The sequence below is a fragment of the Cupressus sempervirens genome, chromosome 9 (genome assembly GCF_028749045.1).
Source record: "Cupressus sempervirens isolate cs-2001-9-10 chromosome 9, ASM2874904v1, whole genome shotgun sequence".
Lineage (NCBI taxonomy): Eukaryota > Viridiplantae > Streptophyta > Pinopsida > Cupressales > Cupressaceae > Cupressus > Cupressus sempervirens.
Window position 1 is genome coordinate 522553218 of NC_143126.1, and position 258358 is coordinate 522811575.

General features: G+C 34.3%; 1 protein-coding gene across 1 annotated transcript; it reads left to right on the forward strand.

Annotated features, from left to right (window-relative positions):
• Positions 1 to 87206: 87206 nt before the first annotated feature.
• Positions 87207 to 222201, forward strand: LOC149539647 (uncharacterized). Its single transcript, XM_089802602.1, has 7 exons — positions 87207 to 87669; positions 111261 to 111415; positions 111551 to 111745; positions 111902 to 112099; positions 112625 to 113146; positions 221934 to 222020; positions 222121 to 222201. The coding sequence occupies exons 1-7, from the start codon at positions 87207 to 87209 to the stop codon at positions 222199 to 222201; spliced, it is 1701 nt and encodes a 566-aa protein (XP_089658728.1).
• Positions 222202 to 258358: the final 36157 nt, after the last annotated feature.

Here is a 258358-nt window from a genome sequence, read left to right on the forward strand (position 1 = left end):
TCTACCTCCTTGTCCTTTTAGTGGACTCTTCATCTCTATCTTCACATCTTCATGTTCCTTTTGTCTTAGGAACTCTCTTCTTCCAAACAACCATGATCTGGACATTCCCCATGTCTCCTTATCATCTTGCAATGAACTCATCACAAACTTCTTTCCATCTTTGTTAATAGCATATTCATTTTTCCAACCACAATATATGATTTTGATATCTGCTTGCCATCTTCTACCCAAAATAAAATGATAATCATCCAAAGGTACAATATCAAATAATATTTTATCAACATATAGACCAATATTAAATGAAACATAGGCCTGCTCTCTAATATTAATCCATTGATCATTATTGAAACCATATACTCTGTAAGGAGTACCATGTGCTATCTTTTTCAAATTCAATTTGGAAACTAGCTGATCTGAAACAAGATTTCAATGGTTGGAAAAGATTATAAATGTGAATCCATACCTATAATTTCAATTTTTTTTGGAAGGCCCATATAGCACACTTCTATTGTGCTAGATCTGTACCATGTGGTATCATAGCCCAAAAGGTCTAGGCAAAAGATATTTTGTGGTTGTGTGTGTCTTTTACAGGTTGAAGAGAGAGAACCTAGATACCAAGAGACTAGGCCAAGAGAGAAAGAAGGAGAAAGGCCTAAGGAGTAGTATCAAAGACAAGAAGAAGAAAGGTAAAAGAGACTTTCTTGAAAATGGATTTGTTTATGAAATTTATGCATGGTAATTTTCAGGGTATGGATTCACAAAAGAAAAAGAAGGAAGAAAAAAAGAAAAGACGAGAGGAGATTAAAATATTGGAAAAAGAAGCAAAGGAGAATACAAAGAAGTTGGAGGCACTTCTTAAAATCCTAGAGCAGCAAATTGAAAATGGTGACAAAGATGAAGAATTTAAATTTGCAGATGGTCAAGAAGTTGAAAAAGATATGAAAAAAGAGAATGAACTTAAGGAAGAGAAAAGAGAAACAAGTATAGAAGAAACAAAAGAGGAAGAGTTGATTGAATCTAATATGGAAGTTGAACCAATTGAAGACTCCATGAAGATGGACATTGTTGAAAATGATTATGTTGAAGTATTTTTGGATAGCAAGGATAATAATGAACAAATATTAGAGAGTGATCAGATTTATGATGAGAATGATGGTAAAATTGAAGAGTTGTCAAGAATATTGGAGAAGACAGATGCAAATTTTGGGATTTATTTTGAAACTAATTAATTGATTTTTCGCCATGATTTTTTTGTTATACTCATTTCAATGCAGGTAATAAATAAATTAGATTTTAGAGGACATAAATTTGTTCTTAAGAAGTTCACATTCTCAAGAAAAATAATTGAAAGACCAAAAGTGAAAATGAAGAGATCTTTGAAACTCCATTTCCAAGAAGACTTGGAAAATTTTCAAAGTTGGGGAGTATGGTGCAGGAGCACCTATTCATTCTATGTCTCATGGATAAATTCATATTTTAAATTATCTTTAATGTGGTTTTAATTTTATGTAGGGACCTATTGGAGTTCATTCAAATTATTTTGTAAGGCTAGAAAAGCCATTAAAATCATAGTGACCTACAAGGTCCTAGAAAATGTCAAGTATGGTAAAACCACTCAAATGTATAAAAATAGAGTGGAAATAGTTTAATTTTATTCTTAAATTAATATTTATCATATTTTAATGGTTTAGGGAAATTATCAATTCATTCGGATAATAATTGTAAAAGTTGTTCAAAAGTTGCCAAAATTGTAATGACAACTTTTACAACTTTGTGACAACTTTTTAAAAGTTGGTTTAAAGGTGTTAATGGGTAGTTTTAGGTTAGTTGGAGAGTTCAATGTGTTTCCAAATTATATATATTTTGTCTCCAAAACAAGAAATGGTAAGTTGGAGAAGTTGGAGGAAAGATTTGGAATGGAAGAAAAATTATTTTGATGTTGTATATTTTAGTTTTCTGGTTATTTTTTTCTGTAATTTCTCTAATGTTTTGATTTGTAAAAACTCATTGTGAATGAAAAAGACCTGAAACTTATATTTTTGGATATATATATGAGTTAGGTTTTATTTTGTTTTGGTTTGGTTTATTTTCATTATGTGTAGAATAAGTTATGCCTATTTTGGTGAAGATTGGTCAGATTCTATCATAATATGGACAACTTTGATGAAAGTGCAATAGCTTTTATTTCCTTTTTTGGATTTGGCTATAACTTGGAGAAAGTTTTGGAAACTCGCTACTATTTAGTCTCATATAAGGGATTGGTTTCATTCTTTCATTTATGGAAGTTATTAATGACTGATTAAGGGTTTTAAATTCTACCCTAGTTGAGAAATTGTTCTTAAAAGATGCAACAATCTTGCATTCATTTCAATGGTTGGAAAAGATTATAAATGTGAATCCATACCTATAATTTCAAATTTTTTTGGAAGACCCATATAGCACACTTCTGTTGTGCTCTCTATACCATTCTATATTCATCAAACTCAGGATTTAAAAAGGAAAGAATACTCAAATACCCTTGAAATTTCAAAATGGAGCATGATTAGAGAGGTAATAAATATATTCCTCAATTGAATTAGGATAATCACAATGTAAAACCATTTTTCACTCTTATCCATGTACCCATTAACTTTTTTTGTCTAAAAATTCTAGCCTAGGATGCATGTTTTCCCATGTCCATGTCAATCAAGCCAAAATATGATTCTCTAACATGCATAAGGGAGGGATATTCCTTATCAATGTGTATTTTTATGGTGTTCATGAAACACTAATAGATCCTTTTTGGGAAGTCATGTAAGGTCATCACCTAAAAGACACTCTCCCTCTAACAAATCTTCAAGCTCAATGATGAAACTTACAAACTAAAGTGTTGAAAACTAATACAACCATCAAAAATAAAAGAGGGGATCAAACACTATCCAGGTAAACTAATTTTGTAAAACACTTCCCTCTTAAATGACACATAACCCCTTTTACACTCTTGGGAAAAAACTTACCAAACCTCACTACTTTATCATCCCCCTAGCCACCTACAATAGACCCTCTACCAAAGAATCATGCATAAGAAAGGGATATTTCTTACACAACTAGGTTTTCCACTAGTTTGTTAAGAAAATATATATAATTCTCTATCTTCATTTTATTCAATCCCATCTTTTTAAGAAGAATAGTCGACACACAACTAGGAGGGTGAATCGGTTGTGAATAAATATAATTAAATCCAAAATTATAAATTTGATTTCCAAAAATTAAAAAAATTATGCTTAACAATAAAAAAAACCATACACCATAACACAATAATTTGTTGACTATGGAAACCCTTTATCAAAAGGAAAACCCCTGTGGGGATGGTACCCACAAGATAATGTACTAATATATAAATTCCTTGTGAAAGGATCTCACCATGTTCAGAGTCAAATATAGTTCATTTAGTATAATACTCCATATTAAAGGAAAGATCCCTTTTAGGAGACCTTGAACCCTTGAACTAGAAGGTTCTGACCCTCTTAAAGGTTGAAAATAAAAGTAGACACACTCCCTAAATGCTCCAACAAATGTTAAAGATGATACTTTTAGTATAACATATCCAATAAATATGAACTGACTAATCTACAACTTACTTGCCAAAATAGTTCCTTTGAAGTCTATTTAACTGACCAACAACATCATTTCTCTTCTCTCATTGTCTATCATAAAAGCTTGCATCATACGTATCCATAAATACTATTCATACCATCCATATATACATACTCAACCAAGAAAAATGATATTTTTTTATACCCTTTATAAATAATTAATTATGCCATCTTGTTAGAGCTTCCCCAATGTACAATTAATCACATAGGACCACACTAAGGAATACATGCCTTTATAAGCATCATTACATTAATTTTCTGACATGTTACACAAAATATCTATTACATTTTTCAATGATAAATCACATGCTTGCTTAGCGCTGCTAGTAAAATATACCACACATTTTACACTAGCAATCTTTCTAGACTAATCCACATACTCATCACTTATAAACATACATGCATGAACAAGTCTTCTATCACCTTATAATATCGCCATGGTTAATTCATGTTCACCAATAAGATATAGCCAAAATACCTACAACTATCTCTATTGGTATTTCATGTATACTGGTTTGCTACGTATCTTCACCAAAAACATTGTAACTTAATCAAATCATCATATGAATCATAACAAACATAGATATGATATCTATAGTCATTCTACTATACACATGTAATCTTGCATGTCTAATTTACTCAACCACTATCCTTGTTGATCTAATAAATCACATATGATATGTAGAAACTATGTATGTCATGAACATGAGAACATATATTGTCATTAATGACCAAACTTACCATTGATACAATGTATTTGTAACTCTTCCAGGTGCCAACAAAGGCCTCAATTCCTATCACATCTTGTGTCCCCACTATTTATCAAAAAATAATATATGTTATTTTTATCTTGTTTTTTACCCATTCAACAAACTCTGAAATAAATTATACTTTTGAAAACTATACATATTAAAAATTGGCTTTTAATTAGTCTCTAAAATATTAGGAGCATGCATGCACAATTTATTTTTCCAAATGTAACTACTTTGAATATATTAAATAAGAAATGATATATCATTCAAAAATTAGCAAAAGGATAAAACATAAAATACATAATGTTAAATAATTTTACATAATTTGGATCGCTCTATGTGATCTCTTTTTTTAACCCTATAATCTCCACCATTTAAAATGATATTGTACTTTAGAAATTATAGTGTAAATGCACTATGAATTTAATATTATGTATTCATATTTTGAGTGTAATTATCTTCAATTTCTCATCTAAGATGAGTTCTTCCTAGTTTTAGAGAGAAAATTGGCTACTTAAGAACCCATTTGGGTCACTCCTTTTCATGTACTTCATATGTTTGATGAAGACAACCTTTCATACTGGCCATAAAGAAAATAATTGTTTAGAACCATTTTATGCATGTGCATGTTAGAGGGTAGGAGGGTAAGTTGAAGAATTTTGATTCTAGATGGTGAATGTTGTAGATGCAATTACAATGCTAGGAGTACAAATAAGCTTGAGCGATATAGTGAGTCTATGGTTCTCATAAACCCTAATGTTTTAAGTTATAGTTTTGTATTTTACTTTAGATCTTTGTCAAAATGTAAGAGAATGTTAGGAAAAAAAATTTAACCTTTGATCAATGATTTTATTCATATATAATTAAAAAACTTAAAAAAATATTTATCTTAATATAATCTTCCATCCCAAATTATCATAGACCTTGTTGGAACTGTTGGTCTGACTTTTTGTGCAACAGAAGTTTTTGTTAAAATTATAGAAAAGTCAAAAATTTATTTTGAAGCATAGGTTTTCTAGGTAATCCATCCATAAGAAAAATCTCATGAAAAATCTCATGAAAACTTTTAAATTTTCAAATGAGAAGAATATTCTATCCATTCTAAACTTTCTGTTTCCCCGAGATTCCCTTTTTCTAAATCATTCTAACCGTCAGATCCAAGCAGATCTACCACTATCATTACCTCGCTATGAAAAATTGCATGATTTTTAAGCCATGCGAGGTAGTGAGTGCTGAGTTTGTTACAAGGCGGGACCGCAAAGTGAAGATATGGTGGTCGGATATTGGTTTTCTAAATGATTTATTGTGCAGGTACATGTTGCAGCTACCATCCAAACAGGAAAAGGGACCCAGTAAAATATCTGAAAATGGAGCCGGAATGATGATTTTTTTGACGCTTCGCCACCTCGCTATTAGAAAAATCAGACACTTCACCGTTAGCAAAGTAGCGAGGTCCCATAAAGTCTGAAGTGGTGGTGACGTTACATTTTTCGGGTGCCTCAACTTCACCAAGTGGCGTGACAAGTCATAAATGCCATTGTCAGAAGCAGTTTAAGTTACAGCAATTATTATCTTCACCGTTAGCGAAGTAGTGAGGCCCCGTAAAAAAGAAAGATCGACGGCGATCTTTGATCACGTAGAATGATACTTAGGACTACAATAAAGTTTTCATAGGTGCCAGCTATGTAGAGATCTTTGTTTTCATTAATGCCTTTCTATCCGAATAAGAAAAGAGATCCTGAATGTCAGCTTGGAATGGAATCAATGATCCTCGCTACCTCGCTATGCAAAATTGCATATTCTTTAAGCCATGCGACATAGCGAGTCTGAATCAGAATACCCTGTGCAGTTTTCTCACCCTTGATTGAGTATGTGATCAACGACTGTCATTTTCTCGCTATGAAGAGTTGCAAGGGAGATAGTTATAGTGACATAGCGAATAGGGCCCACCATTTTCTTTTCGAGCAAACCTAATGGCATATCATTTGATTGATTCTAAATCAGATCAACGGTTGTCATTGCTTCGCTATGGCAAGATGCTTGTTTTTTATACATAATGAAGTAGCGACATGCTGACACATGTTCTCAAATATCAATGGGTCCAGATACAAGTGCCATCAAGGAAAGAATGATATACGTGGTAAGTTCTCATTGGGTAAAGTGACTGACATGTCAAATGCAACTCCTAGTTGTTCTTTCCGTATCACATGATCGTAGGATCCTTAAAGATCGACGGCATAGTTTTAAACACAAAATGTAGTGCCACTCCTTGTATTAATTAGACATGAAAGCATCGTCTATGAGAAAAAATAGAGTATAATACAAAGATTTTTCATCAATTTCATCTCACGCGAGCAAAGATTTGAAGCCATCCTTGTGAAGACGCAATTACTGAATGAAAGTGTGCCAAAGTCTGGTAGAAATTCTAAAGTTGTCTGTTCGCGAAAAGTTTGCAGAAATACAGAGGGAAACAAAGACAAAATTCAAGTAAGTAATACTACCATAACCCTTGTAGGATTTCTAGTTCTGTGAAAAATAAGTCCAAGATGCCTCCAAAGAAGGGATTTTTAGGTGCAGTAAATTATTTGGATAGGAATGTGCATGATGATTTGCTTCAGTTGCTTCTTGAGTCTACTGTAGAGACATGACAAGTTAAGAGGTTAACCTCATTGAACCCTAGGCTAAGGGTAGCTGATGGACTTTATGATAAGGGTAATTGGGTTCAGGATGCTCAGACTTCTCAAATTGGTTTGAGTCTGTTCAAAAAATTGTTTGCAAAGAGGAAATTATATGCCCCTCATGCCAATATATGGAATTTTGACCTTGGAAAGCTTGTTGTTCCTAGTGTGTTTATGTATTATGACCTACTTGAAACTGTAGCAAAAAGCTATGATCCAGCCACTAAGGTAGTGAGAAGAATGGATGGTGAGGTTTTAACTACCATCAGTCCAGAAGAAATTAGGAAGGTTTTCATTCTAGGACCTCTCACCATGTATCATGTTCCCATTAATTTGATAGAGTTAGAAAAAGAATATATGTCCAAAAGGGATATAGTTAGACAAGGTGCATTGAAAGCCCACATAGGTAAGATTGGAAATATACCAGCAATAACATCATCTTCTAAAGAACCTTTCAAGAAATCATGCTTTAATGCCAGGGCAGTAGAAGTATACAGGACCCTGTGTAGAGTCTTCGGAGAGGGCGAAGAAGATTTTATTCCAGTGAGCTTCATGTATATGATCGCCCAAATTTCTTCTTTCGATGTAGAAATAATTTTTGATTTTGCATCTTACCTGGCTAATGAGATTCACAATGGATTGGTGGGGATTGCAAAGGGCAAGGTGGAAAAGGTCTAGGGTCAGTACTCCCTATTGATGCTTATGTTTCTTTTTAAGGGGGCTACATTTTTCGCTAAAGAAATGGTTTTAAATAGGGAACAAGAGGGGGAGGCACTACCAGTTTAATTGTAGAGTGCAGACATGACTTGGGAGGCAGAAAATGCTATTTTTATTAAATTTGATAGGCATTTTGCTTCTAAACTAAGATGCCTCATATTGAGTGATAATCCCAGAATTCCTAAAGCACTAATGCATCTTGTTAGGCCTATGGACAGACCCCACAGTTTAAAAGTGTCACATAATTGGGGAGATATCATCCCATATCTAGTCTCAACTATCATTAGGGTCTATGGTTTCAAAGGGACACCCCATGTACTACCCTATCAGGTACCTTTAAAGGTAGGGGTAGCTGAATTCTTATGGCAGTTGGGAGAAGTGGAGGAAACCTTTTTGCACAAAAGAGGAATAGGATCAATTTTTCCTACTTGCACTATAGCTCATTAGTTTGTAATCACTAAAGAAGGATAGATCTTCCTCTACAAATTTTTGGATCAGTATAAGATGGCAATATCTCATGCCCGTTTTTGTGACAGAAGACTTCTTTAATTCTACTCTTAGAAAAAGAATCAAGCTTCGTCCAAGTCAGCATGAATTTCATTTCCCCGAAGATATAATAAGGAATGAATATTCTATCCAGGACCAAGAAACGAAGATAGAAAAATGGAGAGTCTATTCAAAAGTTTTGGAATTCATTAATTGTTTTGACAAAGACTACAGTCCTCTTAATAATGCTACAAATAATGCAGATAGGATAAATAAACTCATGAGTACATTTTTAGAAATAATGGAGGTAATGAATGAAAAGAAACAACATTTTATTGATTCTTTTCCAGATAAAGCCAGAGAAGTTATGAGGAAACTGGGTTTCACCCCTAACATAGGAGTAGGTCCACTGGTTGTCTAAAAGAGGACAGGATATACTATTATTCGAGAGCAGATGCCCATGGTAAACAAAGAAAAATAGGTAATTGAATCTACTAGTACTGTCCTTGAAGAAAGACCCCCTGAACCTTCTCCCAAAAGAAGAAAAATAATAAGGGAAGAAGAATCCCATGATGAAGGTTACTCACCTTCCCAAACTCCAATGAGAATTGAGGAAGAGCAGCTCACCAATGAGCAAATCGAACAAATGGGGTTGCAAGGAGGAGTTTTTGTCACTCAAGCAGAAATTGATGAAGGGAACCCCCAGGAGCCTCCTGTGCCAAGTTTTGAATTGACTGTAGCAGATTTCAGAGGAAGGGAATTAGACCCTATTTTGGAGCAAGCCAGTCACCAATTTTTGTCTAATAACAGTTTTGTTAAATCTAGGGCTTTTCATCAGTTTGCATGGAGGGAAAACATGCACATTTTTGAACAAAGGTGTAGGGATATGAAAGCAGAATATCCAGAAATGGATGAAGCCTCCATTCAGAATCAAATAAAAGAACAGATGATACAGGAATTCCAAAATATAACCCCTGACAATGGTAGATAGATGGTGAAGAATGCAAATATTTTATTATTGCCCAATTGGCATATTGCTGATGCATTAATTTTTAATTCTGTATCAAATAATTTAGGATTGCAGGATCCAGATAAAAAGGAATTCTTAGGGACAGCATTCAGTAATGATGAAGCTGCCCTTATTATGTGGTCATTAAGAAGAGGATCCAGGACTACTCCATTACAACCTGATGATTCAGGACTAAAAGGGAATATCATTGTGAGGAGGGTCACTGATACTTCAAATGTACAGGCAGCCTACATGAATGTTGACTATTCTAAATTTACCTTGGCCACTGCAGAGAGAGAAGAAAAGGAAATGACTAATTTGCAGAATAAGTATGAAATAGTGGTGGATACCTACAATCAAGAAGTAGAAAAGAGAATTGAGCTGGAAAACAGGGTATCTCAATTGGAGAAGATACTTGGGAAAAGAAAGGTGGGAGAATCCAGTGTGCCTAGAATTATGTACCCCCCACCATCATTTGTTGGATCAACCCCTATCATTGAAATACTTGACACCCCTGAAAGGCCACAATTCTATACTGCAGACGAAATTGAAGAAGAAAAAATAAAGTTGCATGAGTTGCAGATAAAATTGAGAAATCAATATGATTAAAAGTTAAAGCAGGGTGTAATATATTTGAGGGATAAAATACAATGGTCAACTTTTTATGATCAGTTGACAAGAATTATAACCTTTTTGGATGAGTTGAATAAAGAAAAGGATAGACTGACTTCCCTAGCGCAGAAATGGAGGGAGAGAAATAATGATATTACAATCATATGTATATCTGCCATCCAAATGCCTTATCACCAAGTTGAGAAGATTTTTGATTTGTTAAATAAGCTAGAAAATTTTGGTGATAAAAGAGATTCTTTACAGAGAAGATTGACACTCTATTTTTCCAAATATATTGCTGAAAAATTCACCCTATTTTCTTGTGCTTTAGAATCTATTGATACATTGAAGGTAAAGGAAAAATGGAACAGGGAGATAGATGAGTTATTCAATGAAAGAATAATAAACATTATGAGTGAGGCTGGCCACTAGTTCTGGGCAAATACAAGTGAAGAGCTAGTAAAAATACAGTTGTTTTATACCGCTATGGAGAAAGAATTTGATGATTTAGAAGAAAGTGCAAATTCTTTAATAAAGATACAAAGAGAAGCTCTAAGTTTTGATTGGCCAGAGGATGATGTTTTTAATAAATGGAGAAGTCAGTTTCTAGAACAAATCTCAGAAGATGATGAGGAAGAAGGTGAAAAAGTAGCAGTCACCGCCGAAGTTAATACTGAGGACATAGAAACTCCCCAGGCTGAAGTAGATTTATAGATAAATGAAGACAATACATCACTTTCAAACCTCATGGCTACTTACTCCGAGGATGAAGATTGATTATAAGATCAGATTGTTTTTATTTGTATCTCAACAAATAAGAAGCATAACAGAAAGGGACCCACCAAGAATTGTTTGTTGTAATTAACCTTTCTGTTATTTTGTTCCTATTTTTAGAAGGACACCTGTCATTTGTTTATCCTGAAGCTTGTTGCATCTCACACTATTTAAGTGAGATCCCAAGGCTAAAGAAGGGTCCGAATTCTTTTCTTCTAAGTATTGTGCTTAGTCTAGTTTTTGGTCCAAATTTTGAAGGCAAGTTTGTAATGTGTTTCTCTCTAAAATTTTCTGAAAGTACATGAAGATAGAATGAACTGTGTTTATTTCTGAAGGCTTTTCTGAGTTTATTGTAAAAGATGTACCATTTTCAAAGGAAATGAATACAAATTATGAACTGTCCCCATATCAGTTCTTTCTGAATTTTGTCTCCTACTCAATACTTGGATACCTTGATGTTGTATGAGTAAAAGCCCGTGCAATTGAATGCAATCTAGTTAGGTTGTATATCCATCTATCATTGTTGTTAATTCAATGGATTAAGTAAAAGCTTTGATGAATGTGATAAGTTTCCTTAAGTATTGAAAAGGATTTTGAATGATAAATTCTGATAAGAATTGGTGATACAATTTGTTGTAAGGTAACAGATTAGATCTTATATTTTGCTATAGACTCTGAAACCCCAATGGATTAGGCACTCATCAAGTTATTTCAGCTGAAAGAGAAGTATCTTAAAAATTGTTGTTCAAATACATCATCTACTCAAATTTTTCTTTTATTTCCTGTAGATCTTCAAAGTTGGCCAGCACTTGTCTGCATGAAATCTTTTTAGCTTCAATTAGCCATTGTTGTTGAAAACGTCTGCAGATCTATAGAAGACTTCTTGGCCATATCTGTTTATGGGATGTGTTTGGCAAGATTAGTAAGAATTATATATATATTTGAGGATTTTGAAATGAGAATCAGAATGAAACTAAGAATAATCCTTATATAGTTGTTTCATATTTGAACCATCCCTGGGTATACCCACCTTGGTTTTGCAGAGCCAAAAGAGTAGAAAACCATTAGTGGTTTTGTTGAAGTTGGGTCCAAATACCTTACATTATGCAATTGTTGATAAGAATAGGCTAGTCTTTAGATTGTGTATGTACTGTCATTCTGGTATTAAGCTTTTTTTCGCTTAGTAGTTTTAGTACCATTTAAAACACCAACAAAATGGCGACTCTGATGGGGAGTTGTCCAACACCTCTGTGAAAAGTACTGCAGTTTTTTTGGTCATGCTGTGTACATGTGTGTCATGTGATCTATGTCTAGCCCGTGGTTATAAGGGAATCTTTTAGTTTCAAACTTGGAGAATTTAAAGAAGATTGAGCCCAAGTACCATTGCTACACACTGACGTATCCAACTTATCCAAGTGTCTTATCTAAAAAAGCAAGAGTTGCAGTCTTACGACATCAGTGATTGGTCTATCTGTGCCATTTTTTTTTTATATTTGAGTGTCAATATCTCTTTATCAGCTAAAAGTCTTATTATATTTTTCCTGAAATAGGGTGGCAACTCAGTCAAGGTTTCAAATCTAGTGCTTATTGAAATAAAAAGGTAAATATGGCTGAAAAAAGGAAAAATACAAGAGCTTACATAAGAGCCAATCCAGATATATCAATGTATACTATTTTACCCCAAGGTGGTAGAAAGAACCAAAATAAGAAAAAGATAGATCCAAATCCCACTTGGAAACCCAGAGGTGACGCATCCATCAATTGCCATTATCAACCAGTAATAGGAAGAGAATCTTCTTCGCTTAGCTCTGAATCCAAAACTACAAGACTATTAGGAGGCATCTTCAGTACCCCATTACCAAATGAGAGGGTTTTTCAAGACAAGGATGTATCTACTATGGAAATTGCTTGATTAAGACCAGATCTTGTAGCTAATGTAAATTATAGGCTAGGATTTAGGAGTTCATCTGATAATCTTTTTAATCCTAGAGCAGCCCCATATATAGAACCAAACCTAATAGATATGGATGACCCTGCTGATTCTGAGGCAACTTCTACAAATCCTAAAGAAGTGCACTCTAAGATAGAATTTTTGAAAAAATGGATTGCTGACGAAGAAGCTAAATGCTTCCATCTTGAGAAGGAGAAGGAGCAGGCCACCTTAGATGCCATAATAGAAAGAGATACTCTGTTAAGAAGGATGGCTGCTTTGAAAGAGAAAAATAAAAAAATTAGAAGAGAACACCACGACTCTCCATAAGGATGTTTTTGGAGATATTGATAATCTAAGAGCTAAAGTGCAAGAGCAAGAGAAACACCTAAATCGAAGGCAAGAACCAGTTATTGCTCAAGTTCAAGCCTATAAACCTGTTCAAGTAGATTCTGTAGAGCCCACTGCAAAAGTTCTAGATAAAGGGAAAGGCAAGGCTATAGGAATCCAAATAAACGAGCCTCAAGCTATACCAAGCAAACCTATAAAACCCTCCATGATGAAGTTAGATCTAGATATTGAGAAGGCTCGAAAAGAGAGGGAAGATCTTGCAAAAGAGCTTGAGAAGGTTGAGAATGAAGCTCAGGCTATAGAAACTAGAAGGAAAATCCAATTCATAAAATCTAATTCTGCATTAGCTTCATGGCCCAATCTGTCTATCCCACCTATAAATATTGTACCAGGTAGTTCTCCCACAATTTCAACTCATGGAATACCCCAATTTGCCCCTACCCCATCCTCAAATGTTGGCACCCAAGTCCCATTTGTCCCACCACAACAATCCCAAGCTGCTCCCTTGTGTCAAGCTAATATAGCTAGCACCTCAAATGTTCCTAGTTTCCAGAAGAAACCTATATACTTGGAAAAGTACAGACAGATATCATTTACTAGTATTCCTGGTGCCCCCCATCCCGTATCTTTTGATTTAAGGGATAAAGTGGTTAAGTTTTCTAAAAATAATGCTGTTATTGGTGAAGAACATTTGAGGATTTTCATTGACATGTTGAATGATTATGAAGTTGAACATGAAGACATGGTAATGAAATTGTTTGTGCATTCATTAACAGAGGATACAAGGGATTGGTTCAGAAGGTTGCCTAATGACAGTATTACCTCATGGAGTGATCTAGAAAAGTTGTTTAAAGAGCAGTATGGAGAGAATACCAATGCAGGATTCATGTTGAACGAGTTCAACAATATCAAGAAGAATCCAAATGAGTCCACATTTGATTTCAATGTGAGATTCCAAAAGGGTATGTACAAACTTTTTCAATTCATGAGGTTAAATAAAGATGTCTGTCTTACAACTTATTTCAATGCTTTTGATAGCAAAATGGCTTATCAATTGAGGGATAAAGATCCTAAGACTTTGAGAGATGCCTATAGAGTTGTTGTAAATATAGAGAATAATAGAAAGACATCTGGCAAACTAGGTAGAAGGGATGATCCTAAGATTTTTAATGCTAGAAACAATAATAAAAGGGAGGGTGACAAAAATCCTATAGGAAAAAAGCCCGAACAACCTACTATAGGCCAGGTTTTAGAAATGCTCAAAAAGGTGAATCCTAGTAGTTTCAATAAGCCAAATATTGCTGAAAGAACCCCTGTAAATAACAACAACTTCAATAGACAGCCTAGGATGCAGAATTACCCTTATACCACTCAGTGGAAAGATGGTAAACCAGTTCCTAACCAGACCCAAAATGTGAAGGACAAGGGCACTCTAGATCCTCTGCAAAGGAACATTGTAAATATGAATGATGATGTACCATGGTGCATTATATGCCAATCACCTCATTCTACTGATTATTGTGCTGTTGCTTAGTCATTTGCCCAAGCCCAAGGAGTGCAAACTGAAGAAGAAACTGAAGATAAAAGCCATGAAGATATAAGCTGCAATATGGTAAGCATGTATGATGATTTGATAGATTCTGATTCAGAAGAGCCTAAAAATGATGTCACTAGCCAAAGAGTTGCTTACCAGCTACATCATCAGCAAGTACTCTTAGATGATGAAGGGTATGATGCAGATTAGGTATGTGGTACATTTTCTGATGTGGGTCTCACAAGTCAAAGAATGCCCTCCAAGGAGGAAATTGACAGAATTACAACTAAAATGATTTCACAAGTTCATAGCAATTATAATTTGAGAAATAGAGCAATAAGAAATGATGCAGGAAAGCCATCTAGTGTCTTCATCAAGGACATCACTCATAAGATAAATGATCAAGACAAGAAATTCCATGAAGATGTACCTAAAATTAAGGAGAACAAGGGTAAGAAATGGGAACCAAAGAAGAAGGTTCAATATCAGGTAAATGAAGCAACAAAACCAGTTGTTCAACCGAAGAAATTAGAACCGGATGTTGTAAAGAAAAATGTGGTGCCTACTGCTCAAAAGACTCTGACTCCAGGTACTATTGTAAAACCTACTGTGGTTGAACCTATTGATATGATATCCATGTTATCTCAAATTACTGTAAAAGTGCCCCTGTCTGAACTTTTTAGAATTGAAGAACATAAGAATAAGGCTTTGTCATGGTTGGGTGGAATAGCAAACAATAATATTATTGTTGACCAAACTATGCCCCAACAGACCCCATTGGTAATAGAGGACGGTGGTATCATATCCCAGATCCCTCAAATGTTCCTAGATGATTCTTCAGTGGCATTCATAGAAGATATTGATCTTTTTTTCCTCAGTCTAATCATAAAAGGGAAGACCCTAAAAAATTGCATGATAGACTCAGGAGCTTCCAACAGTATAATGCCTTTCAAGGTAATGGAAGCCTTAGGATTGAAGGTAGATACCAAGCAAGGTAGATGCAAAGGGATGGATGCTAGAGAAGTCCCAGTCATAGGTACTATAAATGCTCTTCCATTCAGATTGGCTGTGTATCCTGAAGTAGAATTAACCATGTCTGTCCTTGTGGTAGATATACCTCCACATTACAGAATGCTACTCTATAGAAAATGGAGTGCTACCATGGGAGGAAGCCTACAATGTGATCTAACTTATGCCACTTTTCATATAGGGGACAAAGCTGTCAGGGTAAATAGGGAACCAAGGGTTAACCACATCTTAGGTGAAGAAATTGACAAAGATACTACTTGTTTCCTAGATACTGGGATTAATGCTTTTAGGGCTGAATTAATTATTCAGGAAGTTGAAAATTTACCTGCTATCATTGAAAATGAGGTTGAATGTTGCATGAATTCACCAAAATTATGGACAATTTTTTCTGATCGGGCTAGTTCTAAAGAGGGTGCAAGGGCAGGTGTAGTCTTTGTGTCACCTGAAAATAATACTTTTAGGTATTCATTCACCTTGATATTTGCCTGCACTAATAATATTGCAGAGTATGAAGCATTGTTGCTAGGGCTCAAAGTTGCTATACATCATAAGATTAAGAAATTATATGTCATAGGGGATTCTGAACTAATTATTTCTCAGATCAAAGGAACCTATTCATCAAAAAATAGGAGGCTGAAAGAATATAGAAATGCAGTCTGGGATCAAATAGAATTCTTTGATGCATTTGGGATCACATGGAGAGATAGAACACAAAATAAGATGGCTGATCTGTTGGCAAATGTAGCCATCAAGCCAAAAGAAATATCATTTGCAGGAATCTCCTAGATTGAGGTGCAAAACAGGCTTTCCATACCTGACAACATTGAAAATTGGCAGGTTTTTGAAGATGATAAAGATATTACAAATTTTTTGATAAATGAAGACAAGTATCACGGTCAGGAGATGGATTGTAGTGGAATGATTGAAACCATAAATGGGAAGGAAACCATTTTTGGTCAAGAAATAATGCAATTAAAAAAAATAAGATGCCAAAGGGGTTAGTAGTCTTGGAAAATATTTTTGATAATCAAGACAGAGTGAAATCTGGAGTAAATGACCCCAAACCCCAGGAGTTAGAAGAAATAAACTTGGGTACTGTTGAAGTTCCTAAAAGGGTTTATATTGGTCAACATTTGCCTGTTGAAATCAGGAAAACATTGATTGACCTACTTAGAAAATACAGACATGTTTTTGCTTGGTCATATGATGATCTTAAGGCTTACAGGGAGGATGTTTTCCAACATGTCATACCATTGAAGGAAAATGTAAAACCGTTTAGGCAAAAACAGAGACCAATCAATCCTACCCTTGCCCCAAAAATGCAAGAGGAACTGACAAAACTAACAGATGGTGGAATAATCAAACCAATTAGGCATTCCACCTGGGTTTCAAACCTGGTTCCTATTAGGAAGAAGAATGGAGATATTAGGCTTTGTGTTGATTTTAGAAATTTAAACATTGCATCTCTGAAAGACAATTATGGCTTACCCAATATGGAAGCCATGTTACAACAAGTGACTGGCTCTGAATTGATGTCAATGATGGATGGCATTTCTAGATATAATCAAGTTCTAGTAAAAGAGAGTGAACAGTTCAGGACAGCCTTCACAACCCCTTGGGGAACATATGTGTATGTGAGGATGCCTTTTGGCTTGATTAATGCAGGAGCTACTTTCCAAAGAGCCATGGATGTACCATTTCATGAGTATATTGACAAATTTATGGTTGTGTACCAGGATGATCTTACAGTGTATTCTAACAAGGTTGAAGATCATTGCAAACACTTGGAAAAAATCTTTGTAAAAGCCCTAGAATATGGGGTATCTTTAAACCCAAAGAAATGCACATTCGGGGTCACAGAAGGAAATTTATTAGGACACAGTGTGTCTAAGGATGGGGTAAAAATAGATCCTGAGAGGGTAGTAGCTATTGACAGAGTGCCCAAACCAAAAAATGTGAAAGGAATTCAGTCCTTTTTTGGCCAGGTCAATTTTCTGAGCAGATTTGTTACAAATTTTGCTGAAATCAGTAGACCCATCTCAAAGATGCTAAAAAAAGGAGCTGTTATAGATTGGAATGGTGAACCCTCACAAGCATTCCAAGATATAAAAACTGCAATAAAGAATGCTCTAGTATTGAGGACCCCAAATTATGCAAAGCCGATGCATATTTTCTCTTTTACATCATTCCATACTATAGCTGCAGTCTTATTACAGAAAAATCAAGAAGGATATGAGCAGCCTATTGCCTTTTTTAGTAAATCCTTACAGCCTGCTAAACTGAAATATGAAATAAATGAAAAGCAAGCATATGCTTTGGTAAAGGCTGTAAAAGCTTTCAGAAGTTATTTGGTGGGTGCTATTGTTGTCGCTTTTGTACCTAGTGCTGCAATCAAGGATATATTCTCTCAGCAGGAAGTGTCAGGCAGGAGATGTATATGGATCAATAGAATCCAAGAATTTAACATTGATATACAAATAAAAAAACTAGTAAGAGGTCAAGGTTTGGCCAAACTCATGGCTCAAACTAATCTAGAGGCAAATCAGATAAATCTGGTAAATGATGATCTCAAAACTGACTTATGCGACATGGACCACTGTGATTGGTACACCAATGTCATACATTATTTGCAACATATGGAAGCAACTCCTCATCTGCCTGAAAATGGAAAAAGGAATACTAAATTGCAAGCCATCAGGTACATAATTGTCCAAAATAACTTATGGTGGAGAAATTTTGAGGGAATCCTGCTGAAATGTGTGGATAAAGAAAAAGCAACAGAGGTTTTGAAAGAAATGCATGTTGGAGTATGTGGAGGACACTACATGCCTAAAACTACTACACATAAGATAATGAGGGATGGATTCTAGTGGCCTTCTCTGTTCAAGGATGCTCAAGTTATGATTAGAAAATGTGATCCTTGTCAGAGGTTTGTTGGAAATCTCAAATTCTCAAGAAATTCTCCATTGAGACCAGTTGAAACTCAAGCACCTTTTCAACAATGGGGTCTGGACTTCATAGGAGAGATTTTCCCCAAGTCTAGCACTGGCTATTCTTGGTTTTTGGTGGCTACTGACTACTTTACAAAGTGGGTGGAGGCTATCCCCACAAGAAATGTGACAAGTAAAGTGGTAAATAATTTCTTGTTGAATAATATTATTTCTAGGTTTGGATGTCCGCAGAGAATTGTCACAGATAATGCTATGTGTTTCAGATCTGAGGAGTTCATCAAATTTTGTGAAAAATATGGAATGACAAGATCATCATCTGCTCCATATCATCCACATGGGAATGGACAAGCTGAGTCCACAAATAAGAGCCTGTTGAAGGTCATTAAGAGAACCTTGGATGATAATAAAAAGGCATGGGATTCCAAGTTACAGTTAGCAATATGGGCTGGCAGAGTAACTATAAAGAAAGCAATTGGTGTAGCTCCATTTGATTTAGTGTATGGAATTCAAGCCAGAATGCCTCAGAACAACTTGATGGGACTATACAATTACATCCAGTTATATGATGAAGATACTACAGATGAAATGCAAGAAAGAATGGATGAATTGGTAGGATTGACCGAAACCAGAAGAGAAGCATCTTTGAGGAACCAAAAGTTGCAATTGCAAGTCAAAGCACTTTATGAAAAAAAAACTGTAAGCAAAAAATTTGAAAATGGAGACCTAGTCTTGATGTGGAATGCTAGAGTTGAAGCTAAAGGAAAACATGTCAAATTCGATCCTATTTGGTTAGGCCCATATCTCATTGAGAATACTTGGGGTGAAGATTCTTATATAATCAATGATATATCTGACAATATTCTTGAATTGCCAGTTCATGGACAGTTTTTGAAGAGCTATTTTTCTTGAAAAATACTTGTTTTCTTCCATGAACAGTAGTTTTAGGGTTCCTGTCATTTTGCTTTCTCTGTAAATCCTTGTAAGTATCTTCGTGCAGTCTGGTTCCTTGTTCTTTGAGTGTTGCTTTGTGCTCTCTGAAGAAGTTGTCATCTGGCCAAATGTCTGGTCTGCTCTCCCATAGATTCTGAAATTCTTGCATAGACTCAGGTAGTCTATCATCCCCAGACAGAGCCACTGTTGGAACTGTTGGTCTGACTTTTTGTGCAATAGAAGTTTTTGTTAAAATTATAGAAAAGTCAAAAATTTATTTTGAAGCATAGGTTTTCTAGGTAATCTATCCATAAGAAAAAACTCATGAAAACCCTACGTTCTACCTGTTCATTAACTGTCAGGCGCGAAACTTTTAAATTTTCAAATGAGAAGAATATTCTGTCCATTCTAAACTTTTTGTTTCCCCGAGATTCCCTTTTTCTAAATCGTTCTAACCGTCAGATCCAAGTAGATATACCGCTATCGTTACCTCACTATGAAAAATTGCATACTTTTTAAGCCATGCGAGGTAGCGAGTGCTGAGTTTGTTACAAGGCGGGACCGCAAAGTGAAGATACGGTGGTCGGATATTGGTTTTCGGAATGATTTATTGTGTAGGTACACATTGCAGCTACCATCCAAACAAGAAAAGGGACCCAGTAAAATATCTGAAAATGGAGCTAGAATGATGATTTTTCTGACGCTTCACCACCTCGCTATCAGAAAAATTAGACACTTCACCATTAGCAAAGTAGCGAGGTCCCGTAAAGTCTAAAGTGGTGGTGACGTTACATTTTGCTGGTGCCTTGACTTCACCAGGTGGCGTGACAAGTCATAAATGTCGTTGTCAGAAGCAGTTTAAGTAACAAAAATTATTATCTTCTACCCCTTGCATTTCCCCGTATGGAATTCTTCAAAACGCTGGATCTCGCTACCTCGCTATCAAAAAAATTAGATACTTCACCGTTAGCGAAGTAGCGAGGCCCCGTAAAAAAGAAAGATCGGCGGCGATCTTTGATGACGTAGAATGATACTTAGGACTACAATAAAGTTTTGATAGGTGCCAGCTATGTAGAGATCTTTGTTTTCATTAATGCCTTTCTGTCCGAATAAGAAAAGAGATCCTAAATGTCAGCTTCGAACGGAATCAATGATCCTCGCTACCTCGCTATGCAAAATTGCATATTCTTTAAGCCATGCGACATAGCGAGTATGAATCAGGATACCCTATGTAGTTTCCTCACCCTTGATTGAGTATGTGATCAACAACTGTCGTTTTCTCACTATGAAGAGTTGCAAGGGAGATAATTATAGAGACATAGCGAATAGGGCCCACTATTTTCTTTTCGAGCAAACCTAATGGCATATCATTTGATTGATTCCAAATCAGATCGACGGTTGTCGCTGCTTCGCTATGACAAGATGCTTGTTTTTTATACATAATGAAGTAGCGACATGCTGACACGTGTTCTCAAATATCAATGGGTCCAGATACAAGTGCCATCAAGAAAAGAATGATATATGTGGTAAGTTCTCATTGGGTAAAGTGACTGACATGTCAAATGCAACTCCTAGTTGTTCTTTCAGTATCACATGATCGTACGATCCTTAAAGATCGACGGCGCAATTTTAAACACAAAATGTAGTGCCACTCCTTGTATTAATTAGACATAAAAACATTGTCCATGAGAAAAAATAGAGTATAGTACAGAGAGTTTTCATCAATTTCATCTCACGCGAGCAAAGATTTGAAGCCATCCTTGTGCAGAAGCAATTACTGAAGGAAAGTGTGCCAAAGTCTGGTAGAAATTCTGAAGTTGTCTGTTCGCGAAAAGTTTGCAAAAATACAAAGGAAAACAAAGAAAAAATTCAAGTAAGTAATACTACCATAATCCTTGTAGGATTTCCAGTTCTATGAAAAATAAGTCCAAGATGCCTCCAAAGAAGGGATTTTCAGGTGCAGTAAATTATTTGGATAGGAATGTGCATGATGATTTGCTTGAGTTGCGTCTTGAGTCTACTGTAGAGACATCACAAGTTAAGAGGTTAACCTCATTAAACCCTAGGCTAAGGGTAGCTGATGGACTTTATGATAAGGGTAATTGGGTTTAGGATGCTCAGACTTCTCAAACTAGTTTGAGTCTATTCAAAAAATGGTTTGCAGAGAGGAAATTATATGCCACTTGGAAAGCTTGTTATTCCTAGTGTGTTTATGGATTATGACCTGCTTGAAACTGTAGCGAAAAGCTATGATCCAACCACTAAGATAGTGAAAAGAATGGATGGCGAGGTTTTAATTACCATCAGTGCAGAAGAAATTAGGAAGGTTTTCGGTCTGGGAGCTCTCACCATGTATCATGTGCCCATTAATTTGATAGAGTTAGAAAAAGAATATATGTCCAAAAGGGATATAGTTAGACAAGGTGCATTGAAAGCCCACATAGGTAAGATTGGAAATCTACCAGCAATAACATCATCTTCTAAAGAACCTTTCAAGAAATTATGCTTTAATGCTAGGGCAGTACTAGTATACAGGACCCTATGTAGAGTCTTCGGAGAGGGCGAAGAAGATTTTATTCTAGTGAGCTTCATTTATATGATCGCCCAAATCTCTTCTTTCGGTGTAGAAATAATTTTTGATTTTGCATCTTACCTGGCTAATGAGATTCACAATGGATTGGTGGGGATTGCAAAGGGCAAGGTGGAAAAGGTCTGGGGTCAATACTCCCTATTGATGCATATCTTTCTTTTTAAGGGGGCTACATTTTTCGCTAAAGAAATGGTTTTAAATAGGGAACAAGAGGGGGAGGCACTACCAGTTCAACTGTGGAGTGAAGACATGACTTGGGAGGTAGAAAATGCTAGTTTTGTCAGATTTGATAGGCATTTTGCTTCTAAACTAAGATGCCTCATATTGAGTGATAATCCCAGAATTCCTAAAGCACTAATGCATCTTGTTAGGCCTATGGACAGACCCCACAATTTAAAAGTGTCACATAATTGGGGAGATATCATCCCATATCCAGTCTCAACTGTCATTAGGGTTTATGGTTTCAAAGGGACACCCCATGTACTACCCTATCAGGTACCTTTAAAGGTAGGGGTAGCTGAATTCTTATGGCAGTTGGGAGGAGTGGAGGAAACCTTTTTGCACAAAAGAGGAACAGGATCAATTTTTCCTACTTGCACTATAGCTCATTAGTTTGTAATCACTAAAGAAAGATGGATCTTCCTCTACAAATTTTTGGATCGGTATAAGATGGCAGTAACTCATGCCTGTTTTTGTGACACAGAAGACTTCTTTAATTCTGCTCTTAGACATAGAATCAAGCTTCGTCCAAGTCAACATGAATTTTATTTCCTGGAAGATATAATAAGCAATGAATATTCTATCCAGGAACAAGAAACAAAGAAAGAAAAATGGAGAGTCTATTCAAAAGTTTTGGAATTCATTAATTGTTTTGACAAAGACTACAGTCCTCTTAATAATGCTGCAAATAATGCAGATAGGATAAATAAACTCATGAGTACATTTTCAGAAATAATGGAGGTAATGAATGAAAAGAAACAACATTTTATTGATTCTTTTCCAAATAAAGCCAGAGAAGTTATGAGGAAACTGGGTTTCACCCCTAACATAGGAGTAGGTCCACTGGTTGTCCGAAAGAGGACAGGATATACTGTTATTCAGGAGCAGATGCCCATGGTTCATATTCAAACAAGTTACATCAATCTTGAAATTTTAAAAAACTAACAATGTTCATATTTAAACAAATTACATCAAACTGAATCCCAATCATCAAAAGAATAAAACTAATGATTCTGGCCTCTTTCCATACACTAGCATTATCAATACGAATAAACATAACATTTTTGGCTTTCGAATTCTCAATACCCAAACAAGTTGTATAAAATTGAAACCAAAAGAATAGAACTAATCGTTTTGGCCTTTTTCCAATTATCAAAGGAACAAACCCAATGGTTTTGGCCACTTTGCATACACTAACGTTATCAACACCCAAACAAGTTACATTAAACTGAAACCCAATCATCACCAGAATAAAACTAATGTTTCTGGCCTCTTTCCATACACTAGCATTCTCCATACCCAAACAAGTTACATCAAACAGGAACTAAATTATCAAAAAAGTATAATGGTTTAGGCTTTTTTCCATACACTAACAATATCAATACCAAAAATCAATCATTAAAAAAAACACTAACGCTTCTGGCTTCTTTCTGTGCACTAGAATCCTCAACACCCAAACAAGCTATATGAAAATGAAACCAAATGAATAAAACTAATGGTTCCGGCCTCTCCCCATACACTAGCATTCCCAATACCCAAATAGCATGTATAATGGCTTAGGCCTCTTTCCCTACTTATCTAATAAAAAACAAAGAAAAAGATCACCTACCTGATCATTATCTTAACAAAGAAAAAGATCACCCACCTGATCCTTTTCTTTGTGCTTGACATTGTTGTCAATGTGACCTCGGCCTCTAGACTTATGTCGCTGCGTGGTGGATTGGGATTCCTCAATGGGAGCCAAGGAATGAGAGCTCTGCTTCAAATTTACCTCCATAGTCATACTACCCACTCTCCTCCTCTGCCTGACCATTCTTCTCCTTCTGTTGGCTCTCACAGTAGCAACACTTTGCAGAGTTGTAGCAAGCCCTCCCATGTGGAATTTCAATGGCAGCTTGTTTGTGAAACAAATGGCCACCCCATTATCTTCTTCCTTCATATGAAGAGAAGGAAAATCACCAGTAAAGGAAGATGAGAGAGGCATTCCAAGATTTGGGACATTGTTCAATGAGTGAAGCTGTGATCCAGAGGTGGACCTAGACAAATTATTATATTCAGCAAAATTGTGAAACAATCTCCCATCACTCTTGTTCCAAAGATGAGAAGGTGCAAGAGAATGAGACCAGTTTTTATCTCTTTCACCCATCTCCTCCAATCCCTACCTTCTAGAAAAGAATCCTACAAGAAATAGTAAAAAATAAGTACATGGTACAAGCCCAAATCTTTTGACCCATATTAAGACATTTCAGATCTACAAGGGCTAGCAAATGCTCTAAATACCCATCAGACCAAACTTCAAAAACCCTGAGGCTATTTTTTCAGGAAATAAAAGATTAACACAACTTTTAAAAGTTTAATATTAGCCTCTTCTCAGTTCTCTGATCTCTCCGGAGCAAGGGGGTTTTGTTGAAGGAAGGAAAATTGCCAAAGATACTTACAACTATCTTTCCTTCATACCACAGATAAAAATTTATTTCTCTGCAAGGAAGAAGACGTTCGAGAAAACTTCATGCTACTGATAACCTTTAATTCTTGACAAAATATATGAAGAAATATAGAAGGATTCATTTCTTGATCTTTATATGCAAGAAAGTGGTGGCATTCAACTACAAAACCATACAAAGAAAACCTAAAAACTGCATTTTATAAAAAAGCAAATCAATTTCTGAAACAGCGGATTGAAGAAGAAAAACAGATCAAAAATGCCAAGGGAGGAGGGAAAAACACTAAAATGAAAATACAAAGCTGAGAAATATTGGAAGGATTCCAATTTCCCATGTTAGGAAACAGAGAAGCAGTGAAATAGTGATTTATACTGATTGTTTAATTTTAATTTCATAGGATGCTGTGGTGGGAGGCTATTTTGGTGGGGAGTGGTCCTATAATTTAGCTAAATTCTTTATTGTGTTTTTCCAAAAATGGTGCCAAGTGTTATAGGTTGGTCAGAGTGGAGATGTCCGTTTGTATTGGGAGTGTGTTGGCTGACACTATTCATTAATATCATATCTCTTTGTATTTATTGTAAATTTATTCTTATTACTATAAAGTTAATAATTAGTATATTTTAAACATATATTAGAATGTAATAATAAAATTATAAAAACTAGTATAAGAGAATAAAAATTATATTATAAAATATAGATAATAGTAAATGGTATAAAGTGAGACACCATCTTTTTTATGGATTATTTTATTTTTTATTATTCTAGGAGCAGATTATAGTTTTTGTCATGTTTATACTATTACTATTTTTTTTACTCTTTATACTATTACTATTTTTTTCCAAAAATCTGAAAATATTACCAAATGTTAAATGTTATTAAAATACACATTTTTCAGGGGTAGGAGCTTGGAACAGTTCAGGGGGAGTTGCTTGTTTTTGGAACCCGAGAAAAGTTCTCCCCTTATGGTGGATTTCTAGTCGATCTTCTATCTCTTTGGTTATATCTTGTTTGGACACAGGAGAAAGATGCCTTCTTTCCAATATTTATGCTCCTCTTGATATTTCAGGCAAGTCACAACTTTGGGCTCATATTAGTTACATCCAAGCCTTAGATCCATTTCTCCCATGGATTTTGGTTGGGTATTTTAACTCTATTACTACTTTAGATGAAAAACATTGTGGGATTGTTAGGCTGGACCCTTCTGCAAATCTTCTTAGAGATATGATAGATTCCTTGAAGCTCATTGATGTGAAGCAGAATAATGGTGTTTTTACATGGAATAATAGGAGATGTGGTGTTGAGGCTATCTCAGAAAGACTCGACAAATTTTTGGTTTCCTGTTATTTGATGAATAGCAGGCTGATCACCAGTTTAAAAATTCTTGATTGGAGAGGCTCGAATCATTGGCCCATCAAGCTCTTGACTACTGTTTATGGAATCACCAAAACCCTTCTTTTAAGTTTCAGTTAATGTGGTTAAGAGACCAGTCTTTGCAGGACCTAATGGTGGATTGGTGGTATGAGGGGATACCTTCCCACAGGATGGCAATGTATACTTTCTATATGAGGCTCTAGCATGTTAAGTACAGGCTTAAGAGGTGGAATAAACAAAGTTTTGGGAATCTACAGGCTCAGAGGATTGTTGCTCAGACTAGGTTAGACAACATTACTCAGTTGATTCGGGATCAAGGGAGGACTGTTGGCCTAAGTGAAGCTGAGTCCTTGGCCCTTAAAGGATTAGAAGAGTGGGAGCTTTGAGAGGAGATTTTTTGGAAGCAAAAATCTCATGTTGACTGGCTTTAGGAGGGGGATAGGAACACCACATTCTTCCATAATTTGGTCAAGGCTCGGAGACAGGGGAATTCTTTATCCTCTTTGATGCTAGGGAGGAGAAGAAGGAGATCTTGGACTACATTCCTCACCTTGTTTCTGTGGAGATGAATGAGGCTCTCTTACATCCTATCTCGCTGACTGAATTGGAGAAAGTAGTTTTTAACATGAAGAAAGGTAAGCCTCCTAGCCCTGATGGATTTTCAATTGAGTTCTTTCAGGAGATCTAGAAAATAGTGAAGTTTGATCTCCTTGAAGTGTTTCAAAAATCACATAGAAACAAACAGATGCTCAGATCCATGAATTCTACTTTCTTAATTCTCATACCTAAATAGGAGGGCTAATCAACTGACTCAATTTAGACCTACTGCACTTTGTAATGTTGTTTATAAGATTATCACTAAGCTGATTGCTGAGAGACTTAAGCCTCTTCTTAGTTCTTTGATCTCTCCGGAGCAAGGGGGTTTTGTTGAAGGAAGGAAAATTTTTGATGGTGTTGTGGTTGCAATGGAAGCTATTCATTCTATGGCTAATTCTAAGGAGAGGGCTATGTTCATGAAGCTTGACATGGCTAAAGCTTATGATCGGTTGAGCAGGGAATTTTTACAAAACATTCTATTGGCATTTGGTTTTGCTAAGGAGTGGGTTAACTGGATTCTCAGTTGTGTGACCTCCACTTCCTATTCTATTCTTATAAATGAGGAACCATCTGATTTGTTTAGTGCTTCTCAGGGACTTTGACACGGGGATCCTTTATCTCCTTACTTATTCATTATCATGGTAGAAGGTCTTGGAAGATTCATTAAGTCTCAAGTGGAGTGGGGTCTTATTCAAGGTTGGAGTTGGGACGACTCTCTCCCTTCCTATTCTCACCTCCAGTTTGTGGATGATACTGCATTGATGGGCTCTGCCAGAGTTAGTGAAGCTGTGAACTTCAGGCAGGCTCTAGATATCTATTTGAGGGCTTCAAGTAAGTGCATAAATGGTGGAAAATCTTCCATTTACTTCTTCAATACTCCGTAGCCTATTCAAAACAAGATTGCCAAGATCCTTAGATTTCAAATTGGCTCTCTCCCCCTGATATACCTTGGGGTCCCCTTGGCTTTGGGATCTTAGTATCAGGTGTATTGGCAAGGACTCTTTGATAAGTTCTAGAGCAAATTCAATCATTGGACTTACAAATGGCTTTCTTCTGCTGGGAGAGCGGTCCTTCTAAAAATTGTGGTGCAAACTTTCCCTATTTATAGGTGCGGTTTGCAAGTTCCCCCTTCTTCCTTTGTGAAGGATTTTGATGCTCTATCTTGACAGTTTCTTTGGTCTGGTACCCTCCTCTCATCAAAGTGGAGCCTAGTTTAGTGGGAGTATGTTTGCAGGCGAAAGCATGCTGGGGGCCTCGGTCTTAGGTCTATGACTCTGGTTGTCACAACACTCGCTGCTAAGCTATATTGGAGATGGTGCAACAATCAGCATTTGGATTGGGCCAGGATTCTTACTCATAAGTACTTTCTTGGGGTTGATAGCTCAGATTTACCAAGGCTCGCTTTGGTGGGGAAAGGTTCTTGTGTTTGGAATACCCTTAAGAAGGGAGCCCAGCTGATTAAGGAGGGTCTTTTTGTGATTTGTAATAGTGGATCAGATGCTCTATTTTGGCAAGACTCTTGGGATGGTCACTTGCCCTTGATCTCTAGCTTTCCCCAGCTTCAACCTCTTTGTCATGCTTTTACTAATGCTAACTGGTTTAAGGTGGAGCACTTTCAAACTGTCAAGCTTTTGTGTCAGGTGGAGGTGACTTGCTAGAAGGATTCTCAAGAGTGGCCTATTGGTGGCTCTAAAGAGGATTGTGCGCTTCTTGCTCATGTGTTGGAGGGTAGGTTTTGTAGCTCTCTCAGGGAGAGAGATGTTTTGGCTTGGAGTCCTAGTCCTAAAGGAAAATTCTCGATAGCCCAAGGCTATGCTATGCTTGACAGGAACCTGCATGGTCCGGTGGAAGTACACATGTGGAAGAAGGTTTGGAATATTTTTTCTTGGCCCAAATGTAATTTTTTCTTATGAATGTTAGCTCAAAAGAAGTGTCTCACATGGGAGAATATTCACAAAAGAGGCTTCCAAGGACCTTCTATCTACTTCTTATGTGCGCATAATGAAGGATGTATCTCTCACTTGTTTTTTCTCTGCCCTCTTTTTAGGGAAATATGGCATAGATGGTGGGAGGCCTGGTGGCATGGTTGTATCCATGCCACTTCTCTCACCGACTTTTGGGAAGGCTTGGGCAGACCTCCAACGAAGACTTTCTTTTTGCAAGTTGCCTGGATGGTTGGACCGGTTCTTATTCTCTAGAAACTTTGGTTGGAAAGGAATCATAGAATCTTTTGTGAGTCCAAATTGGATAGCCCTCAGATGTGGAGGAAGATCTTGGTAGGCTTCAGGAGACTATTTTTGCAAAATGTGATATGCCTGAAAGTATAGATCCGAGTGACCAAGCTATTGTGAGGAATTTAAATTTGGATGGTAATAATCGAGGGCATACATTTAGAAAAAGGCATTGTTATGGTAAGCAACGTGTTTGTAGGGTGGGGAGATGGACCCCTCCCCTAACTGGAATCTTGAAGATTAATACAGATGGCTCTTCTCGGGGGAATCCTAGTCATGTTGGTATTGGAGCTATAGATAGAAGTAATGAGGGTGAGGTGGTTTTTCTTTTCTCTATCTATAAGGGTCAGCACTCTAATAATTTGATGGAGGCCCTGGCTATTAAGATTGTTGTTGAGAGAGGATGCTTTTTAGGCTGAAAAAAGATCATATGTGAGTCTGACTCTCAGATTGTTGTTGATATGTTAAATAACCAGAGTTGGGAGAATGTTAATTGGGAATTAGCCTCTTTGGTAAGACAAATTTTAAGTCTTTGTAGTTCCTTCGATTCTATCTCCTTTCATCATATCTCTCTGGAATGGAACAAGGTGGCAGATTTTTTGGCAAAGTGGGCTTCAAAGAATGTGGATAATTGGGATATTAGTGGTAGGGAAGGATTACCTTCTGATTATTGTAGGATTATTGATCAGCTTTTATTGGAGGATAGACATATGTAGTGATTCTATGGGCCTCTGGCCTTTGCATTGTAATTTGGAGTTATTTGAATAAATTTTTACCCCTTTCTCTTTTAAAAAAAAACACACACACATTTTTCACACTTAAATTTATTACTATTTTTATTAGTGATTTAAACATTTTTAAAAATCTATTAAAATTATTTTGTTACTATGTGAAAAGAAAGTGGCATAAATAAAGGACCAGCATTTAATTTGGCCTTAGTGATTGCATTATATTCATTAAACTTCCGCCATATATGCATTTTATTGTGTATTGCATTTCATCTTATTGTACTTTAGGCTAGTACTATTGCATTCAGTTTGCACAAGTATTGTATTAGTTTATCATCTATCATCCTATCACAAGTATTTATTTTTGAATAATTCAAATACTTATAAAGTTTTGTTATTCGTTTATAATTTCAAATACTTGTAAAGTTTTGTTATTCGTTTATAATTTTAATATTTTATACAAATTATATGATTGGCTAATGGTTTTGTGTTATAGGAGCCATTCTTTTGGAGGTTCTTCATATTGCAATCTTTTCGGCAAAATTCTCGTAGTTACAAAGCACTTATACTGATATATCATTAATAATGAAGTTTTGTAAGAGGGAAAATAAACACATTACTATGTATATAAAAAGACATATAAATAAAATATAAAAGAAAAATTTAATTTTAAAATAAAATATAACAAAAGTCATAAAATTAAACTACCCTTATATAAAATGCAATAAAATAAATTTACTTAGGTTTCTAGATATATGTGGATTATTGTGATGAAAAAATGTTGGAATATTTTTATTCATTAGAAAAATTGTGTTATCTTAGACTTTTTCTAAGTGGAAGTTCATTTTTTTAAAAAAATTAAATTTAATATAAAAACATGAAATTATAATTGAAGTGTATATAACATTTTAAAAAGATTAACTGTAAATAAAATGTAAGAAACAGATACCACATTAAGAACGTATATTAATTTTAATATTGATTACATTGTAGATTCATGCTAAAAAGAGTTGCCTACATTAAAATTAATAATGTAATTTGTTTTCATTTTTTCAACAATTCTATTAGTTTATTTATAACTATACACTAAAATTTATTAATTAAGAATTATTTTTCATTTTTCACATAATTTTTCTAACTATAATTAAGTCTTGAGTAAAAGAACATTTGAATTAGACTAAATTAATTTTATTTAAAATATAAAAATAATAATTATATTCTATAAACTTATTACAAATACAATTAAATTATAAGGTAAGTACATGTCACTACGTGGCACTTGTTATTTTTATGAGTTTAAAATTATCATTTGAAATTTAATTATAAAATGCACAATTAGATGCAAGTTTTTTAACTACATAATTTCTATTAAATATTTTTTGATGATTTGATTGGGTGAATCGTTTTGAGTCTTATATGGCGAGATTGAAGTTAAATATTTTTATTTGAGTAAGTTAGTTTAGATGTTTATACTTTTAATATTCTATTTTTAAGAAGAAAAAAAAATCATTCAACTAAAATATTTTAAAAAGATTTATCTATACTTATATTATATAATATTTTGAGAAACACTATTATATATTATTATTATTAAAATATTTTTATTTTCATATTATAATTTATTTATAATAGTATATATGATATATGGGCATATGCACTGAGTTGTGGTGCCAAAAAGATGACAAGTTTTTTTTTTTTTTTTTTTTTTTTTTTCTAATTTTCAATAGCACGTACGCGCTATTCTGATGTCCAAAAAGTTATATGATGGGCTGCAAACCCACGAACCATCATTTTCATTTTGTTTTTTGGCTCTCCAACAATGCGTACGCAGATTTGATAGCAAAAATTGACCACCGTTTGCCAAAATGCCTCCTCACCGACGAAATCCAAGACAATGAGCACACCCACGATGACGAAGTAAGTAATATAAACTTAACTTTGCATTGTTTAATATGTTTTCCATATTGTTTTATTGGTTTTTGATATTCTTTTGTAGGATTTTTACAAATTTCATTTAGATTTGTTTATTTAGTTGGATTTCAATTGATTTTTTATCAAGAAATGTCCATAATCAACCGAAAAATCCACAAAACTCTCAAGAACCTCAAAATCAAAACCCTCTTCAAGAAGAACAAAAAATTCCACAACCCGAACCAATTGCAAGACCTCTGCCAGGCACACAAGAAAATATAAGAAATGAAATACAGAGAGGCAAAATTGAATTATAAAGACTCATTGGTCAGTTGAAAGAATCTGGACAAACCAATCCAATGAGGGCTCAATCGGCATCATCCCTCGAATCCATTAACAGTCAGATAGCCTCAGTTAGTGGTTAGTTAGATATTTGGCGGGCTAAGAGGGATGAAAAAAGAAGATTTTATGCAAATAAATTGTCATATGAAGATGTTAAAAAAAAAGAAATATCAAAAGGTAGTATATGTGCATTATTTAGAAAACTCGGTGAGCCTAATACTATTAGAGAGGGTACTAAATGATTCCCCATCCATTGGTGCATACACAATGCTATTAGAAATAATTTTTGGGATAGATGGTGGATGGTTTTTGATGCCCCTCCTTGCAACAATCACGAGGTCCCCATGTATTTTTTGAAGAAATTATATTGTGAGTTTGTCCTTGGGGAGATCCGCAATTATTTTGATATGTTAGACTCCCAAGGTAGAGGTGGGGGGTCATCATTTGAGAGGCCAGGAGCATGTCATGACCCTAATGTAGTTAGGGCACCTATGGTCCATCCACAGCACGAGCATGTGATTATTCCTTCAGTTGTGAAGGAACATGTAGAGGCCAGCACTCTAGGGACCATTAATGCTTTGACGCGGACCCTCATCCATTCCAAGAGCCCATTAGTTGAAGGGGAGCCTTCTATGCATCGTGGTCACATGTGCACTTCATGCGGATCCCAATGCACATTTGGCACTCATGCCAGAGATGTTGCGGATGATGGGCTTGTCACCAATGAGTTCCTGAATGAGACATTTGGCATTGACACATAGGTAAATTACTAATTTGATCACATTTCATATGTATAGTGAATGATTAATTAATTAGCATTTATTGACATTGTTCAAAATTTAGGGTCAAAGTGTTGCTGGGCCTAGTAGCGATCCTCCAGGCCCATTTTTTGTCCCTTCGACGAGTCCTAAGGTATGTATCAATTTAATCATTTTAATTAATACATATGCCTATTACATAATCATATTAAGGATTGACAAAAAAAATTATGCATGTGCATCAGTTCTCCATAGGACCCTCAACCTTTACCACAGACACAGAGTAGAGACATCATATGAGCTTCACACAGGTACAGTTGTTTCATGTTAATTTAATTCATTTGATTATATTTATTCATTGTTTCATGTTAGATATAACGTGTATTGTATGACATGCAGCTAATGATGTCGGACACACCTCCTCATCTGTGATAGCCTGTTGATAGTGGAGTGGCCGCAGGTGTGGCTAGCTCACGGCCATTGACAGAGGTATGAAAAAAATTTCTTCATTTTAGTTGTTGTTTATAATAGTTAATCTCAAAATTTCTAATTTTATTTATAAGTGATTATATTTATTGAATTTTTGTAGGGTCTTGTCATGCCTGATCGTCCACAAGTATTTGAGGTGGACTTACAGAGTGACTATTTTTTGGCGGTAAGAAAATAATTGATTTTGTGTCTACATATATTTGATTTCAACGTATAATAAATATTGATTCATATCTACTTTCTTTGTATCAGTTGGACCTGGAGAAGAGCCTCAACAAAAGGTCAAGTGAGTGTGTCAGGAGGGCCTCGTCATCTCCACTGTCTCCCTCCACACGATGGCAGAGGATGTCGAGAGACTTGTTTCCTTCCCCTCATGGGAAGGAAAAGATGTAGTTGAGATATTTGATACATACATATATATATATATATATATATATATATATATATATATATATATATATATATATATATATATATATATATATATATATATATATATATATATATATATAGAGAGAGAGAGAGAGAGAGAGAGAGAGAGAGAGAGAGAGACTTGTTTCCTTCCCCATGTATATATATAGGCATCAAAAAAACATATTCGACATACATTTGATGTACATATGACATTCTATATTTGATGTATGACATTTATTTGATGTATCACATTATTGGTTAATATATGATATTTTTGTTCATATATGACATTATTGGTTATCATTTTATATTATATGTTTGTTCATGTATGACGTTAAATTAGATATGTTCATGTATGACATTAAATTAGATATGTGCATGTATGAAATTAAATTCAATTGCTAGAGAGTTGCCATTATGTCTACCAACTAGTAGATGTTATTTTTTGCTTTATTAGTATTTCTCAAAAACTACAAAGAAGCTATTTCTGGTGAATAGTTGTAAACAATTGTGATCATCGACTTCATCTACTCATGGCTTTGGCTATGAACACTCGTAACTTTGGCTATAAGCATCCATGGCTTTGGCTATGTGCACTAGTGGCCTTGGCTGTGAGCATTTATGGCTTTGGTTGTAGGCACAATATAGCCTTGGCTGTAGGTTGTCTTTCTTGCTGCATGTCAAAGTTACCTTCAAGAATATCATTAGTCTAAGATCATTACAATTAAAATACTATGACATAATACCTTGGAAATAATAGTCTTTAACTCATTACTTTATTTGTTAAAACATCATGTAGTATCTACTATAGTACTTCTACTCAAATATATTTTCAAAAATACTTAGTATGGCAAAGAAATGTCTATGGAAAGCTTGTCAAATAGGATATTGAAGAACTAAATCTTGTCAAATACTATAAAGCACGTATGCACTATCTCAAAACACATCACTCGCAATCCTCCCTACTCTCTATCCTCCCTACTCTCTCTCCCATCCCCTCCCTCTCTCTCTTCCTACTCTCTCCTATCCTTTACTCTCTCTCACCCTCCCTCTCCCACCACCTACTCTCTCTACCTCTCTCACTCCCTCTCCTCTCCGATCCTTGACTCTTTAGATCTCTCTCACACACTCTTATCCCCCCTATCTCTCTCTTACACACATTCTCATTCCCCCTCTCTCTCCCTCTCCCGCTACCTACTTTCTCTCCCCCATTGTCGTACTGCCTCTACCACCCACTACTCTCTCTTACCCTCACACTACTACTACCTACTAGATCTCTCTCTCAAGTTCTCTCTCTCCCTCTCTAATCTCTCTCCCCCATCTTTTACAAGCTCTCTCTGCCTCTCCCACTCTCTCTCCCATCGCCTACTTTCTCTCCCCCATCCCCTGCTCTCTCTCTCTCATCTCCCATCCCCTACTCTCTAACACTCTCACACTCTCCCCCATCCCCTACTCTCTTTCTTCTCTCCCATCCCCTACTCTCTCACACTTTCACTCTCTCCCATCCCCTACTCTCTCATACTCTCACTCTCTCCCATCCCCTACTCTATCTCTCTTACACATACACCTGCATCCCCCCCTCTCTCTTTCCCTCTCCCATCGCCTACTTTCTCTCCCCCATCATCATACTCTCTCTCTGCCACCCCCTACTCTCACACTTTGTCCCATCCCCTACTCTATCTCTCTTACACACAAACTCCCATCCCCCCTCTCTCTTTTCCTCTCCCACCGCCTACTTTCTCTCCCCCATCATCGTACTCTCTCTCTGCCACCCCCTACTTTCTCAAAACACATCACTCCCCATCCTCCCTACTCTCTATCCTCCCTACTCTCTCTCCCATCCCCTCCCTCTCTCTCTTCCTACTCTCTCCCATCCTTTACTCTCTCTCACTCTCCCTCTCCCACCACATACTCTCTCTACCTCTCTCACCCCCTCTCCTCTCCCATCCTCGGCTCTTTAGATCTCTCACACACACTCTTATCCCCCCTATCTCTCTCCCTCTCCTCTCCTACCACCTAATTTGTCTCCCCCATCCCCTACTCTCTCTCTTCTCTCCCATCCCCTACTTTGTCTCTCTTACACACATTCCCATTCCCCCTCTCTCTCCCTCTCTTGCCGCCTACTTTCTCTCCCCCATCATCGTACTCTCTCTACCACCCCCTACTCTCTCTCACCCTCACACTACTACTACCTACTATCTCTCTCTCTCAAGTTCTCTCTCTCCCTCTCTACTCTCTCTCCCCCATCTTGTACAAGCTCTCTCTGCCTCTCCCACTCTCTCTCCCATCACCTACTTTCTCTCCCCCATCTCCTTCTCTCTCTCTCTCTCATCTCCCATCCCATACTCTCTCACACTCTCACACTCTCCCCATCCCCTACTCTCTCTCTTCTCTCCCATCCCCTACTCTCTCACACTCTCACTCTCTCCCATCCCCTACTCTATCTCTCTTACACATACACCCCCATCCCCCCTCTCTCTTTCCCTCTCCCACTGCCTACTTTCTCTCCCCCATCGTCGTACTCTCTCTCTGCCACCACCTACTCTCACACTCTCACACTCTGCCCCATCCCCTGCTCTATCTCTCTTACACACACACTCCCATCCCCCCTCTCTCTTTTCGTCTCCCACTGCCTACTTTCTCTCCCCCATCGTCGTACTCTTTCTCTGCCACCCCCTACTTTCTCAAAACACATCACTCTCCATCCTCCCTACTCTCTCTCCCATCCCCTCCCTCTCTCTCTTCCTACTCTCTCCCATCCTTTACTCTCTCTCACTCTCCCTCTCCCACCACCTACTCTCTCTACCTCTCTCACCCCCTCTCCTCTCCCATCCCTAGCTCTTTAGATCTCTCACACACACTCTTATACCCCCTATCTCTCTCCCTCTCCTACCACCTAATTTCTCTCCCCCATCCCCTACTCTCTCTCTTCTCTTCCATCCCCTAATTTTTCACTCTTACACACATTCCCATTCCCCCTCTCTCTCCCTCTCCCACTGCCTACTTTCTCTCCCCCATCATCGTACTCTCTTTACCACCCCCTACTCTCTCTCACACTCACACTACTACTAACTACTATCTCTCTCTCAAGTTCTCGCATTCCCTCTCTACTCTCTCTCTCTCCCATCTTGTACAAGCTCTCTCTGCCTCTCCCACTCTCTCTCCCACCGCCTACTTTCTCTCCCCCATTCCTTGCTCTCTCTCTCATCTCCCATCCCCTACTCTCTCACACTCTCACAATCTCCCCATCCCCTACTCTCTCTCTCCTCTCCCATCCCCTACTCTCTCACACTCTCACTCTCTCCCATCCCCTACTCTATCTCTCTTACACATACACCCCTATCCACCCTCTCTCTTTCCCTCTCCCACCACCTACTTTCTCTCCCCCATCATCGTACTCTCTCTCATCCACCCCCTACTCTCACACTCTCACACTCTCTCCCATCCCCTGCTCTATCTCTCTTACACATACACAATCCCATCCCCCCTCTCTCTTTTCCTCTCCCATCGCTTACTTTCTCTCCCCCATGATTGTACTCTCTCTCTTCCACCCCCTACTTTCAAACTTTCACACTCTCTCCCATCCCCTACTCTCTCACTTTCATAGATACACACACTCTTATCCCCCCACTCTTCTTCTTCTCTCCCATCCCCTACTCTCTACATCTGTCACACACACTCCCATCCCCCCTATTTCTCTCCCTCTCCCTCTCCCTCTCCCACTCCCTCTCCTACTGCCTATTGTCTATCTCTCTCAAGTTCTCTTTCTTCCTCTCTACTCTCTCTCTCTCTCTCTCTCTCTCTCTCTCTCTCTCTCTCTCTCTCTCTCTCTCCCCATCCCTTACTGTCACTCTCTCTCCCATCCCCTACTACTTTCTCTCAAACTCTCACACTCTCTCCCATCCTTTACTCTATCTCTCTTATAAATAAATTCACATTCCCATTCCCCCCCTCTCTCTCTCTCATAGTCCTTGTCTCACTGCCTACTCTCTCTATCTCTCTCTCCCCTCTCTCATTCTTGACTCTCTCTTTGACACACACACACCCATCCCCCCTCTCTCCTCTTCCATCCCCTACTTTTTCTCTCACTTTCTCTCCCTCTCCCACTCCCTCTCCCACTGCCTACTCCCTCTCTCACTCTCACTCTTACTCTCTCACTCTCCACTCTCTCTCTCTACTACCCTCTAGTCTCTCTTAAATTTGCACACTCTCTCCTATCCCCTACTCTCTCTCTCTCTCTCTCTCTCTCTCTCTCTCTCTCTCTCTCTCTCTCTCTCTCACACACACACACACACACACACACACACACACACATTTCTATTCCCCCCTATCTCCCCCTCTCCCACTCCCTCTCCCATCACCCACTCTCTCTTCCATCCCCTACTCTCTCTTGAGCTACTTTGTCTTCCCCCTCTCCCATTCCATACTCTCTCTCTTTCACACACATGCACTCCCATCCTCCTCTCTCTCAAGTTCTTCCTCTCCCACTCTGTCTCCCATCACTACTCTCTCTCTCCTTCATCCCCTACTCTTAATCTCTCTCTCCCAACCTGTACTCTCTCTCACACCCTCTCTCTCCCAGCCCCTACTTTAAATCTCTTTCCCCCATCTTGCACTCTCTCTTTTCCACCCATGCTCTCTCTCACACTTCCTCTCTTTTTTACCCTAGTCTCTCTCTCTCATCCTATACTCTCTTTGCCACCCCTACTCTTTCTCACTTTCTCTCTCCCATCCTATACTCTCTCCCCTCTCCTATCCCCTACTTTCTCTCTATCTCTTTCATGCACACACATAGCCATTTCCCTATCCCCTCCCACCTAGTTCTCTTTTGCAACTTACATCTTAATAGTGTGTGAGCACTATAGTGCTTACGCCCTATAGCGCGCACGCACTATAGTGCACCCTATTAAGAGCTGAGGTTTAAATAGCGCGTGCATGCTATAGCGTGTGAACGCTATAGCACGTGCATGCTATAGCGTGTGAACGCTATAGCACGTGCATGCTATAGGGTGCACGTGCTATTTAAACCTTAATCAAACCCAAGCCTAAGGCTTGATTTTGCCTTGGAGATCCAACCCAAAGGTTTGGATTTGATGAATAGGCCTGAGACGTGTTTTCCAACAAGCATACAAAAAATGATTTTTTATCTTCTGTGCTCCTCTTCAAGATTTCTCGTGGTTGGGTATCGATAAGATCAGGTTACATAGCATTATAGGTCTTTGTGTTAGCTATCTAACCATATAATTTATTTTTAATTTCAACTATTTCAAGCCTTTCATCTATAATTTCTTTTGAATGTATGTTCATTTTTTGTCAAAAACCACCACGTACTAATTGGGCTATAGATTTTAGCCCGTTCATCGAATTTTGTAACAACTTAGTTTTTTAGAAACTAAACTCCATTCTACACACTTTGAAAAAAAAAAATTTTGATTTTAGATTAGTTTTCAATTATTTCTAGGGGGAGCACATAGATATTTCATGTTTTTGTGATGTGTCTAGTTAAAAAATTCGTAAAAAAAAAAATAGACATTATAAAATTACTCAAAAAATCTGGGATAAACTACATAGTGTTAAGTAACTTTTGACCAGAGTGATTAAAAATTTTCAAAAAAAAAAGTTATAATTTTAGGGGGGCCACACTTTGTACTGTGCTATGTTTTTTTGGAATAAACAGTACCACTTTTTGTGGCCCCCTTTTTTGAGGACCTAAAACTAAACCATTTTGAAAAAAAATTAGTAGTTTAGAAACTAGATTCAAAAGACTACGACTTTTTTTTTTGTCTTATCTAAAATTTTTGAGTGTAACTATCTTCAAATTCTTGTTGAAGTTCAAAATTTATAGATTTCAGGAAAAAGGTGTCCACTTATACCCCCCTTTTGGCACCACAACTTTGTGCACTTACCCATATATGAATAGAATTTAACTATATAAGATTTGTGTTGATAAAAAAAATTTATATACTATGATAAATTTATTGTTTTAACATTAGATTTATACTAAAAACTATTAAAACTAAGGCAAGTACTTAGCCATTATATGGTAGTTGTTTTATATTTCATACTTGCTTTCTAGAATAGTCACAAAGCTTTGGTGTTTTTTTGGGTTGGGTTGGAGATAAGTAAAACCAATGTAGTTTTCTTTCTCCATTTTCTCCATTATATTCTATGGCTCATTCTGCCTTATAGCTTTCTTGTCTTATATATTATTTGAGTTTTTTTTATTCATATCACATCAATATTGGATTTGTATTGTATTACAATAGCCTTATATATTTTTATAAAGGGTTTGTATTTGTTGCAGGGAATCTATTCTTAAGAACACATCGAAATAGAGTTATACAGAGTTCATATTCTTCAAGTAATGAAAACCCCAAGTCAGAGTGGTATGTTATGTACTCCTTGGATAAAAATGGTTTTCAACATTATAGTTTAGCAAAGGATGTCTACTCTCATTATGAAATTAATAGTAGATAGTTTTTGTCATTGTATGGAAGACTCCAGACATCTTCATTCTTTTTCTTTCTATAATTTTCTATGTTTTGGGTATTTTTTATATTCGTAGCTACTAACTTTCAGTTTGTGCTACCATTCAATGTGAAGCTCCTCCTTGGCCACATATCCATTATCCTCCTTAGCCAAGTACATATTCTTTCACATCTCTTTTTTAAGGAAATATTTTTAAAAGATAGGGCTTTTTTTTCAGAGTGAATATTCTACTGTTTGGCCCATCTTGTAGTAAATTTCATAATTTTTTTTTGCTATCTAATTAATCTTTTTTTTGCCTTCAATTTTTTAGACCGATTGTTACATGTGATATTTTGAGGGACAATTTGGTGTATTCAACTATCTTTTCTCTAAAAGATCAAAACATGGTTTAGTAAGTAAAAAGATCTGATGGATTAAGCAAGAGTTAAGTAAGAGGAATGATCACAAATAGGAAGTTTCTCCACATACTACATCAACTTCTATTGCATGCCCAAGGACAAAAATGCCTCAAGAATTTCGATGCAAAGATGAAGATGAGAATGGAAGTGATCGAAAGTTAGTTAAAAATAAAAGCCCTTGTTCTTAGGTCTAGTTTGAACAGTTCATCTTTCCACCTAGTCATCATAAAGGCCTTATGATTAAGAAATAAATTGAAGAATTTATTGAAAGAAATGATGCAAAGGTTGAGAGTTCTTTAGAAAATATTTGAGTTTGGAAGATATGAAAGTAGATGATCTTGCTAGCCAAATCGGCAGTCTAGGGAAGCATTTAAATAATGGAGAAGATATTTTCAAAGGCGTGCAGATATTTTCAGTTCTCATACAATATTATGATAAAAAGCTCATTTGAAACCCTCCATCAGGGTATAGAAAATGTTAGAGGCATTGTTTTTTTTCGACAAAGTTAGATATATGTCTCTGAACAAATAAGGTTTTTGAAGCCATATAATCTAAGTGTTCTAACATAATGTAGAAAAAATTATAGACTCCATTAAAGACATTGAGTAAACCTTTTTTAGTAACCTCAACAGAACCAAATGCCTCCATAGTGCCAATTATTTTCATGTGGATTTTAGAAATAACTTAAATATTGAAGGAGATAAGTATTAAACATCTATTAAAATCCATATTTTTAAGGCTCAAAAAAATTTTTCTTTAAAATGCATCTTCTTATGATGTGGCATTTTTTGCATGAGAAGAGGAATTTTTGAGACCAGGAATGATGAGACTTACATATTTATTTGCAAGTTGTGAAGAACTATAAGATTGTGGATTCTAGCCATGCCAATAGTGTCACTAGTTCTGATCACTCTAACAACTCTATTATTAATGGTGGGGGGGCTTTTGGATTGTTACCTAGATTGTCTCCTACTCTTGTAACTATATTTGATATTCCTCCTTGTCTGTATGTCATGCTTTCTCTAAATCTTGCCTCATAGTTTGGAAACAATTAGCCCTTGGAATAGCTAGAATACTAGTATTTCATACAATGTACTGTGCAATGATTTTCTGGAACATTTAGAATACTCAAATAAATAAATCTTGAGCTCTATCATTTATATTAGATTATGATTCAAAGAACTTGGTTTGTTACAAACAATGTTACATTTTATTTCATTATTATCATCAATCTTCCTCAACATATACAACACTACCCATAATAATTTTTCAGAGGATTTTTTTTCAACATTATTCAGTTTGCAATAATGATATTGCCCATCCAACTCAATAATTATTTTATGAAATAGTCAAAACATTCCTTTCAAAATATTTTCCTTTTTAATAAATAGTACTTGCTAAAATAAATTTTATCCTACCTTTTAAGTTATTTTTGTTTTACACGCACAATAACTATTTTTTACAAACTCTTACTATTTTATTACATTGGATGATGTGAGTTATTTTTGTTTTACACACATAATAACTTCTTCTTTTTTATAAACTCTTACTATTTTATTACAATGGGTGATGTATTGTCTAGTCTTGTCTTCTCATTTATTCATATTATTTGTTTATTGATAATGAATTTCCTTGGCTATAGTTGATAAATAGTTAGTTTTGGTTATATTTTTTAGGTCATGGAAATAACGTATGTTATAGTGTAGTTAATTGATGACCTTAATTGAGAGCATTTAATATTTCTTTTTTATATTCATTTCAAAAAATTGTTCATTTATGTTTAAATAATTGTTCATGGTGTTTCTCCTTTCTCTATTCTTTCCACAATGATTTTCAGGTAGATATTAATTGTTTAAAGGTTTGTAGCCTCCTGTTTGGATGTTAACAATGCCTTCAAAAATACTCTATAAAAGTCCCTCGTTTTTTTTTAAATCTAAACACAAGAAACAACAATGGTCTTAACTTTTTTTTGTCCAATTTTTTTGGGATTTACCTATATACACAACTAAAATATTTTTGTTCTTCATTTTAGGAAACATATGGAGGTGTATCAATGCATTTCTTTACTATTTTCCCTCTTGACAAATGGAGAATATTGTTGTTGTTGTCCTTAAAATATTATGGCCTATATTGCATATTCCTTTCAATATTGTTGATTTTATTTCAAATAAAAAATTCAGATATCTTCCAAGTTCAAACATTATTATAAATGTTGTTTATTTATTGGATTCTATTTTGCAATGAAATATGAATTTTGCTTAACAGACAAATATGCTTATTGCTTTTTGCATACAACATAACTTGTCTTTTCTATTAAATATTAATTTTCCCAACAATTTTAACTACGAATATAGATTGAAATAAGTATATATAATTATTTTATTATTGTCTATTTAAAATAGATTTATTTACAATAACTAGTATTAATTTTGTTACCATAAAATTGTTTGCAAGAAATGCATTGGATCTTATCCACACTATATATTTGTACATTATCTTCCAATTACATACTTATGGATTAATATTTTAAAATATATATGATTAATACAAAATTTGACAAATCAATCACTAAAACAATCATCTATTTTTTTAGCAAAAGACAAGGGACTCTAGCTCTTGCAAGCCCCTTGTTTTATTATTATTGTGTTTCCTTTTTATTATGATTGTATTATCTATTTGTATGTATTTTCTTCATTATTTTTAATTTACATTTTATTTTTAAGTATAATTATATTTCAAAGTAAATTATATTAAAAATAAAAATTTTATAGAAAAATTAAGTATTATGATATTTTAAAAATATACTAGAATATAATAATAAAATTAGTAAGTTTAATATATAAAAATAAGAATTATATTATATAAAATATAAAATGATAGTAAATTGCATAAAGTGAGGGTACAAACATATATTGCTCCTCCACCACCTCCCTTAAAGTGGATTTTTTTTTTTTTTTTTTAATATTGTGTTTCCTTTCTAATATTATCATTTATTTGTATGTATTTTGTTTATTGTTATTTTTAATTTACATTTTAATATTTCAAAGTAAATTATATTAAAAATAAAAAATTGTATAGAACAGTTAAATTATATCTAAATATAATAGAATATAATAATTAAATTATAAAATTTAATATATGAGAATAAGAAGTATATTTTAAAAATAAGATAATAGTAAATTGCATAAAGTGAGGGTAGGAACATGTGTTTTCCCTCCACCAATGTTTTCTTAAGTGAACTATTTTATTTTTATTATTTTAATCATGTTTCTTTTTTATTATGATTGTATTATTTATTTGTATGTACTTTGTTTATTATTTTTAATTTTTTTCTAAATATAACTATCTTTTAAAGTAAATTATATAGAAAAATGAAGTATTATTATATTTCATCTTATGAGATGGAAACATTCACTATGCTTGACCACTGCAAGGATTGCCATTATGTTATTCATTTCTCCTCCCTCTTCTCCCTTCAGTCAATCCTCTATATGGAGGATGAAGATCTTCAGTTTCCCTTCTTGTTTCACTCCCACTTAGTCCCAAGTTGAAATTCCTTGGTTCCAGGTTACTAAAAAGAGACTAAAGAAAATGCTATTTAGAAATGCTAGAAGTGTGTTCCTACACTTGGCTCTACAATACAGGAAAGTTAGTCCTCCAATCATGACAAGGAAAGAGAGATGCACCAAGTCCTGAAGGAATAGGAAATCCCCCCAAGCTCCACCCATTCCCCTCAATAATTCCTTCCCTTGCAAAGTAGATGGAATTTAGGCTATTCAGTTGTCATCTTCCATTCCTCCTTTTGCTTCCAGAGAAAATAAATTGCTCTAAGTGGATCTCTGGAGTCCAGTAGAAAATCCCATGATTCAATTAACAAAGAATTGGCCAAAAACCCTAACCCTCATATTCATAAATCTTAGGTAGACAACTCTGCTCCCCTTTTGAATGTAGATGCATTTTTGAGCTCCTTCAAATTGTTGGCATTCTAGAACATAAAATACTCTCCAAGGATGTTTGATTGGTGGAACTCTTTGTTTATCGCTCAATTAAGTATTTCTCATATTGAACATAAATAATTTTTGTATAGAATGTTATCTGGAATCTCTTAAGAATTATTTCTTAGAAGAGGGAAAATTATGCTTCGAATTATTTCCCTTCCTATTTTTTGAGTGGTCTACTAATTTAAATCCCCTCTCCTTCAAAATGCAAAGAATTCCAACTTGGTTCAATTTGGAAACCCTTCCAATCTCCCTCCTCAATTGGGAAATCCTAAAGATTATACGTAATTGCTTTGGATCCTTCTTAGGATTCAAAACGCTAAGATCCTCTCAAGAATATTTTAAGATTCTAGTTTTGATTAACCCCTGCTTGGAACCTTCTGATATGTTAATCATCAATGACAACTCATCCTTCATCTTCTCACCTAAATTATTTCATGGCAATATGAATTCTAGCCGAGTCTTTCTTTTGTAGGAATTTTCCTCCCTCTAACTCTTCTTGTGGGCCCTTAAATTAGATTCCCCTAACCACAAGCCCTTGTTACAACCCAATCTCTATTAGATTTCTTCAACATGAAGGTTTTATTTATAAGGAGAAAACTCATTTTTCTCCCTATTCCCTACTAAGGGAATCAACTCGTCCTCCCCCTCAACCAACCTCACGATCAATCATTATCTCCAATAACAACCCTAATAAATCCAAATCCACTTCCTCACCTCCTCCCCCCTTCTTGTTGACTTGGATAGAAGTTACATTTACATCTCTACCAATGCCCACATGTAGGAATTTCCTTGTGGATTTTCCCTCTTAAATATGAATTTTATCCATTCGCTCTCTCTGTATCAACCTATTTTCCAATTGTCCTTGTGTCTAAATAACTTGGAGACTGGTAAAAGTGAAAAAGTTACAGCTATTATAAATTCCCTAAAGACAATAATGCTTTAGTTTAGTGCCTTAATGGATGAAGTATCTCATACACATGAGGAGGTTCAAATAGAACTATTGAGATGGTAGGAACTCTAACCATGGCTCCTGAATGATTCAAAATTGACCCCAATAGAGAAATAGAAAGATAACATTATATCAAAATAAACTCCCATGGAACTAGAGTCAATCTATAATGTGATAGGCTTGAATCAAATGTCAAATATGGAAAATTTTCTCCTCTATATTTTAAATTTGAATCCAAATTCAGAAGCATGTAGCAAGTTTTGGACCAATGCTCAAAATCTAATATTAGCCTTGAATCCCTTGATATGGTTTCCCAGCATTCTCCATGAAGGTTTTCTTTATAAGGAGAAAACTCATTTTTCCCTTGATTTCCTACTAAGGGAATTAGCTTCTCCTCCCCCTCAACCAACCCTACAATCTATCATTATCTCCAATAACAACCTTAATAAATCCAAATCCATCAGACACCAGGAAAACTCGTTCACAGTTCCAAGATGCTCCACATGTCTTCATTGCTACTGCCTCAGATCGATAGTCCTTTCATGAGGCTTCTAGTATTCCTGAGTGGGATACAGCTATGCAAGAAGAGTATAGTTCCTTGATGAGGAACCACACTTGGGATCTTGTCTCTCTTCCTAAAGGAAGAAAACTTGTTCGATGTAAGTGGATCTATCGAATAAAATTTGCAGTAGATGAGTCAGTTGACAAACACAAGGCTCACTTGGTTGCCAAAGGATTCTCCCAGGTTCTTGGGATTAACTACTTTGAGACTTTTGTGCCAGTTGCTCGAATGAATTCCATTTGAATTGTTCTTGCCATTGTTGTAGCTAATCATTGGGAAGTACATCAAATGGATGTGAAGAGTGTTTTTCTTCATGATTACCTTCATGAAAAGATCTGCAAGGAGTAGCCACAGGGCTTCCTTCAGGATTCTTCACTTGTGTGCCATCTTCGAAAGTCTCTCTATGACCTCAAATAGGCTCCTTGTGCCTAGTATGCCAAGATGGACTCCTTCCTTCTATCAGTTGGGTTCACTCGGTGCCATTCTGATCCTAATGTCTACATTTTACAATAGGGTGATTCACTTCCATTTTTGGTTTTGTATGTTGATGACTTGCTGATCATAAGAAGTTCTTCACCCACCATTAAGACTGTCAAAGTGGCCCTTCAGGACAATTTTTTGATGACTGACTTGGGTTGGTTGCATTACTTTCTCAGGATTGAGATCCTTCAGTCTCCTTCTAGGATCACCATCACACAATCCAAGTATGCTTTAGATTTACTCTCGAGGTTTCATATGGTTGACTGTAAGCCTACTCTAACTCCCTTTCTTTCTAGAGTCAAACTTGAGGCTCAATGTTCTTCTCCACTTATTGATGGCACTTTGTACTGCCAACTTGTTGGGAGTCTAATTTATATAACTCATACAAGACCTAACATCTCCTATGTTGTAGGCATGGTCTCTCAATTCATGCAGGATCCCCATGAGTTGCACTGGAAAGCAGCCAAGCAGATCCTTCACTACATTTAGGGTTCTCACAGTTGTGGGATTCACTACGTAGCAGGTATTGAGATTGATTTGGTGGGCTACACAGATTTAGATTGGGTAGGTGATTCTAAGGATCCCAAGTCTACTTCAGAGTATAGCTCCTCACTTGGGTCAGGTCTTGTTTGTTGGTCGAGAAAAAAGTAGTCTGCTATTGCTCTATCTTCTACTGAGGTTGAGTATCAAGGGGCTTTAAATGCTACCATTGAGGCCATTTGGCTTCAACATCTTCTCATTGAGTTTGTTATCCAGATTAGATGGCTATCAGTCATATTTTGTGACAACCAGAGTGCCATTCATATCTCACAGAATCTGGTTCATCATCAACAGACCAAACACATAGAGGTCCACATGCACTACATCTGGGAGCTCATCCATGGTCATGTCATTGAATTTTGCTATTGTCTGACTTCCAAGCAAGTTGCTGATATCTTCACCAAACCCTTCACTGAGAGAAATTTCCTTCATTTGTGAGCTTTGCTGGGGGTGCAAGATACTTCATCTTTTGGGGGGGCCTCTTCCTCTCACTCAAAGTCCTGACTTTTTTTGGGGGGGTCTCTTTTCTTTCTCTTTTGGGAAATCTTATGTACATGGGTACCTCATCAGGCTTGACTTGCCAGGACCCATTTGTACATCCACCTAAGCTTCGCTTATGGGGGGTGCTAGTGTAGTTTTTTATTTTTCCTATTTTGCTAGGCTTTTGCTACACTTTTAATAATCTCACTTAGGTTAATAAAGCATGTCTTATTAGGCGAATGGTTGTGAGGTGTCACCTTCCTACATGTCAGCATCCATTAGCTATCTTGGGAAGATACTTTGCTATCTTTAGTTCGATAGATGTTTGCTCCTCATTGGTTGGTGTTGCCACTTCCTCCCTCTTCCTAGCCTATATAAGCATGTTGCCTGGCTTGTATTTGAATCTCTTGTTTTTTGCATCCTCTTAATGCTATTTTGCTTCTAACATTTGCATTACTCTCTTGGAGACTAACTCTATGTTGTTATTTTGATTTTGTATCATTTGCATTCATAGTTTAGATATTTATTCTTTGCACTAGTTTTTTGGATTATTAATATTTTCAAATTCTAACAAAAATTACTAGAATGTATAGAGAATTTTGGTTGCAGTGACTTCGATCAAATCCCCTTGCTTCACTCGAAGCCTTTTACATAGGTGGATGCAAGGGGCTTTGCATAAAGCTGGGGGATTCACTTGAAGCCACCTACACATTGGGTTTGAGTGAAGCACTTAGGGTGATTTTTGTGAAGCATAGGCTTCACTTGAAGCTCCTAAAAAATGTGTTTGACAAAAAGTGGGAACATTTTTTTTGCCTTACCTAATAATCTTTTTTAACCCATTATTTTACTATGTTTTCTAATGGGAATAAACATGCCTTATCTTCTGCTATAGGAGCCTTCCCTTTATCCTTCTTAGGTGTATAACTAACTTGTTCCCCACTAAGAGTCCTCGTGGGATTATATTTTGGCAATATCTATTGCAAATAGTAATACTCATGACAAGTATGGCACTAGAAAGATAAAGTTTCATAATCAAGCTATTTGATCCAATTATTTGGACCCAACATAATTAATGTGGAATCATGTAGAGGCTTACTCAAGTAAACTTAAACACAAGTACACACGTATATGTGGTTATCTTTTTCTCCATTATATATTGTGAAGAACCTATTGGCTTACCAAGTTGCACAAAAATTGATTTGAAAATATCCTCCTCTAGAATTTTAAGGAGAACCATGGAAGTCTCACCCAAATTAGGACCCTTGATGAAATTTCTTCAGAAGGGTTGAATCCAACATTATGTGGCTTAATTAATAAACCATCATGATTATAGAAATATGGGTCTCCTTACAAATATATTTTTATGTCTATCATACTTAAGAATAACACCAAAAATAGCCATTAGTACCTAACATCACTTCCATTTTTCCCTTTGGGGTTCTATGATACAAAGACCTCTATATTTAGCTTTAAGGAATATTATTTCAACTCAAGGGATTCACAATAGGCTGGTACACCCTCAAGGAACCAAGAACATCTCAAATATTACAACAAAGAACCCTGACATTATACACCAATAAAGAAAACATCTTCATTCACACAATCAGATTTCTATGTCTAATTACATTATTTATAACTTTAATTTCTTGCCAAAGCATTTGGAGGAATTGTTCCAAATTAGGAATACTAAAACATATCCAAATATGATCCAAAAATAATAAATCTATTACAAGTTATAGTCTCTACACTTAGACCCATTTTCTCTGTCATAAACCAAAATTAAAAACATTAACCCTGCCTAGGGCATCTAAAAACTTCCTCAAAATGATTCCAAGTCACATAAAACCAATTTCTACTCAACCTTATATGAGTCTAGTTCCATAATCTATGAGCCATTAATTCTTACAATGCATAAATCATTCTACAAGGACCAATTGTGTCCTGTAACTTTAGTGGAGATCCATAAAAACTAGTCTTCATTAAAATCAACATAACTTATATAAATCTGAATGAAAATGCCTCAAACAAATTGGAAAATAAAGCTAGTTCACATCTATTTCCAATGATTATAAATAAATTTCCCGAGTCTCAAAAATGTGTCCATATCACATGCTACAACATGACTATATTTAGAGAATCTCAAATATGCAAATACCCACTTTCACCAAAATGCTCATAACTTATTCATTTCTTCATAAAATTGAACCAAACCAAAATCATGAGAAGGAAGATTCATCACTCTATCTATCCATTACTATATTACATGGTTTTCAAGATGTACATGGTCGTACAAGGCTTGAAAACAACACTAAAACTAAAACACCAATTAAAACAACAACAATAGAATGCACCAAAAATGTATCAAACTCCTACACATAGTTCACACAACCATAATCCTCAACATATATAACCCTTGCATGCATTCAACATTCTTTGAATCCTAGACCATGGAGAAGACCTTTACATGGTTCCCTTCACATTCAACCAATGAATAACTTCTTACACATTTCTCCTAAATCATTAACCATTCCCAAATGACCTTTTCTTGGGTCAGCAAAAAAATGAGGAGTTTTACAGTCCTAATGTTGTTAACATGGTAATCACCAACCCACTAACAAGATACTCACATTTGAAACCCTATCCTTGTATCTCCTCCACCCCAAATGCACTGAGACAACCTTATCTTATTCATAAGATTATATTCAACCTCTCTATAACCTATCCACACATAATATACTCCCTTCATCCATTAAACACAACTTTGAAAATAAATAAACCAAAATGTACCTGCACGTTGCCCTTTTCTATAGACCCGTACACATTAGTTCATAACTTTTGAACTAGAGAGTATTTTCTCAATCTAACCATTGATTATTGGTATAATTTTTCCCCCAACAACATATCAAAATTTTTTGAGATATGACCCCTGAAACAACAACCAAATTTTTATGACAGAAAACCCTCTCTTTGGCTATCACGGTTGCCTTTTCCCATTTAGATCACGTGGAATCTATTGAAAGTCTTCATAAAATATCACCTACACATTATATACATTGTCTTCCACCATCCCTGCTAATGAGGAGACTTATTGCACATTTTTATGAAAGGAAACTACATTATTATTGTCACTAGATACCCTTGAAGAGGGCTTTTACCACTTTTCCTTCAAATAGTGATAATTTTCTCTACACTTGGCCGAATGGACTCATTCAAAAGCCAAAATTCTTTAGATTCAACCTACTATCCTTTCCAAATGAAATTTATTCAAAAAATATCCATATAACTAAATGTAATCACATCCAAAGTTGATTGTAACCATAGAAGAATGTGAAATGCAATGCATTAATTCTTTACTCTACTCAAAAACTTGATTACATTGACCACCCTCTCCTTGTCTCTGACCATGATGCATATAAATAGAATCTTTAGAAGTTAAAACTGACCAACTTCCTTCCTAACTGACTAAAACTCCCCTTAACTAACTATCTACTTAATTTTCAATTTATGAAGTTGACAATAAGCTATCAACTTTGACAACTTTACATTGATCTTCTATTTTTATTATTTAAAATATTATTCAAAGGTCTGAAAATTACATTGACAACCCACTAAACTCTATACAAGAAGTGGCTTTTAAAGCCATATTATAATGAATAATAACCATTCTTTTGTCTAGATCTTTGAAATTCGTTAAATTCGGCAATGCCCCTACATCATACTCCCTGACCTCAAATGTTTCCCAGTCCTTGGGGAACTATGTACCTGGGTAAGTGCACCAAGTTATGGTGCCAAAAAGATGACACCTTTTTTTCTCATTCTAGTTTTGCAAGGCACGTACGTGTTATAGTGCCTACGCACTATAGTCTGCACGCACTATGGCTTGGGTGTACCAAGCCATAGCATGTACGCGCTATAGTGCATATGCATTAAAGCGTGTGCACGCTTTTCAAAAAAAAATACAAAGCGCGTATGCACTATTTAAAAGTAAATATAAAAGGGTTTAATTAGCGCGTGCACGCTATAGCGTGCACGCACTATAGGGCACACACGCTATTTAAAGCTTTACATTCTACCAAGCCTAATGTTTGGCTTTGCCTTGGGGATCCAACCCAAAGTTTTGGAGTCTATAAACTGGTCTGAGACATGTTTTTCTGCAAACATACAAAAAATGATTGATTTTTCTTGTGTGCTCTCCTTCCAGTTTCCTCGTGGTTGAGCATCAATAAAATCAGGTTACATGACATTATAGGTCTCTGTGTTAGCCACACAACCATATAATTTGTTTTTTATTTGAACTATTTCAAGCCTTTCATCTATAATTTATTTTGAATGTATGTCCATTTTTTGTCAAAAACCAACATGTACTAATTGGGTTGTACATTTTAGTCCATTCATCAAATTTTGAAAAAACTTAGTTTTTTAGAAACTAGACTCCATTCTACATACTTTGAAAAAAAGAAGTTTTGATTTTAGATTAGTTTTCAATCATTTCAAGGGGGAGCACACAGATATTTCACATTTTTGGGATGTGTCTGATTAAAAAATTCATTAAAAAAAAATACACATTAAAAAATTACCCAAAAAATTTGGGATAAACTACATAGCGTTAGGTAACTTTTGATTGAAGCGATTAAAGATTTTCAAAAAAAAAGCTAAAATTTTAGGGGGGCCACACTTTGTACTATGTTATGTTTTTCTAGAATAAACAGTACCACTTTTTGTGGCCCCTTTTTTGAGGACCTAAAACTAAACCATTTTGAAAAAAAATAGTAGTTTAGAAACTAGATTCAGAGGACTATGACTCTTTTTTTTGTCATATTTTAAAATTTTGAGCGTAACTATCTTCAAATTCTTATTGAAGTCTAGAAATTGGTGATTTCAGGAAAAAGGTGTCTACTTATACCCCCCTTTTGGCACCACAACTTGGTGCACTTACCCACCTACAAAATAAGCATTAGAAAATGCATCTCCATGTTTTGGAAATGTGTGCTTCTTCCCATGTATTTGTACTTGTCTTGTAGACACCTTGTGTCCTATTTTCCCTTGAAACTCTGTCCTCTCCTTCTTCATATGTTGATCCATTTTTGAATTCACCTTGCCATACTTTTTTTTCATATCCTCATAAATCTTATTGAGGTCTTCATCCTTGGATTTCTTCCTACATCTTATTCTCTTTCTTTTAGGTATAGTACCCATAAGCCAAATCAATAGAAATAACAAGCAGTAGCATATGCTTTCAAGCATGTAACCTTTACCAAACTCCAACAATTTCACCATGTTAGGAATTTCCACCATAGCCCCATGTACCTACAAAAAAATCATAATAAGAATACAAAAACAATCCATTAGATTGAAATATTTCATCTCCATATTTGGAGTACACATTCCTTGATGCATCTTCTCTTCATTCCTCATCGATATGATGCCTTCTTCATGATTGAAAACCTCTGTTATTTTTTGAAATTTCTCATCATCCTCTTTCATTTTTCCTTTGTATCCCACCTTATCCTTGGTGGTTATTTCATCAGCTTCATTCACCTTGGCCTTTAAGAAAAAAATTTGACCCATTTTTTGCCCTATTTTTAGTGGGCACAATATATCCCCAATCAATATCATACCTTCATCTTCAAATGTTCTTCTTTTCATGTCCTCTTCAACAACTCCCTCTTTTATCTTTGTCCCAACAATCTAAACCTCTTCACCATGAGATTCACTATCTTCTTTATATCCTATCTATTGCACTCTACCTCCTTGTCCTTTTAGTGGACTCTTCATCTCTATCTTCACATCTTCATGTTCCTTTTGTCTTAGGAACTCTCTTCTTCCAAACAACCATGATCTGGACATTCCCCATGTCTCCTTATCATCCTGCAATGAACTCATCACAAACTTCTTTCCATCTTTGTTAATAGCATATTCATTTTTCCAACCACAATATATGATTTTGACATCCGCTTGCCATCTTCTACCCAAAATAAAATGATAATCATCCAAAGGTACAATATCAAAGAATATTTTATCAACATATGGACCAATATTAAATGAAACATAGGCCTGCTCTCTAATATTAATCCATTGATCATTATTGAAACCATATACTCTGTAAGGAATACCATGTGCTATATTTTTCAAATTCAATTTGGAAACCAGCTGATCTGAAACAAGATTAGCAATAGACCCGCTGGAAACAATAACCTTGCATACCTTACCGTGGCACTTACATTTTGTCCTGAATATGGATGAATCCTGGATGTACCTTGTACCATCATTATCTGCCATGATGACCTACTATCAACCTTATTCAAATAGAAAACTTAGAAACCACCTTCAATCCAAGATCTATCTGACTTGGAATCACCACTTTGGAATACTCCTGGAGGATGATTCAACTCCAAGCATAACAAATGACTCCTAGTCTTCAAAATCTCAGATCTTCACCTCAAACTAGATCTTTTACTATGCTCTAATACCACTTGTAGGAGAACCTATTCATTCTATGTCTCATGGATAAATTCATATTTTAAATTATCTTTAATACGATTTTAATGTTATGTAGGGACCTATTGGAGTTCATTCAAATTATTTTGTAAGGCTAGAAAAGCCATTAAAATCATAGTGACCTACAAGGTCCTAGAAAATGTCAAGTATGGTAAAACCAATTAAATTTATAAAAATAGAGTGAAAATAGTTTAATTGGAGTCTTAAATTCATATTTATCATATTTTAAGGGTTTAGGGAAATTTTCAAGTCATTTGGATAATAATTGTAAAAGCTGTTCAAAAGTTGCCAAAATTGTAATGACAACTTTTACAACTTGGTGACAACTTTTTAAAAGTTGATTTAAAGGTGTTAACGGGTAGTTGTAAGTTAGTTGGAGAGTTTAATGTGCTTCCAAATTATATATATTTTGTCTCCAAAAAATTAAATGGTAAGTTGGAGAAGTTGGAGGAAATATTTGGAATGGAAGAAAATTTATTTTGATGTTGTACATTTTAGTTTTCTGGTTATTTTTTCCTATAATTTCTCTGATGTTTTGATTGGTATGAACTAATTATGAATAAAATGACCCGAAACTTATTTTTTGGAAATTTATGTGAATTAGCTTTGATTTGGTTTTGGTTTGGCTTATTTTCATTATGTTTAGAAGAAGTTATGCCTATTTTGGTGAAGACTAGTCAGATTCTATCATAATATGGACAACTTTGAGGAAAGTGCAATAGCTTTTATTTCCTTTCTTTTATTTGGCTATAACTTGGAGAAAATGTTGGTAACTCACTATTATTGAGTCTTGAAAAATGGATTGGTTTCATTCTTTCATTTATGCAAGTTATTAATGACTATTAAGGGTTTTAAATTCTACCCTAGTTGAGAAATTGTTCTTAAAAGATGCAACATTCTTGCATTCATTTCAATGGTTGGAAAAGATTATAAATTTGAATCCATACCTATAATTTCAAATTTTTTTGGAAGGCCCATATAGCACACTTCTATTGTGCTAGATCTGTACCATGTGGTATCATAGCCCAAAAGGTCTAGGCAAAAGATATTTTGTGGTTGTGTGTGTCTTTTACAGGTTGAAGAGAGAGAACCTAGATACCAAGAGACTAGGCCAAGAGAGAAAGAAGGAGAAAGGCCTAAGGAGTAGTATCAAAGACAAGAAGAAGAAAGGTAAAAGAGACTTTCTTGAAAATGGATTTGTTTATGAAATTTATGCATGGTAATTTTCAGGGTATGGATTCACAAAAGAAAAAGAAGGAAGAAAAAAAGAAAAGACGAGAGGAGATTAAAATATTGGAAAAAGAAGCAAAGGAGCATACAAAGAAGTTGGAGGCACTTCTTAAAATCCTAGAGCAGAAAATTGAAAATGGTGACAAAGATGAAGAATTTAAATTTGTAAATGGTCAAGAAGTTGAAAAAGATATGAAAAAAGAGAATGAACTTAAGGAAGAGAAAAGAGAAACAAGTATAGAAGAAACAAAAGAGGAAGAGTTGATTGAATCTAATATGGAAGTTGAACCAATTGAAGACTCCGTGAAGATGGACATTTTTGAAAATGATTATGTTGAAGTATTTTCGGATAGCAAGGATAATAATGAACAAATATTAGAGAGTGATCAGATTTATGATGAGAATGATGGTAAAATGGAAGAGTTGTCAAGAATATTGGAGAAGACAGATGCAAATTTTGGGATTTATTTTGAAACTAATTAATTGATTTTTCCCCATGATTTTTTTGTTATACTCATTTCAATGCAGGTGATAAATAAATTAGATTGTAGAGGACATAAATTTTTTCTTAAGAAGTTCACATTCTCAAGCAAAATAATTGAAAGACCAAAAGTGAAAATGAAGAGATCTTTGAAACTCCATTTCCAAGAAGACTTGGAAAATTTTCAAAGTTGGGGAGTATGGTGCAGGAGCACCTATTCATTCTATGTCTCATGGATAAATTCATATTTTAAATTATCTTTAATGTGGTTTTAATTTTATGTAGGGACCTATTGGAGTTCATTCAAATTATTTTGTAAGGCTAGAAAAGCCATTAAAATCATAGTGACCTACAAGGTCCTAGAAAATTCCAAGTATGGTAAAACCACTCAAATGTATAAAAATAGAGTGGAAATAGTTTAATTGTAGTCTTAAATTAATATTTATCATATTTTAAGGGTTTAGGGAAATTTTCAATTCATTCGGATAATAATTGTAAAAGTTGTTCAAAAGTTGCCAAAATTGTAATGACAACTTTTACAACTTTGTGACAACTTTTTAAAAGTTGGTTTAAAGGTGTTAATGGGTAGTTTTAGGTTAGTTGGAGAGTTCAATGTGTTTCCAAATTATATATATTTTGTCTCCAAAACAAGAAATGGTAAGCTGGAGAAGTTGGAGGAAAGATTTGGAATGGAAGAAAAATTATTTTGATGTTGTATATTTTAGTTTTCTGGTTATTTTTTCCTGTAATTTCTCTAATGTTTTGATTGGTAAAAACTCATTGTGAATGAAAAAGACCTGAAACTTATATTTTTGGATATATATATATGAGTTAGCTTTGATTTGGTTTTGGTTTGGCTTATTTTCATTATGTGTAGAATAAGTTATGCCTATTTTGGTGAAGATTGGTTAGATTCTATCATAATATGGACAACTTTGATGAAAGTGCAATAGCTTTTATTTCCTTTCTTGGATTTGGCTATAACTTGGAGAAAATTTTGGAAACTCACTACTATTTAGTCTCATAGAAGGGATTGGTTTCATTCTTTCATTTATGGAAGTTATTAATGACAGATTAAGGGTTTTAAATTCTACCCTAGTTGAGAAATTGTTCTTAAAAGATGCAACATTCTTGCATTCATTTCAATGGTTGGAAAAGATTATAAATGTGAATCCATACCTATAATTTCAATTTTTTTTGGAAGACCCATATAGCACACTTCTGTTGTGCTCTCTATACCATTCTATATTCATCAAACTCAGGATTTAAAAAGGAAAGAATACTCAAATACCCTTGAAATTTCAAAATGGAGCATGATTAGAGAGGTAATAAATATATTCCTCAATTTAATTAGGATAATCACAATGTCAAACCATTTTTCACTCTTATCCATGTACCCATTAACTTGTTTTGTCTAAAAAATCTAGCCTAGGATGCATGTTTTCCCATGTCCATGTCAATCAAGCCAAAATATGATTCTCTAACATGCATAAGGGAGGGATATTCCTTATCAATGTGTATTTTTATGGTGTTCATGAAACACTAATAGATCCTTTTTGGGAATTCATGTAAGGTCATCACCTAAAAGACACTCTCCCTCTAACAAATCTTCAAGCTCAATGATGAAACTTACAAACTAAAGTGTTGAAAACTAATACAACCGTCAAAAATAAAAGAGGGGATCAAACACTATCCAGGTAAACTAATTTTGTAAAACACTTCCCTCTTAAATGACACATAACCCCTTTTACACTCTTGGGAAAAAACTTACCAAACCTCACTACTTTATCATCCCCCTAGCCACCTACAATAGACCCTCTACCCAAGAATCATGCATAAGAAAGGGATATTTCTTACACAACTAGGTTTTCCACTAGTTTGTTAAGAAAATATATATAATTCTCTATCTTCATTTTACTCAATCCCATCTTGTTAAGAAGTAAAGTCCACACACAACTAGGGGTGTGAATCAGTTGTGAATAAATATAATTAAATCCAAACTTATAAATTTGATTTCCAAAAATTAAAAAAATTATGCTTAACAATAAAAAAACCATACACCATAACACAATAATTTGTTGACTATGGAAACCCTTTATCAAAAGGAAAACCCCTGTGGGGATGGTACCCACAAGATAATGTACTAATATATAAATTCCTTGTAAAAGGATCTCACCATGTTCAGAGTCAAATATAGTTCATTTAGTATAATACTCCATGTTAAAGGAAATATCCCTTTTACGAGACCTTGAACCCTTGAACTAGAAGGTTCTGACCCTCTTAAAGGTTGAAAATAAAAGTAGACACACTCCCTAAATGCTCCAACAAATGTTAAAGATGATACTTTTAGTATAACATATCCAATAAATATGAACTGACTAATCTACAACTTACTTTCCAAAATAGTTCCTTTGAAGTCTATTTAACTGACCAACAACATCATTTCTCTTCTCTCATTGTCTATCATAAAAGCTCGCATCATACGTATCCATAAATACTATTCATACCATCCATATATACATACTCAACCAAGAAAAATGAAATTTTTTTATACCCTTTATAAATAATTAATTATGCCATCCTGTTAGAGCTTCCCCAATGTACAATTAATCACATAGGACCACACTAAGGAATACATGCCTTTATAAGCATCATTACATTAATTTTCCCACAGGTTACACAAAATATCTATTAAATTTTTCAATGATAAATCACATGCTTGCTTAGCGCTGCTAGTAAAATATACCACACATTTTACACTAGCAATCTTTCTAGACTAATCCACATACTCATCACTTATAAATATACATGCATGAACAAGTCTTCTATCACCTTATAATCTCGCCATGGTTAATTCATGTTCACCAATAAGATATAGCCAAAATACCTACAACTATCTCTGTTGGTATTTCATGTATACTGGTTTGCTACGTATCTTCACCAAAAACATTGTAACTTAATCAAATCATCATATGAATCATAAAAAACATAGATATGATATCTATAGTCATTCTACTATACACATGTAATATTGCATGTCTAATTTACTCAACCACTATCCTTGTTGATCTAATAAATCACATATGATATTATACTTTAGAAATTATAGTGTAAATGCACTATGAATTTAATATTATGTATTCATATTTTGAGTGTAATTATCTTAAATTTCTCATCTAAGATGAGTTCTTCCTAGTTTTAGAGAGAAAATTGGCTACTTAAGAACCCATTTTGGTCACTCCTTTTCATGTACTTCATATGTTTGATGAAGAAAACCTTTCATACTGGCCATAAAGAAAATAATTGTTTAGAACCATTTTATGCATGTGCATGTTACAGGGTAAGAGAGTAAGTTGAAGAATTTTGATTCTAGATGGTGAATGTTGTAGATGCAATTACAATGCTAGGAGTACAAATAAGCTTGAGCGATATAGTGAGTCTATGGTTCTCATAAACCCTAATGTTTTAAGTTATAGTTTTGTATTTTACTTTAGATCTTTGTAAAAATGTAAGAGAATGTTAGGAAAAGAAATTTAACCTTTAACCAATGATTTTATTCATATATAATTAAAAAACTTAAAAAAATATTTATCTTAATATAATCTTCCAACCCAAATTATCATAGACCTTGTTTGAACTATTGGTTTGACTTTTTGTGCAACCGAAGTTTTTGTTAAAATTATAGAAAAGTCAGAAATTTATTTTGAAGCATAGGTTTTCTAGGTAATCCATCCATAAGAAAAATCTCATGAAAACCCTACGTTCTATCTGTTCATTAACTGTCGGGCGCAAAACTTTTAAATTTTCAAATGAGAAGAATATTCTGTCCATTCTAAACTTTCTGTTTCCTCGAGATTCCCTTTTTCTAAATCATTCTAACCGTCAGATCCAAGCAGATCTACTGCTATTGTTACCTCGCTATGAAAAATTGCATGCTTTTTAAGCCATGCAAGGTAGCGAGTGCTGAGTTTGTTACAAGGTGGGACCGCAAAGTGAAGATACAGTGGTCGGATATTGGTTTTCTGAATGATTTATTGTGCAGGTACACATTGCAGCTACCATCCAAACAGGAAAAGGGACCTAGTAAAATATCTAAAAATGGAGCCGGAATGATGATTTTTCTGACGCTTCGCCACCTCGCTATCAAAAAAATCAGACACTTCACCGTTAGTGAAGTAGCAAGGTCCCATAAAGTCTAAAGTGGTGGTGACGTTACATTTTGCCGGTGCCTCGACTTCACCAGGTGGCGTGACAAGTCATAAATGCTGTTGTCAGAAGCAGTTTAAGTAACAGCAATTATTATCTTCTACCCCTTGCATTTCTCAATACAGAATTCTTCAAAACGTTGGATCTCGCTACCTCACTATCGAAAAAATTAGATACTTCACCGTTAGCGAAGTAGCGAGGCCCCGTAAAAAAGAAAGATTAGTGGCGATCTTTGATGACGTAGAATGATACTTAGGACTACAATAAAGTTTTGATAGGCGCCAACTATGCAGAGATCTTTGTTTTCATTAATGTGTTTCTGTCCAAATAAGCAAAGAGATCCTGAACGTCAGCTTGGAATAGAATCAATGGTCCTCACTACCTCGCTATGCAAAATTGCATATTCTTTAAGCCATGCGACATAGCGAGTATGAATCAGAAGACCCTGTCCAGTTTCCTCACCCTTGATTGAGTATGTGATCAACGGCTGTCATTTTCTCGCTATTAAGAGTTGCAAGGGAGATAATTATAGCGACATAGCGAATAGGGGCCACCGTTTTCTTTCTGAGAAAACCTAATGGCATATCATTTGATAGATTCTGAATCAGATCGACGGTTGTCGTTGCTTCGCTATGGCAAGATGCTTGTTTTTTATATATAATGAAGTAGTGACATGCTAACACGTGTTCTCAAATATCAAAGGGTCTAGATACAAGTGCCATCAAGGAAAGAATGATATACGTGGTAAGTTCTCATTGGGTAAAGTGACTGACATGTCAAATGCAACTCCTAGTTGTTCTTTCCGTATCACATGATCGTAGGATCCTTAAAGATCGACGACGCAATTTTAAACACAAAATGTAGTGTCACTCCTTGTATTAATTAGACATGAAAGCATCGTCCGTGAGAAAAAAAAGAGTATAATACAGAGAGTTTTTATCAGTTTTATCTCATGCGAGCAAAGATTTGAAGCCATCCTTGTGCAAAAGCAATTACTGAAGGAAAGTGTGCCAAAGTCTGGTAGAAATTTTGAAGTTGTCAGTTCGTGAAAAGTTTGCAGAAATATAGAGTAAAAAAAAGACAAAATTCAAGTAAGTAATACTACCATAATCCTTGTAGGATTTCCAGTTCTGTGAAAAATAAGTCCAAGATGCCTCCAAAGAAGGGATTTTTAGGTGCAGTAAATTATTTGGATAGGAATGTGCATGATGATTTGCTTGAGTTGCTTCCTTAGTCTACTATAGAGACATCACAAGTTAAGAGGTTAACCTCATTGAACCCTAGGCTAAGGGTAGTTGATGGACTTTATGATAAAGGTAATTGGGTTCAGGATGCTCAGACTTCTCAAATTGGTTTGAGTCAGTTCAAAAAATGGTTTGCAGAGAGGAAATTATATGCCCCTCACGCCAATATATGGAATTTTGACCTTGGAAAGCTTGTTATTCCCAGTGTGCTTATGGATTATGACCTGCTTGAAACTGTAGCGAAAATCTATGATCTAGCCACTAAGGTAGTGAGAAGAATGGATGGTGAGGTTTTAATTACCATCAGTCCAGAAGAAATTAGGAAGGTTTTCGGTCTGGGACCTCTCACCATGTATCATGTGCCCATTAATTTGATAGAGTTAGAAAAAGAATATATGTCCAAAAGGGATATAGTTAGACAAGGTGCATTGAAAGACCATATAGGTAAGATTGGAAATCTACCAGCAATAACATCATCTTCTAAAGAACCTTTCAAGAGATCATGCTTTAATGCTAGGGCAGTAGAAGTATACAGGACCCTGTGTAGAGTCTTCGGAGAGTGCGAAGAAGATTTTATTCCAGTGAGCTTCATGTATATGATCGCCCAAATCTCTTCTTTCGGTGTATAAATAATTTTTGATTTTGCATCTTACCTGGCTAATGAGATTCACAATGGATTGGTGGGGATTCCAAAGGGCAAGGTGGAAAAGGTCTGGGGTCAGTACTCCCTATTGATGCATATGTTTCTTTTTAAGGGGGCTAAATTTTTCACTAAAGAAATGGTTTTAAATAGGGAACAAGAGGGGGAGGCACTACCAGTTCAATTGTGGAGTGCAGACATGACTTGGGAGGCAGAAAATGCTAGTTTTGTCAAATTTGATAGGCATTTTGCCTCTAAACTAAGATGCCTCATATTGAATGATAATCCCAGAATTCCTAAAGCACTAATGCATCTTGTTAGGCCTATGGACAGACCCCACAGTTTAAAAGTGTCACATAATTGGGGAGATATCATCCCATATCCAGTCTCAACTGTCATTAGGGTCTATGGTTTCAAAGGGACACCCCATGTACTACCCTATCAGGTACCTTTAAAGGTAGGGGTAGCTGAATTCTTATGGCAGTTGGGAGGAGTGGAGGAAACCTTTTTGCACAAAAGAGGAACAGGATCAATTTTTCCTACTTGCACTAGAGCTCATCAATTTGTAATCAGTAAAGAAGGATGGATCTTCCTCTACAAATTTTTGGATCGGTATAAGATGGCAGTATCTCATGCCCATTTTTGTGACACAGAAGACTTCTTTAATTCTGCTCTTAGACATAGAATCAAGCTTCGTCCAAGTCAGCATGAATTTTATTTCCCCGAAGATATATTAAGGAATGAATATTCTATCTAGGAATAAGAAACAAAGAAAGAAAAATGGAGAGTCTATTCAAAAGTTTTGGAATTCATTAATTGTTTTGACAAAGACTACAATCCTCTTAATAATGCTGCAAATAATGTAGATAGGATAAATAAACTCATGAGTACATTTTCAGAAATAATGGAGGTAATGAATGAAAAGAAACAACATTTTATTGATTCTTTTCCAAATAAAGCCAGAGAAGTTATGAGGAAACTGGGCTTCACCCCTAACATAGGAGTAGGTCCACTGGTTGTCTGAAAGAGGACAAGATATACTGTTATTCGGGAGCAGATGCCCATGGTAAACAAAGAAAAATAGGTAATTGGATCTACTAGTACTGTCCTTGAAGAAAGACCCCCTAAACCTTCTCCCAAAAGAAGAAAAATAATAAGGGAAGAAGAATCCCATGATGAAGGTTACTCACCTTTCCAAACTCCAATGAGAATTGAGGAAGAGCAGCTCACCAATGAGCAAATCAAACAAATGGGGTTGCAAGGAGGAGTTTTTGTCACTCAAGCAGAAATTGATGAAGGGAACCCCCAGGAGCCTCCTATGCCAAGTTTTGAATTGACTGTAGTAGATTTCATGGGAAGGGAATTAGACCCTATTTTGGAGCAGGCCAGTCAACAATTTTTGTCTGATAACAGTTTTGTTAAATCTAGGGCTTTTCATCAGTTTGCATGGAGGGAAAACATGCACATTTTTGAACAAAGGTGTAGGGATATGAAAGCAAAACATCCAGAAATGGATGAAGCCTCCATTCAGAATCAAATAAAAGAACAGATGATACAGGAATTCCAAAATATAACCCCTGACTAGGATAGACAGGTGGTGAAGAATGCAAATATTTTATTATTGCCCAATTGGGATATTGTTGATGCATTAATTTTTAATTCTGTATCAAATAATTTAGGATTGCAGGATCTAGATAAAAAGGAATTCTTAGGGATAGCATTCAGTAATGATCAAGCTGCCCTTGTTATGTGGTCATTAAGAAGAGGATCCAAGACTACTCCATTATAGCCCGATGATTCAGGACTAACAGGGAATATAAGTGTGAGGAGGGTCACTGATACTTCAAATGTTCAGGCAGCCTACATGAATGTTGACTATTCTAAATTTTCCTTGGCCACTGCAGAGAGAGAAGAAAAGGAAATGACCAATTTGCAGAATAAGAATGAAATAGTGGTGGATGCCTACAATCAAGAAGTAAAAAAGAGAATTGAGCTAGAAAATAGGGTATCTCAATTGCAGAAGATACTTGGGATAAGAAAGGTGGGAGAATCCAATGTGCCTAGAATTATGTACCCCCCACAATCATTTATTGGATCAACCCCTATCATTGAAATACCTGACACCCCTAAAAGGCCACAATTCTATACTGCAAAGGAATTTGAAGAAGAAAAAATAAAGTCGCATGAGTTGCAGATAAAATTGAGAAATCAATATGAAGAAAAGTTAAAGCAGGGTGTAATATATTTGAGGGATAAAATACAATGGTCAACTTTTTATGATCAGTTGACAAGAATTATAACCTTTTTGGATGAGTTGAATAAAGCAAAGGATAGACTGACTTCCCTAGCGTAGAAATGGAGGGAGAGAAATAATGATATTACAATCATATGTATATCTGTCGTCCATATGCCTTATCACCAAGTTGAGAAGATTTTTGATTTGTTAAATAAGCTAGAAAATTTTGGTGATAAAAGAGATTCTTTACAAAGAAGATTGACACTCTGTTTTTCCAAATATATTTTTGAAAATTCACCCTATTTTCTTGTGCTTTAGAATCTATTGATACATTAAAGGTAAAGGAAAAATGGAACAGGGAGATAGATGAGTTATTCAATGAAAGAATAATAAACATTATGAGTGAGGCTGGCCACTGGTTCTGGGCAAATACAAGTGAAGAGCTAGTAAAAATACAGTTGTTTTATACCGCTATGAAGAAAGAATTTGATGATTTAGAAGAAAGTGCAAATTCTTTAATAAAGATACAAAGAGAAGCTCTAAGTTTTGATTGGCCAGAGGATGATGTTTTTAATAAATGGAGAAGTTAGTTTCTAGAACAAATCTCAGAAGATGATGAGGAAGAAGGTGAAAAAGTAGCAGTCACGCCCAAAGTTAATACTGAGGACACAAAAACACCCCAGGCTGAAGTAGATTTACAGATAAATGAAGACAACAAATCACTTTCAAACCTCATGGCTACTTACTCCGAGGATGAAGATTGATTATAAAATTAGATTGTTTTTATTTGTATCTCAACAAATAAGAAGCATAACAAAAAGGGACCCACCAAGAATTGTTTGTTGTAATTAACCTTTCTGTTATTTTGTTCCTATTTTTAGAAGGACACCTGTCATTTGTTTAGCCTGAAGCTTGTTGCATCTCACACTATTTAAGTGAGATCCCAAGGCTAAAGAAGGGTCCGAATTCTTTTCTTCTAAGTATTGTGCTTAGTCTAGTTTTTGGTCCAAATTTTGAAGGCAAGTTTGTAATGTGTTTCTCTGTAAAATTTTCTGAAAGTACATGAAGATAGAATGAACATGTGTTTATTTCTGAAGGCTTTTATGAATTTATTGTAAAAGATGTACCATTTTCAAAGGAAATGAATACAAATTATGAACTGTGCCCACATCAGTTTTTTCTGAATTTTGTCTCCTACTCAATACTTGGATACCTTGATGTTGTATGAGTAAAAGCCTGTGCAATTGAATGCAATCTAGTTAGGTTGTATATCCATCTATCATTGTTGTTAATTCAATGGATGAAGTAAAAGCTTTGATGAATGTGATAAATTTCCTTAAGTATTGAAAAGGATTTGGAATGATAAATTCTGATAAGAATTGCTGATACAATTTGTTGTAAGGCAACAGATTAGATCTTATATTTTGCTATAGACTCTGAAACCCCAATGGATTAGGCACTGATCAAGTTATTTCAGCTGAAAGAGAAGTATCTTACAAATTGTTGTTCAAATACATCATCAACTCAAATTTTTCTTTTATTTCCTGTAGATCTTCAAAGTTGGCCAGCACTTGTCTGCATGAAATCTGTTTAGCTTCAATTAGCCATTGTTGTTGAAAACGTCTGCAGATCTGTAGAAGACTTCTTGGCCATATCTATTTATGGGATGTGTTTGGCAAGATTAGTAAGAATTATATATATATTTGAGAATTTTGAAATGAGAATCAGAATGAAACTAAGAATAATCCTCATATAGTCGTTTCATATTTGAATCATCCCTGGGTATACCCACCCTGGTTTTGTAGAGCCAAAAGAGTAAAAAACCATTTGTGGTTTTGTTGAAGTTGGGTCCAAATACCTTACATTATGCAATTGTTGATAAGAATAGGCTAGTCTTTAGATTGTGTATGTACTGTCATTCTAGTATTAAGCTTTTTGTCACTTAGTAGTTTTAGTACCATTTAAAACACCAACAAAATGGAGACTCTGCTGGGGAGTTGTCCAACACCTCTTTGAAAAGTACTGTAGTTTCTTTGGTCCTACTGTGTACATGTGTGTCATGTGTTCTATGTCTAGCCCGTGGTTATAAGGGAATCTTTTAGTGTCAAACTTGGAGAATTTAAAGAAGATTGAGCCCAAGTACCATTGCTACACACTAACGTATCCAGCTTATCCAAGTGTCTTATCTAAACAAGCAAGAGTTGTAGTCTTACGACATCAGTGATTGGTCTATCTCTGCCATTTTTTTTTTAATTTGAGTGTCAATATCTCTTTATCAGCTAAAAGTCTTATTATATTTTTCCCGAAATAGGGTGGCGACTTAGTCAAGGTTTGGAAGCTAGTGCTTATTGAAATAAAAAGGTAAATATGGCTGAAAAAAGGAAAAATACAAGAGCTTACATAAGAGCCAATCCAGATGTATCAATGTATACTGATTTACCCCAAGGTGGTAGAAAGAACCAAAATAAGAAAAAGATAGATCCAAATCCCACTTGGAAACCCAGAGGTGACGCATCCATCATTTCTTGTTATCAACTAGTAATAGGAAGAGAATCTTCTTCGCTTAGATCTGAATCCGAAACTACAAGACTATTAGGAGGCATCTTCAGTACCCCATTACCAGATGAGAGGGTTTTTCAAGACAAGGACATATCTACTATGAAAATTGCTTCATTAAGACCAGATCTTGTAGCTAATGTAAATTATAGGCTAGGATTTAGGAGTTCATTTGATAATCTTTTTAATCCTAGAGCAGCCCCATATATAGAACCAAACCTAATAGATATGGATGACCCTGCTGATTCTGAGGCAACTTCTGCAGATCCAAAAGAAGTGCACTCTAAGATAGAATTTTTGAATAAATGAATTGCTGAGGAAGAAGCTAAATGCTTCCTTCTTGAGAAGGAGAAGGAGCAGGCCACCTTAGATGCCATAATAGAAAGAGATACTATGTTGCTTTGAAAGAGAAAAATAAAAAATTAGAAGAGAACACCACGACTCTTTATAAGGATGTTTTTGGAGATATTTATAATCTAAGAGCTAAAGTGAAAGAGCGGGAGAAACACCTAAATCGAAGGCAAGAACCAGTTATTGCTCAAGTTCAAGCCTATAAACCTGGTTCAAGTTGATTATGTAGAGCCCACTACAAAAGTTCCAGATATAGGGAAAGGCAAGGCTATAGGAATCCAAATAAATGAGCCTCAAGCTATACCAAGAAAACCTATACAACCCTCCATGACGAAGTTAGATCTAGATCTTGAGAAGGCTCAAAAAGAGAGGGAAGATCTTGCAAAAGAGCTTGAGAAGGTTGAGAATGAAGCTCAGGCTGCAGAAACTAGAAGGAAAATTCAATTCATAAAGTCTAATTCTGCATTAGCTTCATGGCCCAATCTGTCTATCCCACCTATAAATACTGTACAAATTAGTGCTCCCACAATTTCAACTCATGGAATACCCCAATCTGCCCCTACCCCATCCTCAAATGTTGGCAACCAAGTCCCATTTGTCCCACCACAACAGTCCCAAGCTGCTCCCTCGAGTCAAGCTAATATAGCTAGCACCTCAAATGTTCCTAGTTTCCAGAAGAAACCTATATACCTGGAAAAGTATAGACAGATATCATTTGCTGGTATTCCTAGTGCCCCCCATCCCATATCTTTTGATTTAAGGGATAAAGTGGTTAAGTTTTCTGGAAATAATGCTGTTACTGGTGAAGAACATTTGAGGATTTTCATTGACATGTTGAATGATTATGAAGTTGAACATGAAGACATGGTAATGAAATTGTTTGTGCATTCATTAACAGAGGATGCAAGGGATTGGTTTAGAAGGTTGCCTAATGACAGTATTACCTCATGGAGTGATCTAGAAAAGTTGTTTAAAGAGCAGTATGGAGACAATACCAACGCAGGATTCATGTTGAATGAGTTCAACAATATCAAGAAGAATCCAAATGAGTCCACATTTGATTTCAATGTGAGATTCCAAAAGGGTATGTAAAAAAATTTTCAATTCATGAGGTTAAATGAAGATGTCTGTCTTACAACTTATTTCAATGCTTTTGATAGCAAAATGGCATATTAATTGAGGGATAAAGATCCTAAGACTTTGAGAGATGCTTATAGAGTTGTTGTAAATATAGAGAATAATAGAAAGGCATCTGGCAAACTAGGTAGAAGGGATGATCCTAAGCTTTTTAATGCTAGAAACAATAATAAAAGGGAGGGTGACAAAATTCCTATAGGAAAAAAGCCCGAAGAACCTACTATAGGCCAAGTTTTAGAAATGCTCAAAAAGATGAATCCCACTAGTTTCAATAAGCCAAATATTGCTGAAAGAACCCTTGTAAATAACAACAACTTCAATAGACAGCCTAGGATGCAGAATTACCCTTATACCACTCAGTGGAAAGATGGTAAACCAGTTCCTAACCAGACCCAAAATGTGAAGGACAAGGGCACTCCAGATCCTCTGCAAAGGAACATTGTAAAAATGAATGATGATGTACCATGGTGCATTATATGCCAATCACCTCATTCTGCTGATTATTGTGCTGTTGCTCAGTCATTTACCCAAGCCCAAGGAGTGCAAACTGAAGAAGAAACTGAAGATAAAAGCCATGACGATATAAGCTACAATATGGTAAGCATGTATGATGATTTGATAGATTCTTATTTAGAAGAGCCTGAAAATGATGTCACTAGCCAAAGAATTGCTTACCAGCTACATCATCAGCAAGTACTCTCAGATGATGAAGGGTATGATGCAGATAAGGTATGTGGTACATTTTCTGATGTGAGTCTCACAAGTCTAAGAATGCTCTCCAAGGAGGAAATTGACAGAATTATAGCTGAAATGATTTCACAAGTTCATAGCAATTATAATTTGAGAAATAGAGCAATAAGAAATGATGCGGGAAAGCCATCTAGTGTCTTCATCAAGGACATCACTCATAAGTTAAATGATCAAGACAAGAAATTCCATGAAGATGTACCTAAAATTAAGGAGAACAAGGGTAAGAAATGGGAACCAAAGAAGAAGGTTCAATTTCAGGTAAATGAAGCAACAAAACCAGTTGTTCAACTAAAGAAATTAGAATTGGATGTTGTAAAGAAAAATGTGGTGCCTACTGCTCAAAAGACCTTGACTCCATGTACTATTGTAAAACCTACTGTGGTTGAACCTATTGATATGATATCCATGTTATCTCAAATTATTGTAAAAGTGTCGTTGTCTGAACTTTTTAGAATTGAAGAACATAAGAATAAGGCTTTGTCATGGTTGGGTGGAATAGCAAACAATAATATTATTGTTGACTAAACTATGCCCCAACAGACCCCATTGGTAATAGAGGACAGTGGTATCATATCCCAGATCCCTCAAATGTTCCTAGATGATTCTTCAGTGGCATTCATAGAAGATATTCATCCTTTTTTCCTCAGTCTAATCATAAAAGGGAAGACCCTAAAAAATTGCATGATAGAATCAGGAGCTTCCAACACTATAATGCCTTTCAAGGTAATGGAAGCCTTAGGATTGAAGGTAGATACCAAGCAAGGTAGATGCAAAGGGATGGATGCTAGAGAAGTCCCAGTCATAGGTACTATAAATGCTCTTCCATTCAGATTGGCTGTGTATCCTGAAGTAGAATTAACCATGTATGTCCTTGTGGTAGATATACCTCCACATTATGGAATGCTACTCTCTAGAAAATGGAGTGCTTCCATGGGAGGAAGCCTACAATGTGATCTAACTTATGCCACTTTTCATATAGGGGACAAAGCTGTCAGGGTAAATAGGGAACCAAGGGTTAACCACATCTTAGGTGAAAAAATTGACAAAGATACTACTTGTTTCCTAGATACTGGGATTAATGCTTTCAGGGCTGAATTAATTATTTAGGAAGTTGAAAATTTACCTGCTATCATCGAAAATGAGGTTGAATGTTGCATGAATTCACCAAAAATTATGGACAATGTTTTTTGATGGGGCTAGTTCTAAAGAAGGTGCAGGGGCAGGTGTAGTCTTTGTGTCACTTGAAAATAATACTTTTAGGTATTCATTCACCTTGAAATTTGCCTGCACTAATAATATTGCAGAGTATGAAGCATTGCTGCTAGGGCTCAAAGTTGCTATACATCATAAGATTAAGAAATTATATGTCATAGGGGATTCTGAACTAATTATTTCTCAGATCAAAGGAACCTATTCATCAAAAAATAGGAGGCTGAAACAATATAGAAATGCAGTCTGGGATCAGATAGAATTCTTTGATGCATTTGGGATCACATGGAGAGATAGAACACAAAATAAGATAGCTGATCTGTTGGAAAATATAGCCATCAAGCCAAAAGAAATATCATTTGCAGGAATCTCCCAAATTGAGGTTCAAAACAGGCCTTCCATACCTGACAACATTGAAAATTGGCAGGTTTTTGAAGATGATAAAGATATTACAAATTTTTTGATAAGTGAAGACAAGTATCACGGTTGGGAGATGGATTGTAGTGGAATGATTGAAACCATAAATGGGAAAGAAACCATTTTTTGTCAAGAAATAATGCAATTAAAAACAAATAAGATGCCAAAGGGGTTAGTAGTCTTGGAAAATATTTTTGATAATCAAGACAGAGTGAAATCCAGAGTAAATGACCCCAAACCCCAGGAGTTAGAAGAAATAAACTTGGGTACTGTTGAAGTTCCTAAAAGGGTTTATATTGGTCAACATTTGCCTGTTGAAATCAGGAAAACATTGATTGACCTACTTAGAAAATACAGACATGTTTTTGCTTGGTCATATGACGACCTTAAGGCTTACAGGGAGGATCTTTTCCAGCATGTTATACCATTGAAGGAAAATGTAAAACCGTTTAGGCAAAAACAGAGACCAATCAATCCTACCCTTGCCCCAAAAATGCAAGAGGAACTGACAAAACTGAGAGATGGTGGAATAATCAAATCAATCAGGCATTCCACCTGGGTTTCAAACCTGGTTCCTATTAGGAAGAAGAATGGAGATATTAGGCTTTGTGTTGATTTTAGAAATTTAAACATTGCATCTCTGAAAGAAAATTATGGCTTACCCAATATGGAAACCATGTTACAACAAGTGACTGGCTCTGAATTGATGTCAATGATGGATAGCTTTTCTGGATATAATCAAGTTCTAGTAAAAGAGAGTGAATAGTTCAAGACAGCCTTCACAACCCCTTGGGGAACATATGTGTATGTGAGGATGCCTTTTGGCTTGATTAATGCAGGAGCTACTTTCCAAAGAGCCATGGATGTAGCATTTCATGAGTATATTGACAAATTTATGGTTGTTTACCAGGATGATCTTACAACGTATTCTAACAAGGCTGAAGATCACTGCAAACACTTGGAAAAAATCTTTGTAAAAGCCCTGGAATATGGGGTATCTTTAAACCCAAAGAAATGCACATTCGGGGTCACAAAAGGAAAGTTATTAGGACACGTAGTGTCTAAGGATGGGGTAAAAATAGATCCTAAGAGGGTAGTAGCTATTGACAGAGTGCCCAAACCAAAAAATGTGAAAGGAATTCAGTCCTTTTTTGGCCAAGTCAATTTTTTGAGGAGATTTGTTACAAATTTTGTTGAAATCAGTAGACCCATCTCAAAGATGCTCAAAAAAGGAGCTGTTATAGATTGGAATGGTGAACCCTCACAAGCATTCCAAGATATAAAAACTACAATAAAGAATGCTCCAGTATTGAGGACCCCAGATTATGCAAAGCCCATGCATATTTTCTCTTTTGCATCATTCCATACTGTAGCTGCAGTCTTATTACAGAAAAATCAAGAAGGATATGAGTAGCCTATTGCCTTTTTTAGCAAATCCTTGCAGCCTGCTGAACTGAAATATGAAATAAATGAAAAGCAAGCATATGCTTTGGTAAAGGCTATAAAAGCTTTCAGAAGTTATTTGGTGGGTGCTGTTGTTGTCACTTTTGTACCTAGTGCTGCAATCAAGGATATATTCTCTCAGCAGGAAGTGTCAGGCAGGAGATGTAGATGGATCAATAGAATCCAGGAATTTAACATTGATATACAAATAAAAAAACTAGTAAGAGGTCAAGGTTTGGCGAAACTCATGGCTCAAACTAATCTAGAGGCAAATCGGATAAATCTAGTAAATGATGATCTCAGAACTGACTTATGCGACATGGACCACTGTGATTGGTACACCAATGTCATATATTATTTGCAACATATGGAAGCACCTCCTCATCTGCCTGAAAATGAAAAAAGGAATACTAAATTGCAAGCCATCAGGTACATAATTGTCCAAAATAACTTATGGTGGAGAAATTTTGAGGGAATCCTGTTGAAATGTGTGGATAAAGAAAAGGCAACAGAGGTTTTGAAAGAAATGCATGCTGGAGTATGTGGAGGACACTACATGCCCAAAACTACTGCACATAAGATAATGAGGGCTGGATTTTGGTGGCCTTCTCTGTTCAAGGAGTCTCAAGTTATGATTAGAAAATGTGATCCTTGTCAGAGGTTTGCTGGAAAGCTCAAATTCTCAAGAAATACTCCATTGAGACCAGTTGAAACTCAAGCACCTTTTCAACAATGGGGTCTGGACTTCATAGGAGAGATTTTCCCCAAGTCTAGCACTGGCTATTCTTGGATTCTGGTGGCTACTGACTACTTTACAAAATGGGTGGAGGCTATCCCCACAAGAAATACGACAAGTAAAGTGGTAAATAATTTCTTGTTGAATAATATTCTTTCTAGGTTTGGATGTCCACAGAGAATTGTCACAGATAATGCTATGTGTTTCAGATCTGAGGAGTTCATCAAATTTTGTGAAAAATATGGAATGACAAGATCATCATCTGCTCCATATCATCCACAAGGGAATGGACAAGCTGAGTCCACAAATAAGAGCTTGTTGAAGGTCATTAAGAGAACCTTGCATGATAATAAAAAGGCATGGGATTCCAAGTTACAGTTAGCAATATGGGCTGACAGAGTAACTATAATGAAAGAAATTGGTGTAGCTCCATTTGATTTAGTGTATGGAATTCAAGCCAGAATGCCTCAGAACAACTTGATGGGACTATACAATTACATCCAGCTATATGATGAAGATACTACAGATAAAATGCAAGAAAGAATGCATGAATTGGTAGGATAGATCGAAACCAGAAGAGAAGCATCTTTGAGGAACCAAAAGTTGCAATTGCAAGTCAAAGCACTTTATGACAAAAGAACTATAAGCAAAAAATTTGAAAATGGAGACCTAGTCTTGATGTGGAATGCCAGAGTTGAAGAGAAAGGAAAACATGGCAAATTTGATCCTATTTGGTTAGGCCCATATCTCATTGAGAATACTTGGGGTGAAGATTCTTATATAATCAAAGATATATCTGACAATACTCTTGAATTTCCAGTTCATGGACAGTTCTTGAAGAGGTATTTTTCTTGAAAAATACTTGTTTTCTTCCATGAACAGTAGTTTTAGGGTTCCTGTCATTTTTCTTTCTCTGTAAATCCTTGTAAGTATCTTCGTGCAGTCTGGTTCCTTGTTCTTTGTGTATTGCTTTGTGCTCTCTGAAGAAGTTGTCATCTTGCCAAATGTGTGGTCTACTCTCCCATAGATTCTGAAATTCTTGCATAGACTCAGGTAGTCTATCATCCCTAGACAGAGCCACTGTTGGAACTGTTGGTCTGGCTTTTTGTGCAACAGAAGTTTTTGTTAAAATTATAGAAAAGTCAAAAATTTATTTTGAAGCATAGGTTTTCTAGGTAATCTATCCATAAGAAAAAACTCATGAAAACCCTACGTTCTATCTATTCATTAATTGTCAGGCACGAAACTTTTAAATTTTCAAATGAGAAGAATATTCTTTCCATTCTAAACTTTCTGTTTCCCTGAGATTCCCTTTTTCTAAATCGTTCTAACCGTCAGATCCAAGCAGATCTACCGCTATTGTTACCTCGCTATGAAAAATTGCATGCTTTTTAAGCCATGCGAGGTAGCGAGTGCTGAGTTTGTTACAAGGCGGGATCGCAAAGTGAAGATACGGTGGTTGGATATTGGTTTTCTGAATGATTTATTGTGCAAGTACATGTTGCAGCTACCATCCAAACAGGAAAAGGGACCCAGTAAAATATCTAAAAATGGAGCCAGAATGATGATTTTTCTGACACTTCGCCACCTCGCTATCAGAAAAATCAGACACTTCACAATTAGCAAAGTAGCGAGGTCTCGTAAAGTCCGAAGTGGTGGTGATGTTACATTTTGCCGGTGCCTCGACTTCACCAGGTGGCATGACAAGTCATAAATGCCATTGTCTGAAGAAGTTTAAGTAACAACAATTATTATCTTTTGCTCCTTGCATTTCTCGGTATGAAATTCTTCAAAATGTCGGATCTCGCTACCTCGCTATGGGAAAAATTAGATACTTCAGCATTAGCGAAGTAGCGAGGCCCCATAAAAAAGAAATATCGGCGGTGATCTTTGATGACGTAGAATGATACTTAGGACTACAATAAAGTTTTGATAGGCACCAGCTATGCAGAGATCTTTGTTTTCATTAATGCCTTTCTATCCGAATAAGCAAAGAGATCCTGAGCGTCAGCTTGGAACGGAATCAATGATCCTCGCTACCTCGCTATGCAAAATTGCATATTCTTTAAGCCATGCGACATAGCGAGTATGAATCAGAATACCTTGTGCAGTTTCCTCACCCTTGATTGAGTATGTGATCAACGACTATCATTTTCTCGCTATGAAGAGTTGCAAGGGAGATAATTATAGTGACATAGTGAATAGGGCCCACCATTTTCTTTCCAAGAAAACTTAATGGCATATCATTTGATTGATTCCGAATCAAATCGACGGTTGTCGCTGCTTCGCTATGGCAAGATGCTTGTCTTTTATACATAATGAAGTAGCGACATGTTGACACGTGTTCTCAAATATCAATGGGTCTAGATACAAGTGCCATCAAGTAAAGAATGATATACGTGGTAAGTTCTCATTGGGTAAAGTGACTGACATGTCAAATGAAACTCCTAGTTGTTCTTTCCGTATCACATGATTGTAGAATCCTTAAAGATTGACGGCGTAGTTTTAAACACAAAATGTAGTGCCACTCCTTGTATTAATTAGACATGAAAGCATTGTCCGTGAGAAAAAATAGAGTATAATATAGAGAGTTTTCATTAGTTTCATCTCACGCGAGCAAAGATTTGAAGCCATCCTTGTGCAGAAGCAATTACTGAAGGAAAGTGTGCCAAAGTCTGGTAGAAATTCTGAAGTTGTCTGTTCGCGAAAAGTTTACAGAAATACAGAGGAAAACAAAGAAAAAATTCAAGTAAGTAATACTACCATAATCCTTGTAGGATTTCTAGTTCTGTGAAAAATAAGTCCAAGATGCCTCCAAAGAAGGGATTTTCAGGTGCAATAAATTATTTGGATAGAAATGTGCATGATGATTTGCTTGAGTTGCTTCCTGAGTCTACTGTAGAGACATCACAAGTTAAGAGGTTAACCTCATTGAATCCTAGGCTAAGGGTAGCTGATGGACTTTATGATAAGGGTAATTGGGTTTAGGATGCTCAGACTTCTCAAACTAGTTTGAGTCTATTCAAAAAATGGTTTGCAGAGAGGAAATTATATGTCCCTCATGCCAATATATGGAATTTTGACCTTGGAAAGCTTGTTGTTCCCAGTGTGTTTATGGATTATGACCTGCTTGAAACTGTAGCAAAAAGCTATGATCTAGCCACTAAGGTAGTGAGAAGAATGGATGGTGAGGTTTTAATTACCATCAGTCCAGAAGAAATTAGGAAGGTTTTCGGTCTGGGACCTCTCACCATGTATCATGTGCCCATTAATTTGATAGAGTTAGAAAAAGAATATATGTCCAAAAGGGATATAGTTAGACAAGGTGCATTGAAAGCCCACATAGGTAAGATTGGAAATCTACCAGCAATAACATCATCTTCTAAAAAACCTTTCAAGAAATCATGCTTTAATGCCAGGGCAGTAGAAGTATACAGGACCCTGTGTAGAGTCTTCGGAGAGTGCGAAGAAGATTTTATTCCAGTGAGCTTCATGTATATGATCGCCCAAATCTCTTCGTTCGGTGTAGAAATAATTTTTGACTTTGCATCTTACCTGGCTAATGAGATTCACAATGGATTGCTAGGGATTGCAAAGGGCAAGGTGGAAAAGGTATGGGGTCAGTACTCCCTATTGATGCATGTGTTTCTTTTTAAGGGGGCTACATTTTTCGCTAAAGAAATGGTTTTAAATAGGGAACAAGAGGGGGAGGCACTACCAGTTCAATTGTGGAGTGCAGACATGACTTGGGAGGAAAAAATTTTTAGTTTTGTCAGATTTGATAGGCATTTTGCTTCTAAACTAAGATGCCTCATATTGAGTGATAATCCCAAAAGTCCTAAAGCACTAATGCATCTTGTTAGGCCTATGGATAGACCCCACAGTTTAAAAGTGTCACATAATTGGGGAGATATCATCCTATATCCAGTCTCAACTGTCATTAGGGTCTATGGTTTGAAAGGGACACCCCATGTACTACCCTATCAAGTACCTTTAAAGGTAGGGGTAGCTGAATTTTTATGGCAGTTGGGAGGAGTGGAGGAAACCTTTTTGCACAAAAGAGGAACAGGATCAATTTTTCCTACTTGCACTATAGCTCATCAGTTTGTAATCAGTAAAGAAGGATGGATCTTCCTCTACAAATTTTTGGATCGGTATAAGATGGCAGTATCTCATGCCTATTTTTGTGACACAGAAGACTTCTTTAATTCTGCTCTTAGACATAGAATCAAGCTTCGTCCAAGTCAGCATGAATTTTATTTCCCCGAAGATATAATAAGGAATGAATATTATATCCAGGAACAAGAAACAAAGAAAGAAAAATGGAGAGTCTATTCAAAAGTTTTGGAATTCATTAATTGTTTTGACAAAGACTACAATCCTCTTAATAATGCTTCAAATAATGCAGATAGGATAAATAAACTCATGAGTACATTTTCAGAAATAATGGAGGTAATGAATGAAAAGAAACAACATTTTATTGATTCTTTTCCAAATAAAGCCAGAGAAGTTATGAGGAAGCTGGGTTTCACCCCTAACATAGGAGTAGGTCCACTAGTTGTCCAAAAGAGGATAGGATATATTGTTATTCGGGAGCAGATGCCCATGGTAAACAAAGAAAAATAGGTAATTGAATCTACTAGTACTATCCTTGAAGAAAGACCCCTTGAACCTTCTCCCAAAAGAAGAAAAATAATAAGGGAAGAAGAATCCCATGATGAAGGTTACTCACCTTCCCAAACTCCAATGAGAATTGAGGAAGAGTAGCTCACCAATGAGCAAATCGAACAAATGGGGTCGCAAGGAGGAGTTTTTGTCACTCAAGCAGAAATTGATGAAGGGAACCCCCAAGAGCCTCCTGTGCCAAGTTTTGAATTGACTATAGCAGATTTCAGAGGAAGGGAATTAGACCCTGTTTTGGAGTAGGCCAGTCAACAATTTTTGTCTGATAACAGTTTTGTTAAATCTAGGGCTTTTCATCAGTTTGCATGGAGGGAAAACATGCACATTTTTGAACAAAGGTGTAGGGATATGAAAGCAAAACATCCAGAAATGGATGAAGCCTCCATTCAGAATAAAATAAAAGAACAGATGATACAGGAATTCCAAAATATAACCCCTGACGAGGGTAGACAGATGGTGAAGAATGCAAATATTTTATTATTGCCCAATTGTGATATTACTGATGCATTAATTTTTAATTCTGTATCAAATAATTTAGGATTGCAGGATCCAGATAAAAAGGAATTCTTAGGGACATCATTTAGTAATGATCAAGCTACCCTTGTTATGTGGTCATTAAGAAGAGGATCCAGGACTACTCCATTACAGCCTGATGATTCAGGACTAACAGGGAATATCACTGTGAGGAGGGTCGCTGATACTTCAAATGTACAGGCAGCCTACATGAATGTTGACTATTCTAAATTTTCCTTGGCCACTGCAGAGAGAGAAGAAAAGGAAATGATTGATTTGCAGAATAAGTATGAAATAGTAGTGGATGCCTACAATCAAGAAGTAAAAAAGAGAATTGAGCTGGAAAACAGGGTATCTCAATTGGAGAAGATACTTGGGAAAAGAAAGGTGGGAGAATCCAGTGTGCCTAGAATTATGTACCCCCCACAGTCATTTGTTCGATCAACCCCTATCATTGAAATATTTGACACCCCTGAAAGGCCACAATTCTATACTGCAGAGGAATTTGAAGAAGAAAAAATAAAGTCGCATGAGTTGCAGATAAAATTGAGAAATCAATATGAATAAAAGTCAAAGAAGGGTGTAATATATTTGAGGGATAAAATACAATGGTCAACTTTTTATGATCAGTTGACAAGAATTATAACCTTTTTGGATGAGTTGAATAAAGAAAAGGATAGACTGACTTCCCTAGCGCAGAAATGGAGGGAGAGAAATAATGATATTACAATCATATGTATATCTGTCGTCCAAATGCCTTATCACCAAGTTGAGAAGATTTTTGATTTGTTAAATAAGCTAGAAAATTTTGGTGATAAAAGAGATTCTTTACAGAGAAGATTGACACTCTGTTTTTCCAAATATATTGCTGAAAAATTCACCCTATATTCTTGTGCTTTAGAATCTGTTGATACATTAAAGGTAAAGGAAAAATGGAACAGGGAGATAGATGAGTTATTCAATGAAAGAATAATAAACATTATGAGTGAGACTGGCCACTGGTTCTGGGCAAATACAAGTGAAGAGCTAGTAAAAATACAGTTGTTTTATACCACTATGAAGAAAGAATTTGATGATTTAGAAGAAAGTGCAAATTCTTTAATAAAGATACAAAGAGAAGCTCTAAGTTTTGATTGGCTAGAGGATAATGTTTTTAATAAATGGAGAAGTCAGTTTCTAGAACAAATCTCAGAAGATGATGAGGAAGAAGGTGAAAAAGTAGCAGTCACCCCCGAAGTTAATACTGAGGACACAGAAACTCCCCAGGCTGAAGTAGATTTACAGATAAATGAAGACAACACATCACTTTCAAATCTCATGGCTACTTACTCTGAGGATGAAGATTGATTATAAGATTAGATTTTTTTTATTTGTATCTCAACAAATAAGAAGCATAAAAGAAAGGGACCCACCAAGAATTGTTTGTTGTAATTAACCTTTCTGTTATTTTGTTCCTATTTTTAGAAGGACACCTGTCATTTGTTTAGCCTGAAGCTTGTTGCATCTCACACTATTTAAGTGAGATCCCAAGGCTAAAGAAGGGTCTGAATTCTTTTCTTCTAAGTATTGTGCTTAGTCTAGTTTTTGGTCCAAATTTTGAAGGCAAGTTTGTAATGTGTTTCTCTGTAAATTTTTTTGAAAGTACATGGACATAGAATGAACTGTGTTTATTTCTGAAGGCTTTTATGAGTTTATTGTAAAAGATGTACCATTTTCAAAGGAAATGAATACAAATTATGAACTGTGCCCACATCAGTTCTTTTTGAATTTTGTCTCCTACTCAATACTTGGATACCTTGATGTTGTATGAGTAAAAGCCTGTGCAATTGAATGCAATCTAGTTAGGTTGTATATCCATCTATCATTGTTGTTAATTCAATGCATTAAGTAAAAGCTTTGATGAATGTGATAAGTTTCCTTAAGTATTGAAAAGGATTTTGAATGATAAATTCTGATAAGAATTGCTGATACAATTTGTTGTAAGGCAACAGATTAGATCTTATATTTTGCTATAGACTCTGAAACCCCAATGGATTAGGCACTGATCAAGTTATTTCAGCTAAAAGAGAAGTATCTTACAAATTGTTGTTCAAATACATCATCAACTCAAATTTTTATTTCCTGTGGATCTTCAAAGTTGGCCAGCACTTGTCTGCATGAAATCTTTTTAGCTTCAATTAGCCATTGTTGTTGAAAACGTCTGCAGATCTATAGAAGACTTCTTGGCCATATCTGTTTATGGGATGTGTTTGGCAAGATTAGTAAGAATTATATATATATTTGAGGATTTTGAAATGAGAATCAGAATGAAACTAAGAATAATCCTCATATAGTCGTTTCATATTTGAACCATCCCTGGGTATACCCACCCTAGTTTTGCAGAGCCAAAAGAGTAGAAAACCATTTGTGGTTTTGTTGAAGTTGGGTCCAAATACCTTACATTATGCAATTTTTGATAAGAATAGACTAGTCTTTAGATTGTGTATGTACTGTCATTCTGGTATTAAGCTTTTTGTCGCTTAGTAGTTTTAGTACCATTTAAAACACCAACAAACCTTACTATATCACAGGGATTATTTGAATGGGTTTGAATATTCTAAAATAAGCACCGAATTCATGAGTTACATGTGATAGATTATATAATTGAATAATGAGGGGATTTAAGAGCATGTTCTTGAAAGTATTAGAAAATAATAAATAACTTTGGTATGGTTCATGGCTTTGGTAATTCTTCAAGTTCATGGTTTGATAGTTTCCTAGGGTACTTGACATAGAGTAGGAAATAAATAATTTTTAGGTATGTTTACACTAGTAAGATTACTTTGTACTTTATTAATAATAATAATAATTAACCATGGCTTAAGCCTATTATCTATTTTAAAAAACTATGAATGTAAATTTCTTACTACTCATTCCAAAAATCAAGAATATATGTGATAGATATCATTGGACTTTTTAAGAAAGTTATAATGTTAATTAGTTTTGTATGCTAAATGGGAGATTACATACTAATTAATTAATTAATTAATATATAATTTTCTACTTGTTCATTCCAATAATATAAAATGTATATGATAGATTTCATTCTACTTTATTAAAAAGTTTTAATGTTAATTTTATCAGTATGATTTGGTACTAAATATATTTTATTTAATATACAAAAATTTAGACTAATTTTTAGTCTTGTCTTACTGTTGAAATCCATATTTGAGATTATCTAGTATCAATTATACAATATACATTATTATTGTTTTTAAAGACAATTGTCTAGTGCTTTAAAGACAACTGTCTAAAAAAGATGACGTATATAGATTACAGATTACGTTTTAGTTGGGGAAATTGATGTTTCCCATCAGCTTAGGTTCTAATGGAAACAATTTACAAATGAGTTGTTCAAAATGAAAATAGAAATTATGTATATAAATATTTCGACAGATTATAATAGAACTCAATCACAAATGCAAAGAAAGATATTACACGGTAATATGTCAAATAGAAAACCATTACAAAAAGTTAATGTTGAGACAGAGAAATCTGAAATCTTTTCACAATTAGATAGGATTAGTTATATTCATAATATATGAACAATAAGCAAAAGTACAGCAGTGTCAGCAGATTGAGTTTCTAACCCGCGCTGACCAAAAAAGTAATCTGAGCTGTAAAATAGTTTGAAAGGGTAATTCAACAAAAATATTAGTAGCAGCCGACATATGATATAATAGTAGCTGTAAAACTGTCCTCTAGAATACAATGCCAATCTTGATTTCTGCAAAATGATGGCATTCGACACCCACACAAAAAAATCCATCAAGTTTATCTAAATCTTTTACATTAGGGACTCATAATTATTCCAAACGTCTTCAATGGACATTTCATCAGAGTCAAAACTGGGAATGGATTCCAGTTTAGGCCAATTGGGTATGCCAGAAGCAAAATCTATTGAAAACTCCTCAGAACTAGAAAATATATCCTCCTCCACGGCAAGACCCATATATGCACCTTCCACTGATACATTGTTAATATTCCATATATTCACAGACATCACATTGCCATCTTCTATTGCATTTGAGGATAAGCAAACTATGTTTCTTTCACCAGAATTGCCTGAACTTTCCTGACTTATTCCATCTTTCTTTCCTCTTATTACCTATTAAACAAAAAAAACATTCCACGTCATTCTCACCATGAATCTCAATGTACATTTTTGTTAATAATAGACGAACATATCGTATAGTAATTGATGATATCAAGTTTTTGTTATACTGTTTATTATTAGTTTTGGATTTTGTCTTTTTAAGCATTTCATGTTTGATATTGTTTTCTTTCAATTGATGCATCATCGAATATGATCCAAAATACAATTTAGAATTTAAGAAGTGAGAAATCTGAAATTCGATCTTAAAGTTGATACTCCAAACTTCATAGAATATGATCTTAAAGAGAATTAGAATAAGAAGAATAATAGATTGTGATATGATACCTCAAAAAAATCCAATACAATAAAATTAAAAAAAAAAATTGTAGAGTACAATAAACTCTAAAATTACTTACATATTTTCCACTCACGGCATCTTTGTATAGCATTATAAAGTCTCCACGGGTAAGGTTGTGTGTTTTGACGAACTCTCCTGCAAAAATATTACATTTTATCTATGCTTCGGTGACATTAATAAAGGAGAACACAAAACGAAAGGGAAAGAAGCATTATAAATACACAAACCTGTCTTCTCTAAGATATACATTCTACTTTTTCTATTCGGCCAAAACCTAGAAATAATTAGCACTGCCTTAATTCATGATATAATACAACATTCAAAAACTAGCACTGCCTTGATTCATTAATAGAATACAATATTCAAACGGGCTTTTGATAAAATTTGGGTTTCTACTATCAAAACAGGTTTCAATCAAAATTAGGTTTCTTCTATCAAAATAGCTTTTCAATCAAAATTAGGTTTCTACATTCAAAATGGGTTTTTATAGAGATTAAAGTTTTTACTATCGAAATGGGTTATTGACAAAGACCTGTATTTGAAGTTCCATCTTCTTGGGCCATCAATCTCCTCCATTGATAATACAATTCCTTCTTGAGCAGTAAGGATGGGAAGATGGGCTTCAGCCTCTTTCTATAAATTTTTCCCATTTAGAAAAATATCGCAGTGTTTATAGAGGCCTTTTCTATTTCTTCATTCCTCTCAAACCAAAATACAAACCAGATGTCTTCATCCATTATAGTAAAAATTCATGAGAACCCATATACTGTATCTTTGTGTCAGTCAAAGTAATAGAAATCAGCCAAGAATTAAAAATTCAATAGAAGGGAAATAGTTTAAACAAAATTTAAATACAAAATACACTCACTTTTGGAAGCACAATTCTTCCAAGAGAACCCACATCACTGTTTCGGAGCTCCTTCTGCAGAAGAAACTTGAGATCTTTTTTCACCAATTCCTGCAAGGACTAGTTTTAAAAATGATGGATGTCATATCATAGCATTTTTCTTCCCAACCACCTCATCATCCTCAAATTTTATAAAACTAACATTGTTCATATTCAAACAAGTTACATCAATCTTCAAATTTTAAAAAACTAACAATGTTCATATTTAAACAAATTACATCAAACTGAATCCCAATCATCAAAAGAATAAAACTAATGATTCTGGCCTCTTTCCATACACTAGCATTATCAATATGAATAAACCTAACATTTTTGGCTTTTGAATTCTCAATACCCAAACAAGTTGTATGAAACTGAAACCAAAAGAATAGAACTAATCGTTTTGGCCTCTTTCCAATTATCAAAGGAACAAACCCAATGGTTTTGGCCACTTTGCATACACTAACGTTATCAACACCCAAACAAGTTACATTAAACTGAAACCCAATCATCACCAGAATAAAACTAATGTTTCTGGCCTCTTTCCATACACTAGCATTCTCCATACCCAAACAAGTTACATCAAACGGGAACTAAATTATCAAAAAAGTATAATGGTTTAGGCTTCTTTCCATACACTAAAAATATCAATACCAAAACTCAATCATTAAAAAAAACACTAATGCTTCTGGCTTCTTTCTGTGCACTAGAATCCTCAACACCCAAACAAGCTATATGAAAATGAAACCAAATGAATGAAACTAATGGTTCCGGCCTCTCCCCATACACTAGCATTCCCAATACCCAAACATCATGTATAATGGCTCAAGCCTCTTTCCCTGCATATCTAATAAAAAACAAAGAAAAAGATCACCTACCTGATCATTATCTTAACAAAGAAAAAGATCACTCACCTAATCCTTTTCTTTGTGCTCGACATTGTTGTCAATGTGACCTCGGCCTCTAGACTTATGTCGCTGCGTGGTGGATTGGGATTCCTCAATGGGAGCCAAGGAATGAGAGCTCTGCTTCAAATTGACCTCCATTGTCATACTACCCACTCTCCTCCTCTGCCTGACCATTCTTCTCCTTTTGTTGGCTCTCACAGTAGCAGCACTTTGCAGAGTTGCAGCAAGCCCTCCCATGTGAAATTTCAATGGCAGCTTGTTTGCGAAACAAATGGCCACCCCATTATCTTCTTCTTTCATATGAAGAGAAGGAAAATCACCAGTAAAGGAAGATGAGAGAGGAATTCCAAGATTTGGAACATTGTTCAATGAGTGAAGCTGCGATCCAGAGGTGGACCTAGACAAATTATTATATTCAGCAAAATTGTGAAACAATCTCCCATCACTCTTGTTCCAAAGATGAGAAGGTGCAAGAGAATGAGACCAGTTTTTATCTCTTTCACCCATCTCCTCCAATCCCTACCTTCTAGAAAAGAATCCTACAAGAAATAGTAAAAAATAAGTACATGGTACAAACCCAAATCTTTTGACCCATATTAAGACATTTCAGATCTACAAGGGCTGGCAAATGCTCTAAATACCCATCAGACCAAACTTCAAAAACCCTGAGGCTATTTTTTCAGGAAATAAAAGATTAACACAACTTTTAAAAGTTTAATATTAGCCTCTTCTCAGTTCTCTGATCTCTCCGGAGCAAGGGGGTTTTGTTGAAGGAAGGAAAATTGCCGAAGATACTTACAACTATCTTTCCTTCATACCACAGATAAACATTTCTTTCTCTGCAAGGAAGAAGATGTTCGAGAAAACTTCATGCTACTGATAACCTTTCATTCTTGACAAAATATATGAAGAAATATAGAAGGATTCATTTCTTGATCTTTATATGCAAGAAAGTGGTGGCATTCAACTACAAAACCATACAAAGAAAACCTAAAAACTGCATTTTATGAAAAAGCAAATCGATTTCTGAAACAACGGATTGAAGAAGAAAAATGGATCAAAAACACCAAGGGAGGAGGGAAAAACACTAAAATGAAAATACAAAGCTGAGAAATATTGGAAGGATTCCAATTTCCCATGTTAGGAAACAGAGAAGCAGTGAAATAGTGATTTATACTGATTGTTTAATTTTAATTTCATAGGATGCTGTGGTGGGAGGCTATTTTGGTGGGGAGTGGTCCTATAATTTAGCTAAATTCTTTATTGTGTTTTTCCAAAAATGGTGCCAAGTGTTACAGGTTGGTCAGAGTGGAGATGTCCGTTTGTATTGGGAGTGTGTTGGCTGACACTATTCATTAATATCATATCTCTTTGTATTTATTGTAAATTTATTCTTATTAATATAAAGTTAATAATTAGTATATTTTAAACATATATTAGAATGTAATAATAAAATTATAAAAACTAGTATCAGAGAATAAAAATTATATTATAAAATATAGATAATAGTAAATGGTATAAAGTGAGACACCATCTTTTTTATGGATTATTTTATTTTTTATTATTCTAGGAGCAGATTATAGTTTTTGTCATGTTTATACTATTACTATTTTTTTCCAAAAATCTGAAAATATTACCAAATGTTAAATGTTATTGAAATACACATTTTTCAGGGGTAGGAGCTCGGAACAGTTCAGGGGGAGTTGCTTGTTTTTGGAACCCGAGAAAAGTTCTCCCCTTATGGTGGATTTCTAGTCGATCTTCTATCTCTTTGGTTATATCGTGTTTGGACATAGGAGAAAGATGCCTTCTTTCCAATATTTATGCTCCTACTGATATTTTAGGCAAGTCACAACTTTGGGCTCATATTAGTTACATCCAAACCTTAGATCCATTTCTCCCATGGATTTTGGTTGGGGATTTTAACTCTATTACTAGTTTAGATGAAAAACATTGTGGGATTGTCAGGCTGGACCCTTCTGCAAATCTTCTTAGAGATATGATAGATTCCTTGAAGCTCATTGATGTGAAGCAGAATAATGGTGTTTTTACATGGAATAATAGGAGATGTGGTGTTGAGGCTATCTCAGAAAGACTCGACAAATTTTTGGTTTCCTGTTATTTGATGAATAGCAGGCTGATCACCAGTTCAAAAATTCTTGATTGGAGAGGCCTGGATCATTGGCCCATCAAGCTCTTGACTACTGTTTATGGAATCACCAAAATCCCTTCTTTTAAGTTTCAGTTAATGTGGTTAAGAGACCAGTCTTTGTAGGACCTAATGGTGGATTGGTGGTATGAGGGGATACCTACCCACTGGATGGCAATGTATACTTTCTATATGAGGCTCTAACATGTTAAGTATAGGCTTAAGAGGTGGAATAAACAAAGTTTTGGGAATCTACAGGCTCAAAGGATTGTTGTTCAGACTAAGTTAGAAAACATTACTCGGTTGATTCAGGATCAAGGGAGGACTATTGGCCTAAGTGAAGCTGAGTCCTTGGCCCTTAAAGGATTAGAAGAGTGGGAGCTTTGAGAGGAGATTTTTTGGAAGAAAAAATCTTGTGTTGACTGGCTTTAGGAGGGGGATAGGAACACTGCATTCTTCCATAATTTGGTCAAGGCTCAGAGACAGGGGAATTCTTTATCCTCTTTGATCTAGCTTGAAGAGGATCATCTTTCTTCCAATTGTGATATTTTGAGGGCTGCAATCAACTATTTTTCAAATCTCTTTTCTAAGGAGATCTTGATGATAGGGAGGAGAAGAAGGAGATCTTGGACTACATTCCTCACCTTATTTCTGTGGAGATGAATGAGGCTCTCTTACATCCTATCTTGCTGACTAAATTGGAGAAAGTAGTTTTTAACATGAAGAAATGTAAGCCTCCTAGCCCTGATGGATTTTCAATTGAGTTCTTTCAAGAGTTCTAGAAAATAGTGAAGTTTGATCTCCTTGATGTGGTTCAAAAAGCACATAGAAACAAACAGATGCTCAGATCCATGAATTCTACTTTCTTAATTCTAATACCTAAATAGGAGGGCTAATCAACTGACTCAATTTAGACCTATTGCACTTTGTAATGTTGTTTATAAGATTATCACTAAGCTGATTGCTGAGAGACTTAAGCCTCTTCTTAGTTCTTTGATCTCTCCGAAGCAAGGTGGTTTTGTTGAAGGAAGGAAAATTTTGGATGGTGTTGTGGTTGCAATGGAAGCTATTCATTCTATGGCTAATTCTAAGGAGAGGCCTATGTTTATGAAGCTTGACATGGCTAAAGCTTATGATCGGTTGAGCAGGGAATTTTTACAAAACATTCTATTGGCATTTGGTTTTGCTGAGGAGTGGGTGAACTGGATTCTTAGTTGTGTGACCTCCACTTCCTATTCTATTCTTATAAATGAGGAACCATCTGATTTGTTTAGTGCTTCTCAGGGACTTCGACACGGGGATCCTTTATCTCCTTACTTATTCATTATCATGGTAGAAGGTCTTGGAAGATTAATTAAGTCTCAAGTGGAGTGGGGTCTTATTCAAGGTTGGAGTTGGGACAACTCTCTCCCTTCCTATTCTCACCTCCAGTTTGTGGATGATACTGCATTGATGGGCTCTGCCAGAGTTAGTGAAGCTGCGAACTTCAGGCGGGCTCTAGATATCTACTTGAGGGCTTCAAGTAAGTGCATAAATGGTGGAAAATCTTCCATTTAATTCTTCAATACCCCGCAGCCTATCCAAAACAAGATTGCCAGGATCCTTAGATTTCAGATTGGCTCTCTCCCCCTGATATACCTTGGGGTCCCCTTGGCTTTTGGATCTTAGTATCAGGTGTATTGGCAAGGACTCTTTGATAAGTTCTAGAGCAAATTCAATCATTGGACTTACAGATGGCTTTCTTCTGCTGGGAGAGCGGTCCTTCTAAAAATTGTGGTGAAAACTTTCCCTATTTATAGGTGCGGTGTGCAAGTTCCCCCTTCTTCCTTTGTGAAGGATTTTGATGCTCTATCTTGACAGTTTCTTTGGTCTGGTACCCTCCTCTCATCAAAGTGGAGTCTAGTTTAGTGGGAGTATGTTTGCAGGCCAAAGCATGCTAGGGGCCTCAGTCTTAGGTCTATGACTCTAGTTGTCACAACACTGGCTGCTAAGCTATATTGAAGATGGTGCAACAATCAGCATTTGGATTGGGCCAGGATTCTTACTCATAAGTACTTTCTTGGGGTTGATAGCTCAGATTTACCAAGGCTCACTTTGGTGGGGAAAGGTTCTTGTGTTTGGAATACCCTTAAGAAGGGAGCCCAGCTGATTAAGGAGGGTCTTTTTTGGATTTGTAATAGTGGATTGGATGCTCTATTTTGGCAAGACTCTTGGGATGGTCACCTGCCCTTGATCTCTAGCTTTCCCCAGCTTCAACCTCTTTGTCATGCTTTTACTAATGCTGACTGGTTTAAGGTGGAGCACTTTCAAACTATCAAGCTTTTGGGTCAGGTGGAGGTGACTTGCTCGAAGGATTCTCAAGAGTGGCCTGTTGGTGGCTCTAAAGAGGATTGTGCACTTCTTGCTCATGTGTTGGAGGGTAGGTTTTGTAGCTCTCTCAGGGAGAGAGATATTTTGGCTTGGAGTCCTAGTCCTAAAGGAAAATTCTCGATAGCTCAAGGCTATGCTATGCTTGACAGGAACCTGCATGGTTCGGCGAAAGTACACATGTGGAAGAAGGTTTGGAATATTTTTTCTTGGCCCAAATGTAATTTTTTCTTATGAATGTTAGCTCAAAAGAAGTGTCTCACGTGGGAGAATATTCGCAAAAGAGGCTTCCAAGGACCTTCTATCTACTTCTTATGTGCGCATAATGAAGAATGTATCTCTCACTTGTTTTTTCTCTACCCTTTTTTTAGGGAAATATGCCATAGATGGTGGGAGGCTTGGTGGTATGGTTGTATCCATGCCACTTCTCTCACCGACTTTTGGGAAGGCTTGGGCAGACCTCCAATGAAGACTTTCTTTTGCAAGTTGCTTGGATGGTTGGACCGGTTCTTATTCTCTAGAACCTTTGGTTGGAAAGGAATCATAGAATCTTTTGTGATTCCAAATTGGATAGCCCTCAGATGTGGAGGAAGATCTTGGTAGGCTTCAGGAGACTATTTTTGCAAAATGTGATATGCCTGAAAGTATAGATCCGAGTGACCAAGCTATTGTGAGGAATTTAAATTTGAATGGTAATAATCGGGGGCATACATTTAGAAAAAGGCATTGGTATGGTAAGAAACGTGTTTGTAGGGTGGGGAGATGGACCCCTCCCCTGACTAGAATCTTGAAGATTAATACAGATGGCTCTTCTCGGGGGAATCCTAGTCATGTTGGTATTGGAGCTATAGGTAGAAGTAATGAGGGTGAGGTGGTTTTTCTTTTCTCTATCTATAAGGGTCAGCACTCTAATAATTTGATGGAGGCCCTGGCTATTAAGATTGTTGTTGAGAGAGGATGCTCTTTAGGCTAAAAAAAGATCATATGTGAGTCTGACTCTCAGATTGTTGTTGATATGTTAAATAACCAGAGTTGGGAGAATGTTAATTGGGAATTAGCCTCTTTGGTAAGACAAATTTTAAGTCTTTGTAGTTCCTTCGATTCTGTCTCCTTTCATCATATCTCTTCAGAATGGAACAAGGTGGTAGATTGTTTGGCAAAGTGGGCTTCAAAGAAGGTGGATAATTGGGATATTAGTGGTAGGGAAGGATTACCTTCTGATTATTGTAGGATTATTGATCAGCTTTTATTGGAGGATAGACATATGTAGTGATTCTATGGGCCTCTGGCCTTTGCATTGTAATTTGGAGTTATTTGAATAAATTTTTACCCCTTTCTCTTTTAAAAAAAAACACACATTTTTCACACTTAAATTTATTACTATTTTTGTTAGTGATTTAAACATTTTTAAAAATCTATTGAAATTATTTTGTTACTATGTGAAAAGAAAGTGGCATAAATAAAGGACCAGCATTTAATTTGGCCTTAGTGATTGCATTATATTCATTAAACTTCTGCCATATATGCATTTTATTGTGTATTGCATTTCATCTTATTGTACTTGTACGCTAGTACTATTGCATTCAATTTGCACAAGTATTGTATTAGTTTATCATCTATCATCCAATCACAAGTATTTATTTTTGAATAATTCAAATACTTATAAAGTTTTGTTATTCGTTTATAATTTCAAATACTTGTAAATTTTTGTTATTCGTTTATAATTTTTATATTTTATACAAATGATATGATTGGCTAATGGTTTTGTGTTATAGGAGCCCTTTTTTTGGAGGTTCTTCATATTGCAATCTTTTCGGCAAAATTCTCGTAGTTACAAAGCACTTATACTGATATATCATTAATAATGAAGTTTTGTAAGAGGGAAAATAAACACATTACTATGTATATAAAAAGACATATAAATAAAATATAAAAGAAAAACTTAATTTTAAAATAAAATATAACAAAAGTCATAAAATTAAACTACCCTTATATAAAATGCAATAAAATAAATTTACTTAGGTTTCTAGATATATGTGGATTATTGTGATGAAAAAATTTTGGAATATTTTTATTAATTAAAAAATTGTGTTATCTTAGACTTTTTCTAAGTGGAAGTTCATTTTTTTAAAAAACTTAAATTTAATATAAAAACATGAAATTATAATTGAAGTGTATATAACATTTTAAAAAGATTAACTGTAAATAAAATGTATGAAACAGATACCACATTAAGAACATATATTAATTTTAATATTGATTACATTGTAGATTCATGCTAAAAAGAGTTGCCTACATTAAAATTAATAATGTAATTTGTTTTCATTTTTTCAACAATTCTATTAGTTTATTTATAACTATACACTAAAATTTATTAATTATGAATTATTTTTCCATTTTCACATAATTTTTCTAACTATAATTAAGTCTTGAGTAAAAGAACATTTGAATTAGACTAAATTAATTGTATTTAAAATATAAAAATAACAATTATATTCTATAAACTTATTACAAATACAATTAAATTATAAGGCAAGTACATGTCACTACGTGGCACTTGTTACTTTTATGAGTTTAAATTTATCATTTGAAATTTAATTATAAAATGCACAATTAGATGCAAGTTTTTTAACTACATAATTTCTATTCAATATTTTTTGATGATTTGATTGGGTGAATCGTTTTGAGTCTTATATGGCAAGATTGAAGTTAAATATTTTTATTTGAGTAAGTTAGTTTAGATGTTTATACTTTTAATATTCTATTTTTAAGAAGAAAAAAAAATCATTCAACTAAAATATTTTAAAAAGATTTATCTATACTTATATTATATAATATTTTGAGAAACACTATTATATATTATTATTATTAAAATATTTTTACTTTCATATTATAATTTATTTATAATAGTATATATGATATATGGGCATATGCACTGAGTTGTGGTGCCAAAAAGATGACAAGTTTTTTTTTTTTTTTTTCTAATTTTCAATAGCGCGTACGCACTATTCTGATGTCCAAAAAGTTATATGATGGGCTGCAAACCCGCGGCCCATCATTTTCATTTTGTTTTTTGGCTCTCCAACAATGCGTACGCAGGTTTGATAGCAAAAATTGACCACCGTTTGCCAAAATGCCTCCTCACCGACGAAATCCAAGACAACGAGCACACCCACGATGACGAAGTAAGTGATATAAACTTAACTTTGCATTGTTTAATATGTTTTCCATATTGTTTTATTGGTTTTTGATATTCTTTTGTAGGGTTTTTACAAATTTCATTTAGATTTGTTTATTTAGTTGGATTTCAATTGATTTTTTATCAAGAAATGTCCATAATCAATCGAAAAATCCACAAAACTCTCAAGAACCTCAAAATCAAAACCCTCTTCAAGAAGAACAATAAATTCCACAACCTGAACCAATTGCAAGACCTCCGCTAGGCACACAAGAAAATATAAGAAATGAAATACAGAGAGGCAAAATTGAATTAGAAAGACTCATTGCTCGGTTGAAAGAATCTGGACAAACCAATCCAATGAGGGCTCAATCGACATCATCCCTCGAATCCATTAACACTCAGATAGCCTCAGTTAGTGGTCAGTTAGATATTTGGCGGGCTAAGAGGGATGAAAAAAAAAGATTTTATGCAAATAAATTGTCATATGAAGATGTTAAAAAAAAAAGAAATATCAAAAGGTAGTATATGTGCATTATTTAGAAAACTCGGTGAGCCAAATACTGTTAGAGAGGGTACTAAACGATTCCCCATCCATTGGTGCATACAATTTGCTATTAGAAATAATTTTCAGGATAGATGGTGGATGGTTTTTGATGCCCCTCCTTGCAACAATCACGAGGTCCCCATGTATTTTTTGAAGAATTTATATTGTGAGTTTTTCCTTGGGGAGATCTGCAATTATTTTGATATGTTAGACTCCCAAGGTAGAGGGGGGGGTCATCATTAGAGAGGCCAGGAGCACGTCATGACCCTAATGTAATTAGGGCACCTATGGTCCATCCACATCATGAGCATGTGATTATTCCTTCAGTTGTGAAGGAACATGTAGAGGCCAGCATTCTAGGGACCATTAATGCTTTGACGCGGACCCTCATCCATTCCACAAGCCCATTAGTTGAGGGGGAGCCTTCTATGCATCGTGGTCACATGTGCACTACATGCAGATCCCTATGCACATTTGGCACTGATGCTGGAGATGCTGCAGATGATGGGCTTGTCACCAATGAGTTCCTGAATGAGACATTTGGCATTGACACATAGGTAAATTACTAATTTGATCGCATTTCATATGTATAGTGAATGATTAATTAATTAGCATTTATTAACATTGTTCAAAATTTAGGGTCAAAGTGTTGCTGGGCAGAGCAGCGATCCTCCAGGCCCATTTTTTGTCCCTTCGACGAGTCCTGAGGTATGTATCAATTTAATCATTTTAATTAATACATATATTTATTACATAATCATATTAAGGATTGACAAAAAAAATTATGCATGTGCATCAGTTCTCCATAGGACCCTCAACCTTTACCACAGACACAGAGTAGAGACATCATACGAGCTTCACACAGGTACAGTTGTTTCATGTTAATTTAATTCATTTGATTATATTTATTTCATGTTTCATGTTAGATATAACATGTATTGTATGACATGCAGCTCATGATGTTGGACACACCTCCTCATCTGCAACAGCCTGTTGATAGTGGAGTGGCCGCAGCTATGGCTAGCTCACAACCATTGACAGAGGTATGAAAAAAATTGCTTCATTTTAGTTGTTGTTTATAATAGTTAATCTCAAAATTTCTAATGTTATTTATAAGTGATTATATTTATTGAATTTTTGTAGTGTCTTGTCATGCCTGATCGTCCACAAGTATTTGAGGTGGACTTACAGAGTGACTATTTGTTGGCGGTAAGAAAATAATTGATTTTGTGTGTACATATATTTGATTTCAATGTATAATAAATATTGATTCATATCTACTTTCTTTGTATCAGTTGGACCTGGAGAAGAGCCTCAACAAGAGGTCAAGTGAGCGTGTCAGGAGGGCCCCGTCATCTCCACTGTCTCCCTCCACACGATGGCAGAGGACGTCGAGAGACTTGTTTAGGAAAAGATGTAGTTGAGATATTTGATACATATATATATATATATATATATATATATATATATATATATATATATATATATATATATACTTTTTTCCTTCATCATGTATATATATAGGCATTAGAAAGACATATTCGACATACATTTGATGTACATATGACATTCTATATTTGATGTATGACATTATTGGTTAATATATGATATTTTTGTTCATATACGACATTATTGGTTATCATAATATATTATGTGTTTGTTAATGTATATGACATTATTGGTTATCATTTTATATTATATGTTTGTTCATGTATGACGTTAAATTAGATATGTTCGTGTATGACATTAAATTAGATAGGTGCATGTATGAAATTAAATTCAATTGCTAGAGAGTTGCCATTATGTCTACCAACTAGTAGATGTTATTTTTTGCTTTATTAGTATTTCTCAAAAACTACAAAGAAGCTATTTCTGGTGAATAGTTGTAAACAATTGTGATCATCGACTTCATGTACTCATGGCTTTGGCTATGAACACTCGTAACTTTGGCTATAAGCATCCATGGCTTTGGATATGTGCACTAGTGGCTTTGGCTGTGAGCATTTATGGCTTTGGTTGTAGGCACAATATAGCCTTGGCTGTAGGTTGTCTTTCTTGCTGCATGTCAAAGTTACCTTCAATAATATCATTAGTCTAAGATCATTACAATTAAAATACTATGACATAATACCTTGGAAATAATAGTCTTTAACCCATTACTTTATTTGTTAAAACATCATGTAGTATCTACTATAGTGCTTCTACTCAAATATGTTTTCAAAAATACTTAGTATGGCAAATAAATGTCTATGGAAAGCTTGTCAAATAGGATATTGAAGAACTAAAGCTTGTCAAATACTATAAAGTGCATACGCACTATCTCAAAACACATCACTCCCCATCCTCCCTACTCTCTATCCTCCCTACTCTCTCTCCCATCCCCTCCTTCTCTCTCTTCCTACTCTCTCCTATCCTTTACTCTCTCTCACCCTCCCTCTCCCACCACCTACTCTCTCTACCTCTCTCACCCCCTCTCCTCTCCCATCCTTGACTCTTTAGATCTCTCACACACACTCTTATCCCTCTTATCTCTCTCCCTCTCCCTCTCCCACCACCTAATTTCTCTCCACCATCCCCTACTCTCTCTCTTCTCTCCCATCCCCTACTTTGTCTCTCTTACACACATTCTCATTCCCCCTCTCTCTCCCTCTCCCGCTACCTACTTTCTCTCCCCCATTGTCGTACTCTCTCTACCACCCACTACTCTCTCTCACCCTCACACTACTACTACCTACTAGATCTATCTCTCAAGTTCTCTCTCTCCCTCTCTACTCTCTCCCCCCCATCTTGTACAAGCTCTCTCTCCCTCTCCCACTCTCTCTCCCATCGCCTACTTTCTCTCCCCCATCCCCTGCTCTCTCTCTCTCATCTCCCATCCCCTACTCTCTAACACTCTCACACTCTCCCCCATCCCCTACTCTCTTTCTTCTCTCCCATCCCCTACTCTCTCACACTTTCACTCTCTCCCATCCCCTACTCTCTCACACTCTCACTCTCTCCCATCCCCTACTCTATCTCTCTTACACATACACCTGCATCCCCCCATCTCTCTTTCCCTCTCCCATCACCTACTTTCTCTCCCCCATCATCATACTCTCTCTCTGCCACCCCCTACTCTCACACTCTGTCCCATCCCCTGCTCTATCTCTCTTACACACACACTCCCATCCCCCCTCTCTCTTTTCCTTTTCCATCGTCTACTTTCCCTTCCCCCGTCGTCGTACTCTCTCTCTGCCACCCCCTACTTTCTCAAAACACATCACTCCCCATCCTCCCTACTCTCTATCCTTCCTACTCTCTCCCCCATCCCCTCCCTCTCTCTCTTCCTACTCTCTCCCATCCTTTACTCTCTCTCACTCTCCCTCTCCCACCACCTACTCTCTCTACCTCTCTCACCCCCTCTCCTCTCCCATCCTCGGCACTTTAGATCTCTCAAACACACTCTTATCCCCCCTATCTCTCTCCCTCTCCTCTCCTACCACCTAATTTCTCTCCCCCATCCCCTACTCTCTCTCTTCTCTCCCATCCCCTAGTTTGTCTCTCTTACACACATTCCCATTCCCCCTCTCTCTCCCTCTCTTGCCACCTACTTTCTCTCCCCCATCATCGTACTCTCTCTACCACCCCCTACTCTCTCTCACCCTCACACTACTACTACCTACTATCTCTCTCTCTCTCAAGTTCTCTCTCTCCCTCTCTACTCTCTCTCCCCCATCTTGTACAAGCTCTCTCTGCCTCTCCCACTCTCTCTCCCATAACCTACTTTCTCTCCCCCATCTCCTGCTCTCTCTCTCTCTCATCTCCCATCCCCTACTCTCTCTCTTCTCTCCCATCCCCTACTCTCTCACACTCTCACTCTCTCCCATCCCCTACTCTATCTCTCTTACACATACACCCCCATCCCCCCCTCTCTCTTTCCCTCTCCCACTGCCTACTTTCTCTCCCCCATCACTGTACTCTCTCTCTCTGCCAGCCCCTACTCTCACACTCTCACACTCTGTCCCATTCCCTGCTCTATCTCTCTTACACACACACACTCCCATCCCCCCTCTCTCTTTTCCTCTCCCACCAACTACTTTCTCTCCCCCATCGTCGTACTCTTTCTCTGCCATCCCCTACTTTCTCAAAACACATCACTCTCCATCCTCCCTACTCTCTATCCTCCCTACTCTCTCTCCCATCCCCTCCCTCTCTCTCTTCCTACTCTCTCTCACTCTCCCTCTCCTACCACCTACTCTCTCTAACTCTCTCACCCCCTCTCCTCTCCCATACCTAGCTCTTTAGATCTCTCACACACACTCTTATCCCCCCTATCTCTCTCCCTCTCCTACCACCTAATTTCTCTCCCCCATCCCCTACTCTCTCTCTTCTCTTCCATCCCCTAATTTTTCACTCTTACACACATTCCCATTCCCCCTCTCTCTCCCTCTCCCACTGCCTATTTTCTCTCCCCCATCATCGTACTCTCTTTACCACCCCCTACTCTCTCTCACACTCACACTACTACTACCTACTATCTCTCTCTCAAGTTCTCTCTCTCCCTCTCTACTCTCTCTCTCCCATCTTGTACAAGCTTTCTCTACCTCTCCCACTCTCTCTCCCACCGCCTACTTTCTCTCCCCCATTCCTTTCTCTCTCTCTCATCTCCCATCCCCTACTCTCTCACACTCTCACACTCTCCCCATCCCCTACTCTCTCACACTCTCACTCTCTCCCATCCCCTACTCTATCTCTCTTACACATACACCCCCATCCCCCCTCTCTCTTTCCCTCTCCCACCACCTACTTTCTCTCCCCCATCGTTGTACTCTCTCTCTCATCCACCCCCTACTCTCACACTCTCACACTCTCTCCCATCGCCTGCTCTATGTCTCTTACACATACACAATCCCATCCCCCCTCTCTCTTTTCCTCTCCCATCTCTTACTTTCTCTCCCCCATCATCGTACTCTCTCTCTTTCACCCCCTACTTTCACACTTTCACACTCTCTCCCATCTCCTACTCTCTCACTTTCATAGATACACACACTCTTATCCCCCCACTCTTCTTCTTCTCTCCCATCCCCTACTCTCTACATCTATCACACACACTCCCATCCCCCCTATTTCTCTCCCTCTCCCTCTCCCTCTCCCACTCCCTCTCCTACTGCCTATTGTATATCTCTCTCAAGTTCTCTTTCTTCCTCTCTACTCTCTCTCTCTCTCTCTCTCTCTCTCTCTCTCTCTCTCTCTCTCTCTCTCCCTCCCATCCCTTACTCTCACTCTCTCTCCCATCCCCTACTACTTTCTCTCAAACTCTCACACTCTCTCCCATCCTTTACTCTATCTCTCTTATAAATAAATACACATTCCCATTCCCCCCCTTTCTCTCTCTCGTAGTCCTTGTCCCACTGTCTACTCTCTCCCATCGCCTACTCTATCTCTCTTAAATGCTTCCATTCCACCTCTCTCTCCCTCTCACTCCCTCTGCCACTGCCTACTCTCTCTCTCTCTCTCTCTCTCTCTCTCATCCCTCTACCATTGCCTACTCTCTCTATCTCTCTCTCCGCTCTCTCATTCTTGACTCTCCCTCTTTGACACACACACACCCATCCTCCCTGTCTCCTCTTCCATCTCCTACTTTTTCTCTCACTTTCTCTCCCTCTCCCACTCCCTCTCCCACTGCCTACTCTCTCTCTCACTCTCACTCTTACTCTCTCACTCTCCACTCTCTCTCTCTCTGCTACCCTCTAGTCTCTCTTAAATTTTCACACTCTCTCCTATCCCCTATTCTCTCTCTCTCTCTCTCTCTCTCTCTCACACACACACACACACACACACACACACACACACACACACACACATTTCTATTCCCCCCTGTCTCCCCCTCTCCCACTCCCTCTCCCATCACCTACTCTCTCTTCCATCCCCTACTCTCTCTTGAGCTACTTTGTCTTCCCCCTCTCCCATTCCATACTCTCTCTCTTTCACACACATGCACTCCCATCCTCCTCTCTCTCAAGTTCTTCTTCTCCCACTCTGTCTCCCATCACTACTCTCTCTCTCCTTCATCCCCTACTCTTAATCTCTCTCTCCCAACCTGTACTCACTCTCACACTTCCTCTCTCTCCCATCCCCTACTTTAAATCTCCTTCCCCCATCCTGCACTCTCTCTTTTCCACCCATACTCTCTCTCACACTTCCTCTCTTTGCCACCCTAGTCTCTCTCTCTCATCCTATACTCTCTTTGCCACCTCTACTCTTTCTCACTTTCTCTCTCCCATCCTATACTCTCTCCCCTCTCCTATCCCCTACTTTCTCTCTATCTCTTTCATGCACACACATAGCCATTCCCCTATCCCCCCCCCACCTAGTTCTCTTTTGCAACTTACATCTTAATAGTGCGTGAGCACTATAGTGCTTACGCCCTATAGCGCGCATGCACTATAGTGCGCCCTATTAAGAGCTGAGGTTTAAATAGCATGTGCATGCTATAGCACGTGAACGCTATAGCACGTGTGTGCTAGAGGGCACACGTGCTATTTAAACCTTAATCAAACCCAAGCCTAAGGCTTGGTTTTGCCTTGGAGATCCAACCCAAAGGTTTGGATTTGATGAACAGGGCTGAGACATGTTTTCCAGCAAGCATACAAAAAATGATTTTTTTTTCTTCTGTGCTCCTCTTCAAGATTTCTCATGGTTGGGTATCGATAAGATCAGGTTACATAACATTATAGGTCTTTGTGTTAGCTATCTGACCATATAATTTAATTTTAATTTGAACTATTTCAAGCCTTTCATCTATAATTTCTTTTGAATGTATGTTCATGTTTTGTCAAAAACCACCACGTACTAATTGGGCTATAGATTTTAGCTCGTTCATTGATTTTTGTAACAACTTAGTTTTTTAGAAACTAGACTCCATTCTACACATTTTGAAAAAAAAAAAAAAATTTATTTTAGATTACTTTTCAATTATTTCTAGGGGGAGCACACAGATATTTCACGTTTTTGGGATGTGTCTAGTTAAAAAATTCTTTAAAAAAAAAATAGACATTATAAAATTACTCAAAAAATCTGGGATAAACTACATAGTGTTAAGTAACTTTTGACCAGAGCGATTAAAAATTTTCAAAAAAAAAAAGTTAAAATTTTTAGGGGGCCACACTTTGTACTGTGCTATGTTTTTTTAGAATAAACAGTACCACTTTTTGTGGCCCCCTTTTTTGAGGACCTAAAACTAAACCATTTTGAAAAAAAATTATTAGTTTAGAAACTAGATTCAAAAGACTACGACTTTTTTTTTTGTCTTATCTAAAAATTTTGAGCGTAACTATCTTCAAATTCTTGTTGAAGTTCAAAATTTACAAATTTTAGGAAAAAGGTGTCCACTTATACTCCCCTTTTGGCACCACAACATTGTGCACTTACCCATATATGAATAGAATTTAACTATATAAGATTTGTGTTGATAAAAAAATTTTATATACTATAATAAAATTATTTTTTTAACATTAGATTTATACTAAAAACTATTAAAACTAAGGCAAGTACTTAGCCATTATATGGTAGTTGTTTTATATTTCATACTTGCTTTCTAGAATACTCACAAAGCTTTGGTGTTTTTTTGGGTTGGGTTAGAGATAAGTAAAACCAATGTAGTTTTCTTTCTCCATTTTCTCCATTATATTCTATGGCTCATTCTGCCTTATAGCTTTCTTGTCTTATATATTATTTGAGTTTTTTTTATTCATATCACATCAATATTGGATTTGTATTGTATTACAATAGCCTTATATATTTTTATAAAGGGTTTGTATTTGTTGCAAGGAATCTATTCTTAAGAACACATTAAAATAGAGTTATACAGAGTTCATATTCTTCAAGTAATGAAAACCCCAAGTCAGAGTGGTATGTTATGTACTCCTTGGATAAAAATGGTTTTCAACATTATACTTTAGCAAAGGATGTCTACTCTCATTATTAAATTAATAGTAGATAGTTTTTGTCATTGTGTGGAAGACTCCAGACATCTTCATTCTTTTTCTTTCTATAATTTTCTATGTTTTGGGCATTTTTTATATTCGTAGCTACTAACTTTCAGTTTGTGCTACCATTCAATGTGAAGCTCCTCCTTGGCCACATATCCATTATCCTCCTTAGCCAAGTACATATTCTTTGACATCTCTTTTTTAAAGAAATATTTTTAAAAGATAGGGCTTTGTTTTCAGAGTGAATATTCTACTGTTTGGCCCATCTTGTAGTAAATTTCATAATTTTTTTTTGCTATCCAATTAATCATTTTTTTGCCTTCAATTTTTTAGACCGATTGTTACATGTGATATTTTGAGGGACAAATTGGTGTATTCAACTATCTTTTCTCTAAAAGATCAAAACATGGTTTAGTAAGTAAAAAGGTCTGATGGATTAAGCAAGAGTTAAGTAAGAGTCATGATCACAAATAGGAAGTTTTTCCACGTACTACATCAACTTCTATTGCATGCCCTAGGACAAAAATGCCTCAAGAATTTGGATGCAAAGATGAAGATGAGAATGGAAGTGATTGAAAGTTAGTTAAAAATAAAAGCCCTTGTTCTTAGGTCTAGTTTGAACAGTTCATCTTTCCACCTAGTCATCATAAAGGCCTTATGGTTAAGAAATAAATTGAAGAAGTTATTGAAAGAAATGATGCAAAGGCTGAGAGTTCTTTAGAAAGTATTTGAGTTTGGAAGATATGAAATTAGATGATCTTGCTAGCCAAATCGGCAATCTAGGGAAGCATTTAAATAATGGAGAAGATATTTTCAAAGGCGTGTAGATATTTTCAGTTCTCATACAATATTATGATAAAAAGCTCATTTGAAACCCTCCATCAGGGTATAGAAAATGTTAGAGGCATTGATTTTTTTCGACAAAGTTAGATATATGTCTCTGAACAAATAAGGTTTTTGAAGCCGTATAATCTAAGTGTTCTAACATAATGTAGAAAAAATTATAGACTCCATGAAAGACATTGAGTAAACCTTTTTTAGTAACCTCAACAGAACCAAATGCCTCCATAGTGCCAATTATTTTCATGTGGATTTTAGAAATAACTTAAATATTGAAGGAGATAAGTATTAAACATCTATTAAAATCCATATTTTTAAGGCTAAAAAAAAAAAATTCTTTAAAATGCATCTTCTTATGATGTGGCATTTTTTGCATGAGAAGAGGAATTTTTGAGACCAGGAATGATGAGACTTACATATTTATTTGCAAGTTGTGAAGAACTATAATATTGTGGATTCTAGCCATGCCAATAGTGTCGCTAGTTCTGATCACTCTAACAACTCTATTATTAATGGTGGGGGGGGCTTTTGGATTGTTACCTAGATTGTCTCCTACTCTTGTAACTATATTTGATATTCCTCCTTGTCTGTATGTCACGCTTTCTCTAAATCTTGCCTCATAGTTTGGAAACAATTAGCCCTTGGAATAGCTAGAATACTAGTATTTCATACAATGTACTGTGCAATGATTTTCTGGAACATTTAGAATACTCAGATAAATAAATCTTGAGCTCTATCATTTATATTAGATTATGATTCAAAGAACTTGGTTTGTTACACACAATGTTACATTTTATTTCATTATTATCATCAATCTTCCTCAACATATACAGCACTGCCCATAATAATTTTTCAGAGGATTTTTTTTCAAGATTATTCAGTTTGCAATAATGATATTGCCCATCCAACTCAATAATTATTTTATGAAATAGTCAAAACATTCCTTTCAAAATATTTTCCTTTTTAATAAACAGTACTTGCTAAAATAAAATTTCGCCTACCTTTTAAGTTATTTTTGTTTTACACACACAATAACTTTTTTTTTACAAACTCTTACTATTTTATTACAGTGGATGATGTGAGTTATTTTTGTTTTACACACATAATAACTTCTTCTTTTTTATAAACTCTTACTATTTTATTACAATGGGTGATGTATTGTCTAGTCTTGTCTTCTCATTTATTCATATTATTTGTTTATTGATAATGAATTTCCTTGGCTATAGCTGATAAATAGTTAGTTTTGGTTATATTTTTCAGGTCATGGAAATAACGTATGTTTTAGTGTAGTTAATTGATGACCTTAATTGAGAGCATTTAATATTTCTTTTTTATATTCATTTCAAAAAATTGTTCATTTATGTTTAAATAATTGTTCATGGTGTTTCTCCTTTCTCTATTCTTTCCACAATTATTTTCAGGTAGATATTAATTGTTTAAAGGTTTGTAGCCTCCTGTTTGGATGTTAACAATGCCTTCAAAAATACTCTATAAAAGTTCCTCCTTTTTTTTTTATCTGAACACAAGCAACAACAATGGTCTTAAATTTTTTTTGTCCAATTTTTTTGGGATTTACCTATATACACAACTAAAATATTTTTGTTCTTCATTTTAGGAAACATATGGAGGTGTATCAATGCATTTCTTTATTATTTTCCCTCTTGACAAATGGAGAATATTGTTGTTGTTGTCCTTAAAATATTATGGCCTATATTGCATATTCCTTTCAATATTGTTGATTTTATTTCAAATAAAAAATTCAAATATCTTCCAAGTTCAAACATTATTATAAATGTTGTTTATTTATTGGATTCTATTTTGCAATGAAATATGAATTTTGTTTAACAGACAAATATGATTATTGCTTTTTGCATACAACATAACTTGTCTTTTCTATTAAATAATAAGTTTCCCAACAATTTTAACTATGAATATAGATTGAAATAAGTATATATAATTATTTTATTATTGTCTATTTAAAATAGATTTATTTACAATAACTAGTATTAATTTTGTTACCATAAAATTGTTTGCAAGAAATGCATTGGATCTTATCCACACTATATATTTGTACATTATCTTCCAATTACATACTTATGGATTAATATTTTAAAATATATTGATTAATACAAAATTTGACAAATCAATCACTAAAACAATCATCTATTTTTTTAGCAAAAGACAAGGGACTCTAGCTCTTGCAAGCCCCTTGTTTAATTATTATTGTGTTTCCTTTTTATTATGATTGTATTATCTATTTGTATGTATTTTCTTCATTATTTTTAATTTACATTTTATTTTTAAGTATAATTATATTTCAAAGTAAATTATATTAAAAATAAAAATTGTATAGAAAAATTAAGTATTATGATATTTTAAAAATATACTAGAATATAATAATAAAATTAGTAAGTTTAATATATAAAAATAAGAATTATATTATATAAAATATAAAATGATAGTAAATTGCATAAAGTGAGGGTACAAACATATATTGCTCCTCCACCACCTCCCTTAAAGTGGATTTTTTATTTATTTTTTAATATTGTGTTTCCTTTCTAATTGTATCATTTATTTGTATGTATTTTGTTTATTGTTATTTTTAATTTACATTTTTATATTTCAAAGTAAATTATATTAAAAATTAAAAATTGTATAGAAAAGTTAAATTATATCTAAATATAATAGAATATAATAATTAAATTATAAAATTTAATATATGAGAATAAGAAGTATATTTTAAAAATAAGATAATAGTAAATTGCATAAAGTGAGAGTAGGAACATGTGTTTTCCCTCCACCAACGTTTTCTTAAGTGAACTATTTTATTTTTATTATTTTAATCATGTTTCTTTTTTATTATGATTGTATTATTTATTTGTATATACTTTGTTTATTATTTTTAATTTTTTTCTAAATATAACTATCTTTTAAAGTAAATTATATAGAAAAATGAAGTATTATTATATTTCATCTTATGAGATGGAAACATTCACTATGCTTGACCACCGCAAGGATTTCCATTATGTTATTCATTTCTCCTCCCTCTTCTCCCTTCAGTCAATCCTCTATATGGAGGATGAAGATCTTTAGTTTCCCTTCTTGTTTCACTCCCACTTAGTCCCAAGTTGAAATTCCTTGGTTCTAGGTTACTAAAAAGAGACTAAAGAAAATGCTATTTAGAAATGCCAGAAGTGTGTTCCTACACTTGGCTCTACAATACAGGAAAGTTAGTCCTCCAATCATGACAAGGAAAGAGAGATGCACCAAGTCCTGAAGGAATAGGAAATCCCTCCAAGCTCCACCCATCCCCCTCAATAATTCCTTCCTTTGCAAAGTAGATGGGATTTAGGCTATTTAGTTGTCATCTTCCATTCCTCCTTTTGCTTCCAGAGAAAATAAATTGCTCTAGGTGGATCTCTGGAGTTCAGTAGCAAATCCCATGATTCAATTAGCAAAGAATCGGCCAAAAACCCTAACCCTCATATTCATAAATCTTAGGTAGAAAACTCTGCTCCCCTTTTGAATGTAGATGCATTTTTGAGCTCCTTCAAATTGTTGGCATTCTAGAACATAAAATACTCTCCAAGGATGTTTGATTGGTGGAACTCTTTGTTTATGGCTCAATTAAGTATTTCTCATATTGAACATAAATAATTTTTGCATAGAATGTTATGTGGAATCTCTTAAGAATTATTTCTTAGAAGAGGGAAAATTATGCTTCGAATTATTTCCCTTCCTATTTTTTGAGTGGTCTTCTAATTTCAATCCCCTCTCCTTCAAAACGCAAAGAATTCCAACCTGGTTCAATTTCCGAACCCTTCCAATCTCCCTCCTCAACTGGGAAATCCTAAAGATTATATGTAATTGCTTTGGATCCTTCTTAGGATTCAAAAAGCTGAGATCCTCCCAAGAATATTTTAAGATTCTAGTTTTCATTAACCCCTACTTGGAACCTTCTGATATGTTAATCATCAATGACAACTCATCCTTCATCTTCTCACCTAAATTATTTCATGGCAATATGAATTCTAGCCGAGTCTTTCTTTTGTAGGAATTTTCCTCCCCCTAACTCTTCCTGTGGGCCCTTAAATTAGATTCCCCTAACCACAAGCCCTTGTTACAACCCAATCTCTATTAGATTTCTTCAACATGAAGGTTTTATTTATAAGGAGAAAACTCATTTTTCTCCCTATTCCCTACTAAGGGAATCAACTTCTCCTCCCCCTCAGCCAACCTCACAATCAATCATTATCTCCAATAACAACCCTAATAAATCCAAATCCACTTCCTCACCCCCTCCCCCCTTCTTGTTGACTTGGATAGAAGTGACATTTACATCTCTACCAATGCCCACATGTAGGAATTTCCTTGTGGATTTTCCCTCTTAAATATGAATTTTATCCACTCGCTCTCTCTGTATCAACCTATTTTCCAACTGTCCTTGTGTCTAAATAACTTGGAGACTGCTAAAAGTGAAAAAGTTACAGCTATTATAAATTCCCTAAAGACAAGAATACTTTAGTTTAGTGACTTAATGGATGAAGTATCTCATACACATGAGGAGGTTCAAATAGAACTATTGAAATGGTAGGAACTCTAACCATGGCTCCTGAATGATTCAAACTTGACCCGAGTATAGAAATAGAAGGATAACATTATATCAAAATAAACTCCCATGGAACTAGAGTCAATCTATAATGTGATAGGCTTGAATCAAATGCCAAATATTGAAAATTTTCTCCTCTATATTTTAAATTTGAATCCAAATTCAGAAGCAGGTAGCAAGTTTTGGACCAATGCTCAAAATCTAATATTAGCCTTGAATCCCTTGATATGGTTTCCCAGCATTCTCCATGAAGGTTTTCTTTATAAGGAGAAAACTCATTTTTCCCTTGATTCCCTACTAAGGGAATTAGCTTCTCCTCCCCCTCAACCAACCCTACAATCTATCATTATCTCCAATAACAACCTTAATAAATCCAAATCCACTTCCTCAGCCCCCCCCCCACCTCTTATTGACTAGGATAGAAGTGACATTTACATCTCTACCAATGTCCACATGCAGGAAATTCCTTATGGATTTTTCGTCTTGTATATGAATTTGATCCATACCCTCCCTCTGTATCAACCTTTTTTCCAACTATTCTTGTCTCTAAATAACTTGGAGACTGCTAAAAGTGAAGAAGTTACAACTATTATAAATTCCCTTAAGACAAGAATGCTTTAGTTTAGTGACTTAATGGATGAAGTATCTTATACACATGAGGAGGTCCAAATAGAACTATCAAGATGGTAGGAGCTCCAACCATGGCTCTTGAATGATTGAAACTTGACCCCAGTAGAGAAATAGAAAGTTAACATTATATCAGAGTAAATTCCCATGGAACTAGAGTCAATCTATAATGTGATAGGCTTGAATCAAATATCAAATATGGAAAATTTTCTCCTCTATACATCAAATTTGAATCCAAACTCAGAAGCATGTAACAAGTTTTCGACCAATCCTCAAAATCTGATATTAGTCTTGAATCCCTTAAAATGGTTTCCCAACCCTCTGAAAGCATCCTTGGAATCATAGATAATATATAAGGAGGGAATTCCCCCAATTGTGGCAAGATCTCCAAGGAAAGGGGTCATAAATCTAAATTATATTTAAGGAGGAGAGATGGTGAAGCTTGAAGTCAAGCTAAAAGTGCCTCTATTTGTATGTATGGGAAGAGGAAGAGGGTTCCACCTTCTTTATAAAGATTGCATCATGGAACATTATGGGTTGCAATGCCCCTATCAAGCAGTGTCTTCAAAAGTGTTGCCTAAAGACTTTTGAGTCTTACTTTATCCTTCTTCAAGAGACCAAACTAGATTCTAAAGAGCACTGCCTTAATTCATGATATAATACAATATTCAAAAACTAGCACTGCCTTGATTCATTAATATAATACAATATTCAAATGGGCTTTTGATAAAATTTGGATTTCTACTATCAAAATAGGTTTTCAATCAAAATTAGGTTTCTACTATCAAAATAGGTTTTCAATCAAAATTAAGTTTCTAAATTCAAAATGGGTTTTTATAGAGATCAATTTTTTTACTATTGAAATGGGTTTTTGACAAAGACCTGTATTTGAAGTTCCATCTTCTTGGGCCATCAATCTCCTCCATTGATAATACGATTCCTTCTCGAGCAGTAAGGGTGGGAAGATGGGCTTCAGCCTCTTTCTGTAAATTTTTCCCATTTAGAAAAATATTGCAGTGTTTATAGAGGCCTTTTCTATTTCTTAATTCCTCTCAAACCAAAATACAAACTAGATGTCTTCATCCATTGTAGTAAAAATTCATGAGAACCCACACTGTATCTTTGTGTCAGTCAAAGTAACAGAAATTAGCCAAGAATTACAAATTCAATAGAAGGGAAATAGTTTTAAAAAAATTTAAATACAAAATACACTCACTTTTGGAAGCACAATTCTTCCAAGAGAACCCACATCACTGTTTCGGAGCTCCTTCTGTAGAAGAAACTTGAGATCTTTTTTCACCAATTCCTGCAAGGACTAGTTTTAAAAATGATGGATGTCATATCATAGCATTTTTCTTCCCAACCACCTCACCATCCTCAAATTTTATAAAACTAACATTGTTCATATTCAAACAAGTTACATCAATCTTCAAATTTTAAAAAACTAACATTGTTCATATTTAAACAAATTACATCAAACTGAATGCCAATCATCAAAAGAATAAAACTAATGATTCTGGCCTCTTTCCATACACTAGCATTATCAATACGAATAAACCTAACATTTCTGGCTTTCGAATTCTCAATACCCAAACAAGTTGTATGAAACTGAAACCAAAAGAATAGAACTAATCATTTTGGCCTCTTTCCAATTATCAAAGGAACAAACCCAATGGTTTTGGCCACTTTGCATACACTAACGTTATCAACACCCAAACAAGTTACATTAAACTGAAACCCAATCATCACCAGAATAAAACTAATGTTTCTGGCCTCTTTCCATACACTAGCATTCTCCATACCCAAACAAGTTACATCAAACGGGAACTAAATTATCAAAAAAGTATAATGGTTTAGGCTTCTTTCCATACACTAACAATATCAATACCAAAACTCAATCATTAAAAAAAACACTAACGCTTCTAGCTTCTTTCTGTGCACTAGAATCCTCAACACCCAAACAAGCTATATCAAAATTAAACCAAATGAATAAAACTAATGGTTCCGGCCTCTTCCCATACACTAGCATTCCCAATACCCAAATAGCATGTATAATGGCTCAGGCCTCTTTCCCTGCTTATCTAATAAAAAACAAAGAAAAAGATCACCTACCTAATCATTATCTTAACAAAGAAAAAGATCACCCACCTGATCATTTTCTTTGTGCTCGACATTGTTGTCAATGTGACCTCGACCTCTAGACTTATGTCACTGTGTGGTGGATTGGGATTCCTCAATGGAAGCCAAGGAATGAGAGCTCTGCTTCAAATTGACCTCCATAGTCATACTACCCACTCTCCTCCTCTGCCTTACCATTCTTCTCCTTCTGTTGGCTCTCACAATAGCAGCACTTTGCAGAGTTGCAGCAAGCCCTCCCATGTGGAATTTCAATGGTAGCTTGTTTGCGAAACAAATGGCCACCCCATTATCTTCTTCCTTCATTTGAAGAGAAGGAAAATCACCAGTAAAGGAAGATGAGAGAGGCATTCCAATATTTGGGACATTGTTCAATGAGTGAAGCTGTGATCTAGAGGTGGACCTAGACAAATTATTATATTTAGCAAAATTGTGAAACAATCTCCCATCACTCTTGTTCCAAAGATGAGAAGGTGCAAGAGAATGAGACCAATTTTTATCTCTTTCACCCATCTCCTCCAATCCCTACCTTCTAGAAAAGAATCCTACAAGAAATAGTAAAAAATAAGTACATGGTACAAACCCAAATCTTTTGACCCATATTAAGACATTTCAGATCTACAAGGGCTGGCAAATGCTCTAAATACCCATCAAACCAAACTTCAAAGACCCTGAGGCTATTTTTTTAGGAAATAAAAGATTAACACAACTTTTAAAAGTTTAATATTAGCCTCTTCTCAGTTCTCTGATCTCTCTGGAGCAAGGGGGTTTTGTTGAAGGAAGGAAAATTGCCGAAGATACTTACAGCTATCTTTCCTTCATACCACAGATAAACATTTCTTTCTCTGCAAGGAAGAAGACATTCGAGAAAACTTCATGCTACTGATAACCTTTCATTCTTGACAAAATATATGAAGAAATATAGAAAGATTCATTTCTTGATCTTTATATGCAAGAAAGTGGTGGCATTCAACTACAAAACCATACAAAGAAAACCTAAAAACTGCATTTTATGAAAAAGCAAATCGATTTCTGAAACAGCGGATTGAAGAAGAAAAACGGATCAAAAATGCCAAGGGAGGAGGGAAAAACACTAAAATGAAAATACAAAACTGAGAAATATTGGAAGGATTCCAATTTCCCATGTTAGGAAACAGAGAAGCAGTGAAATAGTGATTTATACTAATTGTTTAATTTTAATTTCATAGGATGCTGTGGTGGGAGGCTATTTTGGTGGGGAGTGATCCTATAATTTAGCTAAATTCTTCATTGTGTTTTTCCAAAAATGGAGCCAAGTGTTACAGGTTGGTCAGAGTGGAGATGTCCGTTTGTATTGGGAGTGCGTTGGCTGACACTATTCATTAATATCATATCTATTTCTATTTATTGTAAATTTATTCTTATTACTATAAAGTTAATAATTTAGTATATTTCAAACATATATTAGAATGTAATAATAAAATTATAAAAAACTAGTATAAGAGAATAAAAATTATATTATAAAATATAAATGATAGTAAATGGTATAAAGTGAGAGCATGAATATGTTTCTCCTCTATCACCATCTTTTTTATGGATTATTTTATTTTTTATTATTTCAGGAGCAGATTATAGTTTTTGTCATGTTTATACTATTACTATTTTTTTTTCAATAATTTGAAAATATTACCAAATGTTAAATGTTATTAAAATACACATTTTTTAGGGGCGAGAGCTCATAACAGTTCAGGTGGAGTTGCTTATTTCTAGAACCCGAGAAAAGTTCTCTGCTTATGGTGAATTTCTAGTTGATCTTCTATCTCTTTGGTTATATCTTGTTTGGACACCGGAGAAAGATGCCTTCTTTCCAATATTTATGCTCCTACTGATATTTTAGGCAAGTCACAACTTTGGACTCATATTAGTTACATCTAAGCCTTAGATCCATTTCTCCCATGGATTTTGGCTAGGGACTTTAACTCTATTACTAGTTTAGATGAAAAACATGGTAGGATTGCTAGGCTAGACCCTTCTACAAATCTTCTTAGAGATATGATAGATTCCTTGAAGCTCATTGATGTGAAGTTGAATAATGGTGTTTTTACATGGAATAACAGGAGATGTGGTGTTGAGGCTATCTCAGAAAGACTCGACAAATTTTTGGTTTCTTGTTATTGGATGAATAGCAGGCTGATCACCAGTTCAAAAATTCTTGATTGGAGAGGCTCGGATCATTGGCCTATCAAGCTCTCGACTACTATTTATGGAATCACCAAAAACCCTTCTTTTAAGTTTCAGTTAATGTGGTTAAGAGACTAGTCTTTGCAGGACCTAATGGTGGATTGGTGGTATGAGGGGATACCTGCCCACAGGATGGCAATGTATACTTTCTGTAAGAGGCTCCTGCATGTTAAGTACACACTTAAGAGGTGGAATAAAAAAAGTTTTGGGAATCTACAGGCTCAGAGGATTGTTGCTCAGACTAGGTTAGACAACATTACTCGGTTGATTCGAGATCAAGGGAGGACTGTTGGCCTAAGTGAAGCTGAGTCCTTGGCCCTTAAAGGATTAGAAGAGTGGGAGCTTTGGGAGGATATTTTTTGGAAGCAAAAATCTCATGTTGACTAGCTTTAGGAGGGGGATAGGAACACTGCATTCTTCCATAATTTGGTCAAGGCTTGAAGACAGGGGAATTCTTTATCCTCTTTGATCTAGCTTGAAGGGGATCATCTTTCTTCCAATTGTGATATTTTGAGGGCTGCAATCAACTATTTTTCATATCTCTTTTCTAAGGAGGATCTTGATGCTAGGGAGGGGAAGAAGTAGATCTTGGACTGCATTCCTCACCTTGTTTCTGCAGAGATGAATGAGGCTCTCTTATGTCCTATCTCGCTGACTGAATTGGAGAAAGTAGTTTTTAACATGGACAAAGGTAAGGCTCCTGGCCTTGATGGATTTTTGATTGAGTTCTTTCAGGAGCTCTGGGAAATAGTGAAGTTTGATCTCCTTGAAGTGGTTTGAGAATCACATAGGAACAAATAGATGCTCATATCAATGAATTCTACTTTCTTAGTTCTCATACCTAAATAGGAGGGGGCTAATCAACTGACTCAATTTAGACCTATTGCACTTTGTAATGTTGTTTATAAGATTATCACTAAGCTAATTGCTGAGAGACTTGAGCCTCTTCTCAGTTCTCTGATCTCTCCAGAGCAAGGGGGTTTTGTTGAAGGAAGGAAAATTTTGGATGGTGTTGTGGTTGCAATGGAAGCTATTCATTCTATGGCCAATTCTAAGGGGAGGGCTATGTTTATGAAGCTTGACATGGCTAAAGCTTATGATCGGGTGATCTAGGAATTTTTACAAAAAATTCTATTGGCATTTGGTTTTGTTGAGGAGTGAGTGAATTGGATTCTTAGTTGTGTGACCTCCACTTCGTATTTTGTTCTTGTAAATGAGGAACCATCTAATTTGTTTAGTGCTTCTCGAGGACTTCGACAGGGGGATCCTTTATCTCCTTACTTATTCATTATCATGGTAGAAGGTCTTGGAAGATTAATTAAGTTTCAAGTGGAGTGGGGTCTTATTCAAGGTTGGAGTTGGGATGACTCTGTCCCTTCCTATTCTCACCTCCAATTTGTGGATGATACTCTATTGATGGGCTCTGCCAGAGTTAGTGAAGCTGTGAACTTCAGGCAGGTTCTAGATATCTACTTGAGGGCTTTAGGTTAGTGCATAAATGATGGAAAATCTTCCATTTAATTCTTCAATATGCCACAACCTATTCAAAATAGGATTGCCAGGATCCTTAGATTTTAGATTGGCTCTCTCCCCCTGATATACCTTGGGGTCCCCTTGGCTTTGTAATCTTAGTATTAGGTGTATTAACAAGGGCTCTTGGATAAGTTCTGGAGCAAATTCAATCATTGGACTTACAGATGGCTTTCTTCTGCTGGGAGAGCGGTCCTTCTAAAAATTGTGGTGCAAACTTTCCCTATTTACAAGTGTGGTGTGCAAGTTCCCCCTTCTTCCTTTGTGAAGGATTTTGATGCTCTATCTCGACAGTTTCTTTAGCCCGGTACCCTCCTCTCATCAAAGTGGAGCCTAGTTAAGTGGGAGTATGTTTGCAGGCCAAAGCATGCTGGGGGCCTTGATATTAGGTCTATGGCTCTGGTTGTCATGGCACTGGCTGCTAAGCTATATTGGAAATGGTGCAACAATTAGCATTTGGATTGGGCTAGGATTCTTACTCATAAGTACTTTCCTGGGGTTGATAGCTCAGATGTACCAAGGCTCACTTTGGTGGGGAAAGGTTCTTGTGTTTGGAATACCCTTAAGAAGGGAGCCCAGCTAATTAAGGAGGGTCTTTTTTGGATTTGTAATAGTGGATTGGATGCTCTATTTTGGCAAGACTCTTGGGATGGTCACTCGCCCTTGATCTCTAGCTTTCCCCAGCTTCAACCTCTTTATCATGCTTTTACTAATGCTGACTGGTTTAAGGTGGAGCACTTTAAAACTGTCAAGCTTTTGGGTCAGGTGGAGGTGACTTGCTGGAAGGATTCTCAAGAGTGGCCTGTTGCTGCCTCTAAAGAGGATTGTGCACTTCTTGCTCATGTGTTGGAGGGTATGTTTTGTAGCTCTCTCAAGGAGAGAGATGTTTTGGCTTGGAGTCCTAGTCCTAAAGGAAAATTTTTGATAGCTCAAGGCTATGCTACACTTGACAGGAAATTGCATGGTCTAGCGGAAGTACACTAGTGGAAGAAGGTTTAGAATATTTTTTCTTGGCCCAAGTGTAATTTTTTCTTATGGTTGTTAGCTCAAAAGAAGTGTCTCACGTGGGAGAATATTCACAAAAGAGGCTTCCAAGGACCTTCTATCTGCTTCTTATGTGTGCATAATGAAGAATGTATCTCTCGCTTATTTTTTCTCTGCCCTTTTTCGAGGGAAATATGGCATAGATGGTGGGAGGCTTGGTGCCATGGTTGTATCCATGTCACTTCTCTCACCGAATTTTGGGAAGGCTTGGGCAGACCTCCAAAAAAGACTTTCTTTTTGCAAGTTGCTTGGATGGTTGGACCGGTTCTTCTTCACTAGAACCTTTGGTTGGAAAGGAATCGCAGAATCTTTTTTGATTCCAAATTGGATAGCCCTCAGATGTGGAGGAAGATTCTTGGTACGCTTCAGGACACTATTTTTGCAAAATGTGATATGTCTGAAAGTATAGATCCGAGTGACCAAGCTATTGTGAGGAATTTAAATTTGGATGGTAATAATTGGGGGCATACTTTTGGAAAAAGGCATTGTTATGGTAAGCAACCTGTTTGTAGGGTGGGGAGATGGAGTCCTCTCCTAGCTGGAATCTTGAAGATTAATACAAATGGCTCTTCTCGGGGGAATCCTAGTCATGCTGGTATTGGAGCTATAGGTAGAAGTAATGAGGGTGAGGTGGTTTTTCTTTTCTCTACCTATAAGGGTCAGCACTCTAATAATTTGATGGAGGCCCTGGCTATTAAGATTGTTGTTGAGAGAGGATGCTCTTTAGGCTGAAAAAAGATCATATGTGAGTCTGACTCTCAGATTGTTGTTGATATGTTAAATAACTAGAGTTGGGAGAATGTTAATTGGGAATTAGCCTCTTTGGGAAGACAAATTTTAAGTCTTTGTAGTTCCTTGGATTCTGTCTCCTTTCATCATATCCCTCTAGAATGGAACAAGGTGGCAGATTGTTTGGCAAAGTGGGCTTCAAAGAATGTAGGTAATTGGGATATTAGTGGTTATTAGTGGTGGGATACTTGTAAAGTTTTGTTATTTGTTTGTAATTTTTATATTTTATACAAATTATATGATTGGCTAATGGTTTTGTGTTATAGGAGCCTTTTTTTTGGAGGTTCTCCATATTGCAATCCTTTCGGCAAAATTCTCGTAGTTACAAAGCACTTATACTGATATATCATTAATAATGAAGTTTTGTAAGAGGGAAAATAAACACATTACTATGTATATAAAAAGACATATAAATAAAATATAAAAGAAAAACTTAATTTTAAAATAAAATATAACAAAAGTCATAAAATTAAAATACCCTTATATAAAATGCAATAAAATAAATTTACTTAGGTTTCTAGATATATGTGGATTATTGTGATGTAAAAATGTTGGAATATTTTTATTAATTAGGAAAATTGTGTTATCTTAAGACTTTTTCTAAGTGGAAGTTCATTTTTTAAAAAAAAAACTTAAATTTAATATAAAAACATGAAATTATAATTGAAGTGTATATAACATTTTAAAAAGATTAACTATAAATAAAATATAAGAAACAGATACGACATTAAGAACATATATTTATTTTAATATTGATTACATTGTAGATTCATGCTAAAAAGAGTTGCCTACATTGAAATTAATAATGTAATTTGTTTTCATTTTTTCAACAATTCTATTAGTTTATTTATAACTATACACTAAAATTTATTAATTATGAATTATTTTTCATTTTTCAAATAATTTTTCTAACTATAATTAAGTCTTGAGTAAAAGAACATTTGAATTAGACTAAATTAATTGTATTTAAAATATAAAAATAACAATTATATTCTATAAACTTATTACAAATACAATTAAATTATAAGGCAAGTACATGTCACTACATGGCACTTGTTGTTTTTATGAGTTTAAATTTATCATTTGAAATTTAGTTATAAAATGCACAATTAGATGCAAGTTTTTTAACTACATAATTTCTATTAAATATTTTTTGATGATTTGATTGGGTGAATTGTTTTGAGTCTTATATGGCAGAATTGAAGTTAAATATTTTTATTTGAGTAAGTTAGTTTAGATGTTTATACTTTTAATATTCTTTTTTTAAGAAGAAGAAAATAAAATCATTCAACTAAAATATTTTAAAAAGATTTATCTATACTTATATTATATAATATTTTAAGAAACACTATTATATATTATTATTATTAAAATATTTTTATTTTCATATTATAATTTATTTATAATAGTATATATGATATATATATATATATATATGAATAGAATTTAACTATATAAGATTTGTGTTGATAAAAAAAATTATATACTATGATAAATTTATTGTTTTAACATTAGATTTATACTAAAAACTATTAAAACTAAGGCAAGTACTAAGCCATTATATGGTAGTTGTTTTATATTTCATACTTGCTTTCTGGAATACTCACAAAGCTTTGGTGTTTTTTTGGTTTGGGTTGGAGATAAGTAAAACGAATGTAGTTTTCTTTCTCCATTTTCTCCATTATATTCTATGGCTCATTCTGCCTTATGGCTTTCTTGTCTTATATATTATTTGAGTTTTTTTTATTCATATCACATCAATATTGGATTTGTATTGTATTACAATAGCCTTATATATTTTTATAAAGGGTTTGTATTTGTTGCAGGGAATCTATTCTTAAGAACACATCAAAATAGAGTTATACAGAGTTCATATTCTTCAAGTAATGAAAACCCCAAGTCAGAGTGGTATTTTATGTAGTCCTTGGATAAAAATGGTGTTCAACATTGTACTTTAGCAAAGGATGTCTACTCTCATTATGAAATTAATATTAGATAGTTTTTGTCATTGTATGAAAGACTCCAGACATCTTCATTCTTTTTCTTTCTATAATTTTCTATGTTTTGGGCATTTTTTATATTCGTAGCTACTAACTTTCAGTTTGTGCTACCATTCAATGTGAAGCTCCTCCTTGGCCACATATTCATTATCCTCCTTAGCCAAGTGCATATTCTTTGAAATCTCTTTTTTAAGGAAATATTTTTAAAAGATAGGGCTTTGTTTTCACAGTGAATATTCTACTATTTGGCCCATCTTCTAGTAAATTTCATAAAAAAAATTTGCTATCTAATTAATCTTTTTTTTGCCTTCAATTTTTTAGACTGATTGTTACATGTGATATTTTGAGGAACAAATTGGTGTATTCAGCTATCTTTTCTCTAAAAGATCAAAACATGGTCTAGTGAGTAAAAAGGTCTGATGGATTAAGCAAGAGTTAAGTAAGAGTCATGATCACAAATAGGAAGTTTTTCCACATACTACATCAACTTCTATTGCATGCCCTAGGAAAAAAATTGCCTCAAGAATTTGGATGCAAAGATGAAGATGAGAAAGGAAGTGATCAAAAGTTAGTTAAAAATAAAAGCCCTTGTTCTTAAGTCTAGTTTGAACAGTTCATCATTCCATCTAGTCATCATAAAGGCCTTATGATTAAGAAATAAATTGAAGAAGTTATTGAAAGAAATTATGCAAAGGTTGAGAGTTCTTTAGAAAATATTTGAGTTTGGAAGATATGAAAGTAGATGATCTTGCTAGCCAAATCAGCAGCCTAGGGAAGCATTTAAATAATGGAGAAGATATTTTCAGAGGCACGAAGATATTTTCAGTTCTCATACAATATTATGGTATGAAGCTCATTTGAAACCCTCCATCAGGGTATAGAAAATGTTAGAGGCATTGATTTTTTTCAACAAAGTTAGATACATGTCTCTGAACAAATAAGATTTTTGTAGACATATAATCTAAGTGTTCTAACATAATGTAGAAAATTTATAGACTCCATGAAAGCCATTGAGTAAACCTTTTTTAGTAACCTCAATAGAATCAAATGCCTCCATAGTGCCAATCATTTTCATGTGGATTTTAGAAATACTTAAATATTGAAGGAGATAAGTATTAAACATCTATTAAAATCCATATTTTTAAGGCTCAAACTGTTGTCTTTAAAATGCATCTTCTTATGATGTGGCATTTTTTGCATGAGAAGAGGAATTTTTGAGACTAGGAATGATGAGACTTACATATTTATTTGCAAGTTGTGAAGAACTATAATATTGTGGATTCTAGCCATGCCGATAGTGTTGCTAGTTTTGATCACTTTAACACCTCTATTATTAATGGTGGGGGGGCTTTTGGATTGTTACCTAGATTGTCTCCTACTCTTGTAACTATATTTGATATTCCTCCTTGTCTGTATGTCACGCTTTCTCTAAATCTTGTCTCATAGTTTGGAAACAATTGGCCCTTACAATAGCTAGAATACTAGTATTTCATGCAATGTACTGCGCAATGATTTTCTAGAACATTTAGAATACTCAGATAAATAAATCTTGAGCTCTATCATTTATATTAGATTATGATTCAAAAAACTTGGTTTGTTACACACAATGTTACATTTTATTTCATTATTATCATCCATCTTCCTCAACATATACAACACTGCCCATAATAATTTTTCAGACAATTTTTTTTCAACATTATTTAGTTTGCAATAATGATATTGCCCATCCAACTCAATAATTATTTTTTGAAATAGTCAAAACATTCCTTTCAAAATATTTTCCTTTTTAATAAATAGTACTTGCTAAAATAAATTTTTGCCTACCTTTTAAGTTATTTTTATTTTACACACACAATAACTGTTTTTTTACAAACTCTTACTATTTTATTACAGTGGATGATGTAAGTTATTTTTGTTTTACACACATAATAACTTCTTCTTTTTTACAAACTCTTACTATTTTATTACAATGGATAATGTATTGTCTATCTTGTCTTCTCATTTATTCATATTATTTGTTTACTGATAATGAATTTCCTTGGCTATAGCTGATAAATAGTTAGTTTTGGTTCTATTTTTCAGGTCATGGATATAACGTATGTTTTAGTGTAGTTAATTGATGACCTTAATTGAAAGCATTTAATATTTCTTTTTTATATTTATTTCAAAAATTTGTTCATTTATGTTTAAATAACTGTTCATGGTGCTTCTCCTTTCTCTATTCTTTCCACAATGATTTTCAGGTAGATATTAATTTTTTAAAGGTTTGTAGCCTCTTGTTTAGATTTTAACAATGCCTTCAAAAATACTCTATAAAAGTCACTCATTTTTATTTTTTATCTGAACACAAGCAACAAGAATTGTCTTAACTTTTTTTTGTCCAAATTTTTTTGGGATTTACCTATATACACAAATAAAATATTTTTGTTCTTCATTTTAGGAAACATATGGAGGTGTTTCAATGCATTTCTTTATTATTTTCCCTCTTGAAAAATAGAGAATATTGTTGCTATTGTCCTTAAAATATTATGGCCTATATTGCATATTCCTTTCAATATTGTTGATTTTATTTCAAATAAAAAATTCAAATATCTTCCAAGTTCAAACATTATTATAAATGTTGTTTATTTATTGGATTCTAATTTGCAACGAAATATGAATTTCGCTTAATAGACAAATATGAAAATTGCTTTTTGCAAACAGCATAACTTGTCTTTTCTATTAAATTTTAATTTTCCAACAATTTTAACTACAAATATAGATTGAAATAAGTATATATAAATATTTTATTATTGTCTATTTTAAAATAAATTTATTTACAATAACTAGTATTAATTTTGTTATCATAAAATTGTTTGCAAGAAATGCATTGGATCTTATCCACACTATATATTTGTACATTATCTTCCAATTACATACTTACAAATTAATATTTTAAAATATATATGATTAATACAAAATTTGACAAATCAATCACTAAAACAATCATCTATTTTTTTAGCAAAAGACAAGGGACTCTAGCTCTTGCAAGCCCTTGTTTTATTATTATTGTGTTTCATTTTTATTATGATTGTATTATCTATTTGTATGTATTTTCTTCATTATTTTTAATTTACATTTTATTTTTTAGTATAATTATATTTCAAAGTAAATTATATGAAAAATAAAAATTGTATAGAAAATTTAAGTATTATGACATTTTAAAATATACTAGAATATAATAATAAAATTAATAAGTTTAATATATAAAAATAAGAATTATATTATATAAAATATAAAATGATCGTAAATTGCATAAAGTGAGGGTACACACATATATTGCTCCTCTACCACCTCCCTTAAAGTGGATTATTTTATTTATTTATTTTTTAATATTGTGTTTCCTTTCTAATTGTATCATTTATTTGTATGTATTTTGTTTATAATTTTTTTTTAATTTACATTTTTATATTTCAAAGTAAATTATATTAAAAATTAAAAATTGTATAGAAAAGTTAAATTATATATAAATATAATAGAATATAATAATTAAATTATAAAATTTAATATATGAGAATAAGAAGTATATTTTAAAAATAAGATAATAGTAAATTGCATAAAGCGAGGGTAGGAACATGTGTTTTCCCTCCACCAACATTTTCTTAAGTGAACTATTTTGTTTTTATTATTTTTATAATGTTTCTTTTTTATTATGATTGTATTATTTATTTGTATGTACTTTGTTTATTATTTTTAATTTTTTTCTAAATATAACTATCTTTTAAAGTAAATTATATAGAAAAATTTAGTATTATTGTATTTCATCTTATGAGATGGAAAAATTCACTATTCTTGACCACCGCAAGGATTGCCATTATGTTATTCATTTCTCCTCCGTCTTCCCCCTTTAGTCAATCCTCTATATGGAGGATGAAGATCTTTAGTTTCCCTTCTTGTTTCACTCCCACTTAGTCCCAAGTTGAAATTCCTTGGTTCTAGGTTACTAGAAAGAGACTAAAGAAAATGCTATTTAGAAATGCCAAAAGTGTCTTCCTACACTTGGCTCTACAATACAGGAAAGTTAGTCCTCCAATCATGAAAAGGAAAGAGAGATGCACCAAGTCCTGAAGGAATAGGAAATTCCTTCAAGTTCCACCCATTCCCCTCAAAAATTCCTTCCCCTGCAAAGTAGATGGGATTTAGGCTATTCAGTTGTCATCTTCCATTCCTCCTTTTGCTTCTAGAGAAAATAAATTTCTCTAGGTGGATATCTGGAGTCCAGTAGCAAATCCCATGATTCAATTAACAAAGAATTGTCCAAAAACCCTAACCCTCATATTCATAAATCTTAGGTAGACAACTCTGCTCCCCTTTTGAATGTAGATGCATTGTCGAGCTCCCTCAAATTGTTGGCATTCTAGAACATAAAATACTCTCCAAGGATGTTTGATTGGTGGAACTCTTTGTTTATGGCTCAAGTAAGTATTTCTCGTATTCAACATAAATAATTTTTGCATAGAATGTTATGTGGAATCTCTTAAGAATTATTTCTTAGAAGAGGGAAAATTATGCTTTGAATGATTTCCCTTCCTGTTTTTTGAGTGGCATTCTAATTTCAATCCCATCTCCTTCAAAATGCAAAGAATTCCAACCTGGTTCAATTTGGGAACCCTTCCAATCTCCCTCCTCAATTGGGAAATCCTAAAGATTATAAATAATTGCTTTGGATCCTCCTTAGGATTCAAAAATCTGAGATCCTCCCAAGAAGATTTTAAGATTCTAGTTTTGATTAACCCCTGCTTGGAACCTTCTGATATGTTAATCATCAATGACAACTCATCCTTCATCTTCTCACCTAAATTATTTCATGGCAATATCGATTCTAGCTGAGTCTTTCTTTTGTAGGAATTTTCCTCCCCCTAACTCTTCTTGTGGGCCCTTAAATTAGATTCCCCTAACCACAACCCCTCATTACAACCCAATCTCTATTAGATTTCTTCAACATGAAGGTTTTATTTATAAGGAGAAAACTCATTTTTCCCCCTATTCCCTACTAAGGGAATTAGTTTCTCCTCCCCCTCAACCAACCTCACGATCGGTCATTATCTCCAATAACAACCCTAATAAATCCAAATCCACTTCCTCACCCCCTCCCCCCTTCTTGTTGACTTGGATAGAAGTGAGATTTACATCTCTACCAATGCCCACATGTAGGAATTTCCTTGTGTATTTTCTCTCTTAAATATGAATTTTATCCACCTACTCTCTCTGTATCAACCTATTTTCCAACTATCCTTGTGTCTAAATAACTTGGAGACTGCTAAAAGTGAAAAAGCTATAGCTATTATAAATTCCCTAAAGACAAGAATTCTTTAGTTTAGTGACTTAATGGATGAAGTATCTTATACACATGAGGAGGTCCAAATAGAACTATTAAGATGGTAGGAACTCTAACCATGGCTCTTGAATGATTCAAACTTGACCCCAATAGAGAAATAGAAAGATAACATTATATCAAAATAAACTCCCATGGAACTAGAGTCAATCTATAATGTGATAGGCTTGAATCAAATATCAAATATGGAAAATTTTCTCCTCTGTATTTCAAATTTGAATCCAAACTCAGAAGCATGTAGCAAGTTTTGGACCAATCCTCAAAATCTGATATTAGTCTTGAATCCTTTAAAATGGTTTCCCAACCCTCTCAAAACATCCTTGGAATCATAGATAATATATAAGGAGGGAAGTCCCACAATTGTGGCAAGATCTCCAGGAAAAGGGGTCATAAATCTAAATTAGATTTAAGGAGGAGAGATGGTGAAGCTTGAAATCAAGCTAAAAGTGCCCCCGTTTGTAAGTATGGGAAGAGGAAGAGAGTTCCACCTTCTTTATGAAGATTGGATCATGGAACATTATGGGTTGCAATGCCCCTATCAAGTAGTCTCTTCAAAAGTGTTGCCTCAAGACTTTTTAGTCTTACCTCATCCTTCTTCAAGAGACCAAACTGGATTCTAAAGAGCTTTCCTGACTAGATAGGGCAATGGGGATTTGGAAAGTATGGAGTCACCTAGTTATACCAGCATCTAGAGGACTTGTTTTCATTTGGAACCCAAAAATAATACACTTTACCCCATATTTGATCCAACCTAATTGGATAAGTGGATGGGTTTAAAGTATCAATTATAACCTATATGTCATTCTCATTAATGTGTATGGACCAATTTCCATTTTCAAGAAGCAAAAAATGTGGGATACATTATTAAAATATCTATTAGATAAAAAAAATAAAAATATAGTACTTGGTGGTGACTTCAATGCTATAATAAATCTTGAGGAAAGGATAGGCAGTATCATAGTCCTAAAGAAAGCTTCAAAAGATTTCAAGAATTGGATAGCAACAACCTTGTTGATATTAACACCTTTAATGGCATCTAAACATGGAATAATAGGAGATCAAGACCTAAATGAACAAAAAAGAGATTAGACAAGTTCTTATTCTCTAGTGATCTCCCCTCCTTTAATGATAGCCTCTTTGCATCAATTATTCATGTATTAGGTTTTGATCACTTTCCAATCCATCTTAACATTGAAAAAGTGCCTAGACCTAGCTAATAGAATCCCCTTCAACTATGAAAATATGTGGTTTTAAGATATGGAATTCATTTCCCTTCTTAAAACATAGTGGAATGAATAATCTTTTCATGGCTCAAAGATGTTTACATTTCTATTTCCAAATTAAGGAATCTCAAATGTAGAATAAAACCCTAGAAGAATCTCTATTTTAAAAACATATTTGAACAATTATCCAATGTAGAAAATTAAATCAAGGACCTAAATTATCGAGTCCTTATCAAATGTATGGACAATGAGAGTTACTTCTAAGAGAAAATCCTTCTCAATAAGAAAGCATATTTGATTTCAAAAAAGGAGATATCCTGGAAATAAGAATCCAAAGAAACCTAGCTCTTAAAGGATAGGAACACTAAATTCTTTCATAAAAACTCTAAAGCTAGATATTGCAAATTAATAGGAACACAAAACTTAGAGATTCTCAGGAAAGCCTTCGTGAAGATCTTGTTGACATCGGTAATGAGACAGTAACCTACATCAAAGATATTCTAAATATATAATCGGGAATCCTCTGACCTTTTAGCATAATCCACCTTGTTAAACTTCATTCCTTTAAACTCATCACTAGATATCACAATGCAATGTTAAATAAAAAATTCTCCAAAGAATAAATTAAGATCGCCCTTTTCTAAATGCATCCTCACAAGGCCCCTAGATCCTATGGTTTCTAGGTGGGTTTCCTTCAAAAGTGTTGGTGTTTCCTTGGTGATGATCTATGGGAGGCTCTAAAAGGGATCAAATTTTCAAGCAATCTCTTCAAACATATTAATCACACCTTCCTTACCCTTATTCCAAATAAAAGGGAAGCAACCCACCCTCATGATTTTAGACCTATTACATTATGAAATACCATAAACAAAATTCCCACTAAATGTAAGAAACCTTGCAACAAAAATATAATTGTTTCCACATAACTAATAATAGATCTGAAATAAATATGCAATTTAAATCCACATGTGAGACAATAGATAAAATACCCACAAAAATGTGACACAAGATATATCCTGGGAAACCCAACCTCCAAAAGCATCCATCACCATGTATTATTTAGCAAAAAATAACATTGCAATACAACCATGGAAGCCTTTATTAATACAGATCAAGACCTTGAAATTAGGGTATGCAATATTTTTAGATTCAAAAAAGAGACTTGTAATATTTGGACATTCCTCTAGATAAAGGGATTAGGTCTACTAACTTGTGGGACCAATCCATTCTGAACTTGGATAGAAAAATGGACAAGTGGAAATCCATATGGCTTTTCAATGTTGGTTGTTTAACCATGATCAAATAATTCCTTATTTCCCTACCCTCATATCAAATGTCTTGCCTTTCCTTAATAGCCAAAGTTAAAATGGATCTTGAAAACAAGACCAAAACCTTCTTGTAGAAAGGAATCTCTCAGCAAAAGAAGCTCGCTCTCATTAAATGGGATAGCATTTGCAAACCAATCAAGAATGGGGGTCTAGGTATAAATAATCTCATGTAGAAAAGAAAATCCTTTAGGACTAAATTAATCTAGAGGCTCGTTAAGGAATGCAATAGGAAGGGGGCCTAAATCATTTTTCATAAATATTTAACTCCCAATGATCCTTTGAGTATATTTAGAACAAACTCCTTCGAGGGGGTCTAGAGTGTGTAATTTTATGTTAGATAATAGATCCCTCATCACTAATTATATGTCTTGGGATATAGGCAATGGGAACTCTATTTTATTCTTGGAAGATTCATGGGGTGGTTATCCTCCACTCACAACAATTATGTCCCCTAATATCTCCAACACACTCAAAGTCAATTGGGGTGATTCTCTCAATAATTATATCAATTTCCCAAATATTGATCCCCACTTGGAATGTCAGTAGAAATCAGTAGACAAGATCCCTTTATCCCCTACAAAAAAAATAGAGTCAATGGACATCTTAACTTGGAATGTCAAATTTTCCCCAAAAATAAGAAAGACTCCCTTGTTTGGACTTGTGTTAAATCATGTCAATATAGTGTCAAGGAGGAATACAATGCACTTTCTTATCAAATTCATTAGAACCTTACAGAGCTCCCCTTGGACCTATATTGGAACAAGTTCTTCCTTCCAAAGGTGGGTATGTTTATTCAAGGGTTCTGGCTCAAAAGAGAATCCTTACTATAGAATGTTTCAGAAAGATTGGATTTTTAGGCCCCTCTCAGTACATCCTATTTAAAAATTGGGAATAATTTTTGGATCATCTTCTTCAACAACGCCCCTATGCTCAATAGTATTGGTCATGGCTTTGTATAAAACTAAACTTACACTCCACTCTTCATAACAAACTTCTTAATAATTTACAAGCATGGCCCTCCAAATCCAATAAGGATACATATGATGAAATTTTGAAATCATCCGTCACTATATAAGCCTAGAAATTATGCAAAAAATGTAATAGAAGAATTTTTTAGGACTCAGAGATGATTTATTCTTCGCTATGTAATAAAATTTAGGCAAATATTATAGACCATATTAATAATAAATTATGGTTTGGTACCCACTGAGAGGGATTATTTTTGGACCAAGACTCTCAAATGAATAAGGAATGGTTTTGTTTGATCATAGCTCATACTCTTGGTTAAGGAGGGTCTAAATCCAAAAAATATCATCAAAAATGTGTTTGGACTCTACCTCCTCCATCATGGCATTAGCTCATTTTTTATGGAGCCTCAAGGGGAAATTCAAGGCAAGTTGGTATTGGATGTATTATTCATGACTTGATTGGAAAGGTTTGAGGTCAACTAGCTAAGCCCATTGGTATATCTACCAATAATGTAGCAGAGACTGAGGCCTTGGTAGAAGGATTTTTGTCTTGTAAGGAACTTAATATTAATAATTTGATCATAGAAGGTCACTGTCAATTTTTTTAAAATGTCGGTAGGAATAAATTCTCACCAAATTGGTCTCGTAATTATAGATTGGATAGAGAATTGGACCTTCTTAACCACTTTTCCCTTTATTAAATTACTCATATATATAGAAGGAAATATTTGAATGCAAACTCATTAGCTAATATGGGTGTCAATGGCACCCATATATTTTACCCTACTTAAGGTGTTTACTAGTAAAAAATCCCCCCTTCCCCTGATCACTTTAACTTTTACCTTTAATACACTTAAATTTTCTAAACTTCTAACCCTTTTAATTTCTTAATTCTTAACATGTTCCTTTAATTATTATCTACACACATTTATCATTCGGTCTCTATAAAGATTACTCATTAATTGGCAAATCAGTATTTATGGCTCTATAAGTAAAGGTATATTACAGTGTGTGATTCTTCTCTTCACCTTAAGTGTTATTATTTTTTGAACTCTTTCTCTTCTCTCATACCTTTCTTTCGTTCTAATCCAGGCTGCTCACATGTATTGTGGGTAGTTTTTCTCTTTAGTCCTTTGTTGTTTCTATTTTTTCATCTCCACAACAAAAATGGATACCAATATATGTATGAAGACTAGTTAAAGGCTCTTGCAATTTTGGGGGCCTATCTCTAAAAGAAGGGTTAGGTTGATTCTAAATTTCCCTCAGTCCTTAATCATATTCACAATTAGGAAAATAGTTGACCATAAATTTTCTCTGCTTGGTGATAGGCCAAAATTAAATGCAAATAGTATTGCTATGTTTTTTGCTACTATCCTACATGTAGGAGGAGATAAGAGGTATATCATTGACTTATTTCATATCCTTTTCAATCCTCATCTGGTAATTGAGTCTAGGACCATTCTAGATAACATTGATGCCAATCTTTTCATCCTTAAGTACAACAAATTTAGAGTCAATGAAAGAGTTGTTGAAGTAAACTTATCCTAATCATCAAGAACGATGTGGAGTTTAATGAAAAAGTCCCTTCAATCAGAATCAATTGGTGGTTCTTTTTGAGCATAATGCATATCTACCACCCTCTAGAATGGTGAGGTCTATGTTGGTTCCTTATAGCGAAGCAAGTGGATGATAGTGATTGTGAAGTGGATTTATTATCTAAGGATGAGTACATTAGTAGAATTTAGAATATAGTTCTAGCTTTTTTCTTTAAGACTCTTTGAATCTTGATTTTGTGGTTCTAGCGAAGATTACATCCAGTTAAGTGGTCACATACTATTTTGATTTTTTTTGATATACTTAGAAAACTCACGTCTCTCTCTCTCTCTCTCTCTCTCTCTCTCTCTCTCTCTCTCTCTCTCTCTCTCTATGTATACATAAATACATACATATATGTATGTATGTATATATATATATATGTATATATGTATATGTATATGTATATGTATATGAATGTGTATATATGTGTGTGTGTGTGTATAAATGTATATATCTATATGTACATGTATATGTATATGTATATGTATATATGTGCGTGTATATATGTGTGTGTATAAATATGTGTGTATACATATATGTATATATGTATGTATATTTATTTATTTATTTATATGCATATATATGTATATATTTGTATATGTATATATTTGCATATGTATATATTTTATATATGTATATATATGTAAATGTTTATTTATTTATTTATATTTATATTTATATGTGTATATATATGTATATGTATATATATGTGTGTGTGTGTGTATATGCATATATATGTATGTATATATATGTGTGTGTATGTATATATAGATATATGTGTGTGTGTGTATATCTATATATGTATATATGTGTGTATACATATATTTATATATGTATATGTGTGTGTGTGTATACATATATATTTGTGTATGTATATATGTATGTATATATATGTACGTATGTATATATATGTATGTATATATGTATACATATATACATACATATATATATACATATATACATATAAATGCACACACACACACACACACACACACACACACACACACACACATACATATATTTTATGGTTACTCTATTTAAGCTCTCTTTGGTTCAGCTCTACATGGTTTTTATCTATAGATTAATATGCTTATGTTTCAATCCTAAATGTTGGGTGCTACATTTTTCCATTTGTGAACCAAGTTGTGCAAGAACATACTATTAAGTAGCATATAAGGATGGTTCTTTCTCTATTAAGAATTGGCTCACATTTTGAGGGCCATACTACTCTCTATTTTTCTCCAATGTCCCCTCCTAATTGACTATGAATATTCTCAGGAATTTTATGCCCACCATTTCTTAGTTTGTTCTTCTTCTACTTACAATAGGTATAATGTATTAATGATTTTAATTTTCTCAAAAAAATTTGGGTAGGCCTCTAGGCCTTCATTTTTTGGGTCTATTTGAAAGGTTAATAGGGATAATGGTCTATGTAAGGATGAAAATGGATTATGGTTTAATATATTGGGCATTCTAATGAAAATAGATTTTTTGGTTCCCTACTTTATCTCTACACATTCCCCTTCCCCTATTTTTTTCATTACTTGCATTTGGTTTCTCATTTAATGGAACTAATCTCTTCTATCTAGTTTGGAAGATTATCCTCTCATTCCCTTTTCTCCTATTTTTTCAATTATGGAAGCTTTTTTTTTGCTCTTCTCACTTCATACTTTAGTTTTGAAGCTCTCTTTCTCAGTTGAGCACATTATATGTTTATTTTTTTGTTCTTTGTTTAAGATGGTGTATAGATTCTCCTAATTCTTGTTTCCTTCAGTATTTTGGTCTGGTTCTTTATGTGTTTGTGTGGTTAGTTGTTGTGCTATGTAGGATTGGGAAAACATAGGATTAGCTCTAGGATTAAGCTCTTCTTCCTACTTTGGTTCAGCAATGAACCTCTCTATTAATTGTATTTGTAATTTATAAGGGTAGGTATGCCTACCCAAGTCCTTCATTTTGAGGCAATTATATCAAGTGAAATGACAACTCTGGTTAGAAGGTTGGCTTTGTATTCCTGAGAGTATGCCATGTATTCTCTTTATTGGAGGTTGAATCCTTTTCACCTCCAATTTGTATGTAGGACTTGGTCCCAGACTACACAAGGAGTTTTCTTTCTTGTTGTTTTTCCCCTAGTGATTACACTTTTAACAAGACAAAATTGCAAATATCTTTTATAATTTAATAAAATTTGGTAATAGGCTTTTACTGATATTTTAAAAAAAAAGTATTATTATATTTCAAAAATATATTAGAATATAATAGTTAAATTATAAAATTTTATATATGAGAATAAGAATTATATTATAAAATATAAGATAATAGTAAATGGCATAAAGTGAGGGCATGAACTTATGTTTTGGCCCCACCATCATCTCCCTTAAGTAGGTTTTTTTTAACAAAAGAGATGGGTTTCCTAAGATAAAAATTTAGGGTGACTCAATGGTAATTGTTAATGATTCTATTAAGAGATTCTTGGTCAGATGAAAATTTGATTACATTCTCAAATAGGTATGGAAGTTAATTGATTCTTTCGATGAAGCTCATGTCTCCCTGTGTGAAGGCAACCAAGCTATTTATCTCATTGCTAATTGGGGTTCTAATGGGTTACGTCTTGGTTCCTTGTGTCCTACTAATTTTATTGATAACCATGAGGAAATTGGTAAGTTAACTGTTAGTAAAGCTTCGTTAGCACTATAGTAGATTGGTTTCAATAGGTATAGACTTTCATCTTATTGCTCTCAATTGCTAAAGGAATAACTTTGTCACATGTTGATGGGTAATCTAAGGCTTGAAATCACACATGGCTCTTCATCATGTTTTGTGGGTAATATGGGTCTCTATTGTTAGTTGTGATAAGGATTGTGATATTGTTATCTACCTATAATACATCATGGTAATTTATAGGATTCTTGGGGCTATTGTTCACATCAAATCTAGACATTATGACACTTGTTTGGGTCTTATTTCAAGTCTTATCTGGATAGTCAAGTAAATTTTCTTATTATGCTCCAATGATGAAGCGAGGTTTTCTTTCTAGTTCTTTCCATGTGGAGTTGATGAACTAGTTATTATTAATGAAATGTATAATGGCTCCGACCATTTTTATTTTAAAAAAGAAATTTTGTTTCCCTTTTATTATGATTGTATTATTTATTTGTATAAATTTTACTTATTAATTTTAATTTATATTTTATTTTTAAATATAATTATATTTCAAAATAAATTATATTAAAATTTGGAAATTATATAAAAATATTCAAATAGTGGACCCCAAAAAAATGCGTATTTTTGTTTTATATGTTGTTTTGTAATATATAAAATATAATTAATTTATTAAAAATAATTGAGTAATTTGATTTTTTTTTTATTGGTAAATATTTTAGAGAGGAGTTAGGCTCACACCTACATGGGTCTCACACAAAGTAATGGGCCACATGAGCATTTGAACCTTGGTTACACCATTTACAATTCAAACAATTTACTGCTAAACTAGGTGATCCTTACATTTTGTTTATTATTTTATATAAAATATTTATTATTAATTTCTATTCATAATATATTTTAAATCCAGAACAAATTTTAGTCTATATAAGCTAATTATAATAATTAAAATAATTGAAGGATTTATTTTTTCAATTAACGATTAGTTTTACAATTAGAACTCTTTAATATTAGTTCAAAGTTATAGTAATTTGAATAGCATCTTATTAATATCATGTTAACAATAATGGGTTGGAGTAATGCTAGGATTTTGGGTTTAAATTCATTGCTTGGGTATGGTGTTGTTTTGTGGTGGGAAGGATCTCCACCAGGCACCAACTTCCTCATCACCTCTTGGTTCCAAACATGGTATCGTTGAAGATTTTGTTCAGAACTCTATTATCCAACTCTCTATTTCAAGGATAAGCTAATCTATGAAGAATTGTGTATGTCATAAATGATGTTAGGAGATAATAGAGATACTTTGTCCAAAATTAATTTTGATAGATTCACGGACATAATGAAGAAAAGGGATAGTACACCCTTTACCCTAATAGAAGAATAAAGGAATGATGTATGTTTTCTAGGATGGATAGACACATGCATGATATAGATGGTAAAGCCTAGCACCCACTAGCTTACAGGATTCTAGTATGAGATGGGAGAGAGAGAGAGAGAGACAAGGAATGCCATAGAGATTATACTATAAATATATGTTGGTAGAAAGATACCATTATGTGGTATCATCTCAATGAGAAGAAGAAGAAGAAGAACCAGAATGGAAAAGGATAAGGAAGAAAATAGTAAAGACACTAAGAAAGAAAGCAAGAGGAAGAAGGAAACCGGTACCAAGACCACAAGCCCTAAGAGATAGAAAAATAATGAAAGAAATATAAACTCAAGAAGAAAGAAAACCTCACTAGAACTACAGTTGAGTGAGGAAGATGAGATAAAAAGGAAGAAGAATGAAAGATTTTTCAAGGAAAAACTAGCACCAGTACAAACAAAACCAAATCCATCTACAGTTGAGTCATTATCAAGAATAGTGAAACCTTCAAGAAGAGGAGTTAACCTTACTCCTCCACTCTTGATCGATGACATGCTATATGACATAACTCATAATGGAAATTATAACACAATAAGGTACACACACACACACACACACACACACACACACACACACACACACACACACATACACACACACACACACACACACACACACACACTTTTATGAGTGGGAAGGATCATAATAGTGTTATAAGTGCAATATTAGTAAGCATGGGGACTTACAATAGAACAATAGACATGGTAAATAAGTTTATACCAAAACAATTGGTAGATATTATAATCAAGAAGTGGAAACTAGTGATGCACAACTAAAGAAGATTCTAGATGATACCAGAATTTGCACCCTCAAACAAGAAAATCTACACATAGGCATGTAACAACTTATTCTTAATAGAGGCAAATGTTTCATTATTCACAATAGGAAGAGAAATATAAATACTTAAAAAAAAGTAATCAAAATTTGAAAATTGATAATGGACCAAGTAGAGATGGTATGTGTGAAAAGGTCAGCATAACAAGAAAAATCTCTAATAGGACTAGATCGAAAGGATAAGGAAAAAAATTACATCTATTCGAACCACTAGAATTGTAGTTTGAGGCATACATTGAATAATTATACGAGGAACTTGTTAAATTCAACCCTCTAATATCCCCAAGGAAAGTGAAATATGCAATAGCACACAATGTAGCAGTTGCAAATTGAAAAATATCACCAAAATTAGTAAACCTACAAGGCACTCCAAACACACATGTATAAGTTGAACCCAAAGACAAGTGATATGTCACTAGCAACTAAAATAGAAAAATATGCACAACTCGGCATGAGGAGAGAAATGAAAAAAGGTGGCACTCAACCAAGAAAACCAATAGAAGCTCAACACATGTAGGAAATATCATCAGCAAAGGTTATAGAAGGAGTCAAAGGAAAAATAAGTCTAGAAGGAGACACTGATGAGAAGTGTCCACAAGAGAAGAAAAATGCACAAAGGGAAGTTGACCAAGTAGTCACACAACCAACACTAGTGGAACCTGAAGACTCTATGAGGCCCACATCTACAAAGTGGAAGCTATAGCTAAAGAGTGAAGAGTCTATATGAAACAAGGAGAAAAGTAAAAATAGAGAAGAAATACATCCTCCTCCTCATCATCATCATCATCTTCAATCTCTGACGATGTAGGAGAAATTTATGAGTGACATGCTCAAGAAGTGGAAGATCCTCAGAAAATTCAAATTGGATTGGATAAGTACATTAGAAGATTCAAATAACTGAGTGGCAAAGAGAATAGTCATCATAATTGCTTGTTATACAAAATTCAAAAGGAAAATAAGGCTAATCTAAGAAAGGAACGTTCACATGCCCTAGTTCAAACAAGGATTTTGGTCACGTGGATACTTGGTGATGTAAAATATGATACTAATGTAGATCTTTTTGAGAAACTAGATTCACAAAACTTTATGATTGATCTAAGTGATATTCTAAGAACATCTTATGAGGGACTTCAACTCACTTAAACATAATATGATGTATCAACTAATTTATCTAGTGTGTACACTGGTAAAATTCAACAAAAGCTTCATCTAATCAATCAGGTTACTATAGAGAAACATAAGAGGAAATCCACACTCTTCCAGCTACAATTTTTCCTAATCCCCATCCTAAGAATCATCCAAGGAAACCTCAAAGAGGAAAATGACATGCTTTCCATAGACCCCAAGGACACCATCGAAGTAATGGAACAACATCTATCAATAATCATCAATCTAACTTTGGCACTCTGCAAAATTCTAGATACATGGTAGCAACTGATGTGAGTTGTAGAGGTAAGATACCCTTTTTCATTGATGACAAAAAGGGGGAAATGAAAAGATATTGAAAAAAGGGGAGAGATTGACAAAAGGGGGGAGATGCATAGAGATTACAACAAGGGAAGATGAAAAGAGATTGACAAAAGGGGGAGATAAAAAGAGATCAGCAAAGACGGAGATGAACAAAGATATAAATAAAGGGGGCATGAAATGAAGAACTTGGTAGATAAAATGACGAAGGGGGAAATAAATCTCAAATAAGGAATCAAGACAAAGATACACCACATGGGGAGTAAAACAAAGGACAATGCACAAAGAATTTGAAAATGGTTAAGTCCATTTATCGATAAATATTCTACCAATATCAAACCCAACAAAGATATGGCATGTATTTTTCCATCAATACCAAAGGGAGAAATTGTTGACCCAACCGATCACATTACAATCATGAAGTATATTCAGTGCAAGTGTTTTATCATTGATTGGAAACTAATCAAAGAGTGTACATTATCTCATGTGTATAAGTAGACATCTTCACTAGTCCACACAAAAGCATAAGACAAAAGAGAGACTATCATGGTCAGCATGACAAGTCATCAGCATGAATTAGTAGAGAAGATATGGTGAGAATTAAAATTTTGTATGTACTCTAACAAGAATGGAAGAATGTAGAAAGGATAAAATAATTGAGGCAAGACCTAGAATAGACGAACAATTCTACCAATCTAGACCCTACATCATAGGTGTCATAGGTTGCTCATGAAATAATTAACATTATGGATGCAAAATTTCAATCCACTAGCTTGAGTGGGATAATCATTTAGGGTTTTGAAATCTAGAGATAAAAAGGAAGTTCTCACATAAAGAGAGTTGGGGTATGCCAATAGTGAACGCAAAAGGAGTGAAAGGTATGAATAGCATAAATAGTCAGTTAGCAAGAATAATAGAGTGAAAGAACAGAAGTAGTTATTCATAAGATCAAGGTATAAGGTCACATCTAACTAGATATTGAAGAATGAATTTTAGACAAGGGTAAGAAGAGGATAAAATTGAGTGATATAGAAGGATATCATTGAGAGTGCCCAAGTGACAAGAAGAGATCACTACATCTCAAAAGCTATTCATTGGAGATCTATCAAGCAAGAAGTGCCTTATTATATAGATCACATTTTATTTCTCTCTAACAATTGTAATCATCTTGTAAGCTCTTAAATAAGCATGTTTTGGTAACAAGCATTACTTAAATCCTTTAACAAGGTTCCTCTTATAAGGTGTGTTAAATCTTGTAACTAGGTAGCCTTAACAAGATTATTGTAATCCTAATAGGTCACTAACATTCCTAACAACATGTATTCTTAGAAGGAACAAATTGTATCTCTTAACTGAGCAACCTTTTATCTATAGTGAAAGGATAGTGGGTATATTATCCCCACTGTGGTTCTCATCCTCTCATTGAGGGTTTCCACATACAAAATTTATATGTTCATTGATTAATATTTTCATGTTTGAGCTCATTTTTTCTATCCTACTACATTCATAATCTTATTAGCACTTAAGTGATTGTTAGTTAGTATAGAAAAAATGGTTAGAAGATTAACTAGACTTAGGAATGGTATTGATTCACCCCCCTCCTAGTACCAGTTGGGACCAACACCAACTTGTAGTGACAAGGATCTATCATTTAACAATGTTGTATGCCACAAATTTAGCAAAGAGAATTGACTCTTGTAAGCTAAGAAAATAGATAAATAAATAAAGGATATATCACTTATGAGAAGAGGTACTTAAAAGGAAGAGACCTTATTAGTAAGACATCTAACTTTAAGAGGATTGTCATGAACAAAGATAAAAACTTTAAGAGAAAAAAGGGGAAGAAGACAAGAATGCAACTATTCAGCCCCTTGTGTCTAGGTGGAATAGGGATCATTAGATGAAGGATGACAAACTTTTAAAGATCATTGTAAGGGAATATGTTTAATATGAACATAGTTTTGCAAATAAATAAGAGGTGATGATAAGACATGCACCGATTGTATATAAGAGAGAATCATGGTTAAGACACAATTCCTTATAAGAAAATAATGTTACATGATAAATAAATGTCACCAGACTAAGGAAAGTTAATCATTTGAAAAAAGAGATAAAGAATGCACAGACAACCCTACCTTAGAAGTATGAGGCAAGAAATAGATGTCTATGTTGGATTATATAATAAAATCTTGTAATAAATAAATATGAACTATAATAAATAACCATAATGTAGTTGTACAGAAAAAAAAACCCTATATCAAACAAGTAATGTCATAGAATAATGCAACACCATAGAGAAAAGAAGGAAAGAAACATCATAGATTATGCAATTATGAATAGAAAGATATTTTAGAATGGATATCATATATAAGGTAAACTATAGATGATTATTGAATGACAAAAATTAAAATCAAAAGCATAAAAAGTATTTTTTGGTAGAGACAATTGTGTCTTCCATGAAATAAAGAATTACATAACCACATATAAGAATGTGCCACAAAATAATGTAAAGTTGTAGAACTATGAAAGAGGGGGATGAAACAATACTATGTTATACTCTCTTAGATATCACAACGGAAATAAAAAAGAGATAAGATGTCCTTGAGAAAAAAGAGAAAGAAAATAGAATTTTGAAATAGTAGACTAAAGAAGAAAAATGGAGCAAAAAATCTGAGGGAGGAGGAAAAAACATAGAGAAAATCCCAAAGGGGGAAATAAATCTCAAAGAAGGAATCAAGGAGAAGATACACCATGGGGGAAGTAAAACAAAGGATGATGCACAAAGAAGTTGTAAATGGTTAAGTCCATTTACCAGTAAAGATTCTACCAATATCAATCCCAACAATGATATGTCATGTGTTTTTCCATCAATACCAAAAGGAGTAATTTTTAACCCAACTGATTATATTAGAATCATGAAGTATAGTTTTTGTAAGTGTATTATCATTGATTGGAAAGTAGTAAAAGAGTGTACATTATCTCATGTGTATTGGTAGACATCTTCACCAATCCATACAAAAGCATAAGACAAAAGAGAGACTATCACAGTTAGCATAAAGAGTCATCACCATGACTTGGTAGAGAAGGTATGGCAAGAATTAAAATTTTGTATGCACTCTAACAAGAATGACATAATGCAAAAAGGATAGAAGAATTGAGGTGAGACCCAGAATAGATGGATAACTATACCAATCTAGACCCTACATTATAGGTGTCATGAGTTTCTTGTGAAACACTTGACATTATGAATTCAAAATTTAAATTCTCTAGTTTGATTAGGATAATCATTTAGGGTTTTGAAATCTAAAGATAAAAAGGGAGATCACACATAGAGAGAGCTGGGGTATGGCAATAGTGAACACAAAAGGAGTGAAAGATATGAATAGCACAAATAGTCAATTAGCAAGAAGAATAGAGTGAAAGAGTGGAAGCACGAACTCAGATGATCAAGATGTACGATCACATCTAAGACATGATTGAAGAATGCATTGTAGACAAGGGAAAGCAGAGTATAAAAGTGGGTGATACTAAAGGATATCATTGAAAGCGCCTAAGAAACAAGAGGAGATCACCACATCTCAAAAGGTATTCATTGGAGATCTATTAAGCAAGAAGTGCCTTATTATATATATCTCATTTGATTTATCTCTAACAATTGTAATAATCTTGTAAGCTCTTAAGAGAACACACTTTAGTAACAAGAATTACTTAAATCCTTTAACAAGGTGCCTCTCTTAAGGAGTGTTACATCTTCTAAATAGGTAGCCTTAACAAGATTATTATAATCCTAATAGGTCACTAACATTCTTAACAACATGCATTGTTAGAAGGAACAAATTGTATCTCTTAATCGACCAACCTCTTATCTGCAATAAAAGGATAGTGGGTATGTTATCCCCATCATGGTTTTCATCCTCTCATCAAGGTTTTCCACGTACAAAATCTATGTGTTCATTGATGAATTTTTTCATGTTTGAGCTCATTTTTTCTATCTTATTACATTCATAATCTTATTTGCACTTAGTGATTGTTAGTTAGTATAGAAAAAATGGTAGAAGATTAACTAGATTTAGAAATGGTATTGATTCACAACCCCCCCCCCCCCCCCCCCCCCAAGTACCAGTTGGTACCAATGCCAACTTGTAGTAACAAGGAGCTATCCTTTAACAACAATGTATGCCACAAACTCAACAAAGAGAATTGACTCTTGTAAGATAAGAAAATAGATAAATAAATAAAGAATATGTCACTTATGAGAAGAGACCCTTAAAAGGAAGAGATCTTATTAGTAAGACATCTAACTTTAAGAGGACTGTCATGAACAAAGATAAAAACTTCAAGAGAAAAAAGGGGAAGAAGGACAAGAATGCAATTATTTGACCCCTTGTGTCTAGGTGGAATAGGGATCATTGGATGAAGGATGACAAACTTTTAAAGATCATTGTAATGGAATATGTTTATAGTGAACATAGTTTTGCAAATAAATAAGAGGTGATGATAAGACATGCACATATTGTATATAAGAGATGATCATGGTCAAGACACAATTCCTTATAGGAAAAGAATGTTACATGGTAAATAAATGTCACCAGACTAAGGAAAGTCAATCCTTTGAAAAAGATAGATAAAGAATGCACAGACAACCATGCCTTCCAAGTGTGAGCAAAGAAATAGAAGTCTATGTTGGATTATATAATAAAATCTTTTAAGATATAAAGATGAACTATAAGAAATAACCATAATCTAGTTATACATTAAAAAACACCCTATATCAAACGTAGTATCATAGAATAATGCAACACCATAGAGAAAAGAATGAAAGAAATATCATAAGATATACAATTATGAATAGAAAGATATGTTAGAATTGATATCATATATGAGGTAAACTATAGATGATTATTGAATGACAAAAATTAAAATCCAAAGCATAAAAATATATTGTTTGGTAGAGACAATCGTGTCTTTCATGAAACAAAGCATTACATAACCACATATAAGAATGTATTAGAAAATAATGTAAAGCTATAGAGAAATGAAAGAGGGGGATGAAAGAATACTATGTTATACTCTCTTTGCTATCGCAAAGGAAACAAAAAAGACATAAGATATCCTTTAGAAAAAAGAGGAAAAAAATAGAACTGTGAAACAATAGACTGAAGAAAAAAATGGATCAAAAAAACTGAGGGGGGAGAAAAAAACACTAAAATGAAAATACAAAGTTGAGAATATTGGAAGGAATTTAAATTCCCATGTTAGGAAAAAGTGAAGTCGTGAAATGGTGATTTAAATTGGTTTTTTAATTTTATTTCTCAGTGATGGGAGCCTATTTTTATGGGGAGTGATCCTATAATTTAGTTGAATTCTTCATTATGTTTTGACAAAAATGGTGCCAAGTGTTCTAGGTTGGTCAAAGTGGAGATGTTTGTTTGTATAAGGACTGTGTTGGCTAACACTCTTCATTATTATTATGACTATCTAAATTTATTATAAGTTCATAAATATTATCATAAAATTAAAATTTAATTATATTTAATAAATATACTAGAATATAATAATAAAACGAGAAAATTTAATATATGAAATTAAAAGTTATATTATAAAATATAAGCTAATAGTAAAAGGCATGAAGTGAGGGCAAGAACATACATTTTCCCTCCATTGTAGTCTCCCTTAAGTGGATTATTTTATTTTGTATTCTTTTAATATTGGGTTTCCTTTTTATTATGATTGAAATATTTATTTGTATGTATTTTTTATTTTTTTTTAATATATTTTTTACTTTTAAATATAATTGTATTTCAAAGTAATTATATTAAAAATTGGTAATTATATAGAAAGTATTTTAAATATTTAACCAAAAAAAAGAATGTGTATTTTTCTTTTTATATTTTGTTCTATAATATATAAAAAAATTAAATGATTTAATGAAAATTATTGCCTATTTAAATTGTTTTAATTGGTAAATATTTTAGAGTGGAGTTGGACCAACACCTACATGGCTCTAACACAAAGTTATGAAAATTTTGAACTAATATAAGCTAATTATAATAAATAAAATAAATAAAGGATTTTTTGTTTCAATTAATGGATGTTTTTAAAATTAGAAATCTTTAACAATAGTTGAAAGTTACAGTAATTTGAATAACACCTTATTAATATCATGTCAAAAATAATGGATTATCCTAGGATTTAGGGTTTCAATTCATTGCTTAGGTATGGTGGGTAGGGTCTCCACTACATTCCTCATCGCCTCTTTCCTCTAAACATGTTATTGTTGATGATTTTAGTCAAAATTCTGTTGTCCAACCCTCTATTTCATTGTCATAGAAATTAAGGTCCTTCTCCTACAACATTTATGGAAAAACTATTGGGTGATAGATCTACCCAGGTAGATATAGGAATTTCAATGGTTGAACCAAAGGCTACCTATGAAGTTATTGTTCTTAATGGTTGATGTACCAAACTAGGTGATTAATGTTTCTTTTTCTTAGCTAAGTCTTTCCCTAGTAATTTTATTGCTTTTATTCCCACTATTGACTAAGTATTGAAATGGGTTGATGATCACTGGAAGGACAAGCATAGTGTCAAAGTTAGTGTTATGGGTTGTTCCTTTTAATCTCTATATATGATGAAAATATTATAAAAGTTCTTACTAAATTTTCTTGGACCTACAGTAGTAATTTTTATTAAAAAATTTCCTCTAAAAATGGAAACTATGGTTTGGACCAGTGGTAGACCTAGAGGGAATTACCCCTACTTATATCCTCTTTCACTTACTCTTTAATATTGAGGTTTTGGGTTTTTTAAAAGAAATAGTGAATTCCTTTGAGAGTCTCTTGATTTTTTACAAAGTTACACAACAAAATTTGTGGCTAATCTTTGCAAGAACCTATGTTGATATGATTGTAATTCTATACTACTCACTTATTTAACATTAAACTATGTATTTTGTTCTTTGAATCAACCTATGGAATTGAAAATGCTAAGGCTTACAATAAATTTTATAAAGTATGGACTTTTGAGTAATGAATGAAAAAAAATGTATATTACAACCAATTTTATAAAGTATGGACTTTTGAGTAATGAATGAAAAAAAAATGTATCTTATGAAATCTCAAGCTCTTAAGAATGTTGGTAATCATACTAAGATGGCTCCTAAAGCTATTATGGATAGGCAACAATCATCTGGAGAATTGTATGTTACAATAAAATAATGTTAAATAAAAAGACTTAAGACTATAGTTGCATTGATTATTTCATCACATATTTCATTTTTTGTCAATTAGTTGGACTTGGAAGAACTACTTACAAATATCCTAAAAATAAGTAAATACAATGAGAAAAGTATCATGAGAATGTTATTTTAAATAAAATTGATCAAAAAATTCATGGTCAGGTATGATTTCTCTTAATAATGAAGCTCAACCCAATCTCATAAAGGAAGGTGATGTTATGGTAGATTTGTAACTTATTAAAATAAAAGAAGAGAAAGGAAATATGAACAAAGAAGTCAAATTCATTGTATAGTTAGACTATAGAATTCAAAATAGAGAGAAGCATGAATCTAGGACAAATGACAATCAAAACTAGTCAACCCCTAAAAAGACTAATGAATATGCGAACTATTTTCCTATCTAATAGTCAAATAAAGGATGCTCATTATGTTTCTCTTCCTACTAAATTGGTTGACTCTTTTAATAGAAATAATTAGGTCCTAGGAACCCTCTTGATGCCGTCATTAATATTGAGGGTGACACTTAAGCTTTTGAGGAATAGAGATTAAAGAATATCAAGGACAATTTAGCCTTGTCAAGATTCTCTTCAAATCCACTACTAATTAAGTTTAAGAAATTCTTAGAGGAGGATTATTTTTATGATCGAATTAAAAAAAAGTAGGAAATAAAATAATAAAAAGATAGAAAACAAAAATTTAGGGTGGGGTGAATAATCAAGTAAAACTACTCAAAGGGAATCAAAAAATAGGGATATGGCTTAGGAATTAGCAAGTTGGAAGGAGATAAATACCCATGTCCTCTTTGATCCAAGAAAGAAAAGAAAGTAGTAAAATTGGCAACCTTCTCATGTAGTATGTTACCTCATAAAATCAAGGATTGGGATATCTCTCTCTCATATTTATTAATGAAGATTATGTCATGGAATGTTAGTGCTTGAATAACTCAATTAAAAAACATGTGTTGAAATGTATGTGTATAGATAGAAAAGTGTTTTGGCATAATTGATGTTAAGTAATGTAGATGTCTTCAAGATATGTTTAGAGATTATATGATGTCTTATAGTACATTTTTTGTGATGATTTAATCATTTATTGTGTTGTCATTCATGTCAACTTGATGATGCCTATTGAACTATCTAGTAGAAAGAACTTAACTTACCATGCATGTGACAAATCAAGTGTGTGGTTTATTTGTATGAGGAGTTAGTGTATTTAATTGGTGTGGAAAATCAAATGCATTTGAAGTTTCTATGTTTTTTTATTTCATGTACCACACATAATATTTGAGTGATTTATGAAGAATTGAAGTGAAATAGTCTTTCAGGTTTATTAGTTCATGATAGTCAGTGAGTGATTTGATTATTTTATCAAATTTGTGTTGTTTCGCAAGCTGAAACTCAAGATTTGTGAGGTTTATTATGTTGGTAAATTAATATAAAATTTATATATGATTTTTTAAATAATGAATGTTTTGGATTGATTAAATAGATTTTAGGAAGGAAAAAGGATGAACAAGTCGAATGTTAAGTTTGATCGTAAACCCATAACTATAGGCCATTATGATAGATCCTTCAATTTGGTAATATGACTAATAATGTGGTAGTGGTGTGTAAACAAATAAATTAGAATGATCAGTTATACACTAAATAATATGATGCAATTTCTTGGAACTATGTTTATTCATTGGAATAAGTGAAAATTATAGATGTACAATTTTAGATTGATGTGTGATTGAACATGTTGATCATGTGGTGAAGATTAATTATGGATTAGGTTTGTATAAATTTTTTGGTCAATGTTGGTAGATTTCAAGGGATAACACATGTAGGGTTAGGGTTACTTAATGATGCAAAGTTTATGTATATATTGCATAGATTTATTTTGCAAGAGTGAGTGGAAGAGGGGTTATCAATTAAAGGAGAAGTGATTGAAAAGAGATGTGTGACCAGGTTGATAGCTAAATGGATACAAGAAGAAAAAATTAAAGAGCTAAAAAGGATCTATACAATCAAATATGAAGTGTTATTTTCAAATCATTTCACTTGGTTAATCAGTTTGATAAGGTTGTATCTTATGTTTTGAATATTGATTAAAGTTGATGATTCAACTAATCTAGGACCTTGGCTACATTGACAATTGGGGAAAGTGCACCAAGATGATGGACAAAAAAGTGGATACATAAAAAGAAACCAAAGTTGTCAATAACATGAATGAGTTATGAGTGAATTCAAAATAGGGCTAGGCTTGGTAAGCAATCCTAGCCAAAAATAATAATTAAAAAATATGTTTAGAACCTAACCAAATTCCATAACCTAATTGAGTTCCAAATAACTAAAATTTATTCAAAACTTAATAGGGTTTTAAAGAGCTTATTTAGTTTTTCAATGGATTTAGTTCCAAATAAATGTAAGTAGGTTATGCATAACTAGGAACCAAAGAGGAGGTGGGAAGATAGGGAGAGGGGGGTTAGGGGTTAGTGAGAGAGAGAGGGAGAGGGATTTAGGGGTTAGAGAGAGGATTTAGGTATTAGTGGTCATAGAGAGAGGATTTTGGGGTTAGGGGTTACGAGGTGAGAGAGAAAGAGAGGGGGGTAAGGGAGGGAGAGGGGGGAAGGGTTAGGGGTTAGACAAAGGGGTTAGGGGCTAGAGAGAGGGTAAGAAACTACACTCATAGTACTACAATTTTTATTTTTTACACATCTTATCATTTTAACTAGATGACCCTTAAATATCTCATCTAAGTACAAGTTTATCTAATTTTAAAAAAAAAGGTGTCCACTTATACCCCCCTTTTATTCACCATCTTGGTGCACTTACCCATTGGTATTAGAGATTCTATCCTCTTTTTGAAAAGACTAAGTTGTTGTGGAAAAGATTAAGATAATGAGTAAGAAAAGTCCTAAATTATCCAAGGATAAATTCTTAGTTTGGTGCCATTGGATGGAGCTCTACATCAAAGGAATGAGGCCATAGTTTTGAAGACATGTGTAATATAGGCATATGCCACTAAATGGTCCTCTAGGTGTAGATAATTTAAAAGAAGAGACAAAAAGAATACAAACCTTGAATTCTATTGTAAGTAATATATTTGATGAAAGCTTTATTGATATCCATAGACTTAATAATGTTCATGATGTCAATGATCAACCTGAGTTAGTTTGTGGTGGAGATATACATGTTCACAAAGCTAGAGTTAAAATTTTGAAAAGGGAATATGATGATATAAAGATGGTGGAAGTTGAAAATTCTACCTAGTATGGCCACATATTGAAACAAGTTGTTATTAGAATCAAAAATGTCAGAGAAGAAATTGAAGATGAAGTTGTGGTAAGTAAAATGTTGAGAACTTGGTTACATTGAAGATGAAGTTGTGGTAAGTAAAATGTTGAGAACTTGGTTACCTATTTATGCAAACAGAGTTTGTTATTGACAACTACAATTGGAAAAATTGTTGTATTTTCATTTATGTCAAATATAATGATGAGACATGTTTCTTGCTAATTTAAATTTCACATCTCTTTGATTAATAAAGAGGATTTGAGAGATTTCTCATAACAAAAGCACCTAGAGGAAAGGTTGAGTTATGAAAAGGAAGCTACAATGGACATTCGATTAGTTAGACTTTGACAAAACAAAGTGATTGTTTAAAAATGTTGATGTTCAATTATTTACTATACAAGTCAAGATGTATCACTTATGTAAAGCTTGATCTAGAAATAGGTGAAATATTAAGGAATATCGAGCGATGCCAGTGTTAACTGAGCAACAGTAAGTGGTAAGAAAATTCAGTATTGATCGAGCATCGGTATTGAGTGATTAATAGTGTTGATGTTGAGCTAGAAGATCTACAATGATTGAGCAAATTTAGTGATGATCAAATGTAGAAATTTAGTAATGGTTGAGTAATAGTATTTTCAATGTGTGTGAGGAATCATGATTTCTAGCCAACTAAGTTGAATTCTTGGGATACAAAAACCATGTTGAAGATAAGATTAATGAGTTGGATCATTTAATTCAAGAAGAGGATTAGGTATAATTCCTAATGAAAGAATTTGATGAGAAGTTTCTAGAAAAGAAGAAGATGGATAGATACAATGAACTTGATGAATTAGATCGTGATCCCTAAGATCTACGGTGATCATGAAAATGGAAAAGGAACAAAATTACCTATTTAAGGAGGTGCAAAATCAAGATTTAAAGACACATAGAGAGAGGTGGAACACAAATGCACAAGGGTGAATGTACAAGAGTGTAAAGTGCGAGAAGTAAGAGACAGAAAAGAGAACATATGTGTATTTCTAGTAAGAGGAAACAAAGTTGTTGAGATTGATAAGTGAATCTAAGAAGAACGATTAAGTTTGATATGAAGATAAGGTTGAATGCTTGAAGTGTTTCCAAGCAAAGCAAAGATAGAGGTGACAAGGAAAGACTTATCAAGGAATTAGCACATAAACTAAATGGAGATCTAAAATGCAAAGTGAGTTGTAATTATATAGATCAAAACCCTACTATTTTCTTTCTAATCATTGTAAATAGTTTGTATTGAAATATTTTTAATAAAAGGTTGATCTAACAGTCATTGAAGGACTTGACAGTCTTTGTAAATTATTTAGCAAGGTGACATTCTAATAGATTGTTCTAAAGTCCTCTAACAAGGCCACTCCTAACATGGTGATTAAATCCTCTAACTAGGTCACATTTGATAGTGTGTATTGTAACCTTGAATAGGGTTAGCTCCTAATAGAGCTCACTTCAAAAGAATGCAAAAGTGGTGACATGTTGTTGGTGGTTTTTCCCAAATTGTGTTTCCATGTTGAATCCTAGTGTCAAACTTGTGTTGAGTGTTTTATGGTGTTTTATATTTACATGTTTACATTTAACAAAGTCTTTTATAATATGATAGTAAACTACTAGTATATTTTTTTTATCAGTATATAGTAGAGATTGAGCTATAGTGAGATTAGTAGAACAGATAAAGTTTAATGATTGATTATTCTAATGGTACTTATGGATCTTGAGTAACTGATTAATCCCCCCCCCCCCCCCCCCACTCTCATTTATTCTAAACATTAAACAATTGATATCAAAGAACAGTACTTACAAAGATAATTTTGAAAGTACTCAAAGATAAAGATCATGACTCACAAAAGAGAGGTATCAAAGTTGAACAAGGAGAAATTTCTTGCATGGAAACCATAGATGAGGATGCATATATCTAGTATCAGTGATTCTTCTATAAACCCCATGGATAATGAATATATAAAGATAATTTTGTTGGAATTATAGATGGAGTAACTGAGAGGGGGGGTGAATCAGTTACCACAAAAATAAATCCACAAATCCCTTAGATGTCTTAAATAACTAGTTACTATTGATACTTGGTAAACACTTCACAAAATGTTGTAACTCGGTAAATAACATGAACACAAGAGACACTAGATTTAACATGGAAACCCAATATGGGAAAAACCACTAAGTAATTAGCTACCAATTTTCACTCTTCTGAAGTGAGCCTTGTTAGGAGCCAACCCGATTAGTGTTGAGATAATGGGTGTTGCACACATTGCATAATATTGTTATATTTTATTATTTTATTTTATTATGTAATGTTGTACCTAGATGGACGTGCAACATGTAAAGATTCCCATGGAATATTCTTGATGAGTTGTATTGTAACATTGTGAAAATATTTCATGTAATTATTTAATATTGGGGAAAAGAATTAAATGCCCAATATTAAATGTGGGGTCAGCGGGTTAGGTAGCACATGGTTTTAGCACATGGTTTATGTAATACCACTTGGTGGTTTTGTGGGACTTACTACTATATAAGAAGCCACAAGGGTAGTTGTTGTATAGAGAGAGACAAGGAGAAGACAAAAGGCAAGAGTCAAGCGGGACAAGGCTTGACAGGTTAGCCAAAGGAGCATTTGTGAAGGTTGAAAGCATGGCATTGGATGCCATGAAGGCTTCCATGGTTGTATGGCAATGGTATTTTTGCTGAATAATACATGATGATGGATGCTTTTGGAGGCTGGGTTTTTCCCTCAATGAGAGTTTCCCAGGGTATATCTTGTGTCACAATTTTGTGGGTATGTTTTCTATTCTCTTGCATGTGGATTTTTAATTTCATGTTTATTTCAAATCTATTATGGGTTATGTGGAAACGGTTATATTCTTTGTTGCCAAGTTTCCTTACAATTAGGAGCCAACCCAATTAAAGGTTACAATATACACTGTTAGGTGTGACCCTATTAGAGAATTTAATCAACCTATTAAGAGTGGCCTTGCTAGAGGTCTTTAGAACAATTCAACTGAACTGTCATCTTGTTAGAAGATTTTAAAAATGGCTGCTAAACCAACTCTATTAAGAGATTTTGAAATCACTACTCCAATGGTTAGAAAGTAACAATGAATTGACCTAAATATGATGCAACTGAATTTTTCGATTACAGATCTCTATTCTCTACCAATAGAACCTCCTTGATCAAATATAGCTTTTTTGATCCTCAAAGATCTCTGATCATCCTTCAAAATTTTCTCTCACAATAATCAGTCATTCTTCACATTTATTTTCCATCAAATTCATCACACACTTAGAATTCGCAACTTGACTTCTTATATATACCATTCAAATTATCATGTTAGTTAATTCAAAAGTTACATTTACCAATAAACCATACATCAGTTGGCTACAAATATTACATTAAAAAAATAAACTTTATTTCACAAAATAATGAAATCCTTCATTGGCCGACCTTGCTCGGTAAACACTACTCCAGAAATAATTTCCTGAGTTAACCATGTCAACTCGGTTAACATTGTAATATCTGCAAAATCCTTTGGCTACTAAGTGAACTCAATGAGAACTGTTTTCCTTCACTATTCATGAGAGCTTAGTAAGAACTATTTTCTTTCATATTTCCCTTTGATGAGCGAGTAAGCTTGGTAGACACTAAATTGTCTTACTTAACCTTGAAAGCTTGTTAACAACTATTTGCACAAGGTAAAGCCTGAGAACACTTGGTAGACACTGTAAACCTTCTTTGCTAACCTTCTGAGCTTGGTAGACTCTGTCTTTTTCCTTGCTAACCAACTGAGCTTAGTAGACTCTGATTGATAACTAATATGAAATTTGTGTAACATCAAAGACAACACACAATTGAACAATTGTATCCAACAATCTCCCTCTTTGGCATTGATGGTAACACAACATGTCATAGTAGAATGAAATTTGAAAACAAGTCTTCACTGGCAGAATGTTTTACATTCTTTCATTTCAATCCACAAAACTTCTCAAATACAGTAATCTTCCTCTTTCATAGTAATCTCTCCCTCTTACATAAACTCTCTCTTTTTTTTTGTAAATTTTAGAAAGATATGATAGTAGAATCTCCCTCTTTGACAACTCATTCCAAAGACAACACAACTTCAAACTTAAATGAAATTCAATGTACCTTAAGTACTAATTCATATGCAATGTCTTCATTTCTTTGTTGCATCAACTGATACATCTCCAATTCTGTTCCTGTTGATGCATCACTAAAACTATATTTTAGTGAGCTTTAGATAGGGGAATGACCCCTAACTTACCTCTTAGATACAAGAATGCATCTTTAGGTAAAGGCTTTGTGAATATGTCAGCAATTTGTTCCTTTGTATGGACATATTCCAATCTGATCTCCTTATCTTGCACCAATTCTCTAACAACTTTATAGAAATATGCTTGGTTTTTGAATGCATCATTGGATTCTTGGATATGTTAATTGTACTAGTATTGTCACAAAACATAACAATAGTTTCTTTGATTTCTTCCTTCATACCTTTCAATAATTGTTTAACCCAAACAATGTTTGAACAGTTTACTGCTGCAGCAACATATTCAACCTCTATTGTGGACTGGGATGTACAGTTCTACTTTTTACTTGTCAAAGAAACCAACCTCTTTCCAAGAAAGAAAGCTATTCCACTTGTACTTTTTCTATCATCAACGTTCCCTGCCCAATCTACATCAGTAAACACTTTTAAATCCAAATTTTCTCCAAGTTTATACCATAATCCATAATCTTCAGTTCCTTTCAAGTATCTCATGATCCTTTTGATTGCCATCATGTGATTTTCTTTTGGTTTCGCTGAAAATCTGGCTACAATACCAACTGCAAGAGAAATATTTGGTCTTGTATGCACTACATACTGCAACTTTCCAATCATAGATCTATACAATGTCTTATCCACTTCCTTTGATTCATCATCCTTGGTAAGTTTCAATCTAGTACACATAGGAGTCCCAACTGGTTTGCAGTCTTCCATACCAAAATTTTTTAGTATCTCCTTGATGTATTTAGATTGAATGATATAGATGCCATTCTTATTTTTTTGAATTTGAAGACCAACAAAGAATTTGATCTCACCAAACATTGACATTTCAAATTCCTTGTTCATTAGTTCTAAAAATTATTTGCAAAGATCATCATTTCCTATGAACAAAGTATCATCTACAAATATTTCTGCCAAAACAATCTTATTATCTAGTCCGTCCTTGATATACAAGCTACTATTAGCATTAGTTCTTTGAAAAACAATCTGAATAAGATAGTTGTGTAGTCTTTCATACCATGCTCTCGGGGCTTTTTTTAGACCATACAAAGCTTTATGCAATTTTTAAACTATGTCCTTCTTCTCTAGATCGACAAAACCTTTAAGTTGTTCAATGTAAACCTCTTCATCTAGTATACCATTGAGAAATGTTGACTTGACATCCATTTGATAAACTTTGAATCCTTTGTATGTAGCATATGCAAGTAAGGTTTTGACACCTTCCAATCTTACAACAGGAGCAAAAGTCTCTCCATAGTCTACACCTTCTTCTTGAGAGTATCCTTTGCATACTAGTCTAGCTTTGTTCCTTGACACCTTACCATCTTCATTTAACCTGTTCTTGAATACCCACTTAGTTCCAATCACATTTTTGTCTTTAGGCCTAGGCACAAGAGTCCATGTCTTATTTTTCTGTATCTACTCTATCTCTTCATTCATAGCTCCAATCCAACTTTCATTTTCTAATGCATCTTTGATATTTCTAGGTTCAAAATCAACAAGTAAACAAGTTCCTTTCAACTTACTTCTTGTCATAGATCCTTCAAATTTATCTAAAATGATATGATCTAGTGCATGATGCCTCCTTACATACTTGGCTAATACAGGTTCCTTGCCTTTTGAATTCTTTGCATTTTCATTCTCTTGCACTTCAGCTTCAAGTTCTAGTTGCTTAGGCTTGGTAGCTATTGATTCAGTAGATTCTATTTGCAACTCAGGTCCTTGGAGCTTGGTAGGTATTGGCTCGATTTCAACTTCCTATGACTTGATTACTGAAGACTCGAGAGTTGAAGATTCCTTGATTGACAGGTGTATTTGGCACTGTATCAAGTTCAATGTAATCAAATCTCCTATAATCTTTTGGTTCCCTTTTGCTTTCTTCTTCAGTTCTTTCTACAAACTCATCAACTTTCACATGTGCACTTTCTATGACTTTGTGAGTAAACAAATTCAAACATCTATATGTTTTACTTTTGCAAGAATATCCCAAAAATATTCTTTCATCACCCTTTACATCAAATTTACCTTTTCTAGATTCTTTCAAAATGTAACATTTGCTTCCAAATACTTTTAGGTAACGTACATTTGGTTTGTAGCCATACCATAACTCATAGGGGGTTTTGAATGAGTCCTTCTTCAGCTATACTTGGTTCAAGGTATGAACTACTGTGCTGATAGCTTCCTTCCAATATTTAATAAAAAAAAAAATTTCAATAATTAAGGTCCTTGCACAGTCCATGATAGATATGTTCCTTCTTTCAGCTATTCCATTTTGTTTAGGAGTTCCAAGTGCTAAAACCTATCTTTTGATTCCCCTTTCAATGCAAAAGTTATTGAACTCATGTGAAATGAATTCACCACCTCTGTCTAACCTTAAACATTTTAGTCTTTTTCCTGTTTCTTTCCCTACTCTATCCAAATACCATTTAAACTTTTCAAATGCTTCTGATTTCTCTCTTAGGTACATGAAAATCATCATTCTTGAGTAATCATCAACAAAAAGAATGAAGAACTTTTCACCAGTATAACTTTCAATTCCAATAGGTCCACATAAATTAGTATGCACAATTTCTAAAACTTCGTTAGACTGATAGTTTTTACTTTTAAAGCTAGTCTTACCCATCTTGCCAATTTGACAATTCTTGCATAGACCAACCTCAGGTTTCTTTATGTTAGGAATGCCTCTTACTTTCCTAAATTTACTTATTTTCACCAAATTATCAAAGTTCACATGACACAACCTCCTATGCCATAACCAACTTTCTTCAACTTGAGCAATAAAATATGAGCATTCACCAAGTTCAAGATAAAACAAGTTACCTTTTGTTTGAGTGTGTAATCCAATCAGCTTTCCTTTTCCATTCAGTAATCTTGCTTTACCATGCATGAATTCCACTTTGATTCCATTATTGAGTAGCTATGCCACACTTAACAGATTGTGTTTTAGTCCTTCTACCCAATATGCATTATCACATACAAGTTCCTTGGTTAGTGATATTCTTCTGTTTCCTTTTATGTAGCAAGTTTCATTATTACCAAACCTTACACTGCCACCATCATAATCTTCAAAATGTTCAAACTTAGTTTTATCACTAGTCATGTGATGAGAACAACCACTATCTATAATCCATGTATCATTTTTTCTTATATCAGAAATAAGTACCATTTCCTCATCATTATCAAACTCATCCTTTACAGAAATGTAAACAATTTTATCTTCTTCTTCATCATCAGAATCATTAGAATCTTTAGCCATGAAGCATATTTTCTTACCTTTATCCTTGAATGATTTGAAGTCTTTCTTGCCATTGCACTTGTGACCTTTCTTCTCATCCTTGTTCTACTTATTTGGGCACCTCGCAGCAATATGTCCAATTTCTTCACAAGAAAAATAGATTAGAGGAACCTTACCTTTGTATTTCCCTTTGCCTCTTGAATATTTCCTTGCTAGTAGAGCTTCAACCGCCTCAAGATCACTGTCTAAACTTTGTTCAAATTCTTCATCACTATTTGAATGAGAATCCTTTATCTTCTTTCCTTTCTCCTTGAGTGAAAGCTTGGCTTCAAATGCTGATTCAACGTTCTTGGTAGCTGGAACATAATTATCATAGTTATCTAGCTCAAATGCAGTCAATCTTCCAACTATGGCCTCTAAATTTATCTTATGATTTGCTTCACATCTTCTTTCTTGAATTGTAGAAACTCTGATTGCATAAATAGGAAGTAGAGTTCTAAGAACTTTACTTATAACTATTTCCTCCTTGATATCTCCTCCAGATGCTTTGATCGTACTAACACATGCATTAACTCTTTCAACATATTTTTCAATGTTTTCATCTTCTCTCATCCTCATTTGATCAAATTGACCCCTCAAACTTTCTGCTTCAGCTCTTCTCACATTATCATCAGCTCCATAGATCTCTTTCAACTTGTTCCACATTTTAAAAGTAGTTTTGCAATCCTTGATGTTATCAAATTCTTCATAACTTAGGGCAGATGCAATATCTATCATCATGTTGTTGTGAGTCCTCTTTTCAACAATATCATTAACAGATAATGTACCAGCAAGTTCTACATATTTTTCATCAAGGTACTTCAGCCATGTATCACCAATAGAAGCTAGATGAAGTCTCATCAACCCCTGCCATGCTGAGAAGTTGTCCTTGTCAAGTCTTGGAATTTCCCTCTTATAGGACATCCTAATCTCTAGCTCAGATCCTTCAAATCTTTTCCTAAAAGCACCAAAAGCTCTAATACCAATTGTTGGAATTATATATGGAGTAACTAAGAGGGGGGGTGCTATTAGTTACCACAAAAAAAAATCCACAGATCCCTTAGATGTCTTAAATAACTAGTTACTGTTGATACTCAGTAAGCACTTCACAAAATGTTGTGACTCGGTAGATTAATTTGTTACTAGTCTTTAAGAATTCATAGTCATTAACATGCATGCAAAAGTAAATAACATGAACACAAGAGACACCAGATTTAACATGGAAACTCAATATGGAAAAAACCACCAAGTAACTAGCTACCAATTTTCACTCTTCTGAAGTGAGCCTTGTTAGGAGCCAACTTGATTAAAGGTTACAAAATACACTGTTAGGTGTGACTTTGTTAGAGGATTTAATCACCCTGTTAAGAGTGGTCTTGCTAGAGGTCTTTAGAACAATTCAAGTGAACTATCATCTTGTTAGAGGATTTACAAAATGGCTGATAAACTAACTCTGGTAAGAGATTTTGAAATCATTGCTCCAATGGTTAGAAAGTAACAATGAATTGACCTGAATATGATGCAACAGAATTTTCTGATTACAGATCTCTATTCTCCACCAATAGATCCTCCTTGATCAAATATAGCTTTGTTGCTCCTCAATGATCTCTGATCATCCTTCAAAATTCGCTCTCACAATAATCAGTCTTTCTTCACATTTATTTTCCATCAAATTCATCACACACTTAGAATTTTCAAGTGACCTCTTATATATACCATTCAGATTATCAAGTCGGCTCATTCACAAGTTACATTTACCAATAAACCATATATTAGTCAACTAAAAATATTACATTAAACAAATAAACTTTATTTCACAAAATAATGACATCCTTCATTGGCTAACCCTACTCGATAAACACTGCTCTAGAAATAATTTCCTGAGTTAACCATCTCAACTCGGTTAATATTGTAATATCTACAAAATCCTTTGGTTGTCGAGTGAACTCAATGAGAACTATTTTCCTTTGTTGTTCATGAGAGATCGATAAGAACTGTTTTCTACCATATTTCCCTTTGATGACCGAGTAAGCTCAGTAGACACTGAATTGTCTTGCTTAACCTTGAAAGCTTGGTAACAACTGTCTGCACAAGGTAAAGCTTGAGAACACTCAGTAGACACTGTAAACCTTCTTTGCTAACCTTCTGAGCTTGATAGACTTTATCTTTTTCCTTGCTGACCAATTGAGCTCGGTAGACTTTGTCTTTTGCCTTGCTAACCAATTGAGCTTGGTAAACTTTGACTAATAACTAATATGACATTTGTGTAACATCAAAGACAACACACAATTGAACAATTGTATCCAACAAACTTATGTTCCTGTAACTTCCCAATAGCAAAAAGAAAAGAAAGAACATAATTAGAAAATGTTGGGGATTACTTTAGCCCTAAGAAATGTTGATTTTGATGATATAAAAGAATGTGATAGTGCAAAGAAGATGTGGGACAAACTAAAGATTGTATATGGAGGAGATGACAATGTCCTAAGAGCCAAATCAAAAATCCTAAGAGGTAAATTTGATAAGATGAGAATGATGGAAGGTGAGAACATACTATAATACTCTACAAGAGTCAAGGAAGTTTTCAATGCTATTTGAGGTGAAAATGGAGAAATCAAAGATTAAACAGTGATAAGTAAGGTATTGATAATTCTACTTTCTTATATTTCATTAGAGTTTCTACAATTCAATATTTGAGATGTACTATAGGTAACACTTTGACTTTAGAAGGTGTAATTGGTAGACTTACTACTTTTGAGATGATTAACTTTGATAACTATACACCTGCTACTATTGAATCTACTTTTAAGTCACAATTGCTCCTTAGCAAAAGAAAAGGAAAACATGTGAAGAGTGATACTGAAACTTCTAATGATGAGCTTGATGAACTTGAAGCACTTATTGCAAAAAGATTTGGAAGAGGCAGACGTAAATTACCTATCATTTGTTTTTCATGCAATAAGGTTGGTCATATTGTTGCAAGATGTCCTGACAAAGAAGACAAGGATGAGAGAAAGGAAATCAAGTACAAAGGAAGGAGAAAGGACCAAGATTACAAGAAGAATAAGAATGAAAAAGGTAAGAAATCTTGTTATATCTCTAAAGAAGAAACTAATATTGAATCTAAAAGTAATGATGATGAAGTTGTTTATGTTGCTATGAAAGAAGATTCTAATGAAGATGAGAAAAATTATTTAATCTCTTATGTGAACAAAAGTGATGGATGGATAATTGATATTGGTGCTCTAATCATATTATTGGTGATATATAAAAAATTGAAGACATTGGACCATACAAGGGTGGATGTGTTAAGTTTGGTAATGATATTCCATGTGCTATGAAAGGTAAAGGTATAATTCAATTTCCTAACAAAATCAAGTGTAACAATGTTTACTAGGTGGAAGGATGAAACTATAATATGTTGAGTGTTTAATAGCTGAACCAATCAATATACATAGTTGAATTCCATCACAAAAAAGCTAAGATTTATGATGTTGATGGTAAGCTGATTGGAAGTGGTGATTAGACAAGAGGTGACTTGCTCTATCTAGTCTTATCTAATGAGATATTTTTGTTTGCCACAACAAGAAAGTTTTTGGTTATGGCACAAAAGGTTATGCCATGTGAATTTTGACAATTTGGTAAATATTAGTAAAATGAAGAAAGTAAGAGGATTTCCAAAACTAAAGAAGCCTAACAATGCTATGTGTAAACAATATCAATTCGAAAAAATGACCAAGTCTAATTTCAAGAGAAAAACATACATATCTAGTGATATTTTGGAATTGGTTCATACTAGCCTATGTGGACCTATTGATGTTTAAAACTATTGTGGAGATAAGTATTTCATTCTATTTGTTGATGACTACTCTAGGACGATGATTGTGATGTTTCTTAAAGCTAAATATAATGTTTTTCAGTTATTTAAGCCAAAGTTGAAAAAGAAATGGGGAAGAATCTGAAGTGTTTGAGATCTAAAAGAGGTGGTGGATTCATTTACAATTATTTCAATGCATTCTTCTATGAAAAAGGAATTAAAAGACATATGTTAGCACCAAGGACCCCTCCTCAGAATGGGATAGCTAAAAGAAGAAATAGATCAATAATGGACTATGCAAGAATGTTGATGATGGAGAAGAATGTATCACAAAAATATTGGAGAGAAACTGTTGGTACTATTTTCTATACCTTGAATAGAGTACTTTTCAAGAAAGGTACAAATGCTACATTTTTTGAATTATGGTATGGATATACTCCTAATGTGAAATATTTCAAAATATTTGGAAGCACATGCTATATATATGGAAAACTTAATGCAAAGAGTGATAAAGGAATATTCCTAGGACATTCTTGTAATGCCCTACCAAGGGATCCAAAAGAGTTAACCTAAAGTTTTATTAAGAATAACATACATATCAATCATAAAGTAGCAGAAGCAATAACATACAATCATATAGAAGCAAACATTACAGATTCATTCCTTAAGGATCCCAAGATGTTGAGTCACATTTAAATTTTAATCAATACTAAATCTAACAATTACCACAACCACATGAAAGAATAATTAAGAGTCCAAAGTCCATTTAAATAATACACATTTGTTTCGAATGCCACTTGGCAATAAAATTTGGAATGCTCAATCATCCAGTGTACATGTCATAGGGTATGAAAGGCTAAAAGAATATACATTTATAAAAATAGAATTTACATTTATCCCTTTCATATCCATGAAACAAAGTACAATACAATAAAGGAAACCATCCATAATAAAGATATAACTATCCATCCTAAAGATATAACCATTCATTGTAATACATAGAGATAGAAAAAAAGGAAATGCAGGCAAGAAACTCCAGCCATGACATCTACAGATGGATCTCAATGGTAAGAGTAAAAAGCACTACTACTTGGCTGCATGGAACCTAAATGGCCCACTCCCACCGCACTAAGGAGATAGTCTCATGTCTCAAATAGGATAACAATCCAAATATCAAAAGTAATCTCTAAGTCCAGGAAACCCTAAAATAAATCTTACTCAAAGGTTCCAAGATAAATTGACATCTAGACCTAGAGGCAAACATAGACACATAGGAAATCTATACTATTAGTGGGCAAGTGTCATCACTCGAATCAACACTAGGGTTATCTAGCTAGTCTTTTAATCCTCCACCCCCCTAGTGATGCTATGTAGCACTAGTATTCTTTTGTACTGACAAGGCATACTAACAATCAACTCTAAGGCTACCTGGCTAGTCTTTTAATCCTTTGGCCCCTTAATAACTTTATGTGGTACCAATATCTTATTAATTCATTTTTAACCCATTTAATGAACTATTATCACTTATTAAACTACTTACAATGGGTTACCCTAGCAGCCACTTTGGGTCCTGACCTCCATTGCAAGCCACTTCTCAACTTAACATACAAATTACCTACCCTAGGCTCATAAAAGTATAAATCAAAAAATCACATAAAATCACCTTAGTCCTATACAAGTGACTAGAAAGCATAAAAAGATAATTCACAATAACACATCAGTTCTCTACAAGCAACTAGAAAGCATCCCAAAAATACTGATCAAAGACTCAAAATGGTTAAATCATATATGTCATAACATCCACCTTAACTTCACACAAGAACACTGGAAAACAATAATGAACAATAAATACAAACTCAACATAAAACATACTAGACACATTACCATGGTTGAGTTTAAAAGATCAAGATTAATTCATCATAAAATCACAAACACAAAACTCTCAAGCCTCTAGTAGATGTCCTAAACTGGTCAACACTCTAGTCAACTCAAACCCAAAACATAGACAACAAATAGATAACATAATTTAGGTTTCATAGTTTGGTTTGAATTTGAAAACATATCATTGAGTTAAATGTAAGGTTTTCAGTCTTTGTTTCAATGTATGTTTCAAGTACATAAGATTCTCAGTTTACCCTACAAGTTAACCCATTCATTTATCAGAATAAAATATAGAATTATCCCCATTATATTTTTAAGTCAATTTCCTAAAATATTCTAAGGATAATTATTTAATTAAATTACTAAAATAATTCTCATTGATTTTAAATAAAATAATTGTCAATTTCATTAAAATTAGAATTACTAATAATTAAATAAATCTACAATCCTAACAAATAAATTCCACAATTAAATGAATTAACTAAATTATATCTAATCAAATTAGTTAATGATTATACATATATAAAATAACTATACTTTAATTAATTATTAAAATTAAAATAATTAACAAAATTTATTTAATAATTAATATTTAAATTTAATAATAATTAATAATTAAACTTTAAATAAATTTAAATTTAATAAAAAATATAATTAAAAATATAATAAAGTTTGGCATTTATTATAAAGCCCATCGAGTTTTGTATATAGTCGTGAGGCTTTTATAAAGGTTTTCGCAGGCTTGGTTGTTATTGCTGGCAGTAGTGATAATTATTGTTGTATGCAGCAACCAATCTACACGTAGACCATCGAAGGTAAGGTGGGGGTTGGGGGTGTCACAACCCCACCTCCCCATTTTATATATTTTTTTATTTAAATTTTTTAAAATAATTTTTTTAATTTAAAACAAAAAAAAACTAAAAAAATTTCCCCCTTATAAATAAAAATTTAAATATATATTTTTTAATAAAAATTTTAGAAATACCCTAATAGGGAAACTATAGCCAACCGATTGAATTCTCTATTTAAACCTTCCTTGTTAAATTCCAAAACCCTCCCCAGTTAAATATCTAATTTGAAAATTATTGAATAGAAAATTTAAGATCTTTTCATCTCTATGTATGCAGAAGAAATATCTACATGCACACAAAAAATTACAAATCAAAGTACTCATCACAAAGAGCTATCCAAATAATCATATCACAAGCACGATGAAGATAGGAAAAGAAAAACGTAATAAACTATGTGAATCATCATAAGAATCTACCTGGACTCTGATGCTAATTGCTACACACAAAAATATTGTGAGAGAAATTTCTCCTCTCAAAACCTTCTCTCTTCCAAAATTTTGATGGGGACACAACCCAATAACAGAATAGACACAATAGAAAGGGGAATTATATTAACTGAGAAAATATGCCAGTACAAACAGTGCAGAGAAAATAAACTTCAAAACATGCCCTGCGGGCTTACAATAGCATAAATCTGGAGAATATTTCTCCTTTTAGCACCTCCTCTCAAGCTCCAATCCGAACTGCCTTTTACAATGCCAGAAATCTCCTTAAATAGACCCCGGAGGGTTAAGGACTAGGAGTACATTCTAGAAAGTTCTAGTAGGCATTCACCGACAAAATAGAAGGTTCCGAAAGCTACGTTAGAAGTCGGTGCAATTCTAGAAGAATCCAGAAACGGTAGCCGAACTTCCGGGAGGCATAACTTTTGAACCGTAACTCCGATTGACGAACCGTTTACATTTTCGGAAAGCTCTCAAAGCGCTCTATAGCCCTATGGACCAGCTTCACTCGTCCCCCATTTTTTGACCCTTTTCGAAGTCATTTAATGCCCCAAACCTGACTTTGAAGCATTCTTAGGGGGTCTCCAAAACCCAAAAAACTGCAATAACTTTCAAACCATGGGGCCTTTTGACCTGATTCTTTTTTTGGAATGCTCTAAATCTCGATTACATTCATCTGGCCATGTCACACCTTCTAGGTCACCAAAATGATGGTCAAATTGCATGCTCCTATTTTTTTGGGATTTTTAAATGCACTGATAGTTGAACTATGAGAGTTGGAACCTTTATTTGAGCCAAATGGGTATCCAAAAATGCAAAGACATAAAATAGAAACTAAGTCTAAGTACATTTTTTTGGTGACACAGGATTGCCCTTATACCTCTGGATGCTCCTGCATCAGACACCCAGGGTAGATTGAAAAGTGACCCTGTCACTTTATGGATGGTAGAGGAAATCCCAAATGGGAAACCTCAGCTGCTGAAATCCAAGTTGAGTCTTTGATCGGTCGTCCTTTCCATTTGACCAAATACTCTTCATACTGCTTGTTTCTGGTACTCCTACCCACACGATGATCTAGAATGTCTTCTATCTCCTCCTTCTTAGAAGCAGGAATTGGACATGGCTCTAAAACCAGCTCCTCATCAGTACCATCATCATGATACTCTGTCAAATCTGCAATGTTGAAAATGGGAGAAATGTGAATACCATCTGGCAGCTCAACCTCATATGCATTTCCTGAGTTATGTTTCTTCAAAATTTTGCAGGGACCAAATTTCTTCATTTTCAGCTTGTTGTAAGTACTAACTGGAAATCTTTCTTTTCGTAAGTGCACCATGACTAGATCCCCTACTTGGAATTCTTTATGTCTTCTCCTTGCATCAACCCTAGCTTTATACTCTTGATTCATCTTGATAATGTGTGCTTGAACCTCCTCATGTAGACGCTTGATGTGTTCAGCAAATTCCTCAGCTTTAGCACTTGTTCTCTCCCCTTGTTCTATCTTCCTCAATTCTGGTGCAGTCCTTGGGCTATTCCCATATACAATTTGAAATGGTAATTTTCCAGTACTCCTATTTACAGAGTTATTATAAGCAAACTCTGCCTGTGGTAGAATCAAATCCCATCCCTTGGTCTTATCCCCAACTAAACATCTCAGCAAATTGCCCAAACTTCTATTTACCACTTCTGTTTGGCCATCAGTCTGTGGGTGATGCGTGGAACTGAATTTCAAGTCTGTTCTCAATTTCTTCCACAATGTCCTCCAGAAATACCCCACAAATTTAGTATCTCGGTCAGAAACTATACTTCTTGGAAGACCATGTAGTCTTACCACCTCTTTGAAAAACAAGTCTACAATATGGACAGCATCATGAGTTTTGTGGCATGGAATGAAATGTGCCATTTTGGAGAACCTATCAACCACCACGAATACTGAGTCATTACCCCTTTGGGTCCTTGGCAATCCAAGAACAAAATCCATACTTATGTCCTCCCATGGCCTTGATGGAACAGGCAATGGCTGATATAGGCCAGTATTTTGACTAAACCCCTTGGCCACTTGACAAACCTGGCAACTCTGTACAAACTTCTTCACATCCTGTGTAATTTGAGGCCAAAAATAATGTTCTCTAAGAATGGCAATGGTCTTATCCCAACCAAAATGTCCTGCCATCCCTCCACTGTGTTTCTCCTTAATCAGATTTTCCCTCATGGAACTCCTTGGAATGCACAATTGACTACCTTTGAACAACATGCCATCCTGAATCAAATAGTCTAACCACTTGGTTCTATCTACAGCAACAGGTTCTTTACAAGCTTTCCATGCTTCAGCAAAATCAGGATCCTCAGGGTACAAATTCTTGAGTTCATCAAACCCAACTACTTCAACCTGCATTGTTGTAAGCAACAATTGTCTCCTACTTAATGCATCTGCAACCCTGTTAGATTTTCCACTTCTATGCTTTAACACAAATGTATAACTTTGCAAGAATTCTACCCACTTCATATGCCTCTGATTCAATTTACCTTGGCTATTTAGGTACTGTAATGCCTGATGATCAGTATACAAAAAAAATTCCTTTGGCAATAAATAATGCCTCCATTTCTTTAAGGCCTGAACTATTGCATAGAACTCTTGATCATAAATAGAATACTTCTTCTTTGCATCATTCAATTTTTCACTAAAATATGCACTAGGCTTACCTTCTTGGCTTAATATAGCCCCAATAGCGCTACCACTAGCATCACAATCCACCTGGAATACTTTTCTAAAATCTGGAAGTGCCAACACAGGCTGTTCAGTCACCTTCTTCTTTAGCAATTCAAAACTTCTCGTGGCTACTGCAGTCCATTTGAACTCTTTTCTATCCCCTCTTATTGTATCAGTTAGAGGTGCACATATGCCACTAAAATTCTTAATAAACTTTCTGTAAAAACTAACCAGACCATGAAATGATCTTACCTCAGTAGCAGACCTTGGAGTAGGCCATTCCAAGATGGCTTTTACCTTCTCTGGATCCATTTTGAGACCTTCAGGTGATATAACAAATCCCAAATAGACTAACTCCCTTTTTGCAAAGACACACTTCTTTAGGTTAATTAACAGTTTCTCTTCCCTTAGCCTTTCAAGGACACTACGAATATGCAGTAAATGTTCTTCCAAAGTCTTGCTGAAAATTAAAATATCATCCAAATAGACAATAACAAATTTTCTCAAGAACTTCTTAAGTACCTCATTCATGAGCCGCATGAAGGTGCTTGGGGCATTCGTCAATCCAAAGGGCATGACTAACCACTCATAAAGACCCTCCTTGGTCTTGAAGGCTGTTTTCCACTCATCTCCTTCTCGAATCTGTATCTGATGATAGCCACTCTTCAGATCTATCTTTGTGAAGTACTCAGCTCCACTCAAGCAGTCCATAAGATCATCCATCCTTGGCAAAGGAAATCGGTACTTGATGGTTATCCTATTTATAGCTCAGGAATCTGTACACATCCTCCACTCTCCATCCTTTTTTGGTGCGAGTACTACAGGTACTGCACATGGACTCAGGCTCTCTTGAATCAAGCCCTTCCTCAACAGCTCCTGAACCTGTCTATTTAGCTCCTCTGTTTCAGTAGGAGTCATCCTGTGAGCAGCCTTGTTAGGCAAACTAGTTCCTGGAATCAGATCTATTTGATGACTGATTTGCCTTACCGGTGGCAATCCATCTGGAACATTATCAGAGATAATATCTCCAAATTCTGCTAGTAAATCTGAAACTTCAAATGGTATTTCACTACTACCTTCTTTATCTTTTCTAGGAATCAAAGCATAGCACATGCGCTGATGTTTCATGCCATCTAAAAACTTCCTTCCATCAACAAGACAAATCCTAGCACTGCTACATACCTTTTCACCTTCCTTTTTCATGGGCTTCAATTTGTGGCGAACTCCATCCTTTGTCAGAGAGTATGTGTTTGCATGTCCATCATGTATTGCATGTCTATCAAACTGCCATGGTCTACCCAACAATAGATGGCAAACATCCATCGAAATAACATCACAAAGAACTTCATCATGGTAACTCCCAATTTTGAATTTTACTAAACATTGTTCACTTACCAGGACCTTATGATCATCTTTTACCCAAGAAATCCGATAGGGCTGGGGATGTTTCTCCCTCTTGAGCTTTAGCTTAGAGACCATCTCTTCGGATACCAAGTTATCAGTGCTACCACCATCAATGATCACATCACAACATTTATCCTCACACTTGCATCTGGTACGGAACAAGCTCCTCCGTTGTCCTGGTTCATTTTCACCACTTAGTAGGACTCTTTCATTTACCAAGGTCTCTCCTCTTTCTGCATCCTCTGAATGTGATGATTGTGCATCCTCATCCACATTAGCAACCCTAGCTTGGCCCTCAGCTCTCCTATCTGTCCTTCCTTGTCGTTGAGGGCATTCAAAGGCACGATGACCTTCTTCATTGCAATGGAAACAGGTACCACGGAAGCCTCCTCTTCCTTGCCCACATCCTCTACCTCTTCCTCTTTGATTTCCAAAGTCTTGATCACGGGAGCGGTTGAAACCCTCATTCCTCTGGTTTCTGCTAGTACCCTCATCTTCATTTTTTTTTTGAGTTTCATTGCAGCCTCCAGATGATCTACCGCTTCCCCTTCCTCCTTGACCGCACCCTCTTTGTCTTCCTTCAAACCTTTTACTCAGCTTCTCTTCAACTCGTAGGGCAAACTGGTATGCTTCTTCAACGCTGGTCATTCTTACCAGACTTAGTTCTTCCTGGATGCTAGGTCGTAACCCACTGATATAACGAGCAACCTTCTCCTTATTTGCTTCTGCATGCCCCGCTCTAATCAGGAGTCGGTAAAACTCCTCTGTATATTCTTGGACTGATCTTCCTGCTTGCTTTAACCCATGCATCTTCTTAAACAGATCAAGCTCGTAGTCCACAGGAATGAACTGCTTCTTCAATTTGTCCACCATGCGATCCCATCTTGTGATCTTCTCCTTTCCTCTTCTAAGTCTTTCCAGTTGAATCTCTTGCCACCAGATTTTGGCATGGCCTTTTAGTTTGGCCTTTGCAAACTTAACCCTATCTGGGTCCCTTATATCCTCATATTCAAAGTATTCATCCAGTTCATTGATCCAATCGATCAACTCATCTGGTTTCAAATTTCTCGAAAATATACCCACTTCAATTGTAGGTCTTTTCCCAAACCTAGAAATGGCCCTAAAAAGCCTTTCCTCTACAGGATTCAGAACTTCCCCGTCAACTTCCATTACTTCCTCTTCATTGTCATCCTCACTATTATCATCTGCGGCAATATTTGCTCCTCTGCGAAGCTCCTCTTGCAATGCTTGTACCTGTCTCTGGAGGGCTCTAACCTCCTCAGGATCAACAGCTCTGGCCCTTCCACCACGCTCTCTTCGTGGAGGCATCTTCTAACTCGAACCCACAACCACACAGTCCTGGTGCAAACTGCCTCACAGTCGGCGCTCTGTCTACACACTCAGGAAAACCCGCTCTGATACCACTTGATGGGGACACAACCCAACAACAGAATAGACACAATAGAAAGGGGAATTATATTAACTGAGAAAATATGCCAGTACAAATAGTGCAGAGAAAATAAACTTCAAAACATGCCCTGCGGGCTTACAATAACATAAATCTGGAGAATATTTCTCCTTTTAGCACCTCCTCTCAAGCTCCAATCCGAACTGCCTTTTACAATGCCAGAAATCTCCTTAAATAGACCCCGGAGGGTTAAGGACTAGGAGTACATTCTAGAAAGTGCTAGTAGGCATTCACCAACAAAATAGAAGGTTTCGGAAGTTGCGTTAGAAGTCGGTGCAATTCTAGAAGAATCCAGAAACGGTAGCCGAACTTCCGAGAGGCATAACTTTTGAACCGTAACTCCGATTGACGAACCGTTTACATTTTCGAAAAGATTTCTAAGCGCTCTATAGCCCTATGGACCAGCTTCACTCGTCCCCCATTTTTTGACCCTTTTCGAGGTCATTTAATGCCCCAAACCTGACTTTGAAGCATTCTTAGGGGGTCTCCAAAACCCAAAAAACTGCAATAACTTTCAAACTGTGGGGCCTTTTGACCTGATTCTTTTTCTGGAATGCTCTAAATCTTGATTACATTCATCTGGCCAAGTCACACCTTCTAGGTCACCAAAATGATGGTCAAATTGCATGCTCCTATTTTTTCGGGATTTTTAAATGCACTGATAGTTGAACTATGAGAGTTGGAACCTTTATTTGAGCCAAATGGGTATCCAAAAATGCAAAGAAATAAAATAGAAACTAAGTCTAAGTACATTTTTTTGGGTGACACAGGATTGCCCTTATACCTCTGGATGCTCTTGCATCAAATTCTCTTTCTCCAAAATTTGCGGTCCCTCAAAAATGAACCCTCAATTGGTGATAAGGAGTTCTCTCCTAAAATCGAGGCACTAATTGTGCAATCACTCGAGAGGACTCCTTGCTCACCAGACATTAACTCTTTATTATCTTTTCTTTATCTTTTTCATGCACATTTAATGAATTATAAAATAACTTTATTTAATTTCACTTGACTTCTCTTTTTTATTAATTTATTAAATTAGAATCTCATGCACAAATTATGTAATCTTAAAACTTTTAATAAATTAATATCTTTTTTTTACTTTTTAAATTATTTTTGAAATGTTTAATTAATAAAATATTTATTAACTTAAATAATAATAGTATTTAGCATTTATTTAAAAATGAACTCTAAATATATTATTATTAAATTAAATAAATATTATCACATTCTAAAAATTAAACTTATAACTTTTATCTTTAAATTTAATTCTTTTTATTTATTTAATTTTCCAATTAATTAAATATAATTAAATATTAAAATATCATAATAATTTTCCATTAAATTAATTCATTAATTCAATCATTTAATTTGACTTAATTAATAAAAAAAAACCAAAGACTTATAAAACAAAATACAAAAACCCATCATAGAAAAATACATACAAGATCAAACTAAAGGGTTATAATCATGAATTCATGTCACTTGACGAATTCAGATAGGTAAACTAACACAAATACTTGTCCTATTTTTCTAGAACAAATGGGTTTAAAGGTTAGGATTTGGACTTAAAATTTATCTCCCCTCTCTTACCATTGAGATAATGCGATAGGGTACACTCATCTTGGAAATTCAAGAAAGTTGATATCTGGTACCTACAATATGCATAAAATCGACATATGTACAAACACATATATGCTAAACTAAACTAGCAATGGCAAGAAGTGGTGCATCGTGTAGATCCCGACTAGTAGGTGACTACGAATCCCTTCCTTAACCACATCAGAAATGTCATATGTAAAGAAAATATACATGCACACCATACACATGCAGTATGGGGTAAGTATCCATAAGAAAAAACATATGATAATCCATCTAACTAATCATCATTAATAACTGAAAACAATGTTATAATCATCATGCATACATGAAGTATAGAGTACCAAGTAATCTCATCATAAAATCAACTGAATATGAAACAATATCTAATAATCTCAAAATAATACTACTCATAATCGAGCATAAAACTAGCCTAAAAGAATTTGGCAATGATAGCATAATGCAAGCTAGGGGCAGGCACTAGAATTCTACTAAGAGTAAATATTATAAGTGTTTGAATGCTAACACTAACAAAGTTGTGGAAAGTGCAAATGTGAAAGTTGATGAGTTTGTAGAAAGAAATGATATTGTATGTAAGGAAGAACCTAGATATTACAATGCATTCATCTATGAGGATGATAATGCTCCAATCACTCCTACTAAAAAAGCAAACCAAGCTCCAATTTTCTAGTAGACAAGAAATATTGAGATGTGATGACAGGCTGTCAAGCAGTAGATAGTGGGTGTCAAACAACAGATAGAAGATGTTGAGTCATAGATAGGAAATGTTGAGCATGCAAAATCAAAACCAATACTTAAACAAGAAAGAGTTAATGAGCATGAGATTATCTTTCAAGATGAACCTATTGACGAACAAAGAAGGAAACCACCTATGTTATCCAAGTATGTAAGAATACATCACAAATCTAAACAAATAATTGGTGATGTTGAATCAAGTGTTACGACAAGAAAAAGACTTGGAGATGATACATGCTTACTTTGTGAATTTGAGCCAAAATTAGTAAAAGATGCCCTAGAAAATGAAGATTGGATTCAGGAAAACCACCTATGATATCCAAGTATGTAAGAATACATCACAAACCTAAACAAATAATTGGTGATGATGAATCAAGTGTTACTCCAAGAAAAAGGCTTAGAGATTATACATGCTTACTTTGTGAATTTGAGCCCAAATTAGTAAAAGATGCCCTAGAAAATGAAGATTGGATTCAGGAAATGAATGAGATAATTGAACAAATTTACAAGAATAATACTTGTACCCTATTACCAAGATCAAAGGATAAAAATGTCATTGAAACAAAGTGGGTTTTCGAGAATAAGTGGAATGAGAAAGGTGAAGTTACAAGGAACAAGGCAAGATTGGTATGCAAAGGATATGCTCAAGAAGGAGTTGATTGTGGAGAAACTTTCTCTCTTGTTCCAAGACTGGAAGGAGTCAGAACTTTTCTCACATATTCAGCCTACAAAACTTTCAAGGTATATCAGATGGATGTCAAATCTACATTTTTGAATGGTATACCTGAGGAAGAAGTGTACATTGAACAACCTGAAGGATTTGTGGATCTAGACACGAATAATATGGTATGTAAACTACATAAAGCTCTATATGGATTGAAAAAAGCCCCAAGAACATGGTATGAAATACTTCATAATTAGTTAGTGAAGATTGGATTTGAAAGGACAAATGACAATAGTAATCTATACTTGAAGACTAGTAAGAACAATGAAGTACTACTATTTGGGATTTTTGTTGATGATATTTTATTTGGATGAAAGGAAGCATTATGCAAATTATTTGTTTATGAAATAAAGAAGGAATTTGAAATGTCAATGTTCAGTGAGATCAAATTCTTTTTTGGTTTGCAAGTATATCAAATGAAGTTTGGTATTATCATTACTCGGTCCAAATATATCAAGGAGATACTAGAAAATTTGGAATGGAAGAGTCAAAGCTAGTGAGCATAGCTATGTCTACCGGACATAAGATATCTAAGAATGATAAATTTTCTAATGTGAACCAAACACTATACATATCAATGATTGGAAAACTGCAATATGGTGTTCATAGTAGACTTGATATTGCATTAACAGTTGGGATAGTTGTTATATTTACAATAAATCCTAAGGGGAATCACATGATGGTAGTGAAAAGGATGTCAAGATATTTAAAAGGTATAGAGGATTATGGATTATATTACAAAGGAGAGATAGGTTTGAACTAAAGGTATTCACTGACTCTGATCGGGCAGGAAATATTGATGAAAGATAGTGGAGGTGCATTCTTCCCAGGAAAGAGATTGGCTTCATGGACAAGCAAGAAATAAAATTGTATTTCCCAATCAAGAGTTGAAGCTGAGTATGTGGTTGTTGTAGTGAGTTGCTCAAACATTATGTGAATCAAGCAATTACTAAAGGGAATGAAAGAAGAAATTACATATCCTATAGTTATCTATTGTGATAACACAAGTGCTATCAATATATCAAAGAATATAGTAATTCACACCAAAAAAAAGCATATTGCTATCAAGTGTCACTATTTGAGAGAACTAGTTCAAGACAAAGAAGTGAAGTTAGAATATGTACATACCAAAGAAAAAATTGCTGACATATTCACTAAATCCTTACCCAAAGATGCTCATGAATATCTTAGAGGTAAAGTAGGGGTCATTCCCCTAAGAAAAGAAAAGGAGAAATGGTTCATTGCATCAAATGTGCTAATCATAATATAGATGAAAAAATGTAGTTAGATATGCAAATAGTCACATAATCAAGATGTATGAAGTGAATGAGGTCAAGAAAGCTAGTGTCTTTGGCATTCCTATCAAAGAGGGAGAGAATTAGCAAAGAGGGAAAATATACATAAGTGGAGAGATAAACCTTAGAGGGAGAGAATTATGTAAGAGGGAGAGATACACCAGAGACAAATATCAATTTTTAAAGGGAGTTTTTGAATTGTATGAATGAGAATCAGAATGAAACTAAGGATATTTTTAAACTATATTCGCATACTTGTGATATTTTAAGATATTTTTAAGGTGTTTCTATCAATGCCAAAGAGGGAGATTGCTAGCAACTAAAAATGGAACAATTTTTGTATTGTCATTGATGTCAAATATACTAATGAGAAATGTTGCTCGTTGATCTAAATGTCATATCTATTTGATTAATGAAGAAGATTTGGGAGATTTCTCATAACAAAAGCACATAGAGGAAAGGTTGAGTTATGAAAAGGAAGATACAATAGACATTTTATTAGTTGGACTTTGACAAAATAAAGTGATTCATTTTGATGTTCAAGTCTTTACAGTACAATTCAAGATATATCACTTATGTAAAGCTTGACCAAGAAATAGAGTGAAATATTAAGGAATGTCAAGTGATGCTAGTGTCAACTGAGCAATAGTAAGTGTCAAGAAAATTTAGTGTTGACCGAGCATCAATATCGATGATCTATAGTAACTGAGAAAATTTAATGATGATTGAGTGTCATAATTTAGTAATGGTCAAGTAACTGTATTTTGAATGCATATGAAGAATCATGATTTTCAATCGACCCATTTGAATTCTTGAGATGTGGAAACCATATTGAAGATAAGATTGGTGAATTGAATCATTTAATTCAAGAAGAGTATTAGGTATAATACCTGATGAAATAATTCAATTAGAAGCTTCTATAAAAGAAGAAGATGGACAGATATAATGAGCCTGATGAATCAAATCGTAATCCTTAAGATCTACGGTGATCATGAAAATGGAAAAAGACCATAATTACTTATTTAAGGAGGTCTAGAGTTGAGCTTTAAAGGCACACAGGGAAAGGTGGATTAGAGGTGCACAAGGGTGAATGCACAAGATCATGAAGTGTGAGAAGCAAGAGATAGAACAAAGAGCCTATGCATGTTTCCAGTAAGAGTAAACAAAGTTGCTAAGATTGATAAGTGAATCTAAGTAGAAGGCTTAATTTTGATGTGAAGAGAAGGATGAATGCTTGAAGGATTACCAAGGAAAGATAGAGGTGACAAGGAAAGGCTTATCAAGATCTCAACACATGAATTGAATAGGGATCTAAAACTGCAAGGTGAGTTGTAATTATAAAGATTAAAACCCTACTATTTTCTTTCTAATCATTATAAAAAAATTATATTGAAATCCTTTTAATCAAAGGTTGACCTAACATTCATTGAACTACTTGACAGTTTATGTAACTCCTTTAGTAAGCTGACATTCTAATAAAATGCTCTAAAGTCCTCTAACAAGGCCACTCCGAATAGGGTGATTAAATCCTTTAACCAAATCACATTTAACAGTTTATATTGTAACCTTTAACAAGGTTGGCTCCTAATAGAGCTCACTTCAAAAGAGTGAAAAAGTGGTGACATGTTGTTGGTGGCTTTTCCCAAATTGGGTTTACATGTTAAATCCTAGTGTCAAACTTGTGTTGAATTTTGTATGGTGCTTTATATATACATGTTTTCATTCAACAAAGTCTATTATAATAGGACAATGAACTACAAGTAATTTTGTTTATCAGTATGCAATAAAGACCAAACTACAACAGGATTAGTAGAATAGATAAAGTTTAATGATTGATTATTCAAATGGTACTTATGGAAATTAAGTAATTGATTCACACGTACCCCCCCCAAGTTATTGTAAACATTCTAATAGTGCAATCCATGAGTTGAGAACTTTTGAGAGAGTGTCTCTTGATGGTTTAACTAGTAATCTTACAACTTTTTAAATGAATAATTATGAAAATAGTATTCCTAAGGTTGAACCTTATTTTAGAACATCATTATCATTGAATTTATAAAGAAAATGTAAGATATATTCTGCACAATCTACTTTTAGTGATTTGGGGTCTTCCTTTGATGAAGAAGGAAAACAAGATGGATTTGAAGTCTTACTTGCTAAGAGATTAACTAGAGATTCCAATAAATATAAAGGAAATGTACCATTGGTTTGCTTCTCATGTGAAAAATTGGTATTATTGTTGCAAGATGTCCTAACTCTAAAGAAGATTGGAAAGAAAAGAAAAGAATGGCAGATTCAAGGACAAAGGAAAGAAGTGGTGTTATGTTGCAATTGAAGTTTATGAATCTAATGATGATATCTATAAAGAAGTTACCTATGTTGTTATTATGTGGAGCCTAATCAAACTTAGAGGTTGATTTTTCCCTCTTCCTTTGGTGTGGTTTCCCCCTAAATTTTTCTACAAGGGTTTGGGGGAAGCATCTCCATGATGAGGTCAAGGGGAAGTGCCCCTTATGGGGCCAAAAAATGACTTTATTATTATAAAAGGTGTCAAGAGTTATTATTTCTATTAGATGACATACTGTAGCCCTAATTTTGTAACCACCATAAGTCTTGTAAAAAATGGATTAGGGTTAGGGATTTTATGATGTGTGATATTCTAGTAGCTTCTTGCAGTAGTATTGAGTTGCAAGGGATTACTGATTGTATTAGATTAAATCACTTGATAATAATATTGGACTTTCCATTTGGTGGATGTAGCCCAAAAATTGGGTGAAACATGTTAAATCCTTTTATCTTCTATTCAATTATGTATTTTTTATTCCTTTTTTATATTGGTTATATTTACATGTAACAATTTTTTTTAATCTAAGTATTCTAACATTTGTTGTAATGAAGGAAGATGCTAAAAATGAAGCAACTTGTTTGTGAAACAAATGGCCACTACATTTTATTCTTCCTTCATCTAAAGAGAGGGTAAATCTCCAATAGATGAAGATGAAAGAGGCATTCCAATATTTGGGACTGTTTAGTGAAAATATGAAGTGCTCAATAGACCATGTTAATATTGTAATAATTTTACATAAAAATTGTACTGTCGTAAATGCTAAGAACCTAATTTGTGTACAATTAATGAATATTATTGTGTGCCCACTTTGATGTATTTTCTAGAGTAGGAACTCATATAATACTACATAGATTCAAATATGGGTCATTTATCCTTTCAATGTTGTTTAAATTGAGGTTGGGCCTTATTTCTTAGTGTTCTCTATTTTCTATCTAATCCCATAATTTGATTCATCATTTAGGCCTCATATCCCTATTTGTAGTGTTTGTGACTCTTCTCAACCTAAAAGAAAGATGTATATGATAATCCTGATCATACCCTATTTTTCTAACACCTTGCCCAAATTTATACTCATTCTCTAGGTACAAAATTTCATTGGTGTTATATCCCCAAGGATTGACTCTCAAATTTGCCTTGAGGCCATTTGTCATGTTACTAGTGAGAAATTGAGTTTTGTGATTAGCTTTATTTATTTTTAACCCCTAAGATGTTTTGATATGTATATAGATTATGTAGATCCTATTGACCACACAACACCCTAATCAAATAGACTCTACAATATGCCCAACAATCCAACAAGTTTCTCACTTCCTCCAATTGAATTCTTTTGCACAAAATGTATTTTCCTACTTCTCAAACTTTGTATCTTATTCCAAGACTTTATAGGGTTTGATTAAACCTATACCAATGTGTTTTGATAGAAACCAAACACCCAATACATCCTTTGATTTAGTTTTACCAACCTGTCTTATTTTAGCCTAGTGACTTAGTAGCCCTCTAGAGATAGTTTTCACAAGTTTTGTTCAATCGTTTCCAAAATACTTCTGCAAAAAACCATAATTTTAGATACCCATTTCAATGTTACATAAAATTCTCAAAACCCATATATTGTTATTTTTGGACCATATACTTAGAATTCAGAGATTTGACTATTGTAGGGCCCTATTAGGCATGTTTTACAAAGTAGCAACCCCAAATACTTATCCTTTGACTTCACCACTTTAGAAAGTCATTAAATATGTTTGAAATTCCAATATTATAGGGTTTTTTGAGGTAGCCACCCTGTCTAGACACCCAAACCACAAAACCCTCACTATTTATCCTCTATAACTAGGGCTTTCTCAAAAACTGATCAAATCTCACTTCCAAAATTTGCAACTTTCTTCTTCAATATGTATTCAACATATGACAATAATTTCAAAAAAAAAAAAAAAACCCATTAAGGTGAATCCTTCACTACTATAGCCATGGCACCAAATTCCTTAAGGTTTCAACAATATTGCCACAATGTACACCCTTGTTTCCTCTTATCCCTACAAGTTCATTTTAGTAAATCATGATATAGATTTTATGAGCTCATTTCATGATAAATAGATCATACGTTCATAGAATGGCCCTCAAATTCACTGAAAACCTAAAACTATAATGTGAATGATGCTTCTTATAGGCTTTTCAACACTAAATTGCAAAATAAAACTATTTAAACCCTTGAATTGGCTTAAAACTTGTATATAAATATTTAATTTTCAATCACCAATCATTCATTTATTGAAAGAATAAAAAAAATAGTGGAACTTACATAAAATGATGACATTTATTGCATTTCCTTTTGATTAGTTTGTACAAATGGTTATTTCCAATCATCCCCTAGTTGTGTAATGTCTTATACAAGCTTTATATATCTTCATTACAACTTCCCAAACTGATCCATGTTGATTAACTCCCTAAAACTCAACTAATCCTTCATTTTAGGCTTTCCCACCCAAAACCAACTAACTATTGGTTTTCATTAATTTTAATTACAAGCTTTATTTATTTTAACTCCTAATGACCTTCAATTTAATAAATGGTTGTGTATGACCTCGTTTCATTATTTTGGTTACTTAGACTCCTACTTGACCAAATTAGGAATTTTTTGCCATATTTTTCCATCTTTGTCCTATAGTCCTTATAAGGAGCATCGAGATATTTACCATTACATTTGATTTCATACATCCCATTGTCATAATGGGCTTCAAAACTTCAAATTTGAGTCTCTTAGACCCAATCTTATCTTCTTATTGTCTTTATGTGTTCATGATCCTTTATATTTTGTTAGGAGCCCCTATACTAATAAACACCTTAACTCTCCTCATTTAGCAATCGAGAATGTAATATCAAGTGCATCCATTATTGTCAAATTATTCCAATAATCAAGCATTCAAGCTATCAAGTACAAGGAATGAATAAAGTTTAAGATACATCAAATAATCAAGTTCAAACATTCAAGATCTAGCATTATCCTCAAGAATTCAAGTTATTTTCTTCCATAGATCTATCGTCTTCCCCATTAGAAACTAAGTAAAGTATTTTTCTATAGAATATTTTTCCATTATAGTCTTCTCTCTCTTCTCATCACTCAAATAATGTGGTGAATAAAGACATCCATTCCAATAGTTTTTTCTTTCATTATTTCATTTTTTCTTTTTCTTTTTATTCAAATATATTGCATCGACATGTTTCATCACATTCAAAGAAGCATTTTCATTGTCAAGTATGACATACTTCATTTTTTAGATCTAGCTTCTACTACATGACAAAACACTTTCCTTTAATTCATTTCATTTCAAGGGTGATTTATATATAGGGGTTTGGGTGAGGAAAATCCCTCTATCCAACATTTTTATTTATTTTTTTGTGTGAGAACAAGTTATGGATTTGTCGAAAAAAATTTGAAAAGATCATAATTTGTTGGAAGATCCCTTAAAAATTCAATCAAAACCACTAAGTAAATAATTCCAAAAAAAATCTATACCTAGGTACAAGGAACCAAACCCTTTTCATACCCTATATTAGATTTTCAAATTTCATCCATAGGTCAAATCTATATTCTAATTTTTGTTTCTATGCATTCCAACTCTTTATTAGTCTGTATCACTATGTTATTTCTATTTTTTAGTAACTTCCTTGTATTATAATTTAGTTTACATATTATTATCATTTTCATTTCTATCATTACATATTTAGATAAGGATCATTGTCTCATTTAGCATTTATGCCTCCTCTTGAGCCTAGTAGAGCATCTTTCTTCTCAATGTGAAAAATGAGAAGTGATCTACCTCTTTTATTTTCTTCTCTTTTCCTTTTGTACATTTTGGTGAGCTTGATTCATGATATTTCCACTTTTGGTTTGGATTTTAGTGTTTCTCCCAACTAATACTAAGAGATGGGGGTTTGAATCAGTACCTTCTTAAAAGTTAGTTATTCTTCTAACCGCTTTAACTATGCTTAAAGTAAGCCACTTAACTAAAACCAAGATAAATGTAGTGAGTTAAAAGAAAGAAAGTTCACACACAAGAGCATTCATCAAGATAACACAAATATTTGTGTATGTGGAAACCCATGGTTAGAGGGTGAAAATCAAAGTGGGGATAATATACCCACTAGCCCTTATAATGCATGTAAAGGGTTTCCCTATTAGGAACCACAAGTATTTCTTCTAGAAATTCATCAAGTTAGGAATGCCTATAACCTATCAGGATTACAAAATTTTATGATAGCTACCTTATTAGAGGATTTACAAATCTCCTTCTGAGAGACACCTTGGTAGACAATTTTATAATAAGCTTACGAATGAAGCTTTCCCTCTTAAGAGCTACAAATAGATGCAGTGGTAAGAAAATATACTATTGTATTTAGACCTTAAATGTGGCACTAGATTGTCATATAGATCTTCATTTTATGTCTTTGAAGATGCATTGATCTTCTCATTCACCTGGTGGGTCTTCTCATCTCACCTCTCCCCTTGGTTGTTTGCAATAGCATGTAGTTGTATTTTCTTTCCTCATGAATTTTTTTCTTTTTGGTCTCTATGCTATGTGTTCTTATGCACACTCCTCTATCTCTCTCTATGTTCTTTTATCTTCGACAATTGAACTCTTTAAAAAAAACTACAACAAAAACATTAATATTCTTCTTATATTCAGTATGCATTGTGAGGGCACAGTTACCTATAACTAGATTAGCCCACTCATTTTCAAATTCAAAATTAAAATTCCATTGTCTAGTTTGTTCAAAGAAAACTCATGACCCCTACACCTATAGTCTAGACTAGTAGCCCTACCAATCTGTCCATGAACCAATGGTAGCCTTTTTCCTTGCTTGTGTATGTCATTTCATTCCTTGCATCTATCACATCAACTATGCTCACTATTATCCTATGACATCCATGGTTATTCACTTTGTTGATGACCTAGATTAGCTAACTTGCATACTTGTCTTCCTGCATTGGCATGGTGCACATACATGGATACTGGTTTGCTCTTCTATTGGTAATCAAATCTCCTTACATCTTCTTTTCCCTTTGACTAGTTAAGCAATTTTCTAATCAAATACTTTGGCCATTAATGACAACACTCCTTTCAACATACTTATTTCATCATTTATGTCAAAGAGACTTGTAAGGTCACCATTTAGATCTTATTTACATTAATCGCATTGTTTCATTTATGCATTTAGTATATTTTCATTGTGAAAAAGGCAAACAAAAGGTGTATCTTGTTTTCCCTTATTATATAGATCTAGTTCATTCTTATATTTTATTGCATTGCATTTATAAAAATAAATATTAAAATGGTTCATTCATTTTCATTGCAATATATTTTGAATGGAATTTTATTTCTTTTGCTAGTTCAATTTCAACTTTTCTTCAAGACCTTAAAGGTGTTATTTTTCAAGCATATGATGATAATTTGGTTCTTCATTTTTCATCCATTCCCATAATGTACCACTCCCAAAATTTATCTTAACCCTAAGTACATTGTTACGTGAGAATAGATTATCACCATTTCTTTTAAGGATCTACCAAAGATGCTTTCAAGAATAATGATGATTTTTGTTCTAGAATGTCTCTTCTTTATAGGGATAATTTGGTGTAGGATGATAGAATGGCTATTTATCCTAATTATATACCATTTTCTATGTATTCCATTGATATTTCTTCTATATATGAGTCATTATGCTTGTCCCTCTACTAAAGACTCTCTTACTCATAGTGATGTTTTTAATCAAGAAGGTGGAACTTTATCTCTTATGTTTTTTCATTAATTCCAATGATAAAGAATTTTTAACTCACAATATTACCTTTCCTAAGGTATATATTAATTATGAAGAAAACTCTAATCTTGCTATGAATTTCTCATTAGAGACTAGTAAATCTTCTCCTCCTAAAGGTACCCTAGGTAAAGAGACTAAGCCTGCTTAACCCCATCAACCTATGATAGGAAAAATCCTCAAAATATGGACCAAGCTCCTATAGATCTTCTTCAGTTGCAAGACACTAGATTTATAGCACAAAAAAAATATTTTTCACAACCCTTTTTTTGATTGCCAATCATTTCTTATCTAAACAAGACACATCTCGTAATTTAACATTAAAATTCAAGAGCTATAGACATTCGTACAAGCCCCTAACATTCTACAAGCATGGGCAGAGCAAACTATGAATGTAATAACTTGGAATTTCTACTCCTAATATGTTTCTCTCCATTGCGTACATTTAATAGCGTAGCTCTTTTCTTTTCATAATATGGATTACGAGCATCGCAATAGTTTATTTTCCTTGTTTCCTAGATTGGGCCCCAAGGTCTCTCTATTTCATTTTTCTTTTCCTTTTAAATGATCCATTAGCTCTTTGTTATATTATATATTTTATATTATTATGTACTTGAATACATGGACTAATTGTTGTAGGACCTTTTTCTCTAATGGGATTGATATCCTTTACAAATCTCTTCCTTTTTTGGAAGTTCATATCTTGTATAATCAAATTTTTGCTAAGTTTTTATAAGTGAAATTTTCCCATATATCTTCATTGAATCTTTGTGGATTTTAATTTTTTTATAATAGGAAATCATTTTGGGAATGAGATGATTTGTTTTACGCAAGGAATTTTCATCTTTCCTCGAACGATCTTATATCATGCCTCAAAGTGCATGTCTATCATAAAATGATCTTCCATTTATAGATTGAATAAGATTTGTTTTCCCTAATCTTATATTATGATGCACTTTCTTTCATAAATATTTTTTTTGCATTGGGACCTTCTCTTTTTCAAGAGATTTGCATCTTGATTTACTATTTATTTATTTTTCAAACTGCTCGTCTATTATAAAACATCAATTACTTGGGGTTTACAAGGTGTTATATTTTTTTCCCTGATTTTTTGAGGACAAGGTTTTATATGTCAATCATCTCCTTCCTTTATAAAGATCAACTTTCTTTAGTAAATCCATATTTATTTATCAAGTGAAACTTTTTGTGTAGCAGGAATTATTATTATTTTTATTCAAGATTATATTTTGTGTAAGAGGAGTATATACTTGATTGAAATATCTTCCTTTCTAAAAAAAATCTCTTACTTTGGGGCTTAAAGTGTGTCATTCTTCATCAGTATTCCCTTCTTCACCTAGAAATTGGGGGCCAATAGGTGAATTCCTTTTCCATTCCCCTCTTTTCCTTGGAAGATGGTGTCTTTGTTCAAGAACTCTTATAAGTGGTTGAGGCAATTTCTTTGTTGTCACTTATGCTCTTGCAATATCTTTCCAAATATTATATTAGTGGTTGAGGCAATTTCTTGGTCAAGTCTCTTCTACTAGTTAGTTTGAAGTTGTTTTTTTGTACTAACCCCTTTCATCATTGGTGTCTTTGTATTTTTTCTTCTTCCTCTTTGTTCCTTTATGTATGGATGTATAACTTGAGATTCGTTATTTGGTGTACTTAATACTTGAACATAGTGATGTATTATCTATTTGTAATTCTCTCATGATCATCTCTCTTTCTCTCTCTCATCTTCCTTTATTGTGAACACGAGTTTGTCTCATACTCTCATTAAATATGGGGCTAGATGTATTGTCCTAAATTGTAAGAACTAAATTTGTGTACAATTTAAGGATTATTTTTTGACCACTTTAGTGTATTTCCTATAGTAGTACCTCATATGACACGTAATGGATACCTAACTTTAGATATAGATCCTTTACCCTTTTAGTCTTACTTAAACCTAATCTTAGCCCTTATTTTTATGTGTGATCCTCTATTTTTCCTTCAATCCCATAATTCATTTCATCACCTATGCTCTATATCCCTATTGTGTCCTTTGTTACCTACCTTCACCTTGGAATAAGTTGAACCTAAAAATCCTACGACTACCTTATTTTTGGACATCCTGGCCAAGTTATGGATCATCCTCTATGATAAAGAGTTTCAATGGCTTTATATCCCTAAGGATTTTGTCTAAATTTGACCCAATCCCTAGCCTAGAATATTAGCAAGAAATTAGGTCTTTTGGTCAATTTTTTGGAGTTTTTACCCTCAAACTATTGTAGATGTGTATAAACACCCTATCTCTCCTCATTTGGAAATCAACACTATATTATCAAGTGAATTTATTATTGTCAAACTATTACAAAAAATAACCATTCAATTTATCAAGTGCAAGGAAGCAAATCAAGTTGAAGAGCTATCAAGATATCAATTCCAAGCATTCAAGATCTAGCAATCCACTCAAGAATTCAAGGTGTTTTCTTGCATAGATCTATATTCTTTCTCCATTTATGGACAAGAAAGGGACTTTTCTATCAGGGAATAAGATATGTATTCATCCACTTTTATTCAAGTCTTTTCTCTTTTCTCCTTAATCAAATTGTATGGTTGGCTCATCTTTGTGTGGCCCTATCCATTCAATTTCTATTGGATTTCTTGTGTCCCCTTTACTTCTTAGTAGAAATATTTAAAAAATAGTTCCTATTATGTCCAAGGTGATCTCAGAGTCTTCTATTAAGTATCTAGCTTCGACAACAAGTGTTTGTATGGTATCAGATTTCCTTCATAATGCCCCTAATGCTCTGTTTCATCATTTTCTCTTAGATTATTTGCAAAGATAGAGAATGATTTTTTCACAATGATTTTATTTTCTTGTCTTTCCATTTGATTTTGTCAATTTTGAGTTTTCTAGCCTAGCATCCCTTACCTTCATGTCTGGATCTCCCAACACTGGGAAGCTGTCCTTACAAGTTATGTGCATATTTATCCCATGGATAAGGGTTATTTTATTGTTAAATTAAATTATGTTGAGGATAAAATGAAGATTATATGTGATGATTCATTCATTTAGGAAGATAAGTTTATGTTGATGGTTAAACCCTAGCATCTAGATTTTAACCACTCTTCTGAGAATTTCAACAAAATTCCTATTTGGGTTTGGCTTCTCAACTTGCCTCTTTATATATGGACTAATTCCCTATTAGAGGAAGTGTGTAGAGATTTGAGGGATTTTTTTATGATAGATAAGGATTCATTTGGTATTTTTCACTATACTTATCCCATATTTTGGCTGACATGGATGTTTCTAGTGGGCTGCTCCCTACTAAAATTAAGATTGATTCTCCAACGGATTCCTGGATTTAGCAACTTGACTATGAACCCCTTCAAATGCCAAAGATATTTTAAATCTAGGCATGTTTGTGCTCAATGTGAATTAGTTAAAAAGAAAATATTTGTTACTTGGTGGAAGGGTGTTTTTCTAAAATCTTTTATGTTCAAAAGAAAACCTTTTCTTGAGTAGTTATGTAGGATTCTTTGAGTGTTGAGGCTAGCTTGCCTTTTTATTTTGGTGGAGGTACTACTACTACTATTTTTCTACCTTTTATGAGGATCAATCTGATGGTTGTGGTATGCATGTTTTTTTTGTTGGCTCTCTTGTCTCTTCAAGATTACATGGTCCTTTTGTTGATCGATTGTTGGTTGGAGTTTGTCCCCCTATGGTTGTTGGTGTAGCTCCACATGATTCTACTAGACCTATCAAGATTCCTTTTGATTCTCATATATATGCTAATCTTGATCATTTTTCTTGTAGTGGCCCTCCCTCGGTTCATGCTAGTCCTCCTTCCCAAGGTGGATATTCTTTTGTGATTGATTTGATCTCTCCACAGAATGTTGTTGTTAGGGTGGAAAAGGGTTGTATCATGGTTAAAATATTTTTTAAAAAACTATAAATCTCCCTGATTCTCTTTTTATATGACCCTTTATTCGTATTAGGGAAAGATAAAATGAAAATTATAATTATATTTGTTTGATAGGGTTGTTGATTAGCTTTTCATGGTTTTGTTTCTTCTTTCCATGCAACAATTTCTTTTGGTGGTGGATTTGTTTTTTACTTTGACCTATCTTGCCTTTATTTTGTTTCACCTTGAGAGTAGTCTTGAATATCTTTTGATGTCAGTTTCAAGTCCCTCCAAAACCTACCTTGAGTAGGGTTTTGGGTCCCTTCAAAACCTTATTTTCACCTAATAAAAAATGTTTCCTCATAGAAGCATAGTGAAACAAATCTTAAATGTTGCCACTTGTACCACGAACATTATTAAACACAAAAAGTTCAAAGGGGCAAGAATGTAGCTGAAAAATACCATGAATCATATTTTGGCATTGAAGGCAGTAGTAACTAGGTTTTCTCAGTCTCTATAACCAATGCCAATGGTAACTATTGTTGGCATAACTAATGCAAATGTCTCAAAGCACACAATTGATGATGGTTAAATCAGTTATTATGTTGTCACTTATGTCAACTTGATATTTAGTGATGAACTATTACCAGGAAGTCAAGTTGAAAATTGTGCAGGTGATAAATCAAGTGTATGGTTGATTTGTATGGTGAGTTAGAGTGAAAAATTGGTATAGGGTACTAAAAGATGTATCTAGTTGTATATGTAATTTGATGTGCAAAACATCAGTATTGAGTGAGTTATGATTTATTGAAGAAAATTTAATTGAATTGGTCAATTTATGATAGTGATTGATTTGATTAATTTGACAAATTTTTGTTATTTCAAGTGATGAAATTCATAATTTATGATGGTTACTAAGATGTTAGATCATGGTCAAATTTGTGTTTGATTTAGTTTACAAGAAGACATGTTTTGGACTGATAGAATAGAGTTTAGAAAGGAAAATGAAGAATAGGTTGGATGTTCGTGGATGATCTTGAACTGGTAACATGTAGGCCATTTCTAGTAGATCTTTCAAGTTGGTGATTTGGTTGATGATATGGATATGACATGGAATTTTGAAAATAAAGGATTAGTTATACATTGGTAGTTTTGATGGAATTAATTGGAAGTGTGTATGTTTATTCAAAAAAGTGATAAGGCTAGATGTTCTATGTTAGATTGATGTGTGATTCAAGTGTTTGATCATGTTGTACCTATTGATGATGAATTGGGTTTGGTAATATTTATGTCAAGCATAGATGGATCTAATGGTGTAACTCATTTAGGGATTATTAGAGTGGGGTTGTTGCACCAAAAGAATGATCTCAACCACTCAACTTATAGTACACAGGAGGTAGTTAAGCCCATGTCACGAATTCTAAGGGGATCATTGAACATTTTCCCAACAATCTCCCTCTCAACATCCCAGGCTCAAGGGTTTGAAGTTTCGACCAATCTATGATACCACTTAATAAAGTGGGGTTTTTGTTGTGCCAAAAGCTTGATTTGTTTGTGCCTAATACAACCACTCAACTTATAGTACACATGAGGTGGTTAAGCCCTTGGCATGAATCTTGAGGGGATCTCTTGACATTTTTCCAATAGGGTTAGTGTTACCTAATGTTGAAAAGTATATTTATATATCAAAATGGTATGTTGCAGAGTGGTGGATCATTGAAAGTGTTTGTGATCGACAAGGGTTATATGATCAAGCTAGTAGTTGAATAGCTGCGAGGAGATGATGGTGAACTAAAAAGGATATGTTCAAGCACTATTGAAGTGTTATTTATCATATCATTCTTCTTGGTTAATTGCAATAGGTTGTCAAGTTAAAAACCTCTAACAAGGTCACTTGTAATAAGGTGAGTAAGATCTTTAGCAAGATTTGAAATTAATGCATTTAACTGAGTGGCTCATTAATTTGAGTTAAATAATTATTTAACAAGGTTACTTCTAATTGGGTAAAAAATCTTAATATGTCTAAATTAAATCCCTTAACTGGGTGAGTCCTAACAAGGTCTACTGTTAATTGGAATTGTTGTAAGATCCTCATAGGGACAAGCCTTTAAAAGGGTGTATTTTAGAATAGTGCAAAATACTTATGGGTATCAACTCTCATGATGGTTTTTGCCTCTAAACAAGGATTTCCACAATAAACATCTTGGTGTTATTATGTTGCTTGTGTGAATGCTTTTATGAGTTGTTTTATTGTTTGTTTCATAAGTTAACATGGAATGAATGGAGGAATGATTAGATGTTATATCTAGTATTGGTTAATTAGTTCTATGAAGTTGTGATTTAAGTTAGTGGATTAGTAGATTAATAGGTCTTTTTAGTCCTAGAAACCTCAACATTATAGTAATAGTTTCATTTTTCTTTTCCTTTTTCAATTTTGAGTTAGCCATTAAGGGGTTTTTTCATCATCGAAAAAGGCCTACATTAATAGATTCATTTGTTTTTAGAAACAATATTTTTTAGTCAAGTTGGGTTTTATATTGTTTTATGATATGGTTTTTGACAACTAGGAATCTTTCATTTGTTATTATCCAAAGAAAAACCTTACAAAGAACTTGAATACATCCAAACTAATCCATCCTTGCCTCCTCACTTCCTCAATCTTCCTTTTTCCCTCCCCACTCTCTTAATTGCATACCATATCCTAAGAATTAGGACCTTAAGAGTGTGTGGGGACATGGTAGCATCCAAATTGATAATGAGAAGTGTACCTTAGTTCTAGGTTAGTGGGTTTGGTGTACTTAACCCATATTTATTTTCCTCTTCCCATTCTCTAACCATGATCAATTAATGTCACTCCTTGTTGTGTATTGGGTAGGGTTTCTTTTGCATGCTTGAGGTTGAAGTGATTAACTATTTATGGGGGAAAAAAATAAGATTGAAAAAGTTTTTAAAGAACACCATGGCCACGTATATACTATGAAGGTGGAACTACTTTCTTTTCTCATGGATTCAATCTATTTGTGATGGCTTGAATTTTGCAATTCTCAAAATACACCTTTGTAAAACCCAAAAAAAATTGTACTAGGGAAATGATATAATGGAAACCCTAAATGTGAAAGCTTTGGCAAAAATAAAGGGTTAGAGGTAACTTATTATATTGGCACATTTTGGGGCACTCCTAGTTTCTTTAGGCACTCCTTATTTAAACACTTTTTTTTTTGTTGGTTCACCTAATATTCTCACAATATTCAAAGCTACACAACTCAATGATTGTTAAGTTTATTGTTTGTGCAACTATATGTAGCCATACTTCCAAGGAAATTAGTTACATTCCAATTAATTATCTTATCAACTTATGCAATCACATTGGGATGTCCTAGGTTCATTAAGATGGACCTGTTTTCATGAATGTGACTTATTGACCTAAAAAAGAAGAAGAGTTGCAAGACCTACCTCTTCATGTAGTTAGTTTGTGAGAGCTAGTGTGTTTCCTCTTCAACATTGTGGCATCTTGATTTGATTGATAGTAACACAATCATGATAGGGTTTCCTTTGGTTTTTAAGGAATGTTCTTTATTTTGTGTCACCTGTGGGTTAAAATTACCAATTAATTGACTAGTTTTATAAAAGTATATACTCATAAAAAAAATACAATTTAGTTATGTTTACTTAAAAAACCCAATCGCAATTTTTATGTTGAAAATGTGATTGGGGTTTTATATATAAAGCCACATACGCATTAACTCTTATTTTTTTGAGCCATGCAAAATTCAAGCTATTTAAATGTTCAAATAACCTAAAAGTGCTAGCTATATTTTTTAGGTTTTTTAGATGAGTGGCCACTTTTTTACTCACCATCAGTACACATACACAAATGACAAAGAAAAATTAGAAAAGTTCATTTTTGGTGAATTTCTTAGACAATGGAATGGTTGTCAATGTAATGTCTTTTTTTTTGAAAGGTTGTAGCCTTTTTCTCTATATGAAGCAAGTGCCTATTTGAAATTGAGTTCACCAGATTGTAGGGATTCTAGTCCTCTTCAGTTGGTGTTATAATTTTAACATATTATTGAGGGGATTGAAGTCTCTTTAAGATTGCTTCCCTTATATTCATTTGTAATACTCTTATTTCTATTTGAGGTTGAGTTTGGGTAGTAGTAGCTTTTCCACCATAGAATTTAGCGTTAGGTTTCACATAGAATTAGGGTCATTTTTGTCCTAGGATTTCCAAATTTAATTTATTGTTATGTTCTTTGTGATTGCATTCATTGTTTGTACTTAAAAATAATTGTATTAATGCTTCTAAGAACTAAGTTGATATTTGGTGATATTCAACCTCTAGCTTCCCCAATATATTGGTGTGTATCAACACTTGTGGTTTCACTATTCCCTCCAACAAGCATGAGAATATATATTAATTTGCATGTTCATTTTTCCTTTCATGGGAAAAAAAAATTAGTAAATTTAGTTAGCCATGGTCATTCATGTTCTACCTACCTTTGTATCATCCCTTCATTACCTTCTTGATCCTCCAGAAATCTTGACTTGATTTGGTCCTTTTGATGTTTTTTGTTAGGCAGATTGTGGCTGCTCATACCAACAACATAATGTTAGGATGTAGATTATGGGGATTCATAGAACATAGATTTAAAAAAATAGTTAAAGACATGAAGAGATAATTAAAATGAGAGCAAATGTCTCAACTTATATATTCTAGATAAGATCCAATATCCAATTGATTGCTAAGATTTATTTATAGATATGGGATGGATTAAAGGCTTGGCGTTGTGAAAAGTGTCCAAGTAGAAGGGAGGTATAAGAGCTATAAGTTCTAACACATTCAAGTACGTGTGGAAAACTTGTGAAAGAGACTTGAAGAGAGCTACTACATCCAACACATGTGCAAGGAACGATAGAAAGAAAAAATAACCAATTTCTATTAATTTCATGAATGATTTATAATTCCTAGCAATTACAAGCTATAGTTACATGAGCTTTCTTATTATAAAGAAATTTAATTCTATTCAAAAATTGGCAAGTCAAAGCCACAATTTGCATTATGGACCATTCTCTCTACAAACGCATTTCACCTATTTATTTTGGGGACTATAGTCACCTTTAATTGTTGTCAAAAGTCTAATTATTATTTTAGGTGCCCAAAAATCCAACCAACCAATTTCCTCAACCAAGAAGATAATTTATTTAAAACATAACATTTGAATTCTAGTATTACAAGTTTTTAGGGTCATAATCTGACTTGGATGAAAAAATTTCAATTATTACATATCATTGTAAATCTTATCAAGAGATCTACAACCTCAAAATCATCTAAAGATAGATTCATTCAATTTTCAAACTTATATTATAAGAGCCTTAAATGTTAATTTAAATCATTATTGTAAAACCTTTAATATATGATATTGAGAGTATTTTTACATCATGTTTTGTTTTAGTTTTAGGGGGGAAATAGGTTCAAATGCATCCATATAGGCCATCTTACTAAAAGTAACTACTTGACCTTTCAAAGATTTCAATTGTTATACACACCTATTAAGTGTCATCCTAGGCTCCAAATAAGGAAATTTTTTCTTTAATTTTTTGATGGTGTGAGGTTGCCCTTCAACGATAGATGCTCCTACATTAGACATCTAAGATAATTTAGGAAGTGAACTTGCCACATTTTAATAGTTTGAGAAATATCCATGTTCCCAATTAAATATTCTTCATATTGCATGTTTTTGTACATATACCCACATGATTATCCAAGTTTTTTTTCTCTCTTCCTCTTACTCTTTAGCGGCACCACTCTTGCAACTCGCAATGATGGACCAAAGTTCCTTCCTACCCAAAATTGTCTCGTTTGGTGTTGGATTTCTTTCAGCAAAGGAAGGATCCATAGTTCTTGCCTCTTTGTTGGCTCCTAAGTTGCTTTGTTTCTTTTGTTTCTCACATGCTCTTTCCCAAAAACTATTTAGTGTCTTGTTGTCCTCCGCTTCTTTGGTTGTATTCTCTCAATCCCTTAGACCCTTGGTGGTCTTTTGCTGGACATTAATAGATTTATCTTGTCTTATCTTATCCTTTTCGAGTAAAAACCAATATATGTCAAATTTGTCTATTTTTCCAACCTCTCTATCTCCTTCATAATATATTATTAAATCTAAAAATGTTAAGAAAAGGTAAAATTTTAATCTCATTAGTTAATTTCACCTCATCTACATTAATTGAATCATCTCTTTGTGATGTTAACATGGTCCAAAGTACTTAAATTTTAACATTCCAATAGGAAATATTAATTTTCTTAAATGAACCACAATTTCACTCCAACCTTGAATTCTTCAAAACCTCCACTATTAGTCTTCATTTTCCTTGTACCATGTATTTATCTTATTAATATGTTTCCTTATTTCTTTACACAAGTTCTTCAAGTGCTTTGCAAAAGTCCTCAACATTAGCACTACTATTTTCTACGTTTTTTTATCTTCCCTCACTCAAAAGCATTCCTCACTATTCCCACATACATTCTAAAATGGGGATATTAATACTTCCTTTGATGGAATTATTATAAGCATTTTTTTCTTGCAATCAAATTCCATCCCTTGGACTTATCTCCTACAAAACAAATAAATAGATTACCCAAACACCTATTCACCAACTCAATTTCCCTTAGTTTGTGGCTAGTGTACATAACCAAATTTTTTAATCTATCTTCAATTTCTTCCATTAGGTCCTCTAGCAATTCCCAACAACTTTGGCATCCTTATCTAAAATTAAAGTTTTTTTGTAGGCTTCATATCTAACTTCCTATCTAAAAAATAACACTATAATGTAAACATCTTCTTACATGGAATGAAATATTCTAATTTTCAAATCTATCAACCACCACAAATATTGATTTTTATCTTTATTTTCCTTAATAAACCAAGAAACAAAATCTCTATAAATGACATCCCATGGCCATTTATCATACTATTTAACTTTGTACAAATTTCTTCACATTTTGTTACAACTATGACTACTAATAATGCTCACTAACAAAAGCAACAATATTATTGTCTACTAATAATCCTCACTAACAAAAGAAAAAATCTTATCTTAACCAAAGTAGCCAACTAATCATCCACTATATATCTTCTTAATCAAGTTCTCTATCATAGAAATCCTTGGAATGCACAACCACCTTCCTCTGAACAACATTTCGCCGTGAAGCAAAAATTCTAACCAAATTTACTTATAAATTGGTTCTAAGAAATCTCTTCAACCTTCTCCAAAATTTGAATCTTTAAGTTATAAACTCAATTTTTTCAAACAAAGAAACCTCTAGCTTCAACTTTGTGGACAAATTTTGCACTCTACTTGCAACATCTACAACTCTATTTTACCTTCACCTAGTGTTTCAAAACAAAATTATCTCTAAAAAAGTTCAATCCACTATTCACATCTCTAATTTAACTTTTTTGACCATTCAAATATTGAAAGGCTTGATAAAAAACTTATAAAACAAACTCTTTTGACAACAAATAGTGTCTCCATTTATTCAAATTTTAGACTATAGCATAAAACAAAATACTCTTTGGTGGAACCATTTAACTTCTTGCTAAACTATGCAATGGATTTACCTTGACTAAAACATATCTAATATCAATAAATCACATCACCATCTACCTAAAATGCCTTATTCAAATTAAGTAGTGTCAAACTAGGTTGCAATATCACTTTCCCCTTTTGACATATGGTTGCTCCTCTAGTCCACCTTGTTAGAGTAATTATTTGTTCTAACTTATTAATTAAATCACTTTGATTTAATTAATTAAGTTGCCTATTAATCTAGTTTTCTTAAGCTATCTTGTAGGTGCATATAATTAATATTTTATTAATTATATTGTGCAACCCTAGCTTTTTTAGGCTTTAGTTTCCCTTTTTGGGTTTCGTGATTCCTTTATAAGGATTCACCTCTTTGTATTTTATGGATTCACTTATTGGATTATATGAGATATTGCTCTTTGCATGCCCATAAGATGGATCTAGCTTTTTGGCCTCCTTGATTTTTCCTTGCCTCTGTTCTTTGCTTCATCCATGTGACAGATTTATGCATGCAGGTGTTCACTCTTTTGTGTTTTAGCATTCTGGTGGATATTCTGTTTGTTTAGGTCTGGATATCAATTTTGTTGCTTTAGTTGCTTCGTTTTGGGCTTTACCTTTTGTCGATATTCATTGTAAGCATCTTTATGCAATGCATTGAGATAAAGTGCCACTCTTGCATTTCGGGATCCTTTTCATCATTGTGATTTGTTGTACTCGCACTATTTTATAAAGTGCCATGGGGGGGATAGTTGTTTGCTTCTTATAGGCCCTCTTTCTCGAATTCCTCATGCAGTGTCGATGACACGTGCCTTTATTGGTGTTTTGTACCTCACTCTCGATGTGTTTGGCTCCTATGTTATAGGAGATTCTTGGCCCATCTTTTCAGCTGCCTGTCACCTCACCTTCCTTAAGGGGAGGTTATATTGTTGTTCTATGCTTCTTTGGTTGATGGTTCGTTCCTTCTATTTCCATGGAGGTTCCTTTGGTTGATGGTTCATGCCTTCTATTTCCATGGAGGTTCTACAGATCAGCATTTTGACAAAGTTTTGTAGTTCTTCATGCTTCAATGATTCTCTTCTGATCTCTTTGTTCCTACTTCTAGAACATTCTTTGCTATCTCTTTTTGGAGTAGGGTTTTTCCCATGTGGTTTTCTCTATTTCTCCTCTTTATAGAGATTTTGTTGTGATTGGGTACCTAATCTGGCCTTGTTGTCAGGACCCAATTCTCTTTCATAGCTGTGCTAGGTTAGCTTCCTCCCAAGCTTCACTTAAGGGGGGGTGTTAGAGTAATTATTTGTTCTAACTTATTAATTAAATCACTTTGATTTAATTAATTAAGTTTCCTATTACTCTAGTTTTCTTAAGTTATCTTGTAGGTGCATATAATTAATATTTTATTAATTATATTGTGTAACCCTAGCTTTTTTAGGCTTTAGTTTCCCTTTTCGAGTTTCGTGATTCCTTTATAAGGATTCATCTCTTTGTATTTTATGGATTCACTTATTGGATTATATGAGATATTGCTCTTTGCATGTCCATAAGATGGATCTAGCTTTTTGGCCCCCTTGATTTCTCCTTGCCTCTATTCTTTGCTTCATCCATGTGACAGATTTATGCATGCAGGTGTTCTTGGGAGATTATTTTTTCACCTAATCTAACACACCTCAACTCCTTTCTATCCCCTCTTAATTCCTAACAGAGTTCTGAAAAACACTCAAACCATGAAAAGATCAATACCTCTATAGTACTCCTTGGTGTAGGCCATTCACTAATTAGCACATTGGTTTTGGCTTAATTTCTAAATTCATGGTTAGAGGCACAAGGGTAATTTTTTCTACTTTAAAATATTAAGTGTTTGAAAGAAACGTGTACAGGAAAAAATAAATGTTCAATGTTAGTGTACAGGTCCATCTTTTATGTTATCCATCACCCACAATAGTACATATTTAACAAATCTTTCCTTGCATAGTAAAGGTAGGAGAAGTCTATAATGGAGGGATACAACTATCCTCCTACAAAAATGTACAGTTGACCAATTTTCAAAAGATAAAAAATATCATAAATTTTTTTTTAAAATTCAGCATTTAATCTTGATGATCTGCATAGTTTATAGTCGAAAACAACAAAAAAATTTGGAAAAAAAAAATCACTACATTTTCATGAATTTGGGAAAAAAAAGATTTACTTTGTTTTGCCTTTAGTACTTTTTTGTTGGAGATTAGCCTGCACCATAGCAGAGTGGGGTCCAATAATTCTGATATGGATGGGACCTAGTAAATTCAAAGAGGAGCATAATAACTGCATCTCAATACGTACTGACAAAAGGTTCCAATAAATTTAAAACCGCTCATGTGATGTGGCATGAGCAAACCAATAAAGCTAAGTGCACAACTGTGGGACTTGCATTTTTAAGACCACCTTGATCAAAAAGGCATGTGATGTGGCATTATATTTCACCAAAACCAAATTTTTCTGTAAAAGTTTTCACAAAGTAGTAGTACAAAAATTCATAATGATTTGAAACATCAAAAACAAATTTTTGGAGGCACAAAGATAGGGTCGTACTATAGAACCCTCTCCCGTGATCTCGGTATTAAAATATTTTTAAAATTAAATGAAAATATTTAATGCACTACACTTAAAATTACAATGCATAGATGATTTACTGATGTCAGTTCCCTCAAATATAAATATGCAGCTTTTCATCAAAACTAGTTGTTCTAAACATATTGCAGAACTAAGCCACTTTAATCTACCCTCTAAAATCCAAAGTCAGTTTTTGAAGTCTTCCTATAAGAGAGAGTTGTTTGATAGTTCATATCCACACTTCCGTTATGGTCCTTTTAGTTTATTGGTGTGTCGCAGTACAATTATATGGTGGTGTTGTGTTGCATGACTTCCCATCTCAAATGAGTGGAAGGGGTGTGCTTGATAAATCTTAAAATGATGCTACTAGATAGCAAGCATTGCAGAGTAAATTACATGCCACTAAAACATGCCACTAAAAGGTATAGGACAAGAAAAAACCTTATAAAATAAACCAACCACAAATTGCACTCTAAGCATGCAACTATAAGATACATACCATAGTCTAAACACAACCTTCAGACAATAGTGCCAATGGAAGCAACCAGTAGCCAAAACAACCATAGCAAAGCATTAAGGACATAATATTTCTAGATTCTCACATTTTGATTAATAAGAAAAAAAATCAGTAACCTATAATATATTGTAAACATTCATTTTTTGTATAAATCCAGCACCTTGGACCATAAATGTCCTAAAGATCCTTCATCAGAGGGAAGACCTTGAACTGATGCTACATAAAGGCCCTTCATGGAAAGAGTGTCTACCCCAAACACCACTTGGCTTCCCAAAGTGCCCATAGCCCTTCAATCTACTGATTAAGAGCATAAAAATGCCCTAGAGGGTCTCTGTCCTTACGCCCTTATAAGAATTCATGGTCAAGCTCTCCAAATAGAACAACTGAGCCACCTTAACTTTCCCGTGCAAGCTATGGTATCTTGCAGAATCATGATGACCTTATGTTAAGTAGCTTTAAGTACAATTTGCAAGTAAAGGCAGCAGAGAGTAAGGCAAGCTTGTCCTTGGATTGCCCAATGCAAAGATTGCCCTTCATTGATTTTAGAGTGGAAAACAAGCTATAGAAAGAAAATGTTTCATTAGATGAATCCTATGCAAAATCCACTTTCCAATTCCCACACCTCCATCTAGACAGGGTCCTTTCCATCCTTGACCTCCTCCTGTTGATTAAAGGTGTAAGTGCCCTAAAGATCTCATCCTTGACCTAAACATTGAGTGCATGAATGCCTAACCTCAGGCAAGTGCATCCCAACCACTTGACATTAAAATTGGGAAGCCCATGGGCTCTCCCTCTCAATACATCCAACAAGAGTATAGAAGCCCTAGACCCTTCCTCAGACAACAGAAGATAGTAACCTAAATTTCAAATACTTGACCTCAAGATTGAGTGCCTGCAAGCCCTCCCTCAATATGTCCATCGAGAGTATAAAAGCCCTGAAGATCCTTACTTGGACGAGGCAAATTTAAGACCTAAATCTAACAAGCCAAAGGACCCTCATTAATCAAGGGCATAAATCCCCGACACGATACTTTATTGGAAGAGTGTCTCTCGCAAGCACCTAAAGGCCTTAGACTTATATTCACTAAAGCTTAAATCCCATTAAAAGCCCTCCACCCTAAAGGTCCTTGTAAAGGTTTGTTTTTTCCAAAAAAAACCACTCGGTCGACTTGGATTTAAGGCATGGTCTCTTAGAACAATCAAGAAGGAATGAAATCATGTGCTTAAGCTAACCAGCTTTAATATTTTAAAAGGGAGTATAGCAGAAGAGGTTTGGGTGAGCCTGTCCTAATGGAAAGATGGGCACCTTAAGTGATCTTTTGAGTTGTAGACAAGTTATACCAACAATCACATTTTTGCTAAAATAGTGTACCTTATAGAAAGACTTGGACATAAGCTATTTATACGCACACAAAGCCTACTGCTTTCTACAGAAAGAACATCCATGGTCAAATATTGAAGAGTCAGAACTACATAACACATAACGTAATTTCAATCACTTATGATTTCAGTTGAGGTTTTCCAATAGTGTGAGAATTTTATGTAGTTATACTTTTACTTCCCATGGTGGCCATCCACCAGTCTTCTCTCTTGCTCAAGGGCTTTAATGATCATACCAACCAAATCCATGGCCCAAATTTTAAATTCACCAATAGCAATGACAAGTTTTCCCCATCTAATTGATAAACTGCTTTAAGAGTCCTTGCATAAGTGAATTTGTACAAGAACTATTTCAAATAGCCTGAAATGCAATGCAAACATGCAAACAATCCCCAATCTATTCATTCGTCAAAACAAGAAAATAGAATGAGTAATAAGACAGATGATTTTCAACCCTAATGTGCTCTTTACCCTCTCATACAATCCCAAATTTTCTACAAAGACTAGGTGTTGCATTTTAAATCAAATATAACAAACCAATAAAAGAAGAGCCCACAACAAAGCGCAATCCTAATATACAAAGCATTGTCATTTAAATGTTCACAATAAAAACCACTATCTTGTCATCCAATAAACCATTTCATGTGTCTCGTGTGAGTCGGCAATAAATGAGGGACAAACAATTAGATTCTTTTATTTCTTTGGATTCTCTTTCACCTAACAGGCTAACACTATGTGTTTGGCCTACAAGATGAAAGCTTAACATTTGAAGGTATCTTGTAAATAAAAAATATCTTGGTTCTATCCATAAGGTAGAACCTTCAAAACAACTGAAAAACATTTCAGTTGAATATGTTACAAAATTTGTAATGCAATTTTTCTTTTAATGAAAATTGGGAAAAGGCTTATGTTTCCTATAACAGGGAACTGCCTCCAAAATAACAATTTTAGAAGTTTGGGAGATTAGAAATTGGTAGGTAGCTATGTGGGAATCTAAATAATTTGTAAATATTCATAATGCATTGACTTAATAGAATTTTAAAAATTAGGAAAAGGAGAAACCTTTTGAACATAACATTTATAGATCAAATTTTATGTAAAAAAACATAATAATCAAAGCTAGAAGAGCATAAAGTACAGAATGGAACTTTTGATACAATAGTTGAAGAATTTATGAACATTTCTTTATAAAAAATATTTCCCAAAACATCAACATATTCAATATTGTAAGAAAATCAGTAACCATTAGGGTTCCACCATATTTTCCTGTTTGTAACTTCTTGACAGATATTAAGTGGGCAAACCCAGTCACACTCAAACAAAGGTTTCCAAGTTAGTAACATCTTAACTATATGTAAACAGTAAAACATTAACACAAGAAATGGCCAAGAAATACTTTCCTAGCAATTTCGTATGGAATTTTTTTTCTGAATATTCTTAATCATACCATACACATCTGGCCATACAGTATATACCCGTTTGAACACACATTTTAGAGACTTTTCTTTAATGAAACAAGCCAAAAAACTTGAAATAACAAATACCTTATTATTTAAAAACATCCCTATAAGAATTCTACATCCTAAAAGACTTGTTCAACAAAAAATCAAGAAAACTAGACAGTGACAAAAATTTTAAAAATGTGAGGCTTGATTAGATTTTTGTATTTCCAAAAGGTGACGAAGAAATAGATTATACTCAGAGAAATAAATTCCATCATTAATGAAAGCAGTTAGGAAAGCACTCACATTCCTCCCTATTTGAATTGTTTCATACCACAAGTAGTGTACTTTTGGTGCTATTCATTAACAAGGCAAGAGATAACAAAACATTCTTTGTAAATCTGTTGTATTAAAAAGACTGCTTTTAATTTTAGTGAGAAAGAATTTTTTTGGAAAAAATGCCCATTTAATATGTTGGTCAAAGGGAACAGGTGATTGTAGTTATATGAATGAAAAAAAGCATCAGACATTCCTACAATCTTGGTTTAGTATGGACGGACAAACATTTACATTCCCATCAATTAGAAGTGGCTTTCCCACAACAAATTAAACGAACTTACATATAAAGAAATTTATTTTTAGAGGTTCCAATTGTAAAGGAAACAAAAGAAAATTGGGAGACTATTGACAAGCAGACATCTGCAGTCATTCCAAGAAAAATCAATTAAAATTTGCAGATTTGTGAAGAATCATCCATGAACAAGAGCATTTTTTCAACCAAGGATTGGCTTGCTGACCAATGAAATTGCGATTGACCATCAATTGTGAGAGCATTAGGGCCAAAAGTAAACAGTAAACTTTAATGTCCCCCAATTTTTTCCCTAGGTCACAACTATTGTCATAACAAGTAGGGTTTAAAAATACCTTTCAATTTGATTAACACCCTCCAAGCAAGGTAAGAATCATTTACAATCATAATTCATTAATAGATTTCTAAAGATTCCTTTATTTAAAAATATGCATATATTGGAAATGTAGATCAAATCACTATATTTTCTTAAATTGTTTTTAAGATGACTCGACCCTATAAGAGATAAGATGGGGTTGACATGATAGGGAGCCCTAGAGACCCTATTACCCTAGGCCCAAAAGCAGCCACCATCCCTCTTTGCTTCATGTGGCCAACATCATCCATATGAGAGGAGGTACCTTGTGAGGTCTCCTAATCTTGCCACTTCTTACTTGCAATGATTGAACATCCTTATGCATTTGTTTTGCATGATATATGATGCCCAGAAAGTCCATGCTTCCCTCTATCATATTGAGATATTGAAGAAGGGATTTCTAAGCCCTAATTTTTTCAATGTAAAATTTTTGCTAATATATGTTGCAGTGGTGTATTATCTTCATTCAAATATGAATCAATCTTCTATGTCAACAATTTTTGCTTCAAGGTTTAACTTAAAGTACAGCTTTTTGAGATATTGCGTGTTGACCCCTTTATATTGTATTGGGCTTACTTTGGTTTCGAGAATTTGATTTGTCACTCACTAATCTCAATCAATGACTTTCTATGTAAAAGTTAAAACAATCAAACCTTTTATACACTGTATGGTGTACTAGAGAGGGGTTCCATGGCACATACCAATCATAACTTGTATCCTCCCAGGAAAAAGTTCTGACTTGACACTTCTTCTATACTATTAAAAAGTTGACTGTTAGCATCAAGCATGATGACAAATTATTGTTGAACTTGATGGTAGTCAAATATATGGTCATTTCTATGTCCCAATACTATAAGTACTCATAAAACACTAATGGAATAAACTATCTGAAACAAATCAGACATGAGGTGAAGCGTATTTAAGACACAAGGCATATACACTAGCAAGGCACATACACACATGATTGATGTGAGGCAGGCCCATAAATATATAGAGTGCTATTAATTAATATGCAAAACACACATTAGCATGAAGAACACCCAAAGTATGAATTATGCATGTGATTACCTATACAGCATCAATTATCCACATAAGACATGAAGTGATAGGTGAATACACCATAGTTCCAAGAATCACGGCAATTCATGCAATTCACGTGATTTGGCGGTTGGATTCAAGCCAAACAATTTTTTGTGAATCAGTGAATCAAATCAGCAATAAAGGGTTTATGAAATAAGTTGCTCACTAAATTCCAAGGGTATTTTAAATTTTTCGATTTGTGGGTGATTCAATTCTGATTCATGGCCGATTCACGATTCAATTCGGCCTTGCTGATTCTGATCCGATTCCAATTCTTGTTACTTTGGAATACACGTAAGGCATGAAGCATACATGTAGTGTATTAGTACAAGTTCACTTCACAAAGCATACATGTGAACACCCACACACACAAAGCATGAAGTGAAGCAAGCATGTGAATACACACAAGTGCACAAAGCTTGAAGCATTTATGTAACTCATAAAGCATGGAGCACACACATGAACTCAACTAAGTCATGGAGTATACACATGAATGCACATAGCATACAAAGCACGAAGCTTACATTTGAACTCATTTATGTCATGAAGCAAACAATCTATTACATGCAACATACAATCATGAAGTATATATATGAATTCACTTAAGTCATAGCTCCTATAAGTAGGAGTTTTCTTAAATCACCAAGCATACATGTGAACACCCATGACATGCAAAGCATGAAGTGTACACATGAATTCACTCATGTCATGAAGCAAACACATGAATACACCCAATGCATAAAGCATGAACCATACATGTAACGCATAAAGCATTGAGCACACACATGAATTCACTTAAGTCATGGAGCATACACATGAATACACAGCACATAAAGCACGGCATATAATAAAGCATACACATGAATACACATAGCATACAAAGCATCAATTATAAATATGAATTCACCTAAGTCATGAAGCATACACACAAATACATGCAACACGCAAAACATTAAGTATAGATTTGAGTGCGTGTATGAATCATACCTAGAAATACACAATATATATATACATGCAAGGCCTAAATCATACACAAGAATACATGAGCATGTATCAATAGTAATACATGTAAGTCATGAATTTTCCTTATGGCATGAGGCCATATAAATGCACCCAATGCATTGAAGTATACAAGTCAGGAATATAGCAATAAAAAAATGTCAAGAAGCAATACACATATATACACACTAGACTAGTAAGGCATGAAGTTGAATATGAAGCAAAAAATAAATGCAAGTCAGAAATGTAAGGCATGAAGCAATAGACAAAGCATATATAAGGAATATCACTTGGAGTAACAGGAATGATGTTCATTAGTTGTGTAGCAACACAAGGTATGCATATGAAGACTAGACATAGAAAATACACTTATAATAAGCATTGCTTTTATTTAAGTTTTTAACATGAAATAGTTCAAGGCATATACATATAGAAACACAATGTGGCCTGCTTGATTATATTCTTGATTTACTTTAAGAGAAGAGTTGAGTAGTTAACCCTAGTTAGAATATTAAGGTAGCTTTTTCATGTAGGATGGGAAAATTAAGCTCTAATACCACTTCTAATGTCCCCCAAATTATGAGTACCCAAATTTTTCCCTGGTCAAATTTTTATCAGAACAAGTAGAGTTTAAGTGTACCTCTCACTTCGATTGAGACCCTACATAATTTATAATCATAATTCATAAATATATTTCTTTAGTTAGAAATAAGCATATATTTGAAATAAAGATCATAACACTAGATTACTTAAAACATTTTTGCAATGATTAAACCACAGAAGAGATAAGATGGGGCAACTTGATAGGGTGCCCTAGAGACCATCTACCCCTAGGCCCAAGAGTGGATATACCATCCCTCTTGCCTCATGTGGTCCATGCCACCCATCTGAGGGTGGTTACCTTGTGAGGTGCCCTATCAAAATTCTCCTCAATCTTGCCACTTCATACTTCAAATTATTGAATGCTTCTATGTGTCTGTTTTCCATGAGTACTCTCAACAAGATGCCCAAATGTCCATGCTTCCTAAGCCCAAAAGCAATCTCCTTTGTTCAACTTTGACCCCGTGGGAATTCCCAGTCCTATACCATGAGGTGGTGTGCTTAGAAGGTGACCCCATCCCTAATTCCTTGCTTCAATCCCTCATTTCACATACCATGGCTGGTTATAGCAGTCAGAGAGTACAACATACATTACATACATCTCCTATATTAGAACATTTCCTGAATCGACAATATATCTATGATACTATGACAGATAACTATGAAATGCATAATAAATTAGAGGCATGCAGATGTAAATGAATTATCTATTATTTACAGAAGTCCATAAATTATCTATTATTTACAGAAATCCATACCACAATATGTAATTAACACTATATGTCCACAATATATAGTTAGTGTTGTACATATGACTGGTTTTCTCATGACTATTTCCTGGGGGACATTGGAACAAGGGGACACATTTTCAGGATGGGGAAATGGAAGGGCCTTAATTTGGGGATGAGGGATGGGGGGTTGTATATACTATACATATGGTACTTAAATTGCTAGTTATGAAAAGATGTATTTCAATATAAGATATAAAGATGTAAAAATGTAAAAACTTGAACATTGCATTGAATTAGAACATCAAGCATTAAACATAAATAGTTGAATCAGCAAATAGTCAACACCGAGACATCCTCCTAACCTCGACGGAGGTGACAGAATCTAGTGGCGCCACTGGGGATGGGGGGCAGAGTATCCAAGTCCCCAGTGTGTCCTCGTCTCTAAGACATGAGGCATAAAGGAGGGGGGGGGAGGCATCTCTGTGTTACTATGCTATTTTATCTTCTCATTCTATTATCTTCTTGTCTTGCTTGATTATAACATTTGAACAAAATGCAGTAAGAATCCTACATTATGGTATGCATTGTGTGTGTATGAGCATGTAGGTGTAAACAATGATACACAAATATCCTATTGCTAGACTATATACATGTAATCAAACTACTATATGCCTTGATTTATTACCCCTATCCACCTTGACTTTCCTTCCCTCCCCATTCTTCCCATACTGGACTGCCCTTTTACATCCTTGAGGAGGACATGGAGGAGTTGTCTTATTTCCTTTGGGACCCATCCCTACGAATATCATGTCACTTATAGATTAATCCCCTTCTTGCAACTTGATGCCTCAATACTAAGATTTATTCAAAAGTAATTATTATTATTAGGGTGTTCAATGTTCATTGTAATGATAATTGATTTGTTCCTTTATGAAAAGTTGGATCTCCTTATGGTGTCCCAAGGCTCAACAATAGTTATCATAGCTAATTCAAAATTCCTTGCAATCACACCTCTTGCATGTCCTTCACTACACATTTAATATCCATCCTAAGCCAAAACCCTACATTGTTCAACTCTAACTGCTGTTAATCTCATTAGTCTAATCTTTTTTTGAAGTATTCTGATCACTTTTATTTAGGAGTCGCTGGCATTTGTTAAAAACCAATCAAAATCGTCTAGGTTACCATTTAAGGTCTATGATTTCTATTATAAATGTTGTGATTGGTACAGTGGAGGCATGATAATGATTGTCGATTGAGGAAAAATTGGGAAGTCTTACTTACTGTAAAGCAAATTTCTTGATTGCTAATAAGATGTGTTGTTGTTGGGTCTACTGTCATTTCAAGGGCATGACATAACCAAACATGATGAATGCTAATATGAACCATAAGTTTAGACAATGAACAGCTTATTGATAAACATGCAACAAACTCCCCAGAAGAAGTGGACTTTAAAATACTTGAGAAACCAGAGCTAGAGGCTAAAAAAATATGACAAATCATCATTCCGTTTTATCATTAGCTTTGACAAAGTTTGCCTTTGTTTCATCAACAACTCATATACAAATCTCCTAGCCCAGTTCACATCAATCAAAATTGCATAAATGCATCTGCCTTTAGAATTGATGTTCACTATTCTTCTTCAATGATGCCTTAGAGAGTACCATAGATAGCTTGCATGAAATTGTACTTTACCTCCAGTTATAATTAGTGGTATTTTCTGGTTAGCACAAATAATGGCTTAATGTTGTCTTAGCTAATGATTTCTTCCACAACTTAGGATAGAAAGCTTCTTGAACCCAAGCTACAATTGAAATATGTAGATAATTAGCCAAATTTGGTCATTTCAATAGTTGTCCCCACCATTGAGGATAAATTGCAACATTAGTAAAATTTAGATTACTGCCATATCTTGGACAAGAGATATTAAGAACAAATTTTTTTCACTTAAAGGTCACTTTGGATGTCAAAGTTACATGCCTCCACCAAAGAGGCTCCCAAATTGCAGCCTTAATAAAAGTTGTATCAGGGTAACTAGAAGAAATCATGGTTGCAGCCATTAAGAATAATTTAGGCTAAAGCTATAGTAACAGTTCTCTCAACTGAGTAGACCAACCCAAGTTGGTTTGCTTGCTGATCAAGAGATCAAATTGTCTTATATGGATGTTCTATGCCCTTGGGCTTAGTCATGAGAACATTCTCCTAGCATCCTATTGTGCATGGCCATCAAATCCCTAATATGGTCGGCTATTGAAAAAAGCTATAGTAAGGATCCATATGCTTAGGAATCATAATGATCATTTGTTTGATATTAATTGATTATTTTTTCGAAGTTCAATTGTTATCAAATTTAGTGAAAGAAAACTTTTGTAAATAAATTATATTACTGGAATTGCTATTTTCGCATAAAAATCTGGTGCACCCAAAAAGGGACATTACATAGGAAAACTTGCATTTTTAAATTACAAAACGTCTTTTCTATCATGACCAGCAGTGTCTCTCATGAAAAAGATGATACTGAAACAATTCCCAACTCTTTAAAAAATTCTATTGCTACAAGGAGATGGCTAAAAAAGAATTTGAAAACAAGGAAGGAGAAAAAGAAATGAATGTAAGCAAATCAAATAACTCAGTCAGCTCATGGTACTCCAAAGTTTAGATCTTGTTGATCAAGCTGAGTAGTGCGTGATTGGGTAAGCAGTGCCCACACAAATCCTTGACCAAGGTAGGTTAGTAGCATGCTTGTTGTTGTGATCACTAGATGTCAAAGTAATAGCAGTTGGTAGATAGGTTGATGGAAGGTATCTACAACCTAGTTGATTGACTGGTCGGTACTCTTCAGGATGCTCAGTGGCAAGATAGAGGTGTCCCAAGCCTAATTCTAGGGTAGGGAGGGCCTTTTTCAGTTGAGATTGTGTGGGGATACTTCAGGGTCCATAGTTGGGAGGTTAAACCTGTGGCAGTGCTTCTTTTCTCATCTAGATGCCAAGGTTTGCACAACACAAGGGCATAATTTGTATACATATCAAGTACTTTACTTTATGTTTCTGCATTTTCTATTTGATGCATATTGATTAGTAATATAGTTAAAATACTTATTCCTTCTAATGCTTAGAAATCAATTTTTTGTTTCAATATATTAGGGAATTAGTTAAATCAATTGAACGTGAAATGTAACTGTATGCATGAGATAGGCTTATTAGATGGTAGTTATAACTGCTTTTTCATGTGACTTGGAAAAGAAATGTTATTTTTCTTCAGTTAAATCAATAAATTTGGGATATGTAGATCTAGGATGTTTCCATTAAATTCGTTAAACCCCTTCAAGTGAATATATAAAATAGTATGTTATAACTATCCTTATGTCATGTGAATAAGGATGAGTGTATCTTATTTTACTTTAAATTTGTTTAATTTAGCAATGGGAAAATAGCATGTTACATTTAATTTAACATATTGGTCTTTATTAAATGGTATATGAAGAAATTAAAGAGGAGAGTAATTCTTATCAAATGAAAGGAGAAAAAAAAGTTAAAAAAGTGTTCTTCAAAAAATAGTCAAAAATGTCAGTTTTCCACCACTTATTCGGGACGAGGCGATAGGGGCAAGTTTTTAAGACAGGGGGGCAAAGGACCTAAGTTCAAAAATAGAAGAAGATGCCTGGGGGAGGTGTTGCATATACTATATATAGTACGTATAACACTTGATATGCTAGTTATAAAAAGATGCAAAAGAATTACATTTCAAATGAAACTTTGGAATATTAGTCAAAATAAAAATTCGCATATACTAAAAACTTAATTCTAAAATAAAATTTCAATTTGACAAATGAAATTGTTGAATCAAAAAACAAAATATTTCTAATATATCATAAATTGCAATGAGTGTCACGATATCAAAGTACAAAATGTCAAAATGCAATGAAAGGAGGCATCTAAGCCTCCCCCAAGTCAAACTCTTTATCACTCAAACTACTAGACCCCTTATGACCAAGTTTTGCCAAACAAATATGAACCAGCCCTACATCTCAAGTGATGACATCTTGATCCTCATCAATCTATGATGGTTACACTGGCTTTACATCTCACCATGTTGTTGGGCTCTCCTTGTACACTTGTCTTATGGTCAATGAGACACAAGGCACCATGTACAATAACCAGCTTCTCTACTCATCTAAGAGTAAAATTTGTTTCTCTCAAAAGAACAGATAAAGTTGTAAGTAACCTAGTTCATCCTTGTAGTTGAAGAACTAGAAACCTAAGATTGCAGCCAAATAGCTAGTATTGTAGTCTTTGAGTTCTATCCATGATTTTTCTACAACAAATCAAGTCATCTAGTGCTATAGTTTCTATATTCATCTTTATTGCGCGCAAATAATCCCCAAGAGTGGTAAATTTTGTCCACTAAGTATAAATCATGTTAGCAATAATAGGTTTAAACATCTTATCAATGCACCTAAGGAGCATTGCCTTCATCTCATCATCCTAAATTAGTGTAACTCTCACAAACATAGACATGTACCACTTGGATTCAATGCATAAGTAGTCATATGCAACAGAGTGTTTTACTTGTCCCATTTGTGCTAAATGAGGCCAAATCTGCTCATACGAAAATGCTAAAGTGAGATCCTCTCACACAACAACCCTCATTTAGTCAAGAATAGAATCAATGCACACATACACCTCTCCAACGATAGGTGCATCCCCATCTCCATATTTGATGACCTGAAAAATGGAGCAATTATTGAAACTTTTTATTTTGCATCACTCCAAAATACATCACTATTCATTGTCTCCTTCAATCTCTTCCCTTGTGTTGTCTTGGCTTCAACCCACCAATTCCACTCAATAGTTATGTCTCATAAGCATGAGTTGCAATGACCATTACAATGACTCTTAAAAATCAATCATCTCTCCAAGAAAATGAAATGGGATGCATATCTGATCTCAAATGGTTTCAAAAGTTCCTTCACAAATCTCAAGAAGAGTGCATGTGAAGTGTGGTGGTTACAGATAAGCATTTGCACATCTCTCACATCACTGACCACTTCTAATGCAGTAAATCTTCCATGTGCCCTTGAGTGTTTTATTCATGGCATGTACACATGGAATCAGCCAAATATATATTTTTAGGCTACCTCACTAAGCTTTCCTACAACATTGCACATATGTGCTACATATGTCACTACTTAGACAACATTTTGTGGCCCAACCCTGACAATAGGTTCCCTAAGAACCTCAAACTAAAAATCAGCATCTTTCAAATGCCCTAAACAATCAACCACCCCAAGAAAATATGAGCCCTCTTTACATGTAAACATGATGTTGATGAGTGGACAATGGCTAATATCCATCCTCCCATCCATAGCTATGCTACATCTAGACTCCACCCAACATGCCTTTATCTTCTCCATCAAAACATTGATCTTGAAATAGTTCTTATCCAAGATCTTGGTACTCAATATATGCTCACTTACGAGCACATATCATGGTCCTCCTCTTGCCACCATCAACATTATCTCCTTACAACTAGGTTGCATGGGTGCGTGTACACCCCCTAGAACACATACCCACGAACCCAAGTACCAAGTACTCAGTGGAGAGCATCAAAGTTGAAGAACTGGATTAAGATATGCTTCTAACCATTTAGCATACATAATTATTACAAACATATTGCAAATATGAAACTGACAATAATACATTACATCTACAAACTTTAGCATTGTTCTTGTTTTGGAAATCCATTGTCATGACTCATATTTTCAGATTTTCTATAAATATTAAATTATATTATAAAATATTGGCATTCCCTCGACCTCTATTTTGAAGAATAGTTGTACCCGTACACATAGTTGTCAATTATCTTTGTATTTGTGCAACCTTGTCTTATAATAAGGAGAAGCAAAGAAGAACTTACCAACAACATTAACTATCTCATTCTTGAGCAAGACATTACACATTTCAGGTATGGGGTTACTTTGCATCTTGCATTTTCCCTTGCCCTCTTGTGTTTTTTACCACAACACTACAATTGGATGAAGGTCCTAACATTATTCCTATTCTTTGATGCAATGCACAAGCAGACACATGTGATTGCTTTTGAGACTACTGAATAGCCTAAACATGCATCCTACATGACAAAGTATTGAATTTTCATTTTCCTTAGGTACACCCAAAAGCTTGTTGAGCTCATTTTTGTAGTGGACATTTTAGGCTCTTCCAAATTTTACATGGATCGACACCTTTTCCCCAAATAAACATTTGTGCATTAACTCTAGTAATGTTGCCAAAATATTTCTTACCACAAATGTTACATCTCCATTTCCTTGTGCCACCACCTATTAGAGTTAAGGTTGTTATTGTTGTTACAAACTATTTGAGAGGATGCTTGGGATCATAAGGACCCCCTGGGATCATAAAGACCCCTAGAAAACTCTATTTAAAGTGGGGAGGACTAGTGCACATGCAATGGAACTACTTTGAACTTCTAGATCTACCCAATGCTCACCTCATGCTCATTTTCATATTTTGATTGACTTCCACCATGGAAATGAATTTCCATCTCATCTTTGCTCATATCATGACTAAGAGAGCTCATTGTCACACTTCATTTCACGAAATGAAAATAAATTCAATACGCAACTTGTTTCAACCTATTTTAGAAAATTATAACTCTAAAATTTATTTTAATTTAAAAATTTAACATACTAAAATAAAATTTATTTATTTTTTATCTTGAGGAAAAAATAAAAAATTATTCCATTGTTGCCCTCAAGATTGAACATATACTCTGATGTATAGAATGAAACAACAAAAACAAGTCAAAATCAAAAAATAAAACAAAACTTGTACTTGAAAAATCTCTTCAAGGTGTAGAATCTTCCTCTTCATCTTCTTGCTTCGTGCCACTCCTCTTTCATTTGTACTTACTCCTTTCACTCCTCCAATCATTGTTTTCTCTCATTTTCACTCTTCTCTATTTTTTGTAGCAAACAAAGAGAAATGAAATTGTGGACAAAAATGAAGCTTGGAGGGGCTTTTTTAGAGCTTGGGAGGGCCAAGATGGGATGCATCATAAATTAAGACTAGGATGGAAACTTAAAAACAAAACAAAGAATTGCAATTCTTTTAAATCATTTTATTGCTATCTAAGAATGGGAAATGTGCAGATACCACCAAGATGGTTAGTGGATGTCTAGGCATCCCCGGATTTTTATTTGATCATAAATGAATTGATGTCCCAAAGATGTCATTTGGTTTTTTTGTTCCAAAACAATGTGGCGGCGAGGCTTTGAAGGCAAGGGATATCCCAAGGTCATCTATCTTCAAAACACAAGGATCCTAAGGTAGAAAAGTGTCCCCATGTTTCACTAAAGAAGCATTCTCAAAACAATTGTGGAAAAGCATTCCAAAAAATCAGACAAAAAACATTACGAAAAAATTACGGAGAAGCAAAAATGTGTTTTCTCAATAAGGAAGCTAAAAAGCTATTTAAGGAGGACTGGAGCTCTCATTAGACATGTTGAATAGGGGAGACGACCCAATAGTTTCCCATGTTCCAATCATTGCTACGTCTATCGTTATAGAACCCCCCAATTACCGCTCATAAAAAACCCCCAAAAATGTTAGCACATATACTAATCGCTGATTACACATGTTCTCATTATTTTTTAACTAACTTGGTTGTTGATTGGTCCATTTGTGCAAAAATTAATATTCCTTTGGTGAGTGGCTATTGGGGGGTGAACGTAACAGGGGCAACATTTTAAAATGACACTTTTAGACCACCTCATAGTCTACAAGTTCTATAGAGAGCTCTGTAAATGTGAAAAAGCTAAAAGGTTAGCTTTAAGATCTTCACTTGCCTACAGAGGTTCACCAAAAAAATTGGCAAATTTCAATGTATAGATTAGGAGTTCTAGGTGTCTAAAGTTAGTCTACATGGTTACTAGGTCATCTCCCCTATTGTAATTGCTTACGCTTCTATTCTTGAAGGAGATTGTGCTTCTTGTTGATTTGTGAGGATAGAAACCCTTGCAGGTGAAATCCTTCATATTGTTGAGAGATACAATTTGGAGGTCTAAGAGAGGCTTGCTTCACTATAGGAGTCAAATTGGATTTCATTGGAAGTTAGCAATGAATATCACAAATCTGATTTATAGAAACTATTGTAAGGAATTTGTGGAACTTGGCAAGGGTGCCCATTGTTGGACCCAGCCGTGGAAATTGGTAATGTATTATGCAAGCTAGGGTTTGAAAACACTTTGCATGTGCTTATTATAATTGCTTCAAACATTTACATTCAATTCAAGTAAATGCATACATTGAATTTGTGCTTATAATCTGATTTAATCAACTAGACATTCACAGTTTACAATGTTATGTCATTTTCAGATTTTGTATCAGATTTGGGTGATCAAATTTACTCTTGTTTCAGCCTATTATTTAAACAATTTCTTTGCAATATAAATCTGCGCTTCTATTCTGTCTTCTCTCTTCAAGCATTCTCAAAAATTGCATTAAAAAATCAGACTAGAACAAAGCTGTATTAACATCCACACATTAAGTCAATTCAAAATTTGCACTGAACTCTTCAAGAGCTAGAGTAAAATCAAGATGTACAGACTCCTATAAACATTAAAAATCAGCTAGCAAATAGGGTATAGAAATATATAAAATTTTCAAGATTTCTAGTCCAAACATCACAGACCCCATTCCTCAATTTTTTACAACTTTCTAGCATCCATGAGCTTTCTATGTAGTCTTTTCAACATTAAATAATTCACTGCACCCATCATAATACTCAAGTAAGTGACCAAAGAACACTGAACTGGACAACTAGTTTTGGGGGGTGGGGTATAGACATTTACAAATGAAAAAATAATCCCTCTGGGAATAGCAAAGGAACTACTATTAAAGTGATATATAAAATTTAATATTTGCATTTTGAATAATTAGAATTTCCTAAAAATATCATAACAAACCAAAAGAGCTCAAATTTTAAATTGTGAACATTTAAGTATATCTACTAAAATAAAAAACAAAAGCCCATGTACAAACTTCAAAAGATTACAACATAACTTACCAACATCCATGAGTCTTCTACATAGCATTTTCAATAGTAAATTCTTTATTGTACCCATCCTAAAACTCAAATAAGTGACAAAGAACACTGAACTGGACAATAACTGGTATTTCTCTTAGGTTTCGGCAGTGGGGTATAGAGTTTTAAGGATGGACAAAAAGTCACTCCGAGAATAGCAAAGGAAATGTTATTAAGAAATTTTATAAATTTTTATATTTGGATTTCAAATAAATAAAAATTTCTTTAAAATATCTTTAACAAACCAAAAGAAGCTCAGAATTTAAAATCATGAACATTTAAGTATATCTACTATTATCAAAAACATAATCCCATGTACAAACTTCAAAGTGTACAACCCTTGAAGCTTCTGTGCATTTAGGAGAAACAATTAAGAAAGTGTCTGGGTAAATGCAAGTCTGAAATAGATTTCATTATGATGTTGGTGAATTTAAGTCGCTTGATATAGGCTTGTCCAGTTTCATAGACAAATTCAAATATAATTTAAAACCAAAAAAAAAAAAGTTGAAGTCAAAAACATTTAAGCATCTTCACTCCAGAAAACATAGAAATAGGTATTTTCGTGTGGGTAGTATCAGTACTTTAGTTGTATAACATTGACCTACCTGATACCTTCCATCTAAAACAAGGCTCGTAGATTCCTAGCTGGTATTTGAATAAACCTTTGTCGGCCACAAATTTTCTTTCCTGTTTCCAGTTTTTATTGGTCTTTTATACCTTCCAACAGTGCCAACCTCTTCTCTACATTCTTGCTTTTGTATGCAACATGGATGCCGAGTAGTTGAGGTCTATCATTCTTGTTTTGACAAATAGACTGGAATCGGATATGACAAGTTTTAGCAGGTGACTGCAACCAATTTAGCTTGCTTTGATCTAGAAGGCTACCTGGATTCTCACTCTCCTCTCTAGTCTTCCTTAACCGCCTAGATTTTGTAATGTTTTCTCCTTAGATAGAACAGTGATAGATGGGGTTGCCCTATCATTTTGTTCCCGTAGACCAGCAGATTGTGCAGGGGAACCTTTTAGGCACTTGTAATGACATATCAAGGCTTGGAGAGCCAGTTTGACCAGTCTTGGGCAGTCTCCTAGATTTTAGGAGGAATCCCCATATTTTAGGGTATGAATTAGAGTTGGCAAGGACACGCCAGGAGAGCCTCCAGACACATCTGGCACAGTTCATATATTTTAGTATAGTTCCTAGATTTTAGGAACGAACTGCCAGCTAGCTTGCAATGGTTAGACAGTATTTCTGTATAGGGGCATCAGACGAAATTCAAACCAAGGCCTAGATGAGTGAGCTACAAATAATTAGGGGATAAATTTAATCTTATCCTATGTTGGAAATAGAATTAATATATTAATGTTAAAATTTATTATTATCGCTTTATGATATAAAAAGCTATACCAATTCCCTGGGAAAAAAATAACTTATACTAGCACTTGCACCAAAAGAAGGTGCAATGGTTATGCCGATAGTAATATATACTCTATGATTTGTCATTGAAGAAAAATGAGAAAAGTGAATTCTGAAATTTAGTGGGACAACTTGAATATGTTCATTTTGGAGTGAATATCTCAAGGATAAATGGAACATTGAACCATGAAACCACCAAATTCTAAGCATCACAAATAGATTCTTAGCATTAAATTTAAAAGGAACCCACCATCTAGTATTGAGTAAATACAGTGCAGCAACTCCTGAGGGAGCTACTGTGAGAAGATGATTTTTTTGTTATAGTATCTTCTCATGTATGTTTAGGCTATCATCATTTCTTGTCAATGATATTCTCTAAGGTAACTTCTTTCTAGGGGTTGGTTTGTTTTTGTTCTATTGTCTTAATGTGATCCCAGACAACTATTGCCTCCTTGTTGCAGACGTGGTAATCTCATCTTCTGTGACAACTTTGGAAACTCCTCAATTCTGTTGGTTGGACTTTATCTCAATTTTTTTTCACTACAGAGTCCACATTCTACATGTTGAACATTTTTTTATTTTTACAGAATTTAATGCATTTAGAAAACAATTAACATACCCATGTTATTGATCACATGAGTCTGGTGTCCCTCTAGAAATATCCTCCTTTATGATTATCTCATCTGATATGTAGTATTCTGTCACTCTGCCATCTTGAGTTATGGTCTTTGTACTATCTCATCTCCTCACATATGATCGAATCTAATCTTCCAAAATAGTATGTCTCCAAACTACCACATCTTAGCAAGAGGATATGCATACACTCTCAGAATGCTTTAGTCTAGTGTTACAAGAACTCTTATTGGCCTGGTGAATGTAAAATGTTCAAACAACCACACCTATAAGAGTGTACATACTCTCAAGCTATCTGTTTAGTATCTGGTGAGTCTTCTCAACTCCAAATATATATTATCTTGCATACTTCTATCCCATGCAAACAATTATTGATCTCTCTCCACAGCTCCTACAAAATGTACAAAAGGTGATAGAAATATAGTCCTCTTACCATTTGGCATCATGATGCATCTCAATATGCAACATATCCACAATCTCAACAAGGATCTATCACCTATAATGATATCATGTAGATCCATCTAGTCTACTCTAGATCTAATCGATGCTATATGTCATCTACAATACTCCTCATTTGAAAATATTTGATCTGCATCTCTACCAACATGACACCTCACTAGAAGCCCTCTAATAGGAAGGCATAGTACCCAATATACATCCTCTAAGGTAGCAGTGATCTCTTAGGTGGGAAGATGGAATGTATGTATGTGTCCTCATTCTACCACTCTATTAGTGCTAGAATCATGCCTCAACGGAGTCTCAATTATAGAATTTGGCCTACCCAAAATAGGCCCACATCTTTAAGCAGTTGATTGTCCTCTCCAATCACATTTTTCATATTATCCTAAATGAAGTACATCAGTTGTGACATCCAATGCTCCCATAGAGACACTGGAACCTACAAAATCACATCATATTAGACATTAGTACCACATACTGAGCCAAACTGATCATTTTGGATAGGGTTTACATCTTCTCGATCAAGGCCAATTTCCTCCTTATTAGGGTCAACCTCCCCTAATCAAGGTTGACCTCCCCTTGATTAGGGTTGACTTTGATCATTAAGGTTGACCTAGCTAATCAGAGTCAACATTTTCCCATCTTGAAAATTAGACTCTCCTCTAAAGATAAAAATTACATCATAAAAAGATAAAAATGTACATGTCAAGCCAAAATCACCCTACACTAGTACTTGATGGGAGATATTTATGTTTTATATTATACCACATTTTAGCCTTCATAAAAGATATACTCATTTCCATGTCCATTTTAATATTCTATTTTCCCCTTTTACGAAGCATATAATCTAATATATATGAGTAATATTTAATCTAGTTATTAGATAATGTATGTGAATAAATAGATATGATTGTATTTATCTAACATATTTATTATGAGTTGTAGTTCTTCTTGTCACTTACTATGCATCTTCCTATATTAATTGGTGAATATTATAATATTATGGAAGGAGACAAAATGAAGTTTTAGTTTTTGGTAAAAGACACAATTTCTAGAAAAAGAAAATAAGTGACAACCATTTTCATATGTTCTTCTAAAACTATTTTAAATTATGAAACATTCAAGTATCCACGGTGGCACTCATTTTAGAAAACATGTTGACCGGATATCATTTCTTGTTAGCATAGATATACATTTGTTTTACTAATATGTGGTGCCAATATTATCCATAATATATTTATGTGTGGAGAGGACATCGTGGAAAGTTATGTGCTAACATATTTGCTATCACCGAAGGTGTCCTTTACTTCTTAAGCTACTAGAATAAAGAATGCCACGTCAAGGAAATCAATGATTACAAAGGCATCAAACATTTGCAATTCTCTTGCCCCTGTGGAAACATAGTTGGTCTGACATCAACCATTTACCAATAATTTTGAATGTAAGGTTGTATATATATAAGTGGCATGAGACATAGTATTGGGGATATATACATTTCCATAAAGGAAACTACTGTATGCAGATCTAAATTGCATTATTATGCAATAAATAAAAACATCATATTCTCATGATCGAAACACTATAGGCTTTGTCTGTTCTTTATCAAACCATTCAAGTCAGGGAGTAAAGGCTCACTCTTTGGAAAAGAATGATGATATTTTCACTTGGTGTGTTTGTTTAACCTATTATTTAAGATTTTGATTTCATTCTTTTCTATTTGTTAAATTAGATATTAATGTTTTTATCTATTTAGTGATTTTAGACTAGTTAATTTTGAGTTTAATGAAATATTTCTATAACTATTTATGTTACTATTATTTCTACCATAAATCATTATTGTTATTATTTTTATGGATTGATGTTTCTTTTTATTTTGTTTCCAAGAAGTGACACTTCCTATCACTTGAATTACTTTGGTTTGTTGTAGGTTTGTTTTAGTGTGTTCTAGTTGCATTCATAATTGCTTAACTCACAACCTGCACCCCTTGATGGAATATTACCCAAAATCCTTTCAAAAGCTTATGCCCCTAGATTGACACAAATAGACCAAGATGAAATTCATTTAAAGTATTAAATATTTCATATTAATTTTCCCTAGTGTTGGCCTATCAACACTCACCTCAAGTAGTGGGTCACTGGTTGCAATGACTACTCTCAGAACCTCTATCTACATTGGTACTAGCTCCTTCTTCATCTTCAAAACTTCATAAAATTATTAAATCTATGAAGGTAACAAATGAATGGTAAGAACCTCTATTTATAGTGTTTTTCAACATATTTAAGGTTTCATTTCTATGCATTTAGAATAGGCATTCACTCTTTTTATCATAACTTGAGCTAGATAACTTCAATCTTCTCACTATCAGAGGCATTTGAATCATGACTTAGTTATCTTACCTTTGAATTTGGTTGAGATATGTTTTTGATAACTTCCTCACTAAGTTTTAAGACCTTTTTCATCAATCTTCATTTTTTTCCTAGGGTCATCTATATCACCTTGTTTCACCTTTCTGAAAAGAGAAATGTAAAATAGGGGGGCATATAGGCACCTATGAACCTCACAATATCATTCTTAATAAGCTCTAGGAGATTTTGAAATTTTACAAACATGTGTTTTTCAAGATGCAGGTACTAACACTTTCTTGTAGGATCATGGCTTTTGGACTTTGCTATCCTTTTTTCCTTTAAAAATTTTCCTCACTTTAGCTTGTATATCCACATAGTGTCATATCCAACTAAAGTGGGGACCAAAATTTATTGTCTCAAATTGGAAGCACTTCAATTTATGACCTTTTAGCACATATTCAATATAATTTAATTATAAACTTGCATTTAAGATATATTCATAACTCTCTCCTATCCTCTTCTTAAAAGGGATCTAGGTAGGACCTAATAAGTCCTCTTGGGAAATCCTATTCTTAAATGAAAAACTCAAGGTAGCATATATTTATCTAGTTCCTTCCCTTTCCTTCCATTCGAATCAACATAACTCTTTTTCTACACCAAAATAGGATTTCCTCATAATCTGACTTGATTTTTGGATTTTGTGACCTATTTTAGAGTCCTGACATAGTCCTAGGGGTTTTTGGGCCTAATTATTAGGGGATAATTGTGCCCTTGACCAATCAAGAGTGCAATACACCCCTAATGGACTATTTAGGGTTGTAGTACACCCCTAAGCAGGTCATAGTTTGGGTCTTGGTCACTAGTTCCTTTTCAGCATTTGGTCTAGAGTTAGGTTTTTGAGCTCGGCCAGCCTATTAGATAAATTTAATCTAAATCCTTTATAGATTCCCTCAATTGCTTCATTTGGAATATATGAAAACCAAGCAAGCATACACACACTCAAGTAAGATCAAGCAAATATTTCTCATGTGGACAAACCATTTCGGACATCACAATTTGTCTTAGCACATGTGCAAGGTGAAAGCAAAGAGGATTGGAAACATCCTTTGAAGAAAGAGATTTCTTCATCTTCATTGTCACATTCTATCATTCAAGCATTCAAGATTCAATCATGGAGTAGAAAACATGGATCATGAGTATGGCTTAGATATCTTTAGCCTTGGGGGCTTAGTATGCTTTCTAGGTTATCCTTACATCTATGAATTTTTATTTCATCAATATCCAAGTACAATATTTCATGCTAGAGATTTTTATCTAAGGATTTGGATCCTTGTAATTTAAATTCAAAGCTCCTACATAAGCATTAGACACATTGCATTTGACATATTCACTATCTATGGATTTGTAAATCACCAAAATTAGGGGTTGAATAAGAAAAATCCCTACATAGCCACCCAACACCCCAAAATTTAGATATTAGAAGATCTCAGAAGGAAAAAACCAATCACAGATCAAAGTACCCTTTTCTTCATTTATCATAATTGTGAAATCAAAATCAACATTGTACACATTTTATCAAGGTTGACTGGCTACCCTTGGATGCATCAACAATGACTAGGTCAGCCTTGATTAACCAGTTCACCCTTGATATATCACCAAATAATTTCTATTTTTTTTCCCTCATGATTCAAGCCCACATCTAGCTATCTTCATCTCTGGAAATAGCACAACACATAGAAATCAAGGCTCCATTTTCTATGATAAGTATATTTTTATCTCCTTGACAATTTTTTTGGCGGTGGGTCAGCATCCCTCAGAGGGTTCATGACATGGATTAACTACCTCCTATGGTTCTATAAGACTATTGGTTGTATTGGGCATTAACAGGTCAATCTTTTGTTGCAATGACAACCCCGGCCTTTCTAAAAATTGGTATCAGAGCTTGGTCATAGTTTTGAATCTTGTAACCCATGGCAAGTAATGTTGGGAGGGGAATTGTTGGTAGTGGGATAGCATCCCTCGTAGGGTTTGTGACATGGCTTAACCAAATCTTGTGGTTCTATAAGACTATAGGTTGTATTGGGCATTAATAGGTCAATCTTTTGGTGTAATGGCAACCCTGGCCTTTCTAATAATTGGTATCAAAGTTTGGACATAGGTTCAAATCTCATAAGCCACAGTGAGTGATGCTAGGAGGGGGATTGTTGGTAGTGAGCCAACATCCCTCACAGGGTTCAAAACAACGCTTAATTGTCTCTTGTGGTTCTATAAGACTATTGGTTGTATTGGGCATTAAAAGGTTGACAACCTTGGCCTTTCTAACAAATTTATCATTTCATCTAAGAAATTTATTTACTTTATATTGCATATCTTGTATAGATATAGAAGAAATTGATTTAGATCTCAAGGACAATGTGTATTCTTTTACCTATCTTCATAATCATTAGATCTTGTCTTGTGTTGATGATTCTTTATCCCTTGGATTGCATTAAACTACTAAGATTTAACACCTTCAAGATTGGTTTGAAAGAATATCTTTTCTTGGGCTCAATTCTTTTGAGGTGTGTGTGGTTGTGTGATGAACTTAGCTAACTAATACATTTGGCCCTAATTTACGATGTTAATTCCCAACACAGGGGTAGATTTTTTGAAATTGGTGTCTTTTTAAAAAAAAATTCTCTAACATCATTAGAAGTCTGACTACTTATTACTTTAACCATTTTAATTCCAACAATAATGGGCTATCATTAAAAGAGAGACAAACACCAAACCATTTTCACCAAAGACCATGCGTGAAAGGTAGGATTCTCATTTGAGCACAAAAATGTTAGTACCATGTCACAATGTTGCAAACCCACCAATGACACTACCTAGATAAGGATGTGTATTGCTTTTACAAACCCACTAGTGACACTACCTTGGTAAGGATGTGTATTGCTTCAAGCTTACGTGATTTGCAAATGAAATTTCTTAGCTTGAAACCTGATTTTATTTTTAAATGAAATTGCTTGGAACAACAAAAACATGTGCAAAAATACCATCAATTATGCCCTCAAAATTTTGCAACCCTTGTCGTGTTTGACAATCACAATTTGTGGCACTAATATTTTTAGGATGACCTCCTTCAGCACTAAGTTGCATCATAAACGCAACCCCCTAGCCCAACTATACGACATGCCAATTCCCATGGAATTCATATATTCATTTAGTATATCCACACACTGGTCCTGATTGTGGTTTTTTTTAATTCTAGTTTGTGGGGTTTTCATTTATAAAGCTAGGTGGGATTTGATGAGAAATATATGGGATTTTTCCTAGGTGGGTAAGAATATAAATAGTCATAAGTTATCATAAATGACCAAGCACTGAATAGTGTAGTTCCTTGTTGTACATAGATTTGATCTAGTTTTTGACTATGGGCTCTTCTATCTCCTCTTTACATATAGTAGGCAATCCAAATAATTATTTATTGATCTTAGCTATAGCCCCACAAACTCCTTTTTATTCTCCTATGACCTAATTTTTTATTCACTTACTTTCTATCATTACTCATAGCACACATATTCATGCATGGATAGATTCTCTCTCTTAGGATTTTGAGATACGTCATAGGAGGAGATTTTAATAGTGCACCCCCCCCCCCCACACACACACACACACACGCACACAAAACCTCACCTCCTTTCATTCTCCTATAATGATAATGGTGTATAAACATACTCTTCCAATACCAAGAAATCCTATCTATGGTGATTATTTTCTTACACATGTACACACTAGGCTGAGTGAATCCATTTCAGACTAGCAATAGGATTCATTCATATTCATCTTTGATTTGTGCCTCTACACACATCCCATCCCATCCTATTTTTCCATATCTCCTAACACCCATATAAGAATTCAATAAAACATCTTCTCATAACCCACATATTAGATTTTGTAAAGGCTAAGTCGGCATCTGACAAATTGGACACAACTGCCTTAACCTATATAGTGGAGGATAATTGAAACAATTCATTTGTTTTCTTGTGTTTCTATGAGAATATTGGGAAGAGAAATCAATAATGGAGACTATTAACTTTGGTTACATTCATGATAAGGGTGATGCACACCTACCTCCTAAATTTAGGTTCTATCCTACTGATGAAGATCTCATAGCACATTATCTCATTAGAAAGGTTTTAGACAGTAGTTTTATAGTTTTTTTTTTGGGTTCATCTATAATATGTAATATGTATATGTATATGTATATGTATATGTATATGTATATATATATGTAGATGTATATGCATATGTGATGCAAGAGCATCTTGGGTTTTCTTGGTGACTACTTTGGAGTTCATGGGAGGAGGATTGGTAGTTGCTTTGGTGGGTGCTTGGACTAGTAATCGGTCAAAGAAGGACTGGGGCTCAACATGCTTTGGGGCTCAGCATGGTCTATGGGACTTGGCATGGTGTTTGGAACTTGACATGTTCTGGGAGCTCGGCATAGTCTACAGGACTCGGCATGGTCTTTGGTTGCTCAGCATAGTCTATGGGACTCAGCATGGTCTTTGGAGCTCGGCATGGTCTTGGAGGTTGGCATGGTCTTTGGTTTCTTGGCATGATCTATAAATCTCAGCCTGGTCTTTGGAGCTCGGCATGGTCTTGGAGCTCGGCATGGTCTTTGGTTGCTCAACATGGTCTATGGAGCTTGGCCTTGCTTAGGAATTTGGTATTTTTTATAGGATGTGTAACTAATTTTTCACAATGATTTGGAGGATGAAAATTTTAGAGATTTAAGAGGACTTAGAATTCTACCTATGATTTGAAGCACGAGTTCTATTTCAATCAGAGCTAGGAGATATCACAATTTTACTCAGACATCAATTTTGGGCATTTAATTATTGTTGCAAGCTGACTTGTGGCATTTAATTTATGTATTTGTATTTAATTTGTGTTCCAGGCTGAATTATGGCTTGTATTGGTATAATTAGTGATTTTGGGCAAGTATTTAGCCATTATTCATCCATCATGGAGAAAAGGAGGAGCTTGAAGAATGAATTTGGAGAAGAGCAACTAGTTTCGACTTGGAAAACAAGGAGATTGCTTGGTGGGCTTGCGAGCACAAGTTGAGATCTTCCTTGAGGGTTTCTACCAGAGTGTGGATTTGGACTAGCTAGTGTTTGGATTAAATCTTGAGGGATCTTGCAAAACTATTACTTTCTTTGTATTTGGCCATAACTGGGAAGGTCTTACAGCTTGGCACATTGCATGTAATCAATTATATTTTATGAATATATTATTATAATTTGGTATCAGATCTTGCATTGTTGTTTCTTGTTGTTGTGTTTATGCTATGTGGTTGTGTCACTAGGGGCTAGGATATCTCCTTTGGGGATTCTCCTACCTTGCACTGCATTAGGTGGTATCAAAGTGAAGGTTGTTCCTGAGCGTGTAGACAGATCACCAAAATTGAGGTAGTTTGCATTAGGATTTAGGTTGGAGATGTTGATCTGAGTAGATCTTGATTTGGTGGTGTATTATTCTTTCTGGAGTCCTAGATCTCTTGGTTGTGAGGTGGTAGATCATGGTTCTAACTTGCAATTGCAGAGGGCTTACGGATGGATCGATGGATGCAAAGATGGAAGACTGATCTTGTTGAGGCATGATCATAGAGAGCTTTTTTGGATTGTAGATCTATGGTCCTGGACTTGTGATTTGGTTCCTAACTATTCATGTGAGGTGGCAAGTTGTAATCTGACTTGCAAATAATTCAAGGTTGTCAAAAGGAGTGTGGGAAGGATTTGTTGCAGAGGGTTTACGAAGATCTTGGGATATGGCTCTGTGAGGATTAGACCTTGAGATGATTACAAATCTCTGTGATGTGGTGGAGAGGAGGTTTTCTGAGATGTTTGCTCAATGTGAAGCTAGCTTGGTTGATCGAGTTAAGGATGGGGTGAGGAAGGAATTTTGTAGATTTTTGTGGAGCTGGAGTATACCAATCTAGAAGAGAGTTGTTTGGCGAGTTAAGAGACTTGTTCATGAGAAAAGATGGCATACCAAGGTCAAAGGGGAAGAAGTTGGTTTTGTTGATCAATTTGTCAATTTTGATATAGAACTTGCAAAGTAGCTAGAGGTTTTTGCTAAGGATATTCCTAAACTTTTTGATGTTGGGATGGACATTGGTTTTCATGATCAATCAATTGAGTTTGACATGAAAATTGCAAAGCATCTTGTTGTGAGCAATGAGAATATTGGTGTTGTGAGTTTGGCATATGTTGATGAGGAGTTACATATTGTTGCTAGTGGATTCACTAGTTGCTACCATGGATTAGGATTTGATTTTGAAGCATTATGTTCAGTTTGTTCCTAGGATCGAGCATACTATTTGGATGGTTGAGATTCTAGTATTTGATAGAGTGATGCAGATGTGGATGATAGGAAAATTGATTTTCTTATCCCTATCAGAGTGGAAGCCTTTGGTGAAGATGAAGTTGGTTTTTTATCTTTCTTTGGGCATCAAAGTGTGCGACATAGTTTTCTATTTACCTAGGGAGTCTTATGCAGGAGCATCTTGGGTTTTCTTGGTGACTACTTTGGTGTTCATGGGAGGAGGCTTGGAAGTTGCTTTGATGGGTGCTTGGACTTGTACTTGGTTAAAGAAGGATTGGTTCTTGGCATGCTTTAGGGCTCAAAATTCTCTAGAAGCTTGGCATGGTTTATGGGACTCGGCATGGTCTTTGGAGCTCGGCATGGTTTGGGAGCTCGGCATAGTCTATGGGACTCGCCATGGTCTTGGAGCTCAGCATGGTCTTTGGTTGCTTGGCATAGTTTATGGAACTCAACATGGTCTTTGGAGCTCAACATAGTTTTTTATTTCTTGGCATGGTCTATGGACCTTGGCCTAGTCTTTGGAGATCGGCATGGTCTTGGAGCTCGGCATGGTCTTTGGTTGCTTGGCATGGTCTATGGAGCTTGGCCTTTCTTAGGAATTTGGTGCTTGTTGCAAGATGTGTAACTAATTTTCCACAATGATTTAGAGGATGGAAATTTTAGGGATTAAATAGGATCTATATTTCTACCTATGGTTTGAAGCAAGAGTTCTAATTCAATCGAAGCTAGGAGATATCATAATTTTACTCAAACATCAATTTTGGGCATTTAATTGTTGTTGCAAGCTGACTCGTGGCATTTAATTTATGTATTTGTATTTAATTTATGTTCTAGGCTGACTTGTGCCTTGGATTTGTATAAGTAGGGGTTGTGGGAAAGTCTTTAGTCATTATCCGTCCATCATGGAGAAGAGGAGGAGCTTGAAGAGAGAATTTGGAGAAGAGCTAGTAGCTAGGACTTGGAAAACAAGGGGATTGCTTGGTGGGCTTGCGAGCACAAGTTGAGATCTTCCCTGAGGGTTTCTACTAGAGTGTGGATCTAGACTAACTAGTGTTTGGATTAGATCTTGAGGTATCTTGCAAAACTATTACATGCTTTGTATTTGGTCGTAACCAAGAAGGCCTTATAGCCTAGCACATTACATGTAATCAGTTATATTTTATGAATATATTATTATAATTTGGTATTACATCTTGCATTGTTGTTTCTTGTTGTTGTGTTTCCTCTATGTGGTTGTGTAGCTAGGGGCTAGGATATCTCCTTTGGGTATTCTCCTACCTTGCACTACATCTATGTCTATGTCTATGTCTATGTCTATGTCTATATATATATATATATATATATATATCCTACCTTGCACTACATCAGTATCTATGTCTATGTCTATGTCTATGTCTATGTCTATGTCTGTGTCTATATCGATATCTATCTATCTATCTATCTATCTATCTATATATATATATGTTTGACTCAATGGTGCAAACCAACATAACATTGACACTATTTAGGTAAGGACATGTACTGCTTCAAGTTTTTGTGATTTCAAAATGAAATTTCTTGAAACCTCATTTATTTAATTTGAAAATAAATTTGTTTGAAACCTTATTTATGTGATTTCAAAATGAAATTGTCTAACTTGAATTTGATTTTATTTGAAAATGAGATTGCTTGAAACTACAAGAAAATTGTACAAAACCACCATCATGGGCCCTCGAGTTCTTTTTTGCATGCGTTTTACTTTTTAATCTTTTGAAATCAATTACAAACATCTAAGAAAGAATATACAACAGAAATTTGTTGGAAATGATTAATAAATTTTCCATGCCTTTCCTTCTTCTATTCTGACTACATTAGAACATCATAAAATATGTGAGCCAATGATCCTAGAATCATATTTCTACAAAGGAATGGCTCTCAATCATGCATCGATATTTATTTTGGTTATTCTACCTTATATTAGGGTTGATGCACCAAGTTGTGGTGCCAAAAACATGACACAAAAAACAAATTCTTAAAATTCTTAAAGTGCGCACATGCTTGGGCTTGGGCTCCACAAGCCTTAGGCTTGTGCAGCCCAAGCCAAAGCACATGCGTGCTTTTTAAAATTACAAGTTTTTATATATGGGCTGCAAACTTGCAGCCATTTTTTTTTTTTGTTTCCTTCTTTCTCCTCAATAGAGTTCACGTAGTTTGTAAAACTTGAACAATTCACTCACTTGCCTCCTGAAAATGCCTCCTCATCATCAAAGATCAAGATCAGTATCATGTAGTATGTTTTCTACTCTTGTTTTTGCATTTTTTTAATATGTTTTTGCATTGTTTTGTATGTTTTTACATTATTTTATAGGGATTTTCTATTTTGATATAAATTTGTTTATTTATTTAGAATGTAATTGGTTTCTTATCAGAAAATGCAAATAATCAGCCGCCAAATCCCTAGCCTGATCAAAAAAATCAAAATGAAAACCCTCCACAAGAAGAGCAAGAAATTCCACAACCTCCACCAATTGAAAGACCTCCTCCTGGCACCCAAGACAATATAATGAATGAAATAAAAAGAGGGAAAAATGAATTAGAAGCAATCATTGGTAGGTTGAAAGCTTGTAGAAAAACCAATCCTATGAGAGCACAATTGGCATCCTCCCTTGAGTCCATTATGAGCCATGTAGCTTTTGTTAGTGGTCAGTTGGATATTTGGCATGTTAAGAGAGGAGAAAAAAGAAGATATTATGCAAACAAATTATCCTATAAAGATGTAAGAAAAAAGGACATAGCAAAAGATAGCATTTGTGCATTGTTTAAAAAGCCTGGAGAACAAGACACTATTAAACATACAACTAAAAGGTTCCCCATCCATTGGTGCATAAATGATGATATTAGAAATAAATTTTGGGATAGATGGTGGATGGTCTATGATGCCCCTCCCTAAAATAATCATGAGGTTCCAATGTATTTCTTAAAGAAATTGTATTGTGAATTTGTCCTTAGGGAGATCCCCAATTATTTTGATATGTTAGAATCTCAGGGTAGAGGTGGGGGGTCATTGTTTGAGAGGTTGGGGGCATGTTGTGACCCTAATTTAGTTAGGCCACTTGTTGTCAAGCCACAAGGTGAGCATGTGATTATTCCTTTAGTTGTGAAGGAACATGTAGATACCAATACTCTGGGGACTATCAATGCTTTGACACAGACCCTCATTTATTGTGCAAGTCCATTAGTTGAGGAGGATCCTTCTTTGCATCACGGTCACATGTGCACATCATGTGGATCCTTATGCACATTTGGCAGTCATTTGGAGACACTATGGATGATGGGCTAGCTAGTCACTGATGAGTTCTTAAGTGACACATTTGGAATTGACACATAGGTAAATTACAATAATAATAAACTAATTTGATCACATTTCATATGTATAGTGAATCACTAATTAATTAGCATGTCTTGACATTGTTCAAAATTTAGAGTAAGAGTGTTGATGGCCCTAGAACAAATTCCCTAGCCCCATTTTATGTCCTGTCGACAAGTTGAGATGTATATATTGATTTAATCATTTAAATTAATACATATATTTGTTAAGTAATCATATGAAATATTGACAAAAAATTATGCATTAGTTTTCTACTGGACCATCGACATTCACAAGGGACTCTGAGCCTAGGCATGATACGAGCTTCATAAAGGTACATTTGTTTCATGTTAATTTAATTTATTTGATTATATTTGTTTCATGTTTCATGTTACATGTAAATTGTATTATATGAAATACAGTTGTTGACGTCTGAGACTCCTCATCTTCGCCAGTCCATCAATCATGGAGTTATTGCCATGATGGTTAGTTCAAAGTCATTGATCGAGGTATGAAAGAGTTTTCTTAGTTTTAGTTGTTATTTATAATAGTTAGTATTGAAATTTCAAATTTTATTTATAAGTGAATATATTGATTGAATTTTTGTAGGGCCTTGTTACACCTGATCGTCTACAAGCCTTTGAGGAGGATGTACAGACTGACTATTTGATGGTGCTAAAAAATAATTAATTTTGTGTGTACATATATTTTATTTCAAAATATAATAATTATTAATTCATATCTACTTTATTTGTATCAACTCTAGTTAGAGAGGAGCCTAAATAAGAGGAAGAGCACTAGTAAATTTAAACTCAATTTTTGATGAATTTTGGTCAAAATTTCAACCCAAGTTGGTCAAAATTTTGACCAAGCAATTTGTGGTAAATTTTCTCATCAAAATTTTGACCAACCTATAGTTGGTCGAAATTTCAACCTATACATTCATCGAAAAAATTAAATTTTAGCTAGCTCTGATTTGTCATTGTTGGTCGAAATTTCCACTAATGTTTGGTCAAATTTTTTTTAGAATTGGTGGAAATTTTGACCAATTCTTGGTAGAAAACTATCAAGAATTGGTCAAAATTTCCACCAATATTTGGTCAAATTTTTTTATAATTGGTGGAAAATTCAACCAATTCTTGGTAGAAAACTATCAAGAATTCGTTGAAATTTCCACCAATGTTTGGTCAAGAAAATTTTTATGCTGTATCAAACTATTGTTTCTTATCTAAGCCATTTAATTTGCAACCTTTTAAATCTCTACAGAGATAAAGTTGGAGTAGGAGAATTTTTCTTCTCAAAGGTGTCCTCTCATTGTAAAGTGTCCATTCCATTATCTGACCAGATAATGGAATGGACACAAATAATGGAATGGATACTTTACAATGAGAGGACACCTTTGAGAAGAAAAATTCTCCTACTCCAACTTTATCTCTGCAGAGATTTAAAAGGTTGCAAATCAAATGGCTTAGATAAGAAACAATTGCTTGATATAGCATGGAACAAATTGACATTTATGCATAAAGAGACGAATCATAAACATATCAAACTTCTTACCATCCTAAATTTGATTCTATTATTCTAAGAGCATTGTTGATATTACTAAAATTGACATAACAGATATAATTGTTTATATAAATTTATCTCCATTATCTGAAGCAGTCTAGATATAAGGCTTATATAGCTGATATTTGTTTGATCTAGATAACATCCACCAATGGTAAATAGGTAGCCTCTCATATGGGAGACTTGGGTTCAAGTCTCCTCAAACTTAACACATAATAATAATTAATTTCAACAAATAATAAAATAATGAATAAACTAGACTTCAACCCATTACCTATAAAAAAAAATTGGTCATATTATGGCAAGTGAGGATATAGGACAAGTGCTAAAGTTCTTCAATTGTTTTACCTACCTACCTATCCACCAAAAGTATAAAATAATTACAAGGATGCATAGTTATGGCTACAACAAGTTGGCAAGAAAGAAAGTGTATTAAGATTTGATGATGTTGAAATTATTCTTAGTAAGGTAAACAAATTCAACTATGCAAAACACACTTTTTTAAACCAAATTTTTTGTGGTTTTATAGAAATGGAGATGAAGATCATGAAGAACAATTGCTATTTTTTTGTAAAAATCCATTGTGTTTTGCACAATCCAAAAATAGTACGCTAATTAGGGCAATTTCTAGATTCTCTCCTAAATTGGTTTATGTGCTATGACAATCAAGGGCATCATAACTAGAAACTTAAGGAGTTTTTTCTACCATACAAGACATGTTGCTGGTAAAGCATATGTATATGCTTCAAACTCAGTGAAATGAGAAAATTAGAAGTACCACTGGAGTTAGCACGTTATACACAAATACGAATATAGCTATAAATAGATGAAAATATTTAAAAAAACCTCTGAAGATGTGATAAGATCAGAACTCTTGCTATTATTTTCAATTTTGTTCAATAAATTGAACCCAAATAGTGTTGGGCAACCTTCAGTAATCATGACTCATTGTGCAGGAGGAAAATTGTAAATCAAAATACAATCCTACTTATTTCCATACAGTATGGCATGTATAATTAAACATACAAACTTGGATCAATTAGTTCACAAAATTATTTAAACATAGGTTACTATCTATGCATGATGTAATCAAGAATATCAACTAGAGAAATAGAACCCTAAGTTGACTTCTACAATTAGCTGTGTACATTCAGACAATATTGGCTTTCCTAAAAGTAGCTTAGCAAGTATGCAACCTACACTCTAGAGATCAAAACCTACACCATAATCTGTAGCACCTAACAAAAGTTTTGGAGGATGATACAAAAGTGTCACCACTCGACTAGCATAGGCTGCTTGTGATCAAGATTGTAAAATGTTGCAAGTCCAAAATTAGATTGCAAACTACTTTGGGTATCCTCCTCTCTCTATTGTACCTCTTATGCACATTTCACAATTAAGTAGGGCTTTATGGAGGCATGATAATTAAAACTCAGCAACTAGATAAAACTCTTCTTTGATTAAAATTTAAGATTCGGATAGAAAATTATTTTCTTCTCTTCCATGATCCTATCAGGCACATTCTACCAGTAAGTATAACTTTGTTGAGAATACACTACTCTATGGGAATGCAAAACAATCTAACAAATACAAAAAACATTTTCAACCACTTATAGGGTAGTCATCACAAACCAAGTTCATTAAAAAAATATATTCAAATAGTATTCAATTTACTTTCTAGTAGAAAAGCGACATCCCAATTAGCTTTCATTCAACTTTATTAAAAAGGTGATTTCTCAAGGGCCTTGGATGTGATTAGAAGAATTTTTATTATTATTTAACTTTGAAACATTAAACTTGTGGGTTCTAACCATTTCTTCTAAACTCACAAATTGACTATTGAAAGCATATGAACTCATAGAAAAAATTAAATGGATCATCTTTGGTCATACCTGTCAATTTAAGTATTCAATCTTAGCTTCAAGATTCCTTGATGTAGTTTTAGCCACATTTTCCCTTCTCAAGGCACCCATCAAGGTAGCTTCCAATCACTTCAACTAGAGAATATGAGTCCAAAAAAATTTATATCAAACTTCAATGACAATGATCCTTTTTTACTTATTTTTTGTATAAGTATACAGATGTCAAGCACTTATAAAAGTTACATCTATGACGAGGGAAAAACTAGACACAAAACATAAAGATGGACTAATATTTTCTATAATTGTTGTAAAAATAAAGGAGTAGCTTGCATTACAATTAGACTGAAAAAATGAGAAAAGGAAAAGCTTACTTCACTTCAATTTTCCCCAAAAAATGAAATAAGAATTTTGATCTGAATTTTGTGATCGACAAGAATCTGAATTCGTACCTTGTGACTTAGGTAATAACTCATCATCACTATTCTAAAGACTACTTTAGTAACATACAAGTCCTAACATCAATTAATTAATTTGATATAAATTAAAACCTCCTAAAGTAAAAACATGCCCAAACAGAACACAATAGATTGTTTCCCTATGGTCTAACCAGTGCTTAAAATTGTAACGCCCCGCCAAGGGATCCAAAAGAATTAACCTAGACTTTCACTAAGTTTGCTAAACTTTTTTTTTTTTTTTTTAAGGTAAGAATGTATAACATACACATCAAACACATAGTAGCGAAAGCAATAACATGTAATCATCAACAAACATACATCACAAGTTACATTCCTTAAGGATCCCAAGATGTTGAGTCGCATTTAAATTTAATTAATTCTAAGTCTAACAACTACCACATACATATGAAAGAATAATCAGAAAGTCCAATGTCCATAATATACATTTGCTCTGAATGCCTCTTGGCAAATTAATTCGGAATGCTCAATCATCCACTGTACATGTCACAGGGTATGAAAGGCTTAAAAGAATATACATATGTAAAGATAAAGATACATCATCCTCAGATCCATGATACAAAGTACAGTAAAATAAATGAAACTAATAACATACCTGATACATCCATACATCCATAATGATAAAACATCTATCATAAAATCTAACCATCCATCATAATAATCCAAGAACATAGTGAAGGTAAATGTCAACCAAGAAAGCTCCAGCCACGGTGACCACAGATGGATCTCAATGGTAAGAGTAAAAAGCACTACCACCTGACCGCGTGGAACCTAAATGGTCCACTCCCACCACGCTGAGGAGATAGTCTCAAGTCCCAAACAAGGTATCAAACACAAAACACAAGTACTCTCTAAGTCTGGGAAATCCTAAAAGTACACTAACGCAAAGGTTCCAACATAGATAGACATCTAGACCCAGAGGCACCACAAAGACACGTAGGAAACCTGCTATGCAAGCGGGAAAGTGTCATCACAAAAGTCACGTAGAAGTTACCCGAGAAATCCCTTAGGAATCTCGGGTTCCTAGTGATTCCTGTGGCCACTAGTATCCTCTCGTACTGACGAGGCATACTGCAGAATGCAAGGTCATAACCAAGCGTTCTCTCTACCCCATCCTAGCCTGTACTAGCACTCAAGGCATGGGAGATAACATACAATTATCTTATTAAGTTCATTTAAGTCAGTATTTAGGTGAGATGTTTTCACTTGTTAAAACAACTTACAATGGGTTACTCCAGGCAGCCTCTTAGGGCCCCGATCCCCATTGCAAGCCACTTCCCGACACTACACATAGATAACCTACCCTAGGCTCATGAATTCACAAATCAAATAATCATAATAAAATCACCTTAGTCCTATATAAGCGAATGAAAGCATCAAATAATAATCATATGATCACAATAGTTCTCTATCAGCAACTGAAGGCATCAATAATAAATCACAAAATCCAATGGTTCTCCAATGAGCAACCAGAAAGTATCCCAATAATAAATCACAATACTGATCAAAGACTCCAAAATGGTCAAGTCAACACATGACTTCATCAAGAACATAACAAACACTTCAGTCCTCTCAACCGACCGAAAGTAATCCAAGTATAACTGATCGATGACTCAAAAATGGTTATCAAATATAACTGATCGAGACTCGAAAATGGTTAAGTCGGGTATCTCATAAACATACACCTCAGCTTCACACAAGAAGACTGAAAGCAATAACAACTAGTAAATACAATCATGTCATAGAGCACTCCGTCACACTACCATGGTCGGGTTAAGAAAGATCGAGACCAAATCATCATAACATCACATTCACAACCCCGAGCCTCTGGTAACAACCTAAACTGGTCAATACTAGAACAAACCCCAAAACCTCAAAAAATAGACAACAAAATAATCTCATAGAAAACAAGTCATCACACAGTTGGATCTAAACGATAATATACTGTTGAGTTAAGGTAAGATTTAAGTTCCAGTTTAACATCTATTTCAAGTAACTAAGTTTTTGCAACTACCCCTTACAATTAACCCATTTCTATAATAACCTCCATTAAATCAATAATCTAAATCTACAATTTAATCAAATAATATCTATTAATAATAACTTTAATTCAACTGATTCTAATTAAGTTAATAATTAAATTTTAAATGATATCAATAATATTTAATTAATTATTAATATATATTAGTAAAATTTATTAACAATATTAATAATTAATAATTTTAATTCATTATAAACTAACTTTAATAGCATTACTAATTTATTTCTAGAAATTGAATACAATTTATTAATAATACTATTTTTAATAAATTGTATTAATTATAATCTATTTTTAATAAATTAAAAAAAATTAAAAATCATATTACAAAAAAAAAACCCCTAAATGTCTTTTTTTTTTTTAAACGTATTATATAAAAAAAAACATTTTAGGCCCGCCGACCAACGTTTTAGGCCCGCCGGCCGGCAGACTTCGGTCTGCCACAGCAAGGTACTGCTGCGTCAACAGTACCTGCTGCCACAGCAGTACTGCTGTCGCAACAGTACTTGCTACGACGCGGCATCATAGGAAGGGGCGGTGGGGGGGTGATGGCCCCGCCTCCCCAAAAAATTAAATAATTTTTTTTTTTTAAAATTTTTAAATTTAGACTTTACAATATATATATTTGCTTAAACGATTTTGTTTTTATATATAAAATTTTTTGCTTAAAGATTAATATTAAATAAATTAAATAAAATTATATAATTATATATATATATATAATTATAATTATTATTTATTTATTTATTTTTTAAACATTAACAATTGCAATCTAATAGAGAAAATAATTCCAACCCTACGAATTTTCTTTTTAATCTCAAAACTCTCCCCAAATCAATTCTCTCTTTTCTCTATTTTAATACAATCCTAAATCCCGATTTAATTTTGTTGAAGGATGTTCCTAAATAATTTTTCAATCTAGATTTACAAATGAAAACGAATAGCAAAAGATCCAGAACGAAGAAATGATACACTCAAGAAGACAAGATTCTTGCAATCACAAAGTAGACAGAACATATTAAATTTCTTAAATCATTTAGGGGTCAAAACACCAGACCCTACCTAAACCTGATGCTAATACGCAATCCCCAAAATCTGTAAGAGAACTCGCTCCTCATCAATAACTTTCTTCTGAAAATCTTTCCTAGAATTCTCCTTCTGAAATTTTCTTTCAAAAACTCTCTCCAAAATTCCTGTCTCCAAAATTCACGGTCCCCCCTTCATGTCCAATATCTGCCGTTTTTTTAAAATGAACCCCCAAGTTGTGATAAAGAGTTTTCTCCTCAAATCGGGGCACTAATTGTGCATTCTCCCGAGAAGACTCTTTGCTCAACTGAGTTAACTCAAAATTAACTCTTATTAATCTTTGCTTTATCTTTTTAATGCATATTAAATGAATCATTAAATAACTTTATTTAATTTTTTTTTCCACTTGACTTCTATTTTTAATCTTCATTACTTTTAAACCCATGCGCACTTTATGAAATTAAAATAACATTATAATTTTCTCTTATTTTATCTTTTTTAATTAATTTCTTTATTTTCAACACATGCTCGCATCATGCAATCTTACAACTTTTAATAATTAATATATTTTCACTTTTTACTTTATTTTAGAAACTTTAATTGATAAAATATTTAATTAACTTAAATAACAATAATATTTAGCATTTATTTAAAAATGAACTCTAAATATATTATTATTAAATTAAATGAATATTATTATCCTTAAACTTTTATCTCCAAATTTAATTCCTTTTTTTATTTAATTAATTTCTCAATTAATTAAATATAATCAAATATTAAAATATTATAATAACCTTCTATTAAATTAAATCATTAATTAATCTTTTTAATTAATTTCTTTTATATTTAAACTCATGCTTAGATCATGCGATCTAGAAACCTTTAATAATTTAATATCTTTTCCACTTTTAATTTATTTAAGAAACTTTAATTGATAAAATATTTATTAATTCAATTTATAATAATATTTAGCATTTATTTAAAAACGAACTCTAAATATATATTATTATTAAATTAAATTAATATTATCACATTCTAAAATTATACTTAAAACTTTTATCTCCAAATTTAATTCTTTTTATTTAATTAATTTCTCAATTAATTAAATATAATCAATTATTAAAATATCATAATAATTTTCTATTAAATTAAATCATTAATTAATCCTTTTAATTAAACTTAATTAATAGAAAATACATCAAGGACTCATAAAGCAACATACGAAAACCCATCATAGAAAAATACATACTAAATCAAACAAAAGGGTTATAATCACGAAATAACATCATTTGATGCATTCGGAGGGTACTTAACTCAGATACTTGCCCTAATTATCAATTAGGACAATTGGCTAAAGGGTTTAGGCTTTGGACTTAAGAGTTTATCTCCCCTCTCTTACCATTGAGATAATGCGATAGGGTACGCTCATCCTAGCAATTCAGGGAAGTCAATACCCGGTACCTGCAACCTGCATAAAATCCATGCATGTACAGACACAATATTCTAAGCTAAATAGACAATGGCAGGAAGTGGTGCATCGTGTAGATCCTGACTAGCAGGTGACTACGACTCCCTTCCTTAACCACATCAGAAACACCATACATAAAGAAAACAAACGCGCACACCATACACATGCAGTATGGGGTAAGTATCCATAAGAAAGCACATGTGATAATAAACCATATAACTGATCATCATCGATAATTGAAAACATTGAATAATCATCATACATGCATGAAATATAGAGTACCAAGTCATCTCATCATATAATAAATTGAGTGTAAAACAACATCTGATAATCTGAAAGTAATGCTAGTAAACATCAAGTATAAAACTGGCCTAAAAGAGTTTGGCAATTAAAACAAAATGTGAACTAGGGGCAGGCACTACAAAAATTAAATACAGTTTGTAACTGTTGTGCATATAATTTATGTTTTTTAAGGAATTTAAGTATTGATTTGAGTTGCCAAGCCACAAAATCCAAGTCAAAGTTGGGGCTCCAATGTTTTTTCTTTTAATGTGCTGATGGATAGTCAAACATCATACATAGGTTTCAAATTAAGAAACATAAACTGTGAAAATCTCAATTTCCAATTCTTGCCTTTCTAACTATGAGTTTCTCAATAGCTGGATTTTCAAAGCTATCACCATGAAAATAAACAAGAAGCCATTAAAATTTAAAGTTTTGAATGTACAAAAAAATGACTTGATTTTTCATGTATCCTAAATATAGCCAAAGTATCACCTCAAAATTTAAAGTCACACCACCACTTGTCCAACTCGTGATCAACCTAGGCAACAAAACCAATTCAATTCAAATACTTGCAGCCCATGTCTCTCTTGAGAAAGAGTAATACAGTCACATATATTACTTGTTGATGGTGCAGTTGTGGCTTGACCACTCCCAGATGTTCCAATCATTTCTGAAAGCTTTTTCTTTCTTACTTCATCAAGTTTTTCCAATGATCTTTTTAAAGGTCTCATTCCAACAAGCTAATGCAAAACCACAAGTCCAATGAGCATCAACCTTTAAAAAATCCAAAATAACATATATTTACATTAGCATACCTTTTCCATAGCTTCCAATACTAAAAATGTAGCATCTCTAACTTCTGGAGATCCATCATCTAGACACTAATAATAATAAACCAAAAACTATTACGATAAGGGTCAATGCTAACAAAAACTATTAAGATAATGGTCAACACTGACAGAGATGCATACCCCAACTCACACAACATTTATGCAATAATATTTAAGAAACTAATATGTATACGCATTCATTTCAACTTCAAAATTACTTCAACTATAGAGAAGATAAATATCGTATTTACCTCCATACAAATTGGAACATAGTCTTTATGCAATCTCAGAACTGCAGCTTTGTTTCTTGTCTCAATGCAAAAGGCTACCCAATTTAGCATCAGCGAGTGTACTAAAGGAACTTTATTCTTGGTGGTAGTTTTCACATCTACAAGAAATATTTGAACACCATTGACATAAAAAATTCCCCAGCTAATAAATAAAAATGTCTTTGAATGTTCTATTGCAAAAAGCTAAAGTAAAGACTTTGTTGATTTGTAAATCATGTCTCAAACAATGGAGAACCCCTATTTGATAAACCTTTCTTACTTAGCAACATCAAGAAAGAATTAGATTCAATAAGGTTTTGATAATGCCTGTCAAGCTATCCTTTGGAAAAATGCAACAAATGTCTCCTAAAATAATATAAGAAATTTTAGTTAGGATATGTACTGATAAATGTCTAAACCCATTAAACCTATTCAACAGTTGAATGGGCAATTTTAAGTCTATTGATCAAAGGCAAGAGTTATTATGAGTCTTTCTCTTAGAGATCTTGAATTTGTGTCTACTCTAACATAACATATAATTGATCAAAATTTTCAAATCGTGAAATAACTAATACTAAATCCATTGATAAATGGGTAATGTTAAACTCATCCAAATCTTTCTTTAGCAGTCATTGGGTAACATTGTTAAATCACTATTGGACTATCTAACATCTAAATCATCCTATGTCAAAAAGAAATTTGAACAATTCTAATTGATATGCAATAGAGAATTCAATTGGATTAATAGTTTTGTATACAAGGGATGAATTCACTAACTTGTAGAGAGTTGCTTTACTAGAGGTGAAGTCAGAGGTTGCTTGCCAAATTGTGTGCTTTCTTGGCTATTGATCAGATTCTTTGAAGAACATGGGTGACCTGGATAGCTATACTTGCAAAGTAGTTGTAAATTTCATTACTTAATATTCATTTACAATATATCATATATCATGCATTTATCTAAAATTCAATTTCTTAAAAAGTTATGAATATGCTCAATTTAGATATCACACCTCTATTTCAAGGGTGCCTAGTCCATTTTGAGGACATTTTGCCTCAAGACCAGAGATATGTCCCCATTGAATTTCTATTTTTCTCTTCAACCCACCTTCCAATACTTCCCAAACAAGATTTCATTTTGAGAAATAGTATTTTTCCACCAAGTCACCTTCATATCTTAAAATATACTGCAAATAAATCAATATCAATAAATTGATTGAATGGACAATAGCCCAAAGAAAATCACAAAAAACCCAAATTGAATTGATCAACATTATGTTAAAGTCATTTCTTGAGTAGGATTTAGGGCTATGTTGTTTATGTGAATAATGATATTATTGAAGCCATGAATCACCTACCTCCTAAGCACCAATTCTAAGAGCAAGGGCTGAGAAGTTGGACGCATTTTTCTTCTCCTCAAAGGTACTCATGTTCTTAGCTATGTCCCATGAACTAGAACTTTTCACATCTTCTACAGTTTCTCTTTATTGGTGACATAATTTCAAGTCTATGAGTTGTAACAAGGATGGACATTTCCTCAGTCTTAAGCCTAATGGACCCAACCTCTACTCACGAGTTTATCATAAACATGTCGTTAGAGCCTATTGTTAGTGTGTGGGCTAACTTTCTCTTTGCTAGCAAAATTTGTTGCAATATTGAGCTTGGTGAACATGTGGCAAAATTTCTCCTTGAATTAGATTCTCAAAAGTCTAGAGCTTATTTATTGCCAAGTATCTATTCTAGAATTGGAAAATGGGATGATGCAACCAAGTTGAAATCAATGATAAAAGAGAAGGGGTTAGTAAAGAGCCCTGGATGTAGCTAGATATTGAATAAGGGTATGGTACATTTATTCTTAGCAAGAGACACATATAATCAACATCAAAAAGAAATTCATGCGAATATTGTAGAATTTGGCCTGAGATGTGAAGGAAGCTCCTGTTGTACTTAATGATAATTTTTTTGAGTGTAAAGCTTCTGGAAAGAGTTGTAAATATCTAATTTGATTCAACATTTTGGATCATATTCAATGATTCCTCATCAATATGGACAAAAAATGTTTTGCATGATGTGGATGTGAGACCAGGGATATTCCCTTTGCAACAATCGATTATGGAAAAAATCAAGCCATGGTACATTCCCCACAAAAGGCCTAATGATGTTGAAGAATCTCCATTGGTTAATTGTGCCATTACATCTTCATGATATTTCTAAAAGATCTATAATTGTAAGTGATGCAACTCATTTCCATCATTTCAAAGATGGGCTTCATGCTTTTAGATGTTGTTACTGGTAAATGAAATGATGGAGAATACTATGCAGTATTGGTTCCTAGGATACTAGTTACCCTAAATTAGTAGTAGGGAGTGAGAAGTCATTTCTTCTCTGATACATTTGATGTATCAATAAGCTTATATAGAAAGAGAAGAAATCTTGTATGGCTAGTGCTCATGATAGACTGAGACAAAAGAGTATGTAAGCCAAACTCATGATGCATAATTGTAGAATTGCAATTATTGGTTATAACTCCAGCATATGATGATAGATCTTAGAGGAGATGACATTGTTGTTATGGACTAGTAATGGGTAGTTACTTCATATGGTAGAGGATAGTGGAGTAGATAACACTATCATTTTGTATCACTTACAAGTAGCATCTCCATATGATGTTGGGCTCTAGAGCAGATAGCCTCAGTGTTTTTTTTCGATATCATGTAGTTTCTTATGTTATGGGACCTTGGTGTGATAATAATGTAGATATGTAATTTTGATGGTTGCAACTTCCCAACATTTATAGTAGTCAAATAGAAACTTTAATTTGAGTAGCTACCTTTCCAATTTTAGGCCAGTCGGACTGCTTAAAGGATCATAAAAACTTTGTAGGCTACACAGTATGCACGTCAGCAACCAACATTCTAGATTGTTGCATGTCAACTATTTAATTTATCTATTCTCAAAATTTTAGACATTTAATCTATCTACTCTCAACAATTCATTTAAGTTTTTAAATCTTGAAGCATAAAGGAGTATTTAGGGTTTTCTAATAACATTTACCTCATATCATAATATTTGTGTGCTTATTATTTGAAACTTTATGCATGACCTTATTTTGTTAGTTGATCAATAAATGAATTTTACTAGTGATAAACCTATTAATGGTTGTAAGGGTAAATGAAAATTGGATTAGGAATAGTAGAAACTCTTGCTAGAAGGAATGGCTCTAATCATAAACTATTGCCATCTTTAGATGTGATCATGAAGCATTGTCATAATGTACTATTACTCTCCTGTATTTTCTCAGGATTTCTTGGCATGCATGTAGGCTATATTTTTTTACTATATGCTTCTATACACACATTTTTTGAACATATATGAGCTCTTGTTTTCAATCTATTTTCAAACTATTATAGCCTGACCCTATCGGCTGTACTCTTGCACCCTCTGCAAGTGCAAGCGCTAGTAATATTCTCTATGATCTGATTTTCTAGATAGAATCCTCTCTAACCTATTATATTTATAGGTTGAGAAAGATGCCAAGAGGAAAGCTAAAGCAAAGGAGATGAAGAAACTACATAGAGAAAAAGAGAAGGAAATAAAACTAGAATTACAAATAGCTGGAAATGTAAGTTGAAAACAAAGTTTTTCTTTTTAGCCCAAACACTCTACTTAATGGGAAGAAGAAAAATTAAATTCATCACCTACACATTGTGATCCATCCAAAATGAAGGATCTTCCTTTAGTTCAAAATGTGGCACTTCAATAGTATTTACCCTTGTAGGTGTTGCCAATACCATAGCAAGAGTTTTACATGCATGACTAGTATTTGCAATTGAGTTCTAAGAAGTAGGAAATCTAAAACTATTGGTGGCCATGCCAATGGAAGCTCCATTGTTCAGTGCTCTTGAGACACTTTTTTCAGGTGTACTGCTAGTAGAACCACAGTCTAAATGATTCGATGATGCCTTCCCACCAATTTTTATAGGGCAAGGAGTTGCATTATTAGAATCTCCATTGCCAACAACAAACCCTCTACTAGATTGAATTGCATTCCCATTTGCATGGTTTTCCTCAATTACAAATGCATTGTTTAAAGATTAAGGAGTAAAATTTGTGTCTCCAGATATTTAACTACAATTGTCCCATGGAAGTGGAGACCACCTTCTATTAGTGATATTGGTTTCATGTCTCTATGTCTAGCCAAACCTATTTCTATTATTCACATTTATAGTTGAGGATGGTATAGATCCATTCTTTTGTGGTGATGTAAAAGGAGGTAACTCTAAATCATCATCCTTTCCACAACCCTTCCCTTTGGTTTTGGTGGGAGTTCCATCAAAACTTCGAGAACCAGAGAAATTCTCTGTACAAAGGCCTACAAGTTTCTATTGCTATTCAAAAATTGAGCAAAGCGGTGCCCTCATAGAACCAACCATTTCTTTGAAGGAACCTCTTCACCTAATTTGATTAAAGAGAAAGGACATTGATCTCCTTTGGATAAGGATGCTTCACAATCGAAAGATGGTATCCCATCCTCATTGCCTTGAAAGAATTTCCAAGATATCATATAAGATCTTCCCTATGATCTACGAAGGAACATTGTAACTCTTCATGAGATGTTGAATGTCAGTTATGATGGACATATGGGATGGCTTATGTGGTGGATGCACTATGAGAGTACATGAGTCTAAGGATGACTCATTTTGGTATTCATGTATACAGATGAGCATTATGCATTAGAAGGACATATTAGATCATGAAATTTCTTTTTAGGTATGAATGGTAGGATACCATCTTTTAGTCTTGAATCATCTTCGTCAAACATCAAGGATCCATGTGCTTTCTCTGTTTATTGGAATCAAGTGTGTAGAAGTTGTGTTTCTTTGTTTCAATATACCACTCAATTATGTAGTGTACCCAATTGATGCAACACAACCTCTACACCTGATTCAATTGAAGAGAAATGACATTGATCCCCTTAGATAAGGATACTTCACAACTAAAAGATGGTTTTTGTACCCATAGTTCACTATATTTAACATGACGATCACATTTATTCTCCAACCTGAGGGTTTTTCAATAACAATGATCACTTATTTCTCTGTTAAAACTAATTGAAAATCAGTGCCACCAAACAAAGATGCTTTTGATTTACTATCTTAACATATTCAAGATAATGGTTCTTAGAATCACCAGTGCATAGAATAGATACAAAAAAATTAACTATCAAAAAATATAAATATGACTTATTTCAGCGTATTTAAAGCATTTTTTACATAATATATTTATAGTATATTTGAATTATTTCTAAAGATTCATTTTCATAGCATGAAAGAGCATTGAGTCCTCACCATTGTGGTTTTAGTGGGATTAGATTTCATTAATAATGAGGAAGATATCTATGTTTTTTGTAAATTTTTTGAAACCCTCGCTAGGTAACTAGTCAAAAATTCTAATATTATGGAATTTGATAGTAAACTCTGTAATCTTTCATTTCGTTTTGAATTTGCATTGAGAAGTGGTTCCATGTGAGAATGCCATGATGCCCTAGTGGCTTAAAATAGTAAGATCCATGTTTTCTAGTTGTAACAAGTCTTATTAATCAAAATAATACTATATAATGGTTTATGAACAATGAAAATAGGTTAATAAGAGGAAAATTTAATGGGTGCTCTATACTCTTGGGTGGAAGTTCCAATGAAGATAAACAATATAATTTGCATGAAAATTTCAGCTTAATTGTCTAAATATTGACAATAATTTTGGACCATTATTCTTTTGTGAAGTTTGATTCACCAATTCATTAAGGATTATGAATTGGAAGGACTAAGGTTTCCTTGTGTTGAAGATTCCAAAATTTGAGATTAAATGAAATCTCATTAACATACTTCAAATGTTAACAGTGAATATATATTCCTTGTTATAAGTAATAGACAATATTATGATTTTGTACTTCACTGTTGATTTCTCAAGGATATTGTAAGAGTTTGATAGTGCTTGATGCCCAAAGATATATAATTCAACATTGGAGGTATTAAATAATGAATATTATAATGCCATTATGATAATGAGTTGATTGATTGGCTTCTGATAACAATGTAAGAATCTTGTTAGTTAGAATGGATATTTGGACAAGGTATGTTAATAATGAAACTTGGCAATAGAGTAAAGGTTTTGTGTGTGTAGGTTATAAGGAAATTGGACAAGGATCTTGGATCGATAAATATGTTTGAAACCTTGAATGGAAAGAATAAGATTTTATTGATAAGGTAAGATTTATTGATGATTAAGTTGATGACCCTATGAACTAATGCTCTTGAGAAACATTGCATCGTAGTGAATGACGATCTTGTGAATATGGTGATTGAATAAGGGCAATAAACCTTGAAGATTATTGATTAAGGATAGGATCAAGGGACCTATCATAAGTGTCTTGAACTAAATGATTTCATGATGTTGCCTCTAGAATAATGATTTTATATGATGAAATTTTGCATGGAACAACAAGATCCTAGTATGATGTTGGTTGTTAGAGATACAAAAATGCAATCAACAAGGAATATTATAGCATTAGAAATCAAGTACCATCTATAATGAGTACTAAATATCTTATATCTTATGCATAGCATTAGTATTTGGTTAAAGTCAAGATATTATTGTTTGTTATATGTGGGAATTGAGAGAGTTAAAATGTATTGTCTTCATCAAAGAGGAAACTTTCATGAAAAAAATCCATGAAAGCATCAATCTAATAAAAAAGTAAGTGCAAAACTAATGTGCTGACAAGTTCAAATCTGATCAAGATCATTAATATATAACATAGAACAAGAGAGAAGAACATAATCAAATGAACAAGGGCATCTGATTCTAGTAAGGCAATAAGTAATCAACATTTAGAAACAATATAATCATCCAAAGGTAATCAATGTGAAGGAACCTTGAAACTTGGAATTTTTTTTCTTTGCCAAGGAGAATGATGTATGCAAGAAGTATATGGAGTGATTCCATTAAGAGTAAGGTTCTACAGATCATGGCTTGTCTTGAAACCTGATGTATGTAGATTGAGATATTAATAAAGTCATATTGTTGTATATCGATGAATCTCTTCACTATCTATATAGTTTTTAATGGTTAGATTTGTGTTTTTAATGTCATAATTTTAAAGTTCCATGCACTATATGAGCTAAATCATCAACTTAAGTGTATTTTGGCATCCATGGTATTTCATTTGGTTAAGCAGTTACAGAGATTTCCTATTTTATTGAAACCAACAACACTTGGATTTGGGAATCTCGAGGCCATTCCAAATGTAATATTTCCATAGGTTGAGGCCCCAATTATAGAGAAAGTGTAGGGGGGGTCATAATGTGTTTTTGTATGGAGGGTTGTATATGACCATGTGTTGTTGTCAAGATTATGAAATCGTCAAAACGAACAAAAATTACATGATTTAGAGCATGGGTTGCTTTCATGAAACAGGTAACACTTCAAAATCTCAAGTGGGTCTAACACATTTTCATCCAAACAATGAAGTCTTGAACTTACAAACTAAAAACTCACTTGGAGAAGAAAGCTTGTAATGCCCCTGTTAGGCTACTAGAAAAACCCATCTACTCAAACACCAAATAGTAGGAGATTTCTTCATTCAGCTGGTTAAACTAGTCTTGGCTCAGCCTAGAGTCCAAATCCATGTATTCCAACACTCTTAAGGAATTTCTCATACACTTGAGATGGCATGAAGGTACGATTCGAAGGAGACTCTTCAGAGAGATTTCTCTAATTTCTTCTTTAATCTTATTAAGTTGGAAGAAATTAAATTTTTTTTGAGTTTGGTTGGTTTACCACCAAACCTGATTAACTTCTGTTTGCTCTAATTTGTGCAGGTTACTTCTTCTTATTATTATTTTTTTCATCTAACCCCTTTTGGAAGGCTTGCCGCCAAAGGGTTTTTTCTATCTTGATATCAATGTTTGTTAAAAAAATTGTGATTAATTTTCCATTTTTAAAAAAAAATTATCTTAAGGGCTATGGATCTGCAAGCAATGTACATTGTGATCAACGTGATGCGCTGGATCAAATCCCTGCAAGATCTGCTCTATCCCAAATGTATTTTCTATTGAAAGAAAAATGGTTTTAGAACTAAACCATGTTCGGATTTTTTTTGCATTTTGTTGTTGCCCAGAACTAAACAAATAGGAATTTATTTGTTTGCTTTGAAGATTTGAACTACTGGTAATATGCCATCACCATCCAATTTTGTGAGATTCAAGTTTACCATAATGTTTGTGAGTTCCAAATTCGTGGAACCTCTAAGTGTCGGGATGCTAGTCCCGAAATCTCCAAAGTAGCTGGAGTGCCAGGAGTCATGCAAGTAATTCTCTCACGGTCGCCCCTTCCAAGAGCTCCAATTCATGGCCGCGTACGCCCTAGGTTACACTGGGTAGAAACCTCTTGCCTTTCTTTGAGATCTATATGATCATATTTAACATCTCTAGATTGAGCTAAATTTTGATAACCAGTGATATAGTGCATTAACTCAGCAGCAGCTTGTGGACGAGCTCTCTCCTCCCTATATCTTTGCTCAATGGCATCTCCAATAGTTTTAAATTCTTCAAGCTTTTCCATATACACTCATTTGGTTTCATCGTCACCTTCCTCATATAACCAATCTTCTGTTTGCTGCAACTTTCTTGAAATTTCTTCCCACTCTGTCTCCGTTGCATAGTTGCGGTAAATGTCAAAAAGCTTGTTACGCATATCATATACATAGGATTCCATGGCATTTTTCTTATCTTTAGTCTCCTCCATAAGCTTATGTTGATGCACCAAATCAAACTCTTTTTCAAACCCCCAACCCTCTGCCGCTAAATATGGGCATGTAAGCCAAATCATTCGGCTTACCGTCAACTGCATCCATGGCCTCCTGCAGGAAGTTCTCCTTTGATCTCCTACGTTACGTAGACGTTCCCACTCTCAACGAGGATGGTCTTTCCATTAAATTGCAAATTCCTCCAGTCTGAGGAAATGTGCCTCTGTTGACATCGAGTGCCTGGCAGATCTCTTTATGGGTGAAGATCAACAATTGGGCATTTCAGATGCCTTTGAAACGACTATTTGCCACTCTATTTTGGGTTCGCAATGGAACCCTTTTCTTTTCTTCTCCTCAACTTAAGATGCATTTCTCTGCTTCTTTTCAAGTTTTTTTAGATAATTGCTTATTATGGTGAGAATTTTAAAAGCAGAATCAGACTGATTTCTGCTCTCTCACCTTTTGTCAGTCTGCTATAACATATCACTACTATTCCTAGTAACATTTTCTTGTCTTTTCATGCAAGATTCTTTTTCTTTTTTTAGCTCTTGACAGAGGCATCTTTTGCTTTTATTATTGCCTCTTGTCAACCTATTTTTGGTAGGTAATCATTCATTTTCAGACAAGTGCAATATTCTATTTTAAATTTCTCTTACTCATTACAAGCTTTTATTCAAACTTTTTTTAGAAAAGTTTTTTAACTCCTTTTAGTATATTCTTATCTGCCAGATCTGACCTTTATCATTAATTACTAAGCTTTCTCTCTCCTAGTATGAGAAAATTGGAGAGATCTTTTTTTGCCCCATGACTTTATGTTCTTATTACTTTGAGGTTATATTTTTGCACCAAGGTAAATATTCTGACTTTTTATAAATTGTGACTTTCCAAAATATTAAGTATGGAAAGGTGATTATTTTCTTTAACTAATCTATTCTCGTATATTTATTTGAGTATATATGGGGCACACATATATGCCTAGATAAATATATAATTTATGACTATAATGATTCAGAAATTAATATATACCTTTGCAAAATGAATTTAATACTCATATTTACCCTCAATGGAGTTTTATACCTGATATCTATATTTAGTTGATCTTCCTTAAATCATTTTATTGGATTATGAGTAATCTTACACATTTGCCTTCATTTTGATATTTTGATGTGCCCATAGTTGCACTTTTATGCTTTTATAGCATTGTTCTATGCCCATGTTGGCACTTTATGGTTTTATACCATTGATATACATGATTTATATGATATTTGTTTTGAGTTGCATAGGGAGCAAATTTTTTTCAAGGATAACTATGTAGGTCCCCTCAGTATAACTGATACATAGTTTCCTTATCTAGCCCATGGAGTATCCCTCCATCCTATAGTGGTATGCACTCATTTTATATGGAGTTTCCCTCCATTTGATCCTATCTGTTCTATTTTGATAGGATAATATTTTTATGGAGTTTCCCTCCATGTTGTTCCTCAATGAAGAGGATGTTCTTATTAGAGTTTCCCCTCCAAATTCAGATATTTTGATCCAATTTGAAGGCAATATGTTGTTATATCCTCATAATCCATTCTTTTGATTATCCTAACACAAATCATAATAATTCTAATTTGATTAGCATGTCTCTCCTTTATGTTATTTTCATATATTAATGTGATAATGATCTGCATACTTTATTGCTTGGATCATGAGTCATGCATGTTATGGAGGGACGCCCCCATTAGCTTGCAGTGGGATGATTCATTAAGTGGACTGTTTATATCCACGTGATTGATGCAAGTATCATTAGTTGGCCTTGTCTGTGGTCATTTGTGCATTAGTATAATATACTTTCCATGAGAGCATTGATCAAGCTTTTTACTCAATTTGTCCTTGTTGACAATTTTTGAGCATATACTTTATCTTGATATCAGGTTATCTCCATTGTTTTGTGGTAACATGTTTTACTTATTATTTCTCTATGAGAGTTTTATTATCCTTATTCAAAAGGATTTTGAATTAGCATATATAATGGCATTCTACTTGTGGATATTTGTCTTGTTGTTCTTTTTTGTTCAGGTGATCCATCAAGGAACCTTCTCAATTTTTCACATATGAAGATGTGTCTATGCTTCCACTTGATCACATTGAATGGACTCATGTACTTCTCTTGGATCTACAAATGTTCCATATGGCTTGAAGACAATCAAATTACTTCATCTTGAAGATTAAGTTGCATATTTTTGTAAATTATGGGTTTAATACCCTTTGATGTAATTGCCCCAAGTAAAGATTAAAGGGGGGTGTTAGAAGTTGTAATCTTTCCTTGGTGTATTTATAAACCAAGGTTAGAACTCCTTTCTTTATTGTTGTAATACATTAGGATATAAGCCAAGGAATCCTAATATATTTCTTTTTTGTCCTTTTTCCACTACATCTTATTTTGTCATCTAGTGGAATATGTGAGGACAAATATATATTGTAATTTCTAATTTTAGATTATTCCTCCTTAAGAGGAATCTCACACTTGGCCTCACACACTTATGAATGGTGGCATTCATAGACATGGGAGTTACATTCTAACTCCTCTCTCGCATCTCTATTTAAGAGATGATCCTCTTCTCTCATTCAACAATGAGGTTTCTTCCTCTTCTCAATTATTGTATGAGCAATTGCTCTCTTGCTCTCTCTCTCTCTCTCTCTCTCTCTCTCTCTCTCTCTCTCTCTCTCTCTCTCTCTCTCTCTCTTTCTTCTTAGGCTTTTGATGCCTCATTCATAATATCACAAGGGGTTTTCTTTGCTTTCCCCTTTCCAAATATCTTGTCTCATGGTGTTGGAGCTTGAAGCTTTCTCTCTCCTATTTTATGGTAATATCTTTTCATGCATTTACTCACTTAGATTCTTTCCTGGTATTGTTTATTTATAGATTTCTTTTTTCATTTCTAACAGTCCTTAATTTTTGACTGGAGGCTGCTCATTTTTTCCACAAAAATAGATGCCTTTTAAGTTTTTGAGTTTCTACACACAATTAAACCATATATATCATTGTGATTGCATATAAAAAATGCATTTCTAATAAAATTAATAGAATGGCATACCTCTTTTTCTTTTAAAAACTCTAATAAAACTTTAGGATCTAGATTTCTAGATTCTAATTCTTTGGGGATGTACTCAAATGAAAGAGTTTCCTCAGCCAGTCACAAGCCGGGGATCACTCAAGAAGTTGGATTTGGGTGAGACATGCTTCATGGGATTACTAGATAGCATTGGTCAACTAACCAAATTGGAGGAGTTGATAATAAACAACAGTTTGTTGAATTCCTTACCAAAAACACTTGTATAGCTTACTAACCTTCAATATCTAAATATTGAAGGGTCCCCTCTAACTGAGTTGACTATTCTCTTAGGTTCCTTTTCTTCATCATTGTGTAGCCTCAAATGTATATCACTGGTAGGTTTATCTCTTGAGAGTTTATCAATCTTTCAACAATGTTGCACTAGCCTCGAATATCTAGATGTAGGCTATAATTGCCAATTAGAAGAGATCAAAATCACTAAAACTAAGAAATCATGTAGGAACATTTAATAGAGCTAATTTTTAACAAAACCCCTAAATTAGATTATTTTTCTCTCTTTCAAAGGAAAACTAATGTTTAACGAAACACTCAAGACTAGGAAAGCAAAGATGATAAAAGACACTGACCTAGAGGGCTCATCTAAATATTTTTTGCATTTTAAGTTACCTGATAATAATCTTGGCTTCTTCTTTGTGAAATTCATTACCATATTTGACCCACTTATTAATTGTAGTAGGCATGTCTTTGTAATTACACTTTAAAATATCTTCAAGCAAGCTTTTACATGGTCCTTCTCCTTCACCTTTAGCTGTTGGTAAAGAAGAATCAACTTAAGCTTCTCCTTCTAAGTCCAAACTTTGTAGAGTCAATCTCACTCCAAGAATTTGTAATAATCAAGTGTGGTCAATAGATGAAGAAAATACAAGCATTGGAAAGTTGTAGGACATTAAAAACATTGATAGTAGAAACTTGTTGGGAGGCTCTAGATACATCCCCAAAGAATCACACTCCCATCACCCTACGGGGAATCATAATCGATTCATCCCATAGCAAAGGTAAAGGTACTTATAGTTTACCTTCTCCTAGTTATGGGGGGTAGGGTGGGGCTCCTATCCCCATCTCTGTTCCTGAGTTCCATACTCCTTTTGCCTGTCCCTCCTCCTCGATTGACATCAACCACTACAAAAATTTTGTGTTCAAATGTTTTCTCAAAAAGCTCCCACAAAAATAAAATTTTTATGAACCCAAGTTGGTCAAAATTTTGACCAACTTAGGCATAAAACCCTAGTTTGGTCAAAATTTTGACCAACACAGGGATAAATTTTTTTTTAAAAATGAAATCATAGGCCAATATGGCCTTTGGTCAAAAAATTTGGTAGAAAAACAAGGGGAAATGTACTAGTGGAGTGAGCATGTGAGGAAGACCCCATCATCCCCCTCCATGCAACAACCAAAGACCTCTAGGGATTTGTTTCCTTCCCCTCATAGGAAGGAGAAGATATAGGGATAAACACAGGTGTATAGGCATTAGTAGACATATATCTTGGATTTTATATTAGTGGACATTTTCGACATACATTTGATGTATATATGACATTTTATATTTGATGTATGATATATATTTGATGCATGGAATTATTAGACATGAAATCATTGGTTATCATAATATATGATATGCTTGTTCATGTATGATGTTATTGCTTATCATAATATTCATGTATGAAATTATTGGTTATCATAATATATTATATGTTTCTTCATGTATGACATTATTGGTTATCATAATATATATCTTTTTTTTTTAGTTTACATTTTAAGTACATTTCATATTTTTCATTTTAATGTAATTTGCATCCAAAATGATGTAGAGTGCTCACACCAAAAGCTAGTGGATTCCTAAGAAGAACACTTTTAAGGAAAACTACCTATTCCAAATGTATCTACCTAACACTTCACAAACTCAACCAACTACCTCTCACAATACCCAACACCTCCACTACCTTACACCCTCTAGGATCTTTCACAACACCCCCCAATAAGATTCCAAAAGGCTTAACTCATTTCCATTTAAGTGGTTTTAACATTCATAAGGTGCTATATACCTTAGTGGACTTCAAAACATCAATTCTCACAATCAAACCTAAAAGGCTCTTTCTTATAGCTATACCTTTGGGGTTTTAAGGTAGGAAATCAAAATTTCTCCAAAAAAATACTAAAACCAATGAGGGATTAGGATACCCAATACTAAGCTTGACTAAATTCCAAAAACATAGACTCCCAACTATTCAATAAATCTAGACAAATAGGCCTAAAACATACCTTCTAACTCCCAACTCATTAAAATTTCAAATAAAAATAACAAATGAACTTGTTTATAGTTTTACCTTACCAAGATCTTACAAACTTTTGATTTTCAAAGTCATAATTGTTGAGGAGATACACAAACCTCCAAACCCTTGTTATAATGAGGGTTTCCTTGCTGAATACGATAAATATCTCATAAACTTTAGTCTCTCATATATTCCATCCTCCCAAGAGATTCTTCAACTATCTCACAAAGCTCTTTGTATTCATAGATTGAGAAGTAAACTACATGCTTCTTCGAGTTAAATGATCATAGCACCTGCATGTTATTTTTATATAAAGTGGAGGAAGATTTAAAGGTCCCTCGGTTGTTTTAGATCACCATCTTATAAGATGACACCATACCTTTGTTTCTTATTATGGATATGACCAAGAATTAATAAATACCTTTCGATTTCATAGAAAATACAGAGAATCAACAATTGAAAATGTGGCAGTGGCTTGGTTAAGGTTTGCATGTGTGTTGGAAGGCTTGGAAGACAAGGGTTTGAAGAATATTACTTCTACTCAATGACAATGAGCCCGAAAGTTAGTAGTTGGAAAGGTTTTGATAAGGTAATGGAGTATTGGAGTTAATTTGTTTGAGCTCTTTGAGAGTTTTGAGAGTGTATAGTTTATAGTTTAGTATTGATAGGTGATTGGAAGATTTACATACCTTGCATGAGCTCCAAGATATGCCCCATCAAAGATTGCATCCCTATCGCATTTAGTGACTCTTAGGGTCAATTTGGTTTGGCATTCTTGAGAATGTTTGAGCGCTCAAAAAGATAGGAAGATCTTGGCACTAGGGTTTACCCAACCACCTAGAGCTAACAAAATAGATAGTTTGATCCCATGACAAATGGTAAGAGAGATTCAATAGTTAGCAACTTTGTACTAGCCAACACTAGAAGTTTCAGCATCACCCAAGATGGGGCCACAAAATCAAAACGGAATCCAATCTCCAAAAAGAGAGAGAAGTTATTATAGGTCTCGATAACATAGTCCTATAGCACCTAGAATCGCATCCATACCTTGCACGAGCTCTGAGACATGCCATGTGACAAAGCATTTCCCTATGGCATTTAGTAACTCTTAGGGCCAATTCAATTCGATGTGCCTGAGAATTTTTGAGTGCTCAATGGGATGGGATGAGCTTGGGACTAGGGTTTACCTAGCCACCTAGAGCTAATGAATAGATAGTTTAATCCCATGGTGAATGGTGAGAGAGATTTAGTAGTTGGAAACTTTGTACTGTCCAACACTACAAGTTTTAGCATCACCCAAGATGGGGCAAAAAAAGAAAAAAAAAATCCAATCTCCAAGAAGTGAGAGAGTTTATTGTAGGTCTTAGCAACATGGTCCTATAGCACCTATAATCATATCCATACCTTGCATGAGCTCTGAGATATGCCTCATCAAAGATCACATCCCTATGGCATTTAGTGACTCTTAGGGTCAATTCAATTTGGCATGCCTGAGAATGTGCAAGCGCTCAATAGGATGGGATGAGCTTGGGACTAGGGTTCACAAGACCACCTAGACTAATAGAATAGATAGTTTGATCCCATGATGAATAGTGAGAGAGATTCAATAGTTGGCAACTTTGTACTGGCCAATACGCTACAAAATAAAAAAGTAATCTGATATCCAAAAAGAAAGAGAGGTTATTGCAGTTCTTGACAACATAGTCTTGTAGCACCTAGAATGACATCCATACCTTGCATGATCTCTGAGATATGCCCTGTCAAAGATCACATCCCTATGGCATTTAGTGACTCTTAGGGTAAATTTGGTTTGACATGCCCAAGAATGTTAGAGTGCTCAATAGGATGGGAAGAGCTTGGGACTAGGGTTTGCCTAGCCACCTAGAGCTAATGAAATAGACAGTTTGATCCCGCAACAAATGGTGAGAGAGATTTAGTAGTTGGAAACTTTGTACTGGCCAACACTACAAGTTTCAGCATCGCCTAAGATGGGGCCACAAAATAAAAATGGAATGTGATCTCCAAAACAAGAAATAGATTATTTTAGGCCTTGGCAACATGGTCTTGTAGCACCTAGAATCACATCCATACCTCACACGAGATCTGAGATATGCCCTGTCAAAGATCATTTTCCTATGATATTTAGTTACCCTTAGGGTCAATTTAGTTTGGCATACCCAAGAATGTTCAAGCACTCAACAAGATGGGATGAGCTTAGGACTGGGGTTTACTTGGCCACTTGGAGCTAATAGAACAAATAGTTTGATCGCATGAAAAATGGTGAGAGAGATTCAATAGTTGGCAACCTTGTACTGGCCAACACTACAAGTTTTGGCATCACCCGAGATGGGGCCACAAAATCAAAATGGAATCTAATATCCAAAAAGAAAGATAGGTTATCGTAGGTCTCAAAAATATGGTCATTTAGCACCTAGAATTTGCATCCATACCTTGCAAGAGCTCCAATATATGCCTCATCAAAGATTGCATCCGTATGGAATTTAGGGACTCTTAGGGTCTATTTGATTCAGCATGCCCAAGAATGTTTGAGTGCTCAAAAAAATGGGATGAGCTTGGGACTAGGGTTTACCTAGCCACCTAGAGCTAATGGAATAGATACTTCAATCCCATGATGAATGGTGAGAGAGATTCAACAGTTGACAACTTTGTGCTGGCCAACACTACAAGTTTTAGTATCACCTGAGATGGGGCTGCAAAATCAAAATAGAATCTGATCTCCAAAAAGAGAAAGAGATTATTGTAGGTCTCAATAACATGGTCCTGTAGCAACTAGAATTGCATCCATTCTTCACATGAGCTCTAAGATATGCCTCATCAAATATCACATCCCTTTGGCATTTAGTGACTCAAGGTCAATTTAGTTTGGCGTGCCCAAGAACATTTGAGTGCTCAATGGGATAGGATAAGCTTGTGACTAGGGTTTACCTAACTACCCAAAGCTAACAAAATAGACAGTTTGATCCCACAATGAATAGTGAGAGAGATTCAACAATTGGCAACTTTTTACTAGCCAACACTACAAGTTTCAGCATCACCAAAGATGGGGCCACAAAATCAAAATGAAATCTGATCTCCAAAAAGAGAGAGAGAGAGAGAGGTTATTGTAGGTCTTGGTAATATGGTCTTGTAGCACCCAAAATTGCATCCATACCATGTACAAGATCTAAGATATTTCCAGTAAAAGGGTAGATGATTGGTCTTTAGGGTAGCTAGGAAGGTTTCTAACTATCAAATTGGTATAAATACCATTGTATGGTTGAACCAGATCAGATTTGAGAAGAGGAAATATTTTGATACATTTTTGGTGCATTTTATTGTTGTTGTTTTGATTAGTTTTTTAGTTTTAGTGTTGTTTCTAGGCCTTTTATGGCCCTGTACGACCTACAAACCATGTAATATAGTAATGGATAGATAAAATGGTGAATCCTACTTCTCATTCTTTTGGTTTTGTTCAATTTTATAAAGAAATGAATAAGTTATAAGCATTTTGGTGAAAGTGGGTATTTGCATATTTGAGATTCCCTTAATATAGTCATCTCGCAACATGTAGTACAGACACATTTTGGAGACTCGAGACCTCTAATAATATTCATTAAAAATATATGTGAATTATCTTTCATTTACTTTTGGTTTGAGCCATTTATGCAGATATGTGAGGGTTATTCATATTTTAGTGGAAATTCGTTTTTAAAGATCTCTGTTGGAGTTGTAGGCAGTGATTTGTGCTTGAAACATAATTTATGATTGGAAAAAATAAATGGCTTACATATTATTAAACTAGATTCATAATAATTTCACATGGAATTGGTTTGGTATCATTTGGATTCATTTTGATAAAGCTATGGGATTCCCTAGGCAGGGTTTGTAATTTTAATTCTGAATTATGATAGGGATATGGACCAAAATTTGTAGTCTAAAAAAATAATTGTTTGAGGAATAAAATGGGGTCCTCAAACCTCAATATTTTTTGAGGTGATAGTTACTATAGTTATCTACAAACTATATTGTTTCTAGAAATTTTGGTTTTGAGTTTTAGTGGGTCAAATAACTCAATTCTTGTAAATTGTAAAACTTGGGACACTATTGAAGTTGTTTGTTAAAAGAAGCAAACAAGTAGTATTTGCATATTTTCAATTATTTCAATGAAGATTAGATCATCAAGATCTTAGATGATTGTAAGGTTTGTAAGATGCTTTGCATCAGATATGAGCAAGATATATATGCCTAGGCCACTTTGTGCAAGATATGAGAAAAAGTTACTAATTATGAAAAATTGGGTCTTTTTGATTTTTTGGTCAAGATATCCTAGGATTAGGTGTTTTTAGTTATTTTTTAATAGTTTGGAACCTTTTCCAAGTCCAAGAAGTGAAATCTAGTGAACTTTACAAAAGTGGTATTTTTTGTGCAAAATTGCAAAAGTTGCAAAAGTTGCTTTAAAATGAAAATCTAACTGGAAACCTTCAAACCTTCCGAAATATGTTTCCCATGCTCATATACCCAAGAATGGATAGTTACAACTTCCCAAACCTCCATCTGCAACCTTCAAACCTTCCAAAATATGTTTCCCATGCTCATATACCCAAGAATGGATAGTTACAACTTCCCAAACCTCCATCTGCAACTTTTTGCAAAAATTGCAAAAGTTGCCCAAGCAACTTTTTGAGAAACTTTGCAACTTTTGAGCAATTTTTGCTCTTTACATATTTAGGTCAAATGGGTCCATCTAGGACTATTCCATGACCCTAGTTAATATTTATAGCACCTATTAGGCAACCAAATACCTTAGTTTCTCATGAATATTCAAAGGTGATGAATTGTTAGTAATTGTGGAATGAATGGTGATATGAAATGTCACTTGATATTTATGTAATGAAAGCAAAAAATAATTGAATAAGCAATTGGCGACCAGCTTCAAATATTTCAAAGACATTGAAAACAATTTAGTATTCTTCTAAGACAAATGAGGTACCGAGTCTAAAAATAAGATTGAAATGATTCCCATCAGTGGCATGGCAAAGAACTACTTTTTCAATACAATGAACAATAATTGGCCTAACTCCCCATGCTTTCTCATTCCTATGGAGGAAAGCTTAATATACAGAGGAATATATATAGAGGAATTACAACTACAACTATTAAATATACAAAGGAAGATATAGAAAACCTGCTTAATAGAGAGATTAATTTGAGAGAAAAGGACATTTCAAAAGAAAATGGTTATCTTTGTGCCATCTAGGGTATGCCATTACTTAGGATGAAGAGACAAAACCTAAAGCTATTGGAAAAAAGTGCACATGTACATAGACACAAAAATTTTAGATAGAGAAGTAACAAGTGCTATAGAATTATCCATAGAGCAATGTGAAGTGAAGCCTCAAATTGGCTCATTAGTAAGCAAAGAATCTGGTCACACACTTCATTCTAGCACCACAAATGTTTCAATTAGAAATGCCTAATCATTAATGGCCTTGCATTTACAGGACTTGGGAAGATAGGATACCCAAGTTGCACATGATCCCTCAAAGTTCTCATGTAAATATATTAATGATCTTAGCATAACAAAAAAAAGCTCATAGCCACCTTTAGTGAGGCAATCTCACTCCTTTTACAATGAAGGCCAATCATCTATAATCCAAGGTTTTAATTCAGCTAACAAATGGAAATCTTCTCAAGGTATTGAATTCTTTCATGGAGTTCCTAATAATCTCAAGGTTCTCATTTAGATGACCAACTACAAGGAGGTCCACAATCAAAGAGAAGTGGAAATCCTAACAAATTGTCATCTATCATTTAGGTGACCAACAGCTATCTATAATTGTTCCAGAGACTTGAATTTAAATGGATATTTTCAGTTCTCAAACATGTCCCAATCAAGTAGATGACCAAGATGTTTCTTGAGTAAAGGGGATACTAGTTTATTAAGGTATCTTTATGATCCCACTTGCATTCAGTTACTATTTTTTGAGCAGCTAGCCAGCTACTTCAATGTGGGATTTATGTAATATATAATGTCCTCATACAAGTACATGCCATTTTTTGTAAACATTTTCTATTATAAAGTATTAGTGAGCAATATCTGTAATGTCCCTTTTTAAGACTAAAGAATATAACTATTAAAATTGCAAAGCTTCTATGTTGTTGTAATGGAGATTATTTGCAATATCATTTTACTAATTTTGATTTGGCCAATAATATTGTATACATATGTAAGAATAATCCAGTTCTTAATTGTTTGACTATTATGAATGAGTCATTGCCTTTGGTTTGGAAAAATATTTGTTGTATACAATACTCAATATTGGTATTCCTTTATATTTTTTATTAGTTAATGTTCATATATGCATATGTATCCTCCAATGATGTGCCTTTTCTTTATTGGATGCACTTGCTTAAGATTATTGCAATGATTTTTTATTACCTACTGGAGGGTTGTGTCTCTTTGGCATCTCATCAAGAGTAGTGTCTCTTCCATGCATCCCTACTCTCTCTCTCTCTCTCTCTCTCTCTCCCTCTCCCAGCCCCTACTCTATATCTCTCTCCCTCTTTCTCTCTCTTGTGGTCTGACTTGCAAACCTTCCAAAGAGTCTTATTATATGGTTTTCCACCATATTTTATCAAGTGGACATTTGATGTGACAAAAAGGTTTGAATAATGAAGAATCATCCTCTCTATTTTCCAATCCTTGAATAATCAGAAGTTAGGGTTCTTCATAGAATATCTTCCAAGCCATGCGTTGGTTGCAACCACCACATCGATATGGTACTCTAAACCTTCATCATCTATAACTGAGTGATCTAATTATTTTTTGGCTTGGACATAATGAGACAAATAATAATATGTCCCTTATTCATTGTCTTTGGGTGCAATAATAGTAAAAACATGGCTTGCAATGATAAATATACAAAATGTGGTCATTAATTCAGCAAATACTTAGGTAAAAGTTATAAAGTTACATATTGAAATTACAAAGATATATATATTACTAGGTTGTGTTATATTAGACAAGCAGTCAAAGTCAATGGATGAATCCATCTCTACCATTTCTAGTGCTTGTGGGGGATGATAGGTGTCAACTGGATCCAAAACCCATATATCCCATTTTTCCACCCATTCAGTCGACTCATACTCATCCCAATTTTTCTTTGCACATGATGGAAAATAGCATGCCATTTTTTCATGTGTGGATGCTCCATGAACCTACATAAGTGCTTGTAAAAGAGTGCAACTCACTTGGTCCTATTAGTCTGCAACAATCCTCATATGGTGCAATGTTAGTATTATCTATCAACCAAAAAAATCTATGAGCTGTAGACTCACCTTCCTTACCTAGACCCATTGTAGTATTACATCAGTGGATGATGGATTTTGCATTTATCAATATTGCTCCATCTTTGTACTTTAGTTTTTCACAAGCTAAGGCTCTTTTGATGCATGCACCTGCACCATTGTGCTCTCCCTTTCCATGACCAGCCTCTGTGAAATTCCACGTATATTGAATTCTAGACTACTTGTGCATCTTGCTCAACTAATAGAACATCCATGCATTCTTGAATTGAGATGCACAATTGTTTGACCAAATAATGTATTGATGATATGGTATGCCCCTATTAGCCAAATCTCCATAAAATAGTTGAAAACAACCATGTACAAACTTCGTAGAATGTGATCAATTATCGCTGATGTAAAAATGGTACTCCCTCAAATTCTTCCTATCATCCTATGTACTTGTAGGTGAATGCGTGAATTTTATGTGAACAAATATGGAAACTTTTTGAGAAGTATAATACTTTTCTTGCACTTCATTTTTTGGTTGTAGTGTGTAGTTCTCTATGAAGTCTACAATTGAAACAATGACATCCAGTGGAAATGTATCCTTGCACAACTTGAATTGCAAATCTAGACATCGACCTCTATGTGTATGCCTTGCATACTCGTAAATAATCTTTTTTCAAAAAAATTTCATGAACTCATACACTAGAATATTTTCAATGACTAAATCACACCTTCTACTTGTTTTCCCATCTTTTATAGCATATGTCACCATCTTATATTTTCTATAATCTACTATTTCATTTCCAATTGCAAGTGTACTATCCATATGTTCACAAATTGATAAAATTTGCAAAAAACCACAAAATAAGCATGTACCATCCAATCATGATGTCTTGTAAAATTTTTGGTCATCCCCTATTTCACATTAAATCTTGGATATGAATTCCCTTGAAGATCTAGGTGGCTCATTCATGTCATAATCTTGCAAAACAAACTTAGAATGCAAAAACACACATATATGCCTAAAAACATCAAAATGGTTAGAAAATTCAATATGTATCCTACAACAACAAGTTGTGCACATGTGATTTATCTTCACAAAAAAATTTTTACCCATCTCAAAAAATATTTGACTTATTCGAATCTATGGATACATACTAATAAATTTTGCAAAAAATTGTGTCTGAGTTAAGTCCAAAAAATGTTTCACATGTGGGTCACAATTTTCAGCTACCAATCCTCCTTATAACATCTCTTTGATTAGGGGAAACATGTTTGTTATTTGTCCAAAAATATTCAATCAATGATTTCAAAGCTTCATTAATTTCTTTATCCTTTCACGATAGTCTACTGCTAAATGTCCATAACTCATTTTTTGTTGGATCTTCCAATCTCTCATGCCTTAGCATTGCTCTCCATAGAGTACCTCTACTAATTTTCAATGTTTTTCTTGTCTTTCTCATGAGTTGAGATTTCTTCATTTGGGTACTTACTATTTTTTATGTAAGTACTCATTTTGTGATATTATTATCTTTGGTGTGTGATTTAGAACCCACTTTGTCATATGCACTCATTAGATTCTTTGCAATACTTTTTTTATTTGAATGGTCCATCGATTTTAGCCCAAGAATATTTATAATAGGCCTAAATTTCAAATACCTCATCATTTCAACAAATAATTAGCATTGACCTATAATATTTAATTTTTCAAAAAATAATCTCCACATACGATTAACTTTTCTTTGACAAGTATGCTTGCTAATCTTGTCAGGCATTGATTTCAAAATGTTAGTATCAATATCAATCAAATATTTTGGTCTTCTAAAATGAATTTTAGAAAGTTTTGTAATCTCTTCCATTCTCTCAACATTTTGAAAATCAACATAAGGTTGAGTGTTTTTCTTACCTTGAATTGAAGATGATGTGCCTCGACAATAAGATGTAAAAGATGGAACATCACCTACTTGATATATTGATGTTGTTCTTTCAACATGACATGATGGAGTGTTTACATTATAAAATGTACAAATTAGCATATCTTCAACATGAGATGATGATATGACTCCAACATTGGAAATTGGTGTAGCTTCACAATTCAATTGTCTTCTCGAGCTTAACAGTCTCATTCATTCTCTTTGTCTTTCCAATTCTTCCTCTTTGTTTCTTTGTATTGGTGGTTCTTGTTCCTCTTGGAAAGACAATTCTTCATTATTGATTTGCAATTTTTTTTGTTCATTTAGTAGTTTCATTTTATCTCTTTTAATTTTCAAATCTCTCCCTTTCTTCTATTGTTTGAGTTTTTGGTTTCTTCCTTGCCATGATGATGATTTCTATATCTCAAATTATTCAAACATTTGAATTACTCGCAATTTGTAAATTACAAATCATTCAAATATATATACAAATTACAATTATTTGGATGAATACACAATATATATTAAACAACTTGTCAAATTTATAGCAATTTCTAAATAACAATTCATTCAAACATACAAATTTCAATGAATTCACCATATATTAATCAACTTGTCAAATTATAATCGGTTTTGTCTCTATATAGTAACAAAGAATGTTTAAAAAGGACTACACTAACCTTTTCTATAGAAAGAATATTCAAAAATCCTTCAAATAGTGTATCCAATGATAGAATTTTGTGTTTGCTAGCTTCCAATAGAATGAAGGAATGTTCAAAAATCCTTCAAATAGTGTATCCAATGATTAAATATGGGGTTTTCTAACTTCCAACAACATGAAAGTTGTTTTTTCTATCAAAACAATAGAACACACAATAGACAAAAAAATAGATTATGGATCAGTAGGGACCCAAACTTTTGTTATGACCATTTTTTGGTGTTTTCATATAGTGTTTTGGTATTTTTTGGTGTTTTCGTTATGCCCTCTAAAGTGCATGCACACTATAGTGTGTATGCACTATGTGAAAAATCTATCTCTCCCTAACCCACCCTCTCCCATCCTCTACTTTCTCTCTCTATCTCTATCCCTCTCTCCCACCCCCTACTCTCTCTCCCATCCCCTCCTCTCTCTCTCTCTCACACACCCATCCCCTTCTCTATCTCTTGATCTCTCTCTCCCTCCCTCCCTACTCTCTTTGTCTCAATCTCTCTCTCCTCTCCCAGCCCCTACTTTCTATCTCTCCCATCCCCTACTCTCTCTCACATTCTACCATCCCATTCTCTCTCTTGCCCTCTCTCTCTCCAACACTCCTACCCCCTACTCTCCCTCACATGCACACTACCATCCTCTTCTCTCTCTCTCTCTCTCTCTCTCTCTCTCTCTCTCTCTCTCACACACACACACACACACACACACACACACACACACACACACACACACACTTCCATACCCTAATTTGCCTCCCATTTCCTACTCTCTCTCATAAACTCCCATCCCCTACTCTCTCTTTCCCTCTCCCTCCCTCTCCCTCCCTCTCCCTCTCTCTCTCTCCCATCCCCTACTCTCTCCCTCACTCATGCTCGCTCCCTCCCTCCCTCTCCCTCTCTCTCTCCCACTCTCCCACCCCCTACTCTCTCTCTCACACAACCATCCCTCTCTCTCTCTCCCATCTTGTACTCTCTATCTCTCAAACACACTCACATCCCCTACTCTATCTATCCCATACCATACTCTCTCTCCCCTACTATGTGAATAATCTCTCTCCCTATCTGACCTTCTCCCATGCCCTACTCTCTATCTCTCATATCCCCTAATCTCTCTCTCCCCCTCTCTCCCACTCTCCCAACCCCTACTCTCTCTCTGATCCCCTACTCTTTCTCTCTCACACACACACTCCTAGTCCCTACTCTCTCTCTCTCACCTCTTACTCTCTCACTCTCTCTCTCTCTCTCATCCCCTACTCTCTCTCACACACACTCCCATCCCCTACTCTCTCTCTCTCTCCCTATCCCTATCCCCTACTCTCTCTCTCCCTCTCTCTCCCCTACTATGTGAAAAATCTACCTCTCCCTATCCCAACATCTCCCATCCCCTACTCTCTCTCTCCCCTTCTCTTTCCCACTCTCTCACCCTCTGCTCTTTCACACACACACACACTGCCATCCCTTTATCTCTCTCTCTCATTGCCATCCCCTTCTCTCTTTCTCTCTCACAATCTCCCACCCCTACTCTCTCTCCCATCCCCTACTATATCACACACACACTCCCATTCCCTACTATCTCACTCTCTCTCTCATGGACACACTCCCATCCATCTCTCTCTCCCTCTCCTACCCCCCACTCTCTCTCATCCTCTACTCTCTCTCTCCCATCCCTTACTCTCTCTCTTTCTCCCACCCCCTACTTTCTCTCTCTAAATCTCTCTCTTCTCTCTCCCATCTCCTACTCTCTCTCACTCTCTCTCCCATCCCCTACTCTCTCCCCCACCCCTACTCTCTCTTTCACTCTCTCTCTCATCCCCTACTCTCTCTCTGACACACACTTTGATCCCATTCTCTCTCTCTATCTCTCTCTCTACTCTCTCTCCCTCTCTCCCACCCCCTCCTCTCTCTCTTTCACTCTCTCTCTTCCATCCCCTACTTTCTCACACACACACACACTTTGATCCCCTTCTCTCTCTATATATCTCTCTCTCCCACCCCCTACTCACACACACACACATTCCCATCCCTTCTCTCTCTCTCTCTCTCTCTCTCTCTCTCTCTCTCTCTCTCTCTCTCTCCCTCTCTCCCTCTCTCTGTCCCATCCCTACTATCTCTCTCACTCTCTCTCCTATCACCTACTCTCTCTCTCCCAAAATCTAGTCTCTCTCTCCCATCCCCTACTCTCTCACACACACTCCCATTCTCTCTCTACCCCTCTCTCCCCCTACTCTCTCTCTCTCACACACATTCCCATTTCCTAATCTCTTCTCTCTCTCTCACACACACACACACACTCCCATCTCCTACTCTCTCTCCTCCTCTCTCCCAATCTTCCACCCCCCACTCTCTCTCTCTCCCCCAACACCTACTCTCTCTCCCATCCTCTACTCTCCCTCACACGTAGATTCCCATCCTCTTATCTCTCTCTCCCTCTCTCTCACTCCATCCCCTACTCTTTATCTCTCTCCCACACCTACTCTCTCTCCTCACTCCACACTCTCTCTCTCTCTCTCATCCCCTACCTCTCTATCTATCTATCTATCTATCTATCTCTCCCACCCCCTACTCTCTCTCTCTCACTCCCATCCCCCTCTCTCTCTCACTTGCTCTCACTCTCCCTCTCCCTCTCCACCCCCTATTCTCACTCTTCCATCCCCTACTATCTCTCTCCAAACCCCTACTCTCTTACTCTCTCTCTCCCCCATTCCCAACTCTCTCTCTCTCTCTCACTCTCATCCCCTTCTCTCTCTCTCCCTCCCTCTCCCTCTCTCTCTCTCCCTACTCTCTTCTCCCCCATCCCCTACTCTCTCCACCCCTCTCTCTCTTTCTCTCTCTCTCTCTCTCTCTCTCTCTCTCTCTCTCTCTCTCTCGCTCTCTCTCCCATCCCCTACTCTCTCACATACTTACACACTCTCATCCCCTAC

Excerpts from the sequence above, each read along its gene's own strand:
- LOC149539647 (XM_089802602.1), top strand. The coding sequence starts at position 87,207 with ATGGAAGCTATTCATTCTATGGCTAATTCTAAGGAGAGGCCTATGTTT. Across the intron at positions 87,670-111,260 it reads TATCTACTTGAGGGCTTCAA|AGATGAATGAGGCTCTCTTA; the intron begins GTAAGTGCATAA and ends TTGTTTCTGCAG. Across the intron at positions 111,416-111,550 it reads AGTTTGATCTCCTTGAAGTG|ATTATCACTAAGCTAATTGC; the intron begins GTTTGAGAATCA and ends GTTGTTTATAAG.